General features: G+C 42.8%; 9 protein-coding genes across 14 annotated transcripts; 3 read left to right on the forward strand and 6 right to left on the reverse strand.

Moving 5' to 3' along the window:
* Positions 1–1,454: 1,454 nt before the first annotated feature.
* On the forward strand, positions 1,455–18,253 carry LOC117249782 (ras-related protein Rap-2a-like). The gene is made up of 2 exons (XM_033615498.2): positions 1,455–2,259; positions 17,060–18,253. The coding sequence occupies exons 1-2, from the start codon at positions 1,946–1,948 to the stop codon at positions 17,295–17,297; spliced, it is 552 nt and encodes a 183-aa protein (XP_033471389.1). The 5' UTR covers positions 1,455–1,945; the 3' UTR covers positions 17,298–18,253.
* A 762-nt stretch (positions 18,254–19,015) lies between these two features.
* Positions 19,016–28,696, forward strand: mrpl39 (mitochondrial ribosomal protein L39). The gene is made up of 10 exons (XM_033615443.2): positions 19,016–19,186; positions 20,923–21,129; positions 21,301–21,440; positions 21,805–21,904; positions 22,129–22,196; positions 23,757–23,869; positions 23,993–24,058; positions 24,172–24,325; positions 24,690–24,737; positions 28,528–28,696. Exons 1-10 carry the CDS (start codon positions 19,150–19,152, stop codon positions 28,615–28,617), a joined length of 1,023 nt encoding a protein of 340 aa, XP_033471334.2. The 5' UTR covers positions 19,016–19,149; the 3' UTR covers positions 28,618–28,696.
* A 6,654-nt stretch (positions 28,697–35,350) lies between these two features.
* On the forward strand, positions 35,351–54,478 carry jam2a (junctional adhesion molecule 2a). The gene is given in 11 exon segments (XM_033615940.2): positions 35,351–35,552; positions 35,554–35,648; positions 42,295–42,360; positions 42,561–42,671; positions 45,192–45,341; positions 45,451–45,638; positions 45,867–45,969; positions 48,080–48,187; positions 48,355–48,370; positions 53,208–53,241; positions 53,496–54,478. Coding segments are annotated over 11 exon segments (972 nt in total). The 5' UTR covers positions 35,351–35,490; the 3' UTR covers positions 53,535–54,478.
* Positions 54,479–59,287: 4,809 nt separating this feature from the next.
* Positions 59,288–61,087, reverse strand: atp5pf (ATP synthase peripheral stalk subunit F6). Its single transcript, XM_033616144.2, has 4 exons — positions 60,989–61,087; positions 60,273–60,442; positions 60,055–60,179; positions 59,288–59,393 (listed from the first exon to the last, which is right to left on the reverse strand). The coding sequence occupies exons 2-4, from the start codon at positions 60,440–60,442 to the stop codon at positions 59,365–59,367; spliced, it is 324 nt and encodes a 107-aa protein (XP_033472035.1). The 5' UTR covers positions 60,989–61,087; the 3' UTR covers positions 59,288–59,364.
* Positions 61,088–72,123: 11,036 nt separating this feature from the next.
* appa (amyloid beta (A4) precursor protein a) lies at positions 72,124–120,643 on the reverse strand. 2 transcript variants are annotated; one of them, XM_033615698.2, is made up of 17 exons: positions 120,443–120,641; positions 97,881–98,048; positions 93,296–93,425; positions 92,946–93,058; positions 92,651–92,841; positions 92,015–92,346; positions 91,304–91,471; positions 85,454–85,587; positions 83,241–83,315; positions 82,997–83,155; positions 82,272–82,400; positions 82,056–82,155; positions 80,529–80,741; positions 80,382–80,435; positions 78,275–78,366; positions 74,905–75,051; positions 72,124–74,570 (listed from the first exon to the last, which is right to left on the reverse strand). In XM_033615698.2, exons 1-17 carry the CDS (start codon positions 120,500–120,502, stop codon positions 74,469–74,471), a joined length of 2,367 nt encoding a protein of 788 aa, XP_033471589.1. In that variant the 5' UTR covers positions 120,503–120,641; the 3' UTR covers positions 72,124–74,468. The 2 variants fall into 2 exon arrangements, with proteins under 2 accessions (XP_033471589.1, XP_033471590.1); XM_033615699.2 differs by lacking the exon at positions 91,304–91,471 and having other exon boundaries at positions 120,443–120,643.
* Positions 120,644–122,167: 1,524 nt separating this feature from the next.
* Positions 122,168–135,979, reverse strand: cyyr1 (cysteine/tyrosine-rich 1). Its single transcript, XM_033615614.2, has 4 exons — positions 135,549–135,979; positions 130,745–130,844; positions 128,376–128,536; positions 122,168–123,289 (listed from the first exon to the last, which is right to left on the reverse strand). Exons 1-4 carry the CDS (start codon positions 135,631–135,633, stop codon positions 123,156–123,158), a joined length of 480 nt encoding a protein of 159 aa, XP_033471505.1. The 5' UTR covers positions 135,634–135,979; the 3' UTR covers positions 122,168–123,155.
* A 6,764-nt stretch (positions 135,980–142,743) lies between these two features.
* On the reverse strand, positions 142,744–148,799 carry adamts1 (ADAM metallopeptidase with thrombospondin type 1 motif, 1). The gene is made up of 8 exons (XM_033616197.2): positions 147,774–148,799; positions 146,631–146,971; positions 146,401–146,533; positions 145,854–146,311; positions 145,538–145,724; positions 145,157–145,335; positions 144,757–144,932; positions 142,744–144,642 (listed from the first exon to the last, which is right to left on the reverse strand). Exons 1-8 carry the CDS (start codon positions 148,396–148,398, stop codon positions 143,901–143,903), a joined length of 2,841 nt encoding a protein of 946 aa, XP_033472088.1. The 5' UTR covers positions 148,399–148,799; the 3' UTR covers positions 142,744–143,900.
* Positions 148,800–155,773: 6,974 nt separating this feature from the next.
* On the reverse strand, positions 155,774–174,537 carry adamts5 (ADAM metallopeptidase with thrombospondin type 1 motif, 5 (aggrecanase-2)). Its single transcript, XM_033616149.2, has 8 exons — positions 173,306–174,537; positions 161,800–161,932; positions 161,383–161,550; positions 160,583–160,866; positions 159,249–159,432; positions 158,990–159,165; positions 158,729–158,904; positions 155,774–157,533 (listed from the first exon to the last, which is right to left on the reverse strand). The coding sequence occupies exons 1-8, from the start codon at positions 174,407–174,409 to the stop codon at positions 156,840–156,842; spliced, it is 2,919 nt and encodes a 972-aa protein (XP_033472040.2). The 5' UTR covers positions 174,410–174,537; the 3' UTR covers positions 155,774–156,839.
* Positions 174,538–179,511: 4,974 nt separating this feature from the next.
* Positions 179,512–222,750, reverse strand: LOC117250136 (sodium- and chloride-dependent GABA transporter 2-like). 5 transcript variants are annotated; one of them, XM_033616153.2, is made up of 16 exons: positions 222,687–222,750; positions 222,468–222,526; positions 203,457–203,701; positions 202,924–203,058; positions 198,218–198,358; positions 197,973–198,063; positions 197,755–197,887; positions 196,245–196,379; positions 196,036–196,139; positions 195,489–195,613; positions 192,217–192,329; positions 191,953–192,090; positions 191,734–191,836; positions 181,699–181,799; positions 181,087–181,257; positions 179,512–180,947 (listed from the first exon to the last, which is right to left on the reverse strand). In XM_033616153.2, exons 3-16 carry the CDS (start codon positions 203,668–203,670, stop codon positions 180,795–180,797), a joined length of 1,857 nt encoding a protein of 618 aa, XP_033472044.1. In that variant the 5' UTR covers positions 203,671–203,701; positions 222,468–222,526; positions 222,687–222,750; the 3' UTR covers positions 179,512–180,794. The 5 variants fall into 5 exon arrangements, with proteins under 5 accessions (XP_033472044.1, XP_078022077.1, XP_078022078.1 ...); XM_078165951.1 differs by lacking the exons at positions 222,468–222,526; positions 222,687–222,750 and adding an exon at positions 208,763–208,887; XM_078165952.1 differs by lacking the exons at positions 222,468–222,526; positions 222,687–222,750 and adding an exon at positions 208,616–208,739.
* Between the last annotated feature and the right edge of the window lie 65,608 nt (positions 222,751–288,358).

The raw sequence follows: 288,358 nt of genomic DNA on the forward strand, positions 1-288,358 counted from the left end.
AGTCTGGGACGTGGGACTTGCTTTCAGCTCCGACCAACTATGGTTGCAGTGCTAAATTCTCAAATGTCTATCGTACCATGAAAATCTCAAACCATCACAACCCTACTACAAACAATCAACCACGATTTTCCTTGTTTTTGCCCCTAAATTTAAGCAAGCCTTCCCAGTTTGGACGTCAATATGACGTCAGAGAGACTTTGGTCTCTTAAGCCTGACAGATGTTAAATTTTGTTCGGAATTAAACTCAGGTTGACAATACATTAAACGTCCAACTATGTTAGAATCTCACGTTGTGCGGATGTTAACATTAAGACGTTTTGCAGACAATGGGTTTTGTTCTTCATATGTTACGACTGAATGTCCTTACTCTACATCAAGATGATGTTGGCACAAGATGTTTGGAAGACATTGGATTTTGGTAACTTAACAACACAACTTAAAACCTACAGAATATCAACGTCAGCTGTTGTCAGTATTTATCGTCAAATTGAAGTTGGCATAGACGTCCTTTTTTACTATGACAGTTTTATTGAACTTTAAACCTCTCAAAGCTATGAACAGGCGTGTAACCAACTGTTAGCTGAACACAACCCTTTCTGTTAACGTCACACTGGTGGGAAGTAGTAGCTAGGTACTTAAATACAGCAAGAAATATTTTACTGTTATTCAGATGGTAGCCGGAGTCACTGACTGATTTTTTTTTTTTTTATTCTTTAAAGAACAGAATGAGAAAACAATTCATTATACGGCTGAAAGTCAACAAATACAACAATAACAGAGAGCCAGGGACGATACCACACTACACAAAGATATTATAAGATATACAAATATCAGTATGTACCTTAATGTTATCCAATGTCAAGTCTTTGATCATGTGACGAGATGATATGCGTCATAAAACATGCACTGGGGCCCATCATAGCAACCTGACCTCACTGGTCTTGATAGCAGTTTCATGTAGTGTTCAACATCATTCAGAAAAACACCAATATGAGGTTTATTAATTGCCAAATTTGCATTTATGGATAAATACTTTGCCAGAATCATTAGCAAGTTGATTATAAGAGGTTGGCATAGACGTCTTGACATTGAATTTTGGTCACATGATATTACAACTTAAATGTATTTTTATTTTTTTAATTGAGATTTATAACAAATTTGGAGGGCACTGTGCAATATAGGTGCCAAATCAGATTTTTGTTATAATAGGGTATATGTGTTCAAGCTATGATTTGTATTGCGGGGTAATTTTACTAGTGTTATCTTTATAGATTTGTTGGTGTCTCCTCTGATGATGTAATTTTCAAAATAATAGCAGCTAATTTCACAGCTTATCAAAAATAAAAATGATTTACACTTTAATCTCCTGTTTATTTCCATCATGATAAGCCTGCTTCTCTTACGTCTTTCTTGCCCTTCTGCTTCCCCTGTCGCCATGTGGCACTAATCGCCCTCCATATCTTCCAGGAAATAGTAACATCCAGTGGATGCACCGACTCCAGACTCCAGAGGCGTGGATTCCCAGCACTGTAGCCTCCTTAAGGATAAATAGGCTCTTTGCCTTAACTGTACTGTACCCCACTGTGCCGACAAATGTAGTGCTAGCCTTCTGTTTTGTCGGCACAGAAAAAGATGTGCCGTCTCGTTGCTTCTAATAATAGCCAATCTTATTTTTACCACACCGACGCCTTATTGCATTATGGATGCCTCTGGAATGGTGTCCCTGCAAGATAGCGTGGGAATATCTCAGTAGAGGCTGTGACTCTTCATCTCAGGGCTAAATGCTCCAGCATCCCGCCTATAGCTGCATCTCGTTTACCGCAGGCTGTTACTGTGTCATGGCTGTAGTGTGAGGAAACACTACTGTTCATGGGGATGCGTCTCAGTGATCCGCTGCTGTAAGACTTTATTCTCTGCATGCCGGATTCAAGTGTTGAGGGGCGCTATGCGGGAGTATAAGGTGGTGGTGCTCGGCAGCGGCGGGGTGGGGAAGTCCGCCCTCACCGTCCAGTTTGTCACCGGGACATTTATAGAGAAGTACGACCCGACCATTGAAGATTTCTACAGGAAGGAGATCGAGGTGGACTCCTCGCCGTCGGTGCTGGAGATCCTCGACACAGCCGGCACCGAGCAGTTCGCCTCCATGAGGGACCTTTACATCAGGAACGGCCAAGGCTTCATCCTGGTCTACAGTCTGGTCAACCAGCAAAGTTTTCAGGACATCAAGCCCATGAGAGACCAGATCATCAGGGTGAAACGGTGAGACACTTCTTCATATGAAGCACCTTTGTCTTGTTCATATATTCTGATGCAGTAGGAGGTTATTCATCCTGTTTTAGGCCCTAAAATAGTCACATCCTTGGGACAACAAAAGAGGAGTCATTGATTTATAGTGAGATTAAATCAAATCCTGCTGGAGTACCCCCGGGAACCTCCCAAGGGCCTCTAAAATTCCCCACATTCCACATATAGAACCACAAAAAATGCATGCTTTCTTTTCACAATTAGGCCCAGGACTCATCCCAAACTTGCATCCTCTCATCCCCCTCCTCTTCCGCCCTGTCTGGATCCCCTCCTGCGCTGCGTGAGAAGCTGCGACCAGCTCATATGTTCTTCATAAAAGGCCCAGCTGTGGCTCACCTGTCATATATCAACCCGCTGAACTCTCGCTGGGTTTGATATTCTCTGTCTCTCACACATGACTAACTCTGGATGGCTTTGATCAGCGCAGGCCATTACTCAACAAACCCACTGAGCTCATCTCACGGCTGCGAGAGAGAGGGAGGGAGAGAGAGTGGAAGGAAAACTGTGATGTTTCCTTGTGGTGGTGACATATTGGTGTTCTTGGCTTCGAGCGGCCCTTAATTTGTTTAATGACACTGACAGACTGCAGCTACGACTACAGTCTGTAAGTTAAGGATCTGGTTTTTAGTTAGAAAAAGCTTAATGTTATAAGGGCTTGAATAGATTATGTCTATAGTTTCGATGCCATGTAAATAATTCATTTAACTTAATGCTGTTAAAGGAAAAAAACAGTCAATTTGGGAGACTGGTGGCCTATGTACTCACCCCCCCCCATCCCTGTTTTGTTCAAAGTAAAGACGACTAAACAAATATAGGCCAGGGGCGTATAACTGGGGTGACCAATGGCACCTTCCCTACTTCCCACCCCTTGCTTGGACCACGCCCATCTTCACACTTGACCTTCATTTTGATCTCAGTTACACGGTCTAGCGTTGCAACGTCAAAGCGTCTCAGAAATATCGCAGTTTCATGGTATCACGGTCTCACAGAATTTATATTATTATCAATCAGACTGAGCCTTAAAGGAATGAAAATGGAAGTGTCATATTTGGTTGAACAAACTAGGGCTGTAGTCAACCAAAGAAATCTAACTATTCGAGGCGTATGTATCACTAGAGTTAAGGATAACGTTGCACATAATCTTCAACTAATCGATTAGTCATGGGGAAAAAAATCTGCATGTTATTTTTACTTGTGCAGCGGTGTGTCTGTGTCACTCTGCTGTTACACCTCCAGAACACTAGTTGGCGGTGGAGGACTGTGTTAAGTGCTGTAAAGTTTAGTTCAAATCAAACTTTATTTATATAGTTGATTCAAAACACACATTAAACACACATTAAACATGGCTTAATAGAGACAATTTCAAACACAAGTACACAAATCAGCTTCACTATAACTCACAGCATTCACAGACAAACACTTGTCTTTATCTGGACACATTTTCCCCACAAATACAACATGCTAACGTTATTAGCACAAGCCTATGGCGTTTTACATTGTATAAATTAGCCTAGCTTCTAGCGATCTTTTCCTCCTACAAAGGTAACGTTACATAATTTGGCTCCATTACAACCCAAAACATTCACTGACAAAACAACTGTCTTATATTCAAAACGTTTTCCAAACAAATACAACATGCTAACGTTATTAGCGCCAGCCTATGGCATTTTACATGGTATACATTAGCCTAGCGACAAGCAGAGAGAAATCCGTCCACAGACGGACAGTCACACTAACACCTGGCAAAGTACTCCAAACTGCCTCTGTGGTAGTTCCCGCTGCAGTTGGTATCACCAGGCCTGCTTCTTGCCATGACGACACACACAGACTCGTGATGTAAAAAGAATGCTAGGGTGGCAAAAATACTTAAAATGAAAATTAAGAAGTGGTGAACTTTAAGTATCAAAGATACCGTTATGTTGACATATATTTCATTGGCCATCGTATTCAAGTGATGACCACTGTGAGGCCTAGTAGTCCCCTCTGGACCCCGCAATGGGAGGCTACCTAGAAAGTGTCTAGGATAAAATGTGTTTTGCACAACGAGATGCTCAAACACACGGACTGCTTCTCTCTCCATTTGTGAACATTTTTGATCATCAGTTTTAGCACACTGGGTCTTATTTGCGTAGGTATACGGAAGTAGTTGAAAGCTGAACCAGGTTCGGTGTCGGCCTGTAAACTGTGACGAACATTTACAACAGTTTGCTTGATAAACTTAAAATAACATGAGACCTGTCTGTTTATTCACCAGGTGCAGCTAGGTGATGGTTAGCTTAGCATAAAGACTGGAGGCAAGGGGAAAACAGCTAGCCTGGCTCTGTCCGAACCACAGAAACAAGGACGTAGATTTCGTTTCAAGGGGGGATGGCAGTCCTACCCTAGGAAATTTTGAGTTCTAAATTTGGGTGTACATGCTCTTAATATGTGTCCCCCGTGTTTCCCCCGAAAACTAAGCCCATGCGCGTGAAAATCTAAGTGTACAATCTAGGGGTGGGAATCACCAGAGGATCCACGATACAATAATATCACAATACTTAAGTCACGCTACAATTTTATTGCGATTTTAAATATGTTGCGATATGCTGAGTATTGCGATAAAATATATTGCGATATATTGGGATGTAATACATTTTTTTAACAATGATATTTTGTAGGTTTGTCAACATCTGTTTTATCGAATAAGATAACGTTTTCAGTCTGTTCGTCCCATTTCAGTCGTTTTGTTGCAGCAGCAAAATGTATCTAGTGGACTGAAAAAGCACTTGATTATATTATTCTGGCCGGCTACCTAAAGTTTAATATGTTTTTGTAATATTAATCATTTATACAAAACAAAAAATCAATACTTGGCACTGTGTGACGATTAGATATCGCCACACAAGAATATGGCCCCTTATACAAAATAGAAGTTGTGTTTTAATGGGGTTGCAGTAACCTTTCATGGCATCACAGTGAGGTTGCCAGGCAACCAGCTGAGACGCAAAGAGGTCCCCCATAGTACAAAACTACGAGTAAATGTACGAGGTTGTCCTTTAACCTGCAGGTTGGCTGTCAGTGTAAAAGGGTGTGTCTGTGTCTTTTTCTTGTCTCCATGCTGTGTTCCTCCTGTTAGTTCTATCTCTTGTGCAATTCACAGCCTTTCATCTGTAAAATACGCTGCGACACATTTATTTATCTAACTGCATATTGTGTAATAATAATTCATAATTTAACCTGCAGAGTTTGCTGCAGTGCTTTTCACCTCCATCCCCCTGGAGTGAATCGAATGCTCAGACGTCACAGGCCAAGTGAAGGCATGAGAGCGTCACAGCTGACGAGGCGCAGCGGGGACGAGTGCATGAGGGAACTCCTTTGAAATGAAAAATATAACGATGGATAAAAACTGTGCTGTGCTGCCTCCAGCCAGCCGCCACCCCGATGCGGCTGCCTACACTGCACCAGCCACCGCTGTCCTCAAGTGTATATCTATAAATATTTCATACTTTTTACCTCACACTGCTCTGCGTTTGAAGTCGGGATTGTTGCTGCATGTTTTATTGCATTAGGCTATATTTTGTGTCTCATTTCGGTGCATGCAGTGGGACATTTTGAGCACAGAAAATACTTTGTGGGGACATCACATTTTGTGTAGCAATATTTGTCTCGGTGCAGACACATGCAATATTATTATCAGTTCATTTAAGGATAGGCTGAGTTGGTCATTTAAACACATACAGACACCCACCCATCGTCCGTCCCTATTAAAACACGCAACACAATCAGCTCCTGGTCTCCATTAGCTGTCTCCAGGAGATCAGCCTCCCTCCTCCCAAACTTCTCGCTGAGCCAGCAGCAACAACAAGCACCACGCAGAGATATAGTATGTGCCCACTCACCAGAACTTAATGGGATTGTGTTGGGTTGGAAGCCAAGAAGACATCAGGCCTCCATTAGGGAGTCATATAAACCAGAATGCTTATGCAGGGGGTGGGAGCTGCGGGGGGAGCATGGGAAAGAAGTGGGATCTTATATGTTACTGCTCTGTGAGGTGCAGGTGTCATGAGGCAATGGTCTGCAGTCCACATATCACCTTAGTGCTGACTTGTATGCACGAGGATGTGCAGGGAGAAGCAGGAAATACAATTAGAGTAACAGTTCGACATTTTGGGAAATACACTTACTGCTGTCTTGCCAAGAGTTAGATGAGAAGATTGAAACCACTCTCGTGACTGTGCTTTAAATATTTAATCAGAGCTCGTGGCCAGTTAGCTTAGCATAAAGACTTTAAATGGCTAGCCTCATTCTGTGCAAAGGTAACAATGTCTGCTACTACCCAGCTGGCCTCCAATTCTTGGTTTAATTTAGGTTGTGATGTCAGGTGACCAAAGTTCAATGTCAGGACGATGTCCAATGCCAATGACAATTTGACGTAGAGTACTGACAACGGTTGACGTTAATGTTTCATTGGTTTTAAGTCGTGTTTTAAAGTAACCAAAATCCAGTGTCTTCCAAATGTCTCATGCCAATGTCATATTAACGTCCACACGTCAAATTCTAACGCCACTAGACATTCAAAATATCGTCAACTCAATTTTCGTTCTAGCCAAAAGTTAACGTACGTCTGTCGTGAGAGTCCAACGTCTGCCGGTTGGATAGCACCTGTAAGGCTCGCTAATTTAACACATTATATCTCATTTGTTTAATCTGTACAAAAACTGAAGTGTAAAAACAATCGACCATTTTACAAGGTGTTTCCATTTTGTGTGCTAAACTAAGCTAACCAGATTCTAGCTCCAGCTACGTACAGCATTTGTCTTGGCAAGAAAGTAAAGACAAAAGAGATACAGCGTTGGAGGCGGGGCCCTGTTCATTTCTATGAAAGTTGCTCAGTGGTGCATGGAGCCAAAAAAGCTTGAGGAAGATTTAAGTCAAAGACAACTTTATTTCCATTTGCAGTATTATATTTGGCGGCATGGCTCTGTCCTGGGGCCCCTCTGCTTTTTTCGGGCCTAAGCAGAAAGCCTCTTCCACGTGCCTTATGTGGAAAGCATAAGGCGGAGAGAGCACACCTGTCTGCCCTTTCACGTGCAAATGAGGAAAGCCTGAGGCAGAGAGGCAACCTCCCTGCCCTTCCATGCACCTACATGGAAAGCCTAAGGCACGGAGAGCAGCAGCAACGATCCCTGGGAACAGAACAGAGCATCATCAATGACAACTTCCTGTTTAGCCCTCTGCTAACGTGAATTGGGATGAAATTATGTAATCATGCAGCTCTTCTAGAGTTTAAATGTTATCTGACCAAATGGATCAAATCTCAGTAGTGAAGTGAGTAATTACGCATGGGTGATGCTCAAAAAATGTAAACACTGATTTACAGATGTCTCTGTCACAATGTAAGTCTATGGGAAAAAGTCTTAATGGGTCCCATGGCATCATCTGATGGACCCAGACGTTGTAATTCCACATTTGGTAACTATGTAAAATTAGTTCAAAGTCTGGCGCTGCTCCTGGGGGATTGGTATTTCCCAAAATGTCAGCCTATTCCTTTCACATTGTTTGCAGTTCCCTCACTTTTCTCCTGTCCTAATGGTTAAACGTAATTTGTCACAGTCATTAAAATACCACTGAAATGTTAAAATGCTAGCTAAGATAAGTTAGCACACTAACACTGCAGCTACCCACATGGTTAATTCTTTCTTCCAGTCGAAAGCCTGTTTAAGGGAATCTATATGAAACACTCTGCCATGATTAAATAATGTGCTTTTCATTACATATGTGTATAATTGATGCATATTTTAGTTAGAATGCTCCATCTCTGACACACTTCACCCTCTGTAGCCCTCAGCAGCTCACGGACTAACCAAATAAACCCAGTGTCAGTTGCTATCTGTGAAAACAACATCTGGGTGTAGCCCTCCTCACAATCTAATAATCTCCTGGCTCTCATGTGAGGGTTTATTGTAGTGTCGCCCAGGAAGAGGAGGCCTGTTCAAAGCGCTCGAGCTGCGTTGTCACACTGCGCTGATGCTGTGTCTAATAGCAGGAGGTAAACATCACGCGCCACTGAGTGGGAATAGGGTGGGGAGACCTAAACTACGTATCCCAGGGGGCACTCTGTGTGGGTACAGAGCAACTTCCTGACCTCAGGCTTTTAGTGTTTACCATCAGGATGGAAAGAGTTCTTAAAGCAGCCTGCTTGGTTTAAAATGAGTTAAGCAGAGCCACAAGTAAAGTGCTCGTTGATGGTGTAAAGTGTTTTTCACCATTCTCTGCCGTTTGTCACACTCAGAGCTGGCGGTCCAGTCAGGGGAGACTGGGGTTTGCTAAAGATAGTAATATTAGAAATGTGTTACTTATAGAAATCAGCTATGTTTTGAGATGACTCGAAATATAATTTCATCATAAAGTTGGGTCAAATGTATGTGGGGTTGGTTAGCACGAATACACAACATGGCTTTAATCACAGATCACCTTTGAAAACATCTGTGTATATTAAAGGGATAGTTTGTTTTTTTTTTAAGTGGGATCTAATGAGGTACTTTTCCATGTTTTACATACAGTAGAATCCATTTGGCACGCCTCCAGTTTTGTGAAGCAGCCTGGAGTCTGACATGGAAGCTAAGCAATGTACTGCTGTGGATGGGGGCCAGCAGCAAAACGGATTTTAGCCACGTAGAAAAAGTTCCACTTACAAAAATAAATAACAGATGACATGTACACTATACTGGGATTATTTTCTCCACTTTACCTTTTAATCAGACAGCCTATTCAGATGAGAAAGCTTCCCATCTGTGCTCCCGTCAAAGCCACCAGACCCCATTGAGAAAAACAGTAATTTAAGCTCACTGAAAACGGAAGTTACTGGTGTACCGCTGCCTCGATCGGTCAGTTAGTTTTGTTATTATGTGACTTTGGTGACCCCTTTGAATGCTGAAGTCACACAATAACACAAACAAAATAATTGATCAAAGCAGTTGTAACGCAGCAGCTCCTGTTTTTTTAGCAATGTTAAATCACTGCTTTTCTCAATGGAGTCTGGCTTTGAAGAGAGCGATATAGTGTCTTCATTTTCCTGTTGGAAATCACTTTCTGACATTAAGGTAAATATATCATAATAAACATCTGTGCAGCAGAATGTTTCCGAGCTTGCTAATCATCTTGTGACCCCTTTGGAAAAAATGTATTGCTTTGATTTATAGCTGGGATTCCCCTCATTTAGATTATGATCACTTGTAGTCATAACAGAACAGGAAGTGTGTGATTCCAGATCCTAAAGAAGTGAGTTTCCTCACACTTCCATTTGGGCTTTTTTTGCACACTTCTTTCTGTTTCACTTTGAGTCATCATCTTTGCTTTACTGTACAGAACAGCAGGAATAAACTCATTAGGACTTGTCTACTCCCATACTGCCCATACTGCCTTTGCATCTGCAGTAAGGAAAATAAGATTATCTAGTGGAGCTGGGCTGCACCATTAAAGATGGAAATGAAGCTTGGGGTTTCATCATAAAAAAAGACTCTAAAGACCTCCTCCATGTGTTGTGCAGGCCCTCTCTTTGTCTGTTTATCACAGGAATGTTTGCGGTTGTGTTATTTTGTTTCCTCGCTTTCGTCCTCATGTAGCCGGGTTACAACATGAGCTGGAAGCTTTGTTCTCCAGCTGTAACACCCTCTGGGAGTTAACACAGTGTAGGCGCTATAGGTCCTGTGATTTTCTGGTCCGGTCCTACGAGCTGATACGGCACATGCGTTGGGCTGGCTGTCACAGTGAAGCCGCTCCAACTGCTAATTAACTGCAGATGCAGAGAGCAAAGAGGCGGCTGCAGGGTTGGAGGGCTTCGCGTTGGAGATGCCTGACTGTTTTGTTGTAATTTGTATGTGTGTTTGCCTGTGCTGTGGGGCTTGTGAAAATGGCTAAGTGAAGTCACTGTAGCTATTTAGCACAGCAGGTAGCCTTAATAAGGCTGTTGTACCCCGAGGCTCAGTGGAAAATGTAGAGTCCATCTTTTTTTGTGAGTTATAAACACTGTTTCTCAGTGTGTGGGTGGGTTTGTGTGTTTGCCTCTTTCCCAATAGTTGGAATAACACCCTGCAGAGGCAAATGGCTGTAACTAGTTTCTGTGTGCTGTAAAGGTCAAATGTATATCAGCAAAAGTTCCTCCACATCCATTAATGAGGATGCAGCGGGAGCATTTCACAAATGGCTGTTCAGATGATGGTTTTAAAAGAAGTGGAGCTCAGCACTTTCCTGTGTGAAAGCCCCGAGGCTGAGAACACGGGCTCTCTCAGATAGTAACATTCTGAAAGAGTGTTTTTTGCAGCAATATTGTAGAAATCAATACAGATTTTAACATCCGTATCTCCGTATAATTTCATTAGCTGTCAGCCACCTGCTGGTGCCTGTTCCACAAATCCGACGTGACTCCTCTCCCACTGCATATTGAAAACAAAAAGCTGCATATTCATAGAGCTGGTAGTTTCAGCCAAGCAATCCAAACACATTCCAACTGTGCTGATAATTCCCATAGTGCACGGCTGCCAGCTCTTGTGTTGGATCAGGAACAAGTTAGCAATGTTTGTAATTTTCCCCTGCTTTGTATTCATACAGTATGTAGAGTAAAAGCACTTCAGGCAGCACATAAACGTTGGCAACAGTACCTCAAAAGCCACCATATGCATGAGGACAGTCTTTATTCTTATCATGGCTATAATGGGGATACATCTGTCACAAAACAGGGTAAAAATATGTAATGTTATAGAACAAGCTTTTTTTTTTTTTCCATGTCATCAATCGACGCAAATCTTTATTTATATTATTAGCATAAGCTGCAGTTTTTGATATTGTAGCCTAAACTTTTCAACAAACAGTTGCCTATTTACACATCTGGCAAATGCGATACATCAACATTCATGCTGAGTCATGTTTCTGTCTACCTGACGAATCTAAGTCCAATATTTACTCTTCTTTTAGCTCTCTTTTGGTCTCCACCAACTCCTGAGGGAGCTATCCTGATCATTAGCTGGTCCGCTTTCTTCAAAAGCTGATTGTTAACTTCTATCTGCAGTTTCATGCTTGGCAGGTAGCATACATTGAGTTTATTATTTATCAAGGTTGATGAGAGCCGTGAGACTCAACCAAAAGTTGCAGGCCATAAAATCAAAACAATGAGCTGAAAAAAGGTGCTTAACACTGTTGGTTCGTCACTATGAGTGATCCTTTTCATATTACACATAGGCATTTGTTTGATAGTTTATATAAAATTTTGATTCATGCAGCTTTAAAATTTCAAAATAAAAGCGCTAATCATAAAGAATGGCCTCTGTAGGTGTTATATTATTAGCTTACTCACACATTAACATATAAATAGTATTTTATGTTGTTACAGGTTGAAGTTGAGCTAATTTTATGAAAACTTGAAACAGCTAGGTTTGTCCAAAGATATGTTCTGCTTTCTAGTGCCTGTAAAGCTCACTAATTTAACACGTTATTCACACGCTATATTTAACGGTAATTTGTTTAATTTGTCCATGTTAATGTTGCGCTAAGATATGCTAACTTAAATGGGAATAAAATTCTTTTTCAAATGTTATCAGACCAAATGGCTTAAATTCTGATATTGAAATGAGTCATTTCATGGGGGTTATGACGCTCAAAATAATGCATCCACTCTTTCCCAATGAAAGCCAAATGAAACCCAAATGATTCTGTCTTCCAGCATGAAGGCTGTACATAGCTGTCATTTAGAGCAGCTAATACAAGCTAATTAAAAGTAGCAGTTATGTTAATGGTTACTAGCTAAAATAAGTTAGCACATTAGCACTGCAGCTACCCAAATGATATCTTTCATCCAGCACGAAAGCTGTAAATAAACAGTATTTTGTGTTGTAGTTTCTCGAGGTGGAGCTAATTTTATTGATTTTATGTACAGTCGTGATATATATCAGAATCAGTGTAACACTTGTTATTGTTTAGAGCAGCTAATACAAGCTAAATAAAAGTGGCAGTGATGTTTATGGTTGCTAGCTAAAATAAGTTAGCACATTAGCACTGCGACTACCCAAATGATTAATTCTTTCTTCCAGCATGAAGGCTGTAAATAAACAGTATTTTATGTCGTAGCTTGTCGAAGTGGAGCTAATTTTATTGATTTTATGTGCAGTCAATATCAGAATCAATGTCAGAATCAATTTAACACTTTTTATCATTTAGAGCAGCTAATGCAAGTTAAATGGCTAGAAATAAGTTAGCACATTAGCACTGCAACTACCCAAATTCTTTCCTCCAGCACGAAGGCTGTAAATAAACAGTATTTTATGTTGTAGCTCGTCAAGGTGAAGCTAATTTTATTTATTTATTTTATGTACAGTCAATATATATCAGAATCAATGTCAGAATCAGTAGCTATGTTTCCATCCAAAAGTGATTCGAATCATTGGGAAATGCGCATTAAAAGAAATACGAATCCTGTGTGTTTCCATTAAATGTACGGACTTTGGTGAAAACTACGAGCTTGAGCGAGTTTTCCGCAGAACCGGAAACAAAACAAGTCTTGCGTTCTTCTTCTTGTACGTTTTCTGGCGGTTGGCAACCAGCGTGTAAATGCATTACCACCTTCCCGACCCGGAGTGTGGATATCACCATGGAGAGAGGTGCGCTATGTCAGACTTAATTCGAACATAACTGTTTCCATCCCCCGTTTTGCGAATCAACATTTTTTCGAATCAACCAAAACCCGGCTAAAGCGAGCGTATTTTAGTTTGTGCGAATCAGGGGATTTTAATTCAAATTTTGGCGTTTCCATTATAATTTTCTGATGCGATACTTTTAGATGCGCATCTAAACAGGCTGATGGAAACATGGCTACTGTAACACTTTTTATTTTTTTAGAGCAGCTAATACAAGCTAAATAAAAGTAGCAGTTATGTTAATGGTTACTAGCTAGAATAAGTTAGCACGTTAGCACTGCAACTACCCAAATTATTCTTTCTTCCAGCATGAACACTGTAAATAAACAGTATGTTATGTTGTAGCTTTATTGATTTAATGTACAGTCGAGTAGTTTAATCTTTATAAATAAATCACATTTTACAAGCTAATTATGGGTATAGGTTTTTAAAACCTCAAACACAGTGATGTTAAAAGGAAATTACCTTCTGAAATGTAGTAAAGCAGAAATATAAAGTAGCAGTTGACATCCAAAAGGTGATAGCATGTAAAAAAGAAGATGGTCATATACCATAGCATGTAGTTAAGAATCATATTGTCGCTAAAGATAGTTGTGAGATATTGAGAGGGCCAGCTAGCACAACTCTGATGTTTAACCCCAAATACTGAGAGACATTCTCTTCAATAATACATGATATCAGCCTATATATATCCCCATGGGGCAACTTTTGTTCATGCTGTGTTGAGCAGTTTCAGTTTCTCCTCATCTGGCGAGGAGGGAGCGGTAGTTTGATGCTGCAACAAACAACCTCTACACAAACTCCCCACCCAACCCCACCCCAGAGAAGCTGGCTCTCCCTGTGTCTTTGTAGTTATATATAGAGTTTCTCCTGCAAGGCTGTCAGATTGCATTTGTCTGCATGGTGCTCTCCTTGTTCACACTTCACACCCTCTAGACTCCGGCTCTCCAAACACACGGGCCGTGCGAGATGCTTGTCCTGCTGAGGTCAGCTGCTGTTTGCATGTGTGTGTGTTGTACAGTGCGGCGGCTGCGAGGGAAAATGTCAAGCTGCAGGGAAGTCTTTGACATTTGAATTTTTTTCCCCTGCTGGACAGTCTCAAAGCCTGTTTGTCAACCAATTAGAAGAAATTGCTGACATTATTTGCAATCATTTCCCATTTGCAGTTTTCGAGAAGCCTTTCCTCTCTTGTGAATTCCTCTGCGAGGTCAGAGGTCAAGCTCAGCCGCAGATCGGCCTCGCTGTGTTGTTCAAGGACACTTCAGCAGGTCCAGCAGGTGCTCAAGTGTCCTCTGTAGCTCTCTCCACCCTGCTGCCTGCACTCATTTCCCCCCAGCCCTCTGGCCCTTCTCAGCGAGACGTTTGCCAGCTCTTTTCCACGCCTCAGCTCTTCTCCCAGCTGAGCGGCGTGGCAGCAGGCCACCAATTTGTAGATAAGAGCTCATTTCTCAATAGCACCAGCAGATCAATACGCCGGGCTCTGAATGCACTTAGGGATGACTGATGGTCGAGGCTATTAGGTGGTCTGTGCCATTACCTGTTGTGAGAATATACACCCTCTGTAATTGACATTCAGTAGTTATTTCATCAGAGGAAACATGAAGGGCGTCTAACTGAGATGAAATATCTCGTACCTGAACAAAGTAACTGTCTTTGTACTGTAACATTAGTGTGCTAACAAATATGTCAGACAACTCTTGCCAAAAATTATATGTGCATACATTTCTTTACCTTTATCTGCACTGGCTTGGTATAGAATTGAAAAATCATTACCCTTCGAAGTCTTGCATTTTAGTCTACACCATCAAGGTGTGTGAAATGACCCTTTAAAGGATTACTTCTTCCACAACATGATAATTTGTATATCCGGTTTTCACCCTGTTACATTGAATTCGTGAAGGAAACGTTGCTTTCCTCATGCGCCTCTGCAGTGAATGAAGAATCCAAAAACAAGACAAAAATTCTTGATGAATTGGAGTAAATGGGGGCCGCGTTAAACAACAGCAAACTATACCAAAACAGATGTTTATTAACTCTCACGAGACACGTGCAGTATAATCCCATCATCATTTATCCAGTCGTATGCTCAGTACTTCCCCAAAAAGGTGCATTTTGGCTAAAACGTAACTATTTTAAACGCTTCCACATACAAGTCGTGCGTGAAGGCAGTTGCATGCATTTGAATCAAGCCCCCGCAGGTTTCCTTGAAAAAAATTGCTTGCACAAAACTTCTTTGATTGCTCGCCTTAAGGTGTCCTTAAAATGTTTACTTAAGGATTCAGGGTTTTCTCCTTATTTCGGTCTTATACGTAAGGAATTGCAAGGACAATAAGATAAGGACAAAAACAAAACATACCAGACTTCATCTTAACCACAACATGGCTGAGGTTATGGAAATAAATGAGAAAAATTAAGGCATCACAAGAGGCGTGTTTAGCGATTGGGAGAACCCGATTGACACGTTTCATGACGAGCAACTGATTTTGCACTTAAGTGTCATACTTAAGGTGCAACTTAAGGTGCTTTGTGCAACTGGCCTCAGGCCTTGAAGTCACTTTGATAGTGTCCTTGTAGCTACAACTTCCGGGTCCAAACGTGATGCCATATGGCCCAAAAAGACTTTTCCCATAGACTTACAATGTGAAGGACACGTCTGTAAATCAATTGATGAATTTTTGAGTGTCACAACAGTTTGTAATTTGATCCATTCATTGCAAAAAACATTTTAAAGGTCCAGAAGATCCGCACATTTAAATTGTTTCACCCCTTTCAGGTTAGCATTGGGCTAATCTGGAGGTTAGCCCAACGGATGGCAGAAGTCCCTAGTGTGCCTGCTCTATGGGCCCCACGATGCGGAAGATCCAATTTATTTTACCCCCAGGAAGTCAAACTTTTTTGGCTTTGTGCGCCGCTGAGCAACTTTCATAAGGCTGTGTCCAGTTCTCTTTACACATGCATGGTTTGAAGTCTGCTCGTGTATTAGCTAAAGTGCATGTTTCGGAAGTACTGAGCATACGACTGGATAAATGAGATTTGGATTATACTGCACGAGTTGTGTGAGAGTTTGTAAAAGGATGTTTTGATATAGTTTTGCTGTCGTTAAACATGGACCCCATTTACTCCAGTTCGTCAAGAATATTCTCCGCATTTGAATCCTTCGTTTACGATGGAGGCATGTAAGAAAAACAAAGTTCTCTTTCAGAATTCAACGTAACTCGGGGTGAGTAATTGATATACAAGTGATCATTTAGTGGGTGAAGCGCTCCTTTAAGCTGAATATATTGCAGGTAGAGTCTGTGTGTGATATTTTGCTGCAAAACTCTAATGCCGATACAATAATACGCTGCAGAGTTTTAAATAAAGAGACACACAAGAGGTAAAAATAAATATTAAGTAGAAAATAGTCATTTCTAAGGTACGGGGCCAATGTTCATGTCCCCCCATGTGAGAGCAGCACATTAGCTTTAGTCAATTATTCAATAACCTAAACCATTACTCTCCCCAGCCTGGTTTCCTTGTATTGATGGATGGAAGCGGACTGGGATCGTCAGCCGCACGCTGGGGGAAGAAAGCTTTTGATCCGCCAAGACATGCTTAGTGCGTGATGGAAATGATGCAAAGAGCTGAAGTGAAACGCTAACGATCTTAAACAAGAATCGAATGCCATTAAATGTACAGCTTGCACGCCACGCTAACGCATAATGTACCCAGGAATAAATAGAGCATCACAGCGTTCTAAAGAGGCAGTTATGTTTCTCCGTGATGACAGTTTTCTAATGGGACCCGCCTCAGACACCCAGGGAGTGACGGAGGCCTCCTTGGAAGCTGGAACTGAATGTTGCTCCATTGTGCATTGTTCAAAACCCTTATTGTTTCAGCATCTAACAAATACAGTATGTGGGCCAACAATGCACACACACACACACACACACACACACACACACACGCCGTCACTTGAGTTGAGTCTCTCTTTCCCTCCCTTAGGTATCAGGAAGTTCCTGTCTGTAGCAAAACACACCCAGCAGGGGGAGAAGGCAGCAAATTGCAGATGTACTCTCCTCTGATATTACATTCTGTCTCATTTCCAGGTATCAGCAGGTGCCGGTGGTGCTGGTGGGTAATAAGGTGGACCTGGAGGAGGAGAGGGAAGTGTCCCCCAGTGAGGGCCAAGCGCTGGCCGAGGACTGGGGCTGCCCCTTCATGGAGACGTCAGCCAAGAGCAAGACCATGGTGGACGAGCTGTTCGCCGAGATCGTGAGGCAGATGGATTTCTGCCCTCTGCCGGACCGGAGAGAGGCGTGCTGCCCCGCCTGTAGCGTACAGTAGCAGCCTGCCGGAGGGGTGATGGATGGGGGGCTGTCAGAAACTGGGATGCGAATGAATTCATGTGAGATAGATTGAGGATGGAGGGGGGTAAAGGAAAAATCCACTCTTTCTAGGCCTCTGATCAAGAGGCGTTCTGAGAAATGTAGGAAATCCCTAACTGAAGCAAAAGAAGAAAATTTAATTTCAGCATACATCACTCCTCGGACACAGGGTGGATTTTTCCCTTGAAAGAACACAACACTCAACCTCCCACGTTCATCACCGTCCTCCTGATCAACAGGAGCAAACAACGTTCTCGGTTTCCCAAAGGCAGCACGGTGCCAAAATCATCTTAAAAGCCATCGACAAAGAGGATCATAGTGCGAAGCGCTGTTTGGGAAACCAGCCATAGGTCAAAGCAGGGATGGCAGTGTGCTCCGCGGTTCTATCGGTCCTCTTTTCTTCTGCTTGTGTTTTAATTTTTTGCACTTTTGGGACGCTTGACAGTGCGAGACCAGTCACCAAGTATCTGAACGGATGTCAAGTAACACCACTGTGAAGGAGTCATACTGGGATTTCACAGCAGGCCCGCCTAACTACGAATGAATGAATAGATGGACGAATGTTCAAAAAAAAAGAAGAAAAAAAAAAGGAAACCGCACCTTTGGGGAAATTCGTGACGAAGATCCCAAATGTTGACATGCTGTGGATGACGTGTGCATGAAGTCGTACTGTCAAACTGACATTGAGTACAATCAATCTCACCCAAAGAGACAGTATCAATCAATCAGTCATCGAAACATATGGACACTTATCTTTACACCTTACAGACGATACAAATGCCTTGTTACATTGTATGACGTGAACATCAGTGTCAGTGTATAGTTCATTTATCTTAAATCACATCAGATATGTTAGTGGTTCAATGTGAGAAACACTTATTTTCAACAAAAAATAAACCTTTATGCACAAATGTGTCAAGCGTGTTTATTGTTTGTGTGAATGTGGTGATCAAGAACGCTTAAATGTGTCTTAATGTGTAAGAGCAGCTCCAACAAACTTCGACGCTCTCTCTTCTTTTACTCTCACCTCCAGAGGTCGTTAGATTTGCACCCATTGTGAAAATAGCCTTTCAGCTTCGCTATTTAGCGGTAATCTGGCTCCATCTCGGCCTGCGTCGAGATGATTTATGATGTTTTGGTCCTGCGGCTGCGTTCCCTGGCCGGGCGTCCTGCCCCTGCTGCCGCCGCCATTAGTGCCAACACTTACTGCTGATTCTGGTCCTGAGAAATCCAACGAGCATTTGTCAAATTCTGAGTGCCATTAGAGTCCATTAGAGGATGAAATTGGGGACATGTGAGACTGTAGAGCCAAGATCATAACTTTGGATTGCATCCAATCAGCATGAGAGCAACAGTCTTTCAACACTTGGGGAAGAGACACTGTGGTAACTCGGAAATTAATTGTAGAGGGACGCCATAAATATAAAACTTTAGTACAAGTGCCCAAAGAGATGTCAGAGAAGTATTACACAGAGATATATTATGTTGTGAGGGGCTGTTGATAGAGAACACTTTTCTCTCCATATCATATCTACAGTGTCTTCTGCAGTGTTTCCTGCACATAAGCTAATTGAATTGACCACCAACAGCGACACCTGCTGCCATCAAGCGGAACAGCACTTCCTCCTCTAGGTCACACGGAACCTTTTTAGCCGCTGACTTCAGTTCCTACCCGGACGTCAATAATCGTTGCACACTACACAGGCATGGCGTCCTTCACTCAGAGGCACAAGTGACACATTTATCGTTTACGTCCTGTGGTAGCTTTTTTATGATTTTAATTTTATGTAGCTGTTGGAATAATCAACAAAATGGCGACCAGGACCGTGTGTCAAATTCTGCAGCGCCGTGAGTATCCGTTAGCTAACGTGCGCCAGCTAGCATTAGCATGTGAGCTAGCGAGGTTGAAATGACACTTTGTAGCTTCATGGTGCTTTACTCTAAATAAACGTCGACATTTACGTAGTATAGGACAATAACTAACTTTAATAAATGTGTTAATAATACATTAACGATAGTTCTGTTTCAGTAGGTGTCACAGTTAGCTTTTCCAGTTAGCCAGCACACAATTAAAAGTGGCGTAGCCGTTATTAATCTAAGCTAATAGTGTACACCTGTGCTTTTCTGCTGAAATGACAAAATGGCCGCTGTTAAAACGGTTATTTTCAGCTTTGACACAACACAGGCGGTGTAGAAGTTTATTACAAGTGATAAGATGTTTTATGGTGTATCTACTTGTTTTTTTATTCCCAAAATAACATATAGAATTTCAGTTAGCAAGCTGCTAATGTACATACTCAAAGCAGTGTAAACTTATTGTTTAATACTGCAATAAAATTATTTAAAAGCTTTAACTTGGCTGCATGTATGATAACGAGCATGACCTTATCCATGACAGTATGTGAAGCTGCAATGGCGAAACCAGTCTGTAAGGGAGTGCTCGTTACTAATGAGGGGTGCTAAACAGGGTGTGCATGTTTTGAATAATTTAAAAATGACTTGGGAGGGACTTTAGTTTTTATTTTGTCTCAGGGGAAGGATTTGCAACTTTAAATGGTTGTGCTTTATATTTATTGTAAATACCCTCTGAACCCCAAAACCTGTTGGTGGGTTTGAAAGGCCTGTTTTCTTTAAAAATCGTCTAAATTACAGCCTGAAACTGTAAAAACTTGAGTATAAAATAGTGATATGTCATCAAACTCACTTCATTTCATGTGCCTCATTTATAATACAACCAAAACTAAACTATTTGCACTGACCAGACCCTGTAAATACATTAAAAGCTGCGCTCCTGCATGTGTGACATGTAGGGTTATTGACAAATATGGTAATTTATAGTATAGGGAGAGTCATGCATTTTTTCCCAGTCACTCAGGGAGGCTCAAGAAAGAATATTAAAGATAAAGTTAAAATAAAATTTAAAAAAAAAAGTCACATCCCACCTTCATCTTTCTTTGATAAATACAGAACAGCCCCTAAATATCTTTTAAATGCTTAAAAAGCTTGTTAGGATGGTTGACTTGCAATATTACATTAAATTAAATACTCATCCCGACTTTTATCCAATATGGGTCAACTCCAGGAGTGTTACATCAGCAGCTATGCAGCTGTTTGTATTGCTGCATTCAAGTGCTCTTAAGATGGTTAAGATTGAAGTCATCCTTTCAGTTTTGGTGCGTTCATGAGCTTTATGTGGTCACGTGGAAACAACATGGACGCTCCAAAAAGATGTGTTGTATTTTATTGCTTAGAGCATTTTGTCCTACACTTGTTGCTGCACCACTACAACCTCGATAACTACTAAAATCTTGCTTTACCTGACTTTAATGCTAATTAATAACATTTCTAACCAATCTATGTCGCTCTGCGTGGACAGCAACATGTAAGCCAAGTGCTCACTTCTGTTAAACTCCACACCCCCATTTTGACACACAGGCTTTCTGTCTCTGTCCAGACAACCCTGGTGACATCACTACGACACCAATGACATAAACAGTACGCTGCTGTATGTAGGAATCTCCAAGTGATGAGAGAATCCTCTGCTACTCTCTTGATTCTTTTATCAATCCTCTCCCCCTCCACAGGCTTTGCATCCTCTGCAGCGGCTGCGCGGCCGCCGGCTGCTGAGGTCCGCAGCCAGCGCAGTGCCCTCTTTTCCAGAGAGCAGGCGAGGCAGAGATCTCTCTACCCCCGCATTGAGAAGATAGAGGTGTCCATGCAGGGCCCGGGGCTGGACGGTACCCTGCTCATCATGAACAAAGGAATGTCCACTCCACTGAGCTGTGCTAAACGTAAGTACAAAGAAGTGTGTGATTCACATGACTGTATGCAGCACAGTCCACAATCTGTAAGACACTAGACCTCTTAGCTTCATTTGCACGTATTAATAATGTATTGCGAGATGTTTTGTTATGAACAAATGCTAGTTTTGGACTCAGACAAACTCCCTGTGTTTCCCTCAGATCTGACGGAGCATCACGTGACCAACTCGGCTCTGGCCCTGGTGGACGGGGAGCCCTGGTCTCTCCACCAGCCCCTCACCCACTCCTGCTCACTCACCCTGCTCACATTTAAAGACAGCGATCCAACACTGGTCAACCAGGTACTCTTACAACAAGACAATCTTTTATTTAACAGGATTTCAGATTGTTTTGGATGTTTAGAATCTCCTGTATTTTCTTATTTAGAGAAGTGAGAAATCGAGGAAGGTTCAGGACTTTCATAAATGTTCAAGAAGACAAAACAACGAGTACAGTTTCTCCCTATGTTTAATTCATATAGTCGTGTTGACAAGATTTCCTGGCTGTCCGATAAAAAGTCAGCACGTTTACATGCACACAGTAGTCAAGCTGAGCTCATAGCTCGGCTCATCAGTCAAGTCGGACTTTTCTTCTTGTCTGAGTGTACATCAACTGATCAAGTGATATGAAAAGGGTTTGGGACCTTCACCTCTTGTCTCCCCTCAGGCCTACTGGCGTTCCTGTGCTGCCTTGCTCGGCCAGGTGCTGGAGACCGCGTTCAAAGACGACTTTACTGTGGAGCTGCTGAGCACACCAGAAGTGCCAGGTAAAGACGTTTCTCTTCACTCATCACTGACCTGTAGAATTAGGAATCTCTGCAAGAGTTAGATGCAGTGTCCGTCTTTTCCTCTTCAGATGCATCTGTTATGTTTGAGTGATATTACTGAGGCTGATTAAACATAATTCCTGGCAGCTCATTTTCTTAGTGTTTGAAACAGACATGTTGGGCTCTGATGAGAGGTCGTGTGATGCTGATTTGTTTCCATGTAGTCATTTCAGGAGCTTTCTGCTGCGATGTGGTGCTTGACCCTCAGCTGGACTCATGGACTCCCTCTGAGGTAAATCAGATGCCCTTTTTGGATAGGAATTGTGCAAATTTGCAGGAAAGCCCAATCAGTCTTTTTTCAGCATTGGCAGTATAAAAACAAAATCAGGGAGTGCAGCAAAATGCCACCTGCCTACTTTTGTTCATACAGAATGCGCCTTTTTCGGGGCAATGGGGGGCGTGAGCAAGTGACAAAAAATGTTGCTCAGCGTGTGACGTAAACAGTGACATGGGAGGGAAGCCGTGGCTGGTCAGTCCTTCGGCGATTCTCTCGTAAGTCGGCCCGTTCTTCACCGTCCCCGTCATCTGACAGTTAATGGCCTCTTCGTTTGCGAGGACAAGGAGGGCGCACAATTCCTTGTCTCCCCAGTTGCTCATCTTTACAGTGTCTGTCAGGTTTGTGTTTCCCTCTTGCTACTAGCTGCTCGCTAATTCCTGCTATCAGCTGTTTCCTGTTTATCCACCGCCAGTGGCTCGCATGTGCAGCGTCATCAACAGCTCCTCCCACAAGTCTTCAACAGCCCCTCCCGTTGCGGAAGCCCGCCTCGGTCTGTTTAAACTAAAAGGGTTCCGCCAATATGACTACTCTATGAGGCGGAAAATTGGGCACCTCGGATCAACTCGCCAATCCGGCTCTGTGTGTCTAAACGCTCGCAGCTTGCCGGCAAAATGGCCCAACATTCGGCGTCCAGGCTCAAAACCTACTTTTATTCATCAGGGTTTGAGTCCCCCAGTGTGGGTTTCCCAGATGCGTACCTGTGTGTGTTGTGTCTGTAAATGTGTGAGTTGTGTGTTTAGCATTTTATTCCTTTTGTGCACCACTTTGGTCGACGTGGGTCGTTTTTAGATGTGCTTCATAAATGAATTTGAGTTGAGGTGACAGTCGAAGTTTACAGAATTCAGTCAGAGAAAGCACACACATACACACAGGTGGTGTGTATGAGTTGAAATGTATTGATAGTATATTTGTTGCTCATAGGTGGCAGCATTCTCTGTGTGCATGTGCATGTTTACAGCCATTTGTAACCATGTACATGACTGCAGCAGGATCACAGCTCCAACCATTAGAGGTCAGCAGAAACTGACAATTTCCAGCTGATGTAAAGTCTCTCATTGAAGAGATATTCCATCTTTTGTTGACTCCTGAGACAGCTGTGTAAAGCTGGACTGTTGTTGACAGACAAAGAAACTTCTCAAATCACTCCTTCAGTCATGATGTCATCATTTGGCTGTAATGCAGTTGTTCTTTTAGTGTTGTTTTAACACCTTTTTTTTAAACTCTCCCTAATGCTGTATTTAGCCTTTTGGCAGGAATGATAGTGTCAGAGAGTCTTGTTGAGTGCTGGAAGTATCTCACATAAATGAGTCTTTATTTAAATGTTTTGTGTGAGAAAGAGAGACGAGAGTGTGACTTTTTATTGTCACCTTTAAATGAAGTTTCTATTTGTGACCAGCAGTTGCAGGGGAGGAATGATTCACAGCTTTGGTTTGTTGGATTACTGAGCTCTTAACTGTTACCGTATCAGATCATTTGTGAGTATTTGTAATCTGATCTGGCTGTGTTTTTCTGCAGGAGACGTTGCGGTCTCTGACCCGAGGGGCCCAGCAGCTGCTCCACCAGGACCTGGCCTGGGAGCCTCTGGAGGTGGCGCCCTCTGTGGCGCTGGAGGTCTTCTCACACAGCAGGTAGACTGATTTCTCATAGCTGGTTTTCAGCTGTTTTGTCCTTCTTTTCCTCGTGTCTTTGTTTCCTTTCCATGCATTTCAGTATATTCAGGAACACATGAGCTTTTCCTCTGTGTCTCCCAGGTTCAAACAGGAGGAGGTGGAACAAAAGGCGGCGCAGAATCCCAAAGGCAAAGTGATGCTCCACAGGTGACTTTTCACGCACACCATCATGTCCTGCTGGCATGTTTCCAGTGTTGTCTGTCACATGGATCTTAAGAAAGGTGTATATTGTAGCTCCCATCATCATTCTTTGTTTGTAGATGTGGTGACCATGTGCTCCTGAGCGCGGGCCCCCTGGTGGCCAGGACAGGCCTGTGCTCCCAGTACGAGGTCACAGCCCTCCACAGCCTGGGAGAGGGACACTGGGGCCTCCACCGTCGAGCGCAGGGCCTCTCCCTTCCTCTGCAGCTGCAGGTGCGGACGTGTGTGGAGTTTGAGTCACGTTTTTTATGTGGAAACATATCATACTTACATTTCTTTGGCACTAAAATGTCAAATTCAAAGGAGGAAATCAGTTTAAAATGGCATCGACTGGCTCCGAGCTTCAGGCAGTCACAGGTTTTAATTACAGTGGCAGAAAAAAGTCAATTTAAAAGTGATTGTTTAGCAGTCTGTGGTGGTTTCCCTTTGAGATTCTTAATAAAACCGCCGGTGCCATGGAGCAGATTATACGTGGCATTTGATTGTTCTTCTTATATCAAAGCTTGTCCTTTGTGTGGCACAGTGAAAGCACTTTATCTGCATGTGCCTCATCGTCACGTTGTCTCCCTCTGTGCAGGCTCACCACACAGTCTGGAGGAAACTGAGGCAGCGGGCAGAGAAACTGGTAAGAACAGCAGTTTATTTTTATTTTTTTTACCTCACACAGGCGTCCAACAGCAGCGACTTCAAAGCCGAAGCATGGGGGCCAACTTGGGGAAGAAGGGCTGCTGGTGTTTTGGGGCAGTGGTCTGGTGTAGATGACGGATACTCGCCAGAGGTTAGGATTTAACACAGCTATTTTTACTGCTTCACATTCGTATTTTGGCAATAACAGAGAGGAGACGCAACGTGGGCTGCAGTGTTGAGGAAAAAGCAGGTCTCATCCTCCCAATGAAGGACAAACTGCTGCTTTCTGAACTCCACATCAAAGACACAGGCACTAACTCGAGATCCAAGGAGGAAGTATTTTTAAATCTCTCCAGGTTCAAGGCTCTCATTCTAGACGTTGAACATCGTGACACTCAGATTGATGCACAGTTGAATCAGCTCTGTGTGAGCATAACCAAGTTCGACTCTAAAGGAGAAGCATAAATTCTTCAAATTCAAACTAGGCTACGAGTTAATTTTGGATGGAGCCATCTAGGCGAAATATATTTTGCTCCAGCCTTTCTGGCATCCTCTGTGCATCACTGATTGCGTAATGAGAGAAAAAAAAAGACGTACTCATTAATAGACACACTTGATTTGGCAACTGATGACATGCGGTGCTCCGTGGCCTACATTTTATTTTCACAGAGATTTGGTCATTCAGGGATTTGATATAGCACTTTATTAAAAACAAAAGCGTGGACGTCAGAGTTGGCTCGACATTAGAAGCGGAGGATATTGGGATCATGTCTTCCTGGAGTTTTTACAAGCGCAGGATTAGCATGCAGACGTGCTGCAGCTACAGGACGTCACTTTATGGTCTTAGAGGACGTTGCTCCATAGCATCACCTGACACACTGATGTTTGCCGTGTTGTGTGTGCACATGATGTGTAAAGAGAGCATGCTGTCCTGTCCTCTGTGTCCCGTGTGTTAACAGAGCATCACTACCACTAATCAGTGCAGCAGCTATAAACTATAACAGGCCTCTGAAGGACATTTATACCGCAGTGTCTTCAGTATATGACGACAAACCAAGGCTAATGTGTATGATATCCTTTTCATAACAGCTCACACTGATAGGCAAAGATCATGGAGGACCACAGGGATGTTTTCATTCTTCTTATAAAACCAGATGTCAGCCTGTCTTGTCATGCAGGAAAAAAATATTAGCTATAGATGTCAAGCTGCGGACTGGAGGTGCTTCTGTACTGCGACGTATTGCCCAGTGAAACAGAATATTTGAGTGGTGTTCAGTTAAGAGAGGGACTTAAACCTTTGCATATTATTGGACTACTAAAAAGTGGGCGGGGTTAGAGTTTAGTACGATACAGTGCTGCAGTAAACTGCAGGCTACACACACACCTCCCTCACCCATTACGTGTCGCCGCTGAAACATTAACTTATAGCCTCTCTCTGGCGTTTGTGCAGCTTTATAAAACTCTTGAACATGTAATGGCCCCTTAATTAGCAAGTTGACTTTATATAGACAGCATATCTTTTCAATTTCTCCTGACATTGTGTTGTTTGGTTTGTTCACCGCTCCGCGACATGCGCGTTAAGGCCCAAACATACTCGGGCAGAACATACGCGGAACGGATTCCGCGGAGGTCCGCGTGGAGTCCAAGCGGACGTCCGCAAGCCCTGTGCACGCAAAGCTCAGATTTTACGACCGCGCGGACTCCGCTCCGTGCACCAGTGACTGCTCGGCATGTATTTTTCACATCTCGGGGATTTTTCACGGACATTTTTACAGGAAACTACAACGCGGAAGTGCGCTCGACTATGAAAGCCCAAATGACTGCGGACATTCCTCGCGGAGTCTGCTCTGCTTATAGTACGCCCGAGTATGCTTGTGTCGAGCGGGCGGAGGCGTTGATCCCCCCCCCCACCCTCCGCTCTCTCACTAAGCAGCCTCCCTCTGTCTCCTCTCACTCAGCCTCGTTCAGCCTCGATCTCGTCAGCATGCTCCACACACGCGCTGTCTCCCCCCCACACCTTGCGATTGCATCGTCATTTAAAAAAGACATTGTGAAACAACCCTTCTATCACCGATGGGCGATCGGATCGCCCATTGGCACAACCCTAGATGCTGGTTGGAAATGTAGATGGCTCGCAGCTTCCTGTTTAAAATAGTTACGTATGCGTGAACGTAACCAACGCGGGGACATAGTGAGTGGTGTCCCAATTCCTAGGGAAAGATTTCTACCCCTACCCCTCATTGCTTCATTTTGAGGGCTTAAGGGTAGTAGACAAGGGGGGGTATTGAGATTGGGCCTAAATTCAACCTCTGCCACATTGTTTGGGAAAAGGAAAAAAAGATTTTTCACACTGATTTCCAAACACACACATCTCGTCCTCTTTTTCTGCATATTTCTCTGTCAGTTATTACAACCCACAAATAGTGATGTGCCTGGGTCTCCTACTGAACAAAATGGGTCTTACTTTTGTGGTCTGACCATCATTTTACTAAAAAAATATGAGATTCATGACACGTGCACACTGGCTGATTTTATTCTTACCACCATGTGTACGTTAGTCAATCAGAATCATTCTAAATTGACTGGCGTGTGCCCGCTATACAGGGAAATCTTTTTGCCCCGGAAGTTTACAATAAAGAAAGTGGTGAAGTTGTTTTCGTACACACATTAAGGCCTGTGAACGTCTCCGCAGTCGGAAACTGCTGATAAGCCGCTCGTCATTCTCTGCAAACATGTTGGTCTCTGATGCGCTGTCTCATGAAGGCACAGGCTGTGAAAGCTTCCAGGAAGGTTAGATGTGCCATCTTGCTTGGAGGTAGATCTGACAATAGACATACCCTGCATGTCTATGAACAGGTTACAGATTAACCAGTTAGCTTCAAATGAACATATGTGCAGTAAAAACTGGGACAGTCCAATTTCATAGTTGCCAAGCTTGTGTTTCACCAGGCATTGTATTTGCAGGTGAAACAGAAAGTGAGGCCTGCTGAAAGGTCACTAGTGAGTCCTCACTGCATACTGTAGGAAAACTGAGTGTGTGCAAAGTATGGCAAGCATCGTAGGTCAAAGTTGAACCTTTTTAAGCTGTAATAATTTAACTGTTTGTCCTTGTTTTCTCTTTAGAAGAAGTTAGGAAGAGAGAAATGCCAGACTATTTTGAAATGGTTGAAAACAGTTCAGCTGGTTTCTATTAATATGTTGGCAAGAAATGTAGACACACTTTCCCCAAATTCGAATCTTCTTTGGCGTACAAGAAAATCTTTGAGTGCTTGAATTGGATTAAATGTGCTCTGGAAAATAACAGGAACACTTTCCCATCCAGTGCGGTGCTGTACAGTCGCTCTGCAACACGTCAACTTTGTGTGGGACAGAGACGTTGATTCAGCTCTATACGACAAGGCTGTTGTGTTATTCTATGTTATATTGTTGATGTTATATTGTTGTTGTTGTATTAAGTCATGTTTTTTGTTCTCTGTATGTGCCACCATACAGAAACAGGATTTTAAAAGCAGCGATGCGTGGGCGGCGTGTCTTCTGAGCCGGCTGCAGGCGGTAGGGAAGCATGTCCCCCGTCTGCCTCCAGCTGGCGCTCAAAACACAACCGCCCACGCCACAAACAGATGCCTCCACACCTCTCCAACATCTCTGTATATATGTTCTTTTAAAAGTTTTTACTTGTACTTGATCAAACCCTTACCAAAGACGAAAAAGAGGTCAGAGAGAGGATGTTAGCGCTAATAAAAATAATTGTTAAAGTAATCATGAACATATGTGACTTTGTTGCACAGGTTGAGGTCCCGCGACCTGAAGAAGCGACTCCACCTGCTCCTCCTGTATCAACTCCACTGTCTGACCAGCCAGTAACGACCTCTGCGTAACCTTCCACACACACATACACACCTTCACATGTATCTGATGTAATATTTGTTCAATAAATGTGTAAAAATACGAGACAAATCACTTCTACTTTTCTCATTGTTGCGCTGCAAAATGAAACTGTTCTGTTTATTAAAAGAAGGATTTTAACACTCCCGCGGGAAAGGTGCTTCACTTTATAGGTGCTGAGAAGAGTGAGAGAGAAGAGTGAAAATGGGATTGCGTGGATGTGCGCCTATGTGTCAGCAGTTTGCCTAACAACAAACGCGGAGTGTGTGTGTGTGCGTGTCTATTAGCTGAAGGTCAGGCAGCAGTGCAGCTGTTGTGTCTATCACTCGTCAAACAGGTGGCTCTCAATCCTCAGAGGGTGTGCGGAGTCAAGTGTGAGCAAGCCCTGACGATTGGAGCCATGAGGCACTTTGTTTTTCCTTTTTTTCCCCCATGATTCCAGGCGTTTTGACACATTAGACACAACACTCCAGGTTCATGCCAGAGATAGCTGTCTTCTCAGGCAACCACATCCCTGCCACTGCACATGATCGATGTTATGTAGCTTTGAATCACTATCTAAAACAGTTTGGTACCACCTTCCAATAAGACACCTATTACAGAGCTTTAGGTTGTATTTAATAATTATTTACGAATGCTTTACTAATCATATCGAAGCCCTTAATAGGGCTGCCACGATTAGTCGACTAATCGATGACTAATTGCCTATTAAAATAATCGGTGACTATTTTAGTAGTCGACCAATCGGTTTGAGTCATTTTTCATAGAAAAGTACTATAAAAGTACCCCAAAATACTCTTACTGCAGCTTCTTACGTTCAGATATTGGCAGCTTTACACACTCTCCCATGACGGTGAACTAAAACCCTTTGGCGTGAGTACGAAACAAGACATTAGATGACGTAATTTTGACGACTTTTTTCAACATTTTAACACATTTTTCAATGAAATGATTAGTCGACTAATCGAAGAAATTATCGACAGATTAGTCGACAGTGAAAATAATTGTTAGTGGCAGCCCTAGCCCTTAATAAGTGCAACTTATTTGGTCACCAGAACTCTTGACAAAAAGTCTTGACATTGCGGATGTCGTGCTTTATTGTGACTGTTAATACTTGTTATTCAATGGGAAAGAGGTGAGTAGAGCTCAAACAATGAACATTTTTGTCTATTGACAAAATGTGAACATGCGACTATTTTGCCTCAAATTGTAAAGAATTGCTTAGTGGTGTCTATTTTCTGGCATATTTTAGACCGTATATGTTGATCTAGAAATCTGCTAACTCATTGCCAAACTAATTGATAATTAAAATAATGGTGAGTGTGAAACGAAAATATCTCAATCGCCCTCTCAACTCTAGACCAGCCTTCCCATTAAAATGGAAAAGATTAGCCTGCCTGTTCACCCACAGTGCAAGTTTCTAATCAATACATAGACTGTTGCGAAGGTGATTGATCCAGCTATTAACCATCTTCTTCCTGAAGTCCTCCCTGCTGCCTTCTCACTAGCACTCATAGTAGCTTGGACATGAAATACTAGGGAGAACACTTTAGTTAACGGCAGCTCCTTTCTAAAATGTAATAGTTGTAGTGGTTGCTGGCAATTATTTAAGCTGTAAGTATATTTTTGCTGCTAGGGAAATGTTAATTATTGAGTCTAGACCGACCGATAATGGCCTTCGTCTGTGGACCTGACTTTTACATCACAGAGGAGAGGCTGTTTGATTATTTAAGAGACCCTTAAATCCGTTACAATAAGCACAGAAAACTGCTCTTTTACTCATAAATTCCTTGGATTCTGAAGAATAAGGCTGGAGGTAAAAATGCAAAAAGTCCGAAAATCTCAAGCAGCTCGCTTAGGGGATTCAGTGCCAACAGGATGAGCTTAAACACTCTTGGTAACCCTGTGTCATCAGGCTCTGGCTCGTGTCCGTCCATGGCAACAGCAAAGTTGTCCTGCTCAGTTAATATCTCGTTCTCGGATGGAAAAGCTTTGTTCAGCTCCTGTTCTTGTTCAGAGCGACAAAGCGTTCGTGGTAGAATGGGCATGTGGGGTTCTTCCTTTTCATTAGGTTCTTCTGCTGTTTCTGCGTCTCGCTCGTTTTGTGATTGCGAGGCTTCGAGGTTTCCCATAAGGCTGTCTGCATTTAGCATCGACGTCCGTTTTTCGAGCCACTTCGACACGTGTTAGCAGATGGGACATGGGCCACACTGAAACATCAAAGTATACATCAAATACATGTTTCCCATGATGTTTTTTTGTCATCTTAGGCAGTTCTTATCACGCTACTGTTTGTTCAGGTGTTTGTCTTTCTGAAAAGTTTGGTTTTAATTAGTTATTTAAAGCGATAAAAAGGGGGTTTGACGTTAAGATTGACAGCCGTGCGTGCCTCGATAGAGCGGTTCAACGTCCGATCACTCCTTATCCATCTTTATATAGAGTTTATGGTTGAGACACAAATGTCTGCTCAACAACATTGTTGATTTTGTTACAAAGCACAACCCAGAATAAGCAGGGACGTCTCTCAAAAAGACGTCTGGATGGCAGCATATGTTACTCCAAAACCTGTGGGTACATTTCAGCATTCATGGTGTCTTCACAGTTGTGCAGACAAGCTCGGGCCCGGTCTGTGATGTTTCTGGATGTTGCTCATAAATAGCGTTCGCTTTGCGTGGTAGCATCCGAACAGTGGTACTGACAATGGTTTTCGTGTTCCCGAGCCCATGTAGTAATACCCTTTATACAATCACGTTGGTTTTTAATGCAGTGCAGTCAGATTTCTCCAGATTCTCTGAATCTTTTGATGATATTATGGATTGTAGACAGTAAAATCCTGAAATTTGAAGCAACTGTGCTTTAAGAAAAGTTGTTCTTAAACTGTTGGACTAGCTGCTGATGCATTTTTTCAGTGGCGTACCTCGTCCCGTCCTTTCTTGTTTCATAACCGAGCCTTTGGAGGATGCCCCTTTCATAACCAGTGGTGTGGTGGAGGGTATACTCAGGTATACGGGGTATACCCACTTCTTTTTCTATCCAGTTACAGTATACCCATTGTAATGTATAGGAGAGTACGCCCACTTCCTCATCAGTAACCTACCTATCTACCTAGTAGCACACCCACCTCATCAATTACCACTACACCACTGTTCATAACCAATGATACTTAATATGTAACCAATGAACTGTCTACTGTTTTAGGTGGTTTTTAGGATACTCCACAATTTTCCTCGTCTTTTGTTGCCCCTACCCTAACTTTTTGGAACATTTTGCAGGTAACAAATTCAGAGTAAGTGTTATGAGTTTCAGTATAGGCTGGAAAGGTAGAAAAACAGATAACTGGTTGCTCTGTGTTGTAGAGTGTAGATCCAAAAATGTATCGGGTGCTCTTGGAAAAAAAAGAGGGAACTCCAAAATACTGCAAACAGGAAAAGAATCCAGGCACTCCAAACAAAAATGAGAATGAAGAAGGAAAGATTAGATTAAAAAGGCTTTAATATAATAGCCAACTCATTAAAAAGCCAACATGTTTTTTAACCTAATCTTTCCTTCCTCATTCTCATTTTTGTTTGGAGTGCCTGGATTCTTTTCCTATAGGCTGGAAAGGATTTGCAGTCTGTGCTGGCACCAGAACTGCTTGTGTCCTTGACTTCCTGGTGTCTTAAGACGATCCATAAACATAATCGTGGATTCTAACTCATCTATGAAGAATTCGTCAATTTTTTATTTGAGGAATAATTCAACATTTTGGGAAATACACAGACCCTGACCTCTTTTTTTATAAAGCTTTACCACCAATAACATGAAGAAAATGGTGCAGCTCCACCAGACTTTCCCCCTCCCCCAACTGTTTGTTACCGATCCCTGTCTGACATTCAAGCTCTTGCGTGTCTTCGGACAATAAAGAGACATGATCTACAGGTAGCATTAAAATCCCCTCTACGTTCGCATCATCCACATTCTGCTTCTCAGTGACAGAGAACCTTTTAATCACAGTCTAACTGTATCAGTCCCCATCATGAGACGGCTGAAGATTGAGCAAAGCCTCAGGTCGGAAAACTTAGCTGCTGTGCAGCTGTTGCTTCCACTCAAGCATCCTAGCACCGCCACCACTACCCCCACCCCAACACACACTGACAACGTGTGAGACACACCCAAGGACATATGCCTCGGACTTAGAGAGCACAGTCACACCACCAGCACCAATTGAGATGTTTGAATCGGTGCCCCGAATTCCTCGCTGCCGTGGTGCTTGAGAGATGTTTAGCAATGACTGCTGTGCCGGCGACGCCGCTGCTCAAACATGATTAAATTTGAATAGCGACTAAAACACTCTGGAATAATGCATTCCTAAAGATGAATTTATGATGAGTTTCTGTTTTTCATTTCTTGCTAAAGAGCTTGCAAAGTACGTGGTCAACAGTGAAGTCACCCCAGAGATTCCCTCAGTGCATTTCATATCAGAAGGACTGATTGGAGTCAGTGAAAGTGGTTGTCAAGGCAGTCTTAGTGTTGGCTTATCTAGTGTTCAGTCTTAACACGTGTTTAGTCGATAGTAATTCACTGGGGAGTCATTGATCTGCAGGACTTGGTCTGTTTTCTCTTTCTCTTATCTCGGCACTGAACAACTGCAACAATTACCCGTCACTGATCAGTGCTGAGCTCCTCACTAAAGACAGAAACTGATCATACTGCATTTCTCTTCTGAGACGGTGCTGGTAACCTCATTTATCTCTCACGTTTTATTAATGGATAGGTCATATTTTGTCCTCCATTTGATACAAGACTTAAACTCTTTCAGGTCTAAGGATCTAAGGCTAGATTTATTTTTGTCATTCAAGATCATAGTAGTCTAAAAACTTCTGCTATATACAAACAAAATCTCAAATTTGAAGGGCAGGGTGTTCAAGCTGAAATTTAAATTCCAGTTTCAGTGCTTACTATTTTATAGCTTTGTCACATGGAGACTCTAAAACCTTCATACACTTCAGTACACAAAATATTAATGCAGCTCTTTGTCAATCAATATTACAGTAACACATTCTAACAGGGAATCCTTTATAAAGTTGTAATTAGTGGCTATTAAGTGTCATTAATTATTTGTAGAGCAGTATAATCAGCTTATGCACAACTGCTTTGGGTACAACGAATGTCAAACACTATACTGTCTTTATTTCTGCAGCTTTTTAAAATTTCAGCAGTGATCCAAAATGAAGATCTGTGGAATCATTGAATCAGAAAATTTATTCAATCATTAATACCTCGTGAAAAAATTGAAGCATTTGTTGGAAAAGTCAATCAACAAAATGTGGGACATGTGGCCATAACATGGAAGGTTCAATATGGAGCAGAGAGAGCCAAAATTGCCAACTTGTTAACAGTTAATCTTATTCTTGACGTCTTCTCACGATACCATTAACTTTGATTTGGTGCAGCTTCTGCAGTGATGCAGGCGCTGCGCCGGTCCATCGTGTCCATCTCCGTCCCAACCCTCACCTATGGTCATGAGCTCTGGGTAGTGACCGAAAGAATGAGATCGCGGATACAGGTGGCCGAAATGAGTTTCCTCCGTGGGGTGTCTGGGCTCAGCTTTAGAGATAGGGTGAGGAGCTCGGACATCCGGAGGGAGCTCAGAGTAGAGCCACTGCTCCTTCACGTCGAAAGGGGTCAGTTGAGGTGGTTCGGGCATCTGATCAGGATCCTCCTGGGTGCCTCCTGTTGGAGGTGTTCCAGGCATGTTCCACTGGTAGGAGGCCTTGGGATAGACCCAGAACATGCTGGAGGGATTACATATCTCATCTGGCCTGGGAACGCCTTGGGGTCCCCCAGGAGGAGCTGGAAAGCGTTGCTGGAAAGAGGGACGTCTGGGGTGCTTTGCTCGACCTGCTGCCCCCACAACCCGGCCCCGGATGAGCGGGTGAAAATGGATGAATGGATACAACACAGTTGTTCCACACACGCACAAGTGTTCTGGGGGGGCACTTGGTCGTCAAAACTTTGAGAACCCCTCATCTAAGTTTTTTTTGTTTCAAAATGGTCTGTTTAGCTGTTAAATTTCTAAAAAATTTCTCCTGGGGTAAATTCCCCCCAGGCCCCCCTGGAGGGCTGGGTCCCCCCCAGTGTTAAATTGGTGGTTACGGCCCTGCTGTGGCAGCACTTTAATTTATCTGTGTATCAAATATATCAGTTAAAGGGGTTTTTCCAAAACCTGGATACCCGAAAGCTGTTTTTAATTAATGCCTTGTTATCTGTTAACTATTAATAAATACATTAGTTATAAGTTATAAACCCCTCAGACTGTAGAGGATGAAAGATGAACTCTAATATTTCCCTAACTTGTAGATCAGTCCCTAAATGATTAGAAACAGGAGCTCAGTCTGTTTAAATGCGCCATCCCGTAGGCTGATATTTTAAAAAGCCATTATGTTCACGCCGGGTCCCGCTCAGACAAAGGTATGATGCGTGCCACACCTTGTTGCCATACCCAGTTGCCTCCCGTTATGTGGCCACTTGGTAGTGCAGTGCGCGTCTTGGACACGGCGCTGCGCTCTCGGCGCTCCGCCGCTCTGCTCGTCTGAAAGCACACCCCGCCCTCCCTCCACCTCCATCTCCACCTCAACCAGCGCCGAAACCGCACCACAGGAGGAGAGAAGACATTCATCCGCGCCTTTCATAGTAACCGAGCCGCGCCGTCCCCCAGCCAGACCTCTCACCCAGGGCTCCAGCTTCTCTGACCGATCCGTCCCGGAGGTGCGCCCCGCTCATCCGCCCGCCTGCCAGCAGCTCCGCTCCGATTCGCTCCGTTCCGCTCCGCGCCGGGCCGGTCCGATCGCTTCCCCCTGGAGAACAGTTCATTCCCTGGAAGCTGGATGAATTATTGGAGAGTTGTGAACAAGTGCGAGAAGACAGCTGAGGCTCGGGATCTGCCTCATCGCGCCGTCCGGGGAAGACGAGACTCAGCCAGAGTTGTGGACGATAATGGAGGGGACGTCCCTGTATCTTCCTATTGTTATTTTACTGATGCAATGTAAGTGACAACTATTTATTCAGAAGAACTATCTGTGTGTGTTTTCCTACTTGTCCCCATGAGATAAACCATAGGAATAGGTGAGTAAAGTGCTAGATAGCAGCTCCAGTGTAATTTAACTGCTCTGATCACTGTTTATTTATGATCATTTTAATCCTAACTGTCCATGGATGTGCTGGGATCAATACTCTGCGAAAAAGTCATTTAATTTGGGCTCTAGTCCAGTGGCTCTCAACATTTTTCAGTCAAGGACCCCTAAATTGATCACATTAGGGTACATGGAGGTCCTTGAAGCAAAATCATATCAAAGAGAGGTCCTATGTGATAAGATGAGGCTTCAAGGACCTCTGTCTGAAAAGATTTGGTAACCTATGATCCGTACTCACACTGGGATTTAAATATTGGAAATAAACTAATCCCCATTTTTCTGGTGGCCCCCGTAACTCCATAAACGACCCCTGGTTGAGAACCACTGCTCTAGACTCAAAAAGTTCTGATTGTTTTATGTATTTTTCTTCCTAAAAAGATCCATTTGGAATTTTTCGTGGCAGAATTTAAACATTTAAAGTTAGAATATGAACGACTATTCTTTGTTTCGTGTTCTTCCGCAGTCCCCCTGTTTAGTTAAAGCCCCTCTGTGGCGACTATTCGCAGCCAGGCTGGCTTCCTACAAGTTGGCCCTTAAAGTTGCACTTGGCCGGGTGCCACCGATGGGTGTGGGCGGCATGGTGGTGGCGGGTGGGTACCCGTTCTTTGGCAGAAGAGGTGGCAGATCTGTGCATGAGGTCAGCGGTTGGATTACCACCAGGAACTTCAGCCTGTTTTTGCTGGTGATGAGGTGTTTTCATGGCGGGGATGTCACCGGGAGGAAAGCTGTTTCTTTAAATTACAAAAAGGCACCTAACTTTCCCTGATGGAAAAAAAAAAAGGAAGCAGTGTATGTGTCTTTGGGCTCCAGGGGAGCAGTAGCAGTGTGAGATAGATGTGATGAGACAGTGAGAGTGAGTGATGCAGATTTTTACTCTGTGTTGTCCACATTTTGCCACCTGTCAGGCCACCAGGTCACGAGTTCACAGAGGTGTGTGTGTTTGTGTGTCCACTCCCGCTGTGGACAACCTGACAGCAATCACTCATCGTGTGGCACAGAGATGGACGTCAACAGTTTAACAGAGCAGCTTCAAATCTGCCTCGGCTCCACTGGACGCCTGTGGAGTGTATTGTTTAAAAAATCCAAGAGGAAATGTTTTGGGTGGGTCTCTGTGGCAGGCGACCCAACCTCCTCAACCTCACACACACACACTCACACACCGTGTCTGCCTGAGACAGCTGTTGCTCACAGGGTTACAGTCATACAGAGAGGCTTTGTTCAAATGGAGAACACACACGCTCAGTCCTTCTTGTTTCTCTCCGTACCCCCACAGCCTTGAAACGTGTGTGCCAGTCATGTTATCTATATCACACAGCAGCCGGGCAGGATATGTACCACGGCTCCATCTCCCTTCCTCTTTCATTTGTCCTGTTAATTTGAATAAGTGCCTTAATTATTACTGCGCCATGCTTTTGACCTCAGCACAGCCCTGGCAACACCCACCCCAGTCTCTGTAACACTCTGTACGGACCACGTAATGAGAGTAAAGCTGCGTGCCAAGGAGCGAGCGTGCCATCTTTCTATTTTTGCTCAGGCGAGAGGGTGGCTGTCCCTCTGCGAGTTTAAGCTGTCGCAGTGTTTGGTTGATGTTGATGCCATGCACTAGGTGTGTGTGCGCGCGTGCGTGTTTTTGTCTGTAGCTCGTCTGTGTTGACGCCTTTGTCTAGATGTTATTTGTGCTTCAGAGCCACAATGGGCCTATCACAGACGCATTTTAATTACCTTAGTGGCCATATCTGATGCCATGTTGGAGGACCATCAGAGACCTCCTGCTGTGAGGCACATGAAAGACTTTATTCTAAAAAAAGTCTATATAAGCATATTCCAGCACCCATTTTCAGTTTGTGATTCATACTCGTTAAAAATCTACTTAAAGACAGACCGTGCAGGATTTTCCCCAAAAAACAATGTCATACAGATGTAATGTCTCTCAATCATCACTTATAACCAGCTAGGAGTGTGAGGTGGTGTGTTTATCTGCAGAGACTCTTCCTTATTTTCCTTTTCTGTGCTCAGGACATTTATGGCTGCTCACTCAGGTGAGATCTGGGCTTTATAAAAAGGTAGCGACCAGGTGCTAGACTGTGAGCAGCAGGTATCCAAGAGACACAGCGCTGAAATACACAAATATTGCGAGGTGAAATGCCGAAAGAGAGTGACTTTTGCTTTCATTGGCGAGCGCGTTTTCAGTTACCATCCTGCATAGCGTACCTTTTTAAACTAACGCCACATGAGCTGATTAGGCCTTCAGTTTTGGTAGCTTCTCAGGTGCTCGGCTCAACCTGGCCTAAGTCTGGCATATCTGTTTTCCTGGAATCACCTTGATGGTTGACGACAGAATCTTGGGCAAATTTCTGGTGCCAATGATGGTCCAAATCTGGATGTTGACTGCAGCTGATTTTTAGGGTAAGGTTGTACATGAGCGAAATTAACATTGGCAAATATTTGCCTACTGTTAGGGGAGTATAAAATGATCCCAACTTTGGTGAACGTTGACCAGCAGAGTCAGGGCCTCAACAAATAACAAAGAAGTTTCTTTTAAGATAATTTTTTTAGAGCTTTTGCCTTTATAGAAGAGCAGCTGGGGAGTGACAGGAAAGGGGAAAAATAATAGGAATTGAAACTTGACCTCTGCAAAGGACTTGGTCTACATGTGGCACTTTCTGTTGAGCAAGAGGTAGAAACCTCTTGGAACACCATTGTTGCTCTGTTTAACCAGCCGATATTCTAAGATATGTGCCATGAAAAATACAAACTGCCCAGTATGATATATGCTGCCTGGCTGGCAGTGAGTCAGGAGACACGCGTAGAACGTAAGAAAACATACCAGTAACATCTGAATTTGCAGTATTTATTAGCAAGCTAGCTAATGTTAGCTAGCAAACTAGCTTTCCATATGCGTCACACCCAGCAGAAATATCTCCTCAGAGGGCGACCGTGCCTTAAACCCAAATCAGTCTGCACTACTGACACAGAAACTAATCCGGCAGCCTGATATGGGCCAGTTCTGGCTCATTGTTGCTCCTCAAAGCCAATTGTGCCGACACTCAGCGAGCTGAAATAACTGTGTGTTTAAAAACCTCCTTCACTTGTGCGACTGAGGGTTCAAATTAGTGACATTTTAGGCTCTATCCACAATACAACACTTAAGTTTTAAGACACATGACTATTGATACATATAGCATCCACACTACGGCGTTTTGAACCCCCTAAATGGAGACCTTCGGAAACACTGCTGACCTTGTTTAAGTTTGAAAACTCTCGAGTTGCGTTCAAGTCAGGATGGATGACGCAGAAACCCTTGTTCACTTCCTGAACAGTCACATATGCTGACGGTTATGAAACTGCCCCCCAACAGTAGTTTCAATCAATGCATTTACTGGACAATACAGCCAAAAAACTCTGAGTGACACGTGGCTAAAAACAGAGACATGACACTGAAGATACATCCAGAGTTCAGTGGGTCAACTGTGTGTTTAAAAACCTCCTTCACTTGTGCGACTGAGGGTTCAAATTAGTGACATTTTAGGCTCCATCCACAATACAACACTTAAGTTTTAAGACACATGACTATTGATACATATAGCATCCACACTACGGCGTTTTGAACCCCCTAAATGGAGACCTTCGGAAACACTGCTGACCTTGTTTAAGTTTGAAAACTCTCGAGTTGCGTTTAAGTCAGGATGGATGACGCAGAAACCCTTGTTCACTTCCTGAACAGTCACATACGGTGACGGTTACGATGCATGCATTTACTGGACAATACAGCCAAAAAACTCTGAGCGACACGTGGCTAAACACAGAGACATGACACTGAAGGGACATCCAGAGCTCAGTGGGTCAACTTCTAGACGTTAGCACACATTTGTCTCTAAACATGAATAACATTTCCTGTTGACTTTTTCAGACAGCAGGCCTTTTTATTTAGAAAGCTGCACTGTATGAACATTACCCACCATGCACTTGTGAAATGATCCGGACAGGCCATGTGTTCATTGTCTGCCTCGACGCCTTTGTAGTTAATTGAGGCCATTGAAGCTGACAGTGCTCATAGTAGTAGAGCACAGCGAGGCACGACACAGGGGCAGCAGGACCTCACATGCAGAGTCTCTTTGCTCATTTTTTGATGTGTGTGCTTTCGTGCGCGTCAGTCAACGCGGCGGTAAAGTGCGGGCATGTTGTCAGCCCTGCTACATCTCTTTTTTCTCAAAGAGACACCCTTCAAGGTGGCGGCAGGCCTGGTCTCACACTATGTGACAAGAGCTTCTCCCATTCACAGTCCCACTGTCTGAGAGGATCTCCCTCGCCTTCAATCCCACTCTCTCTTTTATTCATGCTTCTGCGGGTCTCTGCCCCCCCTTCCGCCAACCTCCGCCCGCCTCACTCTCCTCCACTCCACTTCATTTGTATTCTATTCTTAGGGCCGCTCATCTCTCCTTTGTCGTCCCTCCTCGTCCCTTTTTAATCTCATTGTATCTCCCTCCTTCGTCATGTTCATCCTTTAGCGAGACAATGCTCCTCAGAGGGTGTCGAGGTGCGCGAGCCAAGGCTACGATGATAATCCTGTTACACTGCCGCAAGTCAACACACGGCAAAGCAAGAGGAAGAGGGAGCGACTGGAGGGAGAGTGTGCAGTTTTAATTCACTTAGCTCAAAGTTTGAGCAAGTGGAGCTGGTGTAAATTGAGCCAACTTCAGGAAAAGCTTTTAAAAAAAACTTGCGTAATGATGCATTTGGCAGACGCCATTATTATTGTATAGCCTGTTGTTTATTTAAAGGCTAATTTAAAAATAGCTGGAAATAAGAGCGAGAGAGACCTTTGGGTGTGCTCATGAGATCCAGTTTGTATGGTCATCCAACATGGCTGCCTTCCTGTTCTTTAACACACTTCCTGCCCTTTGTCTCAACTTGCCCTCTATTCTTCCACGTCACCCTGCCTCCACAGGAGAAAACTCCTGTAACTCAGTCCACTGACAATGGGCCCACACAGGAAGTTACTGACAAACAGGAAACTGGTCACGGTAATTCTAGTATGTTTTTAAGTTGGGAGATCTGTATGCATCATGCCATTTGCAGAGACAATGGCAGGAAAAGTAAATGTGTGTGTGTGAGAGAGAGTGTGTTTTGTGGGGAGTTATTAAAGGTCCAGTGTGTAAGATTTAGGGGAATTAAGAGGCATCTAGTGATGAGGACTGCAGATTGCAACCAGCTGAAACTTCTCCTGGTTAGAATTTCTTCAGTGTTCTTTGTTCAGGAGGTTGTTACAGGGAGCCGAATTATCCGCAGAAGTCTCTTCCTCTCAGAAACAAACAGACCTGAAATTTAAACCGGTAAAAATGCTGAATAAAGCAGTTTCATGCACAAATCAATGTTTCTCAGATGGTGTTTGGCATGTCAGACGGGATGCTAGCCAAGCACCTGCTTATTTGTGCTCACCTTTTCTCTCTGATAACTTAAGATCCAGACTTTCAGGTGATTTTTAGCAGGAGTCGAATTATCCACATAAGACTCTTCCTCTCAAACAAATGGACCCAGTGATTTAAACCGGTAAAAACATTTAATAAAGTAGTTTAACGTAACTTGTATATAAACGGCTCATTGTAATGTATATTATACAGTTAAATAAAAAACACTACATTCCATTTCCTGCCAATATATCCCCCTAAATCCTACCTACACACTGGACCTTTAAGCTTTTTGCTTTCAAGAGTATGTGAAGGTGACGTCTTCACTACGCCAAATTAAAAGTTTGTTAAAGGTTTTTCATAGCCCTTAATGTTCTGAGTCAGTACCCCTGAGGCCCATTCAACATTTATTATGTAATTTCAAAAATGCATGGCCTTCAGTCGAAAAATCTTTTCCCATTTTCTTAAGTTGCAGACCTTTGGGAGATGTTACTGGTGCAGCACCAGAGAGTGTTTCAAACCTGCTTTTCCTCCTCAGGTAACCTTCACCCAGGCTGAACCTGTATTTAACAACAGGACGACCAGACAATAATCTGTCCTGTAAACCAATCAGCACACAGGAAGGGTAGCTCCTGCTTCCTCTTCCTGTTTGGATGGGTTGTATCAGTGACACACAGACGGCAGGGGAAACAAACACGGGCAGCATGCCGTCCGCCTCTTCGCTAATGCCCCTCATACATCAGGTTAATCTGGACAAGCTTCTGGTGAGATGCTTGGTGACCTTGTCCTAACCTGCGCTTAAGTAAACATACGCTGCTTAAGCCTGCTGGATTAAAGCGGAAGAGGGAGTAATCCTGGCCTTACCTCAGATCTCCTGAAGACTGTGAGACAGTTGTGTCTGTCTCAGACAGTAGACCAAAGACAGCCATTAAGCATTCTCCTCTTGCAGTTGGCGGGCAACGTGGAGCACTTTACCCAATTCACCTTGCCCCCTAATGGATGACAAGCGATATTGCCTTCTGAAAATGCTCTCACCCCTCTTTTCTTTATCTCCCACTCTCCCTCCCCTCTTCCTCTCCACCGCCACCAGGTTCCCCCTCTGCTCCTGTCACCGTGTCGACCAACAAACACAAGGTGGAGGTGCAGGAGTTCTCAGGTGAGCCAGAAAAAGCAGCTCATCTCCGGGCTGCCTCGTCTCACTGTCGAGTCATTTCTCCCCAGAGGAGCTGCTGCTTTATCAGATTCTCTCTGACAGAATAAACCATGTGGCTATTAATAGACCAAGCAGTTAAAAATGCCTCTGATTGAAGGCTTCACTTTTCTGCCATAAATATCTCATTGCCTCCCTTTTTACAGACGCGGTGCTGTCCTGCACGTTCCGCACAGAGAGAGACCCGAACCCACGCATCGAGTGGAAGAAAAAGGGGAAAGATGTTTCCTTTGTGTACTTTGATGGACACTTCAAAGGTGAGAAAGCCACCTGTTGCTGTTTATCCCCAGAGTGACAAACAGGGCATTTGTTTTAATCAGCTTGCAGCACCAGCTGGAAGCGGTTTGCCTCGTAGGATGAGTAAGAAATACCACCTGGGCACTGTGAGATAGGAGTAACGGATCGACTGTAAGAGATATGTTAGCGCCGTCTGTGCCAAAGGTGTCAAGGTGTGAAATCTGAACCTGTCTCGTATCCTTGATTCCCCTCCTTTGTGGTTGGATGTGGATTTAATGGGTGAAATAAATAATAAATCATACAGTCGCTTTCACCCAGTCAGTCTCTTTTATAGGCAGCGCAGTTAGCCTTCTCAAATATGTCAAGTCTCCTTTACTTCACAGCTGAATTTGCTTTAAAAGGTGGCATGAATGAAGAGTTTCTGCTCTCACAGTGTCAACAAGTATCTTGTAAATTCATGAAAAGCCCTACTCTTCCACCCACTGGCTGGATTATCCGATTAGGGGCCCCCAGGGCACCAAATTTGCTGTTTCATGCTTGCTGATACATGTAAATGTGTCCTGTGGCCTTAAAGTTCTTGTTTTACGACAGTGTGAACTGGGGCTTTAAGGATTCCTGGAGGTCTGAAGCCACTTTGCTCAACTGGTAATCCTCCCTTACCTTAGCCTTTTGTTGAAAGGATTTACAGATGCATGATAGTCTGTCTGTTAGCAAGGCCATTTCCTGGAAAGCTGACTTGTTAGTATATGTCCATGTCGCTTGGTTAAAACCCAGCTACTGCAGGGCTCCATATTATATTGATATCAAGGTGTTTGGTCACAAATACTGTGATGTTCAATTTTCTCCATGTCACCCAGCCTTGACTACAAGGGATGAACAAGTACACCATTATCTGTTTCTATTCAGCCAACTAAATTATCTGTACTCGGGATGGCAGTTTTACGACGGAGTATTAGGGCCATATTGAAGAAAAAAAGATTTTGATAATAAAGTCGTAATATTACGAGAAAAAACTTCTAATATTACGAGAATAAAGTCGTCCCGAGAAAAAGTCATAATATTACGAGAATAAAGTCGTAACTGAGAAAAAGTCGTAATATTACGAGCATAAAGTCGTAACATTACGAGAATAGACGAAACTGACAAAAAGTTGTAATATTACGAGAATAAAGTCGTAACTGAGAAAAAGTCGTAATATTACAAGAATAAAGTCGTAACTGAGAAAAAGTCGTAATATTACGAGAATAAAGTCACAATATTACGAGAAAAAACTTGTAATATTACTCCAAATGTGCGTGTCGAGGCAACGCACCCCAGACAAAGAGTAGCTGCAACAACCAGGTTCATCCTCTAACCCATTCTGTTTGTTGTTGGTTATTTCCTTAAAAACTATGACTTTATTCTCATAATATTACGAGTTTTTTCTTGTAATATTACGACTTTATTCTCGAAATCTCAGTACAGTTTGAGCCGGAAGTGGGTGCGACTTAAACAGGAAGTGGGTGGAACCTAACCAAAAGTTGTTTCGTTAGACCTCAGAGCCTATTTTGGCCGTTTTTGAATACTGTTGATTTTGCCTTCACCTATATGATCTGACAATTATTTTTTCACTTGAACCTACTTTTTAAGCGTATTGGGCCCAAAAATACACCAAAATCATCAAATCCGAATTAAAAAAATATGCTATTTATTACAATAGAAACCACAAACATGTTCAAATATAAACATATAAAGGTAAAATTGAAATATAGTAAAACTATATACAAATATTTCCCTTAAAAAACATGTATATTTATAGGCGTTTTTTTTTTTTACCTTGTCAGCTGCAACTCTTCAGTACAAACTATGCCAAATTCCACTCTTTCTTCTTCCAACTAAAACATTCTCGCCACTAGCTCCCGCCGCTAACTCCCGCGGTTGACTTCAGGTGCGGCGATTTTGGCCCCGTCCCCAATCCACATCAGACCTCTTTGGTATATTCATCACGTAGATTTCCATTTTGTAAAATGACAAAAAATGACCTGCCCATCCAGATTTTACGCATGGATAAATATTTTTGTACTATCAAATTAAAACTGTCATATCTCCAGTTTTACATAGTCAATCAACGTCAAACAAAAACTTGGAGGGAGTTTCAAATCAGCACTTTCAAGTGAAGTTGACAGCAGCCCTACAAGTGACCTAGTTTGTTTGTTACGGCGCTGTGAAAACGTCTTGTGATCTGATCCGATTAGAAAACTGTTAACAGGACAGTCTCAGGATTGATCTTCAGAGTACGGATATTGGCATGTTTTTCTCGGATGATATGAAAAGGACATTATCCGAACCAGTTACTCTGCTCAACCCTACGAACTACTGCAACACCAAGCACCTACTGTATAACTGCACTTAGCAGAAGAAGAATGATGCAACACTGTGATCTGAATGTGGCACACTAATGTAATGTATGGATTAAACCCATATGGATGTCGTGGCCATAGCCTGCAGCCAGACAAGACATTTCCTCTTTGGTCTTCCTGACCTTCTGTCCTTTCTTTCAGGTCCCTTTGAGGGCCGAGCGACCATTGACGGGGCCACTGTGACGCTGAGAGGCGTGACCCAGGAGGACGCTGGGGAGTACCGCTGTGAGATCAGTGCTCCTCATGACTCCGTCAACCTGGGCGAGACCAATGTAACACTCAAAGTCCTGGGTACGACTGAAAGAGAATCCCTAATTACAGCTTAAAGGTTTAAGAGACTGGCTTGTTTTTCCAGGTTTCGCTGATGTGTCTTTAACTCCCAACTTGTCCTGTCATCCAGTGCCCCCTCAGACCCCGTCCTGTGAAATCCCCAGCGGGGCGGTGACAGGCTCAGTGGTGCAGCTGCGTTGTAGGGACCGGCACAGCATCCCGCCTGCGACATACTCCTGGTACAAGGACAACCAGCAGATCAGCCCGCCACGCAATGCCAACGCCACCTATCTAATCAACTCACGCACAGGAGTACTGGTGAGCATGTGTGTCCACAGATTGGGAAATAGTTCACATTGTCTCCTTGCAGTATCATGTGCTTTTAAAACAAGAAAATGATGCTGTCAGTTTTTGTTGAGCGCTCCCTGGTTGGATAGTAGGTAGCGTTTTTTTGCTCAAGGACACTTCAGTAGAACAAATGCTTCAACTGAAAGCTGAAGCCATCACCATAAAGGTTTCCTCCCTCCCTCTCTGTCTCTCGTGCAGGAGTTTAAAGCAGTAGCCAAAGAGGACACCGGTCGATACAGCTGCCTGGCTTCGAACGGAGTGGGACTGCCCAAAATGTGCGAGGGCAAGCACATGACAATAGGTGTGTGTGTTTTATGTGTGTGTTTCCACTCTTCTTCCTGCCTCTTCAACACACCTTTCAGCACTGGAGAAAATCAGGGATGCAGTGGAGAGGAAAAGCCTCCTAAACTTAATCCACCCTGCTTCTAAAATCTGAAACCCCATTTAGAAATGTACTTAAAATTCGAAGGGCTACTACTGTGTCCATTTTGGGACAAGTTACAGGGTGTAAAATCATGCTGCTTTGCTTGGAAATCTCATCAGCTTGTTAATAAATTATATAATGTACTCTAGGTTAATGCAAGCAGCCATTTTATGCTTTTAATAAATTATGGGAAATGTTATTGGTGTACAGGAAAAGGCATTAGATGGGAGTTAAATTAAAATACGGTCTTCCTGTTTATGCTTGGAGACTTAATGGTTACCACTGTTAGGAGTTCACATATCTCCCAGTCTTTTTGACATATATGCTTCAATAAATTGAGATTGGGAATAGCAAAATCTATTCACCACGTATGGAGTCAAAATAGGGACAAAAGTACTGTAGCTGTGTTTGACCATATTTGAAAGTGCACAACATTTTGAATGAATACATTCAAATATCACAGATCAATCATGGAGCCAGGGTGGTGAGACATTTTGCTCCGAGTCTGTGGCTTCAACCAGATCTGCTTGGGAAACAGCTAGCAATATGAGCGCTAGCTAGCTGTAGCTTAGCTATGCTACATTGTGTTGGTTGTTTCTTAACGTTAGCTGATACAGTTTTCTGCAAACTAGCTGCGTGAGTCTGGATGAAGCTGATGTTATCCACTGAAGGCGGTGTTTTGCTATGTTAGCTAGAAATTTGTCCGTGTTAGCAAGCTAATTTTAGCTAATTAGCTAAAACTACCATATCACGATGTATTGCACGTCAGTGTTTTCTGCCAGCCATATATGGCCCCCAGTTAGGTGCCTAGTGGCCCCCATCCATTTTCTAATGTACAGTGAAAATAAATTAATTCACATTGGGAATTTTTGTTGGACTTTTAATGTACACTAGGAGCCAGAGTGCACAAAAAAACATCAAATTAAAGTTTGTATATCAAATAAAGTGCCAGGGAAGGATCCCTAGACCCCTGACAGAGGTCGGGCTAAGCCTTGAATGTCCTCAAAACTGAGAAGCACCCCTGTGTACATGTGCAGGGCTGCTGCAACTGGCCCCTGGCATCCTATCATCTTGCTAAAGGGCCCATAGGCAAAGCAAGTTCCCTGCTCTAGTTCCCTGTCAGCACTGGAGGGCACTGAGTTTATGATACGGGGCACTGAATTTGATGAATTTACTCTATCAGACAACAAATAAGACAAGATTAAGTCGCTAGCTAGTGCACTGGTGATTCCTCCACCTCACTTCCAGCCCATAAGGAGAGAGCAAATGGCCACTTCACAGATGGACCCTCAGTTAGCAGCTGTAGTTACTCAAAATCAGCACTTGTGTAACAGCAGCAACAGAAAGTTCGCTAATCCCGCATGGAATTGGGGTGGTCAGGCATCTGATCCTCAGCTGGGGTTTGCGCAGACTGACTGCAAACTGCTACAGCCACCACCTAAAGGTCCATCTCCAGAGCTGCCATCTGCTCTCCTTCCTGTGAAGTACTGTTAGATTAGCTGCCAGGAGTGAGGCGGAGGGATCGTGGCGTGCTGATTCTTCTCATTTGTAGTCTGTTAAACAGTAAATTCATCACATTCAATGTGTCAAATGTGGGACAAAAGTAAACGTAGATTTATTTCAGCTCTCTTTTTTTTTTTAAATCTACAAACAGATAAGTAACTGCAAACCTTTTTTGTAAAGGTAATGTTTGTGCAAATCTTTATGCACTCACAAATCTTTATCATCTGTTCACATATTGTCATGCACAGCTACAGATCTCCTCATAGGTTCCAATTTTCAATCTCTTAGTCTAGTTTTTTGTTTTTGTTTTTACACATTCAAACATTTGAATTAATTTGATCAAAACGTTCTTACACATTCACACATTTGAATGCACTCATACAAAATGTTTTCACACATTCAGATAAGGATGTACACAGCTACAGTACTTCAGTACTTTGACTGACATACCATAACTCAGTCTTTATTCCCCTCTCTCTTCCAGAGGACGTCAACGTCTCGGCCGTGGTGGCAGCTGTGGTGGTGGTCTGCCTGGTCATTGTGATCTGCGGATGCGGGGGACTCGTCTTACACCGCAACGGTTTCTTCAGCCGTGAGTTTGTCTCTTTAGTCGGATGTTTGCTGTTTTTTTTCGTCCAATCAAATAACCACTTTGTCTACTTGCACAATCAGTACATCAATTAATAGCTTCTCTTTTTTTTGAGAAAACATAAACTCTGACATTCACTGTATTTTCTCTCCTCCTGACTCATCCATCAGCAGGACACAGAGGAAGGTAAGAGCTCTGTGATTGCATTACCATCGATGTGACCAAACACAGGCTAATACCCTGCACACTTAAGACTGCGGGAGGCGGGGGAGGTTGCGTGGGTTGTTGTTGCACCGAGACTGCGTGTCTGTGTGCTGAGTCAGGACTGTATACAGTGACAGCTGTGGCCACGGCAGCGCCTGTGTTGCTGCTGGTCCCGTGATTGGCACCAGCAGATGTGAAAACCATGGGAAAAGGTTGTTTTTTACAGACGTATATCTGTTGAGATCATGTCAAACTGTAGCAAGACGTCTAAAAATGCAGACATTCAAAGGGGGAGAAATAATCAGTGCAACATAATTATGGAATAATTACCGGCTGTTAATCAGCGAGGAGGAAAATATTGGCAGTAGAAAGAATTGCAAGCAATTAAACTGATTGGTTGGGTAATTTGAAATGGATTACTTAGATATTGAAGAGATTGAAGAATGAGACTGTGGCATGACAGAGGGATGTGAGTGCGTTTACACACACGACTGGGCGAAAGGACATTTGGATGCTCGGTCAGAAACCACAGAGACCTAAATGCATGTCCTCGTGTGACTGGCCTAATTCGCTTGACTTTATGTTATTTGATTACTGGCTTGTTACCCCGCGTCGTTTGATGGAGAGTCATTGCGGAGCTCTCCTTGTAGCTGATGCGAAAGCTCTTTGTCTAGGTTAAAGTCTGATGCTTATCCCACTGAGCTAACTGGAGCTGTCAGTGTCAACTTCCTATTTATAGAACAGGCTTCTTCACAAAGACTCAAAGACAATGTGACACCATATCTGATGCACCAATAGTAAGCACAAGTTAACAAAGCAGGAATGCAGATCTCGGCTTCAGCTCTGCCTTTTAGAGGAAAAACAGTCAAGGTTTCCTGGTTACATGGATGAACGTTACATCATCCTAGACGCTGACCACAGTCCAATTTTAGCTCGTCCTTACAGTCGATGGTTGCTGTGAAAAGGAGGCGAATTTGGGCTGTTTGTCACTGAGATTTAAGATCCTCCAAACAAGACCTGACTCTAAATAAATGTTTATCAGCTGTCTGTGTACTCTGATGGTTGCATTACATATTCATAGCTCCCCAAGCTAGTGTCTGAAATGGATATGTGAAGGAACATTCTCGTTTACTTCTTATATTTGTTTTTGTCACTCATAACAACATCTTGTAAATAGATGAGAAAATTGTCACAGATGAAACAGATGTACACATATATAGCCTTATTTAATAAATACCCAGCAAAACAACCAATCAGAGCCGACGTGTCTCTAATGCAGCTGTCATTCACTTCTTGTGAAACTAGACAGTGCTGATTAAAAAGAAGAATCAAGATTCTGTTACTCCATTATCCTCTTCTTGCCTTAATGTTTAAGAAACATATTTTAGTGTATTGTTTAGCTGTTTCCAGGTCACAAATAGGGGTGTAAATCATCGGTTTAATCCCGATTCGATATTTGCCAAAATGACAAAGTCTGCTGCGATGCGATTTCGAAACGATGTGATTCAGGGGGCTACAATCGATGTGAGATGATATTAAATGCCCATTTATCATAATGTGTTACAGAAGAAGCTGCCACCCCTTTCTTTTTTGCTTTTGGCCGCAAAAGATAATTTAATTCAATTGAAATTCTGCCAGAAATGATTACATATGCGTATTAGCTTAAGCATGTTTTACGTAGCACACATTAGCCTAGCAGCTAGCGGACTTTTTCTCTCTACTCATAGCTTAAAAATATACATGTAAATTTATTATTTTTCGTATTCACCATTGTTTTAAGTCGCTGCATCTCCCCGAAGAACAGCACAGTTGAATTTCAGCCTGCATGCACGTTTTTTCAGCCAAACATTGTTGAAACAGAGCAGCTAATGTTAGCGAAGCTAGCGGAGTGAGATGCTAATCCAGGCAGGTACGACGTGTCTTTTCTCCATAATGGAAAATATTTCCACGCTGCTGATTTACTCTGAAGTAAATAACGTTATCCTCATCGTGACACAGAATTTCAAAATAAAGGCATAATAAGATGGCGGTATAGAATGAAATTTTCACCTTGCATCGAAGACGTTGGATCTTTGATAACTGAATCGATATATCGACTCTTACGTTACGGCGAAAGAGTAACTAAAATATGTTTCTGAAAACATCTAAGGCGTAAAATAGGGAATACAGTAACCAAATCTTGATTCATATTTGATCAGCACTGCCTAGTTTGACGTTTAAAGACTGTGTTAGAGACTCCTCAGCTCTGATTGGTTGCTTCATTCAGGCACAGCAAATATGACAGAAAGTTATTTTTATGAAGTTACCAACTGAACCTTTTATGTCTTGCTCAATGACACTTCCACAGCTGTGATACAAACTTGAAAGAGAATCGTAAGATTTAGACACTGTATATCAGGGTATTGGATTGCTGCATGTGATTGGCTCACCACTTGACCTGCTCACCCCAGCATTTTGTTGAGCTCTGCTACATCACGATTGACTGCATGTCTGTACAGGTTCATCGCGGTAACACTAGTTACGTGTGCTTATGACTTGTGCATATGATTCCTGTATCATAAGGTATACGCTCACCAGCCACTTTATTAGGTACACCTTCCTAGTTCTAGGTTGGACCCCTTTTGCCTTCAGAGCTGCCTTAATTCTTGGTGGTGTGTTCCTGTTCCACCACATACCAAAGGTAATAAGAGGCCGAAAGTGAGCCAAGAAAATCTCCCCCACACCATTACACCACCAGCACCAGCCTGAACCGTTGATACAAGGCAGGATGGATCCATGATGCCAAATTCTGACCCTACCATCTGAATGTGGCAGCAGAAATCCAGACTCATCAGACCAGGCAACGTTTTTCCAATCTTCTATTGTCCAGTTTTGGTGAGCCTGTGTGAATTGTAGCCTCAGTTTCCTGTTGTTAGCTGACAGGAGTGGCACCTGGTGTGGTCTTCTGCTGCTGTAGCCCATCTGCTTCAAGGTTGGACAAGGTGTTGTTGCTTCAGAGATGGTCTTCTGCAGACCTTGGTTGGAACCAGTGGTTATTTGACTTCCTGTTGCCTTTCTATCATCTTGAACCAGTCTGGCCATTCTCCTCTGACCTCTGGTTTCAACAAAGCATTTTCATCCAGAGAACTGCTGCTCACTGGATATTTTCTCTTCTTCGGATCATCCTCTGTAAACCCTAGAGATGGTTCAAGCACACACATTATGATACAGGACTCATATGTATGAATCATAGGCACGTTACCACCACTAGGGTTACCGCAAAACACCTGTCACATCAGTGATACTAATGAATCCCCTGCCCAATCACCGATCAAAGCATGGTGTGCAGTGTGACTCCAAAATGACCCCCCCCCCCCCCCATTGTTAACCCTTTTTAAAGCCACCACGCTGACCCCCACAGGTCATTTTGGATCTCCCAGTGTCATGGTGCAGCCCACATCAGCAGCCAAACCCTGCACAGAACTGAGGACACGTGAGTGTGACCCCTAGGCTGACGGATAGATATGGAAGCAACCAATGGCCGTAATAATTTCAATCGTATACACAACGAAGGAAAACTTTGACACTGTGGTGAATGTGCTTGGGTGACTGTCCTGTCAGGCAACCAGCAGAGACTCCAAGAAGTCATTGTATCTGCCTATTAGTGAGGTGTTGGAAACTTAGATAAAGCCAAGCTAACCATTTACAGTCTCTGTGCTAAACAGGATGTTTTGTAGTGAAACCTGCGGTTTAGTGAGAGGGTTAATGTACAAAACTATTTCTCATTCAGGTGCAGAGCCTTCTTAGAGTCTTTGCTGGGTGCCTGGCAGGACAGTAGCCAAAGCCTTTTTATCAAAATGTCAATTTATTCCTTTAAATATTCAGCAGATAATAAAATTATTTTGGCCCCCTTTTGCTTCCATAGACAGACCAGACATTGATTGACATTGATCATCTTGTTCCAGTGCAGTGTTTTGTTGGGAAATCTTTGTTCCTGGCATTCATGTTGATACCACTTGACATGCACCACCCCTCCCAAACTCTGTTGCACCATGCCACACTGCAAACTCTGCTCAGGAATGGCCCGAGGAGCGTTGACATAGAGCTCAAGGCGTCAACCTGGCCTCCTATTCCCAAGATCCCAATCCGATCGGGCATCCCTGGGTCGTGCCCCTACCCCAGAGGTCCTATGTCCATGCCTCAAAAGGTCAGTGCCAAATCCGATCCACAGTGAGGCCTCTTACCTGTCGAGGCATGGACACAGGACCTCTGGGGGTGTCCCTTTGAAGTCTGATGGGAGATCCTTTGAATCCTGTGGGTTTGTGAGGTGGGGATACTGGCATGTCCCTTGGATGCTTGATCAAACTGGGATCTGGGGAGTTCGGAGGCCAAGTCATTGCCTTGAGGTTTTTGTCACGTTCCTCTGGACCTGCTGGGGAGGCCGATGCCATAAGGGGGGTACTTGGTCTGCATGGGTGGTGCATGTTAAGTAGCATCCACATGAATGCCAGAACCAAAGGTTTCCCAGCAGAACAATGCACTGGAACAAGACAATCACTCTTGTGGTTTTAATGTAGTGGCTGATCAGTGTATACCAACTGTTTATCACAAATCCTGAACCACGCTTTTCTTTCGCCAGCTTAATATAATCCTGCTCAGCTGGTGAGAGTTAAGAGTCAGACTTTCCTTTTTACCCGGTGGGAGGTTTGCCATGTATGATGTGCATTATTTATGCAGGGCAAGATATGACTCAGGATACAGCTGTCTGCCTCGAGTTTCTTCTCTTCTTTGTGACTGTGTCAAACTGTCCAATGTGCTTACCCGTGTCTTTATCTTTCAGGTCCAATGTCAACTACATCCCTCCGCCCCAAGAAGTAAGTGTTTCTTTTTTCCCTTTGTCCTCTTCCTCCCCACATCTGTCCCCACGTTCCTCTCCCTCTCATGTTAAGCTCCGAGTGGTGACATGAGCAAAGCGCTGACTTAAGCATGAGCAGCTCGTACTTACCTAATGAATGTTGCTGTGTTTTTGATTGAAATCACGCCACCATCACCTTGAGAGCCATAATTCTGAAACCGGAAAACAATTCAATACTTAAAGCATTTATTTTTTTCTGTCTCCCCCCTGCAGCCCCAGGATTTCAAACACACCCAGTCATTCATGCTCTGAGAAGCTGGCCTTCCTTTGAGAACACATCGCCCTCATGATAAGGTGCCAAACACTGGATTTATTATCTCTCTGGACTCTGAATGAGCTCTTCATCTTCCAGTACATGCTAATTTCAATCTTGTTCCTCTACCACTCCTTTTTGGATGGCAAGGCTTCTTCTTCCTCTCTTTCTTTGCATTGTGTGGGTCGCCTCAGTCATTGACGTTTTCTGCTCTAATGGGATTAAGTACAGTTTTGTGGCGTTCTGCTCCCCCCTGGTGGTCAGATGAAGAAATTCCAATTGATCTTTTCTGAATGATCCAGGGACCAGTGGAGCTTTCTACACACTTTGTTTCCTCCCTCTGCGGGCCAATTGTTTAAACTACCGTTGCTTTTTGTTTTCTACCAAAGACTGACTGTTTAATTTAAAGGATTCATTTGTTTTAAAAGAGGGAATTCTGCTTAAAGCCATAGAGAAAGCATTGTTTTCAATCTACTCAAACGAAAATGCAGTTTACCTCAGCATCTGCCAATGTTTTGTCTTCTGTAACACTGGGGCCCCAAGCTTCCCACGGGCCCCGCAAGATCCCCATGATCTTAGTAACAACACAACACCAGACAAAGCCAGTCCAGGACAACAGGAAGCCACTTCAGCTGATTATATTGAGACCAACCCCGTTCCATCCTAATGTGCCTGCATGGTCTTTTTATATATAAACATACACATATACATATATATATATATATATATACCTTGTGCCTTTTTAATTTGTCTGTCATATTTATCTAAGGATCTCACTTTTTTGTAAAGAACTTGCCTTACTTTTTTCTGTCTTTATATTTTTGTGCCACTGTTTGTCAACGTTTTATCAAAATGGAGTGTCTGTTTTTAGACAGTGTGTGAATGGGTTGTTCAGAGTTTTATTTGAATGGTGTATCAGTAATAAAAGGGTTTTCTATTCAAAGCCGTACTTGCCGTTATTATTGCGATCGCAAACAAGCAAAGTGCATTTACTTGCTGTACTTGAGGTAAATATACTGGAGTATTTCTATTTTCTGCTACTACTTCGCTGATTTTGATTATTAATACAAAATAAAACCAACATGATGTATTATTATTATCAGGGTTCCCAAGGTCATGGAAAACCTGGACAAGCCATAGAATTTCACAGTCACATTTTCCAGGCCTGGAAAAGTCACGGAATTCGAAGAAATCTTTGAAAGTTTTGAAAAAGGCACGGAATTCCAAGAAATCTTTGAAAGTTTTGAAAAAGTCACAGAATTCCAAGAAAGCTTTAAAAAGTTTTGAAAAAATCACGGAATTCGAAGAAATCTTTGAAAGTTTTGAAAAAGTCACAGAATTCCAAGAAAGCTTTAAAAAGTTTTGAAAAAATCACGGAATTCGAAGAAATCTTTGAAAGTTTTGAAAAAGTCACGGAATTCCAAGAAATCTTTAAAAGTTTTGAAAAAGTCACGGAATTCCAAGAAATCTTTGAAAGTTTTGAAAAAGTCACGGAATTCCAAGAAATCTTTGAAAGTTTCGGCAAGGTCATCAAATTTTGTTGTGTGTAATGAACTTGTTGCAGTAATCTTCTGTTGATAACCTTCCACGTGATGTAACATAGCAGCAAATTTATTTTCTGTAGCTTTCAATGTAAAATGCATTAATGTGTGATGTTTCGTTTATCATCATGTACGATTCTTCGTTTTCTCCTAGCGTTCCATCTCTCCGTCCGGTATGCTAGCTCGCTGACGTTGAGTTTATGGGTCCTTAAAAGTCTTGAAGTTTCGAAATTTTGTATGATTATATTATTATAGCTTAAAGGGACAGTTAAACCCCAAATGAAATACACATTTTTCCTCTTACCTGTAGTGCTGTTTGTCAGTCTAGATAGTTTTGGTGCAAGTTGTCAAGTATCAGAGGTATCGGCCATAGAGATGTTGTCCTTTTCTCCAATATAATCGAACAAGAGGATGCTCGGCTTGTGGTGCTCAAAGCGCCACGAACATACATTTGGAAAAACTCAACAGCAATGTCTCTTTCCAGAAATCATGACCCGGTTACTCAAGATAATCCACAGACCTTGTTGTGAACTATTTTCTTTCTGCCGAACACAGTGCAGAAGGAAGTGTGCATCTACTCATGAACGAGAGGTTTGTGACAGTGCAAAATGTAATGGCGTCCTCCTTGGCTGAACTGTAACGTTAGCTTGCTCAGTGGTGCTAGGAGAGCTAGCAGTAGATGCACGCTTCCTTTGGTAAATGTAGATTGGTAGAAAGAAAATAGTTCCTTCATGAAACTGCTCACAACACAGGCAAGAGGAAAAAAGTTTAGTTTTGATTTTGGGGTGAACTGTCCTTTAAGATAAGACTTTTTTAAAAAAAAAAAAAAAAAAAACCCAGGAAGAAATTAACTGACAGGTTCATATTAATATGACTTCTGTCTGCTACTGAAGCCAATGAACTGTTTGGTTTTTGTGACATACTGCATTGGTATCGCCTTACTCCTTAAACTAACTGCATCTTCTTCATCTGCAAATCATCACACACATGCTGAAAGACTCCTCTGTGCGCCCACAGAGGGAAACGCTGAGGCGCACTGGCTCGGCTTGCAGGACTATACATTAATCTTTCAAGTGCATTTGCTGCTGACAGGCATGTAGAATCGGAGACAGGTTGACAGACGGCTTTAGCTCAGTGCACGGGAGCAAGGGTTCAGTCCCCAAATTACAGTTTAATATTTAAGAGTGAACACAAGAAGTAAAATGCTTTGACTTCCTCGGGTCTCCACGCTTGATTTTTTTAAAAATTCTGCCAGTATGGACTAAGCGGGATTTGACCAAACCTGTGGTGGAAAGTACATTTACTCCATAACTGTACTTAGGTTTAAAGTGGAGGTACTTGTACTTAACTTATGCTTCACTTATTATCCCCAACATTTCAAAGGGAAATGTACCTTTGTTTCAACTTTGATGGGAACACATGAAATAGGGGTTTGGGGTTCTTGTCTCTGCCAGAAAATTTTGAGCATCAAAACATTTTATTTCCCGCAACTTTCATGTTTTTACTGGGGGGGACTAATGCACATGTTCTAAATACTGAGGGGGGACGTGCCCTGCGACCACACCGTGATTTACTGTCACTGTTTGTACACACTTTGTCACTATTTATACCATGTTACCCGACTTTCCAGTCTTAATTCGTGACTTCTTTTCTCCTAAATTACAATTTTAATCTCGTAATACTCTGTAGATTTACGACTTTATTCTCGTAGATCTATGACTTTATTCTTGTAGATTAACAATTTTATTCTCGTAGATTTATGACTTCATTCTCATAGATTAATGATTTTATTCTCAGATTTATAACTTTATTCTCGTAGATCTATGACTATTCTCGTAGATCTATGACTTTATTCTCGTAGACCTATGACTATTCTCGTAGATCTATGACTCTATTCTCGTAGACCTATGACTTTATTCTCGTAGATCTATGACTTTATTCTCGTAGACCTATGACTTTATTCTCGTAGATCTATGACTCTATTCTCATAGATCTATGACTTTATTCTCGTAGACCTATGACTTTATTCTCGTAGACCTATGACTTTATTCTCGTAGATCTATGACTTTATTCTCGTAGATTAACGATTTTATTCTCGTAGATTTATGACTTCATTCTCGTAGATTAATGATTTTATTCTCATAGAATTATAACTTTATTCTCATAGATCTATAACTTTATTCTCGTAGATCTTTGACTTTATTCTTGTAGATTAACGATTTTATTCTCATAGATTTATGACTTCATTCTCGTAGATTTATAACCTTATTCTCGTAGATCTATGACTTTATTCTCGTAGATTAACGATTTTATTCTCAGATTTATAACTTTATTCTCATAGATTTATAACTTTATTCTCATAGATCTATGACTTTATTCTCGTAGATCTATGACTTTATTCTTGTAGATTAACGATTTTATTCTCAGATTTATAATTTTATTCTCATAGATTTATAACTTTATTCTCGTAGATCTATGGCTTTATTCTCGTAGATTAACGATTTTATTCTCATAGATCGATGACTTTATTCTCGTGGAGTAACGATTTTATTCTCGCAGATTTATGACTTTATTCTCATAGATTAAGGATTTTATTCTTGTAGATTAACGATTTTATTCTCGCAGATTTATGACTTTATTCTCATAGATTAACGATTTTATTCTCATAGATTTATAACTTTATTCTCATAGATTTACGACATTATTCTCGTTGCTTAACGATTTTATTCTTTTAGATTTATGACTTCATTCTCATGGATTTATAAAAAAAAATTCTTAGATTAGCGACTTTATTCCCATAGATTAACGACTTTATTCCCGTAGGTTTACGACTTAATTCTTGTAGATTTACGACTGTATTCTTGTAGATCAATGACTTTATTCTTTTGTGGATTTATGATTTTTTTCTTGTAGATTTACGACTTAATAGGTAGGTATAGGCAGATAATAAATTATCTATGGATAAGCACCCCATATAACCCCACATCAAAAAACCTGAACCACCCCTTTAAGTGAAAATTGCTAATACTTACTTTGAACGCATGACTTACACCTGTCACTGTGGTACTGCTACTTGTAATTAACAGATCTGAGTTAAGTCTTCACCACTTAAACCACATCAACAGAAATGGTAAGATCAAGGTTTGTTAACAGAACATCCAGGGCCTCCCGGCAGACTCCACATGCAGCCACGTGCTGTTTACTAGCTCCATGTTTAAGCTTCACTGCACAATCTCTAAAACTTTAGGCATCAGGTCAGATGGAAACGTAGCCTTTCTGACGCTATTTTTAGGTTTCAAATATTAATCCTGGAGAGCTTACATGCATTTATGACCTTTTCATAATGAATGCTCAAGACTGATTTAGAGTGACAGCAATGTTCACATCTAGGTCAACCAATATTTGCCTGACTGGGATTTATCATCGATGAATTTCAAATACCTGCATATAAATTCACTGTAGTTCACCTTATGTTCCCTGAATGCTACAATCCAAGCAGACTGAATGCACATCGAGCCTTAAATATTAACACCTGCAGCTATTCACAGTGCATGGCAGCAGCAGTGCAGTCATGGCAATTAACCACATATTTTTCCATAAAATCACGTGTGCATAGTGTTGAGTTTAATTAATGTCTCTCTGTTGAACTCTGTTTCTGACAGAAAGGTCACTTGTTACTTAGTTTCCTTGCAGCACGCCATGAACAGCACTAGTTTCACCTTGTGCCTGCACAGTGGGGCCTACTGTCTTAATTAACACTAACTGGAGCTGAGCTGGGCATGATTGGTCGAACAAATTACATGAGCAGTGTTGAGTATAAACCCTTGGATCAGTCACAGTAGATATGTCTCTCAGAGCACTGGGCTGTATCTGAAAATATTTTGACTCATTAACAGAGAATCATGGCGACAAACACAGCGATGTCTTGGTGGAAAATAACTGCTCTTTGTGGCACTAGTTGGTGGAAAAAACAGCCAGGTTTGGTGCCTAAAAGCTGCAAAAAAACTGCAGCACTAACTCACTAAGAAACCAGTTTTGTCGTGCGTTGGTCTTGAACACTGCTCTGCAGCGAGGCAGGTGTCTCACCTCGGTGTCACACCATATACCAACCCCTCATAAAAAAGTCAGAGTATATCTATGCCACTTTAGAAACATAAATATGATGCAAACTGAAATAACTGCCTAATTTTAGCATAAAAAATTGACACCTGTCATGGTTCAACCCACTATCTTTTTATTAAATACAACATATTTGTGACATGTAGGAGATTTACAACATGGAAAGCATTCACTTGGCGCCTTCATCGAGCTTGGGCTCTGTAAAATAAAGACAGAAAAGAACAATTAGTGATAGTAGCTGGTGAGCTGAGACAAACTGCAGCTGTACAACACGTTTCAACAACTTGAGATTTGAAATCCAGCAACTAGCCAGAGATCAAAAATAAAAGCTCCCAGAACCATTTTCAAACACAACAAGAAAATTGTCTCGTTTGATAAATGTCACTGTCAGTGTGCTATACATAGACACAGACAAAACCCCGAATCACAGCGCGTCTCTTGTGGCAGAGGGAATAAATATTTATGAGGAGGAACTGTTAAATGGTGAAAGCAGAGAAATCTTTGAAAGTAACGTCATTAAAAACAATCATGCTGTTCTAAGCACATCTAATTGTCATTCCAGTGCTGTAGCTGATCTGAAGTCAGGGCTTTTCTGTGGCAGAGGACAGATCTGAATGCAAACAGTCTTGTTCGGATCAGTCTGGACTACAACAATTACGATATACTGTCTGGGTCAGTTTGTCCTTCGACAGCTCCTCTGCACATCAGGCCACTGGCCTGGAGAAAAATGACGTAACTAACAATGTGTTTTCTGAGCACACGGTCTCAGTATAGATGTAATTTTAGCTGATTATACTGATGATAGGACACAATTAGGGCAGGAGACAAACACACAATGCAGACACAAGACCAAACTGACCTGAGAATTTAACATCAGGGAACTTGGTGAGGTCTCCTCCACCGTATAGCCTCTGCAGCTTGGATACTTCTTCAGACAGGTTCTTCTGATACGCAGGTCCTGCATCCACAATGCCACCTGAGGTCCTGGGAGAGATGATGTGGAGGAGATGCCATTTAATACAAAGTAAGCATGGGGGGAACTATTGATGTGATAAGTGTTGTGCATTATCTACTGACTTGCTCTTGGTGTTGTAGTCCCGGATCTTGTCCAGGAACAGCTTCTGGACCGGGTCGAGCTCCTTGGCCCGGTTGAAGAGCACAGCAGAGAGGCCGATGTTCCTGCGCAGGGTCAGGCTCACGGCGGAGCGCAGCAGGGAGGACAGCTGGAATAACCGGTGAAGTGCCATCTGACGGGACAACATGCCTCGGGTTATGTTATTATCAGGACATAAGGCTGTGATTCTGTCTCTGTATCATCCTGTCAAAAACGTGCTTTGAACGGGACACAGTCTGTCCCCACTACGTTACACAGAAAAACTGGAGCAACTGAAGTTAGCATAAGTTAGCTCAACGTTACCTGAATGACATTGAGTTAGCTACATGCTAAACACGTCTGACAGTATAAGCAACGCCGGGAAAACTAACTTACATGTCGCCTTCCATTAGTTAAGTCACAACGACGCCATATAATGTCGCTTTCTATCTGTCTTACTGCGAAATGTTAACTTCATTCACCTAGCATAACAACTGCTAAGGCTTACATGCTAATGTAGCTTGTAGCTAACGCGACGCAGCTTTGGAACACTGCTCTTCTGTCGTCTATTGTGCTGCGCAGCTCGTGCTAACAAGGCACGCGCTCAATATATTAACGTTTGTTTATGCGTATGTGCAGTAATGACAGATATAATATGGTTCAATGTTTGGCAGCGTGTCTTTAAAACCGCAGTACTCACCTTGGGTTTGACACTTTAGAGTACAAGATCCAAATGTGGAGGACCGCGGTGGATTGTGGGAATGTTGTGATGAAGTGAGGCGTTCGCGGACGTCAAAATGGCGCCCGCTGTGCGCAGCGCTGCGCATATTTATGTTGACCTCACATGACCACTGTAGCATTAGTGAATAAATGTTGTTAAACTGCGGTATTGTTTTTTTTATTTATTTTTCCATTTTATTTCTTCTTCTTCTTCTTCTTCTTCTTCTTCTTCTTCTTCTTCTTAACAGATGGTGTACACTCAGTGTCACATTGGTATTTTATTAACCCCTGGAACACTAATTATATGTATAATAATAATAATTAATTAATGATAATAATAAATAATAAACACATACACACGTAGCTTTACAAATATAGCTAATTTTATTTTTTTATGGCATGCTATTTGATAATTTACTACATTTTTACGACATTATATGATGAACTTGAAAAAGTATGTATAAGTAGTAGCCTATAGTATGTGTGAAGGCATAAACTTAAAGACTGTTATTTTCTTCGCATTCTTTTGTATTGATAAAATTATGTAAAATTACGCTATATAAGTAGTACGCAAAAAAGAGGCTGTGGTGGGATGATTAGGTGTGGGGACCTAAACTTCCGGTGTTGTAGATGAAATTAGTGTCACCGTGCAGGTGCGCGTCCTGTGTTTTTCCCTTTGTTTGACCACAGAGACGCCATTGGTATGTATATCTGTATACGTTTGACACTAGTGCAAATAAGAATGATTTACAACTAACGTGCGAGCGCGGCGTGTAGTTTCATTCATTCATTCATTCATTCATTCACCTAGTTTAAGACGCCGCTGCATGTAGATATAGGAATTTCATTTCATTCACACAATGTATGAATGTGGCGTTGATTTCAAAGTTCATTGTTTATTTACTGATTTATTGACTTGACTTCGGAAATTATATTTAGTATAGTGTGTGTGTGTGTGTGTGTGTGTGTGTGTGTGTGTGTGTGTTTATGAAAACAAAGTCATCATTTATGATTGTTCATGGAAGTATTTGATTTATTGAGTGAGTAATTCGTTAATGGGCCTTATGATTATCACTTGCAAGTACTTGTTGATCTTGTTCGGAATTAAAAGAGTAAAAATTATTTAACGATTATCGCAAATATCATTTAAAAGGAATATGAATATTATCTAATAGCACTGCTATTTAAAAAACACATTGAGTAAGTATGTGGTATAGCATGGAATTGATTATGTTAACAATAGTATCTGACATGTAAAATATATTTTGATTTAATCATTAATAATTTGATTAAAATTCAGTGGTGGTTTATGTTATTGAAGACATGAATGTGTTGATTAAACTGACTGACATGATTTATTTTCTGTCTTTGAGGTTATCAACCTAATGCTGATCGTTTCAATCTAGAAGAAACTGAGTGGAGTTGTCCTGGGTCCTCTGTTGTTTTCTAAGCCTGGTCGAGTTCAGGCAGGCATTGAGGCTGAAAACAATCATTAACTTGACAATATATAATAAAAATGTAATTTAAAAAAGGCATAGTATAGTATGTCATAAAAATGTGAATAAAAAGTCATAGTATAGTATGTCACAAAAATGTGATAAAAAGTCATAGTATAGTATGTCATAAAAAAGTGATACGTCATAGTGTAGTGTGTCATTAAATGTGATAAAAAGGTCATAGTATAGTGTGTCATAAAAATGTGATAACAAGTCATAGTATATTATGTCATTAAATGTGATAACAAGTCATAGTATAGTATGTCATAAAAATGTGATAACAAGTCATAGTATAGTATGTCATTAAATGTGATAACAAGTCATAGTATAGTATGTCATAAAAATGTGATAACAAGTCATAGTATAGTGTGTCATTAAATGTGATAAAAAGTCATAGTATAGTGTGTCATTAAATGTGATAAAAAGTCAGTATAGTATGTCATAAAAATGTGATAACAAGTCATAGTATAGTATGTCATTAAATGTGACAACAAGTCATAGTATATTATGTCATTAAATGTGATAACAAGTCATAGTATAGTATGTCATAAAAATGTGATAACAAGTCATAGTATAGTGTGTCATAAAAATGTGATAACAAGTCATAGTATAGTGTGTCATTAAATGTGATAACAAGTCATAGTATATTATGTCATTAAATGTGATAACAAGTCATAGTATAGTATGTCATAAAAATGTGATATGTCATAGTATAGTGTGTCATAAAAATGTGATAACAAGTCATAGTATAGTGTGTCATTAAATGTGATAACAAGTCATAGTATATTATGTCATTAAATGTGATAACAAGTAATAGTATGTCATAAAAATGTGATAACAAGTCATAGTATAGTATGTCATTAAATGTGACAACAAGTCATAGTATATTATGTCATTAAATGTGATAACAAGTCATAGTATAGTATGTCATAAAAATGTGATAACAAGTCATAGTATAGTGTGTCATTAAATGTGATAACAAGTCATACTATAGTATGTCATTAAATGTGATAAAAAGTCATAGTATAGTATGTCATAAAAATGTGATACATCATAGTATAGTGTGTCATTAAATGTGATAAAAAGTCATAGTATAGTGTGTCATAAAAATGTGATAACAAGTCATAGTATAGTGTGTCATAAAAATGTGATAACAAGTCATAGTATATTATGTCATTAAATGTGATAACAAGTCATAGTATATTATGTCATTAAATGTGATAACAAGTTATAGTATAGTATGTCATAAAAATGTGATAACAAGTCATAGTATAGTATGTCATTAAATGTGATAACAAGTCATAGTATATTATGTCATTAAATGTGATGAACAGTCATAGTATAGTGTGTCATAAAAATGTGATAACAAGTCATAGTGTAGTATGTCATTAAATGTGATAACAAGTCATAGTATAGTATGTCATAAAAATGTGATACGTCATAGTGTAGTGTGTCATTAAATGTGATAAAAAGCCATAGTATAGTGTGTCATAAAAATGTGATAACAAGTCATAGTATAGTGTGTCATAAAAATGTGATAACAAGTCATAGTATAGTATGTCATTAAATGTGATAACAAGTCATAGTATATTATGTCATTAAATGTGATGAACAGTCATAGTATAGTGTGTCATAAAAATGTGATAACAAGTCATAGTGTAGTATGTCATTAAATGTGATAACAAGTCATAGTATAGTATGTCATAAAAATGTGATACGTCATAGTGTAGTGTGTCATTAAATGTGATAAAAAGCCATAGTATAGTGTGTCATAAAAATGTGATAACAAGTCATAGTATAGTGTGTCATAAAAATGTGATAAGTCATAGTATATTATGTCATTAAATGTGATAACAAGTCATAGTATAGTATGTCATAAAAATGTGATAACAAGTCATAGTATAGTATGTCATTAAATGTGATAACAAGTCATAGTATAGTATGTCATAAAAATGTGATAACAAGTCATAGTATAGTGTGTCATTAAATGTGATAAAAAGTCATAGTATAGTGTGTCATTAAATGTGATAAAAAGTCAGTATAGTGTGTCATAAAAATGTGATAACAAGTCATAGTATAGTGTGTCATAAAAATGTGATAACAAGTCATAGTATATTATGTCATTAAATGTGATAACAAGTCATAGTATATTATGTCATTAAATGTGATAACAAGTTATAGTATAGTATGTCATAAAAATGTGATAACAAGTCATAGTATAGTATGTCATTAAATGTGATAACAAGTCATAGTATATTATGTCATTAAATGTGATGAACAGTCATAGTATAGTGTGTCATAAAAATGTGATAACAAGTCATAGTGTAGTATGTCATTAAATGTGATAACAAGTCATAGTATAGTATGTCATAAAAATGTGATACGTCATAGTGTAGTGTGTCATTAAATGTGATAAAAAGCCATAGTATAGTGTGTCATAAAAATGTGATAACAAGTCATAGTATAGTGTGTCATAAAAATGTGATAACAAGTCATAGTATAGTATGTCATTAAATGTGATAACAAGTCATAGTATATTATGTCATTAAATGTGATGAACAGTCATAATAGTGTGTCATAAAAATGTGATAACAAGTCATAGTGTAGTATGTCATTAAATGTGATAACAAGTCATAGTATAGTATGTCATAAAAATGTGATACGTCATAGTGTAGTGTGTCATTAAATGTGATAAAAAGCCATAGTATAGTGTGTCATAAAAATGTGATAACAAGTCATAGTATAGTGTGTCATAAAAATGTGATAAGTCATAGTATATTATGTCATTAAATGTGATAACAAGTCATAGTATAGTATGTCATAAAAATGTGATAACAAGTCATAGTATAGTATGTCATTAAATGTGATAACAAGTCATAGTATAGTATGTCATAAAAATGTGATAACAAGTCATAGTATAGTGTGTCATTAAATGTGATAAAAAGTCATAGTATAGTGTGTCATTAAATGTGATAAAAAGTCAGTATAGTGTGTCATAAAAATGTGATAACAAGTCATAGTATAGTGTGTCATAAAAATGTGATAACAAGTCATAGTATATTATGTCATTAAATGTGATAACAAGTCATAGTATAGTGTGTCATTAAATGTGATAAAAAGTCATAGTATAGTGTGTCATTAAATGTGATAAAAAGTCATAGTATAGTGTGTCATTAAATGTGATAAAAAGTCATAGTATAGTGTGTCATAAAAATGTGATAACAAGTCATAGTAGTGTGTCATAAAAATGTGATAACAAGTCATAGTATAGTATGTCATAAAAATGTGATAACAAGTCATAGTATAGTATGTCATTAAATGTGATAACAAGTCATAGTATATTATGTCATTAAATGTGATGAACAGTCATAGTATAGTGTGTCATAAAAATGTGATAACAAGTCATAGTGTAGTATGTCATTAAATGTGATAACAAGTCATAGTATAGTATGTCATAAAAATGTGATACGTCATAGTGTAGTGTGTCATTAAATGTAATAAAAAGTCATAGTATAGTGTGTCATTAAATGTGATAACAAGTCATAGTATAGTGTGTCATAAAAATGTGATACGTCATAGTGTAGTGTGTCATTAAATGTGATAAAAAGTCATAGTATAGTGTGTCATAAAAATGTGATAACAAGTCATAGTATAGTGTGTCATAAAAATGTGATAAGTCATAGTATAGTATGTCATAAAAATGTGATAACAAGTCATAGTATAGTATGTCATTAAATGTGATAACAAGTCATAGTGTAGTATGTCATAAAAATGTGATAAGTCATAGTATAGTGTGTCATTAAATGTGATAACAAGTCATAGTATAGTATGTCATAAAAATGTGATACGTCATAGTGTAGTGTGTCATTAAATGTGATTAAAAAGTCATAGTATATTATGTCATTAAATGTGATAACAAGTCATAGTATAGTGTGTCATAAAAATGTGATAAAGTCATAGTATAGTATGTCATAAAAATGTGATACGTCATAGTGTAGTGTCATTAAATGTGATAAAAAGTCATAGTATAGTGTGTCATAAAAATGTGATAACAAGTCATAGTATAGTGTGTCATAAAAATGTGATAACAAGTCATAGTATAGTATGTCATAAAAATGTGATAACAAGTCATAGTATAGTGTGTCATAAAAATGTGATAACAAGTCATAGTATAGTATGTCATTAAATGTGATAACAAGTCATAGTATATTGTGTCATTAAATGTGATAACAAGTCATAGTATAGTATGTCATAAAAATGTGATAACAAGTCATAGTATAGTGTCATTAAATGTGATTAAAAAGTCATAGTGTAGTGTGTCATAAAATGTGATAACAAGTCATAGTATAGTGTGTCATTAAATGTGATAACAAGTCATAGTGTAGTGTCATTAAATGTGATTAAAAAGTCATAGTGTAGTGTGTCATTAAATGTGATAACAAGTCATAGTATAGTGTCATTAAATGTGATTAAAAAGTCATAGTGTAGTGTGTCATAAAATGTGATAACAAGTCATAGTATAGTGTCATTAAATGTGATAACAAGTCATAGTGTAGTGTCATTAAATGTGATTAAAAAGTCATAGTATAGTGTGTCATTAAATGTGATAACAAGTCATAATGTAGTGTGTCATTAAATGTGATTAAAAAGTCATAGTGTAGTGTGTCATAACAATGTGATAACAAGTCATAGTATAGTGTGTCATTAAATGTGATAACAAGTCATAGTGTAGTATGTCATAAAAATGTGATAACAAGTCATAGTGTAGTGTGTCATTAAATGTGATAACAAGTCATAGTATAGTGTGTCATTAAATGTGATTAAAAAGTCATAGTATAGTGTGTCATTAAATGTGATTAAAAAGTCATAGTATAGTATGTCATAAAAATGTGATAACAAGTCATAGTGTAGTGTGTCATTAAATGTGATTAAAAAGTCATAGTATAGTGTGTCATAAAAATGTGATAACAAGTCATAGTGTAGTGTGTCATTAAATGTGATTAAAAAGTCATAGTATAGTGTGTCATAAAAATGTGATAACAAGTCATAGTGTAGTGTGTCATTAAATGTGATTAAAAAGTCATAGTGTAGTGTGTCATTAAATGTGATAACAAGTCATAGTATAGTGTGTCATTAAATGTGATAACAAGTCATAGTATAGTGTTATGGTGTAAAACTAGAAATTCCTCATTGGAGGGGATATCTGGATATTGCTGGAGTTTCTTAAAGCGTCTGAGGTGGAACAGTATGCAAAACCCAGGTCAGGCTGCCAGTGACGTGGACACCACGGTACTTGAAGCTATCCACCCTCTACACTGAGGACCTGTTGACATTAAGGTCCCTGCTTCTTCCCAAAGTCAACTATCTAAGTCCAAACCAGATAACTGGTAAAGGTAAACTTTTTTTCTGGATTAGATAGATCACAGTCAACACTCAGAGAAAAGACAGAAAAGCTGTCTAATTCTATGGCTCACAGTGTTAGAGGACAGTTAATAGATTCTGATGTTGTGGGTTCAATACTAGTTGATGCTTGGTCAATTTTGCATGCCTTTGTCCAAATTAAGTGTGTGCTTTTTGTCTGTATATTTCCATGTACTGTGTGGACTGCCATGAAATGTAATACTGGTATTCATGTCCCCCTCAGGACAAGTCAAGATTGAAAACATCCTCATAATGATGATGTTGACAGGTTAATGGAGTTTAAGCCTATGTATTGAAAGCAGAGAGCCAGCCTTCTGAACAGCTGTCTCCAAATAATCCCCCGTTAGGACACCTTAACAGCTGACTTTTGAATGCCTTTGTCCAAGAGAGATACTCATGTGTCTCCACTCCACTCCCTTTTGCAAGCTGATGTCTGCAGGAGAAAGTTAAAATGTCCAAGAAACACACACAAAGTCTCTCTGGCCTGGTAGCTCAGACTAGAAGAGGACTGGTTGGAAGTCCTTAGGTTCAAAGTTTGATCCTAGTCCATGGCAGGGGGATTTTAAAGGCCACTGTCCAGAGGAGAGAATGAAAGGCTCCGTGAAACACAATAGAAGCATGAGGTGGAATAGCTCAGGCTGATAAAGCGCTGCTTGGCTGTTCGGAAGTTCGATCCTTATCCAGGGTAGCTAAATTTTAAAGGCCACTGTCCAGAGGAGAGAGATGAAGGCCCCGTGACACAGAGTGGAAACATGAGGTGCAATAGCTCAGGCTGTTAAAGAGCTGCTTGGGTATTCTGAGATCTGAGTTTTGATCCTTATCCAGGGCAGGTGAATTTTAAAGGCTGCTATCCAGAGGAGACAGTGAAAGGCTCCGTAAAACACAATTAAAGTGTGAAATGGAATAGCTCAGGCTGTTAAAGTGCTGTTTGGGTATTCTGAGATTTGAAGTTCGATCCTTATCCAGGGCGAGTGAATTTTAAAGGCTGCTGTCCAGAGGAGACAATGAATGACTCAGTGAAACACAGTGGAAGTGTGAGGTGGAATAGCTCAGGCTGTTAAAGCACTGCTTGGGTATTCTGAAATCAGAGGTTTGATCCTTATCCAGGGCAGGTGAATTTATAAAGGCCAACGCCCAAATAAAAAGGCTAAATGCGCCCGGAGAAAAGCCCATATGTGTAGCCAGGATAACTCAGTGGTTAAGGCAACTGACCTTACTGCGGGAGACTGGGGTTCAAATCTGGTCAAGTTGATGGTTTAATCCTTATCCAGGGCAGGTGAATTTATAAAGTCCAACGCCCAAATAAAAAGGCTAAATGCACCCGGAGAAAAGGTGATTTGTGTAGCAGCAGGATAGCCCAGTGGTTAAGGCAACTGACCTTAGTGTGAGAGACTGGGGTTCAAATCTGCTCAGGTTGATGGTTTGATCCTTATCCAGGGCAGATGAATTTATAAAGTCCAACGCCCAAATAAAAAGGATAAATGCGCCTGGAGAAAAGGCAATATGTGTAGCAGCAGGATAGCTCAGTGGGTAAGACTACTGGCCTTAGTGCGGGAGACTGGGGTTCAAATCTGATGCTACCATATGCACGTCATGGCACGGCATGGGGGAGCCAGGACGCCAGGAAAAGTGGGGATGTCATCATCCCCCCACATTGAGTTAATGATTAATGCACACTTCACTATAAAAAGTTTAACAGTAACCTGTAATGCTAATAAACTATTGTAATCTAGGACAAACAGGAGGGCAGGAAAGGATGGTTGGGCCTTGGGCATGAATGTGGCATGAAGGTGGCTAGGACTGGGGTAATAGGGTGGACTGGATGGCAGGATGGATAGAAAGGAAGGTAGCTAGGTGTAGGAAGGTGTAATAGGAAGGTTAACTTTTTTAAAATGTTTTTTTTTTTTTTTTTAAAACTGTTATTTGACATTTTAAAGAAAGTTAAGTTTAAGTTGTCTAAAAATGCTTAAGAAACACAGACACAGAAAATGTTTAAAGACGCAAGAAAATGTTTGACTGCGTCTGTGTTTCTTAAACATTTTTAGACATTTTCTTTTTACTTTACTTTAACTTAACATTTTCTTTCTTAAACATTCTTAAACATGTATTAAACAAGTTTAAAGTCAAAAAACATTTGAAAAAAACAGTAACCTACCTTTCCTGTTACACCTTCCTATCCTAGGCCTTGCTACCTTTCTATCTATCTATCCTGCCATCCTAGCCACCTTCACCTGTTACCCCAGTCCTAGCCACCTGCATGCCACGCTCACCATCCTGTTTGTCCTAGATGTCCAATTAGTTATTGTTAAAGTTTTCATAGTGTACATTAATCATTTACTCAATGTGGGGGATGATGACATCCCCACTTTTCCTGGCGTCCTGGCTCCCCCATGCCGTGCCATGACGTGCATATGGTAGCATCAGATTTGAACCCCAGTCTCCCGCACTAAGGCCAGTAGTCTTACCCACTGAGCTATCCTGCTGCTACACAAATGGCCTTTTCTCCGGGCGCATTTATCCTTTTTATTTGGGCGTTGGACTTTATAAATTCACCTGCCCTGGATAAGGATCAAACCATCAACCTGAGGAGATTTGAACCCCAGTCTCCCGCACTAAGGTCAGTTGCCTTAACCACTGAGCTATCCTGCTGCTACACGTATGGCCTTTTCTCCGGGCGCATTTAGCCTTTTTATTTGGGCGTTGGACTTTATAAATTCACCTGCCCTGGATAAGGATCAAACCATCAACCTGAGCAGATTTGAACCCCAGTCTCCCGCACTAAGGCCAGTTGCCTTAACCACTGAGTTATCCTGCCTACACATATCACCTTTTCTCCAGGCGCATTTAGCCTTTTTATTTGGGCGTTGGACTTTATAAATTCACCTACCCTGGATAAGGATCAAACCATCAACCTGAGCAGATTTGAACCCCAGTCTCCCACACTAAGGCCAGTTGCCTTAACCACTGAGTTATCCTGCCTACACATATGGGCTTTTCTCCGGGCGCATTTAACCTTTTTATTTGGGCGTTGGACTTTATAAATTCACCTGGCCTGGATAAGGATCAAACCATCAAGCTGAGCAGATTTGAACCCCAGTCTCCCGCACTAAGGCAAGTATCCTTAACCACTGAGTTAAACTACTGCTGTACATATACCTTTTCTCCAGGCGCAATTAACCTTTTCATTTGGGCATTGGACTTTAAAATTCACCTGCCCCGGATAGATAGATAGATAGATAGATAGATAGATAGATAGATAGATAGATAGATAGATAGATAGATAGATAGATAGATAGAGCCTCAACATAATGCAGAAGCAGATTAAAAAAGAGCCATCAATGCACAGAAGCAAACTCTGATTTAAAGACATACCATACTATGAGTTTTTTCAACATACTGTACACTTCACTGTGTGTCACAGAGCCTTCAACTCTTTCCTCTGGACAGCAGCCTTTAAAAAATTCACCTGTGCCAGATAAGGATCCAACTTTCATCCTCTGGATTCCCAAGTAGTACTGTAACAGCCTGAGCTATTCCAGCTCACACTTCTATTGTGTTTCACGGAGCCTTTCATTCTCTCCTCTGGACAGTGGCCTTTAAAATTCAGCTGCCCTGGACGAGAATCGAACATTAAACCTAAGAACTTTGAACCGGTCCTCTAACTGACTGAGCCACCAGGCCAGAGACACTTTAGCTGTGTTCCTTACAACTTTTGACTTTCTCCTTCAGACTGATCCTCTAACATTCAAAGCAGTCCTTTACCTCGCTGAACGAACGAATTGGAGACACTGGAGTGTGCCCCCTTGAAGATTCTCTCTTGCTTCCTTAGACAAGAATTACAAAAATAGTCCACCTATAACTAATTTTAAAAAATTCATAGTCTATGTCGAAAAAGGTTGTTCTATCTATCTATCTATCTATCTATCTATCTATCTATCTATCTATCTATCTATCTAATGCTACTATACAATGACTTTTTTGCTTGTTTCCTGTCTGACACTGACCTCTGACCCCCGTATATGAAGGGAAGGAAAATAAAATGCATAATCATAAAGACTTTTCACATTATCATTATTTGTCTAATATGTAACACCAAAAATAGACAAATCATTAGAATAAAAAAAAACGATGCAGGAAGAAACCAGGTGTGCATCAAACATGATAAAAAAAATACAAATAAAAACACAGACACGGCATCTGTATGTACATTCAAAACTTTATTATGGAATACAGTGTAGAAAGCGTTTTCCCAGTCAATGCAAATGGCCTGCACAATATTACACAGTGGAAAACAAAACCAATATATAACCCACAGAAAAAAAAGAAAGAAAATCCTGCTTCCTCTTCTACTCTACTGCCCTCTGTTGGGCTTCTAATGAGCACACTCTGAAAACCAAGGACCCACCCCACTGCAGCCTCCATATCGACACCACTTCCTCACAGATCTTCCTCGTCATTAACAGAGTGAGAGGTCACACTGTACTTCTTTCAGTGTTTTGAGATGGTGACAAACCTTTAACATGAGCTGACTGTATGAAGATGAACGGGAGATTCTTGCCTTTCGACGCCGAGACTAATATTTCATCCCTGCCTGTCAGCTCTCTCAATGGTGAACGCCTATCATCTATACACAGGCGACGGTGCTCTGCCTCTGAGGAGTCAAGTGTGCGTTGATGGCAGAGAGGTGAGCAGCATGCCTGAAGGGAAGGGAAGGCGAGGGAGGGAGGGGAAGGGAGGTGCTGGGGAGTGAAAATCCATTATATATACAGGCTGCCTGCCTGGCTGGCTGTCCATCCGGAACTGCAAGTCATTTCCTCTCTACCTCGCCCTCCTTCCTCCTCCTCCTCCTCCTCTCAGCACTTCACTTGTTCTATCTGCAAAATGATTACCAAAAAAAATAGACGGCGTCGGCTCACGACTGGACGAAACACCAGACTGAAAATGACAAAACACATACACGCAGAGATAATCCTAACCCATCCTCCCGCGCCGGGTTCCCGCTCCCTCTAACCTTCACACCCACAACATGTCCTTTTCAGAACATCACATGAACTGAACAAAAAGTAAAATTAAAAAGGGGTATGATTTGTGAGAGCCCCTACATATAAGGATTTTAACACAATATATTTCAATGACTGAGAACAATATACAAACAGAGATGAAGCCAGCCCCCCTCCTGTAAGCTTCAGGAACGCAGCGTGGTTTAAAAATAATAAAAAGAAACAAGGAACACACTTAAATTCCAAAATCACAGATCTCTTCTTAAATGTGTATTTTACATGATATCAAAGCAGAGCCCGTTCATCTAGATTTATATATATTTTATCATCGTTTGAAGTCACGTGATCACGAGAAGATACTAAATGTACAATCTTGCTAGAATGACAATCTATACGTGAGAAAGGTTCTCGAGAGAGAGCAGCGTTAAGATCTTGGGTTCTTTTTTTTTTCCTTGTTTTTCCAAATCCCATTGTCATTGTTGTCATGCACTACATAGGAACAGCTAAGACTTCAGCATTACTTCAGTAACATTACACGCAATTTAAAAAAAGGACTTTACATCGGTTGACTTGTTTGTTTGTTTTTTTTCTCCATTTTCACTCTTTTTTGAAAAACAAAACTGGAAACGAAAAGAGAAAGAAAAAAAAATCGGAAATAAAAACAGCTCGTTCAGAATACATAATTACTACCATCGTCATCGACATGTTCGTTATCACCAGCATCTCCAGATATCCTTAAGAGCCTTATGTGACGTAGCACAGCCCAGCTGTCGTAAGAATGCGCAAAGAAAAGAGGATGGAGGGAGGGATGGAGGAGTGGGAGGAGGAGGAGTGGGAGGAGGAGGAGGAGGAGGAGGGGGTACTCCAGTGTAGACTGTAGAGTGCAGTAGTGGTGCAGTTTGTGGGGAAACACTGGGCTTCATTTAGAGAAATCAGGATTCCAGCTTGTATTTCATGACAAAAACAAACGTCCGCATGTTGAAGAATGATTTGAGATGATGATTCTGCGACCGATTTTTGTAAATGACGCCCAGGGTCAGCGTGCGCCTACAACCCCACTGATCAGTGGTCAGATATGCCTCACACAACTAAAACCGCCCCACGCCAAAAAACTATACACTGGCCCTGAATCAGCGTGGAGAGAAGGCGCTTCCCCAACAGTGGGTTTGTTTCGCTGCACTGGGCAGGGCCTTTTTCCCCCCCCATACATCAGCAGGCCCAGATGGAGCAACGTATAAAAACGCCTTTCTTTAATTAAAAGGCGTCTCGCTCCGGTAAAGTGAACAAACGTGGTGCAAACTCGGCCGCGGTGTCCGCCCAGGCAGGAATGAAAGCTGGCTACAGTCGCTCCGTATGCTTGTGACTGACTATTTCAGTCAAAGATCTAAGCCACACTGCCTCCTGGAGACGTGGGACTAGACGAAGGGAACGGGAGGGGAGGAGAGGGGGGGGGTGCTTGATGTGTGGGAGGAGGTGTGTGTGTGTGTGTGTGTGTGTGTGTGTGTGTGTCTTTTTATGTGTGTGTGTGTTTACATGTGACATTTCAGTTCTGCATCTGCTCAAAGAACTTGTAGGTTGGGTTCTCGTAACCGTTCTGCTGCATCTTGGACAGGTGGCGCTCCTCGGGGGTGACGGCGGCGTCGACCTGGAGGGGAGCCAGGGAGAGGGTTACACACACGCTCATATGGTGAGGACAATCGGCATTTTAAGGCCTTTTTAATGCTTCCTGGATGTGATGTTATTTAGAGTAATTCACAAAAAGGAAGCCACAGCTACGTGTTTTTTAATTTAGCTGCTAATGAAAGTTGTGAAGTGATAAATGAGGATAATTGGAAAAAGGAAACTCTACATTCAAGTCTTTTTCAGACACTTATGTGCTCACCATCCCCCACACACACCACACTGACCGCCCTATAGAACAGCTTGTGCGCACACACACACACACACACACACACACACACAGGTCAGCTGTTTCCCACCTCGATGACTCCATGGTGGATGGAGGTGTACTGCTTCTTCCTCAGCATCACCAAGGTGATGACGATCACGGTTGCTATGACGACACCGCCGACCATCAGCCCGATGATGGCGCCCTTGTTGGAGCCCACATCCTCGGCGAAGAAGACCTGTGGGAGTTGAAGGGCAGATCGCCGTCAGACGACCTGTCAGTGACACGACCAATTACACCGAGCGTGATGGTTTTAATATAGCCGGGGCAGAGACACCATGGAAACGATGCGTTGTTGCTGACGCTGCTGAGTAATGAGTGTAGTTTCGGCACAGCGGGGCTCAGAGTTAATTGTGCTTTGAGATGGTTTGCATGTTACCTGCCCAGGGATCCTCTGAGCTCTACCTTTTTATCTCCGAAGTGTCTGAATATCAGTGAAGGAGGAAACGCGTGTCATTTGTGTCCATTTCCATCTCCCCAAATCATTCTGCAGTGCCTGCTGTGTGTAATTACACCTGCTCCTCACATGTACTTCTTTATGTCTTTGTAAAACTGCATCATTACAGAGTCACATTTAGCCTGAACATAACTGCTGGGGGACAAAGAATATGGAAGCCCATTAGAGCCAGTGTGATGAAGTCATTTTAATGAAAAACTTTCTCAAAATAATGACTTAGTATCTTAAGAAAATGAGAAATGTTCTTGACATAATAACTTGCTTATCTCAAAATAAAACAGAAATAATGACTTAGTATCGTTTCCAATTATTTTGAGATGCAAAGTCATGAGAAAGTTATTCAGTATTTTGACATACATAACTTTTTACAGATAAAAGTAACTTTTTGAGATACTAAGTCATTATTTTAATACAGTTTTACCTTATTTTGGCAAAAGTTAATCATTATTTTTAGATACCAATTATTTTTATTTATTTATTTATTTTTTATTTTGAGATACCTGCTAATTATTTAGATGATTTCTATTTTTATTTTGAGATACTACATAATTATTCTAATAAAGTTTTTTATTATTTTGGGAAAGTGAATCATTATTTTGAGATACCTGCCAATTATTTTGATATATTTTGTATTTTTTATTTTGAGATACGTCATTATTTTGAGAAAGTTTTTTTTAATTATTATTGAGATACTATGTCCCTATTTTGAGATATTAAGTAATTATTTTAATAAAGTAAGTCATTATTTTGAGAGACCAGCTAATTATTATTATCTTTATTTTTCTATTTTAATTTTGAGATACAACGTCATTATTCTGAGAGTTTTTATTTATTATTGTTGAGATACTATGTCACTATCTTAAGAAAGTTATTCGAGATGTGTCATTTTTTCAAAGATAAGTCATTCGTTTTTCATTATTTTGGGAAATGTAAATCATTATTTTGATATATTTTTTATTTTTTTCATTTTGAGATACTAAGTCATTATTTTTAAAAAGTTATTTAGTATTTTTTAAAGATAAGTCATTATTTTAATAAAATTTCTCATTATTTTGGGAAAAGTAAATGATTTTTTTGAGATACCTGCTAATTATTATTATTATTATTATTATTATTATTATTATTATTATTATTATTAGTTCTTTATTTTTTTATTTTGAGAAACTAAGACATCATTTTGAGATTCTAAGCAATTACTTTAATAAAGTTTTTAATTATTTGGGGAAAATAAATCGTTATTTTGAGATACACAGTCCTTATTTTAATAAAGTCTTCCCATTATTTTGAGAATGTTTTTTTATTATTATTATTACTGAGATACTATGTCACTATTTTAATAAAGTTATTTAGTATTTTGAGATACATTTTTTAAAGATAAGTCATTATTTTGAAATACTAATAATAATTATTACTAATAATTATTTCAGTTAAATAAATCATTATTTTGAGATACCTGCTAATTATTTTTAGTCTGTATTATATTTATTTTGAGATACAACATTTTGAGAAGATTTTATTATTATTGAGATACTAAATCATTATTTTTGAGAACGTTTTCATCATTTTCAAATACAATTTTGAGAAAGTTTCTTTTTATTTTTAAATACTAACATCATTTTTGAGATAACATTTAATTATTTTGAGAAAATTCTCAATAAAATGATTTACAGGATCTTTTTTCTTAACACTGGCGAAAATTGTCTTCCATACAATGCAAAGACGCTGTACATTAAGGACACACGGACATTACGGACTGGACTGTGGAATGGGCACATTTATTTTCATTTAATTTGATTTTTAATTTCTATTTATGCAATTATTTTAATTTATTTTATTTTATGTCTATTTTAACACCACTGTGTTGTTGCCGACAGCTGAATTTCTATTCTGTCCTATCAAGGTACTTTTTAAGTATAATTTCCTGGTGGAGACATTAAGCCAGGCCGTCAGGTGATGTACAGAAAGCACAGCACGACATAAAGCAACACTGATGCAGTATGACTCAGCTCCAACACAATACTAAGACACGTGATTAAAAAACACAAATGCCTCAGCCTCTCTGTCACAGATCAGGCTGCTTTGTGGAGCTCAGTTTTCACGCAGAACCCAAAATAAATAGACACAAACGGTGTCTTCAGAGGGGAGAAAAACAAGTCCTGATTATCTACCTGTGCTGACACCAGCGGGGATAATGGGACAGAAGCCTCGGCGCTAACTTCGCACCGCCACTAAACTGCAGATAATCTAACGGAAACACATCTTGACATCTCATCGCCGCTACCCATGCTTGTGTCAAACGCTGCGGCGAGTAGGGACTTAATTTCAGGCTGCTGAGCGTCCGTCTGAATAATCCTGCAGAGCGCTGATTGGGGTTACGGCGAATATCAAATTAAGGCGTTGACTCAAGGAGGCAGCCTGACACACTGACTGCTCATTGTGAATGCAAGAAATGTGATATGTAATAAAATGTAGGGATTAAGAGATTAAAGTCTTTAGGTGAGAGGAATAAGGTGCACGGATTTGGGTTTGAATGAGGATGGATTGAGGTTTTTGTGCAGGTATTACAATACTGGATGAGATTAATGAATGAATGCACAATCGGGTTAGCGCATAATATGACCAGGAGTGTTCTTACACATACAGACGCAACTCTGATCAAAGGACAGTGGGTTTTACACAGTGCGACGCATGCATTATTGCGGTTGTCTCCATGGACACCTGTCTCCATGGTGACAACCTTGGGAGTTTACCATGAGGACAAAGCGGAGACACGGATCTGACAGTGTGTGTGTACTTATGGAAAAGAGAGGGCAGCGTGCCAGCTTGAGTGTGTCGGTAAATACATTTCACGTGTGTTGTATCTGCCGCTCTGGTTATTAATGAGTCTGTGTGTATAAATGGATCTGTGAATATCAAATGAGTCTGCGTGTGTGTGTTTGTTTACCAGTTTCTGGTGGTGAACTTCATATTCAGTGCTCTGTCTGTCCTCCGTCTCCATCCGCAGCTCGGGAATAGCCTCCATCTTCATTCCAGTCACTGGCAAGGGAAGGAAAAGTACTATCTATTATGGATGGTGACACTCAGCCGCTTTCTCCTGCTCACACACACATACACACACTTGCTGAGATCAAACTCACTTGCTAAAGCGGGAAGGACAGCTGAGTGTTGGGTGTAACGGCAGTATGAATTGAATGCAGCACGTATATAGGGCTGCGTATACAGTATGGTACACATAGTCCCTGCAGCTGCATCACAAATCTCCTGACAGCCACAGCTGGTGCTTTAATGGAGGTCAAGTGGAGCTTGCTGTGCGCAAATAATGGCTGAGGGAAGGAGAGACGGTGGAAAAATACTGTCCTGACTTTACTTTGAGCCTCGACTTCAGAACCGTCCTGTGACGTACTTTAAGAGGTGACGTTGCCTCACCTGAACACATAGGTCATGTTAGCCTGGAGGCTGCGAAAGGCAATGTACATACATTCTCTACAGTGTGTGTTCCCATGGCAACCATTGCAAGCAAACCAGATGACATCATATACTGCTAAATGTTATGTTAGGACCACTTTTAAATCTGGCACCTTTTCTTTTAGGTATTAAATTAAAAGGGCTCTATGAAATTCTGAGCGAGCAGCTAGCAGCTAACAGTGCTAACTCCATAAATAGCACTAAACAACAATGCTAACAGAGCTAACAATGTTAACCAAGGGAAAATGAAGGGTGGGTGCTTTGCTTCTGCACTGCCACTGTCCCGTTATCAGTGCTAACCACCATATGAGCCCATGTTTTAACTTTTCATTGGCGGTGATTTGTCTCAACTTTCGCTAGCTTGACTAGCTGTAGATTTGAAATCCAAAAAAGGAAAAGTCTCGGAGGATAATAGAGAATCTATGGGCGCATTCACACTAGGATAGTCCGGGAGACTCGGTTTGATCGTGCGGGGAATGCCAAAAAAATTTCACACCTTCATTTGGTTCAGTTCACTTTCACGCTGCACTTTTTAAAGTGGACCAAACCGCCTGGACAACATCACGCAGTTACAACAGCTGCTTGGTTGGGGGCGGTATTGCCCGAAATGACCACTGACCAGGAAGAAAAAAAGCGCTTGGAAGAAGAAAACCTGGCTCATCGATTGGCCATCTTTGGTTCACTTCCTCTCTTTGGTTCGCTGGATAGTCCGTTTGCATTTCCCACTGTAAGCGAACCACACCAGGGTTCACTTGCAAGTGAACCGAGAACCCCAGTTTTAAAGCGGACCAGGGTCCGCTTGTTTGGTGTTCGAATGAGCGTTCACACCACTCCAAACGAACCGAACTATCCGAGGAAGCGGACCAGGGCTCGTTTAAAGTGGACCAAATAGCGCCAGTGTGAATGCGTCCTAATAGTGCGTGGACAGAGTCGATCTGCGGAGTAGTTCTTGTGCTTCCAATCCATGGGGCACAGGGGCACCTCACTCCAGCTCCCAGTCCATGCTCCATGCTTGAACTGGTAACCTCTGGTTCCCAATCCTAAGTGCCTAGGACTGAGCTACTGCTACATTCCCACAACAAACAGATTACCACACACACAGAGGCAGTGCTCAGGATGCCATTACTGCACCTTATCTTTACTTAGCATGCAGTGATTTGCTGCTGTACTAATGCTCTGAATGTTGCACACAGAACCTTTAATGTCATTATTAATGATTAATAAATAATTGACTAATGCTTTATGGAGCAGTTATCAGCCACTTTTAAGAGCAATATGGGTTGCCAGATTGTGAAAAACACCTTTTGCTAAGGCTCTAGTCACTAATTAACGGGAGATGAGTCATCAATTTAGCAGTTAAACGTGCTAATAAAGTAATTTATCTCTTCATTATGAGCCATCAGCTGAAGTTAGTAAGTCATCGGCAATTATGAACTGAGGTTTTTCACAGCCTGGCAACTCAAGAGTTCTTATATGTGGTTTAAAAGTGCTCTATAAAGCATCAGTGAAAGATTTATTCACTACTAATTCATCTTGATTTTTAAAAATCACATTATTGGGATAACTTTTAGGACAATAGTACCAACCTGGCCGTGTGGGAACGCCTCTGTCGAGACTGGGGCGAGAGTCCACTGGCTCAACTACAGAGAGGAAAAAATTTATATTGTTTTGTAATACAACATTTTTCCATTCTTAACAATCCTACAAAGCCCGGTGATTCATTAAGTAAGTACCCTGGTTCTCAGTGTTGGGCTGGTTGAAGCTCTCAGGGTGGATGAATCCGACTCCCCCCATGCCCAGTGTGTCCTCCTGAGGCAACAGGTCGGTCTGGCCGTCTCCCAGCTCCTGGTCGGGCATCAGAGCGTCGTTGCCGTAGCTCACCCTCACGTCCGTCTGCAGGTTGGCCAGCTGCTGGGCCATCTCCGCCTGCTCCCTCTGCAGAAGCTCTGGATGGAGGAAGGAGAGGTTTATATTTAAGTTTATATATCTGCTTAAAGAAAATGTTTTCCCATGCAATGACCCCACAAATGTGTCTCGGCCTCCAAGAAATATTGTTATAGACCTGGTGCTTTTTCCTCTGTCTATGTTTGCTCCTCTGTGTGTGTGTGTGTGTGTGTGTGTGTGTGTGTGTGTGTGTGCGTATGTGTGTGTTTTGCCGAGCAGTACAGACTGTGACAGTCTCCGAGACAGAGACACAGATGGCTGCGTGACGCACGCAACTCCAATAAACCCAAAAACCCACAGAAACCTAGTGAACACAGGGGCGGGGAGTGAGGGAGGGAGGGAGGGGAAAGGGGATTTATCTTCCCGCCAAACAGTTTCATTTGACTCTGAACAGAAGAATTAGGCCAAATCGCTGCTATGCCCTTATCAACACAACAAAACACGGTAGAATTTGGAGCATTCAATCTCTCTGTTACATGTCGTACAATCAGGACAGGGCATTTTCTACTGTATCTTTCTCACGCCAGGGTCAGCTCAGTTTGAGTTACCAATAGTGCCAGATAAACATAATGTTTCAGTGTATTAAAGGGGTAGTTTGGATTTTTTTGAAGTGGAGTTGTATGAGGTATTTACCCTTAGCTGTGTATTACCTATAGTAGATGTCAGTCAGCACGCCCCCAGTTTGGAGAAGCAGGCTGGAGTCAAGACGCAGAAGATAAGCAATATACTGCTGTGGATGGGGGCCAGCAACAAAACCAAATTCCATCTTTAAAAACCCACATCAGTTTAAGTGTATACCTTATTTAGAGTATTTCCACTGCTTTACCTTGATGTCAGACCCTGATTTCTGAAAGGAAAATGAAGCCATTACATTGTTCTCTTCACAGCCAGACTCCATTGAGAAAACCAGTAATTTAACATCACTGAACACAGGAGCTGCTGGTGTACTGCTGCCTCCAGTAGTTAGTTAGTTTGTGTTATTGGGTGACTTTCGGTTAGTTTGGATTCACCAAAGTCACACAATAACACAAAATAACTAACTGATCGAAGCAGCAGTCAACCAGCAGCTCCTGTGTTCAGGGAGCTAAAATGACTCTTTTTGTCAATGGAGTCTGGTGGCTTGACAAGATGCAAAGATGGAAAAGGTAAAGCAGTGAAAATACTCTCAATATAGCGCACACTTAAATTAATATATTGCCCCCTCCACAGCCGTCAAATGCTTAACTTCCATGTTGGCACTCCTGCTGCTCAACAATCTACAGTACAACTTCAAAAAATCCAAACTCTCCCTTTAAGTTTCAAGATGTCAAACTCACCAACTTGGTCCTGGATGTCATCAGCCACACCTGGCACCTTGTAGAGAAGTCCCAGAGACTGGTTCATACGCTCCTCAATGACACGCAGGTGGGTCAGCACCTATTACAGATGTGCAAGTACATATAAAACTGCGTGAGCTTCTTGAGAAAAAAAAGCACAATATATTTAGTTAAGTGACACTATGGCTTCATTTACGAGTAAAATGATGGTGCTACCTGAGGTCTGATCTGCGCAGCCTTCTTGGGATCCACCATGCGGACGTGTTCGAAGTGTTTGAGGGTGTGCTGCCTGTCCTTCTGCTCGGCACGCACGTACTTCTTCAACAGGCTGAAGACGTGGCGAGGCTACAAAGACGATGACAGATGGTTAAGAGCAGAGGAAGAACAGGCTGATCAAAGACAAACCTTTGTTCTTGCAACCAAAACCAAAACTAAAGCTCAAAGGGTGTAAAACATAATGTTGTTTTCTTTCAATTGTGATCTACAAATCAGAATATCATAAAGGTAATCAGCACGAGATATGCCTTTAAATCATTTAAACTTTTAGGGAGTTGAGGAAAAACTGATTTTATAGGCTGTATCCAGTGCATTTATCTGATTTCACAAAGCACACACTGTATAAAGGGCTTCATTTTTAGTGTAGTGATAAAACAGAAGCAAATGACAAACAAAACAAAACACTAACAGGAGAATTATTCCTGTTTTACAGAAGGTCAGATTCAATGAAAATATCTCACTTCAAATAAAAAAGGAGCAAGAAATATCTTGATGAATAGCTGAGAATCTTAAAAGCAACAACAAGGAGGAGGGAACAGGAACAGTAAGCTCTGCGAGAATCTTAAAAAGTACTGAAAATCACAGGGGAAGTGACTTTGATACTGATATCGCCGTCAATCATCTGCGCCAGTGACAGGAAAGGAGATCGGCGCTACACATCGTACCCTGGGTGGGTCCTGCTGCAGTGCAGTCAGGTAGCTCTCCAGAGCCAGGCGGCGGCGGTCGTTGAGCAGAGCCTCCACCCGGGCCATGTGGGTCTCCACCAGCTGCTGCCTCTCGCTGGCTGCCTCCTGCTCCAGGGCCTCCACCTTCTCCTGGAAACGCTGCCAACATTGCAACACATAGATAAAAAAGGACGCCAAAAACGTCGGGTGGTTATGTTATATCTGCGGTTTGTACATGTCTTACCTGGATGACGGCCTTCTTGTCAGCACGTGGGAGATTCTTAGCTTCTCTCTCTGCCTCCTCCCACTCTCTCATCACCTGAGTAGAAAAGCAAACACAAGAATTACCACCTTGCAGTTGTATGCCTCCGCAAACCAGTCTAGTTGCACTTACAATTTATATCCATGTCTGTGAAAACATGAAAGCTTCACACAAGTGTCTCTCCTTCCGTCCCTGAGTTATGACGTTGAGTGAAGTACTTAAACATTTGTGACATTTCATATTTGTGTGAAATTTTGTCAGAAGTACCACGAAATACAAGTTCTTGATCTTGACCTTCACCCAACAAATTCTAATCATCCATCCATCTATTTTCACCTGCTTATCCGAAGCAGGGTTGTGGGGGCAGCAGGCTGAGCAAAGTATTCTAGACATGCCTCTCCCCAGCAACGCTTTCCAGCTCCTCCTTGGGGATCCCAAAGCGTTCTAGAGCCAGACGAGATATATAATCCTTCCAGCGTGTTCTGACTCTACCTCAGGGCCTCCTACCAGTTGGACGTGCCCGGAACACCTCTAGCAGGAGGCGCCCGCCCAGGAAGCATCCTGATCAGATGTCCGAATCACCTCAACTGACCCCTTTGGACGCGAAGGAGCTCCCTCTGGATGTCAGAACTCCTTACCCTACCTCTTTGGCTGAGCCTAGCCATCCTTCTAAGGAAACTGATTTCGGCTGCTTGTATCCATGATCTCATTCTTTCGGTCACTACCCAGAGCTCGTGACCATACGTGAGGGTTGGGACGTAGATGGACCAGTTAATCGAAAGCCAAACGGCCGATCCATCTCATGTGCCATTCTACCTTCACTCATGATCAAGACCCTGAGATACTTGAACTCCCTTGCTTGGGGCCGTAACTCTCTCCCAATTCTAATCAGTTCATTCTTAAGTCCAAGTGGACGTCTGTGCCAGTTTTGACGGAATTCCCTCAAAGCGTTTGAGACATTGAGTTCACATACAGGGACATACAGACAGACAGACAACCTGAAACCATAATGCCTCTGGCCACAGCTATCGCCAGCACAGAGGCATAAAAACAAAACTACAATTGGTTAGAGTTATGGGGATAAAATGTGTTTTGTGAGGTCACAGACACCAAATTCTAATTACTTCATCCTTGAGCCCAAGGGGACGTTTGTGCCAAATTTAAAGCAATTCCCTCCAGGTGTTCCTGAGATATTGCAGTCACAAGAATGGATGTACAGGTGTAGAGATGGGTGGTAGGACAACCTAAAAACATAACGCCTGCAGCCACGTCTGTTGCCAGCATGAGCATAAAAAGGTTAATGTAACTTGTCAATCCACTTTATCTTCCCATGTTCTGTCACAGTTTGATTTTACACCTGAGTGAAACATCTTGTTGCTCTTTGTTGCATGGATCTGCTCTTTTCACGGCTGTCTAAATAGAAGAAACCCGACATTTTACACAGCTATGAAAAGATTACATCTGGGCTGCAGAGGGTAAATACCAGATCCTTCCGGTCTATGTTAATAATCCCTTCAGATTGAGAATGTTGAAATGAGGGAGTTTCTGCTTTTTAAATCACGAGGGGATTTATGTGTTATGTCAAAGTGCAATATGATGAAGACACTGAAAGTCCCACAGACAGTTTCTGTTCCCTTTTCGGTCGTCCTCTCTGACTCACAGGAAACTTAAATTCATGGCAGGCATTTACCATGGAAATGACCTCACAGTATCTGTAAGGATGAAGTCAACTGTGCGAAATCGGGTGACACTGTGCCTGCAGCGACCCACACAAAACAAACTATATAAAAAGAAGGAAGAAAAACAATGCTTTTCGAGGCACAAGGTTGTCTTCAGTGTTCTTGTCTGGAGCTTTAAAAACTGTGGCATTGTCGTGGACCATCTGGATCCCTGCCGGAGCGCGAGCTGGTTGATTAAAGAATACAATTAAAGTTGAATTGGCTCGGTCAGCCTACCCAGAGGGGATTAATAAAACGCACCTATTCGTTTTTACTTGCCACACCTTTTCTCCTTCCATTTTCTATTCATAGAAAAATCTTTGCCTCTCCCTACTGCAAAGAAAATCCTGCTGCGTTCTGCCTGCTTGGCTACCGATACTCATTCACATGTACGCAGGGACTGCTGATCAGCTTTCAGTCTACTGAGTAAAGTAAAAAAGTATTTATTCCCTTTGCTTCCTCCCTCTCCGTCAATACCTGGGACATCCTCTCACGGTGTTTGGCCTCCAGGCTCTCTTTGGCCTTCTGGAAGTGGGCATGTTCGTTCTCATCGGCAGGCGTCTCCAGGTAGTGGTCCACTACATCGGGAGAGCTGGGTGTGGCTGTGGGCACTGCATAAAGTGAAAGTAGAGGGAGAGAAAAACAAGGACGCAGGAGGGTGAAAAGACTTTCGGTGAAGCATCTTTTTAATTGCACACTTTTATTTGGTTGATCTGGGGACTGGCGGCGTTCCCTCAGCACACACAAACACAAAACACAGAGCCTGAAATGGGTTAATAGGGTTAGTGTGAGATTGGGAGAGAAAGGAAACAAGATAGTAGCTGGAAGCCAGCACCCTACGAAAGTAAACAAGCGAGCGCCTCAGATGACCCGTACTCTTTTGTAGGAGAGAAACAAAACCCCTCTCTCATTTATATAACTTCTTTCAGAGCGTGATGCGGCTCTCTTGCCAAAACACTGATGCTGGAATATCACCTGGGGGCTCGAAAGCACTGACTGCAGTTGGGTCGACTTTGAGCAAGAAATATAAATGGACCACATATTGCGTGAAAGCTGGATTTAATCAGTGGAGAGCTGATTATCTTTCACAAGTGTGCTCTTAAAAGTGGTTGGTGGTACGTGTGTGAATATGTGTGTGTGTGCGAGCGTGAAGGTCGCACGTCATGTCTTATTGGTTATGTCTGAGGCTAGCGCATGACTGCACCAGACACAGAAACAACAGAGATATTCACTTTGACCTGAGCCAAGTGTTTTGTTGGCCATTTAAAGGATCAGTTTGCCCAAATTACGATTTCTCACCTACCTATACTGGTATCATGCAGATAGTTTAGAGATGTCTGTCCCCACCCCAACACAATGGACGTGAATAGACTTTAGTTTGTGGTGCTAACAGCGACATCTACTTTCAGATTTAGCTCAATCAACTACAACTTGTGCCTTTGTTACTCTGGATAATCCATGCTGTCAACAGTTCATTGGGAATATCTATTTGGTAGAAAGTACCTCTAATGGAAACTGAGGAATTTTCTTTTTCAAACGAATGAACTGAACCTTTGACTACACTACTGCTTTCTATTCTTTGCGCTTTAGGGAAAGTATCAAGTGTTTTCAAGTCAAAGCGCTCAAGTCCGAATGAATGGAGTCACTGGTGTTAAGTTGCAAGTCTTTTTTGGTTTTGCCAAGTCTAAACTCATCAAATTTGCCTCTTGAGTCTGACTCGAGTCCAAGTCATGTGACCCAAGTTTTTGATAGATGTCCAAATTACAGTTATGAGCAGTGGTGCCGAAGTATCTCGATACTTTGCTTAAGCAAAACATAGAATACCTTGATCTTAATATACTCCAATACAAGTAAAGGTCCTGAGTTGATGTTACTTACGTATAAGGTAGAGACCTGAACTGAAGAAGCCTCTTGGATGAGAGGTGAAACATCTTCAAGACAGTTGCTTACAATATCGTGGATGACTCATCACCAACACGGTAGAGAAGTATTATCAGAGGATATGCAGAAGCTTCTTAAAAGTGTTATATTATGACAGAATATTATATTATTCTGTTTCTATCACTACTGCATCATATCATAATTTTTTTTTTTATGTAAAAGGACATAGTGTCAAATGCCCCCTAGAATTCAACCACCAAATTCTAATCAGTTCAGTGTTCAGTCGAGGTGGATGTTTGTGCCAAATTTGAGGAAATTCCCTTAAGGTGTTCTTGAGATACTGCATTCGCGAAAATGCAATGGATGCAAGGTCACAGTGACCTTGACCTTTAACCTATGACCACCAAAATCTAATTAGTTTATCACTGAGTCTAGGTGGATGTTTGTGCCAAATTTGAGGAAATTTCCTCATGTTTTATTTTTTTTTTTTGAGGTATCGCGTTCATGAAAACGAGATGGATGCAAGGTCACAGTGACCTTGACCTTTTACCTATGACCACTAAAATGTAATTAGTTTATTGCTGAGTCCAAGTGGATGTTTGTGCCAAATTTTAGGAAGTTCCTGAAAGGCGTTCTTGAGATATCACGTTTAAAAGAATGGGATGGACGTACGTAAGGCCACAGCTAGCGCCTGTACATTATTGGTGCTTGAGTAAATGTACTTAGCTACGTTCCCCCACTAGTTATGAGACGCTACACTAGTTCATGATCATAATTATCCAAAATATCAATTCATTAGTGAGTGTTAATTGTTTTGGGAACAGCGAACGACTAAACAATAGAATGATTTTGGGCACAGCTTTGGGGTTTTTTGGAGGCAAAAAGCTCTTGTTGTTGACCAAAATAGAGAATGCTCGTAAGTGCTGCATGACTTTCCAAATCACGGCCTTTAGAAAGGGCGAAAGCTTTCATTAACTGAACAAACGCTCAGAAAATAAAGACAAAAGTGTCATTTGCTGTGTGATAATTACTCGGATTATTACTGTAAATATCACGCGCTTTATATTGACAAAAAGCTGCTATGTGATTAAATACTGGTTGCACTGACACTGACTGTTAATGGACCACCCATGCAAGTGGTGTGTGTGTGTCTGTGGGTTTGTGTGCTGCCGTGGGGGAAATAAGACACTGCAGCACTTTCTCACCTCCACTATGCTCAGCAGAGCAGAAATCCCACACCATAACACACTTGCACACACACTGGTTGCCCAAACAACACACACAGTAGATAAAATTAGATCAAAATATAGGGAGATGGAGATAGCATGACTCCATTTTGCTGCAGGGCAGATCATGCACTGTGCAACTGAGACGCACACACACACATACATACACACACACACACACACACACACACACACACACACACACACACGTATCAAGCAAGGTCACTGAACCTTACACAACACTGGAATCAGCATCAGAGCCAAACACTTAAACCGCCTTCCGCTTCCCATCTATAACACACAACCCCTCTCTGCAGACACACACACACACACACACACACACACACACACACACAGTCTCCTGGCAATGAAAAAAAAAAGCACCAGATGAAAAATAGGTTTGCAATCCAAGACTGAGCAACTATTTGAAATCCAATCAGTTCACTTTGTGACCGAATGATCACGTCTGGCTCAACAGGAAATGGCGAGAAATACTCTGTCTTTTAAAGCCATTGTTATTAAGAAACTCTGATAGCCAAACATCGTAACAAGGTGCGAAAACCATCAAGCAATCGTCCTCATTTCCAGCATTGCCCCCGATGATCTATCACCACAATGTGATATGGAAGGCAGGTATGCTCTGAGAGTGTGTAACGATGTATTGATGAGTTTTTCCTTACTGCTACCCAGGAAATGTTTCACATTTTCAAAAACAGCAGCGGGGTAATTTGACATCCGATTTAAGTGAATGTAATGAATTAACCAGAGCCTATTTCCTCAGTGGCGAGGATGGAATAATGTAAGCAAGCCTGCAACGTGTCAGGGACGTAAGGGGTAATGTGCGGCGAGGGGAGGATTATTGCTGAATAATTCCTGCCTGGATGACTCTACAGCTCGTGCTCGTGTTAAAGTAGTATATAAGATGATGCCAGCGAAACGACTGTAATCATAGGAATTACAGTAGTTATCATTGATGCTGTGTCGGGGAACAGCACTGTAAGTATAGCAATTTAAAGAAAAATCTACAGAATGTCATCCCGCCTCCAAAGCAAATTGTCCATGAAAATGAATCCTATGTATGTAAGCGTTGTTTGGCAGAATGTTTCACTGCTTAAAGGGTAACTTCAGTCATTTTTAACCTGGACCATTTCCCCCACATTGTTGTGTGTAAGTGAGTAACGGAGGCAACAATTTTTGAAATTGTTATAGAATTGAGCAAAAGCACTGCAGCCGAAGCTGCAAAACATGTTGCAATGTCACCAACTGGGGCATTTATGCATCGTCAATTTATGTCCACTAAGTTTTTATGTCACGGACAGGCTGAGATTGTTGTTTAAAGTGTCTGATAATAATATGAAAAGGACCAGACAGAGGTTGACCTTGTAATTAAAGAGTAAGATCCTTTCTGTTTAACCAGAAAAGCGCACCAGTCATTAAAGCATGTATAGCGCATATATACACATCTGACTGGGTGAATGAGGGGTTTATTTCAACCAAACCAGAGTTGGTGATTGTTGGAACAGTGAAAAGATGATCCCAGACACATTTTATGAGTTCTGCTTTGTTTCTGTTGACTTTGAATAAAGTGTGTTTTACACTGAGTGCGTTTACATAGACAGTTTAATTCCCTTTTCATTCAGAATGAAAGTTCATTCCTATTAAAAGTGATCTTGTAAACACCTAATTCGGAATGAAAATGGCTAATGCAATTGAAAATTCAATCCGATGTAAGGGGCTGGAATATTCCGTTTCTAATTCCGAATTAAAGAATTTCTCGCACTTGTATACACTCATTCCTCTTTAAGTTCATTACGGTCTTTCTGCGCATGCTCATTTCCTTGCCCTTCTGGCACGATGACGTATATAGTGCGCGTCCGACTCGTTGCACTAACCAGTTTCCATCCGCCACAGCACGGTCTTCTGTCTCCCTTCTTCGACCTTCTACCTCCCTCCTCCTCCTCAACAGACGAAGCATTAGCAGAACAAGGTTGTTGTCGTACTGCTGCTTCAAGAATATAAGCAAAACAAGCCTGAAAAAGGCACAAAGAACGGCGGCGTCAAGCATCTTGTTATCCGGAGCGAGGACTACAGTGTTTTCTTCCAGTAAACATAAACACGTAACATCCGCCCCGCCCCCTATCCAATCAGAAACCTTCCCTGCCCCAAACTTTGCACGGACCCGAATAAAGGCGATTAAAAGGCTTCCTCTATTTGATTCATTTCCTCTCTTTGGTTCGCTGGATAGTCCGTTTGCATTTCCCACTGTAAGCAAACCGCACCAGGGTTCACTTGCACTTGAACCGAGACCCGCCAGTTTTCAAGCAGACTAGGGTTCGCTTATTTGGTCTGCACCAGAGTTCGAATGAACGTTCATACCACTCCAAACGAACCGAACTATCCGTGGAAGCGGACCAGGGTTCGTTTGAAGCGGACTAAATAGCGCCAGTGTTTTAAATAAAGGTCAGACACCTAAAATAACAATCTGAGCCTGTCAGTGTCAAAAACAAGCTCTTTTGTTGGACGTGTATTGAAGATGCACAATTGCCCTTTGACATTACACTGCAGCCTGTTTTGCGGCTGCTGGCTGCAGTGGTTTTGCTTAATACTGGACCAATTTCAAAAATAGCTGTCTCCATTAGTCACTTAGAATCACACAAAAAAAGGAAAATAGAGTCCAGTTTGAAAAATATGGAGAGCCCCTTTAACTTGATCTAGTATTCTGAAATACTAAACGTCTTCACAGAGGATTCGGAGAAGCCGTACAGGATTTCTTTTTATCGCTGTAGCTTGAATTTAACTCCTGAAACACCTCTCCAGCTTTTAAGAGCTTTCGAAACAGAACAAAGGCCAATGTGGCTTAAAGTAAATGCTTCCCAAAACATCTTACACACTGAAAGAAGTGTTAAAATAAAGAGAAGAGTGAGCGACACACGGTCAGGTTGGTGGCTTCAAGAATCCACAGGGGATTACAGGAAAAGGTAAAGTCTGTTTTTAGTGCAAACACATTGATATTTTACATTTATTTACACACACAGACGGCGAGGAAAAGGTTAGCCAGGAATGGAGCCGACAGGTAGGCTACATCTAGAAGAGAAGCACACCAAGCGAGGAACTCTTGGGATAGACAGCATGTAAAAATCAAGGGGTTAGAGACAAACAACTGGCGCTCAGACCAGTGAGCTGCTGGTCGGGGGTTAGCTGCTGTCGGGGCAGGACTTACTGACGCTGCTGCAGACAGACAGGCAGTACTCCTCAGAGTCAAAGTTATTCCTGTTGCCTCCGCAGCCGCCGTAGATAAACTGAGCACAGCGGCCCTCCTGGCGGTCAAAGTACCAGCGGGGCAGCATGGCCCGGCACGGACCTGTCTCTGCATTGGCCCAGCACACATCTTGGAGGACACATATACACACTTATCATTTGTATGTTCTCTACCTCGACTTAAACTCAAGGATATATTGAAATAAAAGACTTGATGTCAGTAGCATGTGAAGAAAGCGAGGTGTAAGCGTTATTAATGCTACTCGGAATTGACTTGAGGACCAATTTAATACTAAAATGAAGAAACAAAGCTGGAACAAGCAGTTCTGATTCTAATGGAACGTGGCTAATGAAAGCTCTAATGTGACAAATGAGCACAATAAGAAAAAATGACAGCAGGAAATTAATTGTCGAGGAACATGAAGTTCAATTGTGTCTAGCAAAGCATAAAAAATGGAGGGATAAACACGTTTTGTATGTTGTGCTGCTAAGCTTGTTCCACATTAATCTAAATGAGAAGAAACCTGTCGCCTGGTTACTGTATTTAAGATGTAAGCATTTCTATAGCAGCCTTGAATGTAAGGCTTTTCAAGGACCTTCCTGAGAATGACAAAAAAATGACGACTATTTATAACAGGAGATGAAATATGCCCACGTAAGAAATGCTCCTCACCCCTGACAACCTCCTCCACAGACTCGGTGGTGGTGGTCGTGGTGGTTGTCGTCATGGCAACGTTGGTGGTGGGCTCGTCGGCGTCATCGCTGTCGTCGAGAGTGTCCACGATGTCATCGTCTCCCTCATCCTCCTCCTCCTCTTCTTCTTCTTCCTCCGCCGCCTCTTCGTCCTCCTCTCCGTCTCCGTCCTGGTCGTTGTCCAGCACGTCCTCTTCCTCCTCCTCTTCCTCGTCATTTTCCTCCGCTACCTCCTCCTCTTCCTCGTCCTCCTCGACCACAGATGGCCTGGTTTCCTCTTGCTGCTCTGCTGGCTCTGGCTCCCGCACCATACTGGGAGGGAAGGAGGGATGAAGGGAGGGAGGAGAAGGAGAAAAATTAAGGTAGGGAGGACATATGGAGAGACAATTTGGGGAAGGAGGTGATGAGGAAATGAAGACAGGGAGGATGAATGCGAAGGATAGAAGGACAAATACTCTAAATTATAACCGACTGGCAGTTTGTGTCCAAGGAGAGAAATTTATCCTCGTGGCAATGTTAAAAGTGAAAGTGGCGGTATCTCTGATCATCTAGAGCGCTGATGTATTACTCTGCTGCCGCCTTGCCCTCATTTATCTGCGTATGTGTGTGTGTGTACCTGGTGTCAGAGTAATCAGTCTCCGCTCCACCCCACCAGACATCGGAATCATCAGCGTCCTGCTCGGTGCTGTCGGCGTCACGCTCCGCCTCCGCGGGGCAGCACACAAACTCCACGCCTCTGAAGCGGTCAATGCCGCATGGCAACAGCATCCCGTAGTCGTGGAGATTCATGGTGCGGTCTCCACAGGACTAAAGGTGCAAAGTATGACGACACACACAGATAAAGAACAGATCAGTAGCTGCTCCTGGTAGTTGTTACAGTAGTGTGTGTCCATGTGTGTGTGTGTACTCACCTCCTTGGCGACAGTGTGCCAGTGCAAGTGGCTCTCGCACTGGTCCATGCGCTCCTGGTGCAGGAACTTGCACTTGTCAGGAACGAGCAGGGCGTCGCTCACAAACTCTCCCACTGCAGCAAAAACAATATGCATATTCATTATTCATACACAATGGGCAGCTGAAGACACATTTTCAACACTGATGACTCCCATAAAGCATAGCTGACTCCAACCCCTCAGTTGCTATGGCAACTTTTGTCTTGTAGTAACCAGAGCAAGATAGTGATCTTCTCTTTGTTTCTGGAAATGCCTTCACACACTGAAAGCACTGGAAACTGTGAATTGGTAAAAACAGATATGGGACTCACCCAGGCAGCGGTAGGGCACCACGATGTGCATATGACTGCGACACTGCTTGCGGCCCTTCTTGCACCAGTTCTGGATGCTGACTGGCTGGTTGGCCTCCACCACGTTGGTAATCTGGAGCTCTGGGTACACCTACAAACACAGGAGCGAAGTAAAAAAAATATCTTGTATCAAATCTCAAAAACACGATCAATTTCTGATGAACAGTTAACATGCAAATATTTATGTTAGTGGTTCATTTCATGTTGCGACCACTAGATGGCAGTGTTGTAATCTCTTTTCAGCATTGACTTTTCCGCTCTGATGTAACATGCTGCTAGCATAAACACAAAAAATACAGGCCTATGAAACAGGCAGGGCTGTAAAGAGCGCACCGCTATAAGTGACAGTTTCCGAAAACCAGGTTTTAAAAATCGTAATATATGGGCTTGCTTACATTATCGCAATACATGGCAATGTATTTATTGTATGTATCGTATCGGCAGATTCTTGACAAGCCAATTGAGCATGTTGAATCTGCTTTTGTGACAGCAGTGCCTGTCTATGAATGAAATCACTCTGATTTGCAGTTCAGCTCAGCGCACGATTAGAGAAATTAAAGTGAGGAAAGTAAACAAACAGCTAACGTCAAGAGGGCGTGAGACCATAACAATCTTGTTCCATAAGGTAAGATTATGTCTCTTCAGCCATTGAACTCACTAGCAAAAACATTTCCTGGTGGTTTGCGTTATTATTCACTAGATTGTGGTGTTAATGTGCTAACCGGCTAACTAGCATCAAGGCGCGCATCCAGTTTCAATGTTTGAACGCCAATTACAGACGACTGCCGTCTGCTGGTGTGGAGAATTATTTCCTCTCACACAGGCCTAGAACGTACGTGCAGGTTGGCCATTGGCTGTAGACTTTCGATGTGTTCATGTGCAACATTTTGGCTGAGACACAGGCGACCTGAGACGATGCAACAGTTGATTTTCATTGCCGCTAGTTCTCTGAATTCAATTTGATGTGACTGGGCCTTTACACACAGGGGTATACATTATAGAGACATCATAACTAGAGATGGTCATTTTAAGTAACTTTCATATTCTAGCACTTGCATTAAATTACTATAGAGTACTTGAGTACTTGCAATAAAAAAAATTCTAACTTCATAGAAATGTAAATTGGCCAACAACAAGTGCAAATTTAAATTAATTTATTGAACAATAAGGCTTCAGTTGTCATAATTATCATCAGGCAGCACGAGAAAAATCAGCAAACCTTCTGTTGCTGCAGTTACATAGGTTAGACTCAGCGCTAAAGGACTGTCTCCGGAGTCCGGAGCTGCTCTCCTCCTGGCCAGTTCAATATCTGTCCAATTAGCACAAGTTAACAGCAGCAACGGCTAACATCTGACAACAAGCCTTTTAACGATCCCGACAAACTCATACTGACACTGAAATAGCTTCGTAAACCTGTTGATAACGCACTATAATGGATCCTTAAGTCCTGCCCTACTGTGCTGTGACTGTCTGGTAGTCTTCAGGTCAAAGTCTCGCAATTAGAGGTGGTTAGAGTTACGGAAAGAGGTCATGGTTAGGGCTGGTAGTCGTCCATGCCATCACAGTAGGGTGGGACTTGCCAGGAAAAGCAGTGGGATCCATTATAATGCATTAAGAACCCTTAGGTAACGTCAATTAAATTGGGTACTCGAGTACTCACGCCCATTCCCATCAGGACAAAGCTGAAATAGGTGCTATTCTAAATAATAATTTTCCATCTTTGTTAGCTGCTTCTGCTCCCTTACTTTGGGAAATCTGCTGTTTTTCTAAGATATTTCAAATCTTTGCATTACTGCAGTGTTCCCCGACACTGCCTCTGCTTGGCAGACTCTGCTGTGTTTACCTCTGTGTTCCTCTCAGCCATGCATGACATCTGCCTCTGCACAATATTCTTAGTCGACGTGTCATCCCTCTCCAAATACATCTCCCCTCGTTCTTTATCACGACACCCCCCCCCCCCCCCCCCTCCTCTCACGCCTCTCCAGATGCAAAGGAAAATAATAATAATTCTGTCACCTTTTTGGGTTCCTCTCACATTTGCAAGTCAGGGTAGGAAAAAAAATCCTATACTCTGGATATCTGTATTTTTCCTTTTGATATTTGAGGTTCAAAATGTTGAATATGTTTAAACCTGTGCCTGAGGCTGATTTGTTTGTTATCACAGGATTTGTTATCAGTGGTAACAAAGGGAAACTTATCTTCTTTCAGTCTGTCCTACAAGCTTTTTGGATAAATCTCATTATGCATCACCTCTGCTTATCAGACAACTTCCTTTTATTATTTCCTCTTACACAGTGCCTTCATGCAGTGATAGCCTGCTGGAATATTCCCCAAACTACAAGACTACAGTTTTCAACAACACAGAGGTACACTGTGTTGTTGTATTTCTGCATTTGGTCTATGCTGCCTAATTAAAAGCCACCCAGAGCTTTTAAAGTAAAGTCACAAGGACTTAAGCAGCTTGTTTACTGAGCTGAGTTTCGGCATCGTGTCATGCTGCCAAATTGGGATTTTAGTGAATAAAAACAAATCTGCTTGTCGTCTCTGTAACCCACTCGTGACGGACTTCTGCGCCCTTATGTCCTCTCAGACCAGCAAGCGCAAAACACCCTCATCTACCCTCTAATATCCAAAATACTTTGAGTTAGTTGTGTTCAGTTGGTTCAGATTATGAAGAGAACAGAAACTCATATATTCATTTTATTGGTACCATCTACATTCATCTTTGTTGCCCAAAAAATACTTAAATAAAATGTAAATCCACAAGAAAACTAAAAATGAGACGACTCAATCTTGCTTGTTGTGAAGTCCCCAAAAGTATTCTGCACTGCTTCCTGCTCCATCATTCTAATATGCTCTAAGAGAGTCGTCTTAACGGCTAAAAAGTAAATTATTCGAGGCAAAAACCCGACTAAAATGTCACGACTATAAAAATTTATCATCTGGGCTTATTGCTCACTCCAAACAAAATAAACACTGGGTAATTATAGTTTAAGTATTCCATATATCATAGCGTACGTGGCCAAATGAGAGCCATTTTCAAGGCATGACAGGTACTGAAAATGATGATTACAAATGGCCTGGGAGGAAACAACCTCCTTCACCCTGCTGCTACCAAAAAGAAATTTTACCGTCACACTGCTATTATTTTTTCACACTACCCTGACATTCTGGATCTATATCTGTCACCTTTTCCATACCCCTTTAGGGCTTCTACTACAGTGCATACAATAAAGATTCATATCAGCTTTAATGGGTGGATTAATATGATCATGTAATATCAGACTTAATTGATTCCACGGGGGAAATACACAGTTGTACATATTAACTACAATCACAGCCTTGCGGGTTTAATACTCCACAAACCAGTCGAGTTGCAGTTACAGTTTAAATCCATGTCTGTGAAAACATGGAAGCTTCACACACATCTTCCCCCGGCAGCACAGATGAAAAAATGTCAGCACTTCATAATTTTATCCTGTTAAACGTTTGTGAAATTTGTCATAATAAGCGTATGAATTCTTGAGTAATGGCTCAAGACATGTTTTGTGAGGTCACAGTGACCTTTGAGCTCAACCACCAAATTCTAATCCGCTAATTCTTGAGTCCAAGTGAGTGTTTGTGCCAAATATGAGGAAACTTGAGACATCACATTTATGAGAATGAGACAGGTGAAAGGGCAAAGTGACCTTGACCTTTGACCACCAAAATCTAATCAGTTCATCCTTAACTCAAGGTGGACATTTGTGCCAAATTTTAAGTATTCTCCACAAGATGAGATACCACGTTCACAAGAATGCGACAAATTAGGTCACAATAACCTTGTTCTTTCACCTTTGACCACCAAATTGTAATAAGTTTATCCTTGACTCAAGGTGGACGTTTGTGCCAAATTTGAAGTAATCTCCAAAAGATGAGATACCACGTTCACAAGAATGCAACAAGTGGAGTCACAATAACATTGATGTTTCACCTTTGACCACCAAATTGTAATCACTTCATCCTTGAGTCAAGGTGGACATTTGTGCCAAATCTGAAGTAATCTCCAAAAAATGAGATACCATGTTCACAAGAATGCGACAAATGAGGTCACAATAACCTTGACCTTTCACCTTTGACCACCAAATTGTAATAAGATCATCCTTGACTCAAGGTAGACATTTGTGCCAAATCTGAAGAAAACTCCACAAGATGAGATACCACATTCACAAGAATGCGACAAATGAGGTCACAATAACCTTGACCTTTCACCTTTGACCACCAAATTGTAATAATTTTATCCTTGACTCAAGGTGGACGTTTGTGCCAAATTTGAAGTAATCTCCAAAAGATGAGATACCACGTTCACGAGAATGTTACAAATGGGGTCACAATAAAATTGACGTGTCACCTTTGATCACCAAATTGTAATCAGTTTATCCTCGTCTCAAAGTGGACGTTTGTGCCAAATTTGAGGAAATTCCCTCAAGGTGTTCTTGAGATGTCTTGTTCACGAGAATGAACCGGATGGACTCAGACTAGAACCCACACCCTCCCCACACTTTACCTCCTGGCAGTACTGCAGGATGCCCTCCTTGGTGCCGATGCAGCTCTTGGTACCCGAGGGGTCCGGCTCCCACTTGCCACTCTGCACGTTGATGTGCTTGTTGAGTTTACCGCAAAACATGGCCACCTGGGGCTCTGCCAACAGACCCATGGAAACATCTGTGAGCACCTAGGGGTGGGGGGAGACAGGCAAGAGAGAGAAAGAGAGAGAGATTTAATGAGGTATACCACTCATGTTAAACTCCTTGAGCACTTGCGCTGAAAAATGCAAGACGAGTGCAATTAAATTTCATTACTCAGATAGAAGGGGGGGAGGCGGGAGAGGAGAGGAGATTAGTGTGCGAGATGAAAAGTAAGATGAGGTGAGCTGGTTTAAGATGAGAGGAGCTGGGAGACAGAGGAGGGAAAGAAGCAGAGGAGAGCCAAAGATGAGGCGTTAGGAGCAAATTTTCCTCTCCCAATTCCATTTTGGGTTTCATTTCTGCGTTCCTATAATCAAACTCTTAACCGTGGCAGTGCGAGCATCGTGCTCGGTGCCTCTGTGTTTATTTGCTACTGGCTGTTTTCAAGTGTTCAAAAGAGATCTTGCTGAAAAATGCTGGAAAAACAGAGCAAAAAAGTGATGGACATCAAAAATCAATAGCTTTTGAGGAATAAATTGCCTCAAACAACAGGCCTGGAGCAATCCAATACACCCTCTGTTTATGGTGTTCATGCACAGGCACACACACACCCACTCAGCTGCCCTTTGCAACACCATTTATGGGAAGAGTGTACATCTCTGTGCCCATGCTGGCTCTTTTTCGTGGACAGTATAGTGTTTATATAACCCTCTGTTGATTCATTTTGGTGCAGCACACAGTGAGCAGGTTGGCTGGAGGCAAGGGGAGTGTGTGTGAGCAAACATGTGTGACAGAGAAAGTCCGCCTTTGGCGTGAATGTATTAATTTTTGTGTTAATTTCTGTGTTGGTTTGTGGCTCCGTGTGCTTGCATGCGTGTGTGTGTGCCACTGCTGTCTGCCTGCATAAGGAGGTTTTGTGCTGAGGTTCCCTTAGGAGAGGAGGTGCAGACAAACCACTGAATGTCTGCATTGTACTGTCAAATGAGCTAGAACAAAATGGGAGGGAATACTGGGGGGGGGGGGGGGGGGGGGGGGGGGGTGGAGAAGGAGACAGAGGGAGGGAGGAGAGGGACTGTTGCCATTGTGTGCTCCCTAATCTTGTTAATGGTTTTGAAGGCTCTGGCAGGCAAACAAATGTTGTTTTGTAAGATGGATAGCATATTTTTCCTCCAGACTCGATTCTCTGCGAGCAGCCGGGGGCATAAAGTGCTCTTCCAATATGAGAATAGCTGATGGGGGCCATCGACTCAGATGAATTTGAAGCTGAAAACTCAAATCTTACGATCGATTTAGCAGGCACGCATCTGGTACATCGATGGGAAGATGAACTTTATTAGCGTTTATCAAATTTCATTTACACAATTGGACTGTATGTCTACACTTGGCAGAAGACAGAGACAGTATTCTCTGGTTATTAGACATTTCACAGTGCATTTATTATTTTGTACAGCCTCCATGGGCGAAAGTGTAGGGGCTGGTGGAGGATGTGATGGGTGCAAAATTCGTAATATTCAGAAACTAAATTTACCGCAGGGATTTTAGAATGGTATCAACTGTACATTTGTGATAATCATCCTAACATAAAGATTCATATCGAAGCCATTAAACAGACAAGTAGACATCAAGTCAGAATCCCTTTCTGTCGGTCATGACAAACTAAAATCCACCACAAAATAAATCCAAAACATGACATAATATTGAAGGTCTATGAGTGTGAGACGAGCAAAGGTCTTATACTCCTTCATTGGAACCATATCACAGTTTCATGAGTTCAGAGTCATCATGTATTCTTAATAACTGATATGAAGCCTTGGATCGCTCAATAATATGCGCTTCAAATGTGCACTTAAGTGTGTGATGATGCCTAATATCTAATAAATCCATTTAGTCTTTGTATGAATAAAGAGGAAAAAGTGTAGTGATGGGTTCTTGGAGGTCGTGTTAATTTTATCAGCTGCTTTATTTTATTTCGTCGTAGTTCTGCATCAAATGTCCTTGTAAGTCTTTATCATATCAGTCACATTTTAACTGACTAAAAGTCTGAGCATTTTAGTCTTATCTTAGTAAAAAAGTATTTTAGTACAGTTTTAGTGAATGAAAACTGTCTCAGGGTTCCGACACACCAAGCCGACAGTCGGCCATCGGTCAATGTAGGGCCGTCGGTAAGCATCTGTTGCTCTAGTTTTTGCGGTGAATCTTGCATCGTTGGCAGTTGTCATCTCTTGTTGGCTGATTTTCGGCCGATTCAGCTATAATTGGCGGTGGAGCTGGCAGAGCCCATACATGTAGGTGAAAGCAAATACATGCCTAAAGTCAAGATTGAAACAAACTTGTTATATAAAGGTAAGAGTTCTTTGGCAAAAATGGTTTGTACTTGTTTGCGTTATTGTTTGCTAGCGCACAGTAAATATTATTCGTTCTTTCAGCATCAGGTCGTATTGTTAATGTGCTAACTGGCTAACTAGCATCTTGTATTCGTCCTGTTTGAATGACAAATACAGACTACCGCCGCCTGCTGGTGTGGAGAGTTATTTCCTCTCATGCAGGCGCAGAATGTACGTGCTGGTTGGACAATGGTTGTAGTCTTTACGGTGTGTTCAAGTGCAACGTTCTGGCAAAGACACGGGCGACGTGAGACGATTCAACATTTGCCAAAAGTTCTTGAGAAGTCTGATGTCTATGTGGTTATTCATTGTATATACATTACTGCTGATTAATTTTCAAAGATCTCATTGGGCTGATATTCTATCTAAGCACCAATAGTCAACCGTACAATATGGTCGGCACACTCTGGCTAAAACATAGGCAACGTCACATTGCGCAACATTCGCCGAACGTTCTTGTGAAGTTTGGGTTGTCTGTGCGGTTATTACTGATAATTATTTTTAAAAAAAATTTCATTGTGTAAATATTCTGTGAAAGTACCAACAGTTAACCCTACAATATTGTCGGCGATGTTTAGGTCAAGATATGGGTGACGTGAGGCGACGCAACAGTTGAGCTTCGACACCACTAGTTCTATAATGTAGGTTTGGTTTGTCTGAGCCTTTAGTCTTTTTTAGTTATTATATTATACTGAACATTTAGGTCAATCTAGTCAAGCCAAAACCAATACTTTGGTTGTTTTAGTCAAACTTACTTCACATAAGATTTTCATCTAATGTGATAAAAAACACTAGTTGAATGACTTAGACTGTGGGATTGTAGAAAGTGCCTGCTCTAATTTAAGGAATATCCAATATGGGCCTAAATACTACCTGTTTTCCCCCAAGCCCTGTTGACATCGTTAACTTTAACATTAGTAAGTTAGGTCTTCCTAACTGTGCTCATTGTGTGCCACCAGTATTATCCTTATATGGTGCGTGCAGCTTAGGAGTCTATAATATTTTGTCCTTTTGTCATAGAATTAAATAAATAAATAAATACTCAGATTTTTGTAAAGTTTTGTCTTTTAGACTACATTTGGTTGTCTTTGTTCGTCGACTATATTGCATGTTCATATAGTCACAGTGTTTAATGATGTCTGTGTCATCTTGTCATCGTCTCATCATCGTCTCTATTTAATCATTGGAAAAAAGGTTGTTGAAGTACATATTTAGTCATAGTTTTAACGAAATTACCATTGCTTGGAGTCTCAGCCATTTACTGCAGTCAAATGAGGGTAAAAAGATAACACACACAGATCAGCTTACGCTTCATCCATGTCAAACATACACCTCCAAAGTTCACATCCTTCCCAGGCCAACATGATGAGCCGCAAGCTGTGGCGGCAAGGAAATCAGTAAATCCCTCACACACACACACACACACACACACACACTCACAGTGCAATGTGTACAATCCCCACTTGCCCCCAGCTCCTCAGCTCCAACACATGGCAACTTAACACCGGGGGCCATCAGTCTTGACACTGGGCCATCTGCACCACACAGGGTTATTTAGAGGTTTGCCGCTCGATTCCCACACTGCCATCTGTGAGTGAGCAGCGCTAACGGGCCAACAGATCAAATCCCATCCTGCTCATTAATAGTTAAACCCAAGGCAAAGTGGGAGCAGAAAGTTTTCAAACAATCTTTAAAAAGTCGTGTGCATGAGTGCTATCTTTTAATTAACTCACTTTCTGGGTGCCCAGTTTCATTTTGACCTTATCTGCCCACCCTCTGGCCTCTCCCTGTCGCTTATTCAAAGAGATAAACCAACTTCCTCTTTGCTTGAGGCATAGGTAGCAAAGTCTGTGCCAACTGCTCGCTGACATTCAAATTCTTTGTGTCATCCTCTTTTGGCTGGCAAATCATATCCTCGCCGATCGCTCCCTCTTCTCCTTCCTGCCTCTCAGCCTCTCCACTGCTATCTATCCACCGCTCTGTCTTCTGCTGGAGGAGGACGCGGAGGAGGGGGGGGAGGGGGAATCAGCCAAGCCCTCGCTGCAAGCTTATAAATCAGAGTCCCAGGATGATGGCGAAGGCAGGAGCGAGGAGGAGAAAGTGAGAGAAAGAACAATAACCACAATGGCGAGAGACAGGGAGAGATTGGAGAGCAGATGAATTGGACAATAAGGCTTCGGGCCTTGAGCAGAAGGTCAGTGCTCTGCGAGACAGAAAGGATGTGGGGATGGAGGGCCAGAGACAGAGACGGAGACTGACGGAAATCGGGGAAGGCTTTAAAAGGAGAAGATGGGCAATTCTGCTGTCAGATAGAGGTAGTTTAGAGAAAAGGAATGAGAGCATCTTCTGTCATTGCGGTTCCGCGCTGGTTTGGTCAAACTTTTAAAAGATCCTCCAGGCAAACAGCTACACCACTTACGATACTGTGTACAGAAATAATCACTTCCCTTCTACATCCTGAAACAATTCCAGGAATCGTTTTGCAATTTGCAAAAAGATAAAAACGGTAAGAGTAAAGGATTTTCTGACAATGCTTTGGAAGCCAGAATCAATCCTGAGCGAGCAACAGATGGACTGAAAGAAAGGCAGACTGACAAATGGCGAGACACATCGGCAGCAATGTGTTAGACAAATGTATATTGTAGAAGGACACACCAGGCTACCCTCCTTTCCTTCCCTTCTCTGTCTTTATCCTCAGCTCTAGTTCACATTTCTGTCTGTCTGCCAGCCGGTCATCCTGCAGGGAGGGGATGGAGCGGTAATCTGGGCACTGAGGATTAGGACGGCAGCCTGGTCAGGAGAAATATCCCCCTTTGGTCTCAATCTGGCATGATAGCCATCACTGGAACGGCGGGGAATAAGCCAGGGGAAAGGAGGCTGGCGCTCTATCAGATTGACCCCGAGACGATAGTTCAATTAAAGTCAGCACAAACCCCAGTCACATATTGCTTGGCGTGCTCCTTCGGCCCCAACACAAATTACAAGCGATGCAACTCAAGCACTGATCCATCCAAATAGTCTCCCAGCCTCTTGCCACTCTTGTTAATGATACTAGTCGATGAAAGACCTCTATAGTTTGACAAAAGCAAAGTTACAACAAATTCCACAATGAAGAGAATTGCAGCTGCTGCATTTTTGTGTGCTATTTGCAGAAAACAGGCCAACATCAAGTCAGTCTCGGAAAGAAAATACAGACGTAGCTACTGGGCCTGCTGACCCATATGGGACCTCACAATTAAGTTGTATGTAGCAGCCCATGTCCAAGTTGTTCAAGCTTGACATGCGACGTTGGCTTATAAACTTTATAAAGCATGCAACATCCTCATAATAGTTTGAGGATGAAATGGAATTTGTTCGACCCCGAGGGAATCACATAAAGGGAAGACAAACACTATAAAACACAGACAAACCAACAATCTAATAATGTAATGCAATAATGTACAAGTTTGGAGGAGTAAAGCGATTAAAGACAGATTATTTGCTGCTGCAATTTGATAGAGTGGTTTGCTGTCCCAAGGAGGTTTATGATGACGATGACGAGCTCGCTGCAGCAGCTCACATAAACCGGCCACATGTGTGTGTGAATTTGTTCCTCCCGAATCACAGTTCCCATCTCAAACAGGTGACCCATTTCCACAGCTGGAAACCATGACCCAAATCACAACCAGGCAAACGCAACGCAATCTTCGCTTCATCATCATGAGTCTGACTGTCACATGTTCTGCCTTACAGGGTTCTGGTTTATTATAAGGTCTGTGCACTCACTTATGGCTTAATAATGTGGTTTGGGCTGGAGCCAAAACCAAAAGTCTGTTAAATGATTAGTGGATTTTCTGACATCTTAAAGACAAGACTATTCATTTATTTTTAAATTAATGACTCAAGAAAATGTTCTGCATAGTAAACTTTGTCCATAATTAGGGACAAAGTTTAGTACAGAATCCCTTAAGTGCCGAAAAGTGATGTGTTTTGATCTTCTGCATACCGGTTATTACCTTGGGTGCACAAGTTAATTGTCTTTTGGGAACAGGTTATTGTCTTTTGGGAACAGGTTATTGTCTTTTGGGAACAGGTTATTGTCTTTTGGGTACAGGTTATTGTCTTTTGGGAACAGGTTATTATATTTTGGGTACAGGTTATTATCTTTTGGGAACAAGTTATCATCTTGTGGGAACATGTCATTATCTTGTGTGCACACGTTGTCTTGTGGGAACAGGATATCTTTTGAGAACAAGTTATTATCTTTTGGGAACAAGTTATCGTCTCCTTGGAAATAAGTTATTATCTTGTGTGCACAAGTTATCTTGTGGGAACAGGTTACAAGTTATCATCTTGTGGGAACAAATTATGATCTTTTGGGAACACGTTATCATCTTGTAGGAACAAGTTATCTTTTGGGAACAGGTTATTATCTTTTGAGAACTAGCTATTATCTTTTGGGAACAACTTATTGTCTTTTGGGAACAGGTTATTATCTTTTGGGAACAATTTATTATCTTGTGGGAGCAGGTTATTATCTTTTGGGAACAACTTATCTTGTGGGAACAAGTTATAATCTTGTGGGAACAAGTTATCTTGTGGGAACAGGTTGTTATCTTTTGGGAACAAGTTATCATCTTTTGGGAACAAGTTATCTTGTGGGAACAAGTTGTTATCTTGTGTGCGCAACTTATCTTGTGGGAACAAGTTACCATCTTGTGGGAACAAGTTATCTTGTGGGAACAGGTTGTTATCTTTTGGGAACAAGTTATCATCTTGTGGGAACAAGTAATATATTTTGTGCACAAGTTATGTTGTGGGAACAGATCATTATCTTTTGGGAACAAGTTCTTATCTTGTGGGAACAAGTTATTGTGTAGTGCACACACATTATCTTGTATGCACAAAATAGAAAATACCACCTTTGGGAAATGTAGGCACTCTTTAGTTCAGCAAAGTCAAACTCAACCTTCTTTAAAATCACTCCTCAAAACCTACTTTTACAGGATGGCTTTTATACAGTTAGTTCATCTAGTTTCTATCTCTTTTATTACTTTAATGAATTATCATTACACACTGTTACTATGTTCTGTGTTTTTTTAAATTTATGTTTTAGTTGTTTTTATCTTGTCATGTATACTATTTTATCTTGTTTTGTAAAGCACCTGGTAACAGTGTTTGGAAGAGTGCTGTACAAATAAAGTCTATAATTATAAATATTTATTACAATGGCTATTTGGTTTGTTTACAACCTGTCCGACTGCTCATGTTTCTTGCTTTATAATACTGCATTGTAGCGACCTCTGAGTTCCAAGATGGAAAAATTTGTATTCAGAAATTACTTTAGAGAGAACAATGTTATCATAGCTGAAGGAAATAATGAATCCTTTACAAGCATGTCTCCCCATTGACTGTTCTGACTTTTGGAGAAAACCCAAATTAGCCGCTGATTCAAAGTATTCAGCCAGAAAAACCTTTTACAGTCTCAATTTCTGCCCCTCACCTCTCAAAGGCAAAACATTCACATCGATCAATGCGACTGCACAGAACTCCCCGTGTGTAGGACTCTGTGAGACATAATAACTCTTCTTCCCCCTTTATGGAAATTGCCTAACCATTCCCATCTCAAAGTCATTGTGTAAAGGGACTGTAAAATGTACTGCTATGTGTGAATGAGCCCGCTTATGGCTGGCGGATTCACAGATGTGATCAGCGGCACTAAAAAGCAGAAAAAAAAGGGCTGCAAAATGTTTATTACCCATTAAATGTAAATGGGGGGTTGTCAGAAAAAGAAATATTGCTTTGCATGCTTACAAACTGCAAATAAATCCATTCTTACACACCATGTATCTTCTCACTCACACAGAGGCTGAGACGCAGTTTAATGTAAGCACACACACACACACACACACACACGCATAACAATCTTTGAAGTGTCCCCATGGGCACTGGTCCTGCGGTGCTATTAATTGTACAGTCTTATCTGAGTGGCCCAGGCCTGCCATGGGGAGCTGGGTGGAGGCGGCGGGGGGTAGGGAGGGGGGTGGGTGTCTTAGATCATCTCACGTCCTGGGGGGAGACTCCCTGGAGAGCAAGATGTGTCGCAGGAGCCTTGCGCACACACTCTCTCTCTCGCTCTGGCACACATCTTTTACTAACGAGACAAGGCTGGATTGTCCAGGTTGGGACGCTCTCAACCACATGCAAGATAATGTCAACTGGTGGAGATGGTTAACAATGGCTCTGACACACACTCACCATATAGGCGACAGGGAAGTGGCAGTAACACAATGCAGATAAAGTCTTTATTGTGCCTTTAAACATTTACGTTATGTGATGCCACTAACTTATACTGCCTTGTGTGATTAATCAATCACTTGTGGTGGAATCCAGCACGAGCCCGTCTGTCTGTAGGTTGTTTACATGACGCATAGCCATGTGGAATCTGTTTGCTTAGCCTGGGAGGATATGTGACGGCGGAATTAGATAAGACTGGCGAGGTGACAGAATTGCTCGTGCACGTCGGGATACACACATGGTCTGTAATCACCTTGGCAAGCGGGTCCTGCTGTTACTTAAAACCCTGAGCTCGTCTTTCCCTGGACTTGGGAGTGTGGGTGCGACGCTGCCCCGCTCTGATGTGTGTAAAGCTATCCGCGCCTCATGTTTGGGGAGCAGATTTAGTGGGTTGTGTGTTTCGCTGATTACAAGGCGGACCCTCCCTTCCCTTCGCACTCCCTGCAGGACAAGAGTTCAACTACAGAGCAGATGTAAAACCAGACACGTCGCTGGGATCTGAACAGAAGCTCTGTCCTGACTGTGTGCGGGAAAAAATAAGACACTGGGTGTGGGATTGATCCTCTGAGCAGCGTTTGCAGGTGTAAATTGAGGTGAATCAGGTTATGATGAAACTCGAGCACCTCCAGAAACAGACTGCATCTCATCATTCAGGGGATAAATATCGATCTCCTTGATTATTAGGCTTAAAAAGGTCAAACTGGCACCGTGAAACGTCTCTGAAAAGTCAACCACGCCCATCTGGTGCAGACTCATCACGTCATGCCACGTCCTCCTTTTTTCTTACTCAGCAGTCCTCGTCTTCAAAACTTTTAAAGCCTGTGAGGAAGTTTGTTTGAGTCTTCATTCATATTCAATGCGATTAAGCCGTGTCCCGGGGGTTTCGACTGGAATTAGCATCTCAGACAAATCTCTTTAAAATCTGATTAGAGGTGTGTAAGAATAATAGTTCTGACTTCTGCCCACTTAATTTGTCTAGAGGTGATGGAGGGACTTTTGGTTTCCTTAGTAATAATCACCATGGAGACGGAGCCTGCTCTCAAACCCCGGGGAGCTGCCTGTTATAACCTCCTTCTGTCAGCGCTGTGGCAACCTGAGGCAACACCATTATCCAGTTCACCTGGGAGTGGGAATTTCATCACCAGGCTGGTTTGCTTTCGTAAGGAAGCATGTGTGTGAAGCTAGGTGTGCATGCAGGTGTTTTTGTGTGCTTTAAAAATCAACATTAGACCATCATGATGGCCGGCTCGTTCAGTAATGGCCTGCTAAACTGCTTCTGACCTCACTGGTATCCAGCTGGGAGTCGCCAATATACACAGATGGAGCTGTGACCGCCTGCACAAACAAACACACACACACACACACACACACACACACACACACACACACACTCGGTGATGTCAAGCTATGAATTTTGGCGACTCAGATCACACATCATGCAAATCTGTTCACAATCTCAGACCAAAAATATGTTAATAACGGTTGTTTTTGCTCTAAAGATGTGCCAATGTGCTGCATCATGAAATAGCTGTGCTCTGTGAACACGTGAAAACTTCAGTATAGCTTTACCTTAACTAATTCTTTTTGCATCATGTTACGTCATCTTTTTTTTTCAGATTCTTAAAGCTGTGCATACGCGAGATTCGGCTTTATAATTCTCAATCATTGTGGCGCTGGGCATGCGGACACAAGCCTCATTCCCACACCCACAGTTCACCATAAATGGATGTAGAAACACCCTTAGACAGCAATCACAAAGAGTGCGTTTTAGCAGCTGGAGGTGGCTTTTTGTATCTGTTTTTAGTGAGAATGAAGCTTTTTGTTGGCTGTTTTTGCGTTGCTCCACACCACAGGGTTCTGTGTTCTTAGTGCCTGGGACTTTTGCCACTCAAGGCAAAATTGTTTGGCAAAAATGTTGGAGAATGCTGGAAAAAATTTCTAGTCAGAGCAGAAAAGTCCTCTACATCATCTCCAATTTTTCCCCATTGTCCGGTCAGATGATTTGAGAGGCAGGTACTCCCCATGACCCAACCTCTTTTTAAGGGTCTCATGTACCCACACAGATCTCTGTTTCCCTGTGCCCAACAAACCATTTGCATGACAATCGTTTTTTATTTACTAGAGGCATTCACTTTTAAAAAAAATAAATACTTGTGCCCCGTCACCGCTCATTAGACCTGCCAATGAGAAATATGATAAAGAACGACCAGTTTCACCAACTGTGTTGCATCAGCGAGCTGCCATCATACATGGCTGTGGATATTTGTAGCATCCTTACCAACAATTCGTCACATTTCTGCAAACCATCACCCTGGGAAAATCTCAATCATCATCATTATTATTATTATTATTATTAAACGTCACAAGGATAGTCATGATCATTTACAGAGTGGTAATTGTGAATAAAAATAATGCTTAGCTTAGCTTAGCTTGCGTGACTTTTTTTCGACAATGCACATTTATTTCTTTCATATTTACAAGAGCTTCGACAATTAATTAGTTGTCAACTATTAAATTAATCACAAACTAATTTGATGAGAAAAAAAGGGCAGATTTTTTTGACTTTCTCACTCAAATGTGAATATTTTCTGGTTTCTTTACTCCTCTATGAAAATAAACTGAAAATCTTTGGGTTGTGGACAAAACATCTGAAGATGTCTGGCAAAGTGATCAACATTTTTCACCATTTTCTCACATTTCATAGACCAAACAAACAATTTGAGTAACCAAGAAAATAATCGACAATAAAAATAATTGTTAGTTGCAGCCCTATTTACATTTCATTGTATGTTTTCTCACTTTTAAAATAAACCTTTCTCAAAGCATTGTCATTTGTTAATTAACATTTTTTCTTTTCAGATCACTTTTAACAAATTATGCTATCAAATTCAGCTATTTCCAACAGTTGCAAATGTCCCCAGTGTCTCCTACTGAAGCAACAACAGCATCGTCATGGCCCAAATCCAACCGTGTTGCCTTGCCCTACAGGAAGCAATCAAAACCCCTTTTTCATAATTTGCCATCTGCATCAGGATAATACGCACGCTGAAAACACACTACACAAACAACTTAACTTAGCATATTTGTCCTAATGTGTTCACTTGCATCAATAGAGCTAAAGGCAACAATTTCCTGTCCTCAGACAACACTGCAGAATTTCATTTAAAGGAGGCTAAAAACAAAACAAAACACAGAAGCCTGTAATATTAAGCATGTTTACAGCTGCATGAAAATCATTTCAGGGCTGACTGTGAGTTGAGGTAATTTCTCATCAGTGTTGCTGCTGGGAGTCATTGTGAATCAGTGCCCTGGGGTGCTGGTGATGGGTGTGTATATCTGGAATCGTCATTAGTGGTTATAGCACCACCTCTATGCAGGTAAACTGGGAACACAGTATTTCGAAACGGAAGGCAATCACTGATGGAAAAGCACTGTCAAGTCATACTTTCCTGTACTTCCTACGACCTTAACTGAATTCTAAATCATGACTAAATGCTGAAATTACTACTTTAAAATTATGATTAATACCAGCTTAACAAGAAGAGAAAATTCTATTTCACAAATCCTAAAGGAAACTCTACAAACTGTCAATTAAAACATGAGGGATTTTCGAAACAAAGGCTTACACACACACACACACACACACACACACACACACACACACACACACAGCTCTGCGCCATTCTTGTCCTCTGCACAAACGCAGGAAGTCCGCCTCTATCACGGAGAAGAAACAGGAACCAGATCCAGAAATAGCAGGGCACAGTCAATAATACCCGTCCATTTTCTGACGCAAATCTCCACCTCGCCCCTCTCGTCTCATTTGCGCCCACACACACACCCACATACGCACACACATAGAACTTGGCATTTCAAACAAGTGTTCCAATTTCACACTTGGACTCCGAGAGGACTTGTCATCTACAATTGATGGTGTGTCGCCCGACTCAAAGAGGTACTAGTTTCATAAAGCCTCTGAACTGTGACTCTCGAGCTGAGGCCATGCAGCACATCAGCAACATACTGTATGGATGACACAGTGCTTCAGAGAGAAAGTGAGAGCGAGAAACTGTTCTGGTGGAAAATGGTAAAAAGGGGGGGAGGAATGGGTGTGAAGAACGACGGGAATAACACACAGCAGCCTAATTATAGTCCAAGTACCAGGCACCTGGGGAAGACTCAGTGCTATGGCAACCCTGAACACCCAGGACGGTGAGAGAAGTGAGAGGATGAGGGGATGAGATCATTCATGAGTAGAGGAGTGTAACCCTTGAAAAACAAGGACCCTCATGGGTATTTTTGGGTGTTGATAGAGGTGGTGAAAAGGAAAGAACTTCATCATTACACTGGGAAACTTTCTCAAAAAGATTCTTTAAAAATAAAGAGTCAGCAACCTGTGCAGGAATCAAAGATGTACTGGGGCAGAGCGGTTTCTTGGTGTGAATCCATTTCATGAAGAAAATAAGAGTGCTGGAGAGACGAAAATGTGTTTGGATGGACGGAAACCAGTGGAGGAAAAAGAGCTGCCAGACAGGCCAGCATTACTGTCGATCCAGGAATTATTTATATGGTGGAAGAATTGGTGATAGTGTTGGTGAATAGCTTATGTTTGGATTTTCTTTTAATTCTAAAATTCAGTTCATAGACCAAAAAACAAAGGGGGGACAAAGGGACAGACGTCGAATACTCTTTTTCATTTCTGTGCTTGCCAACCTTTTGGGGGGGTACATCAACAGCATCTGGCACACATCTTGAGTTGGCAGTAGCCAGTGAAGACGTGCGATAGAAGTACGTGCTCTTTCCGTTTTTCTTCTGATCTGTAACTCCAGTGTTACAACAGCATTCCCACGCATTTTTACCAGTGAATTTTTAAAACTTTTGAAGATGTTTTACCCAATTCCATGACTTTATTGAAGTACTTTACAATGGATAGGTCCAGGTATTTCCGATAAGCAAACTGCAAGTGGATGAGTTTCATGGTATCCCGGGATTACAGAGCTATTACTATAAGCCAAAATGACCCTTAAATGAACGAAACCAGAGGGTTTGTTTTTTAAATTTTATGTTTAAGAGGATAGGACCTAAGCCCCTTTTATTATTTACCCGGGATTTTGAAAAACCTTTGCACATTTCCAGCGAAATTACCCGGGGACTTTAAGACAAAAAAAGTACCTAGTAGGGGGGTAGGACTTTTCAGATTCCCTGGAATTCTTGAGGGACTTTCGACAAGCTTCACTTCATTTGTGTTTTGATCATTTGGAAAATGGAGCAAACGAAGAGAAGCTACAAGAAGTGGACGGACGACGAGGTCCAGGCTCTTTTGAGTGTATTTACCGCAGAAGTATCTTCAACCTTTCACGAATTTGTTTCGGCACGTGCCCTATATTTAGCTCCACTAGCTTGTCGGCTATTCTTCCATAGACTCAGTCGTTTCAAGTCATCGAATCAAAGTCCCGCTAAATTTCTTCTGCAGCAAATACACTCAACAGCGGGACTTTGATTCGATGACTTGAAACGACTGAGTCTATAGAAGAATAGCTGACAAGCTAGCAGAGCTAAATATAGGCCACGTGCCGAAACAAATTCGTGAAAGGTTTAAGAAACTTAAGCAAGATTATAAGAAGCTGAAGGACCACAACAGTCAGCAGTTTAATTTGTAGATCATGTCCAGATACATTCAATTTTTTGGCTGGTATTTTAGCCTCTTTATCGACTGTCGATAGGCAGGTAAGGAACATGAGGGAAGAAGGGGGCGGACATTTAAAACTGAACCTTGGATGTTGTGACTATACGACATGCTTCTCTGTCACTACAGTAGCAGGACTCTGTCTGAGATGCCTTTTCTAACCCACTTTGTTGCATGCTTTTTTTAGGACAGCAGTACCAAATGTGCCATATGCCTGTCTGGTTTCACAGAGTTATCTCCACACTGACTGAATCCACAGAGCCATTTCATATCACCGTTAATGCACTTGACTCGAAATAAATGTCAAATTCCCAGGCACAGAAGTGGGGGCGGGACCTCTGCTGGGCTCCTCTCTTATAACTGAAGGCTTAAAGGTGAGCTGGCACTTCTTTGGTTCATTACACCTCCAGTCTGGGATCCAGCAGAGAGGACACAAGCGGCCTGTTGGATTGGCTGCACCGTTAGGTCAAACACCTCTTAGTGCCTTGGGGGTTCCAGTCACGATGTGTGACGACACATACACGTGTTATATCATCTTGTTCTGATTCCAGCATCATCCACTAGTCACATGGGCATAAATCTACACATCCACACTGAAATTTATGGACTAACTCATCCATCACACATTGATAATGTTGCTTCTGTGTGACAAAATCCAAGATTAAAACCTGACCGTACTGGCCTTGGTCAGATTATTACAGCCTGGGTCAGAGCTCGGTAGAAGGTCAGTCACAAACCTCTACAGCACATCACAACCTTGACTGTGACGGAGGTGTGACCATAAAAGCACTGACGCCTTAACAAGAAATGGCAGCAACATGGTTTCCAGATGGAGGCTATGCGTGTATGAACACTGTGTGTGCAGCTCCCTCACTGATGAGGTGAAAGCTGGATGTACTCGATGCTGCTGCTGAGTAATTGCGCAGGTCGGGCCGACTCGTTTCTCGGCTTATTATTCAGATTCTGTACCAACAGCTGCTTACTCAGCAGCAGCGAAATGAAAAGTGTGTCTTCGTGGCGCACTGCTGATATTTACAGATGGAAATAGCGGTCCAATGGTGATGAATGGTGCTGCCTGGTGGGAGACTCGCTCTAATACAAGAGGTGGGTGGGAGAATGGCGTTTTCCCTGATGACTACCGGGCAATAAAGCTAAGATTGTAACATGTTTGACCTATTAGAGCTAATTATGAGGCAGTAATAAAAAGGGAGAGGTGAGCAAGATGAAGTAGAGTGTGACACTTAAGCAGCATCTCCATCCAAGACCTTCGATTTAAATCAGAACATTCTCCTGAAACAGCAAGAGAGGAATGCCAGCTTCTTATGCTATCAGATTCTTGTTGGATCTAATCAAACCTTCTGGCATTCGTCCACAGTATCTCATCGAAAGGCCAGGTTGCACTGCACAATGCAAGCCTTTTAGCTGTGCACTGGCCTGTTACCTCTGAAATCAGCACTACCAGATTCCTACCATGCTTTGAAAAGGGGGGATGCTACCTTTCAGTAACATTATGAGCGCACAGAAGACTCAGGGGTGTGAGAACGACAAAACGAGACTATAAAGAAAAGTCAAACACAGAGAGGAAGGCAAAGATTAACAGGTAAAGCCATCTTCATTGTTCCCCGACAGCTGATTTACACCGCGACCAGCTCCAAAAGACAAGCACATCAGCGTCATCAGCCCCGTTTCCAGAGACCATGACAACAGAAACAACAGTATCAAAAGGTCAGGAATTCTTTTCTCCAGGACAGACAGAGGGGGATGCTGCAGGGGGACATTAATTGGGAACGCTGCGGTGTCATTGTTGTTGTTGACACAACCAAGATGGACAATGTGTGCTGTTTGAACAAGGAATTCTAACAGCCAACTATTAGCACTACGGGTTGGACGTGAGGGATTAAAAACAGAGAACGAGAGAGAGACAAAAAAACAGGGAGTGCTGGAGACAAAGTCTTTTCAGGTCTCATTATGAAGAGGACATTCAGTCCTGCCACATGACAATATCCACTGTTTACTGAGATGAGGAAAGACAGGCACAGGGAGAGTATGACAACTAATATCACCACAGTGGCCGGTATGACTGCTGCCTATTCTTCTTATTTCTATGGCTGCAGATATCGATTACTTTCATGATTTAATTTGGTTTTGTTTGAACGATTTATCATGTCATTAAAATGTGAAAACAAGTCAAGAACAGGACAAATACCCTTCATAATTTCTCAATACTCTTAAACCCAAAGATCAACGCTGCCTCCTGGAAATCATGTTTGTATGTTGCTAAACTACTTTCTTAACCTCCTGAGACCCGGACATTTGTTTGGTTGGCAATTTTATTATCTCCCAGCTATTTGGGATCAGTAGGACCTGATAAGTCCAAAAAAATCTAAACTTTGTCAACGATAATAGAGTCCCTAAAATGTGATGACAATAAAGTCTCAATATCCTCAAACAAGATGATAATGAAGTCCCAATGTGTACTTTCTAATTAAGTGACTTAGCTTGTTACTGTTGCTAAAATTGATGAAACTTGCTGCCATATCAAACTACAAATGTTATTTATCATAAATATACAAGTTTCAAGTTGGTCTATTATGGTCTTACTGCCACTGGATGGCACGATAAAGTGTCCACGAACGAGGACAACAGGTCTAAATTAAGCAGAATGAAGTATAGGTCCAGTAATGTTCTTGTATATGGACACAGAATCTCAGGAGGTCAATAACGTTGTTGTGAGGACGTAATCACTGCCTGGATTATGTTCAGAGACGTTTTATTCAGGTAATGAAACACGACATTCATGTACTGCATAAGCTGTGAAAGGAGGTGGTTGGGGAGGATGGCAGGCGTACAAAGTGCCGGACCTTGATACCAGGACCCCGGGTTTCCCGTCTAGACTCTGGTCTTAAGTTTAAGCAACAAGAGCACTTTGGTTAAGGTAAGGAAAAGATTGTGATTTATGTTAAAGGCTAATAAATAAAGGTAGTAAAATTTTGCTGATAACTTTTCAATTAACATTTTGCTGATATGTCCAGTAGAGGTGGGAATCACCAGAGGATCCACGATACGATTATCATGATACTATATTATTGCAATTTTAAATATGCTGCAATTACGAGTTATTACTTTTTTCAACTGCAAATTATGTCCCTAAAGGAAAACTTTGTCAACATCTGTTCTATTTAATAAGATAAAGTTTTCAATCAGTTTACGTCACTTCAGTCATTTTTTGGCCACGGTAAATTGTATCTAGTGGACTGAAAAAGCAATTGATAAAGTTTAATTTGTATTTGTAATATTAATAATTTATATAATTTTAAAAAATCAATACTTGGCACTTATATTGTGATGATGTCGCTAATTTTTAAAATGCTTTTCTCCGCTTGAGGAAAGTTTTAGAAATATAAAACCTCCATGGCTCAGGGTATTTTTTCACTGCAATACCAAGAGTGACCACTGGGGAAAACTGCCTGCAAGCTGCGTGGCTTTCCTGGAAGCCTAGTTCAGTATCAACATTTTTGCGACTTTTATTTGCGTTAAGAGAAAACTCTAATTTGTTCTGAATTATATTTCCCTCAAAACATATTTGCTGTTTCAAACTAGTTATGTAATTTCTAGGTGACAGGGCCGATATTTAAGATATTTAATTCACAAATTACCCCATTTGAAGCATGTCTGGCAGTTTTACCTGCTCTAAATTTACTTGAAAGATTATTTAATTATCATTTTTTTTAAATGTTATCAGCTAAGCGATCACTCACTGCAACATTTCAGCACAACAGAACTTACAGTATTTGCACGGATAAATATCCAAATGGAGATCAAGTTACAAAAATATTGGAAAATAGCTAAAAAAACGTATCCATCACAAATTCCAAAAATCCAAGTTGACGGCTTAAAATATCTTGTTTTGCCCCAGCAGTTTCAATTTCCTATCATAGATGTATAAGAAAACCAGAAAATATTCACATTTCATTTTCATTCATATTCGTGCTTGAAAGTAAGAATTAATACGATTTTATTGATACCAGTGCCAATATTGATTCTGCTGATCGGTGCAATTCCCAATCAGATCTATTCTTGATTCCTGCCCACACATCCTTACTTTAAGTTATTTTACAGACATTACAAGCAGCACTGCTCTGGATTTCCTTCCCCAATTATCAAAATAGTTGCTGTTGACCGACATCTTACCTGACTTAACGTGTCAGCTCTAGATGTCACATTACAACATACTGCATGTCCAGTACAGCCGTGCAGTTTGATAGCAGTGGGGAAGACACAACAAACACATCAGCAAACATCTGATATTTGGTGCCAGTCTGTCAGAATAAGAGCAAATGCTTTGAACGATTCACTGACATTAGCCTCAGCTGACCTGATCTCAGTGCGTCTATGTCAATTCTGCTGCTGCTTTTATATCTTCAGGTGTACAGGAAGCCCTGGATTTAACACGAAGCTCAAACTCTTTCTCTGCAAAATGTTAATTACAGACTGAAGTGGAAGTGTAGGCGACGCAGACGAAAGTGGCTATAATAAAAAAGTCAAATAAGAAAATGCACAGCAAGACGATATATATTAGTGTCAGGTGGATTTCCTCCTTCAAAGAATTGAAACTGCAGCGTGAGCAGCAGAGAAGGTGCCAGAGAGAAACACTGGCAGCGCCAACAGGCATAATGGCATTAAACTCACTAATAAGGGGAGAGGGCTGGTCCGCCCCAGGCTGAAAGACTGCAGTATGCACACAAACAGACTGCCTGCACCCATCCAATAGCCATTTCCCAAGGATTCACAAATACACAAAGGCTGGCATCCAACTCCCACGCTCCACACCGCGGGCCCGTCAGGAAAAAAAGCAGCTTCCTCGAGCTGTGCGTGTGTGTGTGTGTGTGTTTGTATGGGGCGGTCACGGAGGCTATAAACAAGCCCTAACAAGATCAAAAACTTGCAACAGCTCATTTTCAGGTCTGATTTAATCTCGCTCGTGTTATTCCTTGAAAATTTAAACAACTTCCTCTATCTCATTTCATCACTCCGCCTTTGATATGTATAATGTAAATACAGGACTCCCTAAGTAAGCTAAGCAATGGATTACCAACAAAGCCACTGCTTTGCTTGATGAGCAGCCCGAACTGTTCGCTCCATGTCCACTGATTACAGGCTGGGAGCAGCAGGTCAGAAATGTCCAAGACAGCAGAGGCAAGCGGGCTGAATGGACTGTAGCAGCCATTGTTTGGCACTATCGATCTATTATAAGTAACACATTTATCATGTGTACAAGCTAGAATTGTTACGACCAGACATTCCTCAGACAACACTGAACTGCAGCTGCTTAACCACAATGAAACTAAGTGACTGAGTAATTTCTCTCACAATGACATCACAAGCTAAGTGTTAAAATCGCTTGTTAAAACAAGTGGAAGTTGCATGGGTATTTTCCACAGACAGATTTTACCTTGAGAAGGGGGGGACTAAAGCATTAGGGAGTGTACTCTACTAGTCAGAGTAGGGGTGGGGCTGGGGTGTGACATCATGACCCTCCCCAAAAATATAAACATGTTTCCTTGAGCCTCCCAGAATGACTAGTGGAAAATGTATGACTTTTCCCACACCTTAAATTAGTCATTAGATTTTTAAAACGTACCCTTTGGTGTTTGAAATTTAAAGTAAAAAGTTGAAGATGAAATTTTGGAGCTGAGCAAGGAGCCTGGGTTTTTCACTCTCGTCATGCTAGCTTAGGTTAGCTTGTGCAGTTTATTTTTGGCCAAATTTTAAACAAGACGTACAATAAAGTGATTTTGATGAAATATTACTAATTCAGGCTCAGATTTTAGTCACACATGATGTGTCCAAGGACCATCATAAATTTGAAAATCCAACAATATTTCAAATACGATATCATGATACATGACACATTTTAAACGTGTTGCGATATGCTCAGAATTGCGATGAAACATACTATAATTTATTAGCCTACCTTTTTTTCAACTGCAAATTAAGTCCGCAATGGAAAACTTCGTCAACATCAACAGTGTTATTGAATAAAATTCAGTAGCTGGTCTGTTTATCTCTCATTTAGTCATTTTTATTGCAGGACAATGTACATAGAGGACTGGAAATGATAATTATATTACGCTAGTCAGCTACCTAATGTTTAATTTGTATTTGTAACGTTAATAATTTAGCTAATAAAGAATCGATTACTTGGTGTCCGTGCAACGATATGGCTTTGTCACAGAAAAACATCGCAATTTTTTCCCCCATCTCTAATAAATGGTATCATTCTGTAATTTAACCCTTTAAAGAAAGCATGCCTTCCCGTCTTTAAAAACCTACGTTAAAAAATACAGTCATTTAAAGATGTATGCCCCTCCTTTAAGCCAAAATAAAAAACATGAGTCCCTCGCCAGTGCTTAAAACATTATTTCACTCTCCCCTCGTCATTTTGCACCACCCCTCACCTCTAATAGTAATGAACAGTCCCTTACAGGTATGTTTCATTTCTCCCTGCACACTCACATCACGACCTTAGTGTTAAAATCCCTTATTAAAACTGGTTATAAGAATCTAAGTTAGGGATATCCCCATGTTTAATAAGTTTCTGGGTAATTTCCAGACAAATTTTACATTGAAAATGAGGAAACTGGAGCACTGCTATTACTCACAGTTGAGGAAAGTACACAACTGACGATGACATGACATTTTAACACATCTCTGGCTGTATTTGATTAAATAGCTGTGATTCTTTTAATTGCAGTGACATAAATGACATGTTAAAAATAGATGTGTGTTGCAGTGTGTGCTCACAAAGCGATATTCTTGGCAAAGACGCTTGAAAAATGGATGAGTGGGGATTTTGTGAAAGCTCCACTGAGAGAGAGACATTATTAAAAATATAATTTAGGTTATTTAATGTCACTATAGTCACACCAAACTCAAAGATGGGTAAGAAAAGGAGCCTAAGAGGCAACAATGATAACCAAAGCTCCTGTTGGCTTCCCAGTTTCCCCGAAGCTCGATAAATGCTGCAGTGCACCGCCGCCATCTTACTTCTCTATTCTCTCCCATCTGACTGAAATATGAGGGAAAGCGATAATGATGTTTATTTGAGGACCCTGTCATCTTCACGAGTTCATTTACTCAACTCAAGCCACAATCTGGCGTCATGTCTTCATTATGAGGGAACAAGACGTCTTATTGAGTTATTTTCATTCCCCAAAAACACGCCCACTCCCTTAAAATCAGCCCTCGGGATATGGAAAATGAGACAATACGCTTTTCATCTATTCCCTGTAACTTAATGAGTTTAAATGAGCAGGAATGCCCATTAAATAAACGTTTCATAGGAAAAGCAGACACAGTTGCGCAGTGTTATTGAAGGTACATCGTTTGACAACTTGTTTGTAGCATTTTAAAAAATAAAAAAGCAACTTGCTTCTCGTTTTAACACAAAAGGAAACATTTCGGGTGCAGCTTTAAATCGAGGGTGACGGACACCCTCTCCATTGTCACACAGCCTCAATAAATCAGCTACCACAGGCTTAAAGGGACACTTTGCCTGGGAAAAAGGCACCACAGAGCATCGGAACACGGGTGTTTAAAATTAAATACGTGTCATTTGAGTGTATCTCACACTTCTAGGAAGACTATCACAAATAAACAACGTTTAATAGTAATGAAATGTGTAAACGTTGACGCTTTGCTGTGCAAAACAGTGAAGGGGCTTTGGTTTAGAAATACAAAGTATTTACAATCAGTGTCAAAATGGCGAAACTTTAGCACAAGACTTCCGTTTAAAACCTTCAACATAAAACAACAGGGAAAAGACTTGCCTTATTTAATATAGTATACAACTTAAAGAGAGTGTAACTGCTCATTAATGGAATATTTTTGCTGTAACTGAAGTCATTTAATAAATTCCCTTGTCAATAACCATCCTCTTGAGCCGTTTTAAACATATTCTAAGCTTTAAGTCTGAAGGTACGGCAGCCTAGCTTCCGGTCTCCTTGTAGCTAACTGTAGCTAGCCTGACGCAGTTGACAGCAACAATATGGTGGGAATACTGCGAAACCTCGCACCAAAAAACGGATTTTCTTACCTCGGTAGCCAGAGCCGACGCCGCTACAACCAGCAGCAGTAAAGCTACTCGATCCCCCATGTCGCTTCGCTGACACGACGCTCCTAAAGGCAGCGTTTTCGCCAAACGGTTACACGTTTGCGTCGGGTGAGAAACTGAGTGTGCTCAGCGCCGGTGACTCCCGTTGTCTGATTGTGAGCGATACCGAGGCTGCACAGCTGCTCAGCGCCGGATCACCTGACCACAGCGGAGTGGGATTAACACACACACACACACACACTGGAAATGCGCGCACACAGTCTTTCAGTCACACGTTATCTTTCTGACGCACGTGCACTCATTATCTCTTATGTACACTGTAAATCAGGGGCGTAGCACCAAATTATAGGCCCAGTGTATAAGAAGTCTCTGTGGCCCCCTGCCCTTTCGACGCCTTTCCAGTGCAGCTTTTGAAATTTTTAGTTTTTAATTTTTTTTCATTCTCACCGCTTTCTTCGCTCTGTTTTTTGGAACCCTGTTTCCCATCAAAACAGGTGTGACATGTAACATACGTGTCGGCAGCTCTTTCAAAACAATATCAATGGCAAAACATGACAATAACTATCATTCACCATCCCTGTCATATGGCGTCTGATCTCGTCCTCTGCTCTGAGGGTAAGGAACTCCGTTGTTTTCCCAGTTTGTGGACATTTATGGCCGCTGTTCTTATTCTTTGAGTTAGCTGCTAACTGCCAACAGCTACTTCTTCAGTCTCCCACAGTGGGTTTCACACGCATCACACGAAACATCACACTTGTCTTGCTAGCTGTCCTGTTTATACGGACACGTATGGCGGCTTAAAGGCCAGACAACTCTGCCCCCCAATTCCGAGATCGTACCTTGTGAGGGTTGCAGCAATACATTCATTTGAAGGTATACCCTGATATAAAAGTTGACGGTTATCATACCGTGTACATTCGCAACTGGACGGAGAATCTCCCCTTTATTTTAGTTGCTTTAAAAGGTGCGTCTTTTCGATTTCAAGTTTCAATTAAAGTAATAAAACGTTTGTTCACCCGAAAAACTACCGTTCCATTTTTATTCCTTTAAAGGAAATGGCCGCTTTAGAATGAAAATACAGACTGTACTTACTGACCCTCATGCCGACAAGAAGTCCAGTGTAGTTTTTAATCCACAAAACTCGTTTGGGGTATCGGAGGATAACAGCTAGCCGGAATAACAGCTACACTTAAAGCACATGGAACCCACATTTTGAAAATGTAATAAAACTCCGCTAATGCATTTCGAAAACGTCAGAACGGCTTGTCTGTCGTAATCCAAGTGCCCTGAAGCCGCAGCATGCAAAATTGACTTGAAAAGACGTAATTCACTCCACTTTTATAGCACCATTTCTCACCGTGGTCAGTTAGCCTGCCCTGCAGGAGTGCTGTGTTTACATGGCAACTCGCGCAAGACTAGCTGATGGCTAGTGGTGGTGCTAGTTCTCGAGACTCATGCAACTTGCCACGTAAAGATGTTTATCGTCGTACCTCAGAGAGCTAATTTTAAGTTCAGCCCTTTGGCCGATATATTCAGCAAATTCTAATTTAGTTATAGCACTAGTTACCTAGAAATACAAAATTGCCCCCCTACAACTACGACACCTTTGGCCTTATGGGCATACGTTCCCCTTTTTATGTACGACATCCATTCTCTCAGCTAGCGCAATCCAGACGTGCACATTATTGATTACTCATGACGGCAGTGTTTATGCTTTAAAAATGTTTTAATCACATCTTTAATTCACAACACAGCCACTTAAACAGTTCAGAAACACGTACAATAACCTAACACAAGTTTAGTTAAACCCCCTCCATCATTCACAGTCATCCATCACATGTATCAGTCAGAGCTCAGTGAGGTCACTTCACTTTCAGTTACACCCTTAATCAGCCAACAAATGCAAATTTTCAAGAATCTCACAAAGGCAAAAAAAAGTACAATTTTCCAACTGAACATGACGTGACCCACAGTTCAGTTCCCTCTCACATCGTTTCAAGTAAGGCAGTAAAAAACAGCTCATTACCAACAACCCAGTCCTTTCAAGTTGCCATGACAGTCAGTATCATGATGCATTACGTTCAAGTCTTTGTGTCTACACATGACAGGTCCTCACCTGACTCGTTCAAAACAGCTTTAATCACCAACTTCCACCTCAGTCGCTGACATAAATCAAGTTCTTAAAAAATAGGTAACTTTTCCATAAAAGCAGAGTCTACACGGTGTCCTGGAAAGACTCTTCCCTCCTCCAGTGATGTGAGGTTCCCCCTCCATGCTGACAAAAGTGGTCTTCACCTTCATCAAAGCGGCACGGTGTCTTTGATGTGCACAGCCAGCGACAGATAAGGATATTGGTTATTAGCGGGGAAAGAGTACCAGCTGCGGGGCTGCAGGGCTGCTAACATTTAAGGCTATTAGAATGTGGAGTGTTCTCACCAGTATTGTGTTAAATTAATTTCCCCATCATTTGGGCCAGGCTCCAGCAGGAACGCGGTGACTTTTACATCTTGACTGCATATCACTGACAATATTGCACTGGGTCAACCTTTTTTTAACTGTGGAAATTCTTCAGGGCCTCTTAAATTGTCTTGAACCCCATTAGAAGCCAGAGATGTGCAGCCACCTCCACGCCTGGAAGACCAGGCCATGAGAGTTTCCTTTGAGCTGGCCAGTAGGCAATGTGTGCTGCAGGGATTCACTTGCGGGTGCAGCCAGGGTAAGGAGGAGGTGGGGAGTAGTTGGCCGGCCGAGGCTGAGTTGGGGTGTAAGGTGGGGGATGCAGCGATGGAGGGTACATCTCATAGTCGTAGGTGTACGGAGGTGGAGGACCTGAGTTTGAGAAAGAAAATGAAGAAGTTCAGTGAGGTCAAAAGCATTCAGTTCCTCCTGCCCCCACTTTACATGGCTTTGATGGTAAAGTTGCGCCCTCTAGTGGTTAAACCAGCAAACTACTCTCTGGAGTAAAAGAATTTAACTAGGAAGATCAAAAATGTGGCTGCAAACAGTCCTTTTGTTGACCACAATACGTCTGTCTCGCCAGGGGAACTTACATCATTCACTGAAACATCAAAGCAGCACACGAGACAAAAGATGAATGAGTTATAAAGACCCACTCCAGACTAAAGGGTTGCATCAACCTCATGTTTCATGGCACTATTATTAGGAATAACTCAGTCACACATGTTACAGGAGAAACCTTTATTTTAAAATTTCCGTGGAACTGTTGGGATGCTCAGAGTGAGACTTTGTAAGAGGAGAAAAAGGGCAACTCAAATACTTTATACACGTAAAGCTATAATTATGGAAGTGTATTGATGCCGTGCCAGAAAGAAAAAGAGTTTGATCAGCATCAGGAAATAACATGAAAAGTTTCTTGTTATGACATGTTTTTCGAATTTTTACATGTTTTCATGTTATAGCAAGATATATTTTAATGTCTATCTATCTATCTATCTATCTATAATTTCATGTTATAACAAAAGACTTGTCTCTTTATAACAATAAGTTTATTATTACAAAATATTTTTGTTATATAAAACTTTTCTCATAAAAAAGTTTCTTATAATAACAAAATATTTTTATCACAACAAAATATTTTCATGTCATAACAAAAAACTTCTCGAAAAAAGTTTCTTATAACAAAATATTTTTGTTACAAGAAACTGTTCTCTTGAAAAAAGTTTCTTATAATAAAATGTTTTTATCATAACAAAATATTTTCATGTTATCACGAGAAACGTCTTGTAAAAAAAGTTTCTTATAACATTTTTTTGTTACAAGAAACTGTTCTTGTTATAACAAAATATTTTTCACTATAACAAAAAAAAGTTTCTTATAATAACATATTTTCATGTCATAACAAGAAACTTTTCTCATAAAGTTTCTTATAACAAAATATTTTTGTTACAAGAAACCTTTCTCGTAAAAAAGTTTATTATAACAAAATATTTTCATGTCATAACAAAAAACTTCTCGTAAAAAAAAAGTTTCTTATAACTAAATATTTTTGTTACAAGAAACTTTTCTCGTAAAAAACTTTCTTATAACAAAATATTTTCATGTTATAACGAGAAACGTCTCGTAAAAAAGTTTCTTATAATAAAATATTTTCGCTATAACAAAATATTTTCATGTTATAACGAGAAACATCTTGTAAAAAAGTTTATTATAACCAAATATTTTCATGTCATAACACAAAACTTCTCGTAAAAAAAGTTAAAATATTTTCATGTCATAACAAGTAACTTTTCTCGTAAAAAAAAGTTTATTATAACAAAATATTTTCATATTATAACAAGAAACTTTTCTCATAAAAAAGTTTCTTATAACAAAATATTTTCGCTATAACAAAATATTTTCATGTTATAACGAGAAACATCTTGTAAAAAAGTTTATTATAACCAAATATTTTCATGTCATAACACAAAACTTCTCGTAAAAAAAGTTAAAATATTTTCATGTCACAACAAGTAACTTTTCTCGTAAAAAAAGTTTATAACAAAATATTTTCATATTATAACAAGAAACTTTTCTCGTTAAAAAAAAAAGTTTATCATAACCAAATATTTTGTTATAACAAAATATTTTCATGTTTTAACAGGAATCTTTTCTTATTAATATCATTATTTATCTTGTTATAATGTGAATCGTTTCATGTAATAACGTGACCCTGTATCACGTAACAATGTAACAAACGCCTCACATTTGTTTGTGCTAACATATTGTAATAATGTGAAACTCATGTTTAAAAGAAGAAACTGTGTTGAGGGATGGCTAAATTGAGGAATGTGCCTTATCTACAGGACTTGATTAAGTTCTGCGACATGCTTATGTTCATGATTCATGTTAATGAGCACAGTAGATGATATTGTGATATGTGTGTGTACTGTAGGCCGTCACTAAAGCCCGAAAGATGACCGACGTGAAGGAAACATGGCGATATCTTTGGTCGTGGCTCTAAGATGGTGGTCCTTTGTCGCACAGTGAGAGAGGTTCAAGGATGCCGTTGTCGCAGTCTTGCAATCAAAGACAGCCTGGGATCAATATTTGACAGTGTCAGACATTTAGGGTGACCACCTCACTGTGTGACTGCTGTTACCACCTATGTCTACTAACCAGCCAATAGAAATGAAGCTTGAAATTTTGCACTGGCATTAAACCCAAACAAACAGACAGACAGCAGCTCGCCATGGAGGCAAAACATGCCCTTACTTATCTTTATAAAAAAGTTACCTACTGTAGCTTTAAGGCTATTATGTAATTAAAACTAGTGAATAATGTAAGAACTAATCACAGAGTCTAACTCACATGTGGTCGTGGAGCAGAAGAAGACAGAAAATGATTCATGTGGTTGCAGCTACAAACATATATTCATATTGTATGGCTGTGTGTGTTGGAGCACCATGTTTATGGAACATGATCGGAGCTGCAGGGCAGAGCGAGGAGCGCCAGCCCAGCGTAGCATGAAGGCGAAACACAGAGGAGAATGCAATATGATGAATAAATGATGAGCCCCAGAAAACCCAGCATATTCCCCGGGCCCGGAGTGTGTGACCGAGTCCAGACTCTTTTGTACCTGTGAGTACAATGTGGGAACACTGTCGCCCGTTTGCTCCCTTTCAAGTAGGGACAGGGTGTCACAGACGTGAAGCGGTGAGAGGGGAAGGAAAGGAATCACGCTTACAGGAAATCTGGGTGTATTTGTGTGGCATAAATGCTCGAGCAGAGCTTACGGTCACGTCTGAGCCTTTACATTGTGAAAAGACTCAGCTCTCTCTTTGTGTGACTGTCAGGAAGTGGATCCTGTAACTGTTTGCTTTTCATGTCTGGTCGCCTGAGGACAGCAGATGAGGTGTCACTGTGGCGTCTACGCTCTCATCATGTAGACACTGTTAAAGACGCTGGAACCACCGTCTGATTGGTCCTACAATGGAATACATAATTTAGTAATACTAAAAAGATCACTCTCTAATTAATGAGCCTGAACTTGATTTTGTGATTTTGTACGTCCTTTAAAAGTGCTTGTGATAAGCTGGTTCCACTTCCTGATGAGTCACACTCATGAAGCGTTTGTTATGTTGTGACTAATGTTTTCCAAACATTATCATATCATTAATTAAAGCATAAAAATATCAGTAACAGTAAACTACTGAGGACAACTGAGGACAAGCAGCCGGTACCACTCTAACACTTCGCATTTTGAGAGCCTTTTTACTTGTGTGGTGGTGTGTCTGTGTCACTCTGCAGTTACACCTCCAAAACACTAGTTGGCGGCGGAGGTTTCTGTGAAGTGCTGTAAAGTTTAGTTGTTTCAAAACACACATTAAACACACATTAAACATGGCTTAATAGAGACAGTTTCAAACACAAGTACACAAATCAGCTTCACTATGTCTTTATCTGGACACATTTTCCCCACAAATACAACATGCTAACGTTATTAGCACAAGCTTATGGCATTTTACATTGTACAAATTAGCCTAGCAACTAACAATCTTTTCCTCTTTTCATATAAAACCAGGGACAACAGCAACATTTAACAAAGGTAACGGCACATAATTTGGCTCCATTACAACTCACAAGGTTCACTGACAAAACAACTGTCTTATACTAAACACGTTTTCCAAACAAATACAACATGCTAACATTATTAGCACAAGCCTATGGCATTTTACATTGTATAAATTAGCCTAGCGACAAGCGGAGATTTCCTCTGTTCATATGAAGCCAGGATAAATCACACACAAGACTTAAAATGCTATTTTGTGGAGGCTTTACTGTCTTCACAATTTATTGTTTCTTATCTCTGAAATAAAAGTAAATAAAAGCTTTGTTTCCACTGAGGGAAATGGTTTCAGCTTCATCGTCACTGCGACGCGTAGTTACAATTCTGGGGAGGTGCACGTCAGGCTACGGCGTAGGCGCTACGTTGACATGGAGCCTACGCCATAGCTACGGCATCGATTCAACGCATTTAAATTCCCTATAACCTTTAACATATTTGTTGGCATGCTTATTTAACAGTAACAGTGGCATCAACATTGTAATAACAATCTTTTACAATCTCTTTTATTGCAGTTGATTTCATCCTCTGCTCGGAGGGTAAGGAGCTAACGGACCTCATTGTCTCCTAAATTTGTGGACATTTTTTTTGTTTTTAAGATATTTTTTGCCTTTAATGGACAGGACAGTTAAGTGTGAAAGGGGGAGAGAGAGAGAGAGAGAGAGGGGATGACATGCAGCAAAGGGCCACAGGCTGGACTTGAACCCGGGCCGCTGTGGCAACAGCCTTGTACATGGGGCGCCTGCTCTACCACTAAGCCACCGACGCCCCGAATTTGTGGACATTTTTGGCTGGTGTTCACCTTCTGTGAGTTAGCTGCTAACTGCTATCAGCTGCCTTTTAAATCACCCAGCGGTGTGTCGCACACATAACAAGTAGTCGTAACTTCACACCTGGCCTGAAAAAAGGCCAATGGTCTTTAAAAACGTTAACAAATTCTTTATTAGCAGTAATGAATCATGTATTTGTGCATTAAAGTGAAGTAATAAGTCATTATTTACTTTTATTTTGTCCTTTGATCATGCTTTAAAGATACTGTTTTGGGCATTTTTGGCCTTTAATAGACAGGACAGTTAAGTGTGAAAGGGGGAGAGAGAGGGAGTGACATGCAGCAAAGGGCCACAGGCTGGATTCGAACCCGGGCCGCTGCGGCAACAGCCTTGTACATGGGGCGTCTGCTCTGTCCCCTAAGCCACCAACGCCCCCCTTTGATCATACTTTAAAGAGTTTATAAGCTATAAAAATGCTTTATTAATAATTTACAAGAATTAATAATAAAGTAATAAATTGTCCTGTAAAATCTGTTTCCTGTACCAGTATGTATGGTCTTGTGTGTGTCCCCTGTCAACCCACCTGGGTAGCCCTGGGTCACAGTGTTGATGTAGGAGGTGCTGAACACGCCGACCCGCGCGCCTCGCCCGTTCTTCATACACATACAAACGCACAGGAACAAGGCTGCCACTGCCCCCATCAGAAACACCACGCCGAAAACGATACCGGAGATGGCAGTGCCCCTGCAACACACACACACACACACACACACACACACACACACACACACACACACACACACAGTAAGCCACCCAAGTGTGAGAGGAGGCAGCTGTCTCAAGCAGACATGCTACTTCTAAGTTGCTGCCATGGAGATGGAGCGCAGCATCTGATGTAACCCGGCTGTGTGATGTGAAGTGTGTGACAGAGCGTGTGAGCATTGGTGTGTGTGGTGTGTTCACTGCAGAGGAGTGTGTGAGTTGGCACTGTAAATTAGGAAAAAAACACTCATTAACAGGTTGGTTACATCTTCATAGTCAGCATTAGTCAGCATGTTAGAATCAGCACGCTGTTTTCAAAAGTCATTCAAGGTTCTGCACTGATTAGTACAAATATGCAATTTTACAAATACAGAGATCAATAAAACTTCTGTAAACAAAAAGGGTTTATCTTTAAGAGGACCTGCTGTGCTCATTTTCAGGTTCATACTTGTGTTTAAAACCTTTACATGCTTTAATGTTCCAAAACACTTTATTTTCCTCATACTGTCTGTGCCTGAACACCTGTATTCACCCAGAGAACGACTGTAACGGAGAAGTGCGGTACTTTCTACTGTGGAAAATCAACAATAAACGCTACTGAACACAACTAGACTTGTTCCAGCAGGATACTGATCTGGATCTGGGGGGAAATTTACAACAACAACTTAAAGTTGCTGGCAGCGACGAACAGGCCTTCAGACCTTTGCCTGTGCTGGCATGGATCTGGTCACCCAGCTTGTACATTGTATGTCAAAGCATAAAACACGTCACTTCCTGTTGCCAGTGGGTGGCGCTGTGACTGCAACTCAATTTTGGCACAAACATGTCATGAGGTCGAGACTCTTACCATGTATGAGAAACTTTAGGCAGATTGGACGATATATGCCCAAGTTACAACAACTTCCTGTTTGATGGGAAAATGTGCAAAATGGCTGCCACGCCATGGCAACGCCATTTGAGAAACTGCACAATTTTCACCAGAAAGCCTCATCAAGGTCTTGAGGCTTCTTAAAGCAAATTTGAGGTGGATTTAGCCAACCTGCTCGGAGAAGTACAGCAAAGTATAAAACATGTCACTTCCTGTTGCCAGTAGGCGGCACCAGAACTATTGGCATGTAGATGTGTTCAGGTCAGGACTCTCAAATATGAAGTTTGGGGCAGACTGGACCATGTACCTTGGACTTACAACCACTTCCTGTTTCATGGAGAAACACAGAAGTTGAACGACTTTCTATGGTCACACGGTTCGACGACAACTTGAGCTGCTTATCGGCTAATACTGCATCGACCCTTTGACAGACCCAAGCACAACCATATGCGATAACACATCAAAATTTGCCACACAACCACCGACACAATGTTCAGCAAAAACTCAAGCTTTTAACAACATTTAATGTCAAAGGTCTTTAGATGGTACAGACTAAATTTGAAGTCAATCGGATCAAATCTGTAGGAGACGTTCGTCAAAGTACGACCCCTGTAATTGGCCAAAACGCACCAAAATTACACAATTAATTCAAAATGGTTGACTTCCTGTTGGGTTTAGGGTATGGCTCCAAGAGACTTTTTTGTACATCTCGGGAGGTTACATGTGCCTACCAATTTTCAGACATCAGGGTTAAACGTACTGCGGGGGCTGCTTCGTTAAAAATTTGTAGGGGGGCTACTGGGCCATTTTCTCAAATCTGAGCCCATAAAATACCAAAATTCTCATCAGTTCTGATGCATCTGCAAAGTTTCATGAGTATTCAAGAATCTTTAGGCCCTCAAAAATGTGATTCATTTGAAGGAAGAAAAGATAAGGATGAAGAAAAAAAAACTTCCATTCATTTCAATGGAGTCCTCCAATGTTTACCTAGTTATATGAAACTTTGGCCACATTTAATACGAACATCCTTCACTGTAACTCTTTATATAAGACGCAAAATGCTGAGAAGCACAATAGGTCCCTTTAAAGGAAAGAGCAGTGTGAGAACTAGGTGAAAGTGTTAAAGCAGCTGTGCTAAATCAAAGCCAACACAGGTCAGAGGTCAGATCTTCTTCTGGCATGTTAAGAGACAGCTGGTATGTGAGTTAGCTGCTCTCTCTCTCATTTAAACATACTCCCAGAACCAGAGCTACACCAAATCTATATGTGTGTGTGTGCAGATAATCAGTATATGGTCTTGTTGTGTCCGTGCGTCAACTCACGAGAGGACGTCCCCCACGTAGGCGTAGTAGGAGCAGCAGAACTGTGGCGTTCCATCGCAGCAGTACTCGATACAGCCTTCACACTGGGCTTCACTGCCGCCTGCAACACACACACACACATCGACGTGTTCTTTAGGAGCTGCTAATGAAGGGTGTTAAATTTTGTGGAACCAGAAATCAGCAGCAGTTCTGAGCGCTGGTGGAAACAACAGAGAGGAAAGCCATTTGCACAGATAATGCTTGCGAGAAAGTCTTTAAGAAACACATTAAACCCTTTGGAGAAATAACCAGGAATAAAAAAAAAATAAGTGAGCAGGGTTATAAGACAAATAACTTAAGCAGAGGTATATTTCAAGTTGTTGATAAGTCTTAAGTGTCCACTTATAAGGAAAGAAGCCTTAAAAAGAAACGATTAAGTCTCGTCTTGTTATCTGCAATTTTTTAAACCTTTCCCGAGATGAAAAAAAAATCACTGTAATGAAACCTTTCATGAATTAACCTCAAAGCGCACAACCTCAACCAGCAGCCTCTATTTATACCTTCAAAGGCAGGTTTAAAAGCGCAAAGACAGACGACTTATTATGCACTCAGAGAGCTGGAGAAGCACTTGTTGGTTTTAAAAGGGAGCAATCAATACCTGTGGAGCGTTGGGGGAAATAAGAATAAAAAAGATCTCTGTAATGAACGGGGACCTGGAGTTCTCGTCCAATAAACCCAGCCAATCCTGATAGCCCTTAATATCAAGATTTTAAAACATCAATTTTTGCATTTATTGTATACAGACTGCAGCAGCGGTTGCCATGTAACAGCTACGCCACATTTAACTCACTTAATAGTAGAATGCTTGATTTATTTCTCCGTGTCTGGGCGGACTGAGGCAGCAGATCAGCCCACATGGCGGACCAGCTGAATCAAACACTGTAGGCTGCAAACTGGCTGCTGCTGACAGACCAGTCTGTGACACAGCCCGAAAAATCTGCAATTCTTATTCATCACAATTGAGTTGTTTTCAGATGTGATGACATAAATAGCTGCAAAACTGGTTCAGTTCCGTTCTTCAGTCTCTATTACGAAATGCACAAGTGGGCATTGGCCCGTCTGTTGGTTAGTTCGTCGTGTGCTGTGATATTTTCAGTATCCATGATGGGATTTCGACGAAATTTGGTGGACCAATAAGGAATACGTTATTGGATATTGCTGAGATAAAGACTTTAATTCATGGAATTTTTCTAACAAATAGAGTTAATCAGATTGAGGTATAAAGAGGCAGTCCAATTTTACACACAATGGTAAGTTTATTCCAAATCCAAAGTCCCTCCCCTCTGGAGGACCACACGTGGTACCATATTCGGAAGTATAAAGTAAAGATCAGGACGTGCTTTTCCGATCTTTACTTTATTATTACTCAAACAATTAATTTCTGATCCTGTTTAAAATTGTCATAAAAGATAAAGTCCGCACACCAGACATCATGTCTGAAGAAGGGCAGGAGCCCGAAACGTTACACCAAATAAATTCTTCAAGGAGCAGCTTCTGGTGTGCGAACTTTATCTTTTATGTCATTATTATGTTATTCTCACAAGTCTTTTGGGATGTGCGTGCTATCTTTACCTGTTTAAAATTGTGCCATGCATTACACGATGTTTGTCAATTTAAAAGATAATTTTGTGAGCCAAGAAAGTCGAAGTCTGTCGGAAAACAGGTGCCATATAAGATGAAAATCTGTTTTTACAAAGACGACTCAAGTCGCGGAAGTGAAATTATAACTTTCTCTCTCTCTCTGTTTCAAACTTGGATATACTCATGTCATAGATAATGGGATGCACAGTATTGGAGTTTTTGCTGATACTTGATATAGAACAACTCATTTGACCGATAATCTATACCGATAGATACATTCACTTTTTTAGTGATCATTAAGTCTCTTCTTGATACCGATGACATGGCGATATTATCATGCATCCCTGCATGATGTAAAATAATACCTAGATACCAGACCCCAAGATAGTGCCTTTTCAGTCCAACGGAACTGCTCGTTGGACTGAAAAAGTCTCTACCTTCTGGGTGTAATACCTTTGTACGTAGGCCCCTGAATATGCGCAGTAGCGTTTCCCTGCTGGCCTTACCCTTGAGTTACTGTTTTATAAATATAAAACATCCATGGATAAAAAATTTCTAAGAGAAAGAGTCGATATTGACCTTGTTTGCAGTTACGGACATCTCGGTGGTTTCAGGGGGAAATGCTTTAAGGGCCACAGGAAAATTTTTCATTGCAATACCACAAGTGGCCACTGGGGAAAATTGGAAGCAAGGCTGAGAGGTGTTCCTGGGGGCCTGACTCACAAAAGCAAAGGGTGTTGCTCGTTCTTTTGCTTTCCGGTTGATAAAAAGACAAGGAGTCACTAGATAAAAACATGGGGTAGGATAACCTTACATTTGTATGTGGAACATAGCGAAGTTAGCTATGACGTAGCTATCTGCTAGCTAGCTGGTGCTGATGACGTATACCGTGAGAGATGTTCGCCGAAAGTAATGGTTCTACAACCAACGTTCACCAAACTACGACTTTCTTGACTTGTAAAATTCATTCATTCATATTCTGTAACAGCTTATCCTGTTGGGGGTCGCGGGGGCTGACATTGGGCGAGAGCCGGGGTTCACCTAGGGCGGGTCGACAAGACGATCGCAGGGCTGACACACAGAGACAGACAACCATTCACATTCACACCTACGGATAATTTAGAGTCACCAATTAACCTGCATGTCTCTGGCCTGTGGGAGGAAGTAGGAGTACCCAGAGAAAACCCACGCTGACATGGGGAGAACATGCAAACTCCACACTTGAGGAAGCATTCTGAGTTAGTGGATGCCTGTGTATTTACTGAGCAGAGCTGCATTATGGGAAGTGTAGGATCCTGTGTTTTGGGAGCTCAAGAGGGAATTAAAGTCAGGACACTCTTGTGAATCCCGAACATTTATGGAAGTACTCCATCCCTGGGGTGCAACACAGAGCAGTTCAAGAGTTGATGGAGGTAAATGTGCCGAGAGACGCACACAGTGTGAATGACGGACACAGGATCGTGAACCAGTGACTCAACAACTGAATTAATTATTCTTTGAGTGGGAGGTCATTAGAATGGGACGCAACATGACTGACGCATGTTTGCGTGGGGGTCAAATGAAGATGATATAAGAGCCAACCTTTACCATCTCCTGCACTGACGCCACTCGTGATCATGATCATTCTACACACAGCTTGCTTATTTCTGCAGGATATATTACATGCTGTTTTGTGTATGTGATTAATGTGGTTTATTACCTCCACCACCTTCCCTCCCCACTCTGCCATAGTCAAAAGCATTGTACACACAGCTGTGCTTCTATGTACTCGTCTCAACCTGCTGCCACGACACGACTTTTTCATCTCAAGCCCCCCCTCCTCCTCCTCCTGAGCTACGATATTTGGGTTTTTCGCTGTTGTGCGGAAGGCTGGCAGTCTTTCACGAGCCAGAACGCACACTTCAAATGAGGGACGCTGCAAAGAAAACAAGCTCTGTGCATGGAGATCTGCTTTCTCTCAGCAATCACTCACTCTCAGAATGATGTGTGCTGCCCTGGAGGCGTATATTCATGTTTGCAGGCTTGGGTTCACAGAGTAGAGGAGTCCTGCCTTTTAATTACAGCAGGAGGATGCTTTTCTCAAATAACTTGAGCACTGTTATTTAAAGCAGGGAAGCAGCTGCAAGTTTTTTGGCACTTAAGAAGACAGAAAATGTTCTCCTCTTCTGATTAAAGCAAGTTTTTTCTTTTGTGACAGACAGTCAACCTACTTTTTTTGATTTTACACACTGCAGAAAAGCTGATATTTCCATGTAGATGCTAGATGAGGGTAAAGTATTGCGATTTTATTGTGTGGCAATATCAGATTGTCACACAGAGTGGAAGTATTGATTAAAAAAAAACCACATAAAAAAAATGAAAATAAAAAATAAAATAAGATAAAATTAAAAAATAAAATAAAATAAAAGCTAATAAAATAAGATAAAATGAAAATAAAATAAAAAATAAAATAAGATAAAATTTTAAAAAAAATAAAGATAAAATAAAATGAAAATAAAACAAATAAAATCAAATTAAATAAAAACTAATAAAATAAGATAAAATAAAATGAAAATAAAACAAATAAAATCAAGTAAAAAAATAAAATGAGCTAAAATTTAAAAAATAATAAATTAAGATAAAATAAAATGAAAATAAAACAAATAAAATCAAATAAAAAAAATAAATGAAATTAAAATCTTTAAATTTACCATCTTTAAAAAACATAATATTTTTAAGTATCTTGATAACTAGGGTGATTCCCACCCCTTGTAAATGCCTCCACCAACAGACTCCTGGCGCGGTATGGGTGGTCCTCGGAGGTCCTGGCTCCTGTCTCTCCACACGCTGGGAGGCAATGGCACTATGTCCTTCACCCCCCCACCTCTTCTCATACACACACACACTCCTCTCCCCTGCCCCCCTCCACACAACTGCACCGCAGACCTGACTCAGATTAAAAGTTTCCAGCAGTTTGGGTTGCGCGTAATTTGGATGAAACGCAGCTGAAGTGGTGCCCAACATGTGATCTGGATGAATTGTTTGTACACATTATAACTTTTAATGATTTTCTCTCCCAACACTTTCCCCAGAAGCTCATCCCAGAGTCTAGAGGAGTTACTAAAACATAAAAAGCTGCAACATGTGGACATGCATCTGGAAGGAAAAGCGCTTCAGTGTGTAAACTGACTGATCCAAAACTCACCGGTGAATAAACAAAGCAGCAGCGAGTTCCTCAACAACTTCCACCTCACCGCCTGCGTCCTCCTCCTCCTCCCGGGGCTTTCCATGACCCTTCTCTCCCGGTGCGCCCACTTTTATTCTCTGAATCAACGGCAGAAGATCACAAAGAGCGCTTGTTTCCAGTCACCTATTTGGCTCTTCCAGGAGCATTGTTGTGCCCTCCCCACCCCGCCACACACACACACACACACCAGCCCGGCTGCTCGTTCAGACTTCGGGCTGCTGAACTAGTTCCCCTTAAAAGTGCAGCGTTTGTTCCTCCACGTGTGCGCGTCCTGTGCGCCGCCGCTGCGTCCTGTTCCCACACCTCTGACTGCCCAGGGTTTTATTCCACTCCCCTCCTCTACCCTCCCCCCGTGTGTTCAAATTACCCTGTTAACACCAGGGGGAGAGAGAGAGAGAGAGAGAGAGAGAGAGAGAGAGAGAGAGATGAAGTCAGCCCCAAAGAGAAAAATATTACTTCCGGTATATATTTTCAGAGTAAGACTAACTGATCCGGCAGTGTGCGTAATTTTTAACTATTTTAGATGAACTGAAACTTTACTAAATTATTTGCACTCTTCACGACATGCATTGAGAAAGACTATAGATTTTTTCCCATACTTATCTTTTACTTCTATAACTAATTCTAATCATATTAATATTATGTTTGTCTTGCTTTAGCCTTATTGCTTAAAAGTACGTAATTGTCCAACTGTCATGATGGTGATACTTCTTTTTAATGATTTGATTTTAAAAACATAATGTTCAGTGTAATCTTTTCCAGCATTCCTTCACCCCATCGTCATTGTTTTACAAATTAATTATTATAAAAAGAAATTGAAATATATTAAAGCTGGTTTAGGTGGTCATAGTGGTGCAAACCTTATTAGCAGGGGCGTATTGTCAGGAGAGGCAAACCAGGCAAAATATGGGAAAAGGGCCCCCTGATTAGCGCCCCGCCTTGTGTCCAGAAATTAAAATCCAATCTGGGCCAATCAGCAGCTGTAAGCAGCCAATCAGGGACTGCATTGTAGTTGACGTAAAATGCAGGTTGCAGCTTGCAGAACAGTAATGGTGGCCACCAAAGCAACAAGCGCTAAGGGGTCATACACATGCCATGGCTTTAACTGGCTGGAAAACGCGCTACTTTCGTGCCTTTTTTGTGCCAGCTTTCAAGAGTGCAGCAGCAGGTTGCATCTTAGTTGCTAAGCAATCTTAACAAGCACCGTATCATATAAGTCGCGTTTCCATTACAGTTTTGCGCAAAATAAATGCGATATTTCTAAAGTTTCGACAAAGTACAAATATGACTTGCAGGTGTTTCCATTAAAAGGAGTTTTGCGTATGAGCCGTAACGTCTCGTCCCGCGAGACTCCACTTTGTGGAAGTAAGATGGACGTTCCAAATCTCTTGCGAGCTGGAACAATCATCTCAGTTGCCACTGCTGCTGTTGCAGTAGTCTACAACCGAAGACAAAGAGAGCGAGTGGTATTCCAAAGGCAAAGTCCGTATGTGTGGCAGCCACCACGGATAAAGGATTTCTGGGAGAGGATCGTGAACGAGGAATTTACAGGGGACTTGAATGTCCGGTGACGTATATTTGCAAAAAAAAAGTGTTTCCATTACACTTTTGCGATATACTTTGATATCGACACGTCTGAAAAACCACCTCATGAGAGTGGAAAAACTTTTTCTCAATGAGTTTTTTCAAAATGTAGGTGTTTCCATTACCAGTTTTTTATTGCGATATTTAGGTTTTGTGCATTTCTAGGGTTAATGGAAATGCACTAGCCTACTTACCAGAAATCCTGAGTGGAGAGTTAATCTTCTTCCAGGTGCTGTTAATAAGTGTGTGGGCATATCGTCTGTGGGAGAGATCCCCCCCCCCCCTTTCACACTTGGCTGTCCTGTCCATTAAAGGCAAAATGCCCCAAAAAATATCTTTAAAAAAAAGAAGAAGGGAACGATATCTGTCTGCTGTGATTGGTTGTTCCTTGACACATGACATGGCACTGCTGATGAAGAGAGCAAAACAGAATGTTGGGTTCAGATCATCAGGATGGTCTTACCAGGCTGGCCCCTGATGGCCACTCACATTGGCACATTCGGCAGTAAACCCCCTTAAACCTCCCAGAAAGTACACAGTGCACAACCACTGCGCCAAAAACCCCAAATTATTACATTTATAGCTACCTGTATTTGTAATTCATGCTAAGTTAGGTTTAACAGTTAGCACAATGAAACTGGGCCTCAATGGGCTTCTTTGCCCGGGGCCCCCAAGAGTCTAGGTTCACTACTGCCTATTAGTGATAATCATATCAGGAAGTATTCTGTGCTTTTATTGTGAAGGCAGACCTACCTGTATCCGGTTCTGTTCTTATATATCTGTCAAGCTTGACGCAGAGAGTGGCAACCCGCCTGTGAATGGGTTTCTGTCACATCACGACCTCTATTGAGATGAAAGTGGAATTAAACTGTAATGTCCCCAAGGTAGCACAGCGCGCCTCATCACACCTGTGTGACAACATACACGACTCAGGGCTATTTTCAACCACAACAACAGGAGCTGACCTACTTTTATTGTCAGGTTTAAATCTGTCCTGGAGCCACTGTGTCATAAGAGGGGGGCATGTGAAAACTGCATCCAATTAACACCTCTGCAGCACACAGATGTCATGTCAAGAACTCTCTGACAGACACATTAGACCAGGGATTCCCAACAATGGCGCTCCTGGAAATTTCTAATGGGGGCAACTGGAAATCTGGATTGTTGGCTGATATCTGATATGCAGATATATAACAGCTTATTGGGCTGATAACAGGAAAATGAAGGGGTACTTGAGTTAATCTGATAGGAGTGCAGTGGTATGTCTCAAAGGAAAAGTTTGGAACCATGGCAGTAGACCAAGGACGAACACCTGAGAAGCTACGGTTGTAGTTTTCGCCAGGAACCCTCAAGCAGGTTCCAGTCATGCTTCAAGGTTGCTAGATTTTGGGATAGAGTCCATGTGCAACATGCAAGGCAAAGCTTTGATTTAGCACTGAAAAGATACTCTTGTACTTCTAGACAAAGGTTTCAGGGGCAGACCGCCACCCCCACACACCTCCCGCTGTGCTGGGAATACTTTGGATGAAAAAAGCCACTTGTGTTAACTTGTAGGGACTTAAATACAGTCGTAAAACTGGCAATTAAAGAACTAAATTACTGTTCTGTAAAGGGCCCTGGTAGGCTGTGAACATTAGCAACCGTAAAAGTTCACCATCCAAAAGTCGTGTACATTAAAGAATAGCATATGTCTTTGCTTTAAGTTACCCATTTAAGATGTTTTTCCAACCACATTTGTTTCTACAGACCAAATGAAGCCTTAGATCAAACTGGATTTATATTCTGAAATATGAATGCCTTTTCTTTTGAAGTTTGAAAACTGGATCAAATTTGCCATGATTTAAACAAACTTTTATGGGCAGCCCAGGGTGGCAAAAGGATGAAGATAATTTAGTTCTCTGAAATGCCACCCACATTGAGCAGCGGTGATTCATAATGCCTTCCAGATGTTTCTTTCAAGACTTAATGATGTGACGCTGAGACACGGAAAAAACAGGCAGGTAAAAAAGTGGGCACGAGTCTCATTGCAGGCGTGCATATTAATGCTGGCATTTTCCTTCATCATTTTTCCTTGTCGACTGTAAAGTCAGAAAAAACGTGCGGCGTATATCATCGCCTACGCCAGTTATTTAGGCTTACAGAATCTGGTGACACATTATGCCATTACGCAGATTACAGAGATGGCCAATCTTCTTCTTAACCATCCATAATTACAGGATAATGATTTCCTTTGTGCTGCAGTGGGAGCCGACAAGGCGGGAGATCATCTTCCTCAGGGCCCAACAGGAAGTGCCACACAGGCTTCAGCTTTTGAGGTATTTTTTGTCCCAGCTGGATTCAGAAAGTTCAGGGGAGATGCCTGACCATGGAGAAGTTAAAAGGACAGTTCATGCCGAAGTCAAAAATACATATTTTCCCTCTTACCTGTAGCGCTATTTATAAATCTATATAGTTTTGGTGTGAGTTGCAGAGTGTTGGAGATATCGGCCGTAGAGATGTCTGCCTTCTCTCCAATATAATGGAACTAGATGGCACTCGGCTTGTGCTGCTCAAAACAGCAATGTCTCTTTTCAGAAATCATGACCTCGTTACTCAAGATAATCCACAGACTTTGTTGGGAGCGTTCGGTAGAAAGAAAATAGTTCCTTCATGAAACTCCTCACGCCAAGGTCTGTGGATTATCTTAAGTAACTGGGTCATGATTTCTGGAGAGAGACACTGCCAACGCGTTCTCATCCCAACTCGTCAGCACAGTCTCATACTGACCTCGTCACCTATCGACGTTTGGCCATGGACTTTCCGTGCTGACATATGACGTGTAAGGTACGCTGGGTGCGTTGGTTGTTGATGTTCTGGGACGCCGTGCCAAATTCAGGCTATTACATGCATTGTCTGTTTCAAAAATACACTTCAAAGAACAGGGTTTGGCTTTACAATCTTACAGGAAGCGAACACCGACCTCCTGGGTGAAAGTCCTAGCTCGTTGGACCCACCCATTACCTCTCCCATCCACCCTACTCAGACTTCTGCCACCTTAACCTTTGTTTTTGTCTTGCTGTGTTTTACCCTGACCATTAAGCAACAGTGGCGAGCAACTGTGTATCATGCCAATGTTAAAGTATGGCTTTTTGTCTGTGAACTTGTCAAATATCACTGCTTGCTCAGTGGACCTTCACGTCTACTGATAGGCAAGGTATCCTCCTGCGTCTGACATTCTAGGATGATATGTCAATAGATTAAGGAGAAACTTAACCGGTTTCTACTGATTAAATTGATATAATCTTTTTCAGAATAAACTTATGTCAGTAAAACACTTCATATTTACCTTGATTTCCTTGTGCAACAAAAGCACAAGGTTAGGTTTAGAAATAAACATGGTATTTGGACACATACACTTCCCCTTCTGCCCACCCCATAGGGATTTTCTGGCTCCCTGTGTTAAGGTATTACTGGCAGTGCAGCCAAAGGTGGCTTTTTGCATCAGTGTCCAACGCCAAAAATCACTGACAAAGTGGTGGTGTACAGAATGAGAACAGGCTGACATTGCACTTGAGCTTTATTAAATGTATTTTTGGTGCTTTGAGCACCACAAGCCGAGTGCCATCTAGTTCCATTATATTGGAGACAAAGCAGACATCTCTACAGCCGATATCTCCAACACGCTGCAACTCACAATAAACTAATTAAAAATTAATATTGAACAATGTTATGTGAATCAAGGTATTAAAGGCAATAAACTCACAGGACACACACATCGTGGCTGCCGTACAAAAGAATGAACAAAGGCATGAGGCAGCATATAACCTCTCATTATCAGAAGTGACAGCACCTGAGGGAGGTGGATCCTCTCCAAACAGGTATGTTTGTTTTACCTTCCGTGCCTCAGGTGGGTCAGGTGATCTCATTCTTTAAACACTAGCTTTGATTAGAGCTAAGGTAAGGCAGTTGTTTAAACGTCTGGTCGATCCAGCGTGACATCAAAGTACTCAGCTGATTCTCGAACAAACATTTAAAAACAGTTTTTAAAAAGGTTCAGAGAGTTGGATTAATGATAATAAGAGGACATTTCAGTTAGGTTGCACTGATGTGGGGGTTGGGGAGTGACAGGAAGTAGTTTCAAATTGTTGTGTCGGTATCCTGTGCAAGCATTTCTCCTGTCGTCATTGGATTTATAATGATATGAAACAGTCTACAAGACAACCAGGCCACCATGTAGCTTTAAAAATCTATTTTAGACTCAAGCAGCCAAGACCCCAGGGGCTCTACACGGTTATCTGGGGCCAACAAGTTCATTAAAGCCCTCTAGCAGTGTAATCGGGCCATGATTGGACTTCCTTTTTCCTGCAGTGTTTAGACACTGTGGAGGGACTGCGTGTCAAAATTGAATGACATGCTGAAATACTCCCATCTGGTGCACAAAATCTGAATTACAACAAAAATGTATTGTCTTTGGATCGGTGCACTATATCATTACAAAACTATGTGTTAATAGGCTGTCAGACAGTGCCAGGGCTGTAGAAGTTAACCAGAATCCCTCATTTAATTTGAGTTTGTATATGGGTATCTATCCATGTGAGGACCAATATCAGTTATAACATTGTAGTGAGGTCATTAATGCATTGTGGGGACATTCTGACAACACTTCGCTGCTTCAAAGGACTGTTTGAGGGTTAAGACTTTTAAGGTTTTCAGGTTAGAATTAGGTTGGGGTGTCTATTTGCACTCGAGTGAGGATAGTCACATTGCAGCTATTTGGCTCTTTATACCAATCCCTACGATACAACAGTACGTATCCTACTGAGTGCTGCGATTAGCTGGCATTCGTCACGTTGACACATCGAGGCAGTTAGGATTAGGGCGAAGAAGTCATAGTTTTGGCTAGTACTGACATTAAATACTTAATACCCAGAGGAGAAATTCGACACACATGCACAAACAGGACCTATACATGCATTAAATTGAGAGATGTCAGAGGGAGGGGGCTGCCTTGGACAGGCATCCTGAGTTGTTGGGGGTTCAGTGCCTTAGCACCAAGGAGGCAAGCTGGCACCTCTCCAGCTACCAGTCCATGCTCCATACTTGGTCGGGGAATTGAATCTGCGACTCTCCTGTTCTCAAGTCCCTATGGAGTGAGCTACTGCTTCCCCGAAAGAGGTGAATTTACAAGAAGTACAAAGTAAAAAGGGTGACGACCCTTGGAGAAAGTAAGATGTGATGGATGAATGGGTCAAGCACAGGAGTTTCACACAGAAGTCTGGGGTTAATAGGTCATTTTTAGACTTGGTTGACTTATTATTTTCAGTTTTTAGGATGTGTAAAGCTGCTGAATGCACACAGTGTACATAAACTTCAGCAGAATAACTGAATAGAACCATTTGTTAACGTCATATTTTGATGCCCAGGAATATACACCCAGGTGTAAATAGTCACACTAGCTACTTACACCCGGGGCATAAACAGCATTATTGGCACCTGGGTGCTAATAGCATCTGCTTTAAAATAAAATGTGTGAGTGTAAATCTGTGCACCTTCCAACACCAAACAGACAAAGCACGCTGTAGACGTTAGCTTCACAAGTCAATGTGATACTTTATTCATGAACCTAGGACCATATATATATATATTTATATATATATATATATATACATAACACTGTATAAATACTCTATATATTCTACTCCCTTCTGTGATCTCAATAACAAATAAAAAATAATATTAAAAAAGCCACATGATTATATTTAACAGGCTGTACAAAAATAAATAATGTTTGGATATTCTGTACAAAAAAAAGATAGAAAAAAAGGAGCCTTCGCAGAAGGCAGGAGAGACTTACTTATGAAGTAGTAGCAGGAGACAAGTCCCTCTTTAGGTCTCCACACATGCACACACACACATTCACACACACACTCAGACACTCCTCTTTGGTCTTTGAAGAGCTCCCTCATTGAAGGCTGTGTAGACGAGGGCAAGATATGGCAAAAGGACAAAGTACAGCGTACTGAGGCATTTAGAGACAACTGGGTGTTCTGATGTGCCGCTGGCAAAAACAAAGATGAAGTGCTACAGGTTTGTGATAAATAAACTGGCAAGTTTGAACATAAAGACTATGACTATTAACTATCTTATTTTCCATACCTGATGGGGTGAGTAAGTAGAATATGAACTATTCTATTTAATTTCTTTATAAACTCTGTAATAACCTCCCCCACCCCAACCCTTTTGTGCCTGTCCAGCCCAGCTTGGACAAACATCATATACATGCATTAAAAAATTTGACACACACACCGTTTGACACTCACTCACGCACTCACACAAGCATGACATTGGCACGGTAAGCAGCATGCTCATTTTTGGAAATTAGGAATGTCCATGCTTTCTTCCTCTTGATGGGTTGCAAATGGGCCACTGCTGCGCTGAGGCCAGACAGGCAGTGAGCTGTAATCAGTCTTTATTGCTTCAAACAGGAGGCAGTGTCACTGTGGATCAGTGTCTGGCTCCAGAATAGATGGAGGGAATGGGCAAAAAATGGCCTTTATAGTCACAGTCATTATGGACCCATTGTGGGAGTGTTAGACTACCTGGAACCCAAGAAAACCACTCATGCTCTGGATGTAAACATTCACCTGCCTCTTTAGTTTGTCCGTGTGAAAAAAGGAGGCAGTGATGGTCAGAGTTTTTATCTGAAAGCTGGGTGTATGTCAGGAGGTTAGATTGTGGGAGCAGTCCTTAACAGGCACTCTGATTGCACAGTTCCAGCAGGGGTCGCGGCCGGTCTTTGGGGTCACAGCTGTCATGGGTTAGCGTGCGCCCATCGTGGCCGATGCAGCGCAGTTGGCGTTTGCGGAAGCCTCGGCCGCAGGTCTTGGAGCACACCGACCATTCTCCGAGAAGCCAGGTGGGACAGGACTGGGTGGCACAGGACCGTGAGGCCAAGGGGCGCAGCTCCTCCGGGCAGTCTCTTGAGGGACGACCCTGGGGATCTAAACACACCACCTCTCTTTGCTGCATACCTCCCCCACAGGTCTGGGAGCATGGACCCCACTCCCTCAGGGTCCACTCGGCTCCACCCACCTCTCTGATGGCATTGATGGACTGGCGGCGGCCTCCGTTGCTGTTGGAGACTGAAGCAGCATTGTTGGGTCTCGGGGCAAAGTAGCTGTACTTAACCCTGGGCCTTGGAGCTTCCCCCACAGACAGAACCTGGATGGTGAGGGGCTCAGGGAGTGGGCTGAAGCTCCGGAGGCGTTCCAGGCTGGCGGAGGAGCCACTGTATCGCAGCAGAGCCCCTCGCAAGGCAATGTCAGTCTCCATAGTCATCAGCTTGTAATCGCCATTTAAAAGATAGATTCCATCCTGGCGACGCACTGCCAAGTAGCTGTTATCATGACGACCATTGCCTGGTGCACGCTGCTTGACGTCCAGGTGGGTGGCGCCAGCAGGGATGGTCACAACATCCTGGTAACCAGGCCTGAAACATAGACAGACACAGGTCAGACCAGGCCATAAAACTATTATGATGTTTCAGTGTGTTTTATAAGGCACTATGTTTGTGTATGAAAAAACAAATCTGTTAGATATTTACCTGGCACGCTCCATAGACCCAGACACCTTCTTGCAGGTAGAGCCGTCTCCACCACAGACACCGCACTTATCAAAGCGCCGGTTAGAGCCGATGATACGATCACATCCAGCCTTGACACACTGGCCTTGAACACAAACTGAGGTGGAGTCTGGGCTGCAGGGTGTGCCGTCAGCCACCTGTGGGCAGCAGAGAGACACAAATGGAACTTTAGAGTAATGTCTAGTTGGACTGTTACATAAGTCAAGAGGTAGAAAGTAAAAGTAGCCTTGGGGCTGAGAGAAATTACAATAGCTGATCCTTCAACTTGCAGGTCTGCACAGGTAAGACAACTGATATGAGATGAACTAAGACCCTGAAAATGATGAAATGTCATTCTAAAACAGCATCTTGCAACCCTCACCTTAGATTTGAGGACAAAGAAGTATCCAGTTCCCTTGGCACGGCACACCAGCTTGCAGCGGTCTTTGGGTGAAACTCCAGCATACTTGGGCACCCACTCGACACCCTCGCCTGAACCCAGCGACACTTGGGCTGACATGTCGTTGTGGGCCAGGCACTGCTCCTCACGGAATGACAGGCCTGAGAAAGAGACAGAGAGGGGTCAGATTTACTGCTTGTTCAGCCTGACCCACATGCTAACTTTCACACTAAGGTGGCAAGGTACATCAAAACATGACTTCTTCCTGAGAACAACTACAGCATATGGTGCAAAGTCATTTGATTTCAACATAGTAAACTAGTAGTAGTAAAAAGTGCTTCAGATTTCTCAGAGATGTCTTACCATTTGTATCGGGGCAGGCGTCCGTGTTACAGGAGCGGTACTGGATCCTCTTGCCTTCGCAGTACTTGCCACCGTTCTTGGGTAAAGGGTTGTCACAGGAACGGAAGGAATACTGCACCCCTCCACCACATGTCCGAGAGCAGTCGCCCCAGGGACCCCACACTCCCCAGCCACCATTGACAGGAGTCTGAAAGCACCAGAGACATGAGCATTACAGTTCTGAGCTGAGGTGGAGTTACATGACTGATTCAAAGCTGGGAGGCATGAGAGTGTTTTGCTGCATGCTAAGTGTAGTAAGATAAAATCTGGTTCCTACCTGGAGTACAGCAGCTTGGCTCTTAGTCAGACACTGCCCGGCCACGCAGTAGCTGTCATGCCCGCATGCCGTTCCATCAGCCCAGGGGAAGTTCTTCGTCTGGCATACCAGCAAACCATTGGATGTAGTCACAGTGCACCACAGAGCTGCGCATGTGGTACTCAGATCAGGGCAGTGCTGGGAGTCTTCACCGAAGGTCAGCCGACACTGATGGTCTGCGTCATAGACGGTCCCAGGTAGGGGCTGAGGGAGCACCTGAGGTTTGACCGGCTTATCCAGCAGGCACTGACCATGGCCGTTGTCCAGGAAGGTGGTGACCATGAGGGCAGAGCAGGGTGACCATGGCTGCTGCTGGTCCAGGTTTGACAGGGTGGAGGCCATCATGTGAGAGCCCCAGTGGGCACCGTTGACCCCGGAGCACAGCTGAGCGTCATCATGAGGCATGTTGAAGACGTGGCCTGGAGGACAAAGAGTTCTTTGAGCACCTCAAGGAAATGTGGTGTATTTCAAAGGTTTTTACACACAAGAGCATGTTTTTTCGACTTACCCAGTTCATGTGCCACAGTAAATGCTGCTTGCAGCCCGTCATCCTCAATAATTGAGCAGCTTCTGTCAGGGTCGCACACGGTGCCAACATCTGCCATGCCCAGAGTGTCACAGGAGTGGGCGCCACACAGGTCCTAAAGAGGTGGACAGAGAGCAGATTAGATGTTTGAATAATGCTCTTCCTCTTTTTCTATCTCAGATCCACCCTAACACACTTTCACTCCAACTTACCGTCCTGGTGAAGAGTACAGCGGTGTCATAGTGCTCAGGGTGGCGGTCACTGGCTGGGTTGTGCTGCCGCTGCCACTGGCAGAAGTTGCGGAGGGTCATGGCGGCGTTGGATGACACCTGAGGGCCTCGCTCCTCTTCGTACACCACCAGCAGCTTCACCACAGCAAGGCTGATGGAGTTGTGGATGCTGGGGTGGCGGTAGAGGCGGGATGCCACTGCCATGATGGTCAGCAGGTAGGGCTTGAGGCCAGCACCGTGGAACTCTGCCATGGACTGGTCGGCCACCAGCATGATCTCCAGGTAGCGAGGAGTGGACACAAAGCGTCTGGTCCTGTGGTGGGCTGAGGGGAGAGAAGACAGAGGTCAGACCAAAGGTCCACAGGCCATGTGAGCAGATATCAAGTTTCAGCCCTGGTGTTACTGCACTAAAACTTTTTTTTTTTTCGTTTGTTGTTTTTAATAAAAGTGGTTCAGTTTGGTTGGAAGATTTTGCACACTGCAAAACTGTGCCAGTGTTCTAAACAGCAGTGACAAAGGCTCATTTTATTCAGAGGGATAGAGGCTCCAAAGAGAGCTCCGGATGTGCCTGGAGGAGCCTGGCTGCCGTGACTCAGCGTCACACCACCGGCGGCTCCTCCTCCTCGGGGTCCACATTCCTAAAATGACCTTCTCTGGTGGAAAATTATGCGGAGGGAGAAAATCCTTTCTGAGGGAAAAGTGTCTGCCGGTGCGAGTTGTACCAGGAGGCGAGTTTACACGTCTCAGCACCGCCGGGCTCTGGCTGGCCCCAACCCCGCTGCTCCCCTCCCCTTCCTCCGTCACTCCTCCTCCTCTTTCCCCTTGGAGGAGTTTGCCCCCCTCTCTCCTCCCCTCCCTTCCTCATCTCTGGTAGACGGCGCTGTCAAAAAGGTAGCTGAGTCCACTGCGCATGCTGTGCACCCTGGCACAGGCACAACTCCAGCAGTTTGCTCTATATTCACTACAACCTCTGACATATAGAAGTAGTAAGCAAAGAAATCACTCTCTCTGTGCTTTCTTTGGCCACTTGCACAAGTTGCTGGTCTTATATTATTATTATATTACTTATTTCAGCTTATTATTAAATTGTAATAATGTGTAAAAGTAGTATTTCTGCAGCCTTACCTGTCTGGTCTGCGTCAGCGGCTCCGTGCTTGGTTTCTTTCTCCAGATTCTTTGGCACCCTCGCCTCGTCCTCGTTGACCCCGCACTTGGAGCTCCCCTCCTCAGCCAAAGCTGCCCGACCTCTCCGGCGGATCGTGTGGACACCCTCCTCTGTGCCCATGAAGTCACTGGAGTTGAGGGGCTGGATAAAATACTCTTCCCCCTGATAGTAGAATCCACCCCTGAGTCCGTGGCACAGGTTGAGCGCAGCGGCAGAGTGCTCCTCTCCGTTCACCGTGCCAGAGTAGAAACAACCAGGCTCGGCTCCGCTCTTGGGTTCCTGCGTTGGTTCGGACTCAGGAGTGCCCACAATGTGGAAGACAAAACCCGGCGCCAAGAAGGTCTGGTCAGGCTCTAGCTGCAGGACCAGTTCTTTGCCAAATACGTCCAACCGGTACTCCCTCATCTCCGCCTCCTTCTCCTTCTCCTCTGCGGAGAGAGTCCGCCACGGTTCGGTTTCACTCTCCGACCGGGCCGTCGGGTCTAATCTGACCGGCACCACGGTGCTCTCCTCCCAAGCGCTGTGCGCCGCGCCGACGCACAGAGCGGCGATCAAACCAACGGAAACGTGTAAAACCCACATCATATAACTGTGAAATCCGACAAGTGGAAAGACAAACTGATAACAAAGTGTCTACGAGGAAACAAATAAATCCTTTAAAATGTTTTCCACTATAAGCTACAAACCCGAAGTCTTTGAACTTCCACAAAACTCTCCCCAAAATTACGCACACGCATAAAAATCTAAAAAAGGATCAAATCCAGTGCAAGACTCGTTTAAAGTTATGTGCAGGTCTGAATTGTTGCAAAAAAGTCCTTTCATTAAATGAAAATAAAAGCTGGATCTCTGTAGTAAATCCAACAGGTCTCTTTCTCTCCAAAACTCAGCAGATGTCTCGGTTTCTAGCTCTCTCTTTGAGTACGGGGGCAGGTTTTCTTTCTGCTGACCCGTTTCGTCTGTTCTCTGCTCTTGCCTTGCAGTCAGAACAGAGCAGGTCCCTCCTATATATCCCCCTGCCTCGGAACCACCCCTTTCCTGAGGGCCCTTTGATGTGAGAGCAGCCAAATCCCGTGCGCAACGAAAACGCACCAGCGACCTGGAGCGTTGCCATAATAATCAATCATTGTGGAGGACAGGGAGCTTTGGGCAGAGAAACTTTTTCTTCTTCAAACTCTGCTCGTCTGTCACAAGATGCATACAGTCATGATCAGTGAATATAATCACTGAATATGCTCTAATCATATTTATCAGGGAGCCTAATAGAAGTACATGTACCATGATGATATGGGTGTCCAAAATACAATTTTAAAAACTTACTCTGGCACAGTTGCAGTGTTCTACTTTCTAATCACTGAGCTACATTATTATATCATGCCTACTCCAATATAAATCAGGGTGACAGGCAGCAGTGGCTGATGTGGAGCAGTGTTGTAGTGTCAGTGCAACAGGAGAAGGGAGATGGCAGCAGGTCCGGAATGGTAACCATATCGTGTTGGCCAAGGCTCCGGGAGTCGTACTCACCTCCTCCGTGCCAAGCCGGCAGTGGTGCGCCGTGGCCGGGTTCGGCAGCTCTGCTCCCCGGGGAGAGGGAGCAGAGAGGGGCCGCTGAGGTCTTAAGGTGGAGCGCGTCTCCCACCGGGCTGCCTCTGCGCTCAAACCAAGGCAGGCAGAGCCCCTGTCCTCCGGCTTCTTCCCCCACCCGCCCGGACTGCTCCTTCTCTCCAACAGACAGGAAGAGTTTACGATGGAGTTTCATTAAAAATAACTGGCAAAGCAGAAATCATATCATCTACAGTGCATCCAGAGACGCCACAAACACGCCACACTCCATTCACTAAAGTCAAATATTAATATATCTGAAGGATATCATGTAAAATCTCTGATAGAGAACAATAAAATAATATTCAAAATGTAAGAATATCATGTTATATAACAACAACACGTCATAAGTGTAGTAGTTAATGATTTTTTTTTACAACACAAAACAATCTAGAAGCTCTTAGAAAGCTTTTTGGCACAGTTTCCACTTTGCTGTGTAACTTTTGACTCACTGGAGCAAACATCACTCACCAGACTCCTGAGGGACAGATTATGGAAGTCCACCTTAAAAGTTACAACTCAGAAAAAGTGAGTAGTTGTAGTTTGGTCATTTCCCAGTAGATGGTAGTCATGAATTAAGGAAATTCCCCAGACTGCTTCAGGGGTTTTTCCATGACTTTATGTCGCAATACTAACTTCGGCCAGCAGGTGGCGCCTTAGCATCACATTTGGAAGCTTGTGAGACTGCATGCTGTGAGCCAGTGACCTCATGGAGGCAGATGTGGCTCACTGATGGACCGTGTGGAGGATGCTGATAATGGAAATGCAGGTTTATATGTTCATCAGCACACATGTAGAAACACAATTTGATCCCCATTTAAATCATCTTATTTTAGTATTTACCTGAGGCTTCATGGTGAAATTGGAGGATGTAAAACCTGCTCTTTTCCAGTCTTAACCTCAGTTAATTTCCACCCTGACCCATACGTTTTATTTATTGTGGAACTGACGTGAAACTAAAACTAGAGAGAAACTGCAACTGAAACATTTTGTGGAAAGGCATGGTTCTGCTGCTGGAAATGTATTTTTATATCATGTTCGGTGACAGTGACGCCCCCAAGGGGTGGCCGAAAGGGGCCAGGGCTACCCTAACACAGTTTAAAAGACCTATTCCCAGTCAATGGGTGCGGTTACATGATGGCTTCTCATTTGGAATGAAATAAATCTGAATGAAATTATTCGGAATTAAAGTTTTTCCATGTAGTTTACATTCCGAATGAGGGTTTACACGGGAGATCAGTTTAATCGCCTTTATTTGGGTCCGTGCAAGGTTTGGGGCAGGGAAGGTTTGTGATTGGATAGGGGGCGGGGCGGATGTTACGTGTTTACATTTACCGGAAGAAAACACTGTAGTCCTCGCTCCGGATAACAAGATGCTTGACGACGCCGTTCTTAGTGCCTTTTTCAGGCTTGTTTTGCTTATATTCTTGAAGCAGCAGTACGACAACAACCTTGTTCTGCTAATGCTTCGTCTGTTGAGGAGGAGAAGGGAGGTAGAAGGTCGAAGAAGGGAGATAGAAGACCATGCTGTGGCAAATGGAAACCGGTGAGTGCAACGAGTCCGACTGCTCTATCTCAGCCTGTTGCTATGCAGCCCGTTGCTATGCGTGCTATATACGTCATTGCGCCAGAAGGGCAAGGAAACGAGCATGTGCAGAAAGACTGGAATGAACTTAGGGAGGAATGAGTGTATACAAGTGCGAGAAATTCTTTCATTCGGAATGACAAACGGAATAAACCACCCCCTTTAATCGGATTTAATTTTCAATCAGAATGACCGTTTACATGACCACTTTTAATTGGAATGGCCTTTCATTCCGATTAAAAGTGGAATTAAACTGTGCATGTAAACGTACTGAGTGTTTTTGCTCCTGACAATCAGTGTTCTCCTTCAAATTAAAGCTGTATATTTGTCTTTTCAAGGAAAAGGACAACCAGCTTATACATAACACATTAAAATAGGATTGTTGCGCCACCACAAGATTTTCAGTGGCCCCATCTGGCCACCCCTATGAAAATTTCTGGGGACACCACTGTCCAGTGATACTTCTTCCACTTCACTACATTTCAGAGGGAAATGTTGTACATCTTACTCCACTGACATCTATAGCTACAACAATATAGCTATAGCTGCTATAATGAGAAACAACATGAAGTTGCTGATTGGACTCAAGTACATTTTTTTTTTTTGCTTGTAATGGAATTTATCTACGTATATTGTCGAGTTATTTGGTTTTTTGCCTCAATGCCTGCCTAAACTCGACCTGGCAAAGAGGACGACAGAGAACGCTGAACAACTCCGTTCATTTTTCCTTTTCTTTCAAGAGAAAGAAACAGTCAGTAATACGATGATAACCTTAAAGAAAAGACCATACAATCATGTTAATTAAATCAGTCATCTGAAATCTTTTATGTTCATCACTTTAGTTAAATCAATAAAGTTAAACCAATTATAATCAACAATCAGACATTATCTGTGAACAAAATATACCCAATAATTAATTCTAACAATCAATTTCATGTTATACCAAATATTTATTAGATATTTATTACAATTGCCAATGATACTATTGCAAACCAAATAATTATACTCCTTTAAATAAGTTTAACTTATTTACCTATTTTAAACAATCATGAAATTACTTTTAATGTCACTTTTAACCAGTTTTCTAAATATGGAAATTCTCTTTTCTTACACTTTTTTTAACAAGTCAATTCAAATCAAATCAGTAAATTATTATCAATCACTAAATTTAATCAAATTCCATCCAGCAAACGAACTCATAATTGAATCACGTCATCTTAAACTTTTAAATGTATATACACACCACTGAACTATAGATCCTGCTATCAAGCTAATCAAATTCAATCCATCAATAGAATTAAACTATCTTCAGCCACCAAACACAACTCAGACATAAACCACAAACACATGACATGCTCGGCTAAATAAGGTGAACAAACATTTCTAACCAAACCAAAAAACAACTTGCACCACAATGAATGAAACTATTAATGGATTGCTCACTTTCCCTAATAACCATCACATCTAACAAACATATATTTTACTTGTGCAGGTATCATTGATGCGTCAAACATTTCCCTGGCTCGTCTCCCTGCAGGCCACACTGTGCAGACAAAGGAGCTCACCTGTCTGAATCAAAGCCAGCCTCTCTCTCTCAGTGCATGCCAGGGACCTGAGCTGCCACACCTATTCAAATTAATTACCTCAACACTGCCCTCTTGTGCTACTCATCATCTGAATACCTCCTCCGCTGCTCCTTTTGGCAACAGGCCACACATTGACAATGGTCCTCCTGTCGTAACATATCGATGTCATAACAAAACTGACGACACAGACACAAAGATATTTAAATATATATATTTTATGTACATATATTCATGTGGATGACTAGAAAAGAAACACTATATTCTTACAAAGGAATGGTTCTGCACAGTCATATTCCTAAGTTAAATAGTAATTTGATACAAAATTACTATAATAAATAAAACTCATCTCATTGTTTTTTTATTCACACATACAAGTTGTACAAACAATAAATTACAAGTTCAGTGCTGTGTTTCTGTCGTTCAGCGAGAGGGGTTTCCCCACCGGAAGAGTCAGAGTAGGTTGTGTGTTTATGTGTGTGTGGTGTGTGTGTGATTGCTTCTGGAATACTGTAATGCGGTGTAACTGAAGGATTGTTTCTGTGTGTGTGTGTGTGTGTGTACATTTCTGTGTAAATATGGTTGAATACTAAGACATATATGAAAAATCTACTCATTGTACAAAAATGTCTACACGTGTAAATAAATCTGTAGAAGAGGAAACTGTGCGAGTGGTATGTTGCTCGGGGTCGTTTGTTTTCTCCTGCACAGGTGCCACATGGGTGAGGTTTGCTACAACGGAAAATATATCAGGTGCTGGAAATTTAACACAATTACAGAAAGGTATTTTTGTAAAAATCCACTTGATATGTAATGAACATTGTCAACACTGTACAAATTAAAGCATGATATTGTGAGATTTTGGTGGAGGGTTTTAAAGAATGAGTTCACCGTGATTACAAATTTTAAAAAAGCACATTTCCACACTTTTTGTTTTTGTTGCGCTTCAAGGAATAATTTGACATTATTATTTATTTTCTTGAGAGTAAGACAAGAAGATTGATACCTCACACATATATGTTGAATATGAAGCTAGCACCAGTAGCCTGTTAGCTTAGCATTACAAGTTGTATTTATGCTTCGATTTTTGTACAGATTAAACATGATGTGTTGATTAAGAGATGTCAGTATATTATTCTTAATATTTGGGCAGATCCAGGCAAGCTGTTTACCCTTGCTTCAAGTCTTTATGCTAAGCTATGCTATTTCCTGGCTCTAGCTTTATATTTAAAAGACAGATACGAGACTGGTGTCAATCTTCTCAACTATTTCAAGGCAAGAAAATGAATAAGCATATTTCCTAACATGTCAAACTATTTTTTTTTAAAGTACAGCTCATCCCAAAATCAAAAATACATCTACTGTTAGCTCACCCAACACCACTGAGCTAGCTAACATTCAAGCTCAACTTAGGAGGACAGCAGTAAAGTTTACATCTCATACTCTCAGGAGCCTCTGGGCTACAAGTAGATGCACTCTTCCTTCTGTGTGGTGATATGGTTGCCGGGTGAAAATAGTCCCTACATATCAAATTACAGTTTGTGGATTATCTTGAGTAACTGGGTCATGATTTTTGGAAAGAGACATTGTTGTAGAGTCTTTTAAAAAGGTATGTTTTTGGTGGCACATCAAGCTAAGTGCCATCTAATTCCATTAAATTGGAGAGAAGGCAGACGTCTCTACGGCCAATATCTCCAACACTTGGCAACTCACACCAAAAGCACTACAGGTAGAAGTAAAAATATGTATTTTTGATTTCAGGTGGAACTGTCCCTTTAAATCAATAGCAACATCGCCATTCAAAATCAGTGTTGTGTTTCTTTAGCAGAAACGATTTCCAAAGAAATTCATAACCATGAAATTTGTGGATTGTCATTTTTCAAAGCTGTGACCACCACAAAGGAAATTCCATTCATGCAATGGGGTAAAGGAACCAGATGGAAATCTCCAAGCTCAAATTTTTGTATTCTGGGTGATCTGACCCTTTAAAATCACCCATGTGTGGCACATTGTGAATTGCTGTAATGTGGCAAACACCACCCGCCAGGGTTGGAAACAGGTTAAAACAATCATCAGGATGTGGAGTAGAGAATGAGTGATGAGGGAAGAGCTGAATTGCAAAGGGACATTAATGACTGCATTAGTATCTCCCTTGCTGTCGTTGCGAGTATCCAGGGCACACATTGTCATATTAGCATTGCTTCCTAAAAAGATAAACACACAAACAAAAACATGAGGGTCGTAAACCTCCCAGCACCAGCATAACGACTGATACACATCGAACTGAGAGTGAAGAAGGTTCAAGATGCACATGTTCACGGTACATAATGTATGTGCTCATAACACAGGCCTGGGTTCATGAATGTGGTAGCCCATAACATGCACACAAAGACAAACACACACACGCACACACTCACACACACTCTACCCACACCAAAAATCAAGCATTGCCCCAAACCTGTGAGTCATCATTAACCTCCATAAATGTTAAGTAGTGTCGTGGTTAGTTTGCCCCTTTGTCAACTGAACTAAAGCTTGTCCTCCGTAGGCTCCCTTTCCATCCCATCACACCGTGCTGCTGTTTCTAAGCTGTACAGGTGACTCATGTCTTTGGGCTTGACTTTCTTCCCAAATTGTCGTTGCAGAGTGGAGAAACTTTTAAAGAACATGAGCAAAGATGTATCTTAACCGTTAAGGACCTAATGCACTGTCCATTTGCCAAATGTCAGGGTTTACCCATTCATTCTTCTTCAGGAAGTCACCCTTCTACGTTGGACGTTCTTGACATAACAGTCACCACTATGTGAAATAGTTTATGATAGTCTTCCCTTCTTGTGCTGCTTCTCGGTTTTCAGCTGGACAGATCAGTCAAATAAAGGCCTCATCCACCTGTACACGGATATATTTGAAAACGTAGCTTTTGGACTTTCGACCACATGCAAACTGTGTTTTAGGTCACTGACAATGAACCTTTTGTAAATCTCTGTGCAGGATGAAGGTGTGCAGAAGCCCCAGAGTTTCTGGCTGGTATCATTAGAGCGTGCCCCATTGTCTTAGCTTTACGCTAACAGTTTTTTTCAGCTTTCCGACTGCCCAACATCTTCTCCTTGAAGATCTTCTTGCGTGGCTCGAAGGTTAGGGTTATATCGCCCCCCGCTTTGTTCGGCATGCCCTTGACAGCACTTCAGTTGTGTTTCTGAATTTTTTTCTGTGATTTTTTTGAGAACAAAGGAGGAACAAACCACATTTTCAAAAATACCCATGTCTGTGAGGACTAGGCCAAAGACACAGAATGCTTATAGTCAGGACACATGGGTATCCCTGATCTAGGACCGTCATACGTATGTACATCTCTTGTAATATGGACAGTTCGGTCACTTTGTGGCTCATAACATTCTTAACGAGAAGAACACCGGTAGGCAATCAGAGGACGAGGGAACAACAGTAATAATGCTTCAGAGATATATTCAAGTTGGTTAATGGAAAAGACATCCAGTACAATCTTTTTTTTTAAACGGTTCATGGTGTCTTAGCAGTTGCTACAAAGGTTGCTACAAAGATTGCCTACCATCCAGTGAGTATGTATTTTCAACATTCCACCCGAAACGAATGTTATGAGCTTTTTAGTGACTGACGTGTTCAAGGTATGGGAGTAATATGAGACGTAGTATGAGGGACGTGGGACACGGGTACGTTGGCTAAGTTGAATAACAAGTGCTTCCCATCGTTGAGGCTCTTGTCTCGGACACACTCATGACAAAAGACAAAGGGGTGTGAATTCCAATCCCCGCAGTGATTAGAGCACATGGAATAGCATAAAAAACACAACAGGCATGCCATTACAGGGCGACACACACAAAGCCTCCAGGGTTTGGAGACCGAAGTAAAGACAATCAGTTACTGTCCATGTGGAAATGACATGCAATTTCAGTCCTTAGCTATGCCAGGGCGATACTTGTCACTATCATACGGACTCTGTCCTCCGTTCTACTCGTGCTCTGCATAGCTACTATGATTCTGGGACATTCCTCTGGCATATAGTCAGGTACATCCATGACAATCTGTCTCTGAGTCTCTCTGAGTGTATCTGGTTCAGGCGCTTTCAGCCAACATTCACAGTCCTGTTTAAGGTTCTTAAATTCATTGGTCCACAGTCCTACATCCAGCACTTGAGACCTTTATCAGATTTATCAAACAGATTAAACTTCTTCCTACGAATTGTTTCTCGTCTTACGAATCACTTTCCCTCTCCTGCCGCCTCAACATTTCTTCACCAGACAGTGTTTGAAGGCGGAGGGTCTGGCACTTAACGTGCAGCCCTTGGACAGTTTCCCATCCCGGTCCTTACACTGCACTGTCCGGCTCTGCCAGCCAGTATCACAAGTCCTGGAGCAGGTCATCCAGGACCCTGTTACCCAGTGGGGCCCTGGGGTAGGAGTGGAGGGACCCGGAGCCGTTGGTGGCTCTGGGACTAAGACAGGCGGGACAGAAGAAGATGTAGTGGTGCTACTGGTGGTGGTGGTAGTGGCAGCCTTTGTCGTAGTTGTGGTAGTGCTCTGCACAGGGGTCAACTTTAGGTTGGGGATAAGTGGAGCTGATGGCTGCTGTGGGGCTGTCCGGCGGGGCATGAAGAAGCTATAACGAACATCCAAGGGCTTTTTAGCATCTGTCGCTAGAATCTGGACCACCAAGGCTTCATGGAGGGCCCCAGGACCCATGCTGTGAAGCCACTCATCTCTTTGGCTCCAGCCGCTGTAGTTAAGTACAGTACCGTTGAGTGGGATGATTGTCTCGGAGGTAGAGATCATAAACTTGCCATTTAGGAGGTACTCGTTGTTGGGCCGTCGGAGGGCCAGGTAGGCAGTGTAGCGGGTCTGGTCCTTGGCCTTGTGCTGACGGACCTTGATGTGGGTGGAGCCTGCAGGGATCTTCACCACGTCAGTGTAGCCCTTACTGTTTGGCAAGAGAGAAAGTAGAAGAGAGGTCAGATCAGTACACAACACAGCGTGTTCTTTGTCATCAATGGCATCAAAACACACGGCACAGTAACACCAACACAACCGATTCAGCTAATTAAAATGAAGCCAACACAAGCGGCAAAACCTGCACGGCCACTTGGGGCTGGCTCCAAAAGTGAGTCAATCCCCATAGAGACCCATGTTACAAATTTACAGCAGACTTAAACATGTTTACAGCCTGGTGCAAAAAACAGTTTAGCTAATTTCCCTGTTCTTGACAACTGTACGAGGGGTGGAATGTTTTTATAACTCACCTGTTCAAATGTTATTAAGCCTTGAAATAATTCATAATTAAGGGTGTGGTTGCTTTGAGTGACAGGTGGGTGGTTAGATAACGTAGCCATAACGTAACCCCAAGTTCACAGAGTATAGGCGTAGCTGTTGCGAAGGAAGAAGAAGGGGCTTCCTCCAACCACCATCAACTCTTGTGAATAGGTTCATGATGCGAAATAGCGCTACTCACTTCATTCGCACCACTTAATTTGCGAATTTTGTGTCATTTGCATTGCGTCCATTGTGCCGCCTGACAGGAACACAACCTAAGAAAGACCCCATAAGGTGTCTGATAGTCAGATTTTCTTGTAAGCAAATTTTGTTTTAATGGTTTTAAGCCTTTTTTTTGCTAAAATAAAAATAGCATCAGAATTACCAGAGTTAAGCATAGCTATAAATGCACTGTGCTAACCAAGCTAGCAGCTAGTGTCCAAAACCGGAGTCCACAAACCAACGGAAGACATTACGGTGGCTACATCCATTATTTTATACAGCCTATGGTTCTGAGATTTCATTTCGACCAATGCATTCCACCTTTATACACGAACTGTTTACCTGCTGTTCAAACGTGATTGTTCAACACTACTAGGACGACAAACAAAAACACCAAGATTTTGTCCCATTGTCTAAAGATTCGGTACACACTTGTAGAATCTGTTTATAGAGATTGGTGATCATGAAATGGAGGAAACTACCCGTGCTCAACGGACAATTATGATACCAAGACTTGTCAGGGATACTGTTGAAAAGTATGCAAGGGGGTGACTATCTTGGGAATATTGTGTAAATGTACAAAACAATGGAAGTTGCCATGTTCTCCTCATTCAGCCAACATCACGAGACTCTCTTTTCCTTACCTCTTCTTGGTGAAGTTGCCCACGACGCGTATACATCCTGTGCTGTCGCCTCCACATATGCCACACTTGTCAAACTGGAGCTTGGAGCCAATGATGCCGTCGCAGCCCGTCCGCACACACTTCCCTTTCACGCAAACCGAGCTGCTGTAAGGACGACACTCTGTCCCGTCTACCACCTGGAGATAAACAGTCACAAAATTTACCACATTTATTCCCCCCTTGAACACATCACACCTTTTTTTCTTTTTAAAGCTAACTCACCCTCTGAGAGAACACCACATAGTATCCTGTTCCTTTTGCTCTGCAGGTCAGCTTGCACACATCTTTAGGGAGGACTCCTGCGTACTTAGGCACCCACTCAACATATGTCTTCACCCCTTTAGGATCTGTCTGGGGACCGTTGCGCACTTCACACTGCTCCTGCCGGAAACCCTTATCTGGAGAAAAGTTCAATATATTTACATGATATTTAAACAGTGTATGATTATCATCACTCATAGAATCTCAGGCTGTCACTCACTTGATGGAGGACATGGTGTGATGCTGCAGGACCGATAGATGACTCTCTTCCCCGTGCAGTAGCGCCCGTTGTTCCGCGGCGGCGGGTTGTTGCACAGGCGCTGGGCGAACTGCACCCCGCCTCCGCAAGTTCTGGAGCACGCACCCCAAGGACCCCAGGAACTCCAGCTGCCGTGGTTGGACGCCTGGGAGAGGGAGGGGAGGAGAGGGAAGATGAAAGCGGAGTTAAGGGATGGAGGAAATGACAGCGGAGGAGAGATCAGAGAGCAAGAGAGGGATGGAGAGAAAGGAAAAGAGGAGATGAGAAGGGACAATTAGTGCTTATCAGACGTGTTGGAAGTCAGAGCCAGCCGAGCCACGTGTCGCAGGGAAAACCCTTTGGAGAGAGATTTGTGATAAGGAAGAATGTGGTGCGGAAAAAGAAAAAGAAGAACGAGGCTATTCCTGTGTGATTAAGACAGCATGACTTGATCTGTAATGTAACAGCTCACATGCTTCTTCTGAGAACAGCCTGAATGGAATTCTTATACAACTTATTTTTTGTATTTTTTCCAACCAGCGCTTCATGAGTCATCTGTGATAAAAACGACTGGATAAGTAGCGTTTAACATTTTATGAGACAAGGTTGATTTTATAACCCTGAAGTTCTGCTATTCTATTTAGCGCCACCGCCGAGTCTCTACTTCTTCCCACAGTAAAAGCTGCACAATCTGCAAACTGTAAGAAATATATAGGGAGGTTGAAAGATTCTGAAGTTTGAAACGGAGGAGCTTAACGTCGCTCGGAGCAGTAAACTGGTCGTCATACGAGCAAGGAAAATGAAGGACTTGGGCCGGATCCACATGTACCGCCATCTGCCAAGGATCGCGTCAGACCCGTCAAACGCCATTTGACGAGTAAACACAAAGCAAATATTCTCTCCCATTCTTTGTGACTTTCCCCCCCAAAACACACACACACACACACACACACACACACTAATAGCCAGAGCCTGCCAAGAACAGATTCAGTCCTTTAAGTCGTTGAGGCCAAATTCAATTTAGATCTGTTTAAGGGAGGCCAAGGGAACAAATAGCACAGATCAGCAGTGGCACAAATAAAGCAGACCACACAATGAAGTCACATAGAGACATTTTTCCTTTTCAACTGTCTCTCTCCTTTTCTACTTCTGTCTTTTTCCTTCTTTCTACCGTATATTCCGTGTATTCTTGTTTATATTTGTCTCCCAGTGACAACTTTGTGCAAATGGGTGCTTAAAATATCAAGTTTTTGAACTATAAAAAGGCGTCTATTTTAGATTTTGGTTCTTTTTTAGTCACCTACTGTCTCTCTTACCGAGTAGTGTCTCTTGCGGGTCTTGTCCACACACTTCCCCTGCAGGCAGATGCGTCCCTTCCCACAGGGCGTCCCCTCCACGGCCGGCAGCTTCTTGGTCAGACACACCATCTGTCCCTGGCGGATCACGGCGCACCACAGGCGGGAGCATACGTCCATGCCGGGGCAGACGGTGTACTCTGGGCCGAAGGCGAGGCGACACTGGCGGACGGCGTCGTAGCTCTGACCTGGGAGCTCCTCGGAACCCAGCAGGGGCTGGCGAGGGGAGTCTAGGAGACACTCAGCTGTGGCAGGAGAGAAACAGAAGGGGTTTCAACAGGGCTACACAACCTTCACACTGGTGTACGAGCATCTATTTTAGTCTGTTGACAAATTAGGCCTGTTTGACTTATCACTTAATAAAAGTGCTGGAGCAGCAGGAGATGCTGTCAGGCTTGCAGTTGCTACATAAATTACGCCTCAAGCGCTGAAGCTTTTTAACAAAATGCCAACCGACGATGCTTTATGGCTGCAATAAATGACACTTCTTGATGAAGCATGACTCATCCTGGTTTCCTGCCAGTGATCTGTCTTTGGCTGCACTGTAACTACACTCTTTAAGAAGTTAATAGGATTGTAAATAACAAAAGATTACAGCTTTGTTTGGTGGTAAACAGCTCGCAGTGATAGGTACTGTGGGAGAAAAAGCTCAAAAGTCAAATTCACATGGATGCAATTTGTAGGTGGAGGGAATAAAACTTCTACTGGCTGGGAAAAGTTCTACAGAGCATGGAGCCTTTGTTATTTTCTTCTACGCTCACCGTTGCCGTCGTCGAAGAAGTCCGTGATGGTGGCCGAGGTGCAGCGGCTCCAAGGTTTCGAGGCGTCGATGGAGGTGAGGATGGAAGACATGAGCCGCTTGTCGCTGTTCACTCCAAAGCGCTCCTCGCAGAACTTGGAGTCGTCGTGGGACAAGCCGAGCAGGTGACCTGAGAGAGGACGAGATGTACAGACTTGATGGGGGGAAAGAGGAGTGATTTGGAGCGACTTGTCACGGGTTTGCACATGCAGCAAGAATGAGAAAAGAAAACACGCTGAGCACTCGGGAGTCAGGGGTATGACTTCAAGTAATACTCTTGTGATACTAATCAGCAAGATGGATGTGCTGACAGATGTGCATGTGCATGCCCTGGAGGGTTTATATCTGTATTTGTGTTGGTGTGTGTATCCATGCCTACCTATCTCATGTGCCACAGTAAACGCAGCGTGAAGCCCGTCGTCCTCGATGACGGCGCAGCTTCTCTCTGGAGAGCAGATGGTGCCGACGTCTGCCATGCCCAGGGTGTCGCAGGAGTGGTGGCCACAGAGGTCCTGGACACAGGAAGTACGGCAACTTTACTTTAATCCAAGAAGACTGTGGAAAACCTGTTTATTTCAGCAAAGAATTGACTTCATCCTGAAACCAGATCTCTATCAAAGCAGCACCTTTAAGGCATCGACCAAAGTAACCCAATATCAGGTACTATTGAAACTCCCCCAGTGAAACGAGACCTGCATTCCATCCTTTCTTTACCCAGATTAGTGGCATGAGGAAGTTACGACAAGCCCCAGTGCACACTATTGTGCATGAACAGTCTTGACACAAATAGACTTGTCATTGGACAACATCAATATACATATTACCCAGCAATCATCATCACATATCTGACAAAAATATCAAAGAAAGTTAGCAGTGATTTAATAGTTTTATAGTATATAGACGTGACGTCTTTGACAGAGTTGGCAGGTCAGCGTGTCATGACGCTAGCCAAACACTTGAGTATCGATTCTGAGATGTCTGGTGGCATTTTACGCAACTGAATATCTTCAGTCACATGATGGGTATCGAATGAAAAGAAAAATGTATTGAATCATGTCCTCTATTGGTATCAATATCACTTTAAAGGGGAAGTATGTCAATTTTCAAAATTCATAGGTTATTCTATGGCATAGACTTTGGTCGAAGACAGTCCAAAAATATTTTTAAGTATGGACAACTTGGAGACATGAAATAGGATACTTTTCAATGTATGTAATATTCATTCGTTCATTGTGCAAATTAAGAAAAAGCATGTCGGCCGATTCTGTTCATTTTAATGCTAATATCGGCCAATACCAACGATGTGCCGATATTGTCGTGCATCCCTAGTGCTGGTATCGTAGTTCTTTAAGCAATACCCTGCACTAAAAATGCAAAACATTCTCGAAATAATTTTGAAATAATGACTCTGTATCCAGACACTAAGTCATTATTGTGCGATGCTAAGTTATCTAAAAATCGTAATGACTTACAGTTTCTTTTTTTCATCATAATGGCAGAAACGGCTTTAAAGTGCAACTTAACCAAATAAAACTATTTCAAAAATTACTAGTGAAATGCCATATTTAGAATTTTACTGGATGCTAGGGATGTTCCTGGCGACTAATTCCCCTATCGACGAAACGAAAATTTTAATTAAGGCTAGCTGACGAGTCTAAAAAACACTCCGAAAGCAGTCAGAATTTAGCACAGTTAATCGTTAAGTATTTGAAACACTGTCCCCAAAAAATTCAGAATTCATTTTCTAGATCAAAGTACTTCCAAACTGCGCTGGTTTAAAACTCCAGTATACTCGAGCGTTACCGCGGGGAGGGGGATTGCTGTCTGGCTCTGTAGCACCCACTAGTGGCGGGCGGCTGCATGACAGTTAAGCAGCCTTGTACATGAACTATGACATGCTAAATTGCTGGAGTGTCCCTTTAATTTTTCTCCCACTGTTTTCAATACCCGCTTCCTTCCTCTGCCTCCACCATCTCTGTGCCTCCCTCACGGGGTGGCACAGCACACAGTATCGATCTTTGTGTTGATTCCCACACATGTCCATTACGACGAGGCCTCGGGGTGACACTGCCTGGCCCCCGCCGAGCGCACAGATCAATCAGTTGATCGTACCGTCGCATCAGAGCACAGACTCATGTGTGTACCCACTCACAACAAAGCAGCAAACCGTGCTTAAAATCTACATGTGCATTTGGCACAAACGCACAGGAACGTATGGACAAACATCCATGCATGTGCACATGTGCCAGCGAAGAGGATGAATCGTCTTGGTAAGCGGTGCTGACAGGCCTGCTGGGTCGTGTGTGAGAGGCTCTTTGGGGAGGGTGTTTACCCGCTCGCCGCAGGTCACTTTGGAACAAACTGCCTTGTGTTCTGCACTCACACACATGACCGACCGGGTGGGACCACATCACACACACTCATCCAAGTACACATGCATGCACATAACTATACATGTAAATACACAGATACATATTCACACATATGGAGCTCATATGAATGCAAGCACTCTAGGGAAACAGGAAGAGCTTTTGCCAGCTGACTGCTGGATACACAGAAGCAAACAAAAGAGCAAGTCACACACTGGCTGCATGCATGGAAGTCTCTTTTGACTTTTCAATGTGCACACAAGATCAAAAACTATAAAGGAAGCCTGTTTGTTTTGTATCAGGCGGTGAGAACGTATGGAGAAGTTTGTCTTCATATGTGTGTGTTTCTCTTTCCCCGTTTCCCACACTCTCTCACCCCGCCATTCTTTACACCTCCCTCCATTTCATTTATTTATTCATTCACCCCCTCCCAGGCTCCGGGGTTTTTGTTTCGACCTCTCCTCATGTACACACGGCGCTCAGCGTAGCAGCAATCATGCGGGTGAAACATAGAGAAATGGGAGTATCCCTGATCTACTGTACGCGTTATTTACTTCCACCCTCCGCCAACTCTCTCTCCCCAACTTTGTTTTCATCCACAGGCCTCCCACACAAGCATAGGGAGGGAAAGAGAAAAAAGTTTGGGAATCAGACGCTGGAGGGATGCCGGATATTAAAGAGAAGAACTGAGAGAACAAGGAGTTATATTGGCAGAAATAACAGGAGAACAGGTGGCAAGCTGGTTGTGAAGGTCAGGAGGCGATCAGAGCTGTGTATGTGTGTGTGTGCATAACAAGACCACTTGCAATCTAAGCCAAGGCTTGTGTTAAACAAACAGCCAGCCAGACACACACACACACACACACACACACACTGAAATCCCTCTTGCAGAGTGAGTTTAGCTCGCTCTGTGTGATCAAAACACCCTGCAGGCTGATTTCAACCAACCTGCTAATCAAAAGCAATCCGCTCTGCATTAACGTCTGGACTTACACTCCATAAATATTGTAATTTTCAGCTGCGCTAGCAACAGATCTCTTTGCGTTAAGATGATGAACATGGTAAACATCTTTTATCATCAGCATACTAGCATTAGCATTTATCTTAAAGGGATAGTTTAGGGGTATAAACACCTATACGTGTTTGAACAATGTAAAAAAATCAATATCACTTTATTGAGAGTATTTCCACTGATGTAACTTGCCATCAGACAGCCTATTTCGACGGAGAAGCTGTTAACGGCTTCAGTTCGTCAAACCCACCAGACTCCATTGACAAAAACAGCAATTTTAGCTAGCTGAATTTGGGAACTGATGTTCTACCCCTGCCTCGATTAGTTAGAGTTTGTGTTATTGTGCGACTTCAGTGAATCCTAACTAAACCTTTTAAACGCCAAAGTCACAAAACAACACAAACAAAACAACTAATCAAGGCAGCGGTGCACCGGCAGCACATGTGTTTAGCAATGTTAAATCGCTGTTTTTTCTCAATGGAGCCTGGCTTAGAAGAGAGCACTATAATAGCTTCAGTTCCTGGACAGAAATAGCTGACATTAAGGTAAAGCAGTGAAAATATTCTATATATAGCACACGCTTAAACTGTTCTTTATCTTTTTAGGTGGCTAAAATATGTTTTTTTGCTGGACCTCATCAACAACAATAGATTGGTTAGCTTCTGTGTCGGACCCCAGCCTGCGTCTCCAAACTGGGGGCGTGCCGACTGACATCTACTGTATGTAAGACACTGACGATAAATAAGTACCTCATATAACCCCATTTCTAAAATTCCAAACTGTGCCTTTAAGCACCACTTTGCCTGAGTGCAACAGCTATAGTTAGCAGCTAGTTACAGTTCAGGTTTAAGAATTGTATGAGGATTAATGGAAACATCTTTGAAAAGTGTTCTATGTTTGGCTGGACAAACAACCAACAATTCAGCCTTCTGGGCATCCAAATGTCAGAAGTTTTTATGCATCTATCAATCAACTTAGGACAGGCAGTTCTCTGATCTTGAGAGCTAGGAGACCTTGGCTGTTACAGGGAGATATATTGCGTGTCATCTATAGAGCAAAAGTGGTCCCAGTGTTGATCCATGTGGAACACCACATTTAACCTTAGAACAGGAGGTTGCAACATTATCATACACAACAAGCCAGTCAGATAAGAGCAGAACCAGCTTAAAGCCAGCAACTCAAAACTTGTAATGTTGAAGTGAATAAATAGCGTTCTTTTTCCCTGCTTGGACACATGAACCAGCCTAAGGTCAGAGCTCAAAGGAAACTTCAGACTGTGATTACAAACAGGAGTGCAGTTTAAAGTCACTGATGCATCACAGTGTGAAGAGGCCCATGTGTTGTTACCGGGGCGGACTGAACTCTCTGGCCAGTCGCGTATGTCGACAGACCCCGGGTCTGCTCGGGGTCGGGGGTTTGGGATCCAAGAGCTGTCAGCAGGTTGTCAACATATACCAGACGAAGTGCAGCACGTGTGAAATATCAAGAACAGTTAAAACAAACAGGGGGGCTCGCTGTGACGGGGGTTAGGGCTGGGAAATGTACACTTTAATGTACAGACACACACATAAACACACATGGAGGAGGAGGAGGAGGAGGAGGAGGAAGACAAGTGCACAGGAAAGGGAGGAGTCCAAACTATACACATGTGCACATTCCAACACTCAATGTAAGACACTAAATGACATAACTATGTGTTTAACACACGTGTGGAGGAAATGGATTGTGTTTAAGTAGGTGCTATGTCTACATCAGTGTGTATCTTACATCAATCATCATTACATAAGGACCGTCTGAGTGTTTCTGCAAATCATTATGCTTTATCAAGTCAGTGAAATCATATATGGCGACACAGAGTTATCTGCAGCGCCGGATTATCAGACAATAAGTCCCTGGGCACAGATATGCAAGGGGCCCCGAACCTCTCCTACATAGGACCAAGACACATGCATGTTATATTTGTTTAGCCTCTATTTGTCTTGTTTTGCATCTCTGTGAAGTTGCAATGCATCTTTTTGTGGATTTGTGTCTCTATTTAGTCATTTTGTGTCTCTTTATTGTCATTTTGTTATAGGTGTTTTGTGTCTCTGAGGTAATTATGTGAATCTTTGTAGTTGTTTTGTGTCTCTTTGTAGTTGTTCTGTGTCTCTTTGTAGTTTTGTGTCTCTTTGTAGCCATTTTATGTCTCTTTGTAGTCACTTTGTGTTGCTTTATAGTTTTGTGTCTCTTTGTAGTCACCTTGTGTCTCTTTGTAGTGGTTTTGTGTCTCTTTGTAATCACTTGGTGTCTTTCTATAGTCACTTGGTGTCTCTTTGTAGTCATTTAGTGTCTCTTTGTAGTCACTTGGTGTCTCTTTGTAGTCACTTTGTGTCTTTTTGTTGTCACTTTGTGTCTCTTTGTAGTCACTTGTTGTCTCTTTGTAGTCATTTAGTGTCTCTTTGTAGTCACTTGGTGTCTCTTTGTAGTCATTTAGTGTCTCTTTGTAGTCACTTGGTGTCTCTTTGTTGTCACTTTGTGTCTTTTTGTTGTCACTTTGTGTCTCTTTGTAGTCACTTGGTGTCTCTTTGTAGTCACTTGTTGTCTTTTTGTAGTCACTTTGTGTCTTTTTGTTGTCACTTGGTGTCTCTTTGTAGTCACTTTGTGTCTTTTTGTTGTCACTTGGTGTCTCTTTGTAGTCATTTTGTGTCTCTTTGTAGTTGTTTTGTGTCTCTTTGTAGTCACTTTGTGTTTGTTTGTAGCATTTTGTGTCTCTTTGTAGTCACTTTGTGTCTCTTTGTAGTTGTTTTGTATTTCTTAGTCAATTTTGTATCTCTGTAGTCACTGTCTCTTTGTAGTTGTTTTGTGTCTCTGTAGCATTTTGTGTCTCTTTGTAGTTGCTTTGTGTCTCTGTGTAGTTGCTTTGTGTCTCTTTGTAGTTATTTTCTTGCTCTTCATAGTCATGTTGTCTCTCTGTATTCATTGTGTCTCTTTGTAGTTGTTCTGTGTCTCTTTGTAGTTGTTTTGTGTTTCTTTGTAGACATTTTGTGTCTCTTTGTAGTCACTTTGTGTTGCTTTATAGTCATTTTGTGTGTCTTTGTAGTCACCTTGTGTCTCTTTGTAGTCACTTCGTGTTGCTTTATAGTCATTTTGTGTGTCTTTGTAGTCACATTGTGTCTCTTTGTAGTCACTTTGTGTTGCTTTATAGTCGTTTTGTGTGTCTTTGTAGTCACCTTGTGTCTCTTTGTAGTAGTTTTGTGTGTCTTTGTAGTCACGTGGTGTCTTTCTGTAGTCACTTGGTGTCTCTTTATAGTCACTTTGTGTCTCTTCGTAGTTGTTTTGTGTCTCTTAGTAGTCACTTTGTATCTTTTTATAATCACTTTGTATCTTTTTCTAGTCACTTGGTGTCTCTTTGTAGTCACTTGTTGTCTCTTTGTAGTCATTTTGTGTCTTTGTCGTCACTTGGTGTCTCTTTGTAGTCACTTGTTGTCTCTTTGTAGTCATTTGGTGTCTCTTTGGGGAAATGTTGTTTCTCTTTGTGGTTGTTTTGTATCTCGTAGTTGTTTTGTGTCTCTTTGTAGTTGTTTTTTTAATCTATTTGAGGTCATTTTGTGAATCTTTCTAGTTATTTTGTGTCTCTGAATTTATTTTGTGTCCTTTTTAGTCATTTTGTGTCTTTTTCAGTTGTTTTGTGTCTCTTTTAGGTAATTTTTGTCTCTTTAAGACTTGCTGTGTCTCTTTTTAATTGTTTTGTGTCTCTTTGATGAAATGTAGCCTCTTGGTAAACTTTTTTCTTTCTCTTTGTGGTTGTTTTGTCTATTTTTGACGTTACTTTGTCTGTCTTTGCAGTTCATTTACATCTCTCTGTGGTCGTTTTGAATCTCTTCCTGGTCTGTACGTATTAATTTGAGTGACATTTTGCAGGTGAGGACCAGAGATTACAAATGTGACGATGGCCTGAAGTCAACCCCGGTTAAAAGGGTCAACAGTTCAATATCACTGCCATCACAAGTACCTGCGAGCGGCGTCTATCCAAATATTTAAGCTATTGCTGCAAGAATCAAATGTCTCCACATCTCTGCATGTCTCTGTGGCCACCTTACAGTAGGGCTTTGTCCACTGTCTGAGCGCACAACAAGCGAACACAGCCATGCATAACATTTAATGTTCCCATATACACAGATACACTCGAGTCCCCTCAATGTGCTCGTTGTTTTGCTCTGGTGCTGGTATGTGTGGAGCTGGGTGACACTGCCGCACGGGTCAGCTCACTGCGGCTACGGGGTGTTGGAGTAATTGGACCCGACCACAAAGAGACAAGTTCCCTCCATCCCTGTGCTCTGCTGCTGCCCCCCTCACCCCCCTCTCCCCTCTGGGAACAATGGGCTGGTCTGACTTCACAGTCACTAAGTCTTCAATGAGCTTCAGTTCGAGTTCAGCGGGCTACAATAATCAGGTCCTACTTCACAGTTGCTCCAAATACACTGATGAAGAAGGTTATTTGTTTTCAAACATAAGCTATTAGTTGACACCTCTGACTGCCAGTACAGTGGAACATTAGGCTGAGCACATCTGAACTCAATCTACACGTTTGTCTTCTCTGCTAACTCTCCACTTGGGTTACAGCAAATGTTATTTTCCTGAGAACGTTCTGAAAACAAGTCACCACACCTCACATATCAAACTCCTTTCCTTCTTCTTTTTCAACACAAAATGCAGCATGCAAGGTATGAGGTACCTGAGCCAAACTTCCTTACTGGCACTGTGTCAATGGAAACTGTAACAGCTCACTCCTGTTTGTGAAGTGATGGATTCTGTGCAGCTTTGACACAGCGCAGGAACCACTCTGCAGAAGGTCCTCCTGAAAGAGACTCACACACCTTCCTCTGTTACACCTGGGCTGTGTGGACACACTACACCTGGGAACAAGTCACAAGTCAGTCTCAGGTCTTTACACTCAGCTCCCAAGTCAAGACTGACAAAATGTGAGTCAGGTCATAAGTCTAGACTGACAAGACTCCAGTCAGGTCCCAAGACAAGACTGACAAGTCCCAAGTCAAGTCCCAAGTTGAGACTGGCAAGACACGAGTCAGGTCCTGAGTAAAGACCGACACATCCTGAGTCAAGTCCCAAGTCAAGACTCACAAGACTCCAGTCAGATCCTCAATTAAGACTGACATGACGTGAGTCAGGTTGAATGACAAGTCCCAAGTCAAGACTGACAAGACTCGGTTCAGGTCCCAAGTCAAGACTGACAAGACTCAGGTCAGGTCCCTAGTCAAGACTGCCATGTCCTGAGGCAAGTCCCAAGTCAAGACTGACAAGACTCCAGTCAGGTCCCAAGACAAGAATCCAGTGAGGTCCCAAGTCAAGACTGACAAGACACGAGTCAAGTCCCAAGTCAGAACTGACAAGACTCCAGTCAGGTCCCAAGACAAGACTCCAGTGAGGTCCTAAGCCAAGACTGACAAGTCCCAAGTCAAGACTGACAAGACTTAAATCAGATCGCAACTCAAGAATGACACATCCCAATTTAAGACTGACAAGATGTGAGTCAGGTCCCAAATCAAGACTCAGTCAGGACTCACACGACTCCAGTCAGGTCATAAGTCAACACTGACAAGTCCCTAATCATATGCCAAGTCAAGACTGACAAGTCCCAAGTCAAGACTCACAAGACTGCAGTCAGGTCCTAAGTAAAGACTGACACGTCCTGAGTCAAGACTGTTAAGACTCAAGTCCGGTCCCAAGTCAAGACTCACAAGACTCCAGTCAGGTCCTGAGTCAAAACTGACATGGTTTGAGTCAGATCGAACAACAAGTCCCAAGTTGAGACTGACAAGAGACGAGTCAGGTGCCAAGTCATGACTGACATCTCGTGGTTTAAGTCCTAAGCCAAGGCTGACAAGTCCCAAGTCAGGTCCCAAGTCAAGACTGACAAGACGTGAGTCAGGTCCCAAGTCATGACTGACTTGTCCTGGTTTAAGTCATAAGTCAAGACTGACAAGACTCCAGTCAGGTCCCAAGACAAGACTTTAGTGAGGTCCTTAGCCAAGACTGACAAGACTTGAGTCAGGTTGCAACTCAAGACTGACAAGTCTCAAGTCGAGTCCCAAGTCAAGACTGACAAGTCCAAAATCCTAAACCTTGAGTTTCGAGTCCTAAACAAGTGATGGTGCACTTTTTACCATATATATTAATACAATTTTTTTTTTAAAAAAAAATTAATTTGTTTAACAAGTCGACTGAACTTTATCATTTAAATTAATGCTAACATAACATGGCACTATCAAGAATTAACCACACCACAGTTAGCTCATGGCACATTAGCTCGCTAACTGTTAGCCTCGACTTACTTATTTTTTGTTGACCACAGCGCTGTTTTTGTACGCAAACAAACGATCATTGACATTTTATTCTCCACCTGACACTTAGTAACATAACGTTAATTGCTTCAGGTTGTAAGTGAGTAAAGTCACGAGTCACTGGTGTAAAAGTTCAAGTCTGGTTGCAAGTCTTTTTTTAATTTAGTTGAGTCGAGTCTAAAGTCATCAAACCTCAGCCTGCTTCTGTCCCTCATAACGACCGACAAGCTGAAGTAACAGCAATTTAAACTCTCAGCCAAAACACAGACTGCCCTCTAACAGCCAAAGAGTTTAAAGGTCAAAGGTCAAGTGAGGCGGTGGCTGTTTTCTTACCCAGTAGCTGCTTATTGTGCACACACATTTAGCTGCAGAAACCCAACAGATATAGATCAGGGACCAGTCTGTGCTGCGTTACAGGGGCCACAGCCTCTGTGTGTGAGAGAGAGGGATCACCTGCTTCTTGTGCTGACAGGTAACATCTACAGTGTGACCTCCATGTTCAGGAGCGAAGCTGAGACGTGTGTGAGTGAGGGTCAGGAGACAGGTGTATGAATAATGGACGTGCTGCGACAGGTGATGGAAGCTGTATGGTCGTGTGTCTACATACAGTTTCAGAGAATCACGTGCAGACTCGGCTGACTCGTGCAGAGCTGCCCTAACATGGACTGCTTGGAGATGAAAAGGCATTTGAAATCAATGGAGAGACAGAGAGAGCGGACGGTTCTGGAAGGGTGAGCATGGGTATGTGAATAGGATCAAAGCCCCAGCCGTACAGAGAGAAGCCCACGGTGCCGCCTGTCATGTTTCATTAGCTTCCTGAGGTATCTGGACAACTGTTTCCATGCCCGCTTGACCCTGCCCGCCGTGCCAAACCAAACCATGAGAGGATGGCACCGTCTTCTGCCTGAGCCCTTTCAGCCTCACCCGTGCAGGTGTAGCAGCAATACGGGGTTAGTAAGAAGCCACGAGGCGGTTGGCACACAAGGACAGCGCCACTCTGCCAGCTTGCTGACCTCAGGTACGCACTACCGGCCGCCCTGCCAACGCATGACGCCGCCAGCTTGCAGCAGATGCCAGGAGATCCGAGGCAACACCACTGGCGCTCGGGTTTTTCCGCCCAGGCCACGACAAGACCCTGCATGAGGAGAACACACCGCAAACCAAGGCGAGCTATCTCGACTCGTAACCACTGTGAAGCCACACCCGAGGAGGCGAAGAATGTAGATGTGCTGCTGCCCTGCGGCTCTCAGAAAGGGACGGTGAAAGAAGGGATAAATGAGTGTGGTCTCGGTGAGCGCAGGGCTTCTCACAGGGTGGATGTGTTTGTTTTTCTGACAGCTCCCAGCCCCAGCTGACAGACGCTGGAAAAGTAACTGAGGAAAAATGTGCAGACTGGAGTGATGAGAGAGAGAAAGAGAGAGAGAGAGAGAGAAGAGGGAGGGAGAGAGGACCTGGGGATGACTACCTAATTAACTGCAGTTTCAAGGGGAGTTTTTTGGGATATTTCTGCAACGCATCCAGCAGCTGAGTTCAAACCTCCTACCATGAGAAGAATTTGCGCGCGCGGTGGCGGGCACGCGCCTCAGATCACACAGATTTCGAGGCTTTCTGGGCTGTCAGGGGACTGGGAGGGGGGAGCTGGAGACAGAAGAGCCTGCCTAGAAAAACACCAGGCGCAGGAAATACAGTTTTTATGGACTTTTGCAGACGCTGCGCTGCATTACGCACGAGAGATTCTGCAGAGAGAACGCATAAATAAAAGGGGTGGATATAACCAGGGCCATGTGGGGAGCAGGTTGCACTGTCCTCACTTGTAGCTGACTGTGGTGCAGATGGAGAGGTGACTTAAAGTTGGCTCACACAGAAAAACACCGCGCGCTGACTGTGAGGATATAAAAAGGTGACGTGTGTCAGATGTTTCCACTACAGAGTGTTTGGCTGTTTATAAGCTATTTGCAATAATCCACCCTCGGCTCAGTCTGCCAAGAGCTTAGCTGCAGCTGCCACCGCGTGCACCATCAAAATCAAAACAAACCGTGGCGTCACTGCGCCGCCTTGGCATCACACCGGGGCGCTAAGCCGCCTCTCCTCCGGCCCGGCGCCTGCCAGGTGCGCGCAGCGGACAGGTGGAGGTGAAAGGGGAGGCGAGGAGAGTTTGTTTACCTGCCTGGTGAAGAGGATGGCGGCGTCATGGTGATGCTGGTGGTCGTCATCCAGCGGGTTCTGCTGGTTCTGCCACTTGCAGAAGCTCTTCAGCGTCGCCGCCGCGTTCTTGGTCACCTCGAGCCCCTTCTCCTTCTCCGTGACCACGGTCACTTTCACCACCGACAGCCGGATGGGGTTCTCGATGCTCGCGTGCCCGTACAGCTTGGAGGCGATGGAGGCCAGTGTGAGCAGGTAGTGGTTCAAGTCCTTGCCGTATTTCTTGGTCATGGTGTCGTCGGCCACCAGGAGCAGCTCCACGTGCCTGGCGCGTGAGACCGATCTTTTGCTCCGCGTGCCAGGCACCGGAGGAGCCGCTCTGGCGAGCCGGCTCCACCACGTTCTCCCGTGCGCGTCGTGGTCATCTGTGCCTTCCGCCGCGAGCCACTCTTTGTCCCGTCTCCCCCTCCCGCGACCTCCGTGCCGGCGTTTCCCCGCCGCGTGCCGGCGACCCCTGCGTCCATCGCGCGTCCCGCAGCTCTCGCGCCCCTCGCGCATGGCCTCGAAGCTGAAGCTCTCGCGCGTGAACACGTGGAGCGCGCTCTCCGCGTCCTTATCCTGCAGGGCGCGCACGTCGTGCTCGTGTCCCTTCGCCCTGATGATAGGCGTGATGGTGTAGCGCGCGTGGTCCACGGCGAAGAAGCCCTCCAGACCCCCGCCGCAGAGGTTGAAGACGGCCAGGGACTCCGGGTTGGAGTCCACCGTCCCGCGGTACGCGCACTCCCGCTGCAGAGGCGCGGGGCTGTCCCCCATCATCGCGAGCACATACTGGGGGCTGAAGTGATGCGACAGCACCGACTCGTCCCGCTCCATGTCCAGCTGAAACCGGCTCCCATCCAGGTACACCAGGTAGCCCACCTTCCCTCCTCCGTGGTAAATCCGGTCAACGGTCCGCACCATCCCGTCTGTCCTCCGGGCAGGTGTGAGCAGCGACCCGTTCGCAGGTGGAAGATAGAAACCCTGGAAAGTAGAAAGCCCGGCTCCCAGCTCCAACTCCACGACGCACAGCAACAGCAGCCGAAACCAGAGCATGCCCTCCGCCACAGCTCCAAGGATCCGCACCATTGTTCACTCCAGCCCGAAAAACATCCAAGTATCCACTAAAACAACCCCGGAGTGGCCACACAGACAACTTTGAGTATTTGTCCATCCAAAAAGCGCATCCTCCCGCTGTCCAAATCCCCCATGAAAACACACACAGTAGTAACCAACAGGCGAGCAAACAAAACCATTGAGGACAGGAGGGAAAAAATGGACAGGAGAAAGAGCAGCAGAGAGGAACTGTGTGCAGGCTGGAGAGCACTGAGCTGAACTTGGAGAACAAAAACACAAAGTTTGCTCTTAATAGGACCCGGAGAGAAAAAGTCCTGCCCCCTTTGCGCTCAATCACCACTCCTCCACCCCCCCTCCTCTCTCTCTCTCCTCTCTCTCTCCTCTCCTCTCCCTCTCTTCCTCAAATCAGAGTAAAGTCAAGTGCTGGAGGACAGCAGAAACCTGAACAATGCTGTCACTGGAGTGTTTCCCATCGCCTCAGCAGAGGGGAAAAAAAGAGCTTGGTTGACTTTTCAAGTCCGTAAAAATCATCTTGAGAACCAATCCCCTCTGGTTGTGAATAACTCCTAAAATCCACCCCTCTGATGTTTGTAAGACAAGTCCCCTCCCAGCACCAACAGCATTTATCTCAACCATTAAACACCAGCCTGTTATTTTTACACTCTTCCCACTTTGCCTCCTTTAATAATTGAAGGCTGAAACTCCAACAGGACTTGACTGGAGAGTTTCAGCAAACTAGAGGGGCCGATAGATAATTTATGGCTCCGTCCAGAATAAGAGTTCTGGGCACATTTAAATGGCGTGTGGAGATGGAGGGAATCTGTGTGCGTTCAGTAGGTGCTGTGGTCGGGTATGAGAAAGCGAAAAAAAAAAAAGTGTGTGTGTGTGTGTTTGCAGGTGTGTGACTGGGCCTGGAACTGCCCAGGGAGCTGTCTTGATTATTTATTGTACCTTTAGGGAAGTGTGCGTGGTGGTGCCAGTGGGATGTCATGCTTGTGTGCGGGGAGGGATTTAGCCATGCATACCTCACCGCGTCTCGCACAAACACTCAGAGTGGCTTTAAAAGTCTTTAAAAGTTCCAACGCTGCTCATTTGCTGAGTCACCTTGCAGCCATTACCTCCGCACATTACGGTTTCAGCGCGTGCGGAAAGCGAGGCCTCCGAGGGGCCGTGTCGGCTCGCCTAAAGCGCTAATCCAAAGCCCCTTCTACTAAATGTGTGCGGGGTGGGTAGTATGGCAGGGAGTGGGCGTTTTAGCGCATGCGTGGCCAAAAGCGGAACATGGTGTGCTGCCACTGTAAGCCTCGCTGCCCCCTTTCAAATCCCAACGTGGTACGATCCACGCACGTCCACACAGGAGTCATGACAGCGCCTCGTCAGAACGTTTGAGGGGCCTCGAGTGCTTTTGAGATCGCTGCTACGGCCCTGCAGTATCGAACATGAAGCCCTCATCCTGTATCGAGCGGAACCTCATGTCCAAATCAGCTGTTACGCAACACACTTCCCACCCCCACTACCCGTCTCTCTTTCCTCTCCGTCCTCGAGTCTTGTCTCCAACCCGTCCATCACCTCCACCCCCAGCTGCCGGCTGCATCTCCTTTACACCAAACTGTCAAGCACTACCTGCAGTAAGGAGAGCTGTGTGTGTGTGTGAGAGGGTGTTTGATCAGGACCATCAACACGCATACATGCTCGTGCGTTGAGTTTATCCCCGTGCATGCACACAGAAAGGATTGCGGGAAACGTATTGCAGCTGCAAACCAGTGGCACCGAGCCTGAGCAAAAATTAGGCAACTTTCCACAGCATCTGAAATGACACACACACACACACGCTTTGGCTCACATCCCTACAATGTCCTCCTCTCCCTCCCTCTTCCTCTCTCCTCTTTGATTCTCACACACTCAGCCCATTGGATCGTTTTTAATCCCCCCATCATCATCTGAAAGCAAGATGTATGCCAAAGCAACCATATGGACGTACACCGCCCCCACACACATTTACACAGTAACCCGGATCACACGTGCTGGATACAGTATCGAGCGTCACCAAAACAACTTGTGTGTGTGAACCCGCGTGGCGAGCCACGTGTGCGCGGGGGTGGGGTGGAGGGGGGCGCGGCCCACTTCCTACGGTGGCTGGGAGGGGAGGGAATCCAATACGGTTAATTGACAGGCCAAGCCTTTTACATAACTGCCAGGCTCTATCTAAGTGGTGGTGTCAGAATCCCCCTGGTGCTGCAACTCTCCCTCCCTCTGCATGTCTCCATGACTCCCTCTCCTCCTCTGCACACACACACCATCCCTCTCTCCCTCCGTCCTCTCTTGTTAAACCAGTTATTCCCCTCAGGATGGCTCAGATGAAGGGAAACGGCAATCACGGCGCTTGTTCGTGTTTGTGTACGCTCACGTTTCCCTCTCTCTTTGTAGACACCAGGTATGTTCTTAGCATCTGTTACCATGGCGCAGAGGGAAGGAGCAGCATCTCCTGGGCGACAGAGTACAAACACGCACCTGCACACACACACACAGCTTCTCACTTGTATTTGCAAGAAATCAACCCAAACTTTTAAACACAATGTTTATATATTCATTCAAAAAACAACAGAAAACAAAAGGCACATGTAAACACCTGTAAACAGAGATGATTACACACTCGGATCAATCTGAAATAACTGAACGCCTTCCATTCGACAAGCAGATTTTTTTTTAAATTAGTCTCGGAGGAGCGTTCAAATCAAAAACCTGATCCAGGTCTGAACAGAAACACAGAACTAGTTCTCATCAAAGAAGGAAATGCTGCTCGTCTCGCTGCTTTTCAGACAAGTTTTCTCCAGTAAGGAGTACATTCTGTCCTGTACAGTAAGGTAATGATTTCACAAACCCCAGAGGCACTGGAGACCTCATGGTGATGAAAACGGCACAAGCCTGTCGAAGTAACTGTCAGTGATACATGTGAAAGATTACAATTATGAACTAATGGGAAATATATACCATTTGTAACTTGAATAAAACACAGTGCTGTCTTTCTGTCTTTTTGCATCAGAGCTGCAAGAACTAGATTAAACAACAGTTAATCAAAAGAAAATTAATGCCCAGCCATTTTGAGTCTTCTTTTAAAGGTCCAGTGTGAAGGATTGGGGGGATATATTGGCAGAAATACAATAAAGTAACTGTATAATCACCTGAAAATAAGAATCAGCATTTTTGCTACCTTAGAATGAGTCGGCAATATCAACACAGGGAGCGGGTCATTGTTTACGGAGATCACCATGATCAGTGTTGGGCGCGCTACTGTAAAAATACTGCTTTTTCCAGTCACTACGGACTCGAAACACAAAAATCGCGTCAAAGGACTCACTTTTTCGTTATCGTCGCGCTGTGCAGGCACGTCGCAAAGCAGCATGCTAGTTCGGCAGATGGAAACGCTCACATTCGCAGCTGGAATTATTCCCACTACTTTGATTTTGGCGGGTGGAAAGACGACAAGAACACAAACCCAACATTAGCAATGATGCACCACCATGTTCCTACAGTAGCCCAGAAGGGACGAATCAAACAAGCAGTGTTAGAGAAGCAGATTTTTTTAACGTAGGACTGTTTTACTGAGTGTTTTTACCGGTTGAAATCACTGAATCGGTTTGTTTTGGAGAGGATGAGACCTCTGAGGATAATTCGGCTACCGGTAAAAACCTCCTGAACATCTGCATCTTAAGTTAGCAGAGAATAAAGGTGGGCATACATTAGTAGGTGCTAGGCTAACGGCTGGTCTCCGACATGTGAAACAGCACTGATTTGTAACCTGAAGTGTCTTTAATCAGTATTTTTTACCGGTTTAAATCACCTAGGGTCTCATTTATATAATACATAGGATGCATAGCAAAAACGTACATATGGACAAAAGCCCAAAAATATTTGACGATTTCTACCATCTGTGTCACCAAGTTTCTCCCATCAAGAATGTTTTTATCGATCACAACTTTGGGGTGGAGGACGAAGGAAGGAGGAAGAGACCTCTGCGGATACTTCAGCGCCCCGTGAAAAACTCCTAAAGAATGAACACTGCAAGAAATTGTAAGTGGGAGAAGTTTCAGCTGGTTGCAATCTGCAACCTCACCACTAGATGCCACTAATTCCCCTTAATCATATACACTGGACCTTAAAGCAAAAATGTGTATGTAAGAACTGCCTGCTTTTCTTGTCATTTATGGTAGCGAATGAAAAGTCTTTGGGTTCTAGACTGTTTGGACAAAAGAAGCAATTTGAACACGTCACTTCGGGCTAAACAATGAATCGTTTAATCGTAAAGATGATCAGCATAATGGTCGATTATGAAAATATTAGTTAGTTGCAGCCCTGGTAAAGGATAAACAAACAAACACGAGAACATATTTCTACAAAACCGGCTTGATTCGTCACATACTGCACTTTTCCTCAAAAAAATATAAACATATCTACACTGCTTCGATGCTTCTTTGTGCGCCACTTCAAAGTTCCACTGCACGTCACAGATGAAGACGCTGTCGTGACCTCATCAGAACGAGTCACTCTGGAGTGGCAGCGTTGTTTTCTTACTAAAACCTACTTTAACATTTTTAACACTTTGGGCTTTGAATAAAAATATATTTCAGTTCTGTCAACAGCAGCAGCAGCAGCAGTATTTTAATATTGTATTGACACAAGCTGCTTCAGATACTATGATTGCATGTTTCCCAGCTTGATAAATGTTAGTTATTTTTGGTACAGTGCAAAGATGTTCTAGTAACGCCTTTTATTGAGCAGAGACTGCACTTGGAGTGCATTCGAGACAGTGACTAAAAAACAGTACAAACACAATCCTGCTTGCATTCTTGGATGGACGATGGAGAGAAGCAGTTACTGCACATTTCAATCATTTTGTCAATGATGAGGCGTAAACATGACGTCAAGTTGAGCACTCGACATATTGGCAGTAAAGAGTTGTGTTTTGCGAGTGCACCTGTTGCATCAGTGCCACCTGGTCTGAGTGTAAGGCAAGTTATGACCAGTGAAACTCCATGATGTGGTTATGGATCGCACTGCTTCTCTTGGCGAGACCCGCCCTGTGCTGCATTCAAGGGCGAGGATTAGTCAGCCATGCATGGTTGTAGAGGGGCTGGAGAGGCAGTATGTTTGAGGCTCCACATCCAGAGGTGTGTGGACGCTGGAGGACGGCTGACAGAGGGAACTTGCGGAGCCACCGTCCTTCCTCTGGTTCTGGCTCTACCCTCATGTGCTAATACCGCCTCTCCAATCCCGGTAAAGCCTCCAGCGTGCTCCACTGACCCGAGCTGTGCCCTGCAGAGAGCCAGAGGAGGGCAGGAGGTCGGCAGGCTTTGTTCCCACGGCCCTCTGGTCGGCTTCCCTCCAGTGTCCACACACCCCTGGAAGTGGAGTTGTGGACTGTCATTTTTTCTAGGGATTTCATGCCCCTGCTCTGCGAATGTTTGTTTACTATGTTGCACTCTAGCCAATCACAGCAGGGGCGGGAGTTGCCAAGACAAGCAGTGGAATCCATAACAACGCAGTGATCACAGACGGGTGAAGCAGCTACAAAAAAAAGTCCAGACAAATCACCGTATAAATGCGTCTGACTCATAGTCATCGGAAGGTACCGGCACCCGGACAGAACAACACATATTGAGCGGAGAGTCAAAGCCAAGCATGCAGTGACCTCTCATAGAGAGTAAAGTGGTCGGGCTAACTTCCTCAGTACATTAGCGTCGTTATCGGCTCCAGGGGCTGCAATTAAATGGTCCAAAAGACAGAGGAGTGTGTGCTGTTTTAGAATTATGAGCTCTGGGAGCTGGTGACGAGGGATGGGTACAGGGTCAACCAAGCTGTGCCCTCATACTTTAAGCTCTTGAGGTTGCACTTACACCTCCACCCAAAGGAAGACTGCCTAACCTCACAGATGGCGAGACTAACGGTGCATTCAGGTGGCGATTTGTGTCGGATATCTGAGTTTACATTAAAGGCATACAGTTTGCCTTTGAGTTTGATGGTTAACTTGAGAACAATGTTCCATTTAAATGGTTTATAAACGCAGTCGCTTCCAGTTTTGTCCGAATAATCCTGTAGTGGCTTTTCATCGGTGTAGTTTAAGATTGCTATGAGACTAAAAATATCGAAACCTGGTGATCATGGGACAGCCTGAATGCTTCATCAAACAACTGCCCTGTGTGCAGTGGATTGTGGGATACTAAAGGCAACTAAACAAGACACATTTGAAGGATCTTTTGAACCGAAACAGTCCTCTGCAGTCCATTAAAACATACTGAGTCTACAAATATCCAGCTGTGTTGTCCCTAACCTCGACCCTCCCCTTCGCCACACCCGATTGGCTGACCAGCATCCAATGTTGCATGTCCATTGACCGTCTTCAGGTCTTGGGATCCTTGATGGTGTCTGTCATCGGCTCCTTCCGCTTCTCTGTCAGTGGCAGCGCGGGGCTGTAGGGGAGCGCTGGGCTGTTGGTGGGGAAGTAGGGCGGGGGCAGTGAGTTATTGACGGGGGTGCATAGACGCTGGAAGCGCTGCGGGGGTAAAAAAAAAAAAAGTCACAGTTAGTGGATTGTTTTAACATCATAACATGAAGTATTTTCTGGGTTAACGGAATATATCAGCAGCAGCAGCACATGATGGTACATTAATGAAAGAGAGTGCTGGTATAACCTGTGACAGAGTCCCCGGGGTGGTGGCCAGGGCGTAGATGGCCCAGATGGGAAGTAAGGAGACGGAGGAGAGAGTAAGGAGCCAGCCAAGTGTGGTGGCCCAGGCTGGAGCGACCAAGCCTTTCCCCAGGTTCAGAGGAGACCAGCTCACCAGAGAAAACAGGAAGGTAGCCTGTGGGCACGAAGACGGAAGACTGACTTAGTTAGTCTTTGCAAATAGGAATCTGAATCAATATAAAGGATGTGATGGATGAATGGGTAAAGGACAGGACGTTCAGGCAGGAGACTTATCGCTTGACTTATTTTTGACCTATTGTGACCACCGGTGTGGTTAGTGGTTGACATTTGGTTAAATAACAGTTGTGACATTGGATAACCAGACTTCAATGTCAGAACGTCTAATGCAAATGTCAATTTGACGGAGAATACTGATGAGAGATGATGGTACTCTCCTTTTTCTTGTACAGAAATGCAAAGTTATATAACATGGAAAGCCCACATGTGTCACAGGTGGCAGACTGATTGACAGGCACATGCATTTAAGTGTATACTGTTTCACAGCAAGAGGACACTAAACAGTGTGAGCGCAGGTCAGCAGGGAGGGGTCACTCACAGTGCACACGGCTGGGGTCAGGTATTTCCAGCACAGCTTGAAGAAAGGCAGGGGGTTGTAGCCGGTCATATCCTTGATGTTGGCACTGAAGCGCTCGGCTCCTGTGGACGAAACAAGAACAACTTCACCACGGGTGGTTGGGATTTGGTTTGGCATCATGGTTTGGTTTTTCGACTGGCTTGTTTTTTTTGGTGGCAGTGGCTAAGTTTGGTTGGATTTTTTTTGCCAGTATCCACCACTATAGAGGAAGTACTTGAAGAAGGTCTTGAAAGAGAAAACTTTAACTTGACATTTTATGTTTCTATGATGTAGCAACAGTGCCAGGAGAAGCAGTGATAGTCGTAGTACAATGGCAGTTGTACATGGTGGTAGTAGCAGTACATAGACAGTACATATCTATAAAGTTCAACTTAAAACAGGAAGTAGCTCTAAAAGGTCTAACACACATTTACTGAAGATAATTTCTGCAACAAACCACCATGAAGTTTTTACATTAACTTTTTTTTTGTTTATATATATATATATATATATATATATATATATATATATATATATATATTAAATAAAACCGTAACCGGAATTTACGCCTCACAGTTGTAAACCTCTGTGCACCAGTTAAGTTCCAGTTATAGTTTACATCCATGTCTGTCTCACACACATCTTGTGACATAATTAGTCAATTACTTCTTGAGTTATGGCCAAAAACATGTTTTGTTAGTTCACAGTGACCGTTGACAATATAACTTCATCAACGTCTAAGTGGACGTTGGTACCAAATGTGAAAAAAATTCCCTCAAGGTGTACTTAAGCTGTTGTGTTCACAAGAATGAGACAAAGTCACAGTGACCTTGACCTCTGACCACCAAATCTGGATCAATTCATAGTTGAGTCTTAGTGGATGGTGGTGCTAAATGCGAAAAAAAGTCCCTCAAGGTGTACTTAAGCTATGGTATTCACAAGAACGAGACAAAATCATAGGGACCTTGACCTTTGACCACCAAAATCGAATCAGTTCCTTTTCGTGTCCAAGTGAACATTGGCGCCAAAATTGAGGAAACTCCTTCAAAGCCTTCCTGAGATATTGTGTTTACAAGAATGAGACAGAAACAAGGTCACAGTGACCTTGACCTTTGACCACCAAATCTGGATCAGTTTATCATTCAGTCCAAGTGGACGCTGGTGCCAAATTTGAAAAAAAAAAAAAAAAAATCCCTCACGATGTACTCAAGCTATCGTGTTCACAATAATGAGACAAAGTCCCAGTGACCTTGACCCTTGACCACCAAAATCTAATCAGTTTCCTCTCGAGTGCATGTGGAAATTTGTGCCAAATTTGAGAAAACTCCCCCAAGAACTTCTTGAGATATTGCATTCATGAGAATGAGAGAGAACCAAGGTCACAGTGACCTTGATCTTCGACCACCAAATCTGGATCAGTTCATCATTGACTCCAAGTGAACATTTGTGCCAAATCTGAAAAAATACCCTTAAGGTCACTATCACAAGAATGAGACACACAAGGTCACAATGACCTTGACCTTTGACTGCCAAAATCTAATCAGTTCATTCTTGAGCCCAAGTGGACATTTGTGCCAAATTTGAAGAAATTCCCTTGAGATATTGCGTTCATGAAAATGTGATGGACGCACGGACAGAGGGACAACGTGAGAACATAATGCCTTCAGCTTGCTGTCACGGTGGCATAAAAATTACAAACTATTGTAGCCTGTTAATGCGAGTAGTTGCCCAACTTGAATCTATTTTAGTGATGATGCTATGTCGCTGTATCTCAGCAATTTAGCTGGCAAATAAAATGTTATCACAACCTCTAAGAATGATGGTCAGGACTTACAAAAAATAAGACACGTAAAAAAATGCTTAACAAGCTGCCACACGTAGTAGCACAGATCTCTTTTGCTACATTTAATACTGACTAACTAAAGTACGATAATATGATGACATCTAATTCAGACTAATGCCGTGTTGAGATTGACATGGACACGTTACAAGGTCTGACCCAGTGCGTAAAGGGCGGTAAAAGTAAGTGTCCCTTTTCTAAAACAACTGAACCTGTGGAGCGAGCTGTAGCCAGCAGCAGAGGAGTGTTAGTGTTAGCGTATGTTAGAGGCCTTGAAACACTGTAAAATCCCACAGTCATTAAAGAGGCGGGGGGAAGGTCCACTGGAGTCCTGATCGCTGTGTTACCCAGTCCACTAAAAACCCCTCTCCCCACTCACCTCCTGCTGGGCCAGCCATAAAAACAGGCTTCCTTGCTATTCATATTCACCCACACACACACTAACACACACTCTCTACTCAACTCATGTGTGATCACCTGCAATGGCACATTTTTATTTTACACGTCACAACTTTTCTGGGTCATCACCAAACACACTGAGCAGTCTGGAGGCAGTAGCACCTCGCGTGTTGTCCTGATGTATATACGTGGCACGTTTCACTAATCTCACTTAAACAAACAATGTTCTGTAAATGCTCTCGAGCCCCAGGTCTGGCTGGGACAGGGGCTCCCTGGGGCCGCCAGACTGAGACTGAGAGGCGACGGGGCCCGGGGGCTGATTTAGGGCCAGGAGGAGACAGACAGGGGCCTGGCGAGGAGCCAGTCTCCTTACAACAGTGGGTAGCTGCAGCCATGTTAATATACTGTCTACTGACTCCAAGTGGAATGCAGGAGGAGGGGAGGAAGTGGACCGTGTGTGTTAATCAGATTTTTAGGAACCACATTCATTAGTGGAATGATTAAAAAAGTGTTTAATTCCTGGCACTGTTTGGTCTGTATGTTTTCTGTGTGTACTGACAGCAGTCAGCCTCAGATTTATTTAGGCTTTTTCTAATTTGGCTGTTTCCTATTGTCAGACTAATGAGCTCTGACAGAATTTAATTAAATTCAAACATGGAATGGGACGTTAAGATATTTTCCAGATATAAAATGTGCCTTAGATTTAAAGGAGCCAAAGCATTAGAGCCAAACAAAAAAAAAGACAAAAGAGAATATGTGAGGCTGGAGAGGAGAGGAGGACAGGAAAGGAAATTAAAAGAAAGGAAATGAAAGGGGGAGAGAAGGAAAGGAAATGGAATTAAGGAAAGGTTATGAGAGGAGAGGAGAGAGGAAAGAAAATGGAAAAGGAAGAAGAGGAGGGTTAAGTTAAAGGTAAGGAAAGGAGAAGGTGGAGAGGAAAAGCAAAGGAAGGAAATGAAAAGAAAGGACATTAAAGAGGAGTAAAGGAGAGGAGGAAAGGAAAGGGAAATGGAAATAAGCAAAGGTAATGGCAGATGAGGACAGAGGAAAGGAAAAGAGAGGAGAGAAGGAAAGGAAATGGAAAATCGAATGGAGGATTCAAGAAGATGAAAGGAGAGGAGTGGGAAAGGAGAAAAGACGGGGAAATTGGAAGGGAAGGGACTTGACAGGACGGGACAGGAAAGGAAGGAAAGGAAAGGACAGGACAGGACAGGAAGGAAAGGGAAGGAAAGGAAGGAAAGGACAGGACAGGAAAGGAAAGGAAAGGCAAGGAAAGGGACAGGCCTTGACAGGACGGGATGGGATGGGACAGGAAAGGAAACGAAAGGAAAGGACAGGAAAGGAAAGGACGGGAAAGGAAAGGACGGGAAAGGAACAGTGGCGGCTCCTGCCAAATTTCTCAAGGGGGGCAATTGTGATGATTGCTGAGGTGACCCGTTCAATGGGTAAATTTGAATTAATTTGGCTCTACAATGACTGAACAATCCACTGTGGTCATCAACAGACTACTTTTCAGTTTGCCCACATAAATACCTTTGAATGTAAACAGAGACCTGTTTTACCATTAATCAAATAAAACTGAGTAAGGTATTCACTGAGTCACTGTCAGTCTTAATCAGAAAACATTTTATTATAGCTAAGTGGAAATTCATTTTGTGTTCTGATTAAATGCAGGCATACCCTACAACTTAATACAATGCACATCACATAGTATCACTGCTCTTTGACCTGACCTGAATGTTTTTTGTTATATTGAGGGGGCATTTTGGGCACTGGGGGGGGGGGCACGTGTCCCCCTTAATGTATATGGTGACTACGGCCCTGTCATGCATGCATAATTAGGCTGCAGTTGTCTGGGTGCGCAAAGGTGAAGTGGCTGGTCTTGTCATACAAAGTTTGATGGAGTGTCAACTGGACAATATGGAGATATTTGCATCTTGAAAGCCGGACTACAAATGTGGACAGACAGGGAGAAACACACGCAAGCCTAAGACGTGGTAAGATACAATATTCCTCACTATATGAAGTGACTGACAACAAGATCTGTATAATGGATTGTAAAGAAATTTGTCAGGTTTTTATTTTGTAGACACTTGATCTGGATTTATAGCATGATGGGATGACAGCACAATGATGTGTGTGGTATCACTGGAAAGCTCCGGTCCTGCGCTCCGGTTCCGCTGTTTCACGTGATATGCGTGGCTTCTCGCTAATGGTCGCAGAGAATATCCATAGAGAAGAACGGGTGTGAATTTGTAAGCACTATGCGTCGTTACTTTATAACCTATATGGTTAAAAAGCCTCTTGGATCAGCTGGGAACGTTAGTCATGTTGATCTTGAATGTGACCGCTGCGCAGTGGCGCTGCCTCATGTGATGTCGGAATAATCGGAAAAATGAGTTTCCGACCGTAAAGCAATATTTCAGTGGAAACGGTTGACGACGTGTTTTTTAAACATTTTGAGTGATAAAATACAACACATCTTCTTTGTAATGTCCATGATGTCTCCACATTAGGACTTGAACACACAATGAAGTTAAGAACGACTTCCCAACTTGGGAAATCGGACCATCTGAGGAGCACATGAATGATACTTGGTGGTTTACGTGTGACGAAAACACGTTGGGGCAAGCCCTCCCGGAACACATAGAGATTGCATTGGAGTGCCTGCATTTAGAAAAAAAAAAGCATTTTACATGGAGGTCTGTGAGAGTGAGTCGGGGCGATTTCCCGCCAGGCTGATATGGCCCCAAAGGGCCGGAACGTGACTTCACACTGCCTCTTGGATATTCAGAGGCAGGACGAGCTGTTTCAAGTGAAAATGATCAGAATAATTCAAATAAACACAAGAAGTTTGTGCTCTAATAAAAAAAAAAAAAAAAAGGGATCAGCGCTCAGTGAATAATCCTCCTAAGCCCTACGATAAGCTATTATGGCAAGGCTTAACTATACAGACCCGTGAGCAGTGATAACTAACATGTCTTTGGGGTCATCGGGTGGGAACCTCCTTTCACCGGTGTTTCGTCTAGTTAGTCCCACGACACCTCCAGGAGGCTAGACAGTGATCTCTGGCGTCCCAGAGACACTCCCCTAATGCCAGGTCTCACTGCTCCCCACACTAACCGAACAACCTCCTTTACCTTACCTATACTACCACAGAGGAGGTAGACCCAGGGAAGGAAGCCTTGTTAGGCTATCACACTCCCCCGCCGGGTTAGGCTGTACAGTCTACCTCCCCAGGACGAGCCCTCACAACAATGACACCTCCAGGAGGCTGGACAGTGATCTCAGCCCAAACAGCACTGCCAACTTCAACCAAGCCCAGGCTCCGTTTATGCGAGCTCCAGGCAGAAGCAATGCTGATACTACCTTTACTAGCACATTCACCATACTCTATTTCACACGCTACATAGCATAACTACAATGTAAGCTAAAGTTAAAGGAGATAAATGAACTCACAGGATCAGCAAACACACTCACTTTGCAGCATGGTCTCAAACAAAATGGATTCAAATAGGCCACTCCCACACTTAAATAACCTTCCTCTTCCTGGATTTCCTTCTTACTTACACATGGCTTTCTCAGCCCAAACAGCACTGCCATCTTCAACCAAACCCAGGCTCCATACATGCGAGCTCCAGGCAGAAGCAATGCTGATACTAGCTTTCCTGTCACATTCACCATACTCTATTTCACACACTACATAGCATAACTACAATATAAGCTAAAGTTAAAGGAGCTAACTGGACTTACAGGATCAGCAAGCACACTCACCTTGCCGCATGGCCTCAAACAAAATGGATTCCAATAGGCCACTCCCACACTTAAATACTTCCTCTTCCTGGATTTCTCCTGACAGGAAGTGGATCTCTCCACCTGATCTCAAGGAGTTATGTGCCCTGCTTAGTAGTTCCCCCTGCTGGCCCCCAGCTGACATTATTTCTTCTGTAATAGATAAACTGGCTGCATTTAATTGCTTCATCTGACATTTCCCTCACTGTCTTCCTCAAATTCTGTCCCCGCACTCCGAGTTCCCCCAGGAGTGAGACAGTTGATCTTGCTATGAATCCCCTACACCCCACTTCCACTGGACAAATCCTAGTCTTCCATCCTCGCTGCTCAGCTTCTGCTCCTAAGTCTGCATATCTAAGCTTTTTTCTTTCATAGGCTTCTTCCACTGAGTCTTCCCAAGGAACTGTCAGCTCAATGAAATAAACTATCTGTTGACTCACTGACCACAACACTAAGTCAGGCCTCTGCCTGGTACAGACTATTTCCTGAGGAACAACAAGCTTTCCCCCTAAATCTACTTGCATTTCCCAATCACAAGCACCTTCTAGGCGGCCACACCCTTGCCTCCTCACTAACTTATCCCTTCTGTATTTCTCTCCCTCACAGACAAACTGAATTACTAAGCCCCTATCCTTAACACCTTCTGAATTCACCTGTCTTCGTTTCCCTTCGATGCCTGCAGCTAAACATTTCAACACCTGATTATGTCGCCATGTATATCGGCCTTGTGACAAGCTAACTTTACAGCCTGACAAAATATGCTTTAAAGTTGCGGTACGTGAACACAATGGGCATGATGGGTCCTCATTTACCCACAGTTTTAGGTTCTGGGGGGTTGGTAACACATCGTATGTAGCCCCTACCAGGAATCTAATACGATTCTCCTCCATACTCCACAGGTCCCTCCAACTAAGCTTCCTCTTCTCTACACTTTCCCAATTCAACCACTGTCCCTGTTTAGCCTGGGCCACTACCTTTGCACCCCTTACTATCTCTTCCTGTCTGCGTATCTGTTCTACAACCAGCTTTCTTTTATCTTTGAGGCCTGCTGTATTCCATACCGGTTTACCTGAGCCAAGCCCCAGGCCTCCCCGGCCAAACTGAACATTACCTACAATCTCTGCATGTCTAAGAGCTGCCTCTGCCTCCTGAACTGCCGATCTTGGGTTCCACTTCCTCCCCTTGGTTGGATTTGGAACCACACTCCTAACTACCACGTCCTTACTCCCAGATAACAAGAGCTCTGTCCTGACCTTGGTACATTTAAATTCCTCTGTTAAACTAGATACTGGCAGCTGAAGTATCCCTTTTCCATACAATGCAACACTACTTAGGCACCTAGGAGCGCCCAACCACTTCCTAATGTAGGAGCTAACCGACCTTTCCATTCTCTCCACAACAGATATTGGAATTTCATAAACTGACAATGGCCACATTAACCTAGGATATAGCCCAAATTGCAAACACCACAACTTCAACTTTCCTGGAAGTTCTGATTTATCTATTCTATCCAATCCTTCAGCCACATCTTTTCTAAATTTCACCACCTGTTCCTTATCATTCAACTCTACATTGTAGCACCTACCTAAGCTCTTTACTGACTTTTCCCTAATTGTTGGGATGTCCTCATCATCTATGACAAACTTCCTATCACTTAACTTCCCTCTACATATCGAGATGCTTCTAGATTTACTAGGCTTGATTTTCATGCTGGCCCACTTGAGGTTCTTATTTACCTTCTCTAGTAGCCTCTTTGTACATGGCATTGTTGTGGTCACCAGTGTCATGTCATCCATGTAAGCCCTAACTGGTGGAAGATGCAACCCATTCTGCCGTCTCTCCCCACCTACCACCCACTTAGAAGCCCTGATGATTACTTCCATTGCCATAGTAAATGCTAATGGAGAAATTGTACACCCTGCCATGATGCCTATTTCTAGCCTCTGCCAACCTGTTGTGAAACCTGCTGTACTTAGACACAACCTAATATCCTGAAAATATGCTTTCACTAAGTTAACAACTACCTGTGGCACTCTGAAGTAGTCAAACGCACTCCAAATGAGGCTGTGCGGTACTGAACCAAACGCATTTGCAAGATCTAAAAATATTACATGTAGGTCCCTTTTGTTAATCTTCGCTGCCTGAATCTGGTGCCAGATCATGCTAGTATGCTCTAAACACCCTGAAAAACCTGGTATTCCTGCCTTCTGCACCATGGTATCTATTAAGCTATTCCTTTCTAAGTAGCTAGCTAGTCTCTGCACTACTACACTAAAGAAAATCTTCCCCTCCACATTCAAGAGAGAAATCATCCGGAACTGGCTAAGGTCCACAGACTCCTTCTCCTTAGGAATGAGGACACCCCCTGCCCTACGCCATGCTCTTGGTATAATTTGTTTTTCCCAAACTATTCTTAGCTGTTTCCACAAAAATTTAAGGGTATCAGGCGCACTTTTATAAACCCGGTAGGGGACTCCATTAGGCCCTGGGGCCGAAGAAGCCTTTGCACGCCTGACCACCTCCTGAACTTCCTTCCACCTAGGTGGCCTGACATCCATCTCATGCTCTATCCCTCCTAATGGAGGGATATCAGGTGGGAAACCTACTATCCTATTCTTCTCCAAATCTGAATACGTGTTTCTCAAATATTCTTCAACCTCTAACCTTTCTGCTTTAAGCTGCCCTCCCTTTTCCTGGCTGAACAATCCTTTAACAAACTTAAAAGGGTCCCTGAAAAAACCTGTCCTAGCATATTCCTTCTTCCTCCTCTTTTTCCTGAGATGCTCCGCCCTTCTAAGAACTGCTAGCCTGCTTCTCAACTCCTCTTGCAACACCTTAATTCCCTCCCTTTCTTCTTCTGTAGCCTTTTTCCACTGCTTTCTTAACTGTCTCCTTTCCTTGACTAACTTCTCTATTTCTCTCTGCCGCCTAGACTTACCTGACTGTACCCTCTCACTCCTCTTTCTCTCATGCACCCCAAACCTCTCTACACCATATGAATACATTATATCTCCCATCTTTTCTAACCTTTGTATTGCATTTCCTCTAAGCCTACTCAAGATTACTGACAAGTCTCTATTAACTATCTCCCATTCTTTACTGTCATTTGCTCTAGGCCATCTAACTCTAACCTTTTGCTCCATAGTTCTTTCTCTGGCTAGCATACTGGCCTCAATGTCACCTGCATCCTCTCTTACTACCCCCTCCTCCTCAGTGGCAGCGTTACTGATATCCTGCGAACTGTGGTTTTCTACCTGCCGCTGGACTTCATCCGACTGACTCGACTGACTTCTTAGGAAGTACTGATCAATGCGGCTACTCTGCCCTTTCTTTGCCACACACTTCTTCTTTCCCTGATGAGTTCTGAGGCCTTTCACTGATGTTACTTTCTGCCAGCCGCAAGGACAAACCTGAAGCATCTTGTTCTCAACTATGCTACTTTTGCCCTCTACAGATGCGCTCACCTTGCCCTGAGTGCTGCTAATTCTAGCACTGGTGGATAGGTCCGTGCCCCTATCCAATTAATATATTGTGTGTATATATGACAATAATGATGATGATAATCATACATTTATTGTCATCTTTCTTTTCTTTTGTGGCTCAAGGAGGGGCGGCGCCCTATCACCCTCTATTGGCCAGCCGCCCCTGGAAAGGAAAGGAAAGAAGGAAAGGGAAGGAAATGCAAATAAAGGAAATGTAGTGAAGGGAGAGGAGAGGAAAGAAAAGGATGACTGGGGAGGAAATTGAAGGAAAGGAGGAGAGAAGTTGGAGAGGAGGGGCGGAAAGAAAATGAAATCACAGTTAAGTGTAGGAGAGAAGGAAAGGAACAGGAAATAAACGTAAGGTCATGAAAGGAGACGATTGGGGGAAGAAGAGGAGAGGAAAGAATAAGAGTCAAGGAAATTACGAAATGGAAAAAGAAATGAGAGGACAGGCCTGGCGAGGAAAGGAAGGGAAAAAGGCGAGGAAGGAGCTGAGATGTGTACCGTAGACCCAGCCGATGGCCAGAGACTGGAAGATGGAGAGAAGCAGCAGGCTGGCGCCACTGCAGGAGAAGTGGTCGTAGATCTGGAACACGTAGAGACCGCCCTGCACCGTGGACAACACACACACACACACACACTCCATGATTCCATTTCTTTAAAAAACAAACATGGTGGAGATTGAAGCACACCTCACACACATCCATCCTGAGTGTGACTTACAGGCGTGACCATGACCAGTCCGACCAGGAAGCAGACGACGCAGATGAAGAGCAGCAGCAGCTCTCTGCGGTGGCCTCGCCGGATCAGGTGAGGATACAGGTCAGTCACCGACGTCATCAGGGCCTCCAGACTCACAAACTGGGTGTCGGAGGGAAGACTGGGTCAGCGTGTGTGTGTGACTTTCACAGCTCGTACAATACATCAATGCCAAGTGATTGATCAAAGTCCATGTGTGTGTGTGTGTGTGTGTGTGTGTGTGGCTACCTGTGTGTCCAGCCCCAGCATGATGATCATGAGGAAGAAGCAGACGGCCCACAGCTGGGGTACAGGCATCATGGCGACAGCTCTCGGGTAGGCGATGAAGGCGAGACCAGGCCCTGAGAGGACGAGCAAAAGATAAATACATGTTATTCAAACAAAACCTGTCACGTTTGGTGCGACTAGATGGATGTGTGAGCACTGCTTGGATGGAGATTGACGGTATTTTGTGGTGCACGTCGTCGCATCTCGTCAGTTAAAGTAGCACGTTCACTCGGGTGTTGTATTTCACTGCCGATCAGAGCCGGAGCCGATGAACACCCGTGACCACTGCAGAGTCATTTGACCTGGGTGTGAATGCCGACTGTAACCTTTCCCACTAAAACTAAACGCCAGATGCTAGTGGGTGTTGGACTTTAAGTTATTTACAGCTCTGTTTCCACCAAACACTTTCAGCATGGTACCTTTGGAATCAAAAGTAACCCTTCAGACATGGTACCTAGACGGAGACTAGTTCGGTTTAGCGTTTACACCGCAAACATTCTTAGATGAAGTTTGCAACTTGTTTATCGCCCACAGAGCGAGGCTGCACGTCGACATTTTCAGAACAAAATAAATCAGGCTGCAGTGAGAGATGCAAAGGTGGAGGTGGAGATCATTTTGGGACTTGTAACTGTATTTAGTATTTCGTCTTTTACCGCTGTATGGTGGCGAGACTCACTTACTGTACGTTCAAACCAGAAGCTTCCAAAGAGGCAAAGTCTCTCGCGGACGCCCAAGAAGCACGGCTGTCAAAAATATTTGTGGCAGCTGTGGTCGCTCGAGTCGCTCATCACGTGAATCATTGAAGGTTCAATCGTGCTTGTCAATGTGAAGGAGACGTAAAGCTTGGTCAAGTTTGGTCAATGAAAACAGAAAACCTATGTCATCCCATTCACACCAAGCAAGGAAGACTTGCATGCTACGTCGCAACATCAGCCTGCAATTCTCTCCTCTGTTACATTACACACTTTAAAACTCACCAGACCAACCAACTATGATGCGGTCCCAAGCCTCACTCTTTTATTTTGGTCTCTGTAACTGAACAGCGACACATTATAAAGGACTGAAGGCTCATTTATGCTCCCTTTACGTACGAAAATGTATGCATCCGTTTCAAACGATGTTACCGTCACTCAGCGTGTACGATAATTATTGTATTTGTACGATAATTTGGCCCTCTGTACGATGTACGATCAATAATCCCAAAAAAGGTCAAATGTACGATAATTTGACCATTTCATGAATGTGTGGTTGTAATCAGTATGCCAGAGTTTTTTGTGAGCCCTGAAGGCATCTGTTCCCATGTGACATGTTTCCAGCCAAACGCACTTTACTGAGCGTGAGATACGGGTGACGTTTGTCTTTGAACAATGAGCACAATTGGCTGAATGGTCAGCTGTACCCGCCCCACAAGGCACTAGGACCTGTCAGGAAGTCAAGCGAGAATGAAGTAAACCAAAAAAGTAAACACTAGAGTTACTATATTTGCCTATAGCGCATCAGAAGGATTGTTATTTTGGTTATGACGGATGTACGATAATTTCCCTCAAAATACGATAATTTTGAGTCTCTGGTACGATAATCCTACATTTCCCACCTGGCAACACTGCCATCACTGCCCACATACCTCCATGCGCCCTTTATGCTGGCATGGATGTTAACCAATATATCCACCAGGAGGCAGCCCAGCGTCAAAAGTTTATGACAACAACAAACTCAAAAACAAACATGGCGACTGTGGAGGAGATATTGATAATGTACCTCTTGCATAAAAGACAAAAACAGAGGCAGCGTTGTAGGAGGCGGTGGTCAGTGAGGCCGTTAAATAGGTCGCGACTGGAGGACGGAGAATTCTTCTCTCTAGTACTGCCGATGAAAGAAATTGAATTGTTATTTCTTCTTCGTGTCTCACTAGAGCTACGTATCGGGTAGTGACAGCAACACTGCCCCCACGGTTTCTGGTGGTACTGCTCCATTTGGCCCGTATCCGTAAGCTTTATGGAAACGTGCAGAAATACGGACGAAATGAACGCAGAGCACGGACAGAAGGCTCCGTCCGTATCCGGATCCGTATTTAACGTTGAGTATAAATGAGCCTTTAGTGGGCGCGAATGCAAGTAATCAACTTCTCGATATCCATTGTCGGAACAAGTGTGCATTAGGAACAAAAGTTACGTGGCTTGTTCTCTGGGACCCGTTTCATCGAAGCACGTCAGCATTCCGATTGGTTATCACCGAACCACGTCAGAGCTCATTACCATAAAGTTAAACAAGTTTTAACTCCCCTCCGGAGCTGCTCTGGTCACTTTGGTTGCCCAAGACGCACGGCTGACCAGGTCGCCAGGCTCTCATTAAAAATTAATGACATCCGCCGCTTTGGAAGCTCTGGTCGCTGTTGGTTTGAACGTACAGTACGTTTTGTATCTCCCACTTCTACCTTGACCTCACTGACTCTCAGACCCCACCTTCGCTGCCTATTGGGTGCGGTGCATGCATGACAATAGTGAGTCCCGTGTAATGACGCCTCAACTTGATCTATTTTCAAGTAACCAACACTTTTTTCAACTTCAGGATTTTGCTTTCAAGTAACTTTTGCTCATCAAAGGTTTTAAATCTAACAACAGTCGCCATGCAAAGTTACAGATATCATTCTGGTCGCTGCTGCCGCTGTCGTGCATGTTACAGTTTATTTGGCAAAACAGTCATTAATAATACTGTACCAGTGCGTCCAAATCACATGACCGATTTAAGATGCTGTAGCAGCAAGACGCAGCCTCGCTGAGTCTCCGTTTCAACTTGTGACTGAAGTGCGAACTTCAAAGTATATACCAGTTTTAAATTGTGTTGATAGGCAAAGTAAAACCAGACTTCTAATAGATAATTTATGCCATGCTTTTTCCGGATTCAAACAAGGCAAGTTAAACAGTTTTTAAGGTGCGTGATGATGTGATTTTTGAGGATGATTTGCATTTAGCTTAAGAAATTAGCTTCATTTTGGGGATACCTCTCACCTCTGTTGTGATGTTTGCATGTTGCATCGGCTTAAAAACTACATGCATTTGGTTTGGAGATACAAAAATATCGTTATTTATGGCGAAGGCAGGGTCATTTATTTTCTGCCCGTCACTCAGGGAGGCTCAAGGAAAAGTATTTGGAGCTCCGGGGAGGATCAAGATGAAAAACTTCTCCCTACTTCTTCTGAGGAAAATCCAGTTCCCATCCCCACCCTGTCTCACCTGACTGGGCCACGCTAGCTATGTCCACGCCCTGCTCCTCAGCCATGAAGCCCAGCACGGAGAAGATGGCGAAACCTGCCAGGAAACTGGTGGCGCTGTTTAGGAGGCACAGGAGGAAGGAGTCCCTGGAGGGCAACACACACAGGACAATATTAATTAGGACATTATAACGAGACAGAATTTGAAGAGAGTGTTCACAACAGAATCCACTCAGGTCTTGGTCTTTGGCTTTGTATTGTGACGCTCTGGTCTGTTGCTGTGAGTACAAGCCAAGAGTTAAGTGCTTTGCTGTGTGTGTGTGTGTGTGTGTGTGTGTGTGTGTGTGTGAGTGAGTGTGTGGGAGTCCTAAAGTGTGGGAAACATGGCAGCAAGGGCTTTTCTTTAAGGTGTGGCATATCAGTCTGTTTTCTCTCTCCATTCCAGCCATTCCTTCTGGAAGCCATCGACCGGCGGGAGCAGTGACTACGGTTTGTCTGCAGTGGAGTGGAAGGAGACGCTGTGCGGCTGGACCTGCTGTTGTGGGTTTGTGCGTGACAAAGGGTCTCACTTATAGCAGTCGTTGTTGTATTTGTTGTAACTGCCGAGGGCTGTGAGACTTCCCAAACAGATTCCGTATGAGAAAAATATCTGGGTACCTGCATCCATCCATACCTACGGTGAGAGAAATACGAAACACAAAATAAATCTGACTTTCCATATCATCTAAAACGAGGCAATAAAGTGTCTCTCACTAATTCTGTGTTGGTGTTTTTGTACCTGTGGGTCCGCCAGGCGGGTGTGGTTAGGTTTGAGGTAGTAGATGATGCCCTGGGTCGCTCCCGGCAGGGTGGCACCGCGCACCAGCAGCACAAACAGCATGACATATGGGAAGGTGGCCGTCAGGTACACCACCTAGAATGTACACAGCAAGGGCAGGGATGTGGTCAGGACGGCACGGAGACAGAGAAAACAGCAGGGACATGTCTGTGATGTATTCAAAGAGGGATCCCTGGAAAGTTGGAGTGTGCGGAGCTGTTGACAGATGATGGCAGCAACACGACAAACAAACCCAACAAAACTGCCGCAGTGCCCGGTTCCTTATTTCTCTTGCTAACCATATGAAAGAACAACATTTATGTTCTGGCTTTAGCTTTGCTGCCACTCAGTCGCAGACGCAGTGCAGCTGAAGAGCCCTTGACGAGGACACTGAGAGGCGACCAGTTTCATGGACACTGCTGTTTAGCTGACCTTGCTCGCTCGGTGCTCAGAGGAGTCAGGTAAATAAAGAGAGGATTGAGCGACAGCAGGGTTTTCTTTAGATAGCCGAAGAGAGACAGGAAACATGAGGGAGACAGCAGGGAACTGAACCCGGGCCACTGCAAAAGAGGCCATCCTGACATAAAGAGTTATAACAGTTGGACACTGTGAACCCCTGAGACTAAATCAAGAGAACTGGGTCTATTAGACTTCACACTGCTCTCTTAGCCACAAGCTAAGGAAGCTATTAGCCTGGAGCTAAGAAAGCATTCACACTGGCACAACCCTGACACATGCTAAGTAGGCTAACCCCAACTTTAGCCTAGCGCTTGACAGCACTGCTCTGGAGCAGGGTTATCCCCTGGAAACTGACTTCAACCGAGGCTGTGTAATGTACAACCACACACTGGCGGTGGCTAGACGCACATTAGCACTCCTGGATGCGCCATCTAACGCCACTGTCCTATTGTCCACTGTCCTAAATGCATTTCCCCCCACTTGCTCTCTGCTTGTACACACCAGCTCCCGTAGCAGCTCTTTTTCTCTGCTTGACTCCTCTCCTCAACATGCATGTATAAAGAGAACTCTGTAACTGCTGCTGTGTCTCACGTGTGATGAAGAATGGATGAGGAGCGACTCGTTGAGGTGGAGAAATATCCCAAGCTAAACGTCCCACAGTCCAGTCATTATAAAGACAATGGCTAAAAAAATGTTGCCTAGTGAGTCAGAGCTCTGGAGATCAGGGAAGTTTAATTAGGGGCTCTTCATACAAAAATGGAGGAAGTACAGATCTTTCAGTAAAAGTAGTAATAACTTTGCATGGTTGTGTGTTGACGAGCTGCAGCGCGACGCGTCCCAGTTGCCAGTGTGAGACAGGGGCTAAGTTAGCTCACTGTCAACTCTTAGCCCGGGGTAGCTCAGAGAATGCAGTGTGAAAAGTCCTTATCTCAGGGACAATGACGCTATGGCTTTGACAGTTGTTTTCACCATCATACACCTACAGCCGTATGAAGTTGTGTTTTCCACTCACCTTCCCGGTCGACTTGACTCCCTTCCACACACAGAAGTAACAGACGAGCCAGATGATGGCGAGACACAGAGCCAGCTTCCAGCTGATTGGACCCAGCTCGTCTAAAGTGCTGGAGAGACGGAGCACCTCCCGCCTACAACACACACACACACACACACTGCTGTCAATCCATGATCAATACCACAAAACAAGTGAGAAACCAAGGAGGCTACACTCACTCCCAGAACTCCATGACAGGGGAGGTGGCGTTCTCAGGCAGGCTGGTCTCATTGGCTGTTTGGTTGTGGCGGTCAAACAGGAAACACGCCGCTACAGGAGAACACACACAGACATCGATATAGCAAATTTATTTCATTATAACAGCACTTTATTTAACGTAATTGTAATAGCACTAAAGCCTTACTTAAGGGTGCACACAGTAGCCTCAAATTGCAATAGCTTCTGATTTCCTGTCTTCACCTACCAGTGTTCCACGTGTTGTTACAGTGAGACCACGGCAGCTCCGCCTTAAAACTGTAGGACAGGTAGAAGAGCGCCCAGGCCAGGATGACAATGTAGTACACGCAGCCGTGCAGGATCATTACCTGGCTGGCGTAGCCCAGACCTGCACAGACACAAGACGCAGACAGACAGACGTGAGGTGTGATGATTTACACAAGCTGATCCTATCATCAGCTGATGTACGGCAGGATTACACACCGATCAGTCACAGTCACACAAATAAACAAGCTTCAAAGCATTTGTGCACAGATATTCTATTGTTACATCCAAGTCACTTGAGTTTCAGATGAGAGCATCCATTTATTGACACACTCGACTTGCAGCCCACATCTAGTGTATCTACATTAGGAGTGAATGATGGTCTTGTGAGGCCTTGGGCGGGTTAGAAAGTGTGGGCCGTCTGCCGAGACAAAAGGCTGTTTGTGGTATCTGTAATGAAATTCAGGCCTCGATCTGTTGATGGCAAATCAAATGTGCAAACCAGTGAGGAATTCTCACAGAAGCATTTCTTTGTATGTCTACAAACACATGCACCCAAGAAGCGGCGCTGCAAAAGAGTTTGTGCTCAACACATGGCCTTCACACGATAAGCTGTCAACAGAATACTGGCAACCCTGCGTGCATGAGCAAACGTGTGTGTGCATCTGTATGCCATATGGACCGAGGGGCAAAGCAGCACATATTTGTCACTGAGCAGGGTATAACAATATGGAGCACACATATAATCTGTTTTTAATGTGTTTCCCAGGTGGTCCAGCTAGCATGCTACTGGCTTCAGCCGCACCTGTCCGTGAGAATGCTTTACAAGAGCTTTGAACCTGACAACAATAGGTTTAACTGGGACATTTTGTCTCCAATAACCTCGCTGAGCCTCGTGAACGACTTTCCATTTCACATTTTCCCTTGAAGCACGGCTTTAAATCTCACCACATGGGGAGTGAAGTAGCTACCCTGCTGAAGCGTAATTAAGCAAACACTGTTCTCGATCTCTTAGGGCGCATTCACACCAGGATTGTCCGGGGGAATTGGTTCAGTTGGTTCGGTTCTACCCTGGAAATCCAGAGTTCTCGCAAGAGCACAATTTGAATTTGCTCAGCGAGTCACTCTGGCAATCAGTAATGATGCTCATTACCCATGCCGTTGGAGCCGAGCTGCACCAATCACATCGGTGTATCTGATATAGGCGGGCCAGAGGTGAGCTAAACAGATGACGACAGCGCTGCGACGACGAAGTCCGGAATCAGTCAGTAAACACTGCAAGATGGCTATGGATGAACACCAGTTGTTTGAAACGGCTTTGGCCGCTACAATGAACGAGTTAGACTTGGCTTTTTCTCTAAAAGAGGAACAGAAGACGGCGCTCGAATCTTTCCTTTGCAAGAAGGACATTTTTGCTGTTTTGCCGACCGGATACGGCAAGAGTCTAATCTACCAGTTAGCTCCGCTGGTAGCGCTCTGGATACGTCACTCTGTGTATTGTTCTGATTGGTCGTAGTTATCCAATTGCGTGCAGTGATATTTACAAATGCGTGCTTGGAGTTGGGACATTTTCATTACTCATAGCCAGACCCTAAATCTTTCTAGATTTGGGTCTGGATTTCCAGGCTAGTTTGGTTCACTTTCACACTGCACTTTTTAAAGTGGACCAAACTGCTTGGACAACGTCACGCAGTTACAACAGCTGCTCGCTTGGGGGCGGTATTGCCCAATACAACCACTGACCACGAAGAAAAAAGCATGAGGAAGAAGAAAACCCGGCTCATTGATTGGCCAGGACCGAACGGTTGGTTTACTACCTCTCTTTGGTTTGCTGGATAGTCCGTTTGCATTTCCCACTGTAAGCAAACCGCACCAGGGTTCACTTGTTTTGGTTCGGATGAACGTTCACACCACTCCAAACGAACCAAACTATCCGTGGAAGCGGACCAGGGTTCATTTAAATTGGACCAAACAGTGCTAGTGTGAATGCGTCCTAAAACTCCATGACAACTAGGGGTGGGGGGAAAAAACAATACTGCATAGCATCGCAATATTTCTGGGTGGCAATATCGTATCATCACACAGTGCCAAGTATCTAATTTTGTATTGTATAAATGATTAATAATACAAATTAAACTTCGGGTTGCCTACTCGAATATGGAACATTATTTACAATTGAAAACAGGTAATAAATCGCAATATATTGCAACACGTTGAATTATCACAATGACATTGTATCGTGACTCAAGTATCGTGGAGCCCACCCTAATGATGACATCAGCATCCTCAGCTGATAATATAGTTTTAAACTAGATACAAAACTAGAAGGCCTAAGGCGTCCATTGGTACCGGCCATGCCATGCTAGCTTGTTGGGAAGGGGGTCAAATAACGCTCTAAAATTAGGCAAAATTTTGGCAAAACTGACAGCCATTTTCATAGGTGTCCCTTGACCTCTCACCTTAAGATATCCGAATAAAATGGGCACTATGGGTACCCATGAGTCTCTGCTGTAAAGACATGCCGACTTTATGCTAGTGTCATGTAGTTTTGAGCAAGAACCATGTAGTTTTCTTGCATGTGTGTGTTTTTTGAACCCACTGTGTTTAAATATTTCTGCATACTGGGGTCACTAATAGGTCTTGGAATTGCATAAATTGGGTAGAAGAGATATGACTGAAAGCAACAGCACAGCCACTAAGTGGACTCTGCAGCAAGCTTGTTTTTTTGAACTTCATTGCTTATGTTTTTAAGTTGCATACTGCATTTTTTGCCCAGGGTTCGGCCATGTCTGACCCCTTATACCCTAAAATAGCTGCCTTTTTAAAAAGAAAACAGGGCAGTGTGGATGTTGACTCACTGTTTGCATTCATATCATTTACCAGCAATTAGTCACTCTGCTGCACCTATGAATAAACACAGATGGGAGACTGATAGGTCAAAGTCCTCTATGGTGCCCTCAGTGTATGGGCGGTCCACCTTGATATCTACTGAAAACTGTAAACAGTGTGCAGGTTGACTTCCACACTGTACGCCTTAAAACTTTAATGCACCTCTACCATACAAATGTAATTCTCCAAACTGGCTTCTATTTAAAGGGTTTAAATGATTTATTTCTCTTACAAAGACCACATGGAGCAGGCACGTTCTGATTCACTGGTGTGTGTGTGAAGTTAACGCTTAACTTTGTTAGGAAGACATACCATAAAAACAAGACACGCAACCTCAAGTGTGTTTTCATTGGCGGGCAGTGAGCGTGTTGCCTTCTGCATTCTTGGATTGTTTTGATACACAAGCAGAGACTGTGTATGAAGTGCACGTGCATGCAGCTGGCAGGGCGTGCTACAACTTCTGATTGCTGTCAGATTGTTAACACGGGGTTTTGAATTGGTGTGGACAAAGGAATGCTTTGAACGCTTGCGCCAAAGATTGAGGAAAAGAGACAAGGGAAGAGAGTGGAAGAGAGAGAAATTGTTGGCGAGGCTGCATCTATCCAATACAGTCTAACAGATGAAGCGTGCAGCTAACAAATCACTTGACCATTAGCTCCGGGGTCGTAGGAGCCACACGACTATCAATGATATCATGACTCAGACCCCTAAATTAAAATCTTGAGATCATAATTTCCTCGCAGATATTTCCTAACACTTGCCGGATTCATGATGTATTGTTCATACTTCAGTTCCAGTTTTGCCAGTCTGGCGTACAACCTTAAACCGATTTGACTGGAGGCCAACCGGCTGAACCGGCATTTCTCATTGAGCTCTGGCAAATAAAGAAGCCTACAGCAACTTGCTGTGGCAGCATCAAGGCTGTTATTCTAACTCATGCAAAGATCCTTTATACACAAATATAATAGAGCCGCTGATGTCTGACAGGCCGAGCTCAATTTACTGCCAAGCCACACACTGGCAACACGAAGGAGATCATGTGTTTGTTTATTGGAAAGTTCATGTGTGGTTTTTGGGGTGACGAGACAAGACAAGAAAAAAACTGTGCCAGGACAGCAACATTTAAATTGGAAGCCAAGTCTCCTAACTGGCCATGAGCGACGTGGAGGCCATGCTTCTATTTGTTCCTGCAGCTCACTTTGAAAGTGCTAGAACAGACAAGAAATTTGTAAAGTTGAAATTAGGAATTATCGATATGATACCTCCTGGTCTCACTGCCTAGCTGGATGGAGGAAGTAAATGACCATCGCTAATAACAATATAGCCAATGGCTGGAGGTTATATTCTCCTGAAATAGCACCATAAAACGGTGGCGTCAGCAGTCCTGGTAGCTGCGTTGTCTGAGTTGCCAGTTGCACCGGTCATGCAGGTTTTGTGTCGCTGGTGAAAAGTGTTTCCATGCTGTTAAAATGCAACCGCCATCTCCGAGGTTAAGTAAACGTTAAAGGTTTGGTTCAGATTTAGCGAGAGGGAAGATACATGTTGAAAAGGGAAATAATCCCTGCATTAAGACTGGAGGCTCGTATGCATTTCCCCCAGGGCACAAGTTATCGTCGCCACTCCCCAGTCCGTGCTGTGCTGAGCAAGGTGTATCCTCGTCACTCCCCACAAGCATGCATCAATCCCTGCTGTGAGGAGTGAGGACACAGCCAACTATTGCAGCCCGACGCCGAACCTGGGTGCACATAACCACATGCAACGCTGCAGCTTCAGATATTCTACTGTTGTTGATAAGCCTACCTCCGAATAATGGGCAGATGGTCCTCCAGGCGCTGACGCCTCCCAGGCTGGTGTACTGTCCCAAGGAGGTCTCCAGGAGGAACAGGGGGATGCCGCACAGCACCAGAAACAACAGGTAGGGTACAAAGAACACACCTGGATACACGCACACACACAGGAGGTGCTATCCTTGTGAGGACTTTCACTGGTTACATTCAAGCCACTATCTAGTTTTAATTAAGATTTAAACCCCACAACAAGCTAATGTTAACATTAACTCTAAATTAAAATCCCCGGTCTCCAATCTAACCTACAAAATAGTAAAAATCTGTTTTCTATCATATCATAGGTGTAAAAATCCAAAATAAATAAATCCCCAACTCTAACAGAAACCTAGAAAATGCCTAGTTTTAAAGACTAAGATGGGAGAAAGAAACAGAGAGCCATGAGAGGGGGAATGAAGGAGAGACACAGACAGGATTTACAGAATGATAACCTTCCACACTTAAAAGCTGAAACTTTTCTCCTCTCCTCTATCACACACACTTCATTACCTCCTCCGTTCTTGTAGCAGAGGTACGGGAACCGCCACACATTGCCCAGGCCGATGATCTGCCCCGCCACGGCCAGGAGGAACTCAGCCTTGCTCGCCCACTGTCCCCTGGCGTGCAGGCCATCTTTGGTGGTGTCTTTCCCGTTGGGGAGGCTCCCTTGGTGGAACTTAGTCAGCAGCGGGTCGCCTTGCTGTGGAGGCAGCTGGTCGGCCATCACTGGTTCTGGCAGAGACACACACACACCCCTGTGGAAGGAACACACACGACAAATTAAGGGAGCCAATATAAAAGGTTGTTCAAAAAAGAAGCAGCGAGCGAGGCTCACTCACATCGCCGCGGCCGGGATTGTATAACTTTGGGTGTAATTTCGGACAGTTGGTTTTGCTGCTTCACTTATCTGTGATGTGTGTCTCAAGGACAGACTCGTGTGGGTGTGTGTCCTTTATCTGCACTCTGCAGGACAGTCAAGGACTACAGCTGTCGATTTCGGCTTGTGCATCTGGCTGTGGACTCGTTCTCTCACAAAACTATGTCATAAAAATACAAATTTTTGTCCTGTAGACTTTTTTCATAGCCGCCATTTGGACAGTCTGACCTACACCTGATGAATATTAACATTTGCAACACCCAGTTTAAAGTGTTTTAAAGAATTATGTTTTAATAGGGAGCTTTGTGTGTTGCTGTCTAACTCTGTGTCCACTTTTAATATTGTCACTTTCTGTGCCATCATTGGGGATTGTCTGGTGTGTTTAGATGTATGTGTGCTTTCTTATCTTTGAATCACTGAAGCAGGTGTTGGTTTGCTATCCACACAGCTGTAACAAGAGCTGCTGTTTCATTTTTGGGGAAGTTCCGTTACATACATGTGAACGTGACATGACCTCAGTCTGCCTCTCCCTCTCCATTGTCCCCTGCGGTGCCATGTGATTACATAATGTCGACACGCGACCAAAAGCCGCCTCTTTACACGCCACATTTCACTGACACACCACTGAAACATAGTAAAAGGCAATGTAGCAACACATGTGCTAATATAACGGCTCCGCTCTTTCCACTGAAGGATACACATGTAACGGTTTCACGCGACAGTTGCGCTATCTGTGCGGAAATGAACCAGAGGCGTGGTGAAGTCTAAAGATAACCGACAGCTAAAGTAAAAACGCCGAACAATAACCTTCGCTTGTGTCTTTTCAAAGGACAAATCGCAGAGAATTCGACATTCCGTTGCCTACCTCTGTGCTTCCTGTAGTTCTCTACACCGCGACCACCCCCGTGTCGGGGTGGGCAAATGGTTTGTCCCGGACAGGCAGCTCTGCTCTGTGTGGCGCAGCGACTCAGTCCAAATATATAGAGGGGACAACGGCTCGAGCCTGGCGCGTGCATGCTCACCAGCAATACACAAGTTATGAAATGAAGCATGAAAAAAACAAAACAAATTATGAAATCTGTGACGCTTGCAAAACAAATGAGTGTCGGTGTTACACAAGTGCAAGTGTAATAATTTAATAGTATAGCAGCTATGAACTACAATAGAATACAATACAAATACTGTATTATATATATAAATATATATATTATATATTAAATTGCATGGCTACTAATATATATGTTAGTAAAAGTGCAGGCTGGAAGAGTCTAGAAGTGGCATACCAGTAATAATATAAACCATAAATATCAACCTGAAAAATAAATAGTCCTTTTTCACACATAATAACCCAAAAATTTATATTTTCTATGGCCTCCCTTGGCCGTGATAACAGCTTGCTTTCTTGCTGGCATTGTTTTTATGTACTTTTCCACAAGCCCCTTTTAAATAGGAGTTGTGCAAATTTGCAGGAAAGCCCAATCAGTCTTTTTTCAGCATTGGCAGTATAAAAACAAAATCAGGGAGTGCGGCAAAATGCCGCCTACCTACTTTTGTTTATACAGAATGTGCCTTTTTTGGGGGGCGTGAGCAAGTAACAAAACGTGTAGCTCAGCGCGTGACGTAAACAGTGACGTAGGAGGGGAGCCGCGGCTGGTCAGTCCTTCGGCTATTCTCTCATAAATCGGCCTGTTCTTCACCGTCCCCGTCATCTGACGGTTAATGGCCTCATCGTTTGCGAGGGCAAGGAGGGCGCACAATTCCTTGTCTCCCCAGTTGCTCATCTTTACAGTGTCTGTCAGGTTTGCGTTTCCCTCTTGCTACTAGCTGCTCGCTAATTCCTGCTATCAGCTGTTTCCTGTTTATCCACCACCAGTGGGTCGCACATGCAGCGTCATCAACAGCCCCTCCTGTTGCGGAAGCCCGCCTCGGTCTGTTTAAACTAAAAGGGTTCCGCCAATATGACTACCCTACGAAGCGGAAAATTGGGCACCTCGGATCCGGCTCTGTGTGTCTAAACGCTCGCAGCTTGCCGGCAAACGGCCCAACATTTGCCAGAAATCTGGCAGTGTTAAAAGGGGCTACTGTCTCTTTTGTTACTGAGTTCCAAATAGTTCCTAGCTGTCCCCACAGACTTGCTTTAGGTGAAACTTTCATCAATCTTTGAACCAAATCCAAAATTTGTTCAATGGGATTTACATCCGGACTTTGACTTGGCCAGTCCATCAGCTCTAGTACTCCAGTTAGAGTACTGAGAGTCACAGAAATCGGTTAAATTTAACCTGATTTTCATTAGCTAATTTTCAGCAATTCTTTATTTACTAGTCCATACCCATTGAGCGCACAGCTGCCCACGTACAGTTTCACATGGTGTGTGTCTGGGATACAGGTCATAGGAAATTGCAGATTAAATAGTCAACTGAACCCATTAAGAAGAGCAATGTATTCAGACAGAGTTATTGTGAATTTGATAGTACGATTGCTTTATTGAAAGTACAGTAGTACCATCGCCAATAGTGGGATAGTTAGTGGGTTAAAACTGTACATTAGTAGTTGAGGTAGCACGTTGAAAAGCAGATAGTTAAAGTGTTTATATGTTGTATTGACTTAAAGTGGGGCGCACTGGTAGTTCACATGGGAAAGGTGCGGCTAGCCCTTGTTGCAGCGGTGGGGGTTGGAATCCGGCCTTCGTTCTTTGCTGCATATCTTCCTTGCTCTCTCTCTCTCTCTCTCTCCCATCCTTCCTGTCATGTTTCACTGTCCTGTCAAATATAGCCAAAAAAAGAGGCGTCCTGTTCTACATATCTACCAAGTTTAGTAAAAATCCATATGGCGGTTAGGCCTAGATAAGAAATTAGCTCTCTAGCGCCCCCATTTTGTTTGATGGGGTCAATAATGGAGGGGTCCCCTCAGATTATGTGTGGTCATATGCCTACAAAGTTGCGTGGTGATGGGTGAAACCCTTGAGATGTTATACACCTTTATGTGATGAGCCACGCCCTCTGCAATATTCATTGCCTTATAGAAGCTCAGTTTTAGTAAGTTTTCCAACTTTTGCCAAGAGGGAACTTTAGATATTGGTCCCTAGATTATGTTCACCCAGTTTCATGTAGATCGCTCAAACTTCCTAGGAAGAGATCCATTTGAAGTGTTTTTCAAAATATTCAAAATGGCGGAAAATCTATACAACCGGAAGTTATGGGTTCTTGAGGCAAATGTGTTCCTCATGAGGAGAGGCATCTCTGTGCAAAGTTTCATGTCTCTACGACATACGGGGCATGAGATATGCCCATTCAAATTTTGCAATTTCAATCGGTTGCTATAGCGCCCCCCTTTGGCCAATTGATGTAATATTGCTTCATTCGCATCCTCCCATGACCCTCTACCACTGTGCCAAATTTCACATGGATTGACCAAGTCAGTGAGGAGAAAAATGTGGAACAGACACACAGACACACCCACACACAGACAGAGTTTTCGTCATTATATAGTAAGACTGTTAAATATTACCGCAGTAAGTATTGATTGTTATTTCAGAGAGCTGTATACTGGTCAGAGTATAAAAGCCTCTGGAGCAGCAGTAGGCTAGTCATTGTTTAACTCGCTCCTAAAACTTGGCACCTCTTAGCCTGCACAAGTGCATCAATATCAGGTGTGTCTATTGCCTTTTGTTAAAAAGCTGTTTCAAAAACAGATTTTTCTACTTGAATTATTGAATTGATTTAAATTTTATATCTACTGAATTAGCGTTCTGTGTTTTTTGGGGTCTTTTATGTATATTTCTCTGAGCACATATTGTATTATGACAGATGAAAACCACCTGAAAGCTCCCCATACCAACACTTATCACACAGCAGCTGATCCACATATTTCACCACAGTACAGGAGGTCAGTAAATTGTTTAATTAGATTTCATATCTCTAACTCTCCATCCCTATAGGCCATCGCTGGGACTATTGTGAACTCTGTCCTGTAAATGGTCTTGGTGTCTTAACATTTAGCCCATGTCAAGCTGCTCTCAGCACATTTAATGGGCTGTGTCATTGCCTGTGCTCATTCAGCTGAGCATTTATAGCCACAGTAAAAAAAAAAAAAAAGAAGTCCAGGCACCAGCTAGCACCATGCTTCAAGGACTTCATTCGGAAAATGACATTACACTGCATAGATATAATAGGTTATATTACTAGCTGTATAAATCACATGCAAAAGTAGAGATAACTGTACTCTGTCCTGTGGATACATGCACACAGGCATCTTTATAAAAGCCAAAAATCAAATCCAAACCATCAAATGATTTCAGGGAGCTATTTATTAACTGGATATATGTGTTGTAGATATACGTCTACTTTCACTTCATCTTTATTCAGATTATCAGACAGACAGCCATTCACACTCACATTGACACCTTCAGGCAATCCTGCATGTCGTTGGACTGTGGGAGGAAGCTGAAGAAAACCCACATTGGGAGAACATGCAAACCCAACCCAGAAGGGCCGTGACTAGCTGGTGGGTTTGCACTCAGAGCCCTCTCGCTGTGAGGCGACAGTTCTAATCACTGCACGACCGTGCAGCCCTGCATTCATCAGAAATAAAAACGCAACCACTGTAGCTCCAATGCGAGATTAGACTTTATGTAGATGACATATTACTTTACCTACAAGTGCCTCCGACCTCTGTTGAAGACCACAAAACGTCTCTGCAAGTTATCTCACCTGGTACAGCGGGTGCTTGTTATACAGGTTGCATCTGGGGTTGCTAAGCAACTATACCCAGCACTATATCATAGCCTACTTGCCAGAAATCCTGACTGCAGAACTGATCTTCTTCCAGGCGCTGTTTGTGTGCAGACCTATCGTCCTTGGGGCAGATGCAAAGCTCTGGCAGGCTTGCACTAAAATGATCAACTTCTTCTCCATATTCTTCTCCACAGACTGATACTTACGGAAGAAGGGGAAGATATCCGTTGGCTGTGATTGGTTGTTCCTCATCACATGACATGCGGTGCGTCTCTGCTGCGTTCCAAAAGTTTACCAGCACAACTCTGGTGTCTGAGCGATACTTCAGGACATCCTGTCCTGTTTACAGTTGGTTTTTGACTCTCCATCTTTGGTTATGCTAATAAAGGTTAATACGTTAAATTAGCCATGATCCCACAAATTCTTCGACACATAAACTGTCTCCCAACACATCCACAACCATACACGTACATACCAAATGAAGCAGCAGTGCAAATAGTCACATCTCACAACTGTTGCCTACAGCCCAGGGTGCACATCTACATCCATAATTGGAGAAGTGCTCAGTTTCAGAATGACCACGAATGATCCATAATACTTCCCAAAAACAATTTGTACCACTGGATGTAGCCAACTACACCACAAAGCTTTACCTTCGAAACCAACTGATAAATGTTCCATTGTTAATGAACTCTCTTGAACCATGTTTGCGTAATAATTAAAAAGGTTGCAAATATGTTTAGTTTTCTTTATTAGAATAATTAAACCTGCATTAAAAGTATTGTAATTTCTGACTGTGAAAAGTCATAAACTCACAATGAAACCTTGTAACACTGACATCCATTGAGCTATAGACAAGATTTACTGACTTGTTAAATTTACACTATTTCTATGTACTTACATCTGCCATTAAGTTCCTATAAGGATTTATGCCACATTTGACTTCAGTCTCTCATTAGTAGAGAAATCCCCCACCCCAAAAAATCCTAAAGTCAAGGGTCAAGAGTCAGGAAGTGGTAAAAAGTCTTGCAATCATATACAATGCACAAATTCCTCAACTACACATGTGCACTCCTGCATATCCTCTCTCCAAATGCAGACTCTGCTTTGCTTCCCAGGGGCTACATAAACTCCCAGCATTAAGGGCCCTTCAATACAGTCGCCATTGTTCTGTCCTGACGAACCTGTAGCCCCTGTAAATGTGGTGCCGTGGCCTGTAACTCAGACCAGGCGTAGCCGTACACAATTTCTGCATGCTTTATGGCTGCTTTTATTGGTGTCTGGCAGCCAGGGTATAGGGCAGTAGGCCACTGTGATACAGTGACACACATTGTGAAAGTCTTCCAGCCTGCAACTATCCTATTATATAACTGCAAGGTTTTCAAAACTTTCAACAGGAAGCAACATTGCTGCATGTTAAAGAATTTTGCAAATATTCCGCTTTGCTCATGGTTTTAGCTCTTCCTATGAACACAAACTGAATGTTCATACTGTGTAAATCCTGTCAATGCAAAACACTGAGTTGCTAAGAAAAAAAAAAGCCTTGTGCAGAGTTTTGTGTCATGCTAAAGTAATTGTAGGTCTTGCGGTCCTTATATTACATCACCTCTCTTGGCCAGTGTCTGCACTTTTTTGAAGTGCCTAAAGAGATCACGCGACAAGCAGGAAGTCACAGGCTCACTACGGCGTCCAACAGTGATGTCTCTTGCCGTAGGGACCACAAAAAGGATACCTAATACCTGCCTGATCATTCATTCAGCCAATCAGGGTGCAAGCTCCATGTCAACTGCCTCATTTTCACTGCATGGTTTGGCTCGACTTGATTCACTTTTGGTTCTTTTCTCTATTTTGTTTCCCACTGGGGACAGTACCCCCTCAGTGTAGGCAGGATTCTCAGCCAATCACCATGGCAACGAAGTATGAAACTGCTGTGACATCACCCTCAACGCGACACTCGCCAAATCCTTTCATCTGCAACCAAACAGAGGACAGTCTGTACTTCGTAATTGAGTGAATAAAAAAATTGTGGTTGCTATGTATGGTAACTTGGCTATTTAAAAATGGCGGCTTTGTGCAGGATGTCCCGTGTTACACAAGTTATGATTCTAGTGCTTATTCTTTCTGACCAATCAGCAGTCTGCAGTGTTTTAAGTCCACCTCCTAGTGGAGGCTAAGCTCGCTTGGAACCTCAACCAAGGACCAAAAAACAACCAGGTGCTGTCCACAACTTTTGCTAATGGAAAACCAAACTACATTTACCCCATCACCTTTGTATGCCTCCGTGACCCAGTCAAGTTGCAGTTACAATTCACATCCATGTCTGTCCAGACTCATATGTAGCCATGACAACCCAGCAGCACAGAAGATCTATACTATCAGCACAGTTTGAACCTGGACACTCAAGATTAGATTCACAAATTCAGTATCTGATCAAAAGTCTCCCCTTCTGTTCCTGAGGTACGACATTGAAAAATGGCCAGAGTAGTTTTTTTGCAGAATATTATGGCGTCACAGTGAAGCTGACCTTTGACCTTTTGGATATGAAATGTCATCGTATTGTCATTTTATCCTATTTGTGTGACATTTTGTCATAATGGGCATATCGATTCTTAAGTTTTAGCCAAAAACATGTTTTTTGAGGTCACAGTGACCTTTGATCACCAACATCTTATTGTTGAGTCCAAGGGGATGTTTGTGCCAAATTTGAAGAAATTCCCTCAAGGCATTCTTGAGATATTGCGAGAATGAGACGTACACAAGGTCACGATGACTCTGACCACCAAAATCTAATCAGCTCATCCTTGAGTCCAAGTGGACGTTTGTGCCAAATTTGAATAAATTCCCTCAAGGCGTTCTTGAGCTATTGCGTTCATGAGAATGAGACGGAGGGACCTGATATAATTTTTTAATGAAAGGCCTTTATGTAACAAAGCTATTGTTATGTGGCACAAATGATGGCAAGAACTCAAAGACAGCATAGAAGGACTGCTACAAGTGACTGTTAGTATTTTCTAATATGTTGGGGTAAGAGGAAGAATTAAATTATTAAATTAAAGGCATGGTGATGCAGATAATGTTTGACAGCTCAACAAAGGGTTTAATGACTTGCATTGACTGACATAATGATCATGTGTTACTTGACAGATTCTCTTGTTTACCCCCTTGAGGGAGGTCAGAGGTCAGATTCAGTACAGCGCAGCTACCCCGCAGCTGACTTGCTCAAAAGCATCTCAACAGTGTGAATGTTTGACAACACAAGGCCATCTATTTGATTACAGTCTGCCAACTATCAGACCAGACAGGGGAATGTAATTCAATATTTAGAGGACTTTTAGAACTGTGTATTTCTCATACACTCAGACCAGACACAATAATCTGTAACCTTCACATTAGTCCTCAAATTGGTCTTCTTGCCTCGTTTGAACCCTTTTAACAAGAAGGTCTAAGTCCTTACCTCCTTCCCATACTCAATTTCCCATGTCCTAAATAGGTAAACATTCCTGTGGCTTAACCCCCTTCCTCTTCAACCTATGTGAAAAGCATACCTTGTAAAAGAGGAGTCTTTTAAATGTAACCTCTGGCCTTATGTCTACACTGTACAGGGCTCCCCTGAGGCCTGTGGTAGGCCAGATATTTGGTGCTGATAATCTTTCCTGGAGATTTTATGGGAATGTTTTGAGGGGCAATTCCCAACATGAGTCTTTAAACCACAGTGGGCAGTCCCGGGATGTGTGCTGCTTTCATAGATTTGTGGAGCTTCTTTGGAAATTTAAGGTCATTTATCCAAATAACCTGCTGTTTTTTGTTTTTTTTTTGGTCTTCTTTCCCTGATGGTATCCTGCAGATATCTCAGTCTTTACAATCACATTGTTAAACACTACATGTAACATATGAGTACTATTTTGTTGACAAAAGGTTTGCTCAGCAAGGTTGGTCACTTTGCACCATTGGTTAAATACTTTGACAAACAGAGGTCAAAGTTTCTATGAATATTTATTTTTGGTCTGAGCTGTGACAAAAGGCCATTTTTTCAGAGGTACTGCTCTCTCTGCTGCTCAGAAGGTCCATTAAGTGATTTCAGTGCTACTCTAGTTAGTTAGCTTTAATACCTGCCCAGTTGGTAGATGAAAATGTTGGCATAGTGTATTTCCACAAACCATGAATACATTAATTTGCATGTTTTATATGTATCATATCAGTGTTTCTACAGTGACGTAGGATATTAGTCGCCTTCCTGTGTTTCCATCGGCTTTTTAGGCACCAAATGTGGGTGTAAAAAATTAACATTAATATTTTACCTCATCTGCCATTGGCTAGTGACCTCCAAAAATTTACCAGCCAAACATATTTTTCACCAGCCAAATAAAAAAATTGTGCCTTATTTGATGAAAAATAATTACCTTACGTTTTTAGTATGAAAATCCAACTTTAGGAAAATCCAACCCTGTCCTCTGTGTTTCTTTGGCGTGCTTGTGGCAAAGGCTGCAGGTCATCATGTTGGTGTGCAAGTCGTAGGTCAGCCATGACCGCGGCTGGCCAGCCTCGTCTAGTTTCCGTTTTTCAAAAAATGCCATACAACATTTGTACTCCGTTTAACTGTCTGTTCTTCTTGTCCAAGTCCAACATATTCATCTTCGTTTTTCCTCTTTTCTGGCGGTGGCTTTACGGCAGAAATGTGTCGCCACATCTTGCTCAGAAGTTACCATAGAATGCCCGGAAAACAAGTTCCGGTAGCTGACGTCATGTGTTCCCGGCACATGTACAATAAGCCATGAGGGTCAAAATAGTTTGACACAGCCAGAGGCGGTCCTGGCTAGTTTTACGCCCTGGGCGAACCATCCCTCGGTGAGTCTAGAAAACTGACAAGTTTTTTTTTTTTTTGGAGGGCGCTTGAGCGCCCTCACATAGATTGCGCCCACATTGCCCATAGCAAAAACCGTCCCTGGACACAGCTGGCAGAAATGGTCGAAGCACATAAAAAACCCACATGCAATTCATAATTTTCCATCGGCCACTGGCGGGTGTGTGTTTTTGTTTTACACGCCAAACTCATTTTTTAACCACCATTGGCGCTTGGCGGGTGTTAATTTTACGCCCTGGGCGTAACATACTGAAACATAGCTTCTTTTCTTGACCTCCAATCTGGCTATGTTCAGTCCAAACCTGATCTTTTCCTAACCATAACCAAGTGGTTTTTGTTCCGAAACCTCAGCCTTGCAGCCAGTTTTCCCCAGTGGCCATTCACGGTACTGCAGTGCAAAAGTCCCCCGCGGCCCAAAAAGTATTTTCCTACCATTATAAAAGAGATGTCTGTAAAACTGGACATCTTGAACTGTAACACAATTAGTTATGACTCTTTCTGCTATAAATTTTAATATTTGTAAGACTCTCTTCAAGCTGAGAAAAACAATCTATTAATGTGTGAATAGCTGAATTAGCTTAGCTTAGCATAGAGACTGTAAACAGTGGGAGACAGCTAGCATGGTTCTTTCCAAAGCTAAAACAAATCTGACCAACACCTCTAAAGCTCACTAAATAACAAGATATAAAGTTGAAATGTGCTGATTTTCTTTGCTTCTTTTCTATTGGTACTGAGCTTGGCTAGCTGTTCCAGTCTTTATGCTAAGCTAACAGGCTCTACCTGCATTGAGAGAGTGGTATCAGCCTTTTCATCAACCTCTCAGCAAGAAAGGACATAAGCATATTCCAAAACAGGCTATTCCTTCAGTATTTCAGATAACACATTGTCCAACCCATCTCCCATATAAACAGGGCCGAAACAGACAGGATGGAGCATCATATCATGCATGAGCCAACTTCTGAAGCTAAAACAAACAAAACACACCATGAATGTGATTTATAAAAACATGATAGTTCGGCTCCTGTGTGGATGCTGGATTCCACACTTGAATACCCACTCATGGATTCAGATTTTGGTGCTTTCATTTGCTTCATAATCAAGAAACCAACTGCCTGTGAGCACAGTATGAGTACCTATGTGGCATGTTTACTCCAGACCAAATTGGATTTAATTGCTGTTTATGAAACCGACAAATGGAGCATGTACCAAATAAGTTTGAATTCTTGGGCGAGCATTTCCTGAAAATACAGATGTTTCTGTATCAGTTGATACGAGTTGTATTTGAAGGTCTTGCGTCCTGGGATTAATAGGTCATAGAGTTTTTGGAATGAGCCTCCATTTGGCTCTACGCAACACTGTACAAAGTTGTTATAATCACACAGTTACACAAATTATTTGGTTAAGTATTTGATGATAAAAGAACGACATTCCAGCATATTTTAACGACTAACCTTGTCCTTACGCTGAACTTACCTCTGTTTATGCGGATTCTCACTAAGCCTCCAATGCAGCGCCTTAATGAGATGAACTAATTAAGACCCTGTTCGTCCGGATCATTTTACAGAAAAGTGAGTGCACCCTGCCTCTCCCTTGCCCATCCAGCGTTTGCCTGGGATGAAACGCAATCTCAGGGAAATCAAGGCAAGCTAAACAACCCGGATTCCTGTTGCTCACTGAGCCTGAAGGCAGGGGCTGAACGATTATGGGAGTCTCAGCCTCAGCTCGCCGTCGATCCATCATCAACCCTTCAGCAACATGAACAGTGGTCATTTTGTGTAAACCACCACACAGCTGATGTAGTCACTAAATTTAACACTTTCGAAGCAATACTTTACAATTTATACAAGATACCAGTATAATACTTGATACAGTTGAACTTATATCAAGCGGTACATATATGATTTAGCAAAAGGAGGACAAAAGTGGGCGTGGAGGTCAAGTCTCCAGCCATCAAGTCAGCTGCACAGTGCTTAAGCCGTCTATTGTGGCCGAGGCTCCCAGACCTTCACGCTCTGGGCCGAGGTTGCCCCAGGATGGAATGCAGCGCTGGATTATCTCAAAACATCAAATAATAAGCCCCCCTTCCGCTGACACTGACAGCAAATACAAAGACTCCTGTTTTTCGTCTCAGTGGAGAATTAAAGACACGTAGAGAACTCTGCGGGAGCTGACGTTGAAGGTTAGCTGATGAATGAACTGGATGGAAGCTGCTATTTTAAACCCACAACAAAAAAAAAACCTGATTAATTTCCGGTGACTCGTACCCCACATATCTCCACTGTTGTGCACATGACAACGTTGTAGGGTACCTGCCAGGTAATTATATCATTACAGGCCATCGCATCCATTATAACCCGATTTGATTATTTCATTACTGTGCTCTTTGCTGACTTGGCAGCTTTCACTGGCAAGGTTCTGCATTCCATAGCTGGCCGTTTTATACGCTTGGATGCGGGAAGACTTAATTGAGGTTAAGCACCTCGGTCAAGGGGCTCTGAGGGCCACACTGCTCCACTGAGGATTTGAGTAAGTGGGCCCCTTGACTCTCTGACCAGCAGCTTACAGGAAAACATGGATGCATTGTGCATGAAAAGTGGTCAGGCAGGAACATTTGGAAATAACTGCCATGTTGTTTTGGTGTTGTAAAACTATTTGGATGAGTAACAGCTGAAGTGAGGGATGATAAAAATCAAGGGCATAGCACCAACTGAAGACAGACACGCTTTGTACTGTATGAGAGTATGTGAATTACCTACGGAGGAGTTACACAGAGGTGGGACCAAGTCACAAATAAGTGTTAGGTCTTTGCACTCAAGTCCCAAGTCAAGACTGACAAGACCCAAGATAAGTCTTAAGTCCTTGAATTTCAAGTCCTTACCAAGTCATAGTGAGCTCTTAAAAATTTAGATTTATTGTCAAAACAAGTTTGTTAGAAGCTGTTGCATCTCGATTTTTGTTGAGCACCATGTAGTTTTTGTATGCGAATGATATTATCTTTGGTATCGTTTTTTTCTCGTCCCTCAGAAACAAAATGTTCGTTCGTCATGGTTCTCTCTCGCAACTTGATTTTCTACTCGTTCAATGGTGTTCATTATGTCTTTAGTTTCTGATAATGACTTTAGTTGTTCTTTTATGTCAGACATGTTAGGATGTTTCATACCTTGACATGTTCCGATATCAGAGAGCCGATATTAGGGAGGCGTGACCGTCACGCCACCTGCTGTCTGTCCGCCGCCTCTCCAGCATGCTGCTCCAGGTGTGGGAGAGCATGTATGCCCCCTCGTCCCTGTTCATTGTTTCTAAAGCAGGTGGTGTCACGCCTCCCTAATATCGGCTGATTGACAGATCAGCTGATAAAGACACGTCACAACCACCACCAAGTGACACTTCTGAGGAAGGCGGAAGTTTCCGCCGAAACATGTCAAGGTATGTAACATCCTAAGATGTCTGAGATAAAAGAACAACTAAAGTCATTGATTTTCTACTGTCGGATTGATTAAACAAAGTGGATCTGGGGAATTAAGCATCGACTTGCTGGAAATGAATAGCGTTAACATTAGTCGCTCCAAAACAAAGGGAAATCAAATGATCTTTGGACTTGGGGGCAGGTATCAAATATTTTTCAGTCCAAGTGAAGTTGTGAGACATTGATGTTGAAGTCCAAGCTGAGTTGCAAGTCTTTCTTGATTTCATCAAGGTAAGTCTTAAGTCATCGAATTTGTGACTCGAGCCCACTCCTCTGGTTGAGCGTAGAGATTTAAAGCCTGAATCTGACATTTATTACAATCAAAATTCCTAAATTTGACTGTTTTAGGCCAAACTAGACCTCTGCAAAGGCCAACTGCCTTATCTCACAATGTTGACAAAAGTGAGAAAACGATTTGTGTATCTGCCCCGTGATTCGGATCCACTCCAAAATTGAATGGGTTCGCCATTTGCTCATGTTACACGTTTCATCAAGATTCATTAAAATTAGGCTAGAATTTTTTCCCATAATCCTGCTGACAAACAGATGAACAATCCTCCTTGGTGGAGGCAATAAAGGGATTTTGCATTTCTCTACCAGGACTGTTTTCCTGGCGTTAAAACAACACTTAGACCATCGTGTGGGGAGATCAAATTTGCAAAAATCGATATTTAAACAGTTAAAATAACACAGAAAATGCAGAAAGAAAATATTCGGTAACACCTCAAAATACAGCCTGCTTGCAATTTACAACGTAATTTAGTTTTAAGAATCAGGTACCAATAGAATACTTACCAGCTCATACATGTAGATACAGAACAAGAGAGTAACAATTTGGTATTATACTCTTGTTTTCTTTTACTCTTACATTTAAGTTGTCTTAGATTTAGTTTTTTACAGCCTTTTTTGGTTTTAGCTGCTCAAGAATAAAAAGGCTTGGGTGTGGATTCTTGATTTTTAACATCCTAATGGAGGAAACTGATTGTCAGTCTGATGCTATTGAGTGTTATGTCTGCCTAGATACTTCAAAAACAGTAACAAAACTATGATCATTATGTAGGTCTGATTTTTGATTATCTATGATAGGCACGACTGCATGCCAGAATGCTGAATCACAAGCACAATGATGAAAGCTACAGTAGATATGATCTATGACACACAGATGTTTCCAATGAAGTGACCACATATTGGGGAGATGACACAGTGACAATAAATTCTCTGATACACAACTCTACTCCCAGGCTCCTTTCAGCTACATTCGCTAATTTGTACACAGCTATGGTTCAAGAACACACCATAGCATCGGGTTCCTCCTGTCCCATTGACACGTAGTGGAACGAAGAGGATCTTGGCAACAGCTCAGCGCTGTTGGGGGAAAACTGGGCCCACATTACTGGTTTCAGTTATTCTGTTAAATCCCCCTGCCAACAACCCATCAAAAGGGGCAGATTGCTCAGCGCAGGCCAAAATCCCGCCACACTGTGATGACAGCAAAGTGCATTTGCCAAATCCAAGTAGCTGCCTCAGCACTGTGGTCGGATCACAAGAAAGGCTTGGAAACATCTGTGGTCAGCTTTGGCAACCGTTACAAAGCCTGTGCAGCTAAATAGGGACCACGAATAAAACCCACGTGCTTTAACAAACATGACATCATGGCGTAGTAGCACAGAGAGGTGAAGCAGGTCTTTAGGTGAATATATGACTGTATACTGTGGCAAAACTGCATAACAACAACAGCTCGGAGCTTGTTTACTGATTTCTATATTTACACCAGTGAGCTTAACATTTAATGATGTAACTGCTTTAACGTAAACAGAATTTAGGGCAAAGATCAGAGTAGAGGACGAAATGTTTAACATTGATAGAAACACAACTTCTCTGAGTGAAATGTTATCTGAGGATTTAATTATTAAAAGCACGACTATGTGACTTTCTGAGAGATGAAATAACACATTCATCCTCTTAAAAATGGAAAGTTGAATATAAGCAGTAAAATTCGCCCTTGCTTAGTGGTTTTGGTGCTATAGCTTCACTTTGTCTGGAATGAACACTGAATTATGATGGCCAATGTTAGCGAATGGTGGCAAACTTTGGCCAGATATTGTTTTATAACCGACACGCATGAGTCAACTTATCCTGTTATGGTCACTTAAATGACCTGGAGCAGAATGAGACACTGTGGCTGTCAGATATAATTAAGTCCAGAATTCTATAGACACCAACTACAGTTGAGGATTTGACTGTGGAAGTGGAAGTGAAATCGATGATTTGAATAGTCACTCTCATGGCTCTTCCTCACACTGAGCTCACTTCTAAGGTGATTAAGGTGCCCCCCTGTGCAGAGTATCGCCCGCTCTTATATGTAATATTCTGAATCACGTGAAACTTCATCTTGCATAACCAAATGTGTTTTGTTTCATCCGGTGGATTTTGGCTGATGGATGAGCAGGGAACTCTTGTCACTGCCAGCACGGGGAGCAGCTTCACACCTCTCACAGTTCAACTGGAAAACAATCCAATTCATGCATGTTTGGTCAAGTTACACACTCTCTGACTACACCCTCATTTAATGTTTGCCTGTAGCACATTAGCCTTCAAATTTGGGAATGGAGCCTGATAAGGGTCCATGTCATTGGTTCGACAGCCCATTGGTTCAACATCCCATTAGTCCGACTGTCCGCGGTGCTAAACGGGTCGCGGCGGGCGTATGGTGCGCCGCGACCGGCTTGAGGCGGAGCAGGCTCACGGCTTATGAGTTTGTCACTTTCTTTTTCATTTTAACCCACACCATGATCTTTTCCTGACCCTAACCAAGTGGTTTTTGTGCCTAAACCTAACCAGACCTTAACCACAGGGCATCATGATGATTTCGGAACGGACTTCGGAACAATGAGTTTAATGTGGTTGGAACAATGGGCTGTCGAACCAATGGGCTGTCGAACCAATGGGCAGTTCCCCCTGATAAACAACACCGAACATAAAGCCTGTACTGACAGGAGTCTTGGATTTGTGTGGAAATCATAGTGTGAAAACCTGCAGTAGGCTCGTGTGGTAACCATCACAGCACTGACAGAAACATTGAAAATTCTGCTGTGTCACGCAGGTGTAAGCTTTATGTCGGAGCACAAGGAAGTCATGCTGCCGTAACAAGAGTGGCAGCAGTGACACAAAAGCCGGTAGTATAGTAGAGCAAACCTGCTTAACCTTCATCAAGTTTTTATCTTAGAAGGGTTTATCGTAATTAGTGGGTGTGGGCGATTCATCTGATGCTGAATTATAGGACAGAGTTGAGCAAGAGTTCTGTTAATACTTATTAACTTATAACTGTGTATATTTATGCAATAACTGTACTTAAGTACAACTCTAAGGAACTTTACAGGAGCATTTCCATTTTATCACCCTGACTGTATATATTCTGTTTGTGTAAATAATCTTGTTCAACTATATCTATACATACATATAGATATATACACATATATATACACACACACACATGTATACAGTACAGGCCAAAAGTTTGGACACACCTTCTCATTCAATGCGTTTTCTTTATTTTCATGACTATTTACATTGTAGATTCTGACTGAAGGCATCAAAACTATGAATGAACACATGTGGAGTTATGTACTTAACAAAAAAAGGTGAAATAACTGAAAACATGTTTTATATTCTAGTTTCTTCAAAATAGCCACCCTTTGCTCTGATTACTGCTTTGCACACTCTTGGCATTCTCTCCATGAGCTTCAAGAGGTAGTCACCTGAAATGGTTTTCCAACAGTCTTGAAGGAGTTCCCAGAGGTGTTTAGCACTTGTTGGCCCCTTTGCCTTCACTCTGCGGTCCAGCTCACCCCAAACCATCTCGATTGGGTTCAGGTCCGGTGACTGTGGAGGCCAGGTCATCTGCCGCAGCACTCCATCACTCTCCTTCTTGGTCAAATAGCCCTTACACAGCCTGGAGGTGTGTTTGGGGTCATTGTCCTGTTGAAAAATAAATGATCGTCCAACTAAACGCAAACCGGATGGGATGGCATGTCGCTGCAGGATGCTGTGGTAGCCATGCTGGTTCAGTGTGCCTTCAATTTTGAATAAATCCCCAACAGTGTCACCAGCAAAACACCCCCACACCATCACACCTCCTCCTCCATGCTTCACAGTGGGAACCAGGCATGTGGAATCCATCCGTTCACCTTTTCTGCGTCTCACAAAGACACGGCGGTTGGAACCAAAGATCTCAAATTTGGACTCATCAGACCAAAGCACAGATTTCCACTGGTCTAATGTCCATTCCTTGTGTTTCTTGGCCCAAACAAATCTCTTCTGCTTGTTGCCTCTCCTTAGCAGTGGTTTCCTAGCAGCTATTTGACCATGAAGGCCTGATTAGCGCAGTCTCCTCTTAACAGTTGTTCTAGAGATGGGTCTGCTGCTAGAACTCTGTGTGGCATTCATCTGGTCTCTGATCTGAGCTGCTGTTAACTTGCGATTTCTGAGGCTGGTGACTCGGATGAACTTATCCTCAGAAGCAGAGGTGACTCTTGGTCTTCCTTTCCTGGGTCGGTCCTCATGTGTGCCAGTTTGGTTGTAGCGCTTGATGGTTTTTGCGACTCCACTTGGGGACACATTTAAAGTTTTTGCAATTTTCTGGACTGACTGACCTTCATTTCTTAAAGTAATGATGGCCACTGGTTTTTCTTTAGTTAGCTGATTGGTTCTTGCCATAATATGAATTTTAACAGTTGTCCAATAGGGCTGTCGGCTGTGTATTAACCTGACTTCTGCACAACACAACTGATGGTCCCAACCCCATTGATAAAGCAAGAAATTCCACTAATTAACCCTGATAAGGCACACCTGTGAAGTGGAAACCATTTCAGGTGACTACCTCTTGAAGCTCATGGAGAGAATGCCAAGAGTGTGCAAAGCAGTAATCAGAGCAAAGGGTGGCTATTTTGAAGAAACTAGAATATAAAACATGTTTTCAGTTATTTCACCTTTTTTTGTTAAGTACATAACTCCACATGTGTTCATTCATAGTTTTGATGCCTTCAGTCAGAATCTACAATGTAAATAGTCATGAAAATAAAGAAAACGCATTGAATGAGAAGGTGTGTCCAAACTTTTGGCCTGTACTGTATATATATATGTATATTTATTTACGTTTATGTTTGTTAATAATTCCTGTTTATTTAACTAAATATTTGTAAATAATATTGTTTAAATTTCTTATATTTTCATGTATCTTTCCTCTCTTGCAAGGAGCACCTGTAACATAAATAATTTCCCCTCAGGGATCAATAAAGTATTTCTGATTCTGATTCTGATTATGCGAATTTGTACTTACTCCACTATGTTTAGTTATCTTAGCAAATGATTTGAATACTTCTTCCACCACTAACCAACCTGCAGACATATTACACTGTGAAATCGTCTTACATCATATGATAACATGGCACACAGAGGTCCGTAAACATAACTCGTGGCATTGTGTAAACATTGTTTTTAGCGTCATTACAATTCTGCCGCAAATTTACAATTCATACTTAAACACAGCCACACTTACACACACGTACAAATAGCTTGCACCTACCAGAGGAAACTTGACACTGCTCTGTTCTCTCTGTAGTCTTTTCAGGTGTTGGATTGTAGCTGCAACAATAAGACACACACAGGTCAGGTGGGAGGTGCTGATAAGCTTCAAACATTCAGGTGTGTTGTTTTCTTTGGTTTTGCCCCAAAGCTTGAGTGTTTCTAGAACTAATGTGAACAGATTGTCATATGAAGTAAAAGTAAATGTTGCCTCACTCACGTTAGGTGCTCTTCTCCTGTCCTGAAGGAGGGCTGAACCGAATAACACCGAGGACACAGAAAACATCGCGGGTGTATTGGATGAAGGAGGAGGAGCTGATAAGAGGCGTTGGTGTAGAGGCAGGATGCCTGGAGCAGTTTGTGTTTTGATTGTTATGTATGAGCGTGTTCAGTGAGGATTGTGAAAACTACATCCATTTTGTCCATTCAGATCTGTTTTTAATGAATGCCTTTCTTCTTGTCTTTCGTTCTGTCTCGGTTTCTTGATTTAATGGTTGCACTGTCTTTCTAAGACCTTCCGGAGATTTCATCTGTTTCCTTCTTTGATTCAACATGTGCAGGTGTCCAGATGTGGGACTGTTAAATGACTAGTGGGAACCTGGGGGAGGTTAGGAGCCCCGAGTTTGGATGGGGTTCCTGATCACACACACTTACACTCATTGTGCATTTACATGGAACTGTGTGGCATTGCTGTCATTGATGATCTTACCTAATGATTTGTTATTTTGCTGTGTCATGCTGATGTAGGGTTGTGGCCAGTGCTGTCATTGTGTAGGTGTAGTGGCGGAAATGAAATGTGACACCTAATTATGGCATGTGCCCTGAGATGCTGAAGGCTCTAGACATTGCAGGGCTGTTTTGGCGGACACACCTTTTCAATGTCACGTGGAGTCACATGGAGGTCGGGGACAGTGCTTGAGGAATGGCCAACCTGGGTGATGGTTTCCCCATTTCTAAATATTGGGGTACTGCACTGCTCAGCCTCTTTGGGAAAGACACAGGGTCAAACACAGTCAAGGGGAGAGAGTGTCCATTTTGGAGACCTCGAAATCACCTCTCTCTTAGCTGTGGCTTAGAGGTAGAGCAGGTCATCCACTAATCGGAAGATCAGCGGTTTGATCCTCGGCTCTTCCAGTCTGCATGTCGAAGTATCCTTGGGCAAGATACTGAACCCCAAATTGCTCCGGATGACTGTTCTATTAGTGAGTGTGTGTGAATGGTTACTGAGTAGTGGATGGCACCTTTCATGGTAGCCTTGGCCACCGGTGTGTGAATGGGTGAATGTAGCATGTACTTTAAAAGCGCATCGAGTGGTCGGAAGACTAGAAAAGTGTTATACAAGGGCAGTCCATTCAGTGTGTTACTGGGGTGCCAACTAGCTCACCCAGTAGAGTGGATGCCCCATGTCCAAAAATCCTGTCCTTGCCACAGCAGCCACGGGTTCAATTCCAACCCATGGCCCTTTGCTGCATGTCGTCCCCCCTCTCTCTTCCCTAAAAACACAGAAAAAAAAACCCAACGAGGCTAAAGGGGGAGTGGAAACAGCTGTGAACGTGAGCGGAGCAGGTAAGGTGATGAGAAATGTCAGGAACATTAGAGCTGCTGTGGGCAGGAGGGAGTGGCATGATCTGAAATGAAAAAGGAAGACAGCGGTTATAAAATGTGAAACTAGAATCTTGGCTACTCCAATCATGAGTTACCACATTAATTCATGCACGTGTACAAACACGTCTTGGTCACGCAGTCAACAGTGTATGTCATCCTGCAGTGTGCCCATTACACATTGTCAGAATGAGTCAGCAAGTTATGAAAACTCAGCAGGTGATATAATGTCAGTAAAGTGATAATATATTCTTATTATATTCAATGTCCTGTTTGACTTATAATACCTGTGGGTGAGAATGTTTGACATCTATAAAATATCATTTCTATTTACATCAGAAAGATTCACTAATAAATGTTCAGTATTCAGTGAATTATAACTTTGAGATATGTCTAAGCTCTCTTAAGTTCTCTTACTTATGTGGTTAGATTGACTGGCTTGTGAAAAGAATACAGATACAAGGAAAGGGGGAGGGAGGGTCATGAGTAAAACCGGCCATACCTCAAAACAAGGTTCATACAAGGAACTAGGCTTAAACAAACTCACAAAATGTCAAGACAGGTATTTTCTCGCACGTTTTATTTAAACTCAACAGAAGCGAAATAAAACTCACAAAAGTTAATTAGTTTGTCCGTCCACTCTTAGAACAATCACCAACTCTGGTTTGGTCATTCAAAAAGTCAAATCTTAAGATGTACGGTTTTCCCCTGCTGACTTTCTCTGCTGTCACCTGTCAACCCAGGTTCGGTGCTTGGTTCTGGGTATTTAGGAGGGTGTTTAGGAGGTTGGCATCAGCAGAGCAGAGACAACAGAAGGGGTAGTGCTGATGGAGGAGGTCAGAGAGATATGGAGGAGCTAGATTGTTAAAGGCCTTGAAGATGATGAGTAGAATCTTTAAGTGAATCCTGTGTTTAATTGGAGGACAGTGGAGCCAGTAAAGGCCATGGAGGACTGACGTGATGTGGTCATGTGAGTGGGTTCTGGTATGAAGGCTGGAAGCAGAGTTCTGTACATACTAAAGTTTACTGAGGACGGTGTTTGTGGTGCCTTAGATGATGTTGTTGCACTAGTCAAGCCTGGATGTTACAGGTGCATGGGGTCTTTCAGCAACAGAGGGTGACAGAGAGGGTCTGAGGCGGGCAATGTTACGGAGGTGAAAGAAGGCTGTTTTGGTGATGTGGTTGACATAAGACAGGGAGGAGAGGGTGGGGTCAAAGACAACTCTGAGTTTGTGGACTTGGGTGGAGGGGGTGATGGTGGAGCCATCAGTATTGAGTGCAAAATCCTGATTGGGGCAGGTAAGGGAGTCTGGGCCAGTGATTAAGGCCCAATTCCAATACCCCCCCTTGTCCACTACCCCTTGGCCCTTGGCCCTACCCCTAGCCATTGTCCACTACCCCTTGGCCCTCGAAATGAAGCAACAAGGGGTAGGGGTTGAAATTTTTCCCTAGGAATTGGGACACCACTCACTACGTCACCGCGTCGGTTACGTTCACGCATACGTAACTATTTTAAACAGGAAGCTGCGAGCCATCTATATTTCCAACCGGCATCTACAATGGAGTCTCCAGTTGAGTTCATCCTACCTATCCCGTTTGCTGTATTCATCATGCTTCGTTTGATGAACAACAGATGACAGGGGACTTCTGCTAGCTAGCTAGCTAACATTACGAGGCAGCATAGTTATACTAGCTGGCGTGTTATCGTAATGTGAAAAGTCCGACAATTTTGCAGAACAGGACAGATGACAGACGCCAGATAGCTAGCTAACAAGCAACCTGACGACGGTAATGTATGTATGAACTTTTTTCCCCGTCTCTTGCTCAGTGGTAACCATGGTGACGTCGACCCCTCGCTGGCAAGTCAGCATCTGAAATCCCTCGCTCCGAAGGGCTAGTTTCATACCCGCTACCCCTCGTTACGCCCCCTACCCCTACACGCAAAAAGGAATTGGGACACCCCTACCCCTCGCGGGAACATGCAAATGTAGGGGTAGGGCCAAGGGGTAAGGCTAAGGGGGGTATTGGGACGGGCCCTAAGATTTCTGACTTACTGAAGTTGAGTTTCCGAAAATGTCTTTGAATCCATGGTTTAATGTCCGTTAGGCAGGTGGTGACGGTGGAGTGAGTGGCAGCAGTGATGGTCTTGGAAGAGAGGTAGAGCTGTGCATCATCCACGTAACAGTGAAACTGGAGGCCATGGAGGATGTAAAGCATGAAGGGAAGGTGACCAAGCGCCAAACCTGTAGCAGGTTATCTTCATAGAAATAAAAGTCATGCCTGCACACTTACTCCACGTCACAAAAGTTTAATCAGAACATTTCAAACCTACGTTCGTCAGGTCAAAATGGCTTATGTTCACTATGTTTACCATCTTAGTTTGGCTACTTGTATAACACAAGGATATGACTCACTGTCTTTTGCTTAGTCAGCTCAATTTAGATGGTACTCTGTCAAAAGGCTGTACATGCAATTACCTCTCATATAGGTCAGTTGGCCAGGCGAAGCTAAAACTAGCGCCAAGGGATGTATACGTCATGTTAATGTGCTGCTGTCTGGCACGTAGAGAGGAAACCTGTCATTTCAAAGAGGTCAGGACCTCAAAAAAAGTATTGTCCACCAACAGTTCAGGGAGTCCACAACACTGTCTCAGAGGAAGAGGAGAGACAGGTTTAAAAGTCCACACAGACACACGTGTTTGCTTTGGACTTTGCAAATTGAGGGCTAGTGGGAGCTACGCAACACATTCCGTAGTCTCCCTTTATTAAGACATTAACATTAGCCTGTGTGGTCGGTCCTCTGTTATTTATTGGCCTTTCATCCCAGACTATTGTGGCATGTTGATGATCCCCCTACAGCTTTATAATCTCAACACATACACGCTGTCTCATGTAAACACAGGTTTGCAACATTTCTGTGTGTCTAGAGTTTGAAGTGTAACAACAGAAGGCCTGTAAAAATATATAAATATACATCAAGTGCTTCCTGTAATGTAACGTACCACTCAAGTGCGGACAAAGTTCCCTGATCCTGGATTAGTGGCTGCACTGGCAGTGCGTGCAGTCCTCGAACAGCTTGTTCGATTAAGTGTTGGAGACTTACCTGTCTGTCAGCCAACGCTGCCTAAAACCTTTTGGCTTTTTAAGCTGGATTGCAAAGTGAAGCTTTGTGTGTGTGCATGCATCCTGCACACCCTGTACGTGATTGTAAAACCCCAATTAGGCCTGTATCTGTTTCACCTCAGTGCTTTTCTGGGAAAGCCAGAGAGGGAGAGAGATGCCGACTGATAGAAACCGAAGCAGTCTGTCATTAAGAGTGCAGGGCCCCATCAAAACAAGACCAACATGCTCTAATAACCAGCTTTCCACTGCGCTCTGTCTCCGTTGTTCCTTCTGCATCTCTCTCTGGTTATGCAGCCTATTATTCCCTGTCTTAATTCTTCTGTGGCTCTTTTCTAAATTGAGAAAATTGTTTAAGTCAGTGTTTTTACTGGTTTACATTACCATTTGTTTTGAGGAGGAAGAGACCTCTGGGGGTAATTTGGCTCATGGCAAAAACCTCCTGAACGTCTTGATGTTAAGTTATCAGAGAAACAAGGTGAGCACAAATTAGCAGGTGCTAGGCTAACGGCCCGTCTCCAACATGCCAAACAGCGTCGGAGAAACAGTGATTAGTGACATGAAACTGCTTTATTCAGTGTTTTTACTGGTTTTAATCACCTGGACCATTCATTTTGGAGAGGAAGAGACCTGTGCGGATAATTCGGCTCCTGGTTAAAACCACCGTGAACACTGAAGGAATTCTAACCGGGAGAAGTTTCCGTTTAGTTAAGATACACCAAAAACAACAAGCAGGAGAGGCAGTGTAGTACAGTTAAAATTAAAAAATGTGTGTTTACTCTTTAACATCGGTGAAGGCCATAAGATGATAAATACAGTACCAATAAAGTAGACACATCGTCAGATAATAGTATCTAAACTCACTGCAAGTTACAAAAAGGTACATGTTAGATCAAGATAAAAGAACGAGAGGCTATACTGAGACACAATGGTGCTTTGAGCCAGATGCTAACATCAGCATGCTAACATGCTCACAGTAACAATGCTTCCAATTTTGAAAATGTGGCTGCTAAAAGACTTGCTTGACTGCTTGAGGTTGCTTCTGAAATTCATCCAATGGGCATTAGTCACGGCCTATTTATCCTTCTGTCTGCTCTTTGTTTCTTAGTCTCATTCCTAACCTCTGCTCAGAGTTGGTATCGTGTGTGTTGTCTGGTTGTGTTGTCTCAACGTTAAATTATTTGGGATTGTCCCACTTATTGAATCAGAGGTTAGACTTTTGTGCAACAGAGTCACATGCTCGTGAGGAAGGTATTTCCTAAACTTGCCAAAACAGCTCAAATTTCTCACATGACGACATTTTCTTGCAAAATGGCTGCGGCTGGAATAACTCGCTAAAATATGCAACAGATTTGTCTGTGCTGTGATATTTGAGGCTGTAAATTTAGACTGGTCACCAGAGGAAAATTTGGCATTGTAATTTTCCATGAACACGTTACGTTTGCATGTTTCATATGTCTGAAGGTTTCTAAAGACACGTACTGTAAGTGCAGGGGTTGGTGGATGGCGTGTCACCCAGACAAGACGCCTGCCGAGCTGACCACTGTTTGAGACCAACAAACAACCAAACTAGTTGTTTTTTAATGAGTCATTGCTGTGTTTCCAGAGTTCTTTTAGCCACCAAACATGGGTGGTTTGTAGGGACCTGTCAGTGTTTTTCCACCAGGCACAGTGCCACAAAACGCCATTGTTTTCTATCGAGACATCAACGTTTCCTGCCAGGACTGTACCACAAAACTGCTTGTTTTTCATTGAGACATTGCTGCTGTTCCAGCGGGAACTGTGCCCCCCCCCCCAAAAAACAGGTTTTTTAAGCCAAAACATGATCTTTTCTTAAGCGTAACCAAGCGGTTTTTGTGCCTAAACCCAACCACATGTTAACCACAGAAAGGTAAAGTTTCAAAGTATCTGCTGCCTAATAACGTACACATTTATCTGTGGTTTGCAAAAACTTTTACTGCCAACACTGTTCTGGCGATTGGATTGGTAACGTGTGGTTTGGTGGATTGGGCTTTCTTGTTTAAAAGCTGTTATTTTGCACACACATTGTGGGTTGTTAGTAGTATTGTAATTATTTTAATAAATTACCCCTTTTTGGAAGAACCTTGGAATAAAAAACTTTGGGGCTTTGGGTTCTTCAGAGCCCAGAACCTAGGAGAACCAAAGTTCTAATGCATTGGCCTCCTGTTCCTTTCTGTCTGGCCTTTTAGGGTCACAGAGTTGGAATGAGGATGGACAGACAGTGATGCAGAAACCTATTTGGCACAGCTCTGTGCTCAGAGAGGCAGAGGGAAAGGAAAATATGCAGAGAAACTGGGTTGGTCAATAAAACTGCAAAGAAGAGGCAAGAAAAGAGGGAAAAACACGGCAATTAGGATGCGGTTAAATTGTTTGCTTCATACAATAGCATTCAATATCGTCAAGTATGAATTGCACAGCCTGCTTAAAATCTAGTCTGTCCCAAACAATGCAATGTCGAGCCTTGCCACACCACAGCGAGCAACTGCCAAACTAAATCTTCAGGCCCGACATTCTGAATAATTGTTCCTGTTTAGTTTGATTTTGATGAAATACAAGAAGACAGATTTTCAGTGGAGACTTCTGGAAAGACAAATGCAAACATGCGAGCCTCTGAAGAATCTGTAACACATGATGTCTGTCATCCATCCTGTTTTGATGATGTCCCTCTGCATAATGAAGAACTTCCATCATGGACATTTGACATTTGGACACGTGAAACAGATTATCAGGGAAGTCCACCCTGAAACTAATTTGCATAATTTTGAAAGTGCGATCATGGGATGCATCGTTCCCCTTCGTGTTAATGGTGTCACGCCTGATGGACAGATGAAATGCAAGACTGATCCTGCAACTTCACTGGCGCCAATGAACTAGTTTTATTTTCCCATTTGATTGAAAAAAAGAGATGGATAAAGAGGGAAAAAAATTAAGTGTTGACGGACAATGAAAACACCCCCCTCAAGGAACACGTGCGTCTGTGCTAAACTGTCAGCTGTAATTACTGTATTATTGAATTGAGATACAGAGCCGTTTTTGGTGTAATTATACCCACACCCTTTCCCCCCCTGACAGGGAGGAAATGCATTCCAGGCACCTTAGCTCTGAGTGTTTACTACAGTCTGACATGCTGTCACATTTCTCTTTATCTGATGGCTTAAGTCTGACACTGTCAGCCAGAGTGAGGGGCAAACAAGAACCTGAGGGCTCACAGCTGCTTTCTTAAGTTACAACCTAATCCGAAACACACTCAGATGCAAGTATACAAACACATACATACAGATGTAATGACAGAATGCACAAAGCATAGACACATTTACAGTGCCTGTGGAATGTCTTGTACTTAGCTAGCATTATTGTGGCTGAAAATAATTTTTCCAGCAGCAACAACTTCGCAGTGTCATGCCATTGTTCTGATGGCTCGTTATATTGAAGCCCCAATTGTCCAACAAATGTCCTGTTGGACCGAAAATACATAGCAGTCATGCACATCCATAAATCTTTCAAGGCAGGTACTGGACAGACTACAGCATTGGCTCAAAGCGTCACTTGTGGATGTGCTAATAAGTTGCACTTAAGGGAGCTACAGTATCCACGGTCAATGATGCCATTGGACCTGGCAGGCATGATCCACCCTACTCTGCCTTTGACTGACTTATCCTGATATTCTTGCACCAACCCTCACCAATCTCACTCTGCATGCCTACACCCAACAAACCCAACCAACAGAGGTAACTTGTACTAGCCGATCAGAGGCAGAGTAGTGTTAGTGATGCCTGCGTCATACTAGATGACACATGACATATTATTTAGCCATGTATTTCTGTGTACGAGGGTGTGTAACAAATTTTTGGAGAAGCAGCCCTTCGGAGGAACGTGCGTTTGTTTTTGGGAAACCGGGATGTTGGACAAATGGGCTTTAAGTCCAATGAGACATTTTTCAGACTACTTGGGGATTCTGAATTACTAGCTGTTGGAACATTGGGCAGTCACTGAATATGGAGCACTTAGGGAGCGATCACACCGAGATGAAACGCCAGAAACGCGACGCCAATAAAACCATTGTTTTCCTATGATACAGCACGTCTGACTGGCGTTCAAGCGTCTTTTTAGACGGGCGTTTTTGTAGACGCTTCTTTTTAGACGCATGTAGACGCTGAAAAGTTAAAATATTTTCAACTTTTTGAGCATCAGACGCCAGTAGCTAGCGCGCATTGAATAAGCCCTTCCAGCATTTCAAGCGTCTTTGAAGCGTCCGCGTCTCTAGCGTCTCATTTCTGTGTGATCGCCCCCTTACTGCATGGATAAAGTACAGCACACTGTATCTGACATGTGCGTGTAATGCTATCACATACAGAATGTGTGCACAGGTAAAGCTCAGTTAAGCTTCTATTTTGCTGGAGATCTGTGGGCTTACTAACTTGCTAGCTACTCCCTGGCTAACTATGCTAAATTTTAATAGCCACGTATCCCAAGCTCCATGCATTTGACCACGTGAGTTTCTTACTTGTGTGATTTATGACCATGAATGTATAAAGAGAACCAGATACAGCAGTGGAGACAGGGTCAAGGTCAAGGTCAAGGTCAAATTTATTTATCTAGCACATTTGAAAACAACCAGAGTTGACCAAAGTGCTTCACAAGCAAAAAAGAAACAGGGCCCCGTCCATTCCTATGAAAGCTGCTCAGTTGCAGCTTGAGGCCAAAAACCTCAATATATGTCTGCGGTATGAAATGATCTGGATCTTACGCATCACTGGGTTTACACCGTCTGAACGGCTAAGTTCCGGATTAGCCTATACTACCTTGAATCGGGATAAATGGGGCTCTTCGAGACTTCTTGAATGCTATTGGACTGGACGCATCAAATTCTGATAGTGAAACAAGTCGTTTAGTGGGGGTTGTGGCACTCAATCTTTCCACTAGAGGGAGTTGGAGAGCATACTAATTATACATCATGTTTTCATATATCGAATATACACTACAGCATTGAAATTTCAGGTTAATCCAAAGATATGTGTCTGATAAGAAGCACTTCCTTTCGCCACTAGGTGGCACTATGACTATCACGTTATATTGACATATAAATGTATTCAGAGTGGGACTAATATGAATCACATGAAGTTTGGTGGACATCGGACCATTTACGCCAAAGTTATAGCAATTTCCTGTTTCATGACGAGACATCAAAATTAAACCCTCTGCAGCATGCGTAGACACTAATGATATGTCATGTTCCACTGTTCCACTGATTTACAGATGCCTCTTTCATAATGTAAGTCTATGGGGAAAGTGTTTTTGGTCCTAATGGCATCACATGATGGACCCGGAAGTCGTAATTCCACGTTTGGCCAAGTAAAGTTAGGGTAGTAAGGTTTAGGAAAAGATACATCATGAAGTACTTCAAAATGTCTCAAAGTTCACTTGGTTTCACACAGTCTCCTAAGGAAAGTCCAATGTTTAGAGACCCATCCCCCACACCTACCTGCCTTCTTATGAGGGCCACTTGCTTCTTTCCTGCTGTCAGCGCATTGGTCACGTCATCGCAGCCTTCTCAAATAAGTGGGTTATACACATACAAATTTTGGTGTATTACTTCTCCTAGGCCTGACTTGAAGCATGCCTGATATTGTGCTAAAAGACTTTGGCCATCAACTGGTTAAAGTCTACACCAGTTGATGATCCATGTAGAAACATGGAAGTAAAGAAACAGCTAGTGAGTCCCGGTGTTCCCAAAAGTAATATCACACTAAAGGATTTTAACTTCAACCTCCTCCTTGACCTTGTCTGATCTGTGTTATGTATGACAGTTATTCTGACAATGAGAGGGGCATATATCGGCTGTCTACCTTGCCTCTGAGAACAGTCTGCACACCTGTAATCTGGCTCACAAGTATTTTGTTCACGGTGAAATATTTACAAGCTCTCATCCCAAGGAACAAGAGTTCTGATTCCTTTATTACACCTGTCACCTTTCAACAACCACTTATTTAATGGGGTAGGTGGAGGACAGGAATCTGTCAGGGTTCCTGTGAGGAGCACAGCCTTGTCTCCTAATGACACATTTGGATGGCTGAGCGGTAAACAAAACTGCAGTCCCGGACACGACTCCAGTCTGTTAACATTCTTTTGGAAAAATCCAGAGATTGTAAGGAGAGCTGAGAATACAGGGGTGGGTAGTGGTGTAATGGAATGAGGCATGTGTTCATGGTTTTTTGGCAAGGCTGGAGCTGACTTTTCACACTGTGCGTCGTCCATTTTTAATCCCTTGCATATTTTATTGACTCTGTAGTGCAGAAGTTCTGTCAAGACTTAGATGAACAGAAGAAGAAAAATAGGTTTTGTGAGCTACAATGTGCTCATATGTCAGAGCAGCAATAGTCAGAGGAAACATTTCTGAGGACCAAAGGGAGGGTCCGCTTCTCTGATCCAAATCTAAGCTTATAACCTCACTATCCTCTGCTGGGACCTCATTTATAAAAGCCTTTGTGCGGTTTCTGTCCTTTTGGCCTAATCCAAGACAGAGTTGTGATTCATGAAAAGCCCAAGTGTTTCATTTCAAAAGCTACGTAATAAAATAGTAACCTCCTGCACGCTGTCTGCATTATATAACTCTTTGTTGCTGAAGCATTTTGTCACTGAGCAAGGAGGTAACAGAGGAAGCAACGTACTTATCACCATCAGACAATGGAAAAACCTGGGCTAATAAGCCAATACAAAGAAGTCAAAAACTGAAAACCCAAAGGGTTATGATTCAATGTGGAGGATCAAACTGATTAAGACTAACACACTGGGGAGAAGAAAAATAGGAAGCATGGAAAACATTGAAAATATATATAAATGTGGACCCAGGCAAATAGATCCTTGAGAACCAAATACACAAAACCAATGCCAAAGAAATACAGGCAAGGAACGTTGACTGTCATGTAACCAGCAGGTGGCGACAGTCTGTATTCGTCAGTCAAAAAGGTACACTGGAAACAGAATTGATTCAAGACACTAGTTAGCCAGTGTGTTGAAAACGTAAACAATCACACACTTTTCGGAAATTTACCCTGACAAGGGCCAACTAGTGCCAACGGTGCGGGACACACCGTAAAAACTAGGCCAACAAACGCTTGACAACGGCTCAACATTGACCAGTGGTGTGTCAGGGCCTTTACACTGGCAAAGACAACTCAACACACTGCAACTTAAAGGCACCCTATAGAGTTTTTGACAACTAGTAGCGTTACTGAGCAATGTTTTTACAAATGGGTCCACATTTACGAGTGGGTCTCATGCACATACAGACCACATGATACACCTTACTGCCACCGATTTTATGCTCTATCCCTGAGCTAGTGGCGGTTATGTGCCAGGCAATGTGCCAACCGTCTGTCTGTCCACCTTATTCTCATTAAAGTGATATCTCAAGATTGCCTTGGGTGATTTTTTTTTCAAATTTGGCACAACTGTACACTTGGATTCAACTATGAACTTATTATCATGAATTCAGGGGGCATAGGTCAAGGCCACTGTGACCTTCTGTCTCATTCTTGTAAACGTAAAATCTCAAGAAAAATATGAGGGAACTTCTTCAAATTTGGCACAAACGTCCACTTGTAATCAACTTACTAGAATTTGGTTGTCAGTTGTCAAAGGTCAAGGTCACTGTGACCTCACAAAAAATGTTTTTGGCCAAACCTCAAGAATTCATGCACTAATTTTCACAAAATTTCACACAAATCTTTAAAAGGACACAATGATGAAGTGGTGACAATATAAATATCCAAAAGGTCAAAGGTAAACATCATAATGTTCTGTAAAACACTTTTCTGGCCATTACTCAACGTCATAACTCGGACAGATACTGAATTGGTGACGGTAATCTTGGGTGTGCAGCTTGAAACCGTGCTGATTGTGTATATCTTCTGTGCTACTGGGGGAAAGATGTGTGTGAAGCATCCATGTTTTCACAGAGATGGATGTAAACTGTAACTACTACAATCCTGCTACCTGCTCCTTCTATTGTGACAAGGATTTCAAATATTCAAAAATCTGCTTGACGGATGTTTTATGACAGAGGAAATCCGTTCAGCACACTTGTCCGGTCTTGTCTGTTATATTGCTTGATTGGAATTAACAGTAATACTAGAAAGAATAAGGCTCTAGAAGTGAGAACACACACACACTCTTCCACACACTCTGACGGACAGGCACATCGGCGCTGACTTAGTGCTCTGGCCTGCAGCTCGTTGCGGCTTGACTAGATTTACAGTCGCCCCTCATGTCCCCTCCAGGCTTTTCATTACCCTTCCCATTGTGATGAATTGTCCCCAGACACAATAGGCGATTCTCCTGTCAAAGTGATGGAGCTCTTCAAGGCCAGGAACTCTGGAACTTTTGGGAAGTTCAACTATATTTGGCAGACCTTTCTACAAAACAAATGTTTCATGGATTCCTCTTTTAGATTCCCTGTGATGCTGTGAACATAAATATATCAAACAACAGTGAGAGATGTCCCGGTGGAGCTGCCTTGTTCTGATTTTCTTGATATAAACCAGTGCTGATTACCTTGACCAAAAGGAATGCCCTAAAAAAAAAATACATCAAGAGAATGAACTTGACCTCCTGAGAGGTCGGATCAGTTCTGCTCTAAAACCCTTCATCTAGCAATCTGGCAGTGTTCTATCTCATACTTTAAACTTGACCTTGCATGACATCCCGCTGCTCACATTTTCTATTAAAGAATTTTGTTCTTTTCCTGAACTCAAGGGCCTCTTTCCTATCTAAGCTCTTAAAAGCTAGCCGAATAGCATTCCTAGACATTAGCACGTCATAAAACCAAAAATGGCTTTCCTTGTGAATCTGTGGTTCCCTTGTGCTCGGTGGTGTTCGCACTGCAGCCTGCATATGAAGAGTTTGACTCTACATGAAGCTTCTAATGACAGCAATCCAGTGGTGCCCCCATGGAGGGGGCATGGCCAGCCTAAGTAGCCCCCGCCCGTGAAAAAAAATTCTAGGCTGTGGCATGCTTTTTTCATGCTGGTGTAAAGGTAGTGAACTCATGTGAAACTGGACAACCCAAGGAATCCATTGGTGCCAACCATGTTACAATAGCTTGTCAGGAAGGGGGGTTAGTAACGCTCCAAAGTTAGGCTACATTTTAGAGAGGTAATAACTGGCATGGCCATTTTCAAAGGCGTCCCTTGAAATCTCACCTATATGAATGAAAATGGGTTCTATGGGTACCCACAAGACTTTCCTAAACTTGAGAAGGCGTCTTCTCAGTTAGTGTTTGTTCCTTGTGATCAATCTACCCCTTCAAATTGAAGCTGTATAATTTAAAATGTCAATTAATAGCCCAGGCTATTATTTCGTTAAATTACTGAACTCAACAGGCTTATATTTGGGACAGGCCTTTAATTCCTTTTAAACAAAACTGTTTCTCAGCAAAGGTGGGAAATACGGTTATATTGTTTATTTGAACCAGTATAAATATTTCTTGTATAAAAATTAGGCTTTGAATAACATCAATTATGAATCATTCATTTGATCTAGGTCTGGCAGCCTGAAAGAGAAAGTGTTTTACGGCACTCGAGGATAATGGCACCTAGCATACTGACATGATACACTTTATCCTGTTAAAACAATATCCATACCTTGGATTTTTTATGGAAAACCCTTTTGGTCCTTTTGATTGGTGGACCCTTACATACTAAAGGAATATTAATAAATTACTGAGTAATCAAGGAATAGACACACAGCTTCAGAGACAGGGAGTCACCACTTGTTGTTTTGTCATGGCAGTAAATCTGAATGAACTACGGTCTTCTCTAGTGCTCATGGTTCCAGTAAAATGAACTGAGCGATTGAATTGTGGAGAATCTAACTGAGCTAACAATGAGTAGTATCTTCATATTGACCTAAGCTTAAACATATATATTTGTATGTGCGATGTAAACAGCTAACCAACGTTCAAGTGGGTAGCACAAAACCCGGTTTTATACATCCAAATAACTTCTATAAATTCAACTACTTGGCAACCAGACCAGGCATCGAATTTAGACAGGCCTATATTTGTCAAGCAGGCTCTTTCTACAGTTTCTACAGTAGCCCAGAACGGACAAACCAGACACTGGCACTGGATAGGGCCATTGGTGTTTTAGCGTTTTCGTCCCAGCCGCTGCAGTTCTCCTACGTGCTTGGCACATGGAAGCAGTTTCAGTTGGTTGCAATCTGCAACCTCACCACTAGATGTCACTAAATCCTACACACATACACTAGACCTTTAATGAAAAAGACAACCAGTCTTTTTGAAGAACACATGCAGATACATAACACATTAAAACATAATTGTTTTTATACTCAAAATGTTTACTCTACCAGTGTTAATCTATGCATATCCGATTATTGGTTATATCAACTGTAAAATAACAAACAAAAGTATATCACTATGTGATTACGTAACTCTCCATATTACCATAGTTTGTGATATATATATTTCAACAGCATAATAGAATTCCTGAAATTCAGTTATGGCTTTTGGTTTTGGTGTGCCACACTTGGACTTTCTGGAGCCCCATCTGACCACCTTGATAAAAACTGTTGGGTGCGCCACTACAGCAATCATATTGTGACTGAATGTTTGAAATAATGGATGACTTATTCTTTCATGTGTTACCCCAAGAACATAAATTGTAGATTAAACTACTCTAAATATGTGAAGTTTAAACACGATGTTCCTCATGCAGAGGCTTAAACAAGTTATCTATTTGTGGCAACATGTGATTTTGTGGTATTCTGCCCTCAGAGACAAAAAGGCAGGAAAGGAGGATAAAGAGAGGGGAAAAAAACCCCATGTGTGGATGTAAGGAGATCTGTCTGGAATGCCGTGTGAGAGAATGCATGACCGAAAACCACGGAGGCAAACTCTGCCCTGGCCCGCACCCAAAAAAACATGAGCTTAGGAGACAGAGACCCAGACAGTGGTAGGAGATAGCAAAGCGTGCCCCACAAAAATGCTGCCTAGAAAACAAATGCTCCCAAGAAAACATCCAGGGACGCCTCTGGATATCAGTAATGAGAATTTGTGGTTATCTGATAGAGAAGAATTCAGCCTGATGGAATATGAGACCTTGAAAAATACAATACACCTGTGGGGAGAACTTTAACATACAGCGAAGAGAACAACAGTTGTATAATAGCAATATCTGAGCTACAGGGTTAGATCACCGAAAATTAAAAAATTAAACTGTAGTCATGAACATAGTTTTAGTTTTATTTTTCCATGTCTTAAAGGAACATAATGTAATATTTCAGGGGGGTTGGTGGCGTCTAGACGTGAGGATTGCAGATTGCAACTACTTAAAACTTCTCCAGTTAGAATACCTTCAGTGAACATTATTCAGGAGGTTTTTAGTGTGAGCTGAATTATCTGCAAATGTCTTCTCCTCTCCAAAACAAACGGACCCAGTAATTTAAACTACAATTACTGCCTCTTGGCTATATGCCTTCGCAAACCACTCAAGTTGCACTTATGGTTTACATCCATGTCTTTGATCACAAAAAATGCTTCACACACACCTTCCCCCCAGCAGCACAGAAAATCTATACTGTCAGCACAGTTCCAAGATAGTCCTACGATCAGTGTCACATTTGGGAAATGTCCAGAAAAGTGTCTTTGGAGACCATTAAGATGTCACAGTGAAGTTGACCTTTGACGTTGACCTTTTGGATATCAAATTATATCCTATCAGACATTTGTGTGAAATTTTGTCATAATTAGAATAGGAATTCTTGGTGAGGTCACAGTGACCTTGATGTTTGACTTTCAACTAGCAAATTCTAATCACTTCATTCTTGAGTCCATGTGGCTGTGTGTACCAAATTTGAAGATATTCCCTTGAGGTGTTCTTGAGATATTGCCTTTATGAGATAGAGAGATGGATGCAAGGTCACAGTGACCTTGACCTTTGACCACCAAAGTTGAATCAGATCATTGCTGAGTGCGCGTGAACATTTGTGCCGAATTGAAAAATATCCCTATAGCTGTTCTTGAGATATTGTATATCTCAAGATATCGGATATTGAAGCTCAATTCATCCTTGACTTAAAAAGGATGTTTGTGCCAAATTTTTATTTATTTTTTTTAAGATTTTTTGGGGGGGCATTTTGACCTTTAATTGACAGGGCAGACAAGTGTGAAAGGGGGAGAGAGAGGGGGAGTGACATGCAGGAAATGGCCACAGGCTGGAGTTGAACCTGGGCCCCTGCAGCAACAGCCTTGTACATGGGGCGTCTGCTCTATCCACTAAGCCACCGACGCCCTGTTTGTGCCAAAATTTGAAGAAATTTCCTTACAATGTTTCTAAGATATCCCATTCTGTCCATGTGACAGACAAGGTCACATGGACCTTGACCTTTGACGACCAAAGTCTAATCAGGTCACTGCTGAGTTCAAGTGAATGTTTGTGCCAAACTTGAACAAATTTCCTGAAGGTGTTCTTAAGACATTGCATTCACAAGAATGGGATGGATGGACGGACAACCAGAGAAGATAAAGGCATAAAAACACTGAATAATGCAGTTTCACTAAGAGGGGCTGCTAGCTATGGAGGTCAACGCACAATCTCGAATATCCCTCTCTAGAGTCAGTGTGTTGCTTGTCTGATCTCTGTCGATAAGGACCCGCTCCCTGCGTAGATATAAACAGCTCATTCTAAGGTTAAAAGAAACATGACGATTAACTGAAGAAACAGACTCTGAGATTTCTGGAGGTGAATATGTTTTTGACTACATAGGTTGTATTTTATTCCAGCAAAGATCACATGCTGTTTAATGAGTCCAATTGTACTCTCTGTTTCTCCGACTGTGGGTTTTGTCTCTAATGTCGTGGAGATCTCTTTCCTCTGGGAGGATGTTTGACAGGAAATGGAACTGGCCGTCATCCCTCACGGGGTTCAGGCAGCCATTTCCTGTGCCAACCTATACCAAGCCGTGCCAGCTTACGGCTCGGCCCAGACCACCGTGAGAAAAACAGCCTTCAACATCCTCTGGGAAATTAGGACTGGGCCTTCCCTTCCCTTGCTGTGGTCCCAGAAAAGAAAAAATCACTACCGCTACACCTCCCAGATCCCAGCGTTGCATCAAATAAGCCAGATCAAACAATGTTGGGAGTGTATGGCAAAAGTTGATATGGAAACCTGAGGTCAGAAGGTGCGAAAAGATGGAAAGTAGGTCAGAGAGATTAAAGACGTGCTAAACAAAACAAGATTTTTTACGTTCTGCGACTTTTAGTTAACATTTGTTGAAAGACAAAAGGAGCAAGTGCTGGACGTTTGACGTGAGACAGCAAAGAACTGATAAAATGGGGAAGAAGCAGAAAGGTGATAGTGTGGAGGCAAGGGGAAACAGATGGAGGATCACAGGGGGGGAAAAGAGCCAGTTGGAAAACAGAGCGGTGGAGGAGGAGAGCAGGAGGAAGAAGGGGAGGTTTGGCGGTGAGGGTTTCCCTGATGAAGCACAGCTGACGGCGCGAACCTACAGCGCTCTCATGACAGGCCTCGCCACATCAACCCGTTGACATTATTATTCAGCCGTCCAAGGGCCCACACACACACTCCTGACCTGCTGCACTGCGCCGCACCACCAGCGTGTGTGTGTGTGTGTGATTCACAGGCACGCACACAGTGGAGCGCGCAATGCTTATTCATGCTCCTGCAATCAGGTATACACACCAACCCATCGCACACACGCTGCTCTTTCTACACAGTCTATGTTCTTTGGCTGCTGGCTTGGCTTCTTTTGGACTGAAGTCACACCAGCGGCAGCAGAATGATTCAGGTGTGTGTGTACATCCCTGTAGGCACGCTTGCTCTACCTTAAGCTTGGCACCACCTCCAAAAGGAAACCTATTGCTATTATCGTGGTTGCCAGGTGTGCAGCCCTCCCATCCGCTCAATCCTGTTTTCCAAATTGCCACCCTCAGTGTTTTAAGTTCTGTCAAACTGGGCTGAAAGGCAGATTTTTACAGCAGGGTGGATATTTACGAGAGAGCCACGCAGCGCCCTACCAACCAACGTCTCTTAAAGCAGCCCTGGTGTCACTCAGAATACCCATCTCCACATTCTCCACACACACACTGATGCTTGAATCTACGCACACTTACATGCATTTTACGCTGACATGTTTGTGAAAAATAATGGATTGTTGTGTTAAAGTGCTGCCAATGTGTATGTTTTATGTCATACTAGAGGCCATTGCGTAACCCATCGTGCTTGTCATGCCTCTTTTGCTTCTGCAACGCTGGCATGTTGCTAAAATTACACACTAAAGGGGCACGATGCCGCCATCGTTTGGTTCTGTGTAAAAATGCAAAGAGGGTATAAAGAAGGGACTTGGTAGTGACCCAAAGGTATGATTTCTGTGTAAAAAGGGGCTTCTGTCTCTCACTAAACACACAGGCTCTCATTGAAGAGCGCCGTGGCACTTGTCTCTGTCCTCAGTCCTGACAATTGTGGTAAGATTGCGCACAGTTTGAGGGACAGGTGGTTGATTTACGCATATTTGAAGCATCTCATGCATCTTTTTGTGTTATTTTATATCCTTGACTGACTGCTAAATATGACAGCTCATTTGGTACCAAGAACCTCCACTTCAGAACTATTGAACATTTTGTTTTTGTTTGGAGTATGGCGCTTCACCCTCTTCTAATTCGTTTGGGCATTCTTGACAAAGTTCTCTCAACTATTCTTCTTCAATTTACGTGAGTATACACAGCTCTGCAGTGTTTTAAGTTATAAGGTGGCCACCCAAGATTAGTGTCAGCAATTCAGTATCTGACCAAATGTCTCCCCATCTGTTCCTGAGTTATGACATAACTGGCCATAAATGCTCTGTGAGGTCACAGTGACCTTGACCTTTGACCACCAAATTCTAATCAGTTGATTAGAATCATTCCTGAGTTCAAGTGGACGTTTGTGCCGAATTTAAAGATATTCCCTCAAGGTGCTATACAGATTTCAAATTCATTAGAATGTGATGGACACAAGGTCACAGTGACTTTGACCTTTGACTTCCAATAAAGTTCAGTTCATCCTTGACTTTAAAAGGATGTTTGTGTCAATGTCGAAGAAATTCCGTTATGGTGTTTTCGAGATATCCCATTCATAAGAATGAAACAGATGCAAGGTCACAATGCCCTTGACCTTTGACCACCAGTAAAGCTCAGTTCATCAAGTCAAAAGAAGGTTTGGGCCCAATTAGAGGAAATTCCCTTGAGGTGTTGAGCTATTGTTTGAAATATGGCATTCATGAGAATGAGACAGATCAGTTCATCCTTCAGTCCATATGGACATTTGTGCCAAATTCAAAGAAATTCTCAAGGTGTCCTTGAGATATCGCTTTCACAACAATGAGACGCACAAGGTCACAGTGACCCTGATGTTTGACCTATGACCACCAAAAGCTAATCAGTTCATCGTTGAATCCAAGTGGATGTTTGTGCAAAATTTGATGAAACTGCCTCAAATTATATCACATTCACAAGAGTGGGACAGACAGATGGACACCCTGAAAACATAATGCCTCTGGCCTCGTCTACTATGGCGCAGAGGCATATTAAAACAAGTCTGTTTTTGTTTCACGACTTCAGTGATAGAAAGACATGGTGGGAGTATGACTGCCTGCCTAACTGTTAAGTCGAACTCCTTGTATATACGCCGTATCATTTGGCAAATTAAAGACATTACATATGATTAAGATGCTTCTGGGTTTATTTCCTGTCGCCAGTATGAGCGGGTTTGTGTGGTTTTACCTCAGATCCTGAGACAAGACCTGCGATCCAAAACAGTCTGCAGCTGCACCGCGTGTAGCCGGCAACATACATCACCTGACGAGCCATGTGAACAGTCAGCCCCCTCAGTAAACACTGCGCACACACACACGCACGCACGCACGCACGCACGCACACACACACACACACACACACCCACACACACACACACACACACACACACACACACACACCCCGATCACTCACCAGTCCTGTTATCAAAGACAAAATGGTCAATGAGGAAGTTTTGTTTAAAGTCTCCAGGGGGTTTGCCCTGTTTTTCCGCCCCGAGTTATTATGCATGACGAGTGCACGCATGTGATGATGTGTGTGAGCTTGACCCTTGACCCCTGCCTGTCTTTGTGCATAGAACTCAACAGGCTGTTGGGTTGGAGGGCTGATAGAAAGATGGATGGATGAAGGGAGGGAGGCTGTTTTCCTGTTTTGCTAGTCTAATGAAGCACAGCTGCACTTACACATTAAAAATAATTGGCAAAATATACAGTTCATAGTTAAAGAATGAGAAACCGCCTCTCAATATGACATTACTTTACTGGACTCTTCCTGCAATCACATACTGGAACAGAAAAACTTTACTTTGAATTAACATTAGACAAGTAATTAGTACTTTAAAAAGCTTTCCAAATTTTGACTTCATATGTGTGTGGTGTACCAGGGAGAAAATAAAGTGTGTCCTTGGTTTCCATGGGCGCGAGAGGTGGAATGTTAAGCGGCTGCTTTTCCCACATTCTGGAACACACATGCACACACATACACACAATCCCCCTAAGGTGGCATGTATGGTGCGAGGGAGCAAAGGTGAACGTGTCACAGCGCCTCCATTTCCCTTTGGGTTTTCTGAAAAATACACACAGCATCTTGAGCTATCCATCAGTGTGCAGCCACCTACGTCGCTGCTTCAGCTGCCTTCAAGACATGCATCACTCACTCAACGGGAAACCAAAGAGGCATACAAATCTTCTGTATGTTCCAAAAAGTGACATTAGGCTTGTTTCAAGTAAAAAAAAACAACATGCAAACAAGGGAAGAAAAATTTGATTTGTCTTACGATTTTCAAAATTTTCAGCGTTCAGCAATCATGCAAACACACACTGTGAAGTCACATCCATATCAGATTCCCTTAAAGAAAACACATCATTGTAGATTAGTGTGAACAATAGGAAGGGCCAAGGGTTAATGAATGTGCACACTTTGTGACGTTCTTCCTGTCACACACCCTCACACCATGCACTTAAACACATAAAAGTGTGCACAGGCTCACACCATCAATACTCTTGGAGGAAGAACCATGACGGAATAACACAGGGGAACAATCAGCCAGCTCTGCCCTGGAATGGCTGCCCATCCCTGGGCAACAGAACCAGTGAGGCCTGGGTGGAGGTCTGGAGGGTGTGGGGCTAGGAAGCGGAAAGCTTGGAAGAGAGGCCCCCCCCCGCTGAAGGATTCTTTTAGCTGTAGCCAAGGAGATCCTTCTGCGGTCAAACACACATATATGGAAACATACTGTGTGCGTTGCTCCTCTCCCCGGTGACAGGAGCAGCTTCCTCTTTCACACACACACCGGGCCAATATCAATACGCCCACAGTGTTTGATCTGCGTCAGGTCCATGGAAGCTTTGAGTCCTCCATCTTTTAATTTGTTAACAGAAACACTGCTGGATGTCACACCTCATGAACAAAAACCCATTTGGCTTATTTCTCATGTTTCACTTCAACTTTTAGATTCAAAGACATATCTTTGAATACATCTGGTAAATCTAGACCCCTTGAGGGGAAGTTGATCTTTCAGTCACATGCCATTCAACATTAGTATTTTTGCATGAATTAGCAGGGCTCATGCATGAGACATGAGGCCGTTGCTGCACTTAAAACGGCCATTCATCTGTTAAAACCACCCAGAATCCCTCTCAAGCTGATGTTTGACCTAATTACATGCTATGTCAATAAATGCTACGTTACACCTATATGACATTTACAGGCATGTTTGAGTTGGACTCGCAGCCTAAATGCCATTGAAAAATATAGGTGTTTTTTTGGAATATCATTCCAAACCTTCCACAGGGTTGTTTCTTAGAAAAATCCCGCCATGTGGTTCTGGTTTGGTCTTCTGGGAAGTCGGTGAAAAATATGCCGTGCAGGGTGTTCACTGGGCCAGGCTGCTGGGACTGTCCTGACTGTTAAAAGAATGTCTCTCGGCTTAAGAGAGATGCCAGTGATAATAATGATGGCCATGGACATGTCACTCATGGGTACTGTTTTATGGTTGCTGATTGGTCATGGGATTTGGTCATTGGAGTGGAGATGCAAGATGGTGTGTCTGATGTGATTAGGAACAGGTGGAAAGTGAAAAAAGGCCATTTTCAAAAGCATGAAACACACTGTACTGATTATAGAATCCAGAGACAGATGCAAATGTCACAGAAGATTAGCAGCGAAAATAACTAGTTAGATAATAAGTCGACCAAGAAAATCTATTGACAACAATTTTAATGATAAAGAAAAACCCTTTTAATACCTTAAAGTAATAGTTCAGCATTGTGGGGAAATACGTATACAGCGGTATTTGCCTTCTTGCCCAGAGTTAGTTAGTTAGTTTAGCTTAGCATTAAGTCTGTAACCACAAAAATCTATGAAACCAAAATCTTCACAGACATGTTCCAGCAGGAATATGGTTGAAAATCAGGGAGAAATTTTCAACATCAACAACCACGATTACATGTTTACCTGATGTTAGCATGTTGCTACATGTAGCAGTGTACTTGCAGCCAGGGAATGACTGTAACCGAGGAAGGTCCCGATCACACAAAGTGTTTTGCAGGTGGCAAACGTGAGGCACACCGCAGTGCCACTCAGCCAGGCAATCACCCCGTCACCTCCCTACCAAAACCCTCCCATGTAATCACTCTACAGTTTATTTATTCGTTTATTTTTTTTTATCTCACAATCACAAGTAGCTAGTTCCTAAAATGGACAGGCAGAGGGTACTTGCTGTAGCTCTGGTTGAGGGTGAGAGGCTGTCAGCACATAGTTTGTTGGGCACGGGGAAACAGAGATCTGTGTGTGTACTTGAGACCCTAAAAAAGAGGGTGGATAATGGGGAGTACCACCAGTTGGTCCAGGAGCTTCGCCTAGATGATGGCCATTTCAAGTTCTGCACTGATATGCTTCCATGCCTGTTGTTTTCTATTGAGATCATGATAACTGTGCATGTTTGTGAAGTCGTATAGCTCTGCATATCCAGCAACTACTACCACCAGTTTCTCCTCCATTGTTTACCAGCTGTAAACTTGTTGCCGTGGCCACCACGAAGGCCCGCCTCTCAAATCAATCGATTGGACCATGGAAAAAAGATGAGATGACGTGGGGCTCTGAGGTGAATTTTTTCAACTCAAGGAGTTCAAAGCCCTCCGGCAAAAACGCCAGGTACCTAGAGCGCAGAAACGCGAGGCATGTAGCAATACAAAAACAGCGAGCAAAAGCTTTATTCTCATTAAAAACAATTACAAAAAGCTGCCTCCAGCTGCTAAAATGGTTTCTGCGTGAACGAGGCCGAAAACAACACTTTCCACCATGAAAATAAAATCATCAATATAGGTTTTTAAGCCAAAATCTTCACAACCTGACATGTTCCAGTAGGCATATGATCTGAAATCAGGGAGAGATACACAACAAGGCGACCAAGATTGCCTGCTTCCCTGATGTTAGCATGTAGCTACATGTAGCAGCATACTTGCAGCTGGGGAATGACCCTAATGGAATATAGCAGCACTTTCTACTGTCAAAAATCAAGATAAAAGCCTTTCAAACCGAAATCTTCACAAGCAGACATGTTCCAGCAGGAGTATGGTCTAAAACTGGGGAGAAATAAACAACATCCGAAACATAGATTGTATGTTTCCCTGACGTTAGCATGCAGCTACATGTAGCAGCGTACTTGCGGCCAGGGAATGACTAACGGAATATAGTAGCACTTTCCACAATGAAAAATCACGAATAAATGGTGTTAAACTGAAATCTTCACAAGCTGACATGTTCCAGTAGGCATATGATCTGAAATCAGGGAGAAATGAAAAACAGTGGCAACCAAGATTGCATGTTTCACTGACGTTAGCATGTAGCTACAGGTAGCATCATACTTGCAGCTGGAGAATGACCCTAATGGAATATAGCATCACTTTCTACTGTCAAAAATCAAGATTAAAGCCTTTTAAACCAAAATCTTCACAAGCAGACATGTTCCAGCAGGAGTATGGTCTGAAATTGAGAAGAAATAAACATCATTGGAAACCAAGGTTACTGTATATGTTTCCCTGATGTTAGCATGCAGCTACATGTAGCAGCGTACTTGCAGCCAGGGAATGACTGTGATGGAATATGGAAGCACGTTCTACTGTGAAAAATCACAAATGAATGGTTTTAAACTGAATTCCTCACAAGCTGACATGTTCCAGCAGGAATATGATCTGAAGAATCGGCAACCAAGATTACATGTTTCCTAATGTTAGCATGTGGCTACATGTAGCAGTGTATGTAAACACTTGCAGCAGTGTGCCTGGAGCAGATGTCCATATAAAGTTGACGACAGCTTGTGTAGAAAGCAGAAAAAAGCCTGACTACTCTTACATACCTCATTATTTGAAACATCAGCCATGTTTGATTTAAACATCTGACATTGTAACATTATGTATACGACAAAAAATGAGGAAAAGAATGGTTATTCCTCTTTAATGCACAAACGTGAGATCAATCTTCTCATCTAACTTCCAACAAGAAAGTGAACAAACATATTTCCCAAAATACCAAACCATTCCTTTCAGGCTTTACCTTGCACTGCCATCTAAAAAACTCTGTTGAAATTAAATATTTCAGATGAACTAATAATGACAAGAAGTGCTCGCTGCAGTTTTGCTAGTAGCTGTTTGCTGTTCCCTCCTCTTAGGAAACAGGAAGAATACCATCATATTAACTGTACATATCATCCTGCGTATGTGTACGTGCTTCATATACAAACAAAATGTACAAAGCCCTACCACTAATAAGCCTCTCCCACCACAGCACCTGCTATCAATAAACCAAGGATTAGCAGGGGGTCCTTGCTCTGGAGCGCCACCAAAGCTCCGCTCATTTAAGGGGCCATGGTGGTCACAGGAATGCTTTTCATTCTCATCCAGGGAGGATAATGGTGAGACATGCAGCGATATTTGATAGCGGTCTGCTCTTTTTTCTTTTTATCTCATCTTTCTTTTTCCATATCCTGTCCTATCTCCTCCTCTCCTTTCCTCTTCCCAAAACAGACACCACATCTGTCGAGGAGGGACAGAACGTTTTCCAGATGATATTCAGCTGGCAGCTTGTCTGTCCTCTCATCTCTCTCGCTCTCTTCTACTTGTCTCGCCACGTCAGGGACAAAAGAGGTCTATCTTCATCTCCCCTCAACTTCTGTCTATCTTTCGCTACATCTGCCTGTCAGAAAACACCCTGCTCTCATTACCCATGCGCCTCTGCTTCATTTCATCCATCCATCATTTCGTCTTTTGTCAGTTTTCACCAACATGACCCCCATTTGAAAAAGCATGGGATGGCATGTTGTAGAGCGTTACATGAAAACACGTCAGTCAGAATGAGCTGTGAGGGACACGCAGCTGGAGCATGTTACAACAGTTGATTCAGCTTCATAAACTGACTCGACCCATCAACTGTTGGCGTGAGGATGTGAGAGTGAGATCTGTCATTAGACACCGAATAACAAACAAATGACCACGCGGTGTCAGGTAGCACTGTTGGCGTCTACCTGACACCACTGCTATTGTTCCCCTTAGCTACTCTTTCGTTTATATTTGCCTGTTGTCAAGAGGAAGTTTGGCACTTCCCCTGCTTCTCTTTTTAGCGTTTGTTTACTGATGACGACACAAGGCCTCTAGGGGTTCCTAGGCAGACATTTTCATGCCAGGTGTCACTCTTTTCTTTCTACAGCTTCCAACCTATAGAATAGCATCACATCCACTGGAAAAATGCTGAGCTGTGAGGTGATTTTGGCATTTCTATAAGCATTGCACACATTCTGAAAATACGCTGGTAATGCCCAGTCCTAGTCCTTATTTTTACCCCTATCCCTTGAGTGCCCATTTGCACCCCAGAAGAGAGTTAGAAGGGATAGTGGTTGAAATCTTCTCCTGTGAAATGGGATAACCCTTCATGACCCCGATATGTCATCAGAAGGCGTCTTTGGTGTTATCATAATGACATTTACCATTTATCTGACGAAGACAGAAAAGCAGAAACCCTCGCAATTTGTTCACAACTTAAGTTCCATGCTATCAATCTGTCAGACAAGTCATCAAAAAAAATTGGAAGTACTGTAACGTGGTGGTAGCAGTTTATATCCATGTCTGTCCAGACTCATGTAGCTATCTAGTTGACAATGGTCCACAAAGGGATGTTGCGGCAAAGAAGCTACAAATTCTGAAACATGGATGCTTCACACACATCTTCCTCCGGCAGCACAGATGATCTATGCAATCAGCAAAGTTTCAAGGTGGACACCCAAGATTAGTGTCACCAGTTCAGTATCTGACCAAATCTGTCCCCTTCTGTTCCTGAGATATGATGTTGAGTAATGGCCAGAAAAGCTTTTTGCAATACATTAAGATGTCATAGTGAAGCTGACCTTTGACCTTTGAAATATAAAATGTCATTACTTCATCATTGTATTCCATAAGACAGTTGTGTGAAATCTTGTTATAATTAGTGTATGAATTCTGTAGGTCTGTAGGTCTTGAGTCAAATGGGACGTTTGTGCCAAATTTGAAAAAATTCCCTAAAGGCCTTCTTGATTTCATGTTAATGAGAATGAGACATGCACAAAGTCACAGTGACCTTGACCTATACCACCAAAATCTAGTATGTTCATCCTTGAGTCCAAGTGGACGTTTGTGCCAAATTCGATATTACCAGTTATCAGTGCCGAAGCATAAAAAACCTCACTTCATTACCAGGCCACTAGTGGTGCTCTGTAGGCTAACGTTAGCAACCCGTGCTCCTACACTGTTAGTCTGCACTACAGTAAGAGGGGCGTTAACAAGTGCAGCAACTTTGGTCTGGTCTTAAAGGTGCTGTATGTAAGAATGTGGCCAAAACGGTTACTGCACTCAAATTCAAAATACTGCTGCGAGTCGTGTCCGCCCCCCCTCCCCTACAGATTCGAGGTTGCTTGACAGCGGCATGCTGGAGACTGATTTGTTTGCCCACGGGCGGCTGCCGTGGCAGGGCCGCGTCGCCGTGTCCTTGATCTTCGGTTTTCCAGTGGACCGTTTGAGCAAGTCCGGCTTCTCTGCTGCCGGGATACAGCTGAGGAGGAGCCGGCTGCTAATGCTATGTACCGGGACACTGCTAATGCTGCTTGCCATGCTGCTGTAGCTCAGTCGTAACTGTAACTGATGCTGAGACTCTACTGACTGCGTGACTGGTAGACAGCAGTGGGTGGCGCACCAGGCCAAAACACAAATTCAAAACATAAACATGATTTGCGGACCGTAAAAATTTTTTTTAAATGCGAATATTCTGGCTGTACTATTGTTGTCGGTGAGATCAGTATGTTATATTAGCATTATTCCTTAGTCTCTGTGACATATTAGGAGGATTTTACAACTATTTGCTTTATATTTCTTACATATAGCTCCTTTAAGTTAAATTTTGGGCATCATATGCCGTCAAAAGGGGGATGTGACATGGAAATATGTCAAAATATGGGATTGTCATGCACAAATTTGCAACAACAAGATAACGCTAGCTAGCTAGTTAGCCACCGAGACATTGGTATATTACTATGGTTTAAAAAATTAATTTGTGTTTCTGTTGTTGCTTGTGCAGCCATCTCATAGCATTTGATTTGAAGTGTGACTCTGACAACCTCTGTTTGGAGGCCATGAACCCCGAACACTTCACTCTACCTTCATTACAACAAGAATCCAGACACCCTACTCCTAGACATGGATGCACAAAACTGAAGGCTAATTGGTAGGGGCAAGGGGTGTATTGGGACTGACCCTAAAAGTGTCTGTAAAGATCAGTTTAAAAGCATACATTAAGAAAATCTGTTTAGCCAAACATTTGTATGACAAAAAAAGAGTGGGGTCTTCAAAATGCCACATATGTATATTTGAAATAATCAATGGAAAGCTAATTAGAAGATTTTTCCAAAACTACTAAAGTCACTTTAAATTCTGTCATTTTCCGTCCTGCTCTACAGAAAAATTTGGTGTACCAAATGTTCTCCTGCCCATTAAAAAAACAGCCCCAGCTGTGTATCAGTAGACGCACAGCTCAGTCCTGCATCCACTGTGGTTTTGTCTGGCAGATTGTTTTCATAGAAATTTGAATGGGGTGATGAGGTCTCTGGGAGGAGGCTTTAAAAGCAGCAACCACTTGTAATCACATTTAATAGGAGGGAGTTCTGACATGGGCAGAGAAAGTCCAGCCATGTTGGGCCTTAATGGGAAGGACTGGAAGAGCTCATTGTTTCCCATCAAGATACAATCTATGAGAACCTCCCTGCGAAGTTAGCCAGCTGGTCGCTGAGATAACCCTTCACACTGACCTCTATACGATCTTCAACTTCACCAAGGTACTAAAAATGCATGTTCTCAATGAGCTTCCTCCCAAATGCACAAAAACACTTCTGCCAAAGTCTAAAAGTTTGGCTTGTTTCACCTGACAGATTTCTGTTTGTGCTGGTTTTGTCTCACCAGTTTGAAGAAGGCAACATCACATAAGCCCTACCTCTGAAGACTCATCAGGAGTCAGCAACATTTGAATCAGAATTTCATGACGGCTGGTTGGATTATTTGGTCATTGTCCATCAAATCAGATAAAACCACACCCGTACAGACATTTTTAATCACATGATTCCTTTCTATGCAACCAATTGGCGAATCTCATTCAGGGCGCCCTATTTAAACTGCTCTGGCCTGCCTACTGTTGTTGCTTCCTCTGCAAGCTGCTTTGTAACGCGCCTCCACCCCAGCTCCTTCTTTTCATGCTGTGTCATTCTGTTTGTCACTGATGCGGCTCTGTTCTGTTCCCAGGGAGTCTTTGCTGCTGCTCTCCCTGCCTTAGGCTTTCCGTGTAGGCGCATGGAAGGGCAGGGAGGTTTTGGTCTCTCTGCCTCAGACTTTCCTCGTTTGCACATGGAAGGGCAGACAAGTGTGCTCTCTCGGCTTTAAGACTTTCCACATAGGCATGCAGAAAGACGGAGAGGTGTGCTCTCTTGGCCTTGAGGCTTTCCACATAGGCGTGTGGAAGGGCGGAGAGAAGTGCTCCACATAGGCCTAGGAAAGGCAGAAAGGCCCCAAAACAGAACCTGCCAAATATAATACAACAAATGGAAATAAAGTTTTCTTTGACTAAAGTGTTCCTGACTGAATGATAATTTATAGTAATGTAATGGACAGAATGCATTTGTGATATGAGTTATTCTCAAATTTCATATTCAATAATTGCAGAGGTGGGGGACTCGGGTCCCATGACTTGACTTGTATCAAGTTGCAAAGATGCAAATTTGAGGACTTGAGACATGCTTGATTAACTGATAAAGACTCAACTTGACCTTGACTTTGACTGGAGACTTCATTTAGTCTTGACAGATGACTTAAAAGGACTTGGATATTGAGAAGTTCAATGAAACATGACTGGTTGATTTATAGAGCAATGCGTGCAAACATGGCTGCTGGGAATTGTATATGACTTAACTTGTGACATGCGTGAGCTGAGCAATGACTTAACTTGTCTTGCTTAAATTATAGCATGGACTCGATTTGACTTTCTCGATTCTCATCACAGTAACTTGGGACTTGCTAAAGACTCGAAGGTTACGTCTTGAGACTTAGTTGTGACATGTACATTAATGCAGCAAGCAGTGTTTCTATTGGATTGCTTCCAGGATTAGATTCCCTCCAACACCACTGATTGTATATATAATGTAGGACTCGGGCAAATCAAACCGCACACTGAGCGTGAGTGTGCATTTTTATGATTGTATGTGTGTGTGTGTGATATTTAATCCATACAGACTGACAGCCACGAGCCTCCCATCTGATTCAGCTTGACTTTGTGACTCTCCTTCGCCATTGTTACCCTATTTCTGTTTCTCTCCAATTAGACATCTGGAGACGATCTGCGTCTTTGTGTGTCTTTGTGTGTCTTTTGTGTGTGTGCGTATTAAAATGCTGATGGTGGAAATTTCAGTGAGGGCAGACAGGGTTGAAAAGCGGGATGCTGGTAGGAGAGCGACAGAACGAGAGCTCGGCATCTTTAGTGGTTGTACGATGAGTCAGGTTGGTTACTTTGGTCGCGTTTGAAGAGAGCGATGAAGGCTGGTTAAATGACTTTGATATTTAGTGGTCAACTGTAGGTGATTTACGCTGCCTTTTCCCATAATAACCTCCCCTCTTTGAGGTATGTGTGTGTGTGCAATTTCCAGCAACACTACACTTGCTTAATCACACACACATGAATTATTTTTCATTGCATTAGCGTGTGGCAATGTCAGCTGCGGGTGCCAAACCATCGCTCTCATCGCTTGGATTGTGTAAGCACTGCTGCAGCGGCGAGAGCCAGAGGACGAGGTCAGCGGCCGCAGCTGTTTGCATGTCCTCATCCTGGAAGCAACCATGACTTCACCGCGGGCGCCGGTTCCGCCTTGCTTCAAGGTTGAACTTTGCACTTCTCAGATTAACACTCGTTGGCCCTCAGAGATCTGCCGCAACGTTGTCTCGTGTTATGTTATGTCTTCTTATTGGGTGCCTCTTGAACATGCTTTTCTGGGATGGCACCTCTTGGACATGCTCTTAACAGCATGTTGAGTAATCTCAATTGTGTCAATGACTTGGAGCACTTGTGCTCGCCTCGCTCTGCCAGATGGGTGGTTCCATTCCTTCACACATGCCAAACTGACTTCAAAATGTTATTGAATTCTTTCTCCGCCAGTAGCCAAACCGAAAGCCTCAAACAATTCCATTTTAACTGCCAAAGCCTCTCTTAAATGTTCTGTGCAGCATATCACGGAGGATACATCCTTTTTCCCCGCCATAACCTCTCATTCCTCTCCTCCCTTCCCTTGCCTTCCTCCACCCTGGACGCACTGTTATACAGTCCAGAGGCTGCGTTCTGTTTTTCCTCACCTCCCTTTAATGGCTTCTGATGCTCCCCAGCTTCCAGGATCGTGTTCCCACCCCGCTAATACCCCCTGGACGAATGGCAAAATTAGCTAAACACACCCACTTGGATTCCTTCATGGATGGCCACACCAAGCTGTAATGCTTAAACATTCTCCTTCAATTAAGCACAGTGGATTTTCCCTTGTGTCACCGCATTAGCCTTGAAACTTGATATGTATTTTGGAGGGAAAAAAGAACGCACAGACAATGCTGTATCTTTAGGGATGTTTGGGTGCTTTCCCTCGCTATCAGCTCACTGGCTGTCTGTCTATCAGTGTTCACCCTTGACTCTGACTGTTTATCTTGCGTTAAGTGGAATTCCTTGTATGGACTTGGCCTCTCCACATGAAAGAATGTTATTGGACCTGCAGGTCAAAAGTCAATTCGGCTCTGGACGTTTGTCATATGTGGCAAATCTCTGTGATGTATTTGCTCAAACATTCTTTGCTTTTCAAAGGGCTAAAACATGATCCAGACAAAACAGTTAGATGTCTATACTGTGGGCTCTCTTTCCGTCTGACCATGATGTTTGTGTTTTCCTGTGGCCAGCTGCTGGTGAGGTTGTGTGACTCATGTCGTGCTGTGGTCACTTGTGGGCTGCGCTGCATGTGTAGAAGAGCGTGCCGGATCAGCGTCTGCTGGCCTGATTTAGCGGAGAAAAAAACGAGCACTTCCTGTTGTTGTGTGTCTGGGTCTCACGGTCAATGACCTCGGGGTCAAAGGTCGAGTCCCGTCTGGCTGAGTGACAGTACAGTAGAGTGCAGCCACTTGAGACAAGTGCTTTAACGAGGGGAGCTCTCTTTGTTGCATCTATCAACACGCTCTCAGTGTGTGTGTATGCGTGCGTGTCTGACTAAGATTGATGACAGGAAGTCGGGAACAACAAACTGTGCACTCTGACACACTGACACACTGACAGACTGACACACTGGCGCAGAAAACCCACCAACCCGCACACACTGACTGGTCACAGATAAATCATTGTGAGCGGCCGAAAAGGGCAGCGAGCTTTTAGAGAAGTAGGTCAGTGCCCAGGGGCAGCGGCGAGCCTGCCAGCATAGCACCATAATTACCAGAACAGCCAAAAACATCCTATTTGATAAATCTGGACACAAAGGTGTTTTTTAAAGGGAAATTCCAGACTAAATGGTGTCTAAAACAGTCTCTAAACTACAGGTGGGCCCATCAGAAAAGTAAACACAACCCTCAAATAAGTGTGTCCCTTCTGATTATTCTAAGTCTACAACCGTGGTAGTGTTTCACTTCTAATCAAAAAGGCATGAGGCGAACAACACGCCAGCATCCTGTCTCCAGTCAGATGGGTTTATTGAATATCTGGTGTCAGCTGTTATGACTTTCAGCTTTACTCAGTGTCATCCTTTGACCTTGCGGTGCTGAGTAACTCTCTGAATGAAAGCACGGCACTGCTTTGTGTCAAAGAGCATGAGCTGTATGTCACACACACACACGCACACACATGCAGACACACTATCTCTGTGTCAGGAGGTACCGTACAGGAGCACAAAAGCACACGCAGACATGTAATCACTATCTCATTACATACAGTACAAAGCAAACATCAGAGGGGGGACATGGTTCATGTCAGCGAGACATTTAACATCAACAGTGCCACCGGCTATGTGTATGTGTGGGTCGTGTGGTGCCCTCTCATGTCTTTATCAGCATCCTGACATACATCGGCTGACACTCTTACACATGTCAGAATGCATTTGTGCACGGAGCCATAATAAAGTTCTGTCTTGAGAACTCTGATGCACAGCAGCAGCATTAAAACTCTATTGTTAAGACCAACTTCATGTGGCTACAAGTTTTTTAAATGAGTAAAGAGCTCGTCAAGTGCAATTTTTAGGTTTTGACAAGGTAAATTTATAGAATTCAGCAATGAAACTAGCCCATAATGACGAGACACGTTTTGAAGCTTCGAGTTTGGCATTTTGGCCGTCGCCATCTTGGATTTTTGGAGCCAGAAGTGACCATATTTGGACAAGAGGGTGATGATAACCTTAACACTGGCTGCTAGCTTAGTTAGCATGGTGCATTTACAGGAGGGGTGCACGATATTGGATTTTTTGCTGATATCCGATATGCCCGAAATATATAACTCATTTGGCCAATAACAGATACCGATAGATAAATCCACATTTTTCGGCACCTGATTTTAGTTATCATCAAGTCTCTTCTGTCGTGGAATTAACATCATATTACGCATGCATACTCTTATTCTGATGGCCTACCTAAAGACGTACCAATTTTATCAGCATTTTGTCCGATTCTGATTCATTTCTGGTTCATTTTAAAGCCGATATTGACCGATATTTTGTGCATCCCTAACTTACGACTATGGTTAACTGTATTAATGCAATTTTTTGTGAGTGAAAAAGAGACTTAAAACCATCCAAACAAAATCAAATTACCTGAAAAACTGAATATCCGACTACTTAGAAGGTCTTTTAATACAACCAAATGCTGAACAAGATTTTTTTAGGCGCCCAAAATGTTTGAATAAACTTTCATGATCTGAAAACACACTGAAATAGCATCAGCTACAGCTACTCCTATACTCACTCGGTTACGCAATGGTTACGTTACCTAACCAACGCTGTCGCTATGGTGGCGACTTGTCGATGGACAACGGCCAAGAACAAAATGTAAACTGGGGAAATTAGCCACGGTGACCCAAACCATTTTTCGTACCAGGATGTAAACATGTTTATGTTGACTGTAAAGTTGGGCATTTTAACATGAGGGTCTATGGGGACTGACTCGCTCTTGGAGCCGGCCTCAAGTGGCCATTAGAGGAACTGCAGTTTTTGGCATGTCCACATTGGCTTCTTTTTTCAGCCGCGGAGGTTGCTGCTTGTGCCAAAGGGCCAGTCCCAACACCCCCCCTTAGCCCTACCCCTTAGCCCTACCCCTACATTTGTGCGTTCCCGCAAGGGGTAGAGGTGTCCCAATTCCTTTTTTTGTGTAGGGGTAGGGGGCATAACGAGGGGTAGCGGGTATGAAACTAGCCCTTCGGTACGAGGGATTTCAGATGCTGACTTGCCAGCAAGGCATAGACGTCGCCATGGCTACCACTGAGCAAGAGACAGGGAAAAAAGTTCATACATCGCTAACGTTACTGTCGTCAGGTTGCTTTTTAGCTAGCTAGCTCGCACTATCTGGCGTCTGTCATCTGTCCTGTTACATTACAATAACACGCCAGCTAGTATAACTATGCTGCCTCGTAATGTTAGCTGGTTAGCTAGCTAGCAGAAGTCCCCTGTTGTCTGTCGTTCATCAAATGAAGCATGATGAATACAGCAAACGGGATAGGTAGGATGAACTCAACCAGAGACTCCATTGTAGATGCCGGTTGGAAATGTAGATGGCTCGCAGCTTCCTGTTTAAAATAGTTACATATGCGTGAACGTAACCGACGCGGTGACGTAGTGAGTGGTGTCCCAATTCCTAGGGAAAGATTTCAACCCCTACCCCTCGTTGCTTCATTTCGAGGGCCAAGGGGTAGTGGGCAATGGCTAGGGGTATTGGGATTGGGCCTTACTCATAACCAGGAGAGAGAAAATGCTGTCAAGTCCACCGCCATGATAACTTAGGTTTAACAACACATAGCTACGACAAAAGCAAGAACATAAAAAAAAAATCGTCAATACCGGTATATTGCAACACCCCTGCCCTGAATACTAGTGAATGTAAAGACACAGACATGAAATATTTGCACCTTAAGGAGCTCAGTACAACACCACTGGTTTGTGAATGAAGTCATGTGTATTTGTATGCATCATTAAATCATACATACAGTACACATATATGTGTATATTTTTCCAGAAGGGCTGAAAAAGCAACATGTGTTTAGAGTGTCTGGTGTACAGTGAAGTTCAACAACTCATGTTGGTCAGAGAAGTTAAAAACACAGCAGGTGGAAAAACTGAGAATTCACCACATGCTGCTGAATCCTATAAGTATTTAAATGGTCTTGGAAAAGAGATGTTATGGGACCTGTCATTCATCATGAAGTCAAATCCATCATGCGCGGATGCTCTTAAGTGATACACTGTGAACCAGTGTGAGCTGCTTTAAATACAGCAGGAGTCCAGATCACTTCTGCTCGGGACCCTGACTCTCTGTGGGAGTCAGGTATAATTCATCTAAGGATACTGTCTCTTTGGCAAGAGTGTAAACTATTTCTCAAAATGATGTCCTCAATTCCCCTTTTATTGTTTACCTTCTGTCTCCTTTTCCTCCTTTATCTTCCTCTCCTCCTCTCTCCACCTTCTTTTATGCTTTTGGGGTAAAGTGCACTCACTTTCCTCTCATCTGCTTTCAAAGAGATCGCATGAATGTTCAAAGGCTGGAATGTGTTTTTGTTTTATTATTATTCAACTTCTTCCGAGTGTAAGATGAGCAAAGAGGGCAGAGCTGAGAACTTGCTCACGTCTCACACTCCTTTCCAAAACTCTCCTCAACCCCTCTTCTCTTTACTTTCCTTTCCCTCTCTCTCTCTCTCTCTCTCTCTCTCTCTCTCTCGCCACCTTTACCTCTATCCCTTTGACCTGGACCTTACCAAAGCCATATTTCTGTCAGTCTCCCTGAGCAGCAGGAAATCTAATCAAGCAGGGAGTGTCCTGGCAGAATGTTAAAAGGTGAGAGGTTAGTTGTGGCTGGCACTGGTAAAACTTCACAAAACTCAGTGTGTTTAGAATGGAGAAGGCGTGGATGTGTTTACACTGGGCACTATGGTTCATTTATTCAAGGAAAGACATACAAAGACCAAATCTAGTGTTTCCAGCAACATTCTGCTGCAAGTCTCCAACGACACTGAGCAAGCAGCAACCTCCAGGACTGGAAAATGACGCCAACATAAAGTGTAAAAAACTGCAGTTCCTCGAATGGCCACTTGAGACTGGCTCCAAAAGCAAGTCGATCCACATAGACCCCCATGTTTCATGACTAACTATACAACAGAAACATGTTACAGCCTGGTACAAAAATGCTTCTGGTCTCTATAGCTAGTTTCAACATTCATGACAACAGAACAGGGGGTAAATTCTTATATAACTCAACCATTGAATGATAATAAGGCTCAAAGTTATGCATAATTCAGGGTGTGGCCACTGGCAACAATGGTTACATAATGTACCCATGGCATAACCCAGATTCACGGAGTCTAGGCGTAGCTATTGCTAATGCAAGTTAACTGTAACATTTTGGTCACATATAAAAGTCTTTTCAGTTTTTGGTTGGACTAAAAGACCCTCAAGTGGTCAAATGTTCGGTCTTTCAGGTAAGCCCATTTTGTTTTAATGGTTTTAAGCCTGTTTTTTGCTAGCAAAAATTAGCATTATCACACTTAACCATAGCTATAAATGCACTGTGCTAACCAAGCTAGCAGCTAGTGTTAGGGTTAGCTCCACTCGTCCAAATACGGTTACTTCTGGCTCCATGAATACAAGATGGCGATGGCCAAAGTGCCAAACTCGAGGCTTCAAAACGGGAGTCCATTAACCTTTGGGTGACATCACAGTAGACGGAAAATTGCCGCCTACCTACTTTTGTTTATACAGAATGTGCCTTTTTCAGGGCAATGGGGGGCGTGAGCAAGTGACAAAACGTGTTGCTCAGCGTGTGACGTAAACAGTGACGTGGGAGGGAAGCCGCGGCTGGTCAATCCTTCGGCGATTCTCTCATAAGTCGGCCCGTTCTTCACCATTCCTGTCATCTGACGGTTAATGGCCTCTTCGTTTGCGAGGACAAGGAGGGCGCACAATTCTTTGTCTCCCCAGTTGCTCATCTTTACAGTGTCTGTCAGGTTTGCGTTTCCCTCTTGCTACTAGCTGCTTGCTAATTCCTGCTATCAGCTGTTTCAACTCGCCTTTCTGCCTCTGTGTGTATAAATGCTCGCAGCTTGCCGGCAAATCGGCCCAACATTCGCGGAAAATCTGGTAGTGTAAAAGGGGCTAGTGGCTACGTCCATTATTCTATGGCACTACAGCATATGGGAGTTGAGGCAGCATTCTGTTATCATCATTCCCATTGGTTATGATGGGATTTTACAAACTAAACTTCACTACTGATTTTTGTGGATAAAGCAGGTCCAAAAGGGAAAGCTTTAAATTTACAAAGAAAGGAAAGCTCAGAATTCAAATTGTTACCCAGTTTGTTTGCTAAAAGCATCCCTGAGTTTGTGCAAACCAACTGGTTTGTATTTCATATGCACATAATTCAGCTTTCAAATGAGCCATTACAACAAACATTTTGAATTTTCTCAGTCTTGGTTTCTTTTACAAGAGTGATTAAGATCCTGACTTGTGGGTCAGAGCTTTGCTAAGTGGGCTGCAACATAAATTTGTGGGGTAGAAGAAAAAAAACTGTTTACCTTACACTTGTTCTTGTGAAATAGTGGATAATTTTTACCTTGTCATGCCTCTAAAATGTATTTCAATGAAGCTAACCACAACCTCAAGACTTGTGTATCTACTGCTTATTTAGAAGGGACTCTCCACCCATACCGTTGTATTTACACATAAAAGTCAGTTTACGTCACAAGAAGTTGAACAGTGTCAAGTCTGGGAAAATGACCCTGATGATGTCATCGTCTTTGGGGTTATCTTGGCTGTAGTTTAATGCTGTGTTTATATGAAACTCATGAGCTCGTATTTATGACATGGGAAGTCCTAAACACAAACTCATGAACTGAGAGCCCTCAGAAAATTTCCACTCATGAGGTCGTAAATACCACAACAGGGGAGTGTTCATATGGACTCTTGTCTTGAGCCCGTAAACATGACCCCATTTCAACGCAGCCTAAGCCTTTTCCCAGTGGCCACTCATGGTATTGCAGCAAAAAAATCCCTTGTTAGCCAGAAAACATATTCCCCACAGACCAGTGGTTCCCAACTGGTCCAGCCACAGGGATCAGATTTCTCCTTAGTCATCAGTTAAAGGTCCACACAATGGATTCAGCATCATACTTGTGTTTGGCCATATCGTCAAGCTAGTTTGCTGTCTCAGTTATGTAGCTGACCATTAGTCCCTTCATCTACAGCCAGAAATGGCACTTCAAAATAGAGGTTTGTGCCAGAAATTCACTGTACTTCAAAATAAAGTGTGTTTTTTTTTTACAATATCGACATGTTCGCGAGTCACTTAGGATCCATTCAGAATGGTCCTCGACCCACCAGTTGGGAACCACTGCCATAGACCACCATTATAAAGAGACGTCTGCAAAACTGTGACAGTTCCCCTAGGCGAAAAGCAACATCATCATAATGTTAAGTCTATGAGGCGGGTAGGAACATATGCCCAGGGCTAGCTCAATAGCAGATGATGAAAGATAACAGACATCAATCATGGCCATACTGTAAGTGCGTTTAATGCATGTTTTTCTGTGAGGGTGTTTTTAGTCTCTGTCCTCCTCCTCCTCTTCCCCATTCAGGCCTGACAGAGATTCCTCCCCGTCTGTCAGCAAAGCCCCATTAATTGTTACGACTTACGACTCCTACACACACATACCCACATAAAAACTCCTCTGTCAGCACCTTTGATTAAGCCTTACATGTTTGAGGGGGGGGACATAGATTTTAAATTCCTTGAAGTTCATCCAACACAAACATGAGCTTCAATAGATCTTTTCTAATAAACAAGAATGGGAAACTATGTTACATCCTGGTTGAAATGACGTCAGTTTACAGTGCTTATATGACACACTTAATCGTGATCTCTTGGTTCTACTTTCAATCTGATCCCTCCGTCCGGTCCCAACCAAAATAAGACCGCTGAGCCAGACAGACAGTCAGTGAGGTCAGTTCGCACAGTGTGAAAAGGTTGCAGCCAGAAACTGTATATCTCCCTCAAGCAGTAGTCACTACATGAGGTGGGTTAGATGTTTGTGTTGGGTGATGGAAAATATGAGAGTAAGAAGAGGAAGACAGGGAAAGATATGCATACACGTGTGAACTCTTTTCATTGGCCCCACTCTTGGCCTTTAATCTGTTCTCCAGACGAACAGATAGACAAAGGAAAAGACAAAAACAGAGAGATGGGGAGAGGAAAAGTAACACTGGAGGGATCATTTACATATCTGGAACAATATGCAAATGCTGGTTGATTATGGAGGCCCGTGTCAGCGGGAGAGCATCATCTAAGCCCGGAAAAATGGTGACACACACAAAACGTAGAAAATGAAGATAAAATATTTTCTGGCCACATTTCTTGCTCTGAATTAGTTTCACAATCAACACATGTAGGTAGCATTAAAGGGTCAGTTGCTCAAATTACAAAAAAATCATATTTTCTCACCACCCACAGTGGTATTGAGCCAGATGTGTTGAGATATGCACGACTAAAATTTCAGCTTTAAGTGCTGTCAAAAGCTTTCTTTGGAACTACTTTTCACCAAAGAGATAGTCCCTACGAAACCTGCTGGTGGGAAAGATCACTCTTAACCTTGAAAACAGATACTACTTCTTCTGCTTCCTCTGGTTAATGGCAGATGGCAACTGGCATTTAAAGGATAACTTCGGTATTTTTCAACCTGGGCCCTATTTCCCCATGTATATGTGTGTATATTATTCATAGGTACAACTCGTTCTAAAATTGGTTCAGTATTGAGGGAGGCGGATGCAGCCGGCAGCCGTGAAACGAGCTAAAACGGTAACAGGGGCAAATGCGTCCCGTATAAGTTTGTGCATTAAAAGTGCTTTTTTTCGCCACTGACTGGTTCAGATCGCCAGTGCTATCTCTGAAAATAGCATACTAAGCGTTTCCCTTACCCTTCACCTCCACCCGGCTGTGACGTCATCTCGCAAGAGTTTTGCTTGTTGCCGGAAGAAAACAGAGGAGCCATGCTGAGCGCCGCTCAGAGTGGCGCTGGTTGTCCCGGAGTACAATTGAGAGTTTTACTGCATCGGTATCATGGCTGCATATTTACCCGATTTCAAGAATGAGGATGAGCCCTTTTATTACGATGGCCGCCCGTACTTATTTGAGCCCGAGTATACGGACGAGGAGCTCCTACAAATAGAAGAGCAGACGAGGATAGAGAGAGAGGGCCAACGAGTAGACGAGGGTGAAGCAGCGGCTGCACAAACGCGAATCTCTGAGGACTGGTGGTGCTCCTGTGGTTGCTGCGACTCCATGCCCACAGAGGAAGAATGTCTGTGTTGCAACGAATGGGACCTGTTGCCCAATATTCATGGTCTCGATGTGTCCTGGGATGACACAGAAACTACCAAACGCTGTGTAACTATGTTAGAGGATTTCCCCCCTCTGATCAACAGGGCAGTGCTGGATACCTTTTTTCATGTGCCCAAAATAAATTGACGGAGGCGGCCAAAACCACAGGGACCAAATGGTCAACCATCCATCAAGTTAGTGTAACTAATATGTCTTTATGCAGATACCTAGAATTGTCTCAGAGACGCACATTTACTGTTGCATAGTTTGCCCTCCTGTATATCGTACCCTGTTTTCTTCCGTCAACAAGCAAAGCTCTCACGACATGACATCACGGCTGGGAAGAGGTGATGGGTCAGGGAAATGCTTAGTACTATTTGCAGAGATAACACTGGTGATCTGAACCGGTCAGTGGCGAAAAAAAGCACTTTTAATGTGCAAACTTATACGGGACGCATTTGCCCCCATATCTACCTCGTGGCTGCCGGCTGCCTTAATACTGAATCAATTTTAAAACGAGTTGTACCTATGAATTATACGCACACATACACATGGGGAAATAGGGCCCAGGTTGAAAAATATCGAAGTTGTCCTTTAAGGTGCATTACTGCCCCCCTCTACGGTCATAGGGATTGTATATTATATCGAGAAGTTATTGAGCATTTATTATACACCGATCAGCCAAAACATTAAAACGGATAGCGGGTAAAGTGGATAACGTTGATTATCTTGTTACAGTGCAATGTTCTTCAGGGAAACCTTGGGTCCTGGCATTCATGTGGATACTACTTGACGTGTTCCACCCACCCGAACACCGTTGCAGACCAAGTACCCCCCCTCATGGCAACGGCCCCCCAGCAGCAAGACAATCACGAAAACTGCTCAGGCATGACCCAAGGAACAGGACAAAGAGCTCAAGGCATTGACTTGGCCTCCAAATACCCCAGATCCCAACATGATCAAACATTAGAGGGACATGCTGGTACCCCAGAGGTACCCCTGATCCTCAGTGGGTGCTCCTTGGACCGGACTTGGCTCTGACCTGTCAAGGCATGGACACAGGACCTCTGGAGGGTGTCCCTTGGTGTCTAGCACGAACGCGTTGGCTTGAGATCTTTTGAGTCCTGTATGATGTGAGGTGGGGTACCAGCACGTCCCACAGGTGTTCGATCAGACTGGCATTCGGGGAATTTGGAGGCCAGGTTGATGCCTTGAGCTCTTTGTCACGTCCTAAGCAGTTTTTGTGGTGTAGCATGGTGCATTGTCCTGCTGGGGGGCCACAGCTACTGGGGAGTGCCGTTGCCATAATGAGGGGTGCCTGGTCTGCACTGGTGTTTAGGTGGTTGGAGCATGTCAGGTGGCATCCACATGAATGTCAGAACCAAAGGTTTCCCAACAGAACATTGCACTGTAACATGATTATCAGTGTTGTTCACATCACCTGTCAGTGGTTTTAATCTTTTGGCTGATCGGTGTATCTCTATCAAGGAAAATTGAGATAATTATTGTTATCGTTTTACCACCCAGCCCTGATATAAATTCAGCTATCTACAAGCTTGTCATGGAGCTCTCAACTGCATCTCATGGGCTGCATCCAAAAGTCAATACAAACAAGCTATTTCTACATGCTATTATATTTTTTAATATGTCCGACACTTTTGCATGAAACCAACAGTACATGGACTGCGTACTATTCCCAGTGAAATATTACAACGTGCAAACACTAGACACCACGCTGGCATAAATATCCCACAATACAATACGGCAGTGATGACTATGGGTGAAGAACTACTATTTATGTACATTAAGAATGCTAAACAATCATTTCTCATTACGTTTTATACTTAGGTCAACATGATGGTGATGGACCAAACTTCATTCACCAAGTAAGACTTCAAAATGTCATCAAATGCTCCAGGAAAGCTAGTCAGTGGACTATGAGTGATGACTTTCTGTTGATTTTGAATTTTCCCACATGTAACTCTTACCAGCAACCTTTCTGCTTACATGCGGCCTCTCTGACCTTCTCCCTGATGAGAAAACCAACATGAATATGCACAAAAATGTACCCCACTCACAAAGAGGTCTACAGACACATGTACACACAGACATAAAGTTTATATACCGTGGCCAAGGCTGGCACCAGTTGATGTCAGTGTGTGTGTGTGTGTCGGGGGGGAAACACCAGACTAATCCTGTGGGACGAGCTGTCCGTCTCAATGTGAAACATGAGTGATGTCAGGCTGCTGCTGTATTCCCAGTAAAGGCTGGGAAAAGTGTGTGTTCAAGTACAAAAATGTGTTTTTTTGGTCTGTGTGTGTGTGTTCGGGGTGGTGTGGGATTTGAGAACACCTCTCATCAGTATGTCTGCCGGCTGCAGGGAACGGCTTTGCACAGTCGGGGGAGTCTAAAGACACAACAAGGTTCAAACTGAGAACTCGCTGACGGTGCTTTTGGTGTGAAGCTGTTTGCACCAGTGTGTGGAGGGTCTTGATCTGGGTGATCTCAGCAGCAAAGCACATCTCCTATGACTTAGGTTTATAACCTACTACCATAAATGTAAATGGATAAAGTCTGACGGACAGAGAGCTCCTGTTTCTTGCCAAGAGTTAGATGTGAAGATCGATGGCACTCTGACAACTGTCCAGTGAATATAAGGCTTGACAGCCAGTCGCCTGTTTCTCGTGCTGTCTCTGCAGGGATACTCAACTTGCTTTTCACTCACTTTCCAAAATGACATGAGGCCAAGGGCCAGCTGCAGCAACCCGCATAGGTCGGGTGTGCACAGTAGCGTTTCTAGGATTTGAGGACATTCAAGGCTTAACCCGGACCTCTGTGTGGGGGGTCGAGAGGGATCCTCCCCTGAGACTTTTTTTGATAAACGAGCTCTATTCGGGTGCTTTTCATGCACTCTGACAGCTTATGTACATTAAAAGTACAAAAAATGTTCCCCATGTGAATTGATTTATTTTCATTGTGAATTTTTCCAGCCAGATTCGGCCCATGACCTGTATCACTTGTGTCACTCCTGTGGGGTTATACATTTTATGTCCTGATTTGGGTGTTTAAAGTCATTTACATTTAAAAGGATTGTAAAGCTAGTGGCCCTGGTCATTGCAGCCCAACCTGGTCTCACTCCGAAGTCAAAGAAAACCACCACTTGGTCAATTACAACAGGCGTCAGACAATGACGAAATGAGTTGTCCTTTTACATTGCCATGAGTTGCCGTTATTGTTTAACAGCACCTGACAGCATCAGGAGGAAATGCGACAACAAAATAATTAAAGTTAGGGCAGCAGAATTCCGAGTAGGGTCGGCAGGAGGGGTGGTGGATAGGTCAAACAACCACTGACTTTCACGTGGGAGGCCAGTGTTTGCTTCCTGAAGATTGTAAAGCCAAACCCTGTTCTTATTTCTATACCCAATCACGTAATTTTGTTGCCAAACTCAACCATGTGTTAGTGTTGTCAAAGGAAAAATCGTCCATTTGCAGTGTTGTACTGTTATAGTGCGTTTATTTCGAAAGAGATTAGGGCTGCAATGATTAGTTGACTAATTGATGACTAATCGACTATTAAAATAATCGCTGACTATTTTAGTAGTCGACTAATCAGTTTGAGACTTTTTTCATAGAAAAGTACAATAAAAGTACCCAAAATACTCTTATTGCAGCTTCTTACGTTCAAATACTGGCAGCTTTACACACTCTCCCATGACGGTGAACTCAAACCCTTTTGTGAGACATTAGATGACATAATTTTGGGGTTTGGGAGAGACATTTTTCAACATTTTAACACATTTTTTTAGGGATGCACCAAAAGGAAAATTTGTGGCCGAAGCTGAAGCCGAATAATATTAAACGCTTGGCCGAATACCGAGTACTGAATACCGAATATCGTTGTTTAGTTTTTCATTAGTTTTTGCAGATGAACCCCCTCCAGATTAGTGTTGTCACGGTACCAAAATTGGGACCCACTGTACGATACCAGTGAAAATATCATGGTTCTGAGTAGTATCACGATACCACAGTGAAAATGAGGCAGATGTGCCTTTTGTCATTTATAAAAAGATAAATCACTTTTCTATAATACATCAATGATATTTCAATGGAATAAATTACTTATTGACTTATTCATACTTCAAAAACAGCATCAATGAGTGATGAACATAGGGGGGATCAAAATAAAATAAGAATCAACCAGCCACCCTCCTCCCCTGACAGTCCCTTCATAAGTAAAGAACAGTGCGGTGAGGTTTGTGGGCCGTGAACGGCTCGTTTCTCCTCTGACACCTCACACGCCTGTGTTCGGCTGGCTTGGCTGTTCAGGTACTTCTGGGCAGTCCACACGCGAAGAAGAGGATATTATTGGAGCCGACTTCTCCGTCGCCCGGTAAGCCGATGGCCGCCGTATTTGACAGGATTTGATTTGATGATTTGATTTTATTGAGATCCCCATTAGCTGCTACACCTGGAAGCAGCTACTCTTCCTGGGGTCCATTAAAAAAGGACATAAAATAATCAAATGTACATAAAATAAAACTAAGTTACAAATAATATGAAAAGCTGCATAGTACCCATAATGACAAAATTCTCACCAACTATATATAAAGAATAATTATAAAGAATAAACAATCATTCAAGAGAATAATTATAGAATACTAATTATAGAAGAACAGTAATTATAAACAAGATAAAAAAAAAAATCATAATAATAAAAAAATCAAAACAAAACATATTCAATACAACAATAACATACCAATAGCAACAGTAACAACAGTGACAAATAACACTGACAAGTCAGTAATAGGACATGTTAAACTTTAAGGTAACCCTGAACGAACCAAAAATCAAACAGACTAAAATAATAATAATCTATGCCTTCTGCCTGTCAAGGCATTGCTTTTTAAGACATTTTTTTAAAAACAATTACTGAATCTATGCTTCTAACATTATCAGGAAGCTTGTTCCACAAAGATATAGCCCTATATAAGACCGTTTTTTGCATTGAGCATGATTTTGCGAGAGGTACAGCAATTAAGCCCTTTGCAACCTGTCTTGTATGATGGTTGTGAACATTGTGAATGTGACAAATTCTAGAAAAGAAACATGTGGGCTTATTTAAGGTATAGACTTTGTGAAAAAAAGAGAGAAGATTGCAAGCCAGCCTATTATCAACAGTCAACCACTGGAGCTTGGAGTGCATACTTTTGACATTGGTTCTGAAGGGGCAGCCTAAGACCAGGCGTGCAGCTCTGTTTTGCACGAGTTGAAGCTTGTGCATGTCTTTATTTGAAGCACAAGACCATATAAGAGAGCAGAAGTCAAGATACAGAGCAGTAGTCAAGAATACATTACTGTCTGTGTCTGTGACCCCCGTTCAACCCACAATCGTTGGGATTCGCCTCTCGTTTCTGCTGGTGGTTGAAATCTGTAGGCTGTTCGCACAGCGTGCATTTTGCTCGCTCAAAACTATTCTTAGTTGCAACCGCGAGTGCGGTGACGGGTGGATCGCCACACTGCCGACATTTTAATCCGCCCGTCACGGCACACTGTTTGATTGCGTTATCAAAACCGCGCTGCTATTATTCGGCCTTGCTTTTAACTTATTCCACCGAATACCAAATGTGTGTTTTTTTGCAATATTCGGCCGAATATATTCGGTTACCGAATATTCGGTGCATCCCTACATTTTTTTATAAAATGATTAGTCGACTAATCGAAGAAATAATCGACAGATTAATCGACAATGAAAATAATCGTTAGTTGCAGCCCTAAAAGAGATACTATCCAAACACATCTGACTTGCGTGTCATATGTGGACATGGAAAGTCCATGACCTAATGTTGATATGTGACGAGGTCGCAGTGAGAATGTGTTGTGCAGCCAGGAAATGACTGCAAGAAAGATTAGCAGCAATTTTCATGGGAATAAAAATCATCAATAAAAGCTCCCAAACCCGCCCAGACATGATCCAGCAGGAATATGATCCGAAATCAGGGAGAAAGTAACAACATCAGCAACCACGATCAACGTTTCCCTGGTGTTAGCATGCAGCTACATAGATCAGTGTACTTCAAGCCAGGAGCAGCACTTTCTACCATGAAAAATCACCAATAGAAGCTTCTACACCAAAATCTTCACAACCAAAACTGTGTCAACAGGAATCTGGTCCGAAATCGGGGAGAAATTTACAACATCAGCTGCCAGGATTACATGTTTCCCTGATGTCAGCATGTAGCTTCATATAGCAGTGTAGGCTGTGTAATGTAAACTCTTGCAGCAGCATGCCTGGGGCAATGACCATATAAAGAAATCCGGCAAACTGTGATGTCATATTGTAGCCAGAGTAGAAATGGAGTGTAAGAACCCTGAGGTTTCTGCTCACAGATATTACTTCTACAGACGTTTATCTCATTATCTAAAACTTTGGCCACGTCCAATATGAACATGCAACATCGTAACACTATATAAAAGACACAAAATATGGAAAAGCATAATTATGTATGCATTGTATTTTGTTTCTAATTGTCGGATGTGATTCCAGTTACAGCTTCCTCTGACGTCTCTCCAGTCTAGAAATCTTGATTGTTTGATTGACAGCTGCAGCATTAATCAGCAGAAGGATATTATTCTAGAGTTTTAAGTGACTTCAATTAAACTCTGCATGTTCCTTGCCCAGTGTGATGGACTCTCTGGAGGCCTGGAGTGAGCTGAGAGCTTTTCTCTAGCATTACTTGGAGGAGTTTGGGGGATTCCATGGGAGTAGCTGGCTTTATATCCTGCCTACTGCAGCTGCTCTCTTACTTAACTCTGACTGGCCTCCCGGTGGACGTGCAAACCAAGGAAGTCGTGGTCTCTCCCAGCTCTTTGGCGCAGTGCACCTCAACTCTTCATACAGTATCTCCATCGGTTTTGTCTCCGATTTATAAACTTTCTTGGATTTGTCTCATTTACCCTCAGCAGCACAAACCCTGTCAAATAAAAGCTGAGTAAATTAAAATGAATTTCTCTCTCTTCTCTATTTCTGTCATCCCTACTTTTCATTATTTTCCCCTCTTCATTTCAGTCTGCATTGCTTCCGACATATTGGCTCACAACCACTAAGCCATATGTCTATTCTGCTGGGTGTTGAGCTGCAGATCCCCGTCGACGTGGGTGAGTTGAGATTCCAACCTGACTCTCTCCAACTTTCCCAGCGCTGAACTCTATGTTTTTTCCTTGCTGGCACCGGTGCATAGAGACATCTCAAAAGCTTATTGTTTCATACACACCATATGCACATAGTGTTTATTTTGTATGTCTGGAAGGGAGACAAGGTTGTGACACAGTTTTCAGCTGTAATCTTTTAAACATATGACTGTAAGCTGAACTGAATTTGGCAGTGTAACAGTGCATGGATTGGATTTCCAGCCATCTCTCTATGTGCACCTCCGTTAGATAGCCAGGACAGGAGCAGGGGTCTCTCTCCGAGGCAAAGAGCCAGCAGCTGGATAAACACCACATAACAGCCGTGGTCTGTGGAGTGAGAGTAGGAGGGATCGTGCGTTTGATTGATGGCTCTTCTGCGAGCAAATCCCTTAATCAGCACGCGGCTGACTCACTCGCCTGCGTAGGACTGACTGTCAGTGTCTTCATTAGCTGCACCCACACTGCAGAAAATAAGACGCAGGCTGCACATCAATTTTTGAGTTTTCTGGCAGATTAATGATTCAGATTGGATTGGTTTTGAAGTAATCTCTATCAACAGATATCTGCATGCGTGTGCAGAACTGAGACAAGATTTTGGTATTGGAGGCATTCTGGTTTCTGTTTGCAGTCTGAGTAATATTGATCAATCAAGTCTGAGCAAACCATTCATGTGGAAAGCAAATGAGGCCGAAATTAAATCTCAGATCGCACTGGCTACTGTCTGACAACAGTTTATACCTGTCTGTAGCAGGGTGCTTAGAGTTTTAGCGACTAAGCGCCAATGCAGGGAACCAACATATGATTGTAGTCTACTGGAAAGTTTCATGGACCCAGTGATGGTGTTTCCTCTGAACTTAGTTGTCCACCAAAATGATCAACTTTAGCTAACAGCACTAGCATTGATGATACAGCACAATTGCCGAACTTTCATGAGGTTCCACAACCAGCCATGCAACCAGTACCTTTCCACAGGATGTCATTCCTAACCTGAAAGACGTGGAAGTGGAAGCTACTGACAGTTAAATTATTGAAACAGATTGAAAATGGACTGATTCATTTGTTGTTGTAACACTATTTCTGTAGTTTTGAGGTGGTGCAATAAAGATGGACGGACTTTATTTCAAGCATTACTTTATTACTCTTAATTGTTGCCATGTGAAATGGTGGCAATAAAGTTGCTGGATGGTTTTTTGGAGTATTTCCCAAATGGGAAAGCTAAGCTAACTATCATTAACCATAATTTCCCGGCACAAGTTTGGATCTATTTGTTTCTTTGCATTGACTTTGTATGTAACTGCACCGCACAAAATGCTTTCAGTTCGGTGTGAACACAACATTAGCCAAGGTTGGATTTTCAACCTCCTGGGTCCAGAATGCCCGAGGTAATTTTAGTGATTGCATTGTACATTTGCAATAAGTCCAATCGGCAGACAACAATGTCGACATTAGATAACTGTGTGAAACCCTGGATTATGTCCAGTTTATTTGTTAAATTCTAGTCATAAAAAATCGTGCCGTGACTTTGCCGACAGACATGACCCACTACACAATTGTCCACACTAGGGATGCGCGGGCCGCCCGTAACCCACGGGTCTCGCGGGTTACCCGTGGGTCAGGTTGGGTCGGGTCAAGAAATGTTCACTTTATTGGCAGGGCGGGTGGGGCAGGTCATTAAAGATTAAATATGTCGGATAAGGATAGACTGATACATCTGCTGGCCGATATATATCGGGCCGATATTTGAGTTTTTTACTTGTATCGGCATTGGCCGATACGCATGTGGGTTCGCGGATTTATTTTTCCCTGGCATGATTTACAGACAGGCATCCACGGGCAGCTCTGTGTTGCCGGAAGACCCTGCAGCGCACACGCAGCGAATCCTACTGTGTACAGTAGCTGTTGTTTTATTTATGCTTCAGCTTAAATATTTGTTTATTTTATAAAGACATTACTGGAAGATTTAAGAGCACTGAACTCTATTTTATTAGAATGTATAATAATAATAATAATATTCTACCTGTTCTACCTCAACTTTCCATCTTGTTTTAGTATTTTTTACTGTTCAATAAATGTTTCTTATTTTAAACTTGAGACCTGTAATATTTGTTATCATTGTGTCATTTTTTTATGTAAATTGAGGGAGCAAAAGCAGTATCGGCCCCAAATATCGGCTCAAGAAAATCAGCAGTCCATAATCGGTCATTCGGTCAGTAATCGGTCAGTAACGTAAAAGGGCCACCAGGTGGTAGGAGCTACATTTGAAGTACCATACGCAAACATGCAAGCCATTGAATCCTCCACAACAGGTTCCTGCAGATGTTTCACAATAAAAGCCTTAACCGAGGTTATAAGGGGCTTTTAATTTGAAACAGATACAGGAAGTGTTGAGTTTGAAATGACGGCGCGATGCATTAACTTTATCAAGGCAAACGGAAGCAGATAAAAAGTAGAAAAAAATAAAAAAACAAAGGGATTAATATATAATGGCTCATTTATAATGTAGTCTGTTTCAAATGGAGCTGGCAGCCTCTGCAGTGGTGGTGAGTAAAAGCCACTATTTTTTAATTTTCTTACTTTATGTATAGATATAGATATATCTATCTTTATTTGTGTTCCTATTGGTCAAACTGACGGCTGTGATGGGAGAAGTCGTGAAGAAAATCAACCATGCTAGACTTTTTGTTGGAACGTCGTGAGGCGTCCCAGACGTGGCGTCAGTTGTCGTCTACTATGATACACTACACGAGATGAAATGATGGATTATCACGTACGACACTTATTGTCGTTCACGATCCGAGGCGACACCGTATGTTGCTGCGTCGGGCTATAATTGGGCTGATGTCGTGTAGTGTGAACCAGGCATTAGGGAAAGATTGTGGTTATAGCTAATAAACAATAGTTAAGTACGCTACTTCCTGCATGGCAGTAACCTTTGATTTCAACTAAAATGCGTGTAATTCCTAGAATACCGGGCTGTAAAAGAAAGAAATAAAAGTTTTAATACCTCCATTACTTTCACAGCTGCTTGTCAAAGCCCGATACTTTTTTGTGTCCACTTTGAAATATGAAGTACCAAAAGCTGGCGGAGAAAACAGGTAGACTGAGCTAAAGAATGCAATCAGGTAGGATGATCAACTGGCGACAAAGATGATCTGACTGAAGACTGTGTTGATAGGGAAGATTTATATTCTAGCAGACTGACTGAGGGATGAGAAACAGGTGTGCTGGCAGATGTTGATAATGTGGAGGAGACTGTGGGCCAACAACTCATGTCCGCACCGAGGGCCTCCTAACAGGTGAATCTGGCTCTGAAGACACAACTATTTATGATTATAGCGAATTTACATTTCGTAGAGTGTCGATTCCCTGAAAAGCTTTACCCCAGGGATTGTATGCAATATGAAAGTCTTCAGGAAACAAATGACTGAAGGTCGTCAGGATAATTCTATTTCAGTTCCACTGACAGTCATAAGCCTAACCTGGGACACAGATGGCATCTTCAAGTGGCGCCAAACCCCATTCTAAACTCCCCAGATCTCCACATTAAAAACCACCTATTTGGCTTTACGTGAATCGCCCCACTGTTAGCGCTTTCACTTTTTCCTCCCAGAACCCACTCGTCCTTTGCCCTCCATGAAACGTTATGAAATATTTCCGAAAGCGTGTAAATTCACTCACGATTATATAAGTTTCCACGGCCTGACCTGAACCGTTTGTTTGAGCAGATGTCCTCAGAAAGGAGTCAGAATGAATGAATGGAAGTGTACAGAGAGAATGAAGTTATCCTAGTTCTTTGATCCTCATTTGGTGTCAGTCTTCAATGGGCTTTTACAGACACCAGTGTGTACTTTAATTTTAAAAGCTTCACTCCTTTCTCCCGTCTACAAGGCAGACGTTCTGAGGTGTGAAAGCTCAGGCCTCCTCTCCTTACTGGCCAGACAGAATCCTTGAATCACTTCAGCAAAGTTTACACGGCCACCAACGTGAAGAGCTCAGTTTGCTACTGCTGTATTGCACGCGTGTGTTAAAATGTGGCATTACACAACCTTACACTGCTCTCTGTCACACACATGCTGAAGGCGCCACCAGCACCCACACACACTAATGTACCGTTTCCATTCTCTCACCCTGGTATTACTGGGAGTTAGCGGGGAAACAGCCTTAAAACGAGGGCAGTAGGCACCACACATTATGGCAAGATATCCCATTAAACCTGCACCATAGCAGCTATGTACATTGTTTATATTAACTCACACTAATCTCTAGATATTTCCTAATTGCACTCAGGTGGCTGCGTGTACATTACACACTTACATACAGTATAGTGTTTAGTAGGCATGTAGAGATTTCCTCACATGAAGAGCTGGGGGGTTTACTGCCTCTGCCCACTAAGTCTCTGGTGCCCATGACCCTCTTAAGCCACATCCTGCGAGACAGGATGTCCACTCTGCACAGGAAATGACTCTGATTGATTGTTCCCTGTTAACAGAGAGTGAGGCAGTCAGAGGTGGAGGAAGTGGCGGGTGAAAACGAGGCAATTTGCCCAATGGGTGTTAGTGTGTGAGGTGTGCGTTGTACATTAGTCAGGGGAATGCGTGCGTTTGAACAGGGTGCGTCCATGCGCATTTCTACTGTATTTTCTGTCTCATTTGTTCGTCGGCAGAGTGGCTCCAAAACTACAACAAGGGATGGTTTGGATTTTGGTGAAGCTTCATGGGGTACTTATCCATAGTCAGTATATTACATATAGTTGATATCAGTCGGCACGCTACCAGTTTGATAAGCGCCAGAAGTGCTGACATGGAAGTTCAGCAATGTACTGCTGTGGATGTCGACATCTGCCGCCACTCATTGATTATATTGTTTTGGAGTTGGACCATTCATTAAGAGCGCTGCTGGAATATATACACCATTCAGTTATTAAATACACGACATTCTCAGAGTGCAGAGCGTACTCTGGGCACAGACGGAGCAGCAGAACATCAGGTGCAGTAAAATTGATCCCTAACCGTATTCCTGGGACCTAAAGTTTGCTTTCACTCAAAAGAGCTGCTCCTCCCATCTATTGATCTAATCTGATCAGCTCTGATCATATCTACTGATCAATTATCCACCCCGTGATTCAAACTCCACAAAAAGAAAACCCCAAAAACTACTAACAACAACAAAAACACAAAAAAAACTCAGTCATGACGAGTTCCACCTGCGATGTGTTCACAAACCTGTAAAAAATGCCTGAATCTTGAGAAGGGGTTAAAGAATAGTGTTGTGTCGTTCGCGAACGAATCGTTTCAAAAGAACGAATCTGTTGAGTCAACGTACTGAACTGAATCACTTACGGAACTGATTCGTTCATTTCTCAGTTCAGTTGAGCTCAGCAGCGAGCGTGCAGGCCGGGAGTGGAACTGCCGATTCGGTCCGTGCGAACGATGAATTGCTCGCGAGTCGCGAGGCAGCCAGGGTGCAGCGTGACGAATCACTCGGTGAACAAATCACTTGAGCGACGCATCCCCGATCCCTGAGTGATTCAAATCATTTCTTCTCAGCGATACACTTTCATAGGGACCGTTTTCTCCAAGCTAACGGCTAATGTAGCCAGGAGTCAAACCACATGAACACAATCACACACCTCCCCATTGTTTTAACAGATTTAATTTCCAGATAAACAAACTTAAACCGTGGCTGGCCAGTAATGAGACTCACCAGTGCAGGGCAGACGCAGCAGCAGCTCAGCCGTGTATCAGTTCAGTGAGTCGGACTACGCAGTGCACAGTCAGGGCTCCTCCCACCAAGCACTTAACGATTTGGTGAACGAATCTTTTCAACGAATCTTTTAATGAACTGATTCTAGTGATGCAGTAACATCTAAAGAACTGCGTTGCCCATCACTATGAAAGAATGATCAAACAAACATAAATAAATAAACGATGGAAAGTCTGACCCCACAACCCAGTGTTTACAAGGGTTCGTTCGGATTCACCACTGTCGGTTTTTGACAGCTTCCATGTTAGTTGTTCCACTCCTGCCGCCTCTCCAAACTGGGCATGCACCAACCGCCATCTACTGTATGTCACATACTGCCTATGGATAAGTACCTCATACAACCCCACTTCAAAAAGTCCAAACTGGCCCTTTAACAGATGTCAATGAGGTCTGGTTGCAGATGTAGCCAAATTTAGACAACTCAAAGTTATTGCTTTGCCCATATAATATCCTTAGGATTTAGATATTCTCCAAAACACTAACAACGTGTTCTATTACTAAGATAGCAAATATTGCAGACAAGTTAGCGTTGGCAAACATACACAGTCTCATAGTGTTATTTGATGGTCCAGTTGGATTCGTGGTGGTTGTAATGGAATTGAATTTTAAGCACTTTTGCAGCTCTCTGTTGCTCATTTGTATGCTGACACGTCAGATTTATTAAGTACAGTCTTTAAACAGTTCTGCAAATGTCACCATTTCTAAGATTTCCTCCACATGGATTCAAAACACGGCGTCCTGTTGTGTCTCTTATAATTTTCCACTTTACCTCACTGGGCTCAGAAGTGTCCAGAACCACTCTGAGAGCTGAAAATGATACTGCAGTGACTAATGACTGAAGTTCGCAAGTGTGAGCGCATGTGTGTGCGAGTGTGTGTAATCTAATCTGGTCTAATGGGCAGCCTCCCACAGGACAGAGCCAGAACCAGCAGGTGCATAAAACAGAAAAACAGAAATATTTATCCCATTAGACCCTGACGCTTGAGTGACTCTGAATGCACGGAGGAAGCAATTAATGATGAAATAGAAACAGGAAGGTTCGTTACATCACTTCATTGTTCTCTCTGATTCTCACACTGCCTTCCCAGATGCAAAAGATTCCACATTACCTTTACTTCTTTATGTTCTTGACCTGTTAAAGCTGATCACTGTTTCAACACTAAGGCTAAATCAACACTCCAACACACGTTAAGAACGAGGTGGAGCTTAGACAAACAAAATGTTGACTTAACCCCAGTCTTCAAACTGCTCGGTGTGTGATCTTGACATTAAACCTGACACTGACATTTGACCTCAGATCGTTAGTGTTTGGCTGGAGCTGGCCAGACGGCATCCTGGCTGCGTCACGTGGGTTTCTTTTTAAAGTGGTTTGTTGGCATGAATGGGTGTTTTTAACAGCAGGAAGCCAATAAGAACAAAACAAAGTGGTTGGACACGGTCTGTTGTCACCTGCCATAAACAAATACCTCAGCGAGGCCTCTCTAAAGGGAGTGTTCAAGAGAATCTGATGTGCATGGCATCCACATAATCCCACACTACATAAACTTCCCTCTTTGTTAACAGCGTATTATCATAATATGTGTGAGTCGTATGCATGAGTTGTATGTGATTCTGACATCTAGTGGGTGAAGAATATCGACCTTGCCTTCACGTATCTCCTGGGACGCCCACACACTGTAGACACAGCATTAATCTTATGGCCCACATGTGTATTAAGTTTGTGCCGCCGCTCTCTGAGCAGTAACTGCAGGATGATCTCACTCCCGGCGCATGACTTTGAAACACCCAGCTCAGAGCTGGTGCTGAAATACCAAGGTGATGTGGAAAATCCTGAGGTGTCAGGGCCTTTGAGGTTTCACTTTATGTTCAGACACCAATTAAAAGGGTACAAACTGAAATGTCAACAGAAAGAGCTCAACCCAGCATTACCTTCAGATTGTTGTGAAAGTTAGCAAGGACTTACGAACTGGTTTTCTCTTCACGGTCCCCACAATGAGCTGCCGAAACGTCTACTATCATATTTACCCCATTCCATGACATTCAGCTGGCTAACTTTAGCCACTTGTTGGACACTCTTCTCACACTTCTGCGGACTAGTCGCACATTCCTCTTTGCCAATGGACCAGACAAGACAAGATCCTGTGTGTGACGTGTGTTCGCATTATCATTTATTTCTTGTTGGACAAACATTTGTTTTCCAGACATGTCTACGAATAGTTCTGCAACCTTGCCTGAACCTGAGCGTTTCCAATACCTTAATAAATAAAAGGTTGATCGCCGCCATTTTCCTTTAATCGTTCACCATCCAACTGGATCAATGACCAAACACACTGGCCAGATATGGATTATCCCAACATCTACGTGTTTGTTGTACAGGCTGAGATTTAGAGACAATGATCTAATGCTGCCAAACTGCATGACTGTACTGCAGCAGCCACTCACTATCCATTTGTAGTAAGTCTCACCAGCATCATTTAGGGATTTAGCACACTGGCAGTGAATATCCATGTTTCTAATGTGCCTCTAATCTCAGTGTGGAAGCCTCGATTAACCCACTACACAATGTGACCACAGGATTCTTTTCCCCAAAAGGGGGCGTGGCCTTGGCGGTAACATGACACCAGTCTAGTCTGTGTGTATCACGTGATACTAGTGACGTTTCAACGGTAGATTTGAAATACTTAAACAAAGAGTTAGACATGTTTTGGGATTTTTATGAACATATTTTAGACAATAGCCAAAAAAAAGTAGATTCAAAAACAATCTGATATTCCAAACCACTTCCAGGCCTGGAAAACAATATTCATAATTACTTTTCCAGGAATTTTATGACCATGGCAACACTGTCCTATCAGTCTTATCTGAATAGCTGTGTTAAAGTCAGGTAAACTGGTACTGTGGACACTTACACAGTAAAGGAACAAGCTAATGATCTTTGTGACACTACATTTCACAAGACTTTTGTTGAAATCTAGTGTCACAACCCGCCTTAAGCATTGTCAGTAAAGTTTTATATATTCATTTTGCTAGTGGTGCCAATTACAGCCAGGACAAGAAAAAACAAATAACGTTTAAAGTTAGAAATAACTTTAAACTTTAAAAAATATTAAATATCAAGTCACAAATTATGAATTATCACAATTTTAAAACAGTCATAATCCAAAATTACAATGTACCAAGTCAAAAACTATGATAAAGTAATTCAAAATTTCAACTTACTAAATCAAAAAATTGACTTATGTCATAATCGTCATTCATGATTTTGACTTTACAAGTCAAAGTTTTGACAATACTGAGTGGGTGATGAGGTTACACCATTGGTGGTTCAAATGTTACTGTACGTTCAAAACTTCCAAAGAGGCAAAGTCTCTCGCGGATGCCCAAGAAGCACGACTGTCAAAAATATTTGTGACAGCTTTGGTCGCTCATCACGTGATTCATTCAAGGTTCGATCGTGATTGTCAATTTAAAGGAGCTGCAAAGTGACTACTGGCTTGAAAGCAGCGTAGTTGTTGCTTGCTGTTGTCCAGTCAAAAAGCTCATAGTTGGCCAACAGAAAGTTATGTTTGGTCAATGAAAACAGAAAACGTATGTCATCCCATTCAAACCAAGCAAGGAAGACTTGCATGCTATGTCGCAACATCAGCCTGCAATTCTCTCCTCTGTTACATTACACACTTTAAAACTCACCAGACCAACCAACTACCTCCATGACACGGTCCCAAGCCTCATTCTTTTTATTTTGGTCTCTGTAACCCAACAGCGACACATTATAAAGGACTGAGTGAGCGCAAACGCAAATAATCAACCGCTCCGGTCGCCCAAGACGCGCCACTGACGACCAGGTCGCCCAAGTCGCCGGGCTCTCATTGAAAATGAATGACTTCCACTGTTTTGGAAGCTCTGGTCGAGTTTCTCCATTGGCCATCGCTTTCAGAATGTATTGTGACGAAATGTCTTCAATTACATTATCGGGGTTTTACAGGAGTTTCATTTATTGACGGCCATTCATTCCCAATCCTACCGTATACTTGGTTTTGACCTTATCTATCTTATCTACCTTAATGCTATCTATCTATATTTGAAAAAAACAAACAAACAAAAAAAAAAACAGGGGAGCTCAGTCCGTGGGGACTTGGCTTTGGAACCGGAGGGTCGCCAGTTCAAGTCCCTGTATCGACCATGTATGGTGTGTGGACTGGCAACTTGCCTCCTGGGCACTGCCGAGGTGCCCTTGACCAATGCCCCAAACACTCAAACTGCTCCATGGGTGCTGTTCTACGGCTGATCCTGCACTACCCCCCTCGCTTAATGCATGTGTGTGTGTATAACAGCGGGATACGCTTAGAGGTACATTTCAACTGCTGATTGGTCGATTGACAAATAAAGAAAATTTAAATTAAATCTCGTTTTTAAATTCAAGTTTTTTTCTTAGCTTACATCCCTTTTTCTTTTCCTCTGTCTAACACAACTGACCCTCCATGGATGTTTATGGAGTTCAGACATTTAGCTAGTAATTGTGATAATTTTAAGGACTTATCTCTGCTACATATCACTGTGACACTTAAATATTGTTTAGAAATATATAAAATCATCTGCAACGCACTTGTCCAGCATTTTCCATTCTTCTCTCTCCTATTTTATTGTGCTTTCTGAGTACTTCCATAAAGTTGAAGTGTGATTTTGGCTGTTTTTTCTATCTACTTCTTTCTTTCTACGAACTATGGGACAATACCTTCTGGGCATCTGCAAACTGGAGGAGTGCTGAAAGGCCATGATATATTACAAAAACAGAGCCATTAGTCAACTCCCCAACTTGCTGAAAACATATTTTGGTGTACCATACATATTTCTAATGAAAACCTAAATCTCTCCCAGGGGCTTCTGTGTAATGAATACTCCTCCAGCCCCTTCCAACTATATATGATGCATGAACGATAGCAGAGGAAGTAAAACACAAACCATGTGCTTATGGTACACAGTTTGGTGCACATGAGGTCAAAGCCTAATTAAAGGCAGACTGGCTGTGTCATTAGATTTATCAGTGATATTATCAGATCTGAATATTGTATCTGCACTGAATCAGCCATCTTACAAGCACAAGACAAGAGAACAGGGTTTCATCGGGGCTGTCCAGTGTTGGACTCATCATCCCAAAATACTCACACTGTCCTGTAGGTCTCGCTGGTAATAAACTGTTGGAGAAATAAACAGTCACTGTAGAGACTTTTTTAATGGCTTCGCACCATTAAACTCAAGATGTATTAGTAATCCAGTAACACACATGTTGCCCATCATGCACCACCATAAACTGTTTGTACGTGGGACCACCAGTCCCCTAAAACCAGAAATGAGTAAACATAAAGAAAGAAGATCGTCATTATCCTGTATTTAGCAAATGTTAGCATGCTAAAGATAGCCAACATGTACAAGAAAGAAGTTTGCCTTCTGAGCAGTTTTTTCCCCCTGAGCTTAACCAAGACATCTCTTCCTGGCAGAAGCCTCCTGGGCAAAGTTCTCCCAGCAAACTTTCTACATCAGCAGTTGTCACTGTGAGCACGTTGGCTGTAGACTCTTATGGCCCTATTCAAAGGAGCTCGGCACAAGTGCATTGAAGGCATGTCCAATCACTTTAGCTGATTAAAATATTCAGAATCTGGGTGTAAAGTAAGACGTTTATTGGAGGTTCTCAGCAACAGCTGGAAGAAGATCGGGGGTGCAGCCTTTGTCAATGACACCCCAACGCTATGGAGCACACTAACTACAGATATCAGGGAAGCTAGCTCACTAAATGTTTTAAACAGAAAGCTCAAAACATATTTATTCACTTTACCCTTCAACTAGCTCTGACTTTCCTGATACAGGTCTGAAACTTTCTTTGTGTGTTTTACGCTGCTGCAACTTATGATTTTTGGTTTTACAATTCTATGATTTTAGAATGTTGCCGTACCTGGCGCAGACGATACCTGCAGTGCGGTTAACTCTTGAGAAGATGTTCAAAAGTAATCTGAAAGATGCTTATTTCAGTTAATCATTGTCTGTTGGTGAGGCAGCACCTCTATGAATTATAGGCTCCGACTGTTAATGACATCGCAGGCATAAAAGGTGACAAAAAGAACTACTATATTAGATTTTGATTAATAGGATCTCAACTGAGTTAATCCTTTTTTTGATCTGTTTTAAAATGTCCTTTTGTATGAAATTGCCTTGTTTGTCTGTTTTATGTTTTATTAGAGGTGTTTTTTGGGCATAACATGTATTGAACAAATTTTATTTCGGCAAATCGAAGCAGCGAGTGGTTTTCTTCTGAAGTCATGGCAGGAAATATTGTGGGACATATTAGCAGCAAAACTAAAAACTGTAATTATAAACTTTGCAGAGTACACACAACTAATCTTTCGCTTCTGAAATAATCCATGTAGTTACACTGCCCCTCATGTGTAAATGTGCACAAATGTTTTTCCTAATGGGGAGTCGGACAGCAGCTCTGCAGCTCTGCTCTGATCTCTGCTACGTTCACATTGAACAGAATGTAATTAATAACAAGCAGAGCATACCTGTGTTACGAACCCGCCTTTGTAGGCACATCTTACTATCTGAATAACGCGCTCTTTAAATAGCATTCGTGCTATAACATTCTGCTGCCTCAAAATAGCATTTTAAGAGCTACACATCCATGGGTGCACAGATGGGAAGTGCTACTTACACAACATGGGCGCTGACCATGAAAATAAGTCTCAAACTAGCAGTTACGCTGCACTGTGCGCTGTTTTGTGCAGGTGTAGGATGGGGCCCTTAATCTTGTTTAAATGTGTTTCACTTCATCTTTGTGTCATAAATTGTTTCCCTCATCCCTCATTGTAGTCCATATGTGATAACACTACAATACCCTTGAGTATGATCTTATGTAAGAGACAGGCAGATGTTTTCCACTGGGATTCATGACAGATTAGTATAAAAGCCTTTTCTTCTGTTTGCAGTAATTATCAAATACATCTTCCACTCAAAGAGGAAGTAGGAGGACGACAAATAATGCAAAAGCAATATCAAAGATTTGGCTTTTTTTGGTTCAGGACACTCCAGAAAGTCCTTGTTAAACTGTCAGCCTCTGTGTCCTCACTCATTCAGTTGTATCCAAGAAACCCCACCAAGTGAAAGCTCCTCTCTCAGCTCCATTACACACAAACTGATGCCTCACCTGCTGCACAGTCTCAGAGAAATTCTGAGGTTTATTTCTGACATTCACAGGACATTCCCTGGCAGCGAGAAGCTGGCTCATCTGTGGGGAAATTACACCCAGCGGTTTGTTGTGTTAATAGATCTCGTAGCCCAGTTTCTCAGGGCGCAAACTGTGTGGTCCGACGTTTCAGCTCCTCCTGTCAGGTGTGGCCTGGTGCGTTATTTGTTAACTTTTCTAACCCCTTTACTCTCATGTTTCCTAGAGGAATCTATCGTGGGCTCTCTGTGATTTTCATGAAACGGTGAGTTTTAACCACAGATGAGCCAAATTCCCATAATCACAATGTATGTCATAGAATAAAAATGCTTTTAAAGTTTAATTACGGCAATTAATGACATCAGCCGGTCCCAAGTTCTGGGGAGAAACACTTATTTTAACAACTCAACAGAATTTGATACATAAAAATGACCCATAATCTAATGCTGCACAGATTAATGCAGCAGAGTAATGCCAGAGGTGCTAATGTTACCACTCAGAGAAATAAATGAGATCACCTTTGCCTTTCGCAAATTAAATTCTTTCCAACCAAAATGGTCACAAACTATCCTACTAGGTATTTATGTGACCTTAATTAAAGGTCTAATATGAGACTCTTTCTTATGGAAAGACAAAACATAAAATCATGGTAACTATGGTAATCTCCTGACCTTTCTTCTAGCACTAACAGCAGGAAACAAACCAGTTAGTTTGTAAGGAAAAAACTTGCAAATGACATGAAAGACAAGAGCCCTTTATTTTGGTCCGATGCTCCACTGACTCTTGACATTTCAAAGTGCTATCTATTTAGACATGGTAAAATTATGTAAATGTTTTATGATGTAAATGTCTTTCCTTTTATTCTATTTTCTGTTGGCTTTGCTGACAGACAGCTGGCTAGCTGTGTTACCACGCGGAAGTGACCACTGACCACTCTCTGGTCTCCACTGGTGAGCTAGCCTTGACTGATCTGCACAGTGCACCACCTGGGTTCGATGGGAGCTAACTAGCAGCACTGCTCATTTGGTGATTACCGCTGGTCCCGGTGGCATGATGGCGATAGCATACTCAAGTGGACCACTCACGAATTTAAAGTGCTGTTGGAATGTACCGTTCCGTTCGGAGCAGCAGAGCATACTCTGGGCACTCTGTCTGGGGAGCTGGAGCAGCAGAGCATACTCTGGGCACTCTGTCTGGGGAGCTGGAGCAGCAGAGCACTGACCGGAGTGAATGTGGGATTAATTTAACTGATTATTTAATGTAGAAATATAACGCTCTGCTACTTCAAACAACCAGACTTTCATTTTAGTGTTGGGTGTCAGATTGGATTTACCCGTGGTGGCCCAACTATGTTAGCACCACTAGGTTGGCTGACACTGCTAATGATGCCAACAGAGCTAACAGTGATAATATGGCTAACAATTCTGACAACACATTCTCACTCCAGCCTGGATTGTGTGTTTTGTGTGTGCAGTTTCCATACAGTCTCTTTTCAAATAAACACACTACGTCGGTACAATACCACGAATTGACTTTTTTTCCTTCAACAACAAACGCACATGGTTAGGTTGAGGCAACAAAAGCATGTGGTTGGGTTTAGAAAAAAAGAACACAGTTTGGCTTTGCATTCACACGGGAGGCAAACACCAGCCTCCTGATTGGAAGTCAGTGGTTGTTGCACTCATCCACCGCCCCTCCCTCCCGCCATACTCAGACTTTCACCCCCTAAACTTGCATTGTTGCCTCGCCGTGTTTCCCCCTGATGCCACCGGGTGGCATTACACAGTAACAGTGATGGGTTGCGTATCATGTCACTGACCAAGCGCGAGTATTCGCTGACATCAGAATGAGACTGGGTTAAGTCTGAAGGTGGTTACCCACTGGGGCGACCTTTGGGAAAACCAGAGGGTGGGCACCATGTCTCCACAGCAACACTACTGGGTTGGGATGGCGTTACTAGCGGTAATCGCTGAATTGGCGACACTAGCTAGCTCCCACCAGACCCAGCTGGTGTGCAAATTTGCATACAGCAAAGGCATGACCTTTGCTCCCCATAATTGGATAGTACTGGTTGCCTTTGTTGGTTGGAGTGGTTAGGTTTTAACAAGAGACTGGTTAGGGTTGAGGTAAGAATGTCAGGTAAGCTAATCAGAAGCAGAGTAGGGCAGGTCATTCCTTCGCTTTCATAGGACACGCAAATTCACAGCTGGTGCGCAGTGCAGAAAAACTGATGAGTAGCAAAATTAATCTACAAACCAAAATGTTTTACTGGTCAAGAACTTTCTTGGCAGGCTAATCAAATCTTTCCACATCTACTCAATAGATTAAGATCAAAATAAGTATATACATTCATGTTTCCCTCAGGATTATGAGCGTGTTAGCATGTTAATGTTAGCATTCAACTCGAGCACTGCTGTACTTAAGCACAGCCTCAGAAAGGTGCTAGCATGGCAGTAGACTCAAGCAAATATATTTGAACCAACCATGTATCAGCATTAAAAAGGGAGGTTCCTTTATTTTTTAAATATTTTAATTAATGTGCCTCAAGCAGGCTGAAATTGCAGCAGACAGTTTTTTTCCCTGTTTACTCGCAGTCTGTGTTTTCATGTCTCCATTTTTAGCAAAGGAAATAAGCCTTAACTGATCTGTACAATAGGTGCTACCTTTGGCGACCTCAGCGACATCGGACATACCTTCGAGTTTTAGCTACGAACTTTTTAAGCACATTTGAAGATAACATAGAAAACTCATCTTTGCCCATAATGCAGCTTTTTTTCCTTTGAAATAAAGTATGATGCCGTGGCAAAAGTCCCTCAGTCCTTCGCTGGGTTCCAGTAACATAAAGGTGGCTCTGTAAGTAAGGGTTGTTTTTAAGTCACTGCACTATGGCAGTAGTGACACGTTTAACCTCAGAGGACTCTAGAATAAATCTCTCTTCATGGTGACATGTCAACCATAACTGAAAAGTCTTTTTTTAGTAAATGATTTTGCTTCACATTGGCCAAAACAGAGTCTAAACACGCTGTTATGTCACTCTGCATATTTTACAGCCGAGTCAGTGCAGTATTTGGACCTTCATAGCAATTAAGTTAATTATTGGTATTTGGGGTCTTGTAAGCCCAATGAAGGAATGATTCTACATGTTTTAATGCTCTGAGGACATGGCCCACCCCTTGACAATGAGCTGCATAACACTGTTGTGTAACAATCCAAAGATTGCAGTGTTCGTGCCAGCAGCTATGACAAACTGATCGGAAGGTGTTTCCATTTGGCCCTCTGGTGTGACAATTTAATGTGTGTGTGTGTTTGATTGTCTGAGGGGGGTGGGGAAGGGTTTGCACGGAAGTACCAGGAGCAGCAATTAGCCTTTTATGAGAGGAACTGAATTTCCAGTCCCCACATTATTATCGCAGAACATTTCGTGGGAGCAGACCCTCAGAGGACCAAAGACCGCTCAATAAGAGAGAGGGACACAAACAGAGAGCAGGAGAGAGATGGAGTGTATCCTGCACACAGGAAGAGCCCTCTTATGATTTAATGCCCCCTGTAAATAATGTGAATAAGTAGCCTGTTTACAGGGTCCAGGTTGGCCTCCGAGCGGCTGCAAAACTTTTCCACAGTGAGAAACAGTCTGCTTGTAAACTGCAGCATCATTAACGAGCTAGCCAGCCAACATGGACAACATTGTTGTCTGTTTAGTCAAGTGTATTTTTATCCAGGAAAAGTGCCTCGGGCCGGCAAATAGACTTGCAACCTGTCCAGGGTGTTTCCCTGCCTACTGCCCAATGCATGCTGGGATATGGCTGCTGTGACGCCAAATAGGAACAAGTAGTTAAGGAACTGGATAAATGAGGCATAGATTGAAAGTGTTTACAAACGCTGATGAACCTTCCAGGAAGATATGACTCTTCAGTTAATCTACAGAAACATTTCCTGCAATGGGAGGAGTGCAATGTGTCTCTAAAGAAATTACCATCATTTTGAGCAATGCTAACGCTGTGTTTCAGTCGTCGTTCAGTATGGCCTCATTGACCTCGGCACTTGCCCTCGGGGAAATCCTCGCCACCATCCTAAGTGTCATTCTGACTGTCTGAAGAACTGAAGTGAACTTGGTCACATCGACTGTTAGAGGGAGCGAATAAACAACAGTAGTCATTCCAGAGGTCTATATCACCCACAATGTATTGCAGTTATGCATCTAATACAAGAAAATACATCTATGGTAAGGTGGCAGAATGAGACAGACACAAGGTCACAATGACTCTGACCTTCGACCACCGAATTCTGACCAGGTCATTCCAATTCCAAGTGGACATTTGAATCGAATTTGAAGAAACCCCTCAAGTCGTTCTTAAGATATCACGTTCACGCGAATGAGACGAATGCAAGGTCACCAAAATTTAACCAGTTCATCAGTCCAAGTGAACATTTGTGCCAAATTTGAAGAAATTCCCTCAAGGCATTCTTGAGATATTATGTTCATGGATGGAATGACAACCTGAAAACATAATGCCTCCAGTCACGGCTACTACCGAGGCATAAAAACCAACAACAACACTGTTTAAACGCTGTAATGTTAGGCAGGGAATTCAGTGCATTTCAGATTTGAACTGTACTTACAGTACAGCACAAACCAGTCCTACAAACACTGTTTATAAACCGAATCACCATGATGTTGCACTGACAACAACAATCACTTCCAGGTGGACAAGGTAATTCATTTTCAGCCGTAACTGTA

This window comes from Epinephelus lanceolatus, chromosome 24 (genome assembly GCF_041903045.1).
Source record: "Epinephelus lanceolatus isolate andai-2023 chromosome 24, ASM4190304v1, whole genome shotgun sequence".
NCBI classification, from domain to species: Eukaryota; Metazoa; Chordata; class Actinopteri; order Perciformes; family Serranidae; genus Epinephelus; species Epinephelus lanceolatus.

What these genes read in the sequence shown, in the direction of transcription:
- LOC117249782 (XM_033615498.2), top strand. Translation starts at nt 1,946, where the DNA reads ATGCGGGAGTATAAGGTGGTGGTGCTCGGCAGCGGCGGGGTGGGGAAG. An exon ending in CAGATCATCAGGGTGAAACG is followed by an intron (nt 2,260 to 17,059) that starts GTGAGACACTTC and finishes TCTCATTTCCAG; the next exon opens with GTATCAGCAGGTGCCGGTGG.
- LOC117250136 (XM_078165951.1), bottom strand. Translation starts at nt 208,818, where the DNA reads ATGTCATGTGATGAGGAACAACCAATCACAGCCAACGGATATCTTCCC. An exon ending in CCTGTCATGGAGTTCTGGGA is followed by an intron (nt 197,888 to 197,972) that starts GTGAGTGTAGCC and finishes TGTGTGTTGTAG; the next exon opens with GCGGGAGGTGCTCCGTCTCT. An exon ending in CCCCGGGGACTCTGTCACAG is followed by an intron (nt 180,948 to 181,086) that starts GTTATACCAGCA and finishes TTACCCCCGCAG; the next exon opens with CGCTTCCAGCGTCTATGCAC.
- adamts1 (XM_033616197.2), bottom strand. Translation starts at nt 148,398, where the DNA reads ATGATGTGGGTTTTACACGTTTCCGTTGGTTTGATCGCCGCTCTGTGC. An exon ending in CGCCTGCCCCGATACAAATG is followed by an intron (nt 145,336 to 145,537) that starts GTAAGACATCTC and finishes TCTCTTTCTCAG; the next exon opens with GCCTGTCATTCCGTGAGGAG. An exon ending in TCTTTGTCCTCAAATCTAAG is followed by an intron (nt 144,933 to 145,156) that starts GTGAGGGTTGCA and finishes TGCTGCCCACAG; the next exon opens with GTGGCTGACGGCACACCCTG.
- cyyr1 (XM_033615614.2), bottom strand. Translation starts at nt 135,633, where the DNA reads ATGGAAAGCCCCGGGAGGAGGAGGAGGACGCAGGCGGTGAGGTGGAAG. An exon ending in TACGTGGGGGACGTCCTCTC is followed by an intron (nt 128,537 to 130,744) that starts GTGAGTTGACGC and finishes TGTGTGTTGCAG; the next exon opens with GGGCACTGCCATCTCCGGTA. An exon ending in TGTGACCCAGGGCTACCCAG is followed by an intron (nt 123,290 to 128,375) that starts GTGGGTTGACAG and finishes TCTCAAACTCAG; the next exon opens with GTCCTCCACCTCCGTACACC.
- adamts5 (XM_033616149.2), bottom strand. Translation starts at nt 174,409, where the DNA reads ATGGTGCGGATCCTTGGAGCTGTGGCGGAGGGCATGCTCTGGTTTCGG. An exon ending in TACTGTGGCACATGAGATAG is followed by an intron (nt 161,551 to 161,799) that starts GTAGGCATGGAT and finishes GTCCTCTCTCAG; the next exon opens with GTCACCTGCTCGGCTTGTCC. An exon ending in GGCAACTTCACCAAGAAGAG is followed by an intron (nt 157,534 to 158,728) that starts GTAAGGAAAAGA and finishes CTTGCCAAACAG; the next exon opens with TAAGGGCTACACTGACGTGG.
- atp5pf (XM_033616144.2), bottom strand. Translation starts at nt 60,442, where the DNA reads ATGGCACTTCACCGGTTATTCCAGCTGTCCTCCCTGCTGCGCTCCGCC. An exon ending in GACTACAACACCAAGAGCAA is followed by an intron (nt 60,180 to 60,272) that starts GTCAGTAGATAA and finishes CATCTCTCCCAG; the next exon opens with GACCTCAGGTGGCATTGTGG. An exon ending in CCCTGATGTTAAATTCTCAG is followed by an intron (nt 59,394 to 60,054) that starts GTCAGTTTGGTC and finishes TTTATTTTACAG; the next exon opens with AGCCCAAGCTCGATGAAGGC.
- mrpl39 (XM_033615443.2), top strand. Translation starts at nt 19,150, where the DNA reads ATGGCGACCAGGACCGTGTGTCAAATTCTGCAGCGCC. An exon ending in TCCACTGAGCTGTGCTAAAC is followed by an intron (nt 21,130 to 21,300) that starts GTAAGTACAAAG and finishes TGTTTCCCTCAG; the next exon opens with ATCTGACGGAGCATCACGTG. An exon ending in ACTCATGGACTCCCTCTGAG is followed by an intron (nt 22,197 to 23,756) that starts GTAAATCAGATG and finishes GTTTTTCTGCAG; the next exon opens with GAGACGTTGCGGTCTCTGAC.
- appa (XM_033615698.2), bottom strand. Translation starts at nt 120,502, where the DNA reads ATGGGGGATCGAGTAGCTTTACTGCTGCTGGTTGTAGCGGCGTCGGCT. An exon ending in CGTCGGCTCTGGCTACCGAG is followed by an intron (nt 98,049 to 120,442) that starts GTAAGAAAATCC and finishes CCCCACCCCTAG; the next exon opens with GTGCTCACAGATGTTTCCAT. An exon ending in TCCACCATGGAGTCATCGAG is followed by an intron (nt 74,571 to 74,904) that starts GTGGGAAACAGC and finishes GCTCCCCTCCAG; the next exon opens with GTCGACGCCGCCGTCACCCC.